General features: G+C 51.6%; 4 protein-coding genes across 9 annotated transcripts; all 4 read right to left on the bottom strand.

Moving 5' to 3' along the window:
- Positions 1–273: 273 nt before the first annotated feature.
- LOC148221596 (dynein axonemal heavy chain 9-like) lies at positions 274–86394 on the bottom strand. 6 transcript variants are annotated; one of them, XM_088176369.1, is made up of 21 exons: positions 86208–86393; positions 82838–83263; positions 79150–79269; positions 73481–73669; positions 69985–70220; positions 67674–67796; positions 65213–65417; positions 59630–59794; positions 56730–56870; positions 54289–54459; positions 53210–53332; positions 40189–40382; positions 36375–36523; positions 33165–33292; positions 20378–20605; positions 16789–16980; positions 15916–16107; positions 14985–15155; positions 12260–12442; positions 4763–5152; positions 274–1117 (listed from the first exon to the last, which is right to left on the bottom strand). In XM_088176369.1, the coding sequence occupies exons 2-21, from the start codon at positions 83192–83194 to the stop codon at positions 890–892; spliced, it is 3885 nt and encodes a 1294-aa protein (XP_088032495.1). In that variant the 5' UTR covers positions 83195–83263; positions 86208–86393; the 3' UTR covers positions 274–889. The 6 variants fall into 6 exon arrangements, with proteins under 6 accessions (XP_088032495.1, XP_088032498.1, XP_088032497.1 ...); XM_088176370.1 differs by lacking the exon at positions 274–1117 and adding an exon at positions 1128–4661 and having other exon boundaries at positions 86208–86394; XM_088176372.1 differs by lacking the exon at positions 16789–16980.
- LOC106859514 (dynein axonemal heavy chain 9) lies at positions 86331–155873 on the bottom strand. Its single transcript, XM_088176819.1, has 41 exons — positions 155870–155873; positions 155152–155266; positions 154111–154179; positions 152361–152487; positions 151285–151540; positions 150624–150865; positions 149584–149719; positions 148359–148555; positions 147323–147741; positions 145132–145354; positions 143355–143521; positions 141337–142207; positions 140181–140311; positions 138931–139057; positions 135625–135777; positions 134620–134745; positions 133662–133901; positions 132566–132726; positions 129346–129502; positions 128522–128626; positions 126871–127028; positions 126407–126545; positions 124872–125159; positions 123937–124147; positions 121628–121755; positions 120490–120598; positions 119749–119896; positions 117924–118098; positions 115642–115815; positions 113926–114133; positions 107848–108013; positions 106735–106837; positions 105558–105797; positions 102617–102778; positions 102168–102364; positions 98787–98949; positions 97301–97424; positions 94612–94754; positions 93339–93500; positions 91888–92121; positions 86331–86469 (listed from the first exon to the last, which is right to left on the bottom strand). Exons 1-41 carry the CDS (start codon positions 155871–155873, stop codon positions 86338–86340), a joined length of 7590 nt encoding a protein of 2529 aa, XP_088032945.1. The 3' UTR covers positions 86331–86337.
- A 161-nt stretch (positions 155874–156034) lies between these two features.
- Positions 156035–164993, bottom strand: LOC148221595 (dynein axonemal heavy chain 9-like). Its single transcript, XM_088176818.1, has 10 exons — positions 164803–164993; positions 164589–164706; positions 162839–163035; positions 162037–162195; positions 161302–161432; positions 159943–160154; positions 159532–159765; positions 158101–158268; positions 157240–157356; positions 156035–156235 (listed from the first exon to the last, which is right to left on the bottom strand). Exons 1-10 carry the CDS (start codon positions 164991–164993, stop codon positions 156035–156037), a joined length of 1728 nt encoding a protein of 575 aa, XP_088032944.1.
- A 1080-nt stretch (positions 164994–166073) lies between these two features.
- ELAC2 (elaC ribonuclease Z 2) lies at positions 166074–178934 on the bottom strand. Its single transcript, XM_014886831.2, has 24 exons — positions 178658–178934; positions 178537–178587; positions 178395–178465; positions 177701–177765; positions 177044–177101; positions 176492–176560; positions 175836–175985; positions 175283–175341; positions 174431–174489; positions 174267–174339; positions 173359–173471; positions 172758–172856; positions 172155–172293; positions 171992–172077; positions 170900–171009; positions 170546–170642; positions 170293–170431; positions 170001–170039; positions 169739–169848; positions 169218–169317; positions 169027–169147; positions 168763–168841; positions 167985–168129; positions 166074–166946 (listed from the first exon to the last, which is right to left on the bottom strand). Exons 1-24 carry the CDS (start codon positions 178924–178926, stop codon positions 166704–166706), a joined length of 2544 nt encoding a protein of 847 aa, XP_014742317.1. The 5' UTR covers positions 178927–178934; the 3' UTR covers positions 166074–166703.
- Positions 178935–243793: the final 64859 nt, after the last annotated feature.

The following is a 243793-nucleotide window of genomic DNA, read 5'->3' as shown; positions in this document are numbered from 1 at the left end:
GCAGGGCCTGTGTGAGCCTCCAAGCACGGGGAGCTTTCCCAGGAAAAGCCCCATTTCCCCAGGAGCCAGCCCAGCTCCATGGCTCTGTGTGACTGTCACTGACACGATGGCCACCCTGCCACCCCTCTGTGCTCCCTGCACCAGGAACTTCCCTTCTCACTGCCCTCCCACCCCAGCCAGAATTAACCTCCCAGGGACCCTCCCAGGTGTGTTCCTCCCACCTGACCCCTGTGTTCTCCTCACCAGGAGTAAACGTGCAGCTTCCAGACACTATTCCAGGAACAATTACTTTTATTAGTAAGTATCTATCATCACGACATATTCCTCTTAAATAATCCCTGTGCTGTACTTTCACTCTTGATTCCATTAAGCACATTGGATATTAACACCATTTTCAATGTTTCTAAGATTTACAGGAGTGTTAGCAAGACACAGCTTATAACCACAGCATCTGCTCACCTCCCAGCTTCCAACATGACACACATGACAAAGAAACACTCAGGGAGAGAAAATAATAAATTCTGGAAGCTGATGGAAAAGGCTACTGATTTTAAAACTACTTTGGATCATGAGGAGAAATAAAAATTAGATTTAAGTTAGCACTCTCTGGGTGTGGTATATCAGGCTCTGGGCTGGGATCTTCCAGTGCAGCAATGCAGGAATTACAGGATATTGATTTAGAGCAGCCACGAAGCTGGGCCGTGTCACTCTGTCACCTCTGTCACCTCCTCGTGGGCCCTGTTTGGGTCACATCCCCAGGACACAGAGACAGTCCTGCCTACATAACCTGGGAGTCCATCAGGGAGATGGAACTTGGGCTGATCTCAGCATTTAATTGTGTGACAAAGGCACTGTGAGGGATTTGCAGAGCAGGGGCCGTGCTGGTGCCTTAGATCTGCAGCAGCAAGGCCACACCAGCCAGCACCCACTTGGAAGGGTTCTCCTTTGTTTTGAGGTTCAAAGTCCACACATAGGTTGGGCCTCTGTGGCGTGTTTTGTACAGAGGACAGGGGTACAGAGCCCTGCTGTCCTGCTTGTCCCCAGGGATGGCCTTGATGAACACGACAGGCATGGCTGGGGTGAGCTCCTGCAGCCTGGCGTCCGTGATGGTCCCGGCCTGCAGGGAGGACACAAAGCCTGGTCAGACCCCCAAGGTGCCCACGCTGCTCCCTGAGGTGCCTGAGCCCCTTTAGCCAAGCTGCTCCTGCTGGGGAGGTGCAAACAGCTCCTCCAGGGTCACGGGGCTGCACGAGTCTCTTTGAGGAAAGAGAGTCTGGGTCCAACAGCTCTTTGCCTCACCACAAACCTCAGCACACATCATCTCCAGGGTCCAGTGCCTGCACTCTCACCAAACCCTCACATCCGAGCTGGACTTGGTGTGGGAACAGTGTCCCAGCCATATTATGAACAAAGTTTCACTTCTCTTGTCCTGGTTTCCACTGAGGTGCAGCTTGAGGCCATTTCCTCTTGTTCTCTTGCCAGGGAACAGGGACAGGACAAGAGGAAAAGGCCTCGAGCTGTGCCAGGGAAGGCTCAGGCTGGACATCAGCAGGAATTTCGTAGCTGAAAAGGTGATTAAACATTGGCAGGGGCTGCCCAGGGAGGTTTGGAGTGCCCATCCCTAGAGGTGCCCAAGGAGCTCCTGGATGTGGCACTGAGTGCTCTGGGCTGGGGACAAGGTGGGGATTGGGCACAGCTTGGACTGGATGGGCTGGGGGATCCTTTCCAACCTCAGTGATCCTGGATGCTTCTCAGGCATCTCTGCCAGAGCAGAAGCACCTCGTGGGAGGAGAGAGGGTGGACACCTGAACCACTGGGATGGAGAACAGCCCCCAAAGGCACCACAGGCTTGTTCCCACTCTCATGGATGCAACCAAGAGAATTCAAAATGACTTTTCTGCGGGAGTATAAATATCAAGTGTTAAATATAAAGTCCCATTATTCTCCTCCAAGCAATGCTTGGCCCAGCAGGCTGCCCAACCCAGGAGAGGGAGAGAACCCTGACAGGACAAGAAATCAAGTTTGTTTCTCAAATTTGGGTCTCTCTGGCATTTTCTCTCTCTCTTCCTGACAATAAAATACCCTGCACATCAATCCATTTCCAGGGAAAATTGCCTAATGGAGGCTAGGGAGACCAAATGAGAACAAATAGGGAAATGGAAAGGAAACTTTTCAGCACTAAAGAAACTGCCTCTCACTGAAGCTGAGCTTCACATATCATCATTATTCCAAATGCTCTCGGATCAGAGTTGTGGGGTGAGATTCAACCTCTCCAGGAACTTATTTAGCTCTGCAAACGAGCGAAGAAAAATCATCCCTCTTGCCACACACCTCAGTTTAATTGTACTAATGCCATCTGTTATGTTCAGCTATGATAAATCCAACTCTCATTTAGGATTTTATATTTCTAGCGTGTTGAACAAACATTAAATAATTCGTATAATACCTTGCAAAGTAGCTATTTATGAAACATTATTATGCACTCTTCTTAAATCCACACCTTTCATTTCTGAGACTGGGTTTTGATCAGGTCTTTTTCTTTTTTTTTTTTTTTACTGCTGAGAATACTTCAAATGAAATTTCCAAGAGATATTCTACCTGTTTCTGGGTTAACAAGAGCTGAAATCTTCTTGAGGTACCTCTATGTAAGATATCATTTTGTTATGTCTGGGCTGATTCTCATTTGCATTTTTTATCGCTCTCATCATCAGAAATTAATTCTGCTCTGAAAGCAATTCTTCCTGACTAGCAGCACAGCCCTCGTGGTACAGAAGCACCATTGTGTGCCTGGAGAGCTCAGCCTCAGCTCCTAAAGGATCCTTCACTTGTGCTTGTCCTGGGTTCCCAGTGGAGAGTGGCCGTGTGGCAGTGCCACGTGGCACCGGGGCTGCGGGCACAAGGAGCTGTCACAAACCAGGGGTGGGGACACATGGGCCCAAAGCAGAGCCTGGGACCCACAGCCCTGCACGTGGAGCTGCTCCCAGCACGGGTTGCTCAGACAGCCCCTCTGGGGTCACCAAAGCACGGCCTGGCTGCCTTTGGGATGGAGTCACCCAAAGGCAGGGCAGGGGGACACGGGGCCAGCAGGGAGCACCCCAAGGTGGTCACTGAGTGATGGGGGCAGTGGCTTCAGATGGACAAGGGGAATGAAAAAACTCTTCCCTGTGTGGTTGCTCCATCCCTGGAGGTGTCCAAGGCCAGGATGGAGCAGCCTGGGACAGTGGGAGGTGTCCCTGCCATGGTGGGGTGGAATGAGTTGATCTTTAAGGTCCTTTCCAGCCCAGCCCAGTCTGGGATCCTGTGGTTCCATGGCAGGGGCTGTGCTGCCCACATGGAGTACACGTGGTGTAAAACCCGCCCCTACCCTTCTCTCATCACACTCCAACCCCCTTGGGGAGGGGCAGGACACACTCTTGGCATCAAACTCTCCATTGCAGAGAGCAAGAAAGCCAAGATTCAGCCAGCAGCTCGAGATAAAATGGCTCCAAGTGTCCCCAGTCACAGCATCCTTCTGGCTCTCACTGAGTCCCAGTGACTTTAACAGGGCTGCAGCAAGAGATCATTTGCACCCAAAATAATCTGCTTAGTTTCATTTCATCTAATAGCTGCCTGCTGTTTTGTAATGAATGTTTTATAAATTTAAGACACCCAAGGGCAAACATAAATGTTTAAATAAATAGAAAAATGTGAGTAGCAGAACACAGAAGGACTCTTTCCTTTTTTGGAGGCACAACCTAAATGTGAAATATTCTTTTAAAAGTGGAGGTGTTCCCCAGAGGAATTCTTCTAAATGTGGCCTGCCATTTTTATCAGAGGATTAATTTGGAAGAAGTACACAACCCAAAAGAGCTATGCACCTGTTTTAAAAGTCCTGCATCCATTAATGCACACTGGTACCCACTGGATTATAGGTAAAATGAATAGTTCCACTTGGTAGAAATGATATTTCAGTGTGAGCAGCAACCCATAAAAATATTCTTTTCCTTTCTGAAATAAATTGAAGCACGATACCCAGAGATTATGAATGGCTCCATAAACATAATTGCTCAGTATCTTTCAATCAGAAGGAAAATGTAATCAGAAAAACACATTTACTGGAGTTGGGATGGTCTCTGAAGACAAATCCCATTGCTGGATGCAACCACCCATACCAGTTATTGGAGGGAGGCAGAGGGTGATGCCTTAAGTTTGAGCTTTCCTATTTCCAGACTCTGCACTGCATTGGTGTGTGACTCTGAACTCCATCCAAAGTGTCAGCAAGTTCTCCTCCCAGCTCAGGCACACAAAACAATCCTTTGCCAGCCCCACAACCAAGGACAGCGCTGCAGCCTCAGCCCCAAAAAGTGCAAAGAGCAGCGACTGGAGGAGAGAATGTGGGAGGATGGCACTGCAGAAGCTGGAGCTGCAATTGGACAATGAAGGCCAAGATGGAAATGGAGCCAAAGTGATCCAAGTGTGAGAACTCGTGACTCGGATCCATCTTGGCTCCATCTTGGCTGGAGCCACGGCCGGGCTCTTGCAGTGCCCAAGGTGAATCCTTGGAAGGGCTTGGAATAAATCCCTGCTTTATTCCTTCAGCACTGCCCAGCCTCTGCTCCAGGAAACTCTCCAGGCATCAAGGTCACAGCTTTCCCTAATTTCCTATCCTTCATGGGAAACCACTGCAGAGAGGGAGATGACAAAAGAGTGGAGAGTGTTGGATCAGAATGCTGAGGACACCCCTGTGGCTTCCCCCTCACCCCCAGAGCCTTGCAGAGCTCACCTGAACATCCCAGCGTGCTCCCTCCATGAACAGACCATGCACATAGGCCCCCTCACGAGGAGCACTGGCGAAATCCTCTCTGCTCTTCTTTGTCACATCACACTGCAATGTCATCTTGTCCAGGGGCCACTTGTTCTTGCGGGCTGCAGTCTGCATGACGGCCGTCAGGATGGACTGGGGGTTGAAGAACCCTCCCAGCCACAGGGTGGAGGGCAAGGAGAAGTCCCTGGTCCAGGCTTCGAGCTCGCTGATGCGAGCCAGGAGGTCAGCAAACCACGAGCCCAGGCTGGCTGTGGAAGGGTAAGATCTCTTCAGCCAGGACTCAGGCACTGTGTCCAAGAAAAGGGAGTTCTGCAAGGCCTCCATGTCGCTGGTCATGGTCAGTTCCCCCTGGGGAGAAAGGGCACAGTCAGCACTGAGAGCTGCCCAGCAGAGCCAGCCTGGGAGCAGAGCTGGGCCAGGACATGAGGAAGAGCACAACACCCCACACACCCCATGTACTGTGGGTGGCTTCATGAGTTTGGGGTTTTCCTGCACACTTTGTGTTGTATATTCCTGCATCCTGCTGTAAAATACTACTGGGGGGAAAAGCTGTATGACAGTGACAGCAGCAGGGGTGTCCCTCAGTTGTCCTGATGTTTTTTCTCTTTTCTCTCATGGACTGGTGTCCCTGGTGGTTGGGGCCTCCATGGTACCCCAAAACTGCCCAAGCTGTTCTCAGCTACAGGGCACGTTTCCAAGTCTTACCCAGATAGAATCTGGCTTGCAAAGTGCCCCTGAAGCCAGCAGAGATAAGAGATTGGAATATGAAGATAGGAATTATTCCATAGCTTTATTCTATGAAGGGATCCAGTCTAGCATATTCACCGGGTGGGGTTTCTAAGGGATCTTTTATAGAGTTTAAGGGTTTTATATTTTGCACTAATTACCAAGGGAATTCTAAAACCAACCAATCTCCAAAAGGCTTTGGAGTGTTAGGGAGCCAACCACCTAAAAAGAAAATGAACCACTAATATTACAGAAAGATAACACAGGGGTCTACAAAGGGGGCAAAATACTTCTTGGTATTCGTCACTCTAAGCAAGCAATCTTTTATCTTTAAGGTATTGTCTTCCACGGGACTCGGAGAGGGTTTCTGCTTCAGAAATGGTTTCTGCTCCCTCCACAGACAGGCAGATTTTCAGGAGTGTAAAGCTGTTCTCACCCACTGCCATGGCAGGATACTGGAGTTTCTGATGATCCACTCTAAAACTGTCCAAATACTTGTTATGTCAAGTCCTATCCCCCTCCTCTCCTCCACTTCCCCTCACTCCTTCCCTCATTTACTGCTTTACAATGCAAGATTTTCTTTTTGACTCCATGTGTTGTCTGCAAATGTAATCACAGCTCCTTCCACAGCAGGGAAGGAGCACAACAAAGTAAGATATGATTCAGCCAAGTGAGATAAAGAGAAAGGTTTGACTTTTCCTTTGTGCAGCAATTAATTAGTTTTAAAGCTTTTAGAAACCTGTATCAGTTCTGCCAGAAGAGCTGAATTCCAGGACATTCCACTGAAATACAACGTGAGGGTGGCTGAACACTGGAACAGGTTGTCCACAGAGGCTGTGAAGTCTCCATTCTTGGAAATGTTTAAAATCCACCAGGACATGGTCCAGAACAACCTGCTCTGCCTGTCCCTGCTCAGGAGGGGCTTGGCCCTGACAACGTCCTGACCAACTCCTCTGTGATTCTGGCTCACTCAAGCCAAGCAGGATACAAAGAGAAAACCTGCAAATGCCAGCTCAGCTTCCCTGGTATGGAATGAGCTCCACAATTCAAATCCCTGTGCTCAGATGGAGGGGTACAACACCCCCAGCACTGTAGAGACACACAGATAATGTCAATCACTGCTCTCCATTATAAACACTTCCTTTTGTTCCCTTATCATTTGGCCAAAATTTATCTGATTTACAATTTCTCTTTGCCTCTGGCTAAATGTTTTTGGAAAGATTAACTGAAATCGGTTGAGCCATTGCTGAGAACAAGGGGAGGGAATTGGGTCAGTCTATTCACATTAAAAGATTCCCACTGTTCTTTCACAGGACTTCAGTGCCTCCAGCGTGAGGTCAGCAGAGGTGCCCTTTGCTGGGGCCACAAAAATCTGTGAAGCTTTAGCAAAAGTTGAAATCTTCTTAAAGCAGCCCCCACAGTTGTTTAGCAATGCTTGCCAGAGCCCAGCAGGTAAAGGTCACTGTAGTTTTTTCCCGTGCTGACTGTGTCCTGTGGGTCACACTGACAACTGAAAAAAACCTTTAATATCACCAAGTCCAGCCATATAATTGTGACTCGGACAAGGCGTGGCAATTAGATTTAATGTGAGAAGAATGTGCTGTTTAATACTGGTAGGGGAATGAGGGGATGCAGGGTGTGCAAATAAACCACAAACAAAATTAACCACAGGAATCTGGAACACAGATTCTGTAACAGAAAATTCTGTAACACAGAAAACGTCTCCCCAAACCCTGCCACAAATCACGGCAGGGAAGGAGATGGGATCTGCAGAAAAGGCTCCTCCAAGGGCTGCAGCAGCCTCAGACCCTGAGCTGGGATTCAGAGCCACCCTGGGCTGGGGCTGCAGGAGAGCAGCAGAGCAGAGCAGCAGCAGCATTTGGCATTTCTTCAGCTGCTGTTTGCTGCACAGACACGTCTGAAGGGTCTGAGAGGTCAGCACTGGGCAAGTCAAAGAACCATGGAGCCCTTGAGGCTGGAGAAGACCTTTGAGGTCACCAAGTCCCAGCAGCACCACTGTGCTCACTGCTGGACCATGGCCTCAGGTGCCACATCCATGGTTTTTGGGCACTTCCAGGAATGGTGACTCCCTCCAAGCTTGCCCTTGGCAGCCTGTGCTGATGCTTAACAACCCTTTACATGAAGAAATTTCTTTTAATGTCCAATCTAAACATGTCTTGGTGCAATTTCAGGCTGTCTCCTCTTGTCCTGTCACTTGTTACCTGGGAGAAGAGACACCGGGGGAAGATGAACCCACCTGGCTGCAAACTCCTTAGGGCAAACCAGGCTTGCTCCAAGGAAGTGCCCAGCGAAGAGACCAGAGCCTCCCTTGGCAGACATTTGTCACCAGGACAGGAATCCTCAGAGAGAACCAGGGATTCTCAGAGAGAACCAGGGATCCTTAGAGAGAACCAGGGATCCTCTGAGGTGACCTTGCTGTGGCAAACACAGCCCTGGGAGCTGCTGGATGGCAGCTCCAGCAAGGCTTGGACACACACCTGCCCCGTCCACTGTGTCCAGCCAGGGGCAGGAATGGTGTCAGCTGAATTCAGGCTCTGGAAAAGTCCACTTGAGCACTTCTGGGTTTTAGAACTTGACTTACAACCCTTTTCCTTTTCCTTTTCCTTTTCCTTTTCCTTTTCCTTTTCCTTTTCCTTTTCCTTTTCCTTTTCCTTTTCCTTTTCCTTTTCCTTTTCCTTTTCCTTTTCCTTTTCCTTTTATTTTTTTGGGGTTTGTGTTTTGTTTTTGTTAAAATTTCTAAATAGTCACAATAAAATTCTTGTTGTCTGCAAAGGAGCAAGGGTAGGAATTCAAGGGAGGTCTCCAACACCCCCCTAGTTCCAATGGGAGCTGAGAACTTTTTGTACTGCTCCATGCCTGGAAACCACTGCAGCCCTGGGATCTTCATTCAGAGTCTGTGGATTCCCATCCCAAAATCCCCTCCCTCCCAAGGTCTGTGGATTCCCATCCCAAAATCCCTTCCCTGGGAAATATTAATCCCTCCACAGGATGGATTGGTGCAAGGCAAGATAAAACCTCTGCTCCAGGCATGATCTGTTAAATGCAGCAAGGTTTTAAAGGCAGGAACTGTATGAACCTGCTGGGTTTCCCCATGGAGAGCAGATTTCTGGTGGGTAGAGAAAACTCTGAGTACAAAGGGTTTAAAGATGGCTTTCGAAGCTAAAACAGCAAATAATGTTAAATGAAAGGCTGGAAGAAGCAGCACTTGCAATTAACACTAAAATATGAGGAACAACCTCCCGAAATGTCCATCATGATCTCCATCCTCAGGAGAAACTGGACACAAAGAGGAAATATCAGTGGGCTGGGCTAAAGCCATGGCAAGACCATGCAGGCAGAACAGGAAGTCCTGCACTGGCCACAGCAGCACAGGGAAACAGGAGGACGTTGTGCTCCTGGAAATGTTTTGATGTGGTAAGAATGAGGCAGAATGTGTGCAAGCAGCCAAATTGATTTACAGACAACCCCCCCTCGATCATATATCATGTCTAGTTTTACTTTCAGGAAACAAATGAATTAGCAAATGTAATTCTCAGCAAGGCTTGAGAAAAGCAATTTTTAAAGCCTGCGCACTCAAGCATGCTTTGAGTCTCCTGTGAGGGCTCAAAGCATCTACAGCAGCAATCTCATAGAGTTGTCCAAACACAATTATGCATAAATTTGCATTTCAGATGCTGAATACTAAAGTGCATCAGAAATTATTCAAGTTACTTTTTATTTTTTTTTTCCCAAACACTGGGAGTAATTTTCATTTAAAGACACCCTTGAAGGGAATCCTAATCAGCCTGCAGCCATTCCCTCAAGATGAGCACACCACAGGCACAAACTGTTTCCTCAGTTCAGGTTATTTTCACTTGATACCCAGCTTGCAGATCAAAATTTGGTCTTTGTTATTTTACAATATATATTATCCTCATTTTGGAGGCTCATCCTTCACCCAAATTGCAAACCACAGGATCTGCTTGCACAAAACGAGGCTGGTACAACATTAACATGCAAGTGCTTCAGCCCAGCCTCTGGTTCCACCCAAGCCAGCCAGAACAAAGGGCTTTGAAATGCAACATGCCAGTTATTTCTGATGGCTACCAGTCTATTGCTATTTCTCTTCCTCCTAATGGGATGTCTCCTATTTTTGGACCAAACAATCACTTTCCGCTAGGATGAATTATTCAAAAATTCAAATTAGGCGTGACATTTCTAAATCGCCTTCTTTTGGCAGATCCTTCAGTCAGTATAAAAACAATAACCCTTGTTTTCTCTGGGCTTTATTTATTCTCTCCTGAGCTCTGGGGGGCCTGGCTGGTAAATTCTCCTCCTCTGAGTGCTGTCAGTGCAGGCCCCCAGCCCCAGAGATGGACGAGCCTTAACAGCTCTTTAATCGTCAGGAAGGACAATTAAAGCAGGATTTCTTCAGTGAAAGGCCCAGAAATTAAGTCAGGGCAGCATCAGGAAGAGCCATCAGCCCCCTCTGGCTGTTCTGTGGTCCCCAGGCTGTGGGAGGGGATGTGAGGGATGCTGAGCAGGGTTTGGGTCATGCCCAATGTCTCATTCAGCTCTGCAAGGACCCACATGTGACAGACACAAGAACTGGGCTCAAACTGGGCCAGGGGAGAGCTGGTTTGGATATCAGGAAAGCTTTTTTCAGGCTTCAGTGGGTTGTGAAGCACTGGGACAGGCTGCCCAGAGCAATCACCAACCACAGGCTGACAGAATATTCCAGGCTGGAAGGGGCCTTCAAGGATCATCAAGTCCAGCTCTTAAGTAAATGGCCTGTCCAGGGACTGAACCCACAGCCTTGGTGGTGGCAGCACCAACTGAGCCAGAGTACCCTGGAAATGCCCAAAAAAACCATGGATGTGACACCTGAGGCCATGGTCCAGCAGTGAGCATGGTGGTGCTGCTGGGACTTGGTGACCTCAAAGGTCTTCTCCAGCCTCAAGGGCTCCATGGTTCTTTGACTTGCCCAGTGCTGACCTCTCAGACCCTTCAGACGTGTCTGTGCAGCAAACAGCAGCTGAAGAAATGCCAAATGCTGCTGCTGCTCTGCTCTGCTGCTCTCCTGCAGCCCCAGCCCAAGGTGGCTCTGAATCCCAGCTCAGGGTCTGAGGCTGCTGCAGCCCTTGGAGGAGCCTTTTCTGCAGATCCCATCTCCTTCCCTGCCGTGATTTGTGGCAGGGTTTGGGGAGATGTTTTCTGTGTTACAGAATTTTCTGTGTTACAGAATCTGTGTTCCAGATTCCTGTGGTTAATTTTGTTTGTGGTTTATTTGCACACCCTGCATCCCCTCATTCCCCTACCAGTATTAAACAGCACATTCTTCCCCACATTAAATCTAATTGCCACACGTTGTCCGAGTCACAATTATATCTTGTTTGGGGCTCTGGGATTGAAACATTAAATCACTTCTGTTTACCTGTCTCAGGAAACGGAATTTTCAATTCCACTGCCTTATGCCAGAAAATAAGAGAAATCTGTTTATGATAATTGACTACATAAATAAAATGGGCTGTACACACTGACCCACCACAAGTGTCCAGGATATCTCTCCTGCAAATGCAGTGCAGACATATCTGCAGCTGCTGGCTCCAGCGTGCAGCTGGGATTTGGGAGCAGCTTGGTGCCCAAATCCTGAGCCAAGCCTGCCCCTCCTCGTGCAGGGTAGGCAGCTGAAGGTTTCTTTTCCAAGCTTCCCCTGGGAGAGGTTTGAGGTGTCACTCCATCTCAGGGCAGGCTCTCCTTGCTCACCCTCAGCTCTTCCTATGAACAGGCAGGGTCAAAGCCCATGGTCCCCACGCTGTGCACACCAGCTGTGGGAGCTGAAACAGGGTGACAGCCTGGCATTCTGGAATTGATGGGGCAGGGAATTCCCACTGACTGATGGCCAGGAGATCCCCCAGGGCCTGCTATGGCACGAGGGTGAGGCAGGGCAGGCAGCAGGGCAGTGTTGAGGCTTTGTTCTGCCAGCTCCAGGCTGCATTCCTGTGCTGCCCTTGGGTCTTCTCAAGGGATGGACAGCACCTGGCTGTGGGGAAGGGTCCTTGGGGTGACAAGGTGGTGCTGTTGAGAGCACCAGGGCTGGCCAGGCAGCCCCTCATTCCTGGCAGAGTAGCCTGATCTGTGCTGGTTCATACCCTAAGGGGCAGTCACAGTGATGTCTTAAGTTTGAGCTTTCCTATTTCCAGACTCTGCACTGCATTGGTGTGTGACTCTGAACTCCATCCAAAGTGTCAGCAAGTTCTCCTCCCAGCTCAGGCACACAAAACAATCCTTTGCCAGCCCCACAACCAAGGACAGCGCTGCAGCTTCAGCCCCAAAAAGTGCAAAGAGCAGCGACTGGAGGAGAGAATGTGGGAGGATGGCACTGCAGAAGCTGGAGCTGCAATTGGACAATGAAGGCCAAGATGGAAATGGAGCCAAAGTGATCCAAGTGTGAGAACTCGTGACTCGGATCCATCTTGGCTCCATCTTGGCTGGAGCCACGGCCGGGCTCTTGCAGTGCCCAAGGTGAATCCTTGGAAGGGCTTGGAATAAATCCCTGCTTTATTCCTTCAGCACTGCCCAGCCTCTGCTCCAGGGAGCTCTCCAGGCATCAATAGTTCATCTTTGACTGCCCAAGGTGTATCTATTGAAGGCCTTTAATAAAACCCCACTTTACCCTCTGAACTCCACCCGACTCTGCTCTGGGTGTGCTCTCTGAGCTGTCCCCACCTTCATCCCCAGCTCCAGCTCCGTGAGCGAGCGCCGCAGTTCGGCCGTGAGCGCGTTCATGTGCTCGCACTCCTGCAGGGCAACCACAGCGTAGGGCGTCCTCTCCTCCACCTTTGCCACCAGCTCTGCCATGTTGAACTCATCTGTGAGCTTCTCTAACATCTCTTCCAGAAGGGCTTGCACCTGTGCCAAAGGGAGGAGAGAAGGGGATGCTGGTGAGTGACCCCCCGGGCTCACAGCTGCCTGAGCTGTGAGAACTCCCTCTGCCCTGTCAGTGGCTCCAAAACCATCCCTGTCAGCCCCAGGTGCCGTTCAAAGAGCTTGCCCCATCCTATTAAAATCCAAATGCTGACAGAAGTTAATGTCAGATGAGCAGCTTGCAAAATGATGGGTTTAAAATGTCCCTGTGACATGTGGCAGCCTCCTCTTTTCTTGGCTCTCTTATTTCTCCCGAGGTCACACTCACAAGGAGATGGATGGGGCTGGAGCCTCAGCTGAGCCTCAGGACAACACAGCTTATGAGCTGGTTTTCTCTGGTGTATTGATGGAGAGAGGTGATTATATAAAATTGAATTTTAAGCTGAATTTGGCGTTCTGGACTAATGGAGCCGTGAAAGAAAAGCATAACAAAACAAAATTATTTTCTGGTCACCACCACAGATTCTTCAGAACTCTAAGTACTAAACAGGGAAAGCTCCAATGCAAGAGGATCTTTGTAGAGTCTAAAAAATGAAATAAAATAGCCAAACCCCTTTCTGACAAACAGGCATGAAGCCCCTACTGTCCATGGGATCAGCTGCATTTCCTAGGTTTACTGTGGAAGGTCTCACTCAAAGCTTTGCTTTACTTCGAGCTGGAACCTGAGCAAGACTTCTCCTTGCTGGGGACCTTTTGGGCATACATAATACAGTTACAATTCTATGATCCAAAGTGCCAAACCTGGCATGGAGGGCCAGTGCCAGCTAGGGCATGGTCATTTTACAACCAGGGCCACCAATATTCATATTTTGGACTCTGTACTCCAACTCCCTCCTGTTGCTGCTCTTCCCAAGCCTCAGCTCCCGTCAGCAGTGATGATGTGTGGGCTGTTACTGCAGCCACACAGGTGGCTAAAGCTGGAAAAGCTCCTCAGCTGCACCTCGGGGGCAGTACAGAAATATCTGCTCATTTAAAATTCCCCTGCAAGTCCCTTTGGCTCTGATTCCTTCACAGCAATTACAGCTCGTTTGCTGTAATGTGGCCTCAGAAATCCGTGGGAGTAACTGGACTTGTCAGAGCCTGGGGAAAATGACAGGCTCACATTTTCCCTGGAAGCTCCCTAAAATCACCTCAGCCAAACCAGAGGCTGGATATCCTTCAGTGGAGGAGTTGAGACAAGGTTTTGCTCACTCCCATCCAAGGACCAAGTGGAAGGGACAGCTTGGATAATGATAGGAAGAAAATGAGCTGTGGGAGCATGTCCCCAGGCACAAGGCAGGGCACTGAGGTCACACTCTGTTTGCTCTCAGGCTGATTTTAGTCCCAGACAGAGCCATGAGGACTTCTGTGCTCCTGTGAGAATCTTCTTGACTGTCACCAGGAGTTTGCAGGGTGGCCATGAGCTGTGACACCACTGCTGGGGCACTCACTCATCATTTTGTTTCTCTGGTTGAGGAGTTTATTTGTGTTTCAATAACAAAAGGAGTGGGAGAGGAGAAGAGGCACTCACATTTGCTATCTCTGAACATCTTCTTCGGCTTTGCAACCTCTGGATAATTCCCCTCACCTCAAATTCGAGTATGAACTGAAAATTGATCATGCTGGGCACTTCTAGGAGCCCCTTAGAGGAAGGCAGTCAGTTCCCCAGCTTGACACCAAGCCAAAGGAAGCTGGTGTGAAAGCACAGCTTTATATGAGCTGCTATTAGCCATTCATTAAATTGCAAATCTTGACACACAGAGCTGGCACCTTAAGACTGCAGGAGTAAAAACCTGAGCATGTGTTGGCTGATTCCAGATCTTGTCAGGGATGTTTGGGTCACGTTTTAATGAGCTGTGAGTTTCCTCAGGGAGGGCTGGGATCAGCCCAGGACACAGGTGTAGCAGAGGAGTTCAGCTGGAAATAAGGAATTACAAAGCCCTTGGGAGTGGTGGGACACGGTGGCAGCAGCAAGAGGAGGCTGAGCTCTGGCTGGCACTCTGTGGGTGGCAGGCAGGTGCTCAGGGGCCCATTGCTATGCCAGTCACAGGGACTGCTGCTCAGGGAAGGTTTATTTGCAGCACCTTCAGAGGATGATACCAAAGGCTCTGCAGTGCTTGGGGTAATTAAGAGACACTGTCCTCTTACTGCCAAAGCTCAGTTACATCCCACCAGGGTGATGTTCTGCATAAAACCAGGCTTTAGGCAGGCAAAGGCAGAACACAGAACCATGGACAAGCCTGAGCTAGACAGGACTGGTGGATGAGACAAACATTGAACCCCAGCAGCTGCCTCTGAGCACTCTCACCATCCCCTCCTGGATCCCCATTCCCCCTGAGCACTCTCACCGTCCCCTCCTGGGTCCCCACTTCCCCTGAGCACTCTCACCATCCCCTCCTGGGTCCCCATTCTCCCTGAGCACTCTCACCATCCCCTCCTGGGTCCCCATTCCCCCCGAGCACTCTCACCATCTCCTCCCTGGTCCCCAGTGCCCCTGAGCACTCTCACCGTCCCCTCCTGGGTCCCCACTCTCCCTGAGCACTCTCACCATCTCCTCCCTGGTCCCCAGTGCTCCCTGGCCCGTGCTGCTGTCCCGGGGCTGCAGTTCCAGCACGGTGCGCAGGAGCCGCTCCGAGCGCTGTGTCAGGAAGCCGATCTCGGCGTTGGGGTGGAGGCCGTACAGGTAGGGAGACTCTGGAGGCAGGGCATCGTCTATGTACTGCACAGAGACATTGAGGAGCACGTTAGAACAACCCAGGACACTGCCTGCAGAGCTTCAGTGCTGGAATCATCCCCCCAACAGGTCAGCCTGGGCTGACCCAGCTCTGCCCGTGGTTGAAACACCGGGAAGTGATGGAGGAAGGAGAGTACAAATGTTTACAGAACTGCTTCTGCTCCTGCTGGGAAAATTCTGTAATTGCTGGAGTTTGGCTTGGCTTCGTGTCTCAGGCTGGACCTTCTCTAGCAATTATCTGCTGTGCATTTCAGCATCAGCATCCTGAAATCTCTTGTGGGAATTGAGCTTCCAGTAGTTAAGTTTTATGAACAAAACCAGCCTGGTGTGCCTCTCTCTGCTACGCATTTGTGTACAAAGAACAGATGAGATCAGTAAGTAGATCAACAAGACCCTTCAGTGATTCTCATCAAAACTGATGATAAAAGGAGCTGGAAAGGGCCATTTTAGCAAACAGTATGTGGATGTAATTTTCCAGGAGCCCCACTTAAGTCTCAAGCACCAATACAGTTGCTCTATTCATGCATGAACAGAATGAGCCCATGATGAAGTAGCAAATTACCATTAGACTTGGTTCTTCCAGGGGAATGCTGAAACATCCACAGGAACACAACACAATGGGAAATAAGAGGAACAGTGCAGGAACACTGCAGCCCTGCTCCTGCCTCCTAAGGCAGATTATGGGGTAGTTACAGAAGACATTCCATTTACATGAATAAATAATGCCAGCAAACAAAGAGCTTACCTGGTGATAGCCATTATAATCCATGTTCCCTGGGAGGGGAAATCCAGGAGCAAGGCAGAGCTCTCCCTCCAGCATTTCTGGCTTAATAAACTCTTCCAGGTAGGTTCTGCAGAGCCGCCTGTCCCAGTCATCCGTGATGTGACCTCCATACATGATCTCACCCACGAGGTAGCGCAGGTCATCGTAGGGGACCTGGGTGTGGAGCAGGGTGAGCTGAACCCAAGCACTGCCCTGCACCCTCAGGGTTCCCACCTCAGCAAACAAACATCAGGTGGGAGTTAAATCCTGCCCCACGAAAGCTGGAGCACAGCACAGTGCTGCTCCCCACTGAGAGAATGGCACTGAGGTCTCCCATCTCCTCCCAAAAGCACCCCAAACTGTGAAGTTCTAAACTTCAAAGGTGTGGTAATCAAATCAACTGATATTGGAGACATAAACCTGAGACCCTGGCAAACTCAGCACTGTGAAGATGTTAATTAGCACATTGCAGAGTAAATCTTATTCCTAGGCCTGATTCTCGGTTGGTCTGAGACCTTTGCCATAAAAGGTCAAGTCCTTTGGGATTGGACCTTTGCCCTCAGGTATTCTCTATGTATTACGAACCCAATCCCCTGACCCTGGTCTTTGGTTCCTGCCTATCCTTGGATAACATCACCTTTGGAAATTGCTTCGTGGACCTCGTGGACTGAAGGATATCCTGGCAGACCATTGCACCTGTCCCTTTATTATTGACAGCCGTGCTATTGCCCAGCTTAGCTGGTAAGGTTGTCACAAACAGGAGAATCCCCCAGGGACACGACACAAAGGCACCAAGAAAATGGCATTTCAGGACAGCTTCAGGCCACCCTGACCACCAGGCTGTGGTGTCCCCACCTTGGAGCTGGCCTGCAGGTAGTTGTGGAGCACGCTGACAGAGATGGTGAGGTCCCCGGTGCTGAAGGGGTACGGGCGGTTCCAGCCCTGGGGGCCGAACTTGCGCCGCTCCGCCACCACCGCGTGGAAATAGCAGAGGGCAAAGAGGATGCTCCTGAACTCCTTCTCCTGGCTGCACATCTCCAGGGTGTCCTGCAACACAGGACAGCTGCCCTCAGCCTCAGAGATGCCCAGGGAACCCCAACACACCAGAATCTGGACAGGGCTGAATCACAGAATCAGAGGCCAAGTCTGGGAAACACTCACAAATAATCAAGCTCAACCTTCAACCAAATACCCCCATGCCCAATTAATTGTGAACCATATTGCTTGAACAGTTACAGGGATGTGTCTCCACTATTTCCCTGGGCAGCCTGTTCCAGAGCTTAACCAACCTCCCACTTTAGGAATTTTCCTAACCTCCAACCTGAACCTCTCCTGCTGACGCTTGTTGTCATTGCCCCATTGTTACCTGGGACAAAAGGCCGATCAAATTCTCCTCCAGTTCATTTTTGCATCACACACACACACGTGCTAGTTTTCAAAGTCAGTGGCTTTGCATTGTAGATTTATTGGCAAACTGTAGCAAATATTTTGTGACTTAATATTTGCTGTTCCCAGCTCTGAGTGGCTTTGCACAGGAACACACACAGGGAGGCAAGGACACGTGTACCCACTCAATGCCCCCATCACCTGCATCTGCTCAACATCCCTCACCACAAAGATGGGGAGGGAACCACAGAATCACAGAATTCTCTGCTGGAAGGGACCTTAAAGTCCATGTTTTTCCAGCCCCTCTACCATGGGCAGGGACATTTTCCACTATCCCAGTTTGCTCCAAGCCCTGTCCAATCTTTATCTTTAAAAAATGCCATGTTAGACCTTTAATCCTCTGAGAGCACAACAGAGCTCAAGGTCTGTGCAGAAAAGGGAAATTCATTACTCTAAAGAGTGCAAGACGTTGACCAAGTGCATGTGATAATCAAGAACATCTCAAAACCTGTTTTCCCCTGGATTAGGCAGCACTCTAAGCTCCCTTTATCAGCATTGTGATGAAGAACTGCTTCAAATACGTGCAGAACACCTTTCTCATTTTAGGAAACATCCCCAGAACAACTCAGTTCACTCTCATTCGGCCTCTCTTCAGTTGTCAATTCTTCTTCAGCTACAAAGCAGAACAATATCCTTGCACAGAATAAAGGGCCTTCTTTGTAGCCTTCAGCTGAAAGCTAAATTTGAACATCTCTTCAGTATAAAGCAGGGAAATGAGGTGTAAAAGGGACCCCACCCACTCGCTTCAGGATTTCTGATAAGAGATGCTTCATAATCCTCCAGCAATTTAGAAAATGCTAATTGCTATTGATTGAAATGAGCAAAGGAAGGATGAAGATGTTACTTGGGGTGAAGGTTCTCCCCTCCTTTGCTCTCCAGGACATTTTGTGGAGTTCAAGATGATGAATGACAGTAGATAAGAATGGAATAATCTTCCCTGACCACTGGCATTAATCCTTGCATGGATCCACACCTGCTCAGCAATGTTCCCTCCTGCTCTCTCCACACCAACATCTGAGTGCAAAACCAGCTGTGAGCTGCTCCATGACCCAGGGCCTGGTGTCCACAATTGTTTGGGGCTGCTCTTGCCTCATCCCAAGTAACAAGAAGCTTTATGGAGAGAATCACAGAATGGTTTGGGCTGGAAGGGATCACAAAGCCCATCCATTCCACCCCTGCCATGGCAGGGACACCTCCCACTGTCCCAGGCTGCTCCAAGCCCCAATGTCCAGCCTGGCCTTGGGCACTGCCAGGGATCCAGGGGCAGCCACAGCTGCTCTGGGCACCCTGTGCCAGGGCCTGCCCACCCTCACAGCCAAGAATTTCTTCCCAATATCCAGTGTAGATCTTCAATTTGAAACCATTCCCCTTGTCCTGTCCCTCCATCCCTTGTCCCAAGTCCCTCTCCAGCTCTTTTGGAGTCCCTTTAGGTACTGGAAGGGCTCACTGGAGTCTTCTCTCCTCCAGGCTGAACAACCCCAGCTCTCTCTACCTCTCTCCCCAGCAGAGGTGCCCCAGCCCTCTGATCAACTCAGTGGCCTCCTCTGGACTTGTTCCAGCTGTGTTTGGGGCACCAGAGTTGGACCCAGCACTGCAGGTGGGGCTTCACAAAAGCCAGGCAGAGATCTCTTGTAAGAGAAAACAACTCTGCAAGATCTGCTGGGCGTTCCCAGCACGGCCATGGGAAGATGAAGAGGCTGGAATAATGTCAGCACCAGTGATCCTAAAGGGAAGTTTGAGGGCTGAGAGCACCTTCAGAGCTTTCTGATGGGGTCCTGTGTGAGGGCAGGGTGTCAGTGAAGGGCAGGATATGGGACTCAGTGTCCCTAGGACAGGAATCAGCAGGAACATGAGTGCTCAGCCCTTGAGGGAAATGGGGTCATGGCTGAGCCCCCCAGCTCCATCCTGCCCTGGGGCCCATGGGCTGTCCCAGGGAGTCCTGCACGGATGGGATCCTGCCCTGATCCTGTCTCATGGTGAGAGCAGAGCTCCTTCAACCACAGCCTTACAGCCCCTCTGACACTGATCCACAGCCTCTGGGGCACCAGGAATATTTCCATCATTTCCCCACACGGGGCTGTTCCCCTGCACACGAGGGACAGGCTCAGTGCCTGCTGTGACAGGAGGGTTTTTGAGCAATAAACACAACCAGAACCCTGCCACGGGCTGTTCTTGTGGGCCAGCCACTCTCACATGGCCTAATTTAGATCCTGGCAAAGCAACTCCTGCCTGCAGGCAGCTTCCAGCCCTGATTTGCAACGCTCCTGATGTCAGTAAGGTCTTGAGCTGAATGGCCTTTGGGCACACAACACCAATCTCTGTGTGCTGCTCTGGAGAGGGACGTGGGATGTGAGCAGATCAGCAGTTCTGAACCTCTAACCTTGGCTAAACAGCAGGCAGAAAAATGAGGTTTAACCTGCTCACCTCCCATGGCTGTGGGTATTAGATGGCAGGTGTCACTCAGCAGCCCAGAAAGGAGGGAGCCAGAAAGAGAAATCAAATGAAACATGGCCAAGGCTCCCCTTGCTGCAGCAGGAAGTTTGATTCTGTACCAAAGGAGCCTTTCTGACGTGCTGGAGTCACCATCCCTGGATGTGTTTAAAAACAGACTGGACGTGGCAATCAGTGCCATGGTTTAGTTGATGAGGAGGCATTGGGTCATAGGTTAGACTTGATTTCAAAGGTCATTTCCAGCCTGATTAATTCTGTGATTCTGTGGGATTCTGTGGGATTCTAAGATTCTGGAATTCTGTGGGATTCTGGGATCACACACAGGAGAAAATGGTTAAACTGGACAGAAGTCTGGTGCCCTGCTGCAGGAAAGAGGCTTCTCAGCATCACCTGAACCCTTTCTGGGAAAACCAGTGCTTGGGAAGAGATGTGTGGGGAAGAGCAGAGGGGTGCTGGGCCGAGAGGCTCCGTGGTGCAAGGGAAGGAAATGTCCATCGTGTGCCACAGGGGCTCCAGCAGCCCCTGCCCGTGCCCAGGCAGCTCCTACCTGGCTGAAGTTGTCCAGGGCCTTGTGCAGGTTGGCGTGCATGCCTGTGGGGGCCTCGCTGGTGATTTTGATGGAGTTTTCCAGGATGCCCTGGGGGATGATGTGGCTCTCGGGGCACGGCGCCGGCTCCGCGCTGACGAACACGCGGAAATCCTGGTGGCTGCCCTCGCTGAGCTGCTCCAGCTTCTTCTCCAGACAGCTCAGCCACTTGGCCACCAGGTGGATGTTCTGGCAGGGACAAAGGGACAAGGCTTGGTCATTACACCCCCTATGCTGAGCAGGCACAAATCCATCCCACTGATGGATGCCTTCTGGAATTTGGGACTTGTCCCAGGAGTGCCTGTGTGCAGCTCCCAGCCCCAAAGATCCACGTGCATCAAGAACATTTGAAAATTCAGAATGATCTGTATAAATCAGCAGCAGAGCAGCAAGTCACAGCTGGGCTGGTTGGGCTCTCAATGCTGGAATTCTCCTCCTTTCAGCAATACCAGCTGAGGTTATTCCTGGAGAGAAAAACTGTTATTTCTGGGGAGCAGAGTTGTTATTCTTTGGGAGCAGAGTTGTTATTCCTCTCTCCAGCCCTATCGAGTCCAAATAAAAACATTTATTCATTTTTATCAGAATTACAGTGAGGACCCACTATAGCAGTTCCTGGGCAAACAAGTCAAGCAGGTGATTTCACAAAGTCCTTTAACATAAAAGGATTTATTTATTCATGCAACAAATTGGACACATCTCTCAGAAGATTAAGCAGAATCATGGGGAGATGGTGAAATGAATGAAGTCAAGCCTCAGTTTTTCCTCTAGAGTCCTATACAGCATTATAGTTTCCAGGCAGGAAAACATTTTTTTGTTATATTAGGAATGGGATTTGTGGGCTAAACTACCCCTGTTTTAAAGGCAGGTGTACAATCCAAACTGGCTGTGTTCACAGGCACTTGGGATGGTGATTTATCCCACCCCAAGAAAGGACAAGGAACTTGCTAAACCTAAATTAAAAGCAGCCGCCAGAAAGATAAACTGCTTGGAGATGGCAAAGAAATTACATAAAGGAACCATATTAGAGGCTGAGAATAAATATATATCAGCTATAAATGGGGCCAGAAAGCAGCTCTCATGCTTAAATAGCAGAGTAATGGACATTATTAGCAGTAAAATCACATTCTTCAGAAAGTGGAAGTTTTGTCCAAATGAGAAAAACAGAAAAGAGCACAAAATCCAGTGATGGTAAACTCAGAAAGTACTACAAGAAGCAATTTTTGAAAACCATAAAAGCTAATAATAAAGCCTTTTCCAGAAACCAGGAACCTACCAGAGAGTCTATAAAGCTGTAACATGATCAAGGACTGCAGAGAGTGCCCATGGAAAGCCAGACCAGCCCATATTTGTAGGAATATTCCCCACAGAGCCTGGGCAGGCTCTCACTGTTACAGCCTGGTGGAATCTTTGAAACCCTGAGCTGGAGATGTCCCTGGAGATCATCCATCCCACCCTCCTGCTCCCAGCAGGGTCAGCTGGAGCAGGTTTTAAACTGGCTCCAGTTGGGTTTTTGGATATCTGCAAGGCTGAGGTCTCCACAACCTGTCTGAGCAATGTGTGCCAGTGTTCAACAGCATGCACAGTAAAAATACATGAATGAAAACATAGTATAAGATAGTGAAATGAAATGAATGTTTAAGGGAAATCTGTACCTCATTTTTAACCCTTTGCTTCTTGCTCTTTCACTCAGCACCACTATGAAGATTTTGACTCCCTCTTTTGCACTTCCCCTGCCAGGAGAGATTTAAACACACCAATAAACCTCTCTGAGCCAAACTCCAGCTTTTGGAGGTTAAATAACCCCAGCCTCTCCTCATGTAACAGATGCTTCAATCTCCTAATTGTCACAAGACTCTTAAACTGCAGTAGCAGATGAAGAGCTGTTCAGAGGAGTCAATGAGGTAATAAATGACAAATAAATACCACGAAGTCTCTGGGAACAGATGAACTCACCCCAAAAGGGCCCCACATGTGGAAGGTGTGCAGCACAGCTCAGGAGGCAGCACCAGCCTGGCAGGGGCTCCAGCAGGACGGGAGTCACCCCCCAACAGCATCAGTCAGGAAAAAACATCAATCTCAAAGTTCCAACCCATTTCAGAGAGCTCAGCTGAGGATATCCCAGTCTGAGCTGGCTGTGGGTGGGTTTGGGATGAAGCTGCTGTTGTTGTCCCCAGGAGCTGCCCCAGGCTGGATTTGAGCAGTGCTGGTCACTGGAGGGATCAGGGTGGGCATGGCCAAGGCCCAGGCTGGGGGGACAAGGAGCTGTCCCAGGGATGTGCCAGCTATGGAATCCTGCTCAGCACGGAGCAGGAGCAGGCAGGAATGTGGGAGGGAGAGTGTTTGCCTTCCCCAGTCCCCACGGGCTGTGACAGAGCCTGGCTGGCTGGGCAGGGAAGTGAGCAATGAATTCCTTACTCCGCTGCCTTGCCTGGGTGATTTGGCTTTCCCTGTTAAATTGTCTGCATCTCAACCCGTGAGTTTTCTCACTTTGGACCCCACATTCTTCCCCATCCCACCCCTGGGCAGTGAGGGGGCTGCAGGTGGGGCTCAGTTTCCATCTGGGGTTAAACACAGCAGCTCATCCCCATGAACAACTTTCTGGGGGCTGGAGAGGGCATTTCCCCAGGCACCCCTCACAGCAGCATCAGGCATGGCCCTGCATGGAGAAGGAATTGTCTCTGTGGGGTCCCTGCATCCCCAGGAGTGCATTTCCATGAATACCAGCTCCTTATCTTCCCCAAACCAGTATTGCTGCAGGTAAAAGGAAAGGTCTCATAGGCTACCAAGCAGTTAAAACACAGCTAACAGGGATGAGGAGACTACTGATGGAGTTTTAACTCCTTACCACACCAAAAACCATCTGAAAGAGCAAATGATTGGTGAGCTGACAAAATTACTCATAAGACAAAGCCATTTCAAGTCCTGAAAATAAAGCCTGGTAGTGAAGAACTGCAGGAGGATGCCATCATTCTAAGTGACTGGCAGTGACACTGCAGAAGGAATTCAGTGGTGATAGATGCAAAGTAATGCACTGAGGAAAACAACCCCAGCTACAGATACACACACTGATGGGTTCAAAATTAACTATTATCACTCAAGGAAGAGATCTCAAAATCCTCACAGTTATTTCCTGCAAATAACAGTTCAATGCTTAACAATGCAAGAGCAATCAAACGCCAGCAAAGGAACAGAGAATAAAGCTGCAAACGTTATTTTGCCACTCCATAAATCCATGGTGGGGCTTCATCTTGTAAACAGCACCCAGCTCCCACTCCTCTTAAATCCAAAAGGATTTAAGTCCCACTAAAGGACACACTCTATCAACAGGGACTCATCCATTTGCAGAGGGCAGAGGCTGGGGTGGAGGGAGGGAGTAAAGGGTGAACAGAACAGGCTGCAAGGAAAGTGGAACTGCATTTTCATATGACACACAACTAAACTGCCAATTTACTGCTTCAGGGTGTTTGGGGAGTTGAGAGAATCACAGAGTGGAGCAGAGCTGGAAGTCACAGAGAGAAACACAGAATAGCTAATGTTGGGGGGAAAAAAAAAAGCTTTAAAATCACCAAATCCAGCCATCACTCCAGCCCACCACCAGGCTCACCATTTACCCAGGTGCCACAGGGGTTTTGAACACTTCCAGGGATGGTGATTCCATGGCTGCCCTGTTCCACCATCCCTGCACTGGTTCTGCCCCTGTCCCTGAGGCTGTGGATGTGCCTGTGTCAGGCAGGAGCTCCCTCATGGCAGCACAGAAACCTCTTCTGGCTTTTCTGGTGGAGAGCTCAGGTGCCTCTTGTGAGGCTTCAGGTGCGCTAGGAAGGACAGCCCAGCTGGGACTGGAGAGGAGGATGCACACTGTGGAAAGGAAAAGCTTTATGCTGGGACAGAGTGGTGGCTGCTGTCACTATGATCAGGATTGGAACCTGCTGGAGGGATGGGTCAGCACTCAGAGAGGGACCCAGGGGTGGGAGTCAAGAGAATTCTTTGGGGAAGCCACAAACACTTTGCTGCCTCCAGTTCTGTTGCCCTAAATCTGACTGACATGGTGGGGAGCAATATTTTTATTCAGAAATTCGGTCTCCTCACCTGAAATGATTTAGGGCCATGCTCACATCGTGTGGATGAGATGGAGTTTGGGATGGGGAGAGATGAGAGGAGATGCCCAGGCAAAGGAATTGTTCTGGGGTTGTTTTCTCACAAACAAGGACTGTGTGAGGAATAGTAGACAAAATGCAATTACACTTGAGTGCTGCTGCACCACTGCTGGCCTGATGCACTCAACATTTCAGGAGATCAGATCATCCCCAGGGTCCAGACAACCAACTCACTCTACAAACACAAGTCAAACAATCAGGTAGGAGTGGACTGAAACCTGCAACCAAAGTGGTGCCAACACCACAGAGATTTCATAAAACAGGGAAAGAGCTCAAAAAAATATCAAAAGAAAAATCGTGCATTAAGTATCAGTTTAATCATAGTCTGCACATCTGACCTTAAGTGTTTTCATCTCTAATTGGTAGTTTCTTCCCACATCTGCTTTTGTGGTGTTAGATGGCTCAAAAATAATTGGTTTTGCTTGTGTTGACATGACACCAGTGATCATTATTTGTGGGTATCACTGCCTGCTAACAGCCAACTTAGGGAATATTTCCAGTCCAGTGATAATTGAGTGCATTTATATCCTGTCCTTTTGTGATGGAAGGGATGAAAAAGAGGAATAGATGCAGCCAAACATGGGCTGGTACTAAGAATTCATAATTCAAATGAATATATCTGCCCAGGCCAGGCAGAGACGCTGCAGAAGGGATTCAAAGGTTGGAAAGAAACTTTGCAAATTAATTCTCAGCAGTCAGGTAACAAAACCTGAAAGAACACATCTAATGAGAACACATGGTCAGAGTGATTGAGAGATGTGTCAGTCATCAATAACGAGCCAATGTGGGCAGAGAGAAACACCCCCTGTACACTGACCACCCACAGTGACCATCCACTGCACACTGACCACCCACACTGACCACCCACACTGACCACCCACACTGACCATCCACACTGACCACCCACACTGACCACCCACAGTGACCATCCACACTGACCACCCACACTGACCACCCACACTGACCATCCACTGCACACTGACCACCCACACTGACCATCCACACTGACCACCCACACTGACCACCCACACTGACCACCCACACTGACCATCCACTGCACACTGACCACCCACACTGACCATCCACACTGACCACCCACACTGACCACCCACACTGACCATCCACTGCACACTGACCACCCACACTGACCATTCACACTGACCATCCACTGCACACTGACCACCCACACTGACCATCCACACTGACCACCCACACTGACCACCCACACTGACCATCCACTGCACACTGACCACCCACACTGACCATCCACACTGACCACCCACACTGACCACCCACACTGACCATCCACTGCACACTGACCACCCACACTGACCACCCACACTGACCACCCACACTGACCATCCAGAGTGACCACCCACTGCACACTGACCACCCACACTGACCACCCACACTGACCATCCACACTGACCACCCACACTGACCACCCACACTGACCATCCCCTGTGCACTGACCATCCACACTGACCATCCACACTGACCACCCACACTGACCACCCACAGTGACCACCACAGTGAACATCCACACTGACCATCCACTGCACACTGACCACCCACACTGACCACCCACACTGACCATCCACACTGACCACCCACAGTGACCACCCACTGCACACTGACCACCCACACTGACCACCCACAGTGACCATCCACACTGACCACCCACAGTGACCACCCACTGCACACTGACCACCCACACTGACCACCCACAGTGACCACCCACACTGACCACCCACACTGACCACCCACTGCACACTGACCACCCACACTGACCATCCACTGCACACTGACCACCCACACTGACCATCCACACTGACCACCCACTGCACACTGACCATCCACACTGCCCACCCACACTGACCATCCACACTGACCATCCAGAGTGACCACCCACTGCACACTGACCACCCACACTGACCACCCACACTGACCATCCACACTGACCACCCACACTGACCACCCACACTGACCACCCACACTGACCATCCACTGCACACTGACCACCCACACTGACCATCCACACTGACCATCCACACTGACCACCCACACTGACCACCCACACTGACCATCCCCTGTGCACTGACCATCCACACTGACCATCCACACTGACCACCCACACTGACCACCCACACTGACCACCACAGTGAACATCCACACTGACCATCCACTGCACACTGACCACCCACACTGACCACCCACACTGACCATCCACACTGACCACCCACAGTGACCACCCACTGCACACTGACCACCCACACTGACCACCCACAGTGACCATCCACACTGACCACCCACAGTGACCACCCACTGCACACTGACCACCCACACTGACCACCCACAGTGACCACCCACACTGACCACCCACACTGACCACCCACTGCACACTGACCACCCACACTGACCATCCACTGCACACTGACCACCCACACTGACCACCCACACTGACCATCCACTGCACACTGACCACCCACACTGACCATCCACACTGACCACCCACTGCACACTGACCACCCACACTGACCATCCAGAGTGACCACCCACTGCACACTGACCACCCACACTGACCATCCACACTGACCACCCACTGCACACTGACCATCCACACTGACCACCCACACTGACCATCCACACTGACCACCCACTGCACACTGACCACCCACACTGACCACCCACACTGACCACCGACTGCACACTGACCACCCACACTGACCATCCCCTGTGCACTGACCATCCCCTGAACACTGACCATTCCCACTGACCATCCCCTCCACAGTGCCCCTCTCCTGCACCCTGCCCATGCCCTGCACCCCTCTCCTGTGCCATTTCCCCTCTCAGAGCAGGTGCTGCAGGCTGAGGGGGTGTGGGAAGGGCAGGGCTGGGTGCTCGTGCAGAACATGGGAGCACCAGAGGCTTTATTTGGGACTTCAGTCCAAGCCTCAGTGTGTTTGTACAAGACAGAACATATATCACAGTGAGCATTGCCATGGTAACCATCAGGAGTAGCACCACATGTACATTAAGCTGCACACTCTCCCCTCCCTGTGCTGACAGCAACTGGGGACCCTGCCCCTGTCTGAAGTGTCCCTCTCCTTCAGGCCTCCTCACAAATCACCTCCTGGAACAGACAAGTGGTTGTTTGTACAAAGTCTCGTTCTTTGGTGAAATCTCTCAGAAATCATTCCCCATTTTCCATCCCTGTGCCAGCCAGGCTGCAGAGCCAGAGCCAGCCCAGCACTGCCCGTGCTCACTGCGTGGTGCTGGGGGACCCCAAGGGACAGGGAACAGCTGTTCCCAGGAGGAGATGTAACCAGCCTGGCCTGGGATGTGGTGCCAGAGAATCACAGAACCATGGAAAGGTTGGGGTTAGAAGGGACCTAAAGCTCATCCAATTCCAGCTTCTTGTCATGGGCAGGGACACCTCCCACTGTCCCAGGCTGCTCCAAGCCCCAGTGTCCAACCTGGCCTTGGGCACTGCCAGGGATCCAGGGGCAGCCACAGCTGCTCTGGGCACCCTGTGCCAGGGCCTGCCCACCCTCACAGGGAACAATTCCTGCCCAATATCCCATCTAAACCTACTCTCTGTCAGTGGGAAGCCATTCCCCTTGTCCTGTCACTCCATCCCTTGTCCCAGGTCCCTCTCCAGCTCTCTCAGAGCCCCTTCAGGCACTGAAGGCCACAGGGAGGTCACTTCAGAGCAATCCTCAGGCTGAACAACCCCAATTCTCCCAGCCTTTCTTCAGAGCAGAGCTGCTCCATCCCTCTGATCATCCTGGTGCCCCTGTGCTCCAGGTGACCCTGCTGGAGCAGAGGGGTTGGCCCAGATGATCTCCAGAGGTCCTTCCAAGCCCAGCCATCCTGGGATTCTAGGATTTATGATACTGTGATGAATCTCACGCAGTTTTGCTCCAGGAGCTCACTGTTATTCAATTTAATACATGAACCTGATTCAGTGAAGCAGCAACCTAGGAAAATGGAAAGATGCTCAAGAATTAAATTAGCTTGATCACAAAGAGAGGGAAGTGACATTTTGGCTAATGAATGAAGATTACAATTAAATTGGGAATATCTAACGTCTGAACTCTTCCCTGCATCAGTGAATTGAAACATGCATCTGAACAAACACAAACAAATTTCACTGTGTCTTTGCTATTAAGCTGATCAACCCCACTTGGTGACTGTGATGGCCACTGGATCAGCAAAAGGCTTCTGAGAGGGAAACAGCAGACACAGCTCGTGCTAACTCATAGCTCAGTGCAAAGCTCCTTCCTCCCTGCTCAGAGGACACTGCAGGCCTCAGAGAAACCAGATCCGTGGATATCTCGGCATGGGAAAGCAGAGATCACAGAGTGGAGACACCTCTGGCATCCCCCAGTCCCCTGTGCTCAAAGCAGGGTCAGTGGCCCAGGCCCAGGTGCCTTTTGGATGTGTCCAAGGATAAAAACACCACAAACTCTATGGGCAATTCCATCCAGTGTTTGGCCATTCACATGGAAAAAAAGATTGTCTTTACATTTAAATGGAATTTCCTGAATTTCACGTTGTCCCCATCACTCCTTGTTCTGTCACCTGACACCACTGGGAGAGTCTGATTCTTACTCCCCACCATGCAGGGTGATGGAATCATCTCTTCTCAAGGCTGAGCAATCCTCAGCACTGCACAGAGCCTCAGCAGAGCATCTCCAGCTGTGGGCCAGCTGTTCCTGCCCTCAGAGCCACGAGGAGCTGGCAGTGAGCTCTGCCTGCACTCCCCAATGGAATGCTACCCCTTGCTCAAAGCCCTCCACACCTCTGAAGTGTTGCTAAGGAGACCCAGAGGCTGAACCTGCTATCAAATGGGTTTTTGTGGAGCTCACAGATCAAGCTCAGCTCTTCAGTGCCAATGACAGGAACAGAGCAGCTGCTGGGCTAGAGCTGGGCTGTTCCTGCAGCCCTCAGGTAACAAAGCATCCTTTAAAGAGCTGCACTTTTGCCTCAGGGGCTCCTATTTTGCAGTTGGTCCATCTCTATTTGTAGAGAATAATTTCAGCTGTGGGCTTCACTCTCTTCTCATCTGTCACCATCCTATCCAAGAGCTCAGCAAAGCTGGAGCCACCAGACAGGAACAATTGTGGTGCTAAAGGGGCAGAGAGCTGCTGGCCAGGCTCTGCCAGGGTCAGGGGGATTATCTGCCCATGGAAATGAAGGATTGGGTGGCTTTCTCCTGTTCTCTCTCATAAAATGAGTCATTTATGAAAATCTCCATTTTCAGAGTGAGCTGAGAAATTTTTCCCAGGACAGACACGGGTGCTTTTGTTTTTATTTTGCCTCCTGTGTTGTCAGAAAGCAACAGGACTGAGAGGAAGTGGCCCTAGGACAGCCCTTCCCAGCACAGCAGTGATCCTGCTCCTGCAATCCAAGAAAAACCTCCATAACTTTAATTCCCACAAACCTAATTCCCTGGCTCGTTAGTGCTCCACGTACATGACTCTCATTATGTCTGGTCCCAGTCAAGGACCAGCAATGAGCCACATGTGTAAATGCCACCCAGATGAAAATGAAAATGAAGAAAGTGAAAATGAAGAAAAAAACACCTCAAGCGTTTGTCCTGCAGAACGTGGGTGTGAGAAGCTCTGCTCCACATGAGCTGAGCTGTTGGTCAGAACATGGCAAAACACAGAAGCAAAGCTAACAGCTGCTTTTTGTCTGCTCAAAAACAAATGGGAAGCCTGGGTATAACTGTGCTGTGGGTGGGATACAGCCTTCAACTAATGAGTTTAATTAATCTGGGTACAATTACCCTGAGATCTGCTATGTCCTCTCTTTTATTATTAATGCAATGATCCACAAATCCTGTGACACTTTTGTAAATTGAGTCATCTGTGTCATTCCAGACCTTGTACAAACACTCCTGGAACTGTTTGTGAGGCATTTGTCACCAAAACCTCGCAGGAAAGACCTTGCCAGATAAACCATATGGCAAATATTGCTCTGCTCCACCCCTGACTGTGGTGGCAGAATCCTCTGTGGGGCCCCCCCTCACTGACTCCCACTGGGATGAGTCTGGGACTGATTTCGCCAAAGGTCAGATTTTCAGGCTTCAGAAGGTTCTTTGTCCAACCTTCTAAACGCCAGTTTGTGCAGAGGATGCTCTGGTGCCATGGGAGCCTGCTGACCCTCAAGGAGCTTTGTGAGACCAGGAGTTCTTGCCTGTTGATGCAGGGACACACCTTTAGCCCCTCAGGCTGCTCTCCCTCTTCCTCAGGTTCCATGGAGCTCCAGCCCCTGGGAGGAGCTGGGAACACAAGGTGAGATGCAGACAGGCTCTGGAGCTGGCCAGCCTGGCCAGCCTAGGGGACAGTGCAGTCCCTTTGCTTTGCTGTCACTCCACCAAATGCTGGAACTGCAGCTGCCAGCCCCAAGCCCTGCTGGATGTGCCCAGAGAGCCGAGTGTCACCAAGGCACCTCCAGCTCCTCGTGGGGCCTCAGTGCTGATGGCTCAGGAGTCGGATTAGAAACGAAAGCAGCAAGAGCTCTGAGAGCTCTTGAGCCACTCCTGCCTACATCCCATTACTCTAAAGTCAGCACAGCACAGACCTGCAGTATTTGCATGTGTGAAGTGTTCCCAGCTCTGTGACCATGCCACAGGCAAGCCCAGATGTCTGAGTGACCCTGGCCCAGCGCTGGCACCTGCAATCCTGTCCCCAGGGCCACTGCTGAGCCTGCCCCAGCAGCAGAGCACGCTGACCTAACCCAGCTGCATCGAGCTGCTCTGGAAGCTCAGGGGAGCCTGCTCTGGGCCACCAGAGACAGTCACACCTGAAGAACAGCCAGCCCAACCATCAGCACTGCTCTCCTCTAGAAATCTGATTTCTGCAGCTCTTCTTATTTAATCACAGAATCATAAAATCGTGGAATGGTTTGGATTGGAAATATCATCCAGTGCCACCCCTGCCATGGCAGGGACACCTTCCACTGTCCCAGGCTGCTCCAAGCCCCAATGTCCAGCCTGGCCTTGGGCACTGCCAGGGATCCAGGGGCAGCCACAGCTGCTCTGGGCACCCTGTGCCAGGGCCTCCCTATCCTCACAGGGAAGGATTTCTTCTGATTTAGCCTTCAGTGTCTGTCTAACCTCTTACTGATTGCTCTGACCACCAGAGAAGATGGGAATGGATGTAATAAAAACCCTTCAGGCCCCCAATGCTTGTCTGTTAGCACTGAAACAGCACATGGAGACTGGCACTGCTGACAGATCCTTTACAGCAGCACACCAGCATTGCAGAAAATAACTTTTCACTCTGCATTACTGAATGGCTCAAAGAGCTGCATCTTTCCTTCTGCACCAGCTAAAAAGCAGATGCCAGGATTGCAGCCCTCTGTATTTTAAAAGCTCTAGAGAAGCTTAGCATCGTTTACCTCAGAGGGAGCTTGCAAATAAAACGCAAAAATTAAGACCAAAATATCAGGGATATTTAATTTCAATTCATAAGCAGGCCTGCGGGCTCAGATCAGGACTCAGAGATTTGTCTTAATCTAATTTTATGCAAACAATTCAGTGATAATAAAAGTTTACATAATCCACATCAAGGAAATCAGAAGGTTTCCCAAAACCTGTAATGAGAGCTGACACCACCGAGTGCACATCAGCAAACCCAAACCCTCACTAAATGAGTGGCTCCAGAGAGCATTGACAGAGCTCCCTCCACACCCCAGCAGGCTCTGGGGCATTTTGTGGGGTTGTGATGGGAGCTGGCAGCATTTCCCTGGTTTGGGATGCCCAGGGGAGCCAGCCCCACTGCAGAGTTCCCTCCCCAAGTGGCCCCTCCGTGCTCTTTGAGGTGCAGGAAGAGTTTTGGGCAGCAGGCAGAGAACGAGGCCAGGGGCTCTCAGAACAAGCTCTTCATTCCTGCAGCAAATAAAGGCACAGAGAAGTGCAGAACAACCTCCCCTTGGGAGTTCCTGCATGTGCACACCCCACAAAGAGGTCCAGGAGGAGAAACCCAAACTGACAGAGCCGGATCAGAGGGAGAGGTGGCTGCTTGGGACACACAGGTGACACTGTGTCCATGTCCCCTGGCAGGCATGGCAGCCTGTCCTCATGGAGGTGATGCCTTCAGTTTGAGCTTTCCTATTTCCAGACTTTGCACTGCATTGGTGTGTGACTCTGAACTCCATCCAAAGTGTCAGCAAGTTCTCCTCCCAGCTCAGGCACACAAAACAATCCTTTGCCAGCCCCACAACCAAGGACAGCGCTGCAGCTTCAGCCCCAAAAAGTGCAAAGAGCAGCGACTGGAGGAGAGAATGTGGGAGGATGGCACTGCAGAAGCTGGAGCTGCAATTGGACAATGAAGGCCAAGATGGAAATGGAGCCAAAGTGATCCAAGTGTGAGAACTCGTGACTCGGATCCATCTTGGCTCCATCTTGGCTGGAGCCACGGCCGGGCTCTTGCAGTGCCCAAGGTGAATCCTTGGAAGGGCTTGGAATAAATCCCTGCTTTATTCCTTCAGCACTGCCCAGCCTCTGCTCCAGGAAACTCTCCAGGCAGCAGAGAGGGCACCAGGCTGGCAGAAGGGCAGGACTGGCCAACACTCCATACCTGAAGGATGACCCAGTGACCCTCCTTTGCAGCCAGATCCAGAGCTTGCTCTGCCACCACCTCCTGGCCTTGTCCAAGAGAAATGTTGTGGAGGTTCCTGTGGTTGAAGGTGTAGCCCAGCTTCTTCCCTGGCAGGAAACAAGGAGTGAGTTCAGTACCCTGGCAGGGAGGCAGGGCTGGGGGCCCAGCACAGCCAGGCAGAGCTCCCTTGTACCAACCCCTCACACATGAGCTGTCACACTTCTCATATCAGTTCTCTTCTCTCATTCTTTTGGCTTTCACCCACTCCTTGCCCAAGTGCTTAAATAGCAGCAGCTTCTCCCAAACTCTTTTAATTACAGTGCAGCGTTCACACAAAGGTACCTTATTACGAAGTGCTTCTTGTTTAAAGAACATTATTCCCCTGCAACCTGGTGTAAAAACGCATTTTACAGTGATAAGAAATGAAAATCATTTCCTGCTGATTAGCCAGGCTTTGAACACCCACAGTGGGTGGGGAAAAGCCCCTGCAGTGCAGGCTGGGTGCAGCAGCTTGGTTTGGAGGGGGCAGCTGGAATGAAATCCCTGTGAGCTTTCTCCCAGGGAAGCTCACACCCTGTGACCCCTCCAGGATTCTCATGGAGCATCGGTGGAGTTGCCTTCCTGTGGGAAGGCCCCCATGGAGTCAGCAAAGCCCAGGGGAAGGGCTGGTTTGGGAGCCACCCTGACAAATCCCAGTGTCCCTCCAGGGCAGGCTCACTGAGATCTCTCTGCAGTGCTGGGAAATGGAAATTACAACTGATTTTTATTTATTATTCATCAGCTGCCTTGGGGTAGTGCCCTGGCTCTGTGATTTGCCCCATCCCCTCTCGAGGTGGATCTTGAAGGCAGGTGCAGGGCACCTCAAGCCCCTGTGATTCCCTGCCCTGCTCTGGAGGGAGGATGGCAGCTCTTTGTGTCCCTTCACATGGTCTGGGATGATCCTTCAGCCTCCTCTGGTCTCTCTGGAGCATCCCAGTGGCTCAGATAATTCTGTGCTCATGGCTGCAGATCTCCTGGTCAGGTTTGGGATCTGTCACCCCCAGGCAGAGCACACCTGCTGCTGCTCCTCTCACAGCAGAACCAGCTCTCCCTGCTGTGTGCACCTCCGAAAAAAAACAAAACAAAACAGCTTGTGCTGCCAGAGGGAACAGCCCCACAAACATCCCCAGGAAGGATTGGGCTCAGCCAGGGAATCAGGACTCATCCCCACATGCTGATCCCTGGGGATTGCCCACACTTATCTCTGCATGCAGGTTTGCCTTCCTGCAGATGGTGCATCCTGAATTCCCAATTCCTGCTAAAAGCAGGCAAGTTTTAGAGTGAAACAAAGAAAAGATTTGTCTTGCAAGGCTTAGGAACCATCTCGTGGTACAAGACTGGAAACAGATGGCCTTAAGAGGAACAAACCTCCCAATTCCAGCTCTGTGCTGAGCCTCACCACAGCCTCCCCTGGGATACAGCTCCCCACACATTTTAGAGTTTCCAGTTCTCTTTCTCACCATCTCTGGCTGCTGCCAGCTTTAAAAGCTGCTGATCTCCTCTGCCTTCAAGATCCACCTCGAGAGGGGATGGGGCAAATCCCAGAGCCAGGGCACTACCCCAAGGCAGGAGAGGAGTAATAAATGATATCAGTTGTTATTTCCACTGCAGGGAGTGTCAGTGAGCCTGCCCTGGCAATGCCAACCCTGCTCCCTCCTTGCTGGCTGCAGAAGGGAGGGGATGGGCACTCAGGGAGGGCACAAAGCTCTTCCAGCCCAGCAGTGTTTGCTGCAGGGCCCTCCCTGTGACGCCAAGGAAAGGTCCCATGGGTGGGCAGCATCTGCAAGAAGCTGACTTCCATTCACAGAGATTATCCTGCACTTTAATAAAACCTAATGATGGACAGAGAAAATATCAATAACGAGCCAAGCCCAGCCCCAGAGAGGCAGCTGGGAGGCCAGTGCAGCTGCTCTGTGGCAATTATTTTATTTCATTACTTCCCTTTTTGCTTTTTCTTGCTGTAACTTTTCTGGCTGGCTAACCCCAGGTGCTCAGCTATGCTCATCTTTACAATTCCAATTAAACCACTCATGGTTTGATTTTAATGCTTCATTTCCCATACAAGAAAATAACAGAGAAAGACATGATCACCAACGTGGCTCCAAAGGGAAGGCAGGGACACTGAAGGAGTTTCCTTTGGGGGTGTCCCTTCAATTTCCAGTAATGACACCTGGTTTGGGGGCAGAGAGAGCCTGAAGTGCAAAGCTAAGCCCAAGAATTCCCCACAATGAGCTGCCTGTGGCTGAGGCTGCACAAAGTTTAACAGCTCTGACAGCTGCTCCTGGCAGTGTTGGTAAAGGCTCACTCAAACATTATTTTGGGTGCATTGTGGAGAGGAGAAGAATGCAAAAGTCATTGCTCTCCTGCCCTGCTCTGTGCCAGCTTGGGTGATGTTTTGTCCTGTCCAACCCCAAAGGCATCAGACTTCTCTGCTACAGAAGGACATTCAGGCTCAAAATGGGAATTTTTCCACAGTGGAGCCAAGACCCAGAGTAAATTCTACACAAGGGCAGTTTTGGAGCAGAGCAGTGGCTGCAGCCATTGGTGCACAAGGACATCGGTGCCTTCTGAAGGGAGGCAGCTCCCAGAAGCCCTTTGGCTTTGGAGCCAGCTGACAGCTCCAGAGCTGACCATCCACGTGGAAATCAGCTCAGGAAGGATGGGAAGGAAACCTGGAAACTTTGCCATAAAGCAGCAATCTGTTACAGGGAGCTGTTGCTTATTTTTAGTTACCATAAGATCATAGAAGAGCAGGCTGGAAGGGACCTCAAGGGTCCTCTGGTTCAACCTTTCTTGGCAACAAGCATCTGACAGCATGTGAGATATCTCTGATGGAAATTATGGGTTGTGCTCAAACCCAGCTCGGAGATTGTTGCAGTGTGAACCACACTGGGAATCCAGGCAGTGCAGGAAAGAGACAAGTTTAATTTAAACTTAAGATGAAAATCCAAAAACTTTAAGAAAAACAATAAAACCAAACCAAAATCCCATTGCATCCTCTTGCAATTATCTATTTTTAACGTATTACTTCATTATCTACAAAGAGATGAGGAAAAAAATAAAACAACAAAACAGGCATGTCGTGCTAAGATAATAATGCAGCAGATAAATAGCAGTGCTGTGGTGTGCCTAGAGACAGGATTTATTTACCATGTTTCTCCACATCCTTCAGTGGGTCCACTCCTGGGGACAGGATAAAAAACATCGGGGTTGCAGGCCCTGATTCCTCAAAGGTCGTTGCAAAATCCAGGGATCTCCCCACCACATATTTGCTGCCCAGCTTTTCTTCTACAAAATCTCTGCCAGAGAGAAAAAGCTTTTGCCAGTTTGCTCAGAAAATGCAGATTCCCCTGCAAATAATCAATGAATTATGATGGAATCCCAGAATTGTTAAGGATTAAGAAGACTCTCAAGATTATCAAGTGTGACCATTATCAAGCAGTACCATGTTCCATTTAGCCATGTCCTCAAGTGTCCCATCCATAGGACTTTTGAGCACTTCCAGGGATGGTGCCAGGGTTTGATGACCCTTCAGCTTCCCTAATATTCAGTCCAAACCTCTCCTGGCCCAGCCTGAGGCCGTTCCCTCTCCTCCTGTCCATGTTCCCTGGAGCACAGCCCGACCCCCCCGGCTGTCCCCTCCTGTCAGGGACTTGTGCAGAGCCACAAGTTCCCCCTGAGCCTCCTTTTCTCCAGGCTGAGCCCCTTCCCAGCTCCCTCAGCCTCTCCTCATATGACTTGCCCTGCAATTAGTTTTCATTTTGATGATTCAAATAATTTAGAAACTGAAATTAGGGAAATGAGCATGAAATAGTCGTGGAGAGGAGCTGCATGCTGGGCTTGCAGGGCTGTCCCTCAGGAGCAATGCCTGGCACTCTGCACAGGGGTGGGATGCCACAGGAGACTCCAGTTCCTGCCAAACAAAGGGAAGCAGGAAGGGAGAGCAGTGGGAGCTGCCAGCCCAAGGCTGCTTTCAGAAGTACAATCCAAGCACTGGCTTGATTCTGACTCAGGAATCTCAGGAGAACAGAAATAGGTTGAGGTACAAGATACAAGAACCTGCCATGTGTTCTGCAACCCCAGCAGCCTTGCAGAGGAAGCAGCAATCCACAGAAAGTCCAGATGATTTCCACAAGTGCTTTGATCTGGAAAGCTGAAAGGGAAGAGCTCTAACAATGTCTGGAGCGTGGAGCCTTAGCATGAGAGTGACAAGGAAAAACACAAAGGAGTGAACAGGGACAGGCTCAGCTCCACAGCAGCTGCTGGAACTGAGCACGGTGCGTGGAGAATGTTCTGGCTGGATTCCCCCAGGGTGAGCTCCTGACATCAGTGCTTTACAAAAAGAGACACACTGAACACTGATTCAAAGGTAGGAATGTTATATTCAAACCCCAGGAATGCTCCTGGAGCTCAGATGGATTACTCAGGCCTTTTGAAGGCAGCCAAATTCTTTCCAAGAGAGCTGAGAACCTCCTTCAAGGACTGGTGAAAGGCAGTTGGAATAGTAATGCCTAAGAGATTGCAAAAAAGTAAACCACACAAAAAAATAAATAACAAAACCCCCCAACAAATAAATAACAAAACAAATCAAAAACAAAACAAAACAAAAAACCCAAAAAACCCCCAAAAAACCCCAAATAACAAACAAACAAACAAAAAACCCCCAACAACAACAACAAAACCCCACAAAAAAAAAAAAAAAACAAAAAACACACACACACACACACAGAAAAAAAAAAAAAAAGGAAAGGAAAAAAACCTTCTGCTATTTTGGTACCTCTGTTTTCAAGCCGATTTTCCTGTTCAGGATCAAGATTTGCTAAATTGCTGCTGGAAAGGCTCAGGTCACAAAATTTAACCAAGTCCATCAAATTCAAGGTCACAACACTCATGTTTTACTTCACATCTCAGCTCTTTGAAACAGTTCCTTGGGGACTCAGAAGCACAAGGTGCTACAAGAGGCTTTTTGCTGATGTTCTTCACCAAGATTGAAGGATGAAGTGGATATTTACAGGGGAAAACCCTTCCAGAGGAAATTACAGTTTCTGGTGCACTGCTGGCCCTGAAGCTCTAAGGAGTGGGTCAGGGTAAGAGGGGCTTCTCCTGATGACTCCTTAGACCTTGGGAATGAACCAGACTGGGGTCTGCTGGAAGAGTGGCTGGAACACCCAAATTCCCAGGGCCTGTACAGGACTGGATCATCTTAAATCCCAAAGAAATCCGAGACCATGATCATGGAGCTGGTGCACATGAGCTGGGACACAAAGGGCCTCACAGCTTTCTGACCAGCAGCTGGAAATGAGGTTGGGATATTCCAGGGCATCTAAAATCCCCCTGGCCACCTGTGGCTGGCCTACAATATTCCTCCTAAAATGCTCCCATGGACTGGTCAGGAACCCCAGAGAGATGGGAAGGTTTGGGCTGGACATGATGTCCATGATCACCAGTGAGGTGTTGAATGCTGAGATATTGATAACTCAGTTGTATTTCAAGAAGAGTCCCCCAAGTTCTGGGGAAGGCTCAGTGAACTGTTCCTGTTGGCACTTTGAGATAAGAAACAAAATAAAGCAACATAAAAACCCATTTAAATATTCCTGTGCAAACAGAAAAGCTTGATATGCACACATCCTAAAAATATCCAGCCAAGCTTTTGAACTTGGATTCCCTTTTCACAAAAGAGAGACAGGAAAGGGGCTCAAATTTGTTGTTGCAGTTATTTTGGAGCAATGTGAGTAAGGAAAAAATGAATTAGAGTTGCATAAATGAAATATGCACCTAAGATTTCAAGAGCTTATTTTACTCAATATATAAAATACAAAAGCTCTTGCTCAAGCTAAACAACAGAAAAAACCAATACTTTGAGCTGAGAGACACATGGAGAATCCAGCCACAGGAGTAAAAAAGAAAAAGATATAGATTAGCATTAGTACTATGATAAATATAGTATTTATTCTAATAAAAAATAATAACAGTGAACATGGGGAGACTTCACTCAGCCTTGTCTAAGTTTTTCTGTGAACCTTGAAGCACAAACAGATGCAGCTCATACACGGAATAGAACACCCTGCTGTGTGCAGGAATAGAAGCTACTGGAGGAACAGGAGCATGAGAAACATCACAGAAATGTCAAAATATTGGCCAGAGAAGGGAAAACCAAGTCCTCATGGAGTGAAAGACCTTTAGTTTGTCCTGGAACAAGGAGGTTGCTTTTGTATAACTTCAGGAAGTTTAGCTTCGCCCAGTTACCTTCACTACATAATTTACTGCTACAACTTTCAGAACCAGCAGCACATAAATTTTGCATTTTACAAGACGAAGAAAAAAAAAAAGAGAGAGAGAAAACCTCTATAAGACTTTCCTTTACTTCTAGTCTTTATTCTGGTGTCTAAGAAGAAGCCCAAAGGGATCCAGTAACTCAAATGGATGTTACTGATCTCAGATCCCTGCAGCAGATGTGTAACACCTGCATGGTGATGCTCATTTCTGACTTGCAGGTCTGCCCCTCACCCAGGGCTGGTTACCCTGCTCCATCCCTGATGGTGACAGTGAGCTTTGATCCCACTAAGCAAGAAATTCCCCTTAAATCCAATGTGTTGATTGCTTTGCAGAGTTCAGAGATCAGTGAAGAACACAGAAGTTTGGCTGGGAGGGACCTTAAAGATCATCCCACTCCACCCCTGCCATGGCAGGGACACCTCCCACTGTCCCAGGTGCTCCAAGCCCCAGTGTCCAACCTGGCCTTGGGCACTGCCAGGGATCCAGGGGCAGCCACAGCTGCTCTGGGCACCCTGTGCCAGGGCCTCACCCTTCATTCCAGACCCCTTGATAGGAAACCAGGCTGCAGAACTGCCACCCTAAGAATGTACTGCCATTCCCAAATGCCAGCCCATTGCTGGGTCCCTCCTGCTGCCCCCCAGCCCAGCCCAGCCCAGGCCAGCCCAGCCCAGAGCTGCCCTGGCCGCACCTGACGGCGCAGGGGACGCGGTCTGGCCGCAGGGCTCTCAGGATGCACAGGCGCTGCAGGGCTGACTTGTTCTTCCAGTCCTGCGGGAACCTCTCCTTCTCGGGACACTCCGACTCCACAAACTTCTTCCACCGTTTGGCAGACCCTTCAATATCCCGATCCAGGTTTCTGAATTCCTCCATGCAAGAGAGAGCCTGGAAAAATTCAAGGAAGGTCAGGAAGAACAATCCTATGTGCCTCTGAACTGCTTTTCTAACTCTACTGACTCCTGATGTTTTGCTCCACCAGGGAGCTGGAGTCTGGCAACCACAGCCAGAAATCCATCAGGACCAGATTTTGTCCGTTCTCCTTGGAAGGGACAGTCCAGGGAAGGATGAAAGATTTTGGCATCAACCAGCACACCCTGTTCATTACCCAAAAAGGGAAGAATTCTCCTCTCCTGGTTGGAAAAAATCTCAATGACAAGGACTTGCTGCTGCCAGTTATCCCTGAAATGACTGCTTTAGATGAGAGCTGGAAATCTGGACCCCATGTCTGATAGGACAGTATACATTGCTGGCATTCCCATGAGCTGCATGGTCTCTTTACAGATTCCACAGAAATGAGAATTGTGCAAAAAAACCCCACAACAGCTGCTGAAAAAACCATGCTGAATAAACATTCAGACATACCATGCTCACCAAAATGTTTTTTAAGGGGTTTCACAGTTGGAATGTTAATTCCAACAGAAGCACAGAATGGTTTGGGTTGGAAGGGACCTTGTTCCAACCCCCTTACCATGGGTTGGGTCATGCACACACCGTTGCTTTTCTGTCCCTGTTCCCCATTCACATCCCTGTGAGACACCACAACAACTGAGCCTTCTCCCATTTCATGGTGACCACAGAGCCAGCAACCTCCACATGCACAGGGCAAATGTAAAAATATGGTGCTGTTTCTGTTCAAGCATTCAGCCCATCCAGAATCGTGATAAAATTCAAATCATTTGGTTTCTACTTGCCAAATGCACATGAAGATGAACTTCTTGGTGTTACAGGTCTGTAGCAGGAACAGGCAGCTGAAGAATGCCCCCAAAAAAGCAGCCCAGCAAGGCATTAAATGAATTAAAATTACAATGAAAATGTAGTTGGATTTTGTAGGTAGAAAGTGGCAACTATAAATGTTATGCAGATAAGTGAAGAATCCAAATTCTCTTTCAGAAAAGTGGAGGCAGAACACATTGCAGAGCTGGTAAGGTTCTTCTGGATTCCAGTAAAATTCTCACTGAAACAAACATCTTTATTTTGCATAATCTGGAGCTGGAAGGGGCTGAACATGAAATGGAAAAGACAAGTGAAGGATAACAGACAGTGGATGAGGTGTTTCCTACAGAAAGAGAAGGGAATCAGAGCCAAGCAGAAGCTGCTGATGAGCAGAGGTGTCCCCCACAGCAGTGCTCTGCTCCCACCCCACACAGCCTCACTGTGGGAGCACCCGAGCAAACCCTTTGGGAAATGCTCTTTTCACACATTTTCAGATGAACTGGGAAGTTCCACCCTAGCACAGGGCTTGGAAAGCCACAGAAGGGCCCTGGCAGAGGTGGGAGGGATTGCCTGGGATACGCTGCTGTTACAAACAAGGCAAAAGACATTGGGGATGAAACTGTTTTAAAAACTCCACTTTCCCTCTGGAAGGCTTCCCAGTGAGAAGACAAGAGCAGTGTAAGACCTTGGCTTCCAATAGACTGAATTCAGTCCCAGAGAATGAAGAGAGGGGAGGAAGATGTCAGAAAAGGGGGCTTCTGGTAACAAATGTCATCATGTTTTTAGCAGGGGGAATTACAGGATCACAGAATGGTTTGGATTGCAAGGGATCTGAAAGATTATCTCATTTCAAATCCCTGCCAAAGACAGAGACACCTTCCACCATCCCAGGCTGCTCCCAGCCCTGTCCAGCCTGACCTTGGGCACTGCCAGGGATGCAGGGGCAGCCACAGTTTCTGTTCCCAGGTCGAATGCCCGTGGATGGCAGAGGGGAGGAGGTTGTGGAGCTGTTTCCAGAGTGTGCCATGACCCAGGACCTTTGCTGTGCATCCACTCACAGCTTCACTGAAGCAATGCTTGGAAAAACCTTCTGGAGGGGTTCAAGCTCCTGCTCAGGCTGGGTCAGCCCTGAGTCTGTCCACCAAAACACTCCAAGGTGAGCTCTCAGCCCCTCTGGGGGCCCTGCCCTGTCCTTACACTAAAGGAGATGATGATTTAAAACTGTGTTCAAGCAGAACCTCCCAAGCTGCAGTTTGTCACCGTGGATCCTTATTGCACACTGCCAGGATGGAGAACATGGCTCTGTCCTCTCCTGGCTGGACAAATCCCCACCTTCCCTCACAGGCTGTGTGCTCGAGGGCCAGAAGCAGAGCTCTGGGCAGGGAACTTGCAGATGCTGATGCTGACCTGGAACAGAGGCTAGACAGTGTTAAAGGAATAAAATAGGGATTTATTAAAAGGCCTTCAATTGATACACATGAAAGCTAAAATTTAAGGCATCAAATGAAAAAACACTTTCTCTGAGAAGATGGTGGATCCTCTCCCTGGCATGGTATGAAGATCCCTGTTTTCCTGGAAAGTATCATTTTGAGATATAAACTCAAGCCCCTGCTGTTCCCAGACACCAGAGGTGATCACAGTGTGGGCTGCAAAGACAAGAGCTGGACTCCTCCAGCCTTTTGGATAGTTTTCTATTTTGACCAATATTTTTTTGTCTCTCTCAATTTCCATGACAACTCTAAGTGACAAAAGTACTTTTCATTATGTGGACAAAAATAGATACCCTGCACAGGTTGGTGTGCAGTTCCCATCTGCTGCCCCAATGTAGCACTCCTGCCTGGGAACAGGGATCTGTTAGTGCTGGACTAAGTTTCTTGGAAAAATTCACAACTGGAGTATTGAAAAACAATTAATATTCACAGAAAGATTATTGATTGAGAGAGCTTTCACTCCACTGGCTTTTAAATAGAAGCATCTCCCATTAATACCATCACTCCTAATAAATGCTATTAACACTGTTGACTAATGAAAATTTTAGTGTTAATTTATATAATACAGAGTTTTTATTTGCAATTAGAGCTTTTGCGTTTCTGCAATATGTTGTTCAGGGAGAGAGGGAGACCATCATTCCTGATTACACATCTGTCATTTAGTCAGAAAAAAACAATTTTTCAGTCTCCCTTGCTAACATCAGCCAAGAGACTTCTCGAAGCAGCAGCAGCCAAAGTTCTGAAGTGATATTTTAAGTAAATCACGTCAAAAGCCAACAGTGAGAAGATGTTTTATATAAGCATTTGCACCGAGAATTCCCCGAATTCAACATTTGCCATTGTATTACACTCAGCCATGAGAGGTGCACTGAATACATTTATTGCTGCAAGGACCTGGGCTCGGCAGGCCAGAACCTGTGGCATCATTCCTGGGAATTTCAGTTTCTCACATTCGGTGCTCTGGTTTCTGGTTTTTCACAGAAATCAGGATATGGAGCTGAATTTGGAGCAAGTCCTTCTGTCGCTGACATTTCTCCTTGTAAGTGTAAATCCACACATGGAAACAACAGCAGGTGAATCACTCCTTTGCCCACAGTCTCCATGGAATCCTCTGGATCCCTGGGAATTTGGCACGGGGATGGCCATGAGAGCTGAGCCCGTCCATGCTGTGGCTGCAAACACTCTGCTCTTCCCTGTGCCTTGGCTGGAGATGTTGATGGAACACTGGGCAAGGATGGGGCTGTTGTAGAATTTGCAGTGGTATTGATGTCTTAAATTTCAGCTTTCCTATTTCCAGACTCTGCACTGCATTGGTGTGTGACTCTGAACTCCATCCAAAGTGTCAGCAAGTTCTCCTCCCAGCTCAGGCACACAAAACAATCCTTTGCCAGCCCCACAACCAAGGACAGCGCTGCAGCTTCAGCCCCAAAAAGTGCAAAGAGCAGCGACTGGAGGAGAGAATGTGGGAGGATGGCACTGCAGAAGCTGGAGCTGCAATTGGACAATGAAGGCCAAGATGGAAATGGAGCCAAAGTGATCCAAGTGTGAGAACTCGTGACTCGGATCCATCTTGGCTCCATCTTGGCTGGAGCCACGGCCGGGCTCTTGCAGTGCCCAAGGTGAATCCTTGGAAGGGCTTGGAATAAATCCCTGCTTTATTCCTTCAGCACTGCCCAGCCTCTGCTCCAGGAAACTCTCCAGGCATCACATCCGCTGAGTCACAGATAAATTGGTTTATCACTTCAGGTTTCTCTGAGCTCCTGGTCTCAGCCAGCAGCAGCATCACTGAGGAGCCTCAGCAGCTCCATGGGGTTCCCACATCCCCAGCTGCAGAGCTCTGCCATTCCCCCAGAGCTGCAGCAAAGCCAGCATGGAGCAGGCACTGGCTGTAGGACAGGAATCCTGGATGCCATCACAGAGCCTGGGAGTGTTCTCCACACACAGCCAAGGATCTGAGGGAAGGGGGATCTTTGTGGGGACAGGGAGGAGAGGACACTCCCAGAATCCAGAGGAATCTTTGGGCTCCTGGACTGCTGTCACTGCTGCTGCACACGCCTTATCTCCTGCTGCCAGACACAGCACAACAAGTTCTGGACATTTATTAGAGGGAACACTTGCTCTGATCACTAAAGGCAACTGTTCTAAGGAAACCATCTGCTCAAACTGGCCTCAAGTTTAGGTGTTGCTTCATAAGATGTTATAAAACCTTAAAAAAACCCCAAACATGTATATTAGAACCATGTTTTCTTCCCTTCAGTTCCAAAAGGAATTATCCTTTAAAAAAAAGAGATCGTTTTGCATTTTAAAATATTTCCATAATTTAAAACACCCCTCCTCAGAGTCACCTGGCTAGAGAACAGCTCTGGGGCAAGGCAGGACAAAATCACCTCATTGCTGTGCCCTGGACTGACACTAACAGGGTGAAAATAAAACAGAGGCAGTAAAGGCAGGGCTGCCAGAACACTCAAACACCCAGTTACCCACCTCCCCAGCAGCCATGAGAAAGAAGGAAGTCAAAATAAAGGAATTTGAGGGTGTTTGTAAAAGCTGTCATTATCTCTTGAGACTTCAGGTTGTATCTCGTTTTTACTTTCAGTTTTTCCTTATATATCTTGCTTTTCTTTAAAAAAATAAACTTGTGCCTCTGCTTTAAAAAATTACATTCTGTAGAGAATACACTGAACATCAAACATCTCTCTGTAAAAATCACACAATCTGACAACACTGGAAAGAAATGATATTTAATATTCTCCCAGTTTTAATAATCTGTGAGATGATTAAATCCTGGTGATTAGTCACAATTTCACTTGCAGAACTAAGGAGCTGTGGAATTTATGAATTGAGTTATACAGTTTCTAAGCAGAGATCCACAGAGATCCTCAGTGTCTGTCTGTGGGCTTGAGGGGTTTGGAGTGACTTGTGGGTGAATTTTGTGCTGGGGTTTGGTGACCATGGTGGGATGCAGGAGAAGGCTGGACTCGAGGATCTTGAAGAGCTTTTCCAACCTTAAGAACTCTACAATTCTGTGGTTCCCCAAGCACTTTGTAAAGGTCTTACTCTGTCTATGGGCACTGCTTCTGGAAGTTTCAGCAAACATTCATAATTCCTTCCTTTCATTTTCTGCAGCTGGCTCAGGAGTCTTTAGGAAAACCAGCATCCCCACAGCTGGAAAATGACAGCTCCTGGAAGAATGGCAAAGCCAGAGCTGCACCTGGCTTCAATTGATAGATTGGATCATTCAGGAAAAAGACATATAGGCAGATAAATTGCTCCATTTAAATACTACTGTTAACTAGAGGAATTAATGGAGCAGATGATGGATTATTTACAATCTCTCCCATCCTAGGTTTTGGGTTGCATTATTCATACACTGAAGGTGTTATTTTCTGTTTAGCTGCCCTACCTGAATAATTTAACTCATAAGAAAAATCTCCAAAGGTGAAAATAAAGATTTGATGGGGTTTGTCAAGCTTCAATCACCTTTCAACACAAAAATGTTATTTTAACCCTCCTTATTTATTTCATAAAAGCTGACTGACAAGCTCAAGGCACTGTATGCCCCTGTCTCCCTTCAAACTCCTCCTTGCTGTTTCTACATTTTAATGGGGACAGGAGGTGTGCAGAGCCTCACACATCACTGTACAAACCCTGCTTATCTGCAGGGTCCCAGGGCATCACAACATGCAGGGTGGACACCACAAGCAGGTTCATGAGTGATGGGTTGGATCTCAGCACCTTTCCTTGGAAAATTCCCAGTGAAATATCATAAATTAGGGAACAACAGCTTCAGCACTCATCTCCTTCCTACCAGTGAGTGCTGAGAGCCAGCTCCACTTGATGGGAAAGGTCAGTAACAAAAATGAGACTTAGTCACAATCTTTGTATTCTCATTGCTTACAACCACCCACCACATTTCCCTCATTTTGCCTGAGATGTTTCCCAGATGGGTTCACAGTGACATTTTCTCTGCATTTTCTATAAAGGTTGTTCAAGTGGGTTTGAGAATGGGCCTTGCAAAGTCAGGCTGTTCTCCCAAAACATGTTTTCCATCTTTCCTCTTCACTCTCCGATGCCTCTCAGCAAATCAGGGGCACACAGCCAGAACTAGAAGCTGAGCATGGGTCCTCAAGGGCAGCTGAAAAGTGGTACTTGTGTATATCTGAAAACTTTCCTGGATTTGGTTGCTATAAATCCCAGTTGGGCCAACACACAGCAAAACTGAAAAAGATGTCCCATTGTCTGTAAGAACTCAGCTGGAGCAGCTGTTCCAGGTGTCCCCTGCTGGAGAGCTCTCAGGGTCCATGGCTCTGTCCTGATGAATGGACACGGATGTATGGACTCTGGTGAGACTTCTTCACTGTGATGGTCTCACCTGAGCTTCCATGGTGGCACCATAACAGGACTGGCCTCAAGAACAGGACAGAGAAGGAATGAGCTGCAGAGCTGCTCCTCACAGAGCTGGGGCACCCAGCCCTGAGATCCTCCCCAGCCTTGCTCCAAGAACCTCGGGGATGGAGCTGCAGCACCCAGTGCCAGCCCTGCCCTGGGTCACAGACACTTTCCACTGCCTGCTGGGAATATTTCCTGCATATGTCTTCTCTTTACTAACACAAGATGAGCCAACTGCTTTTCCCCTTCCAGAGGGCACTCTTGGAGATCAGACCCTCCTGGTTTCTCAATTTTGAGGTCCTCAGATGTAACTTTTCCCCTTTCCCTCTCTTCAGTCTCTTCTCACAGTTGTCTTTTCAGTTGTCTGGCACTTCTTACCATTCCTCTCTACTCTGTCCCCACAAGGTCCACACCTTGGAATGCAACACTCAAAGATCACCCCAGACTGCAGCAGAGGCTTGGCCAGCTCTGAGTGAAGGGCAGAGAGTGCCCCAGGGCTCTGGCTGGGATACTGGGGTCCACTGATGCTCTGTGCTCACATTGTGGAAATGAAACACAGACCATGAGAGCCTCCAAAAAAAGGCCATCTCATGTCCCCCCGTCCAGGGAAAGCTCTGTTTTTACCCCCAGGCTTCCAGAGGTCACTGCCAGTCGAAGTTGAGCTGAGCACTGGGTCTGCAATCTCCACATCTCCTCATGTGAACCACCACAGCCAGGGAAAGGAAAAGGGAGAGAGTTCTGCCACACAATGAGGAGCAGTGAGGAGCTCCAACAGGTCCAGTACTATTGAATCAGAGAAAAAAGGACCTCTAAGATCACCAGATCCTCAAATGCCACATCCACATGGCTGTTCCCTCTCCTCCTGTCCCTGTTCCCTGGAGCACAGCCCGACCCCCCCGGCTGTCCCCTCCTGTCAGGGACTTGTGCAGAGCCACAAGTTCCCCCTGAACCTCCTTTTCTCCAGCCTGAGCCCCTTCCCAGCTCCCTCAGCTGCTCCAGACCCTTCCCAGCTCCATTCCCTGCCCTGGACACGCTCCAGCCCCTCCATGTCCCTCCTGTCCTGAGTGTCCCAGAGCTGTCCCCGGCACTGGAGGTGCCCCAGCAGTGCCAGCACAGGGGACGGGCACTGCCCTGGTTCCACTGGCCTCTTGCTCACCTGGACACAGCTGGATTCATGTCCAGCCTCTGTCTCCAGCACCCCCAGGGCCTTTCCCGGTTTTCCAGCCCCTTTGCCCCAGCCTGGAGTTGCTGTGCCCCAAGGGCAGGATGAATCCATTACTTCCCTTTCCTTCTATTTAGAGGGTAAGAGGCTTTTACATTACAAATGCTCAGTTGACAGCAGGCTTTGTGTCAGGGCAGATTGAGAGGGAAAGACAGAGGCTGTAGAGCATCCAGAAAAACTCAATTTCCACTCTGCAATCAAACCGACAAAGTGCGTCCTTAAATATTTGATGTGATCACAATCTCTGCCATATTTCAGATAAGCATCAGATCGTTAGCCAGCAGGTTAGAAAAGAAAAGGGGAAAAAAAGGTAAAACCTTCTCAAGCAGCATTTCTGTGAGACATTGGGAATATTTCTCTGAGACTTGATACAGAGGACAGAAGAATGTCCTTAGGAAACTTCTAGATGAAAGCAGATAAATGCCCATTGAAGTGTCACAATCAATGTTTTCTATCAAAGATGCTCTAAAAGGCTGTACATCTGAAGAACCGAGTTAATGGAAGATATTTAATTAAGACTATGATTTTCTGGCATAATAATAATTCTGAATGTAGAAGGGAAGCTGTGAGCTGCGAGCCTTTCCTGTCTGACCAGCCTGATCAAAGGACATTGCATATGCACAAAGAGCACAATGTATGCAGCAGATTGTGTCACAATGAATCTTGGAGAAGAATGAAAAATTTCCTCATCTAAAAAGTGCAAGAAGTGAAAGTTGGAAGAGAGATTTTTGTTCTTTTGTCCAAAAAAAAATTTCCAGTTTTCTTAAATGCAAAATCTATGATTTGGTATTTTATCTCATAAACCACATACGCAATCTTATCATCTGCATTCTGCAAAATTATAAATATGGAGTTAATATACGACTTTGTCTAGGGCTGTTCTCCTCCTCGAAAGCTGAATTCAGTACTTAGAGCTCATTATTCAACATCACATTTATTAAACAATGCCCTTTCAGTGGCGTTTTCATATCTACATAATGAAAATTCTTCCTCTTCAGAAAAAGATGAGGGAAATGATTGGGATAAGAAGTAATCCAAGCTGGCCAGGTGTACTCCTGCTGTGCATTAACTCACTGCACTTATCCCGTGGGACACATCTGCATTCAGCACTGAAGAGGCACTGCAGGAAATATCACAAAGGAAATCAGGCTGGGGAAATGCTCATCCCAGCCCAGGCTGCTGGGAACAGCTGGACACGGGGACAGCCACGTGTCCCATGGGGAGCCAGGGCCCACAGGGCAGCTTGGAGGGGCTGGAGCTGGGAGAACGTGGCAGCTGGCATGGCTGGGGTCCAGGGACCCCTCCGGAACAACCCTCACCTTCTCCTGGTTTTGGTTTTGGCCAAGGCAGTGAAGACCAGGAGGGCACAGCCACTGGCTCCACCAGCAGTGGTGGGGCTGGAGAAGAGCCCAGCTCACCCAGGGGATGCTCAGGTGGTCTCTGCCAGGCACACACCCCTGGCAACACCAGCCTGGTCTGGGCAGAAGGTGTGACTGTGCCAAGTGTGAGGCTGTGCCTGAGCCCTGCTGGGCACAGGGTCTAAGCTCAGGCCTAAACCCACAGCCACAGGGCTGCTCCAGAGGAAGGCTGGGTCACACGTGGGCACAAGGAGTTTCTGCCTGTGGGTCTCAGAGCCCAGCACAGCGAGGGGAAGGTGCTGTTCCCTCCCTGCTGATCTGCTTCTCAGGCTGTGCCTCCAGAAGGTGGCCAGGCACAGCTCAGGGTGAGCCACACAATTTGCTGGCTCTCCTTTGGCTTTGGTGAACTCTCCTGCTCTCAGGAAATGTCCAGGGCAGGACACTGCAGGGCTGCCCACGGGAGGTGAGCTGCCTCTGGTTTGGGAGCTTCACTGTGTGCACTCAGGTGCTGCCAGGCAGCAAACAACTGCTGGCTCATCTTACTGGTTAATCTGGATAAAGTCTGAAAGACCAAGCAACCCTAAAACCAAATGGTGTCATTTCAGTGTCATGCTCAGAGAAGAGCCATGACAGGAACTGTCTGTCCTTACCCTGGAAATCACCAAGAACAGCTCAACAGGGGAGCCTGGGCTTCACACAGGGTTCAAGGGACCACAGAGCATCAAGTCAGAGATGAATTGAGAGAATACTCACCCTCCAGAGGACAATCTCTGCATGGATTCTGTGTTAATTCAATCATATTATGAGAATTCCCAAATGGCATTTGCACTGGCCTGTGCAAACACTGTGCTCTGAGGTGTGTCCACACGTTTACTGGTGAGGGAACCACCAACCAAGCCAGGAGAAATGGCCAGCTGTGCATGGACACAGAGAATGTTTTCAGAAGTACCAACAGAAATAAAAACTTTCAAGGCAGACACTAGGAACACAGAGGGGGAGAACAGTATAACAGGCTGCAATAAAGGAAATTGAAAAGAGGCAGAAAACCTCATTATAGGAGCAAAAGAACACTTTTGCCTTCTCGAGGGATCACTGCTAAGCCCCTGCAAATGAGAGGCCGTAGGACTGAAATGACCAACTCCACTGAGCACCAAAGCCACTCAGCAAAGGCACTGCTTTAATTAAATGACAAAATTCTGTCCCCTTCCTGCTCTCAGCTAACCCTCAGGAAGCCAGAGGCAGGATTGGCACCGAGGCAATGACTGTGCCCTTTGCTAACACCTCCCCTGCTCCAGAGCCAAGCAAAGCTCCTCCACAGGGGCTCCACAGGTACCATTCCCTCCCACACATCTGACTGATGAACAGAATCAAGCCAAGCTCAGAGCAGCTTTTCTCAGCCTTTAACTTGAATTCAATCTCTGTGTCAGCTTTAAAGAAACACCAAAGAGCCTGAAATGTGCCTATTTTCCCTGGTCTATCAGCAGATACAATAAAAGTTATTACCTTTCCCTACAAACCACATCCTTGTGGTCAGGGCTGTGGATTCCTTCATCCAGGAGAGAATACCAACCTTCCCTGGCACCCAGGTTACAGCAAAAGGCTCTGTGAAACTTTGAGCTGAACTTGAAAGAAGCTGGAAAACTAAATCATAAATGAGTGTTTCATAAATGAGATGCTCCAGCAGCATGAGCTGCAAACAGCCACACAACTGCAAAGGATTATTGGCCTCTATATATTATTAATCAACCCCCAACAATAAATAATAAGTCAAGCCACACAAGGCCAGTTACATGCCCAGAGCTTTCAACATTTAATGAGGTTTCCTTGGAAGTTAACATGCCCAAAGTGGGAGGCTCAGAATGGGCCACAAATATCAATATTGATTTCTTTTGGCACTATCTTGGCCAGAACCCCCTGGCAAAAGGAGTCCTTTGGGCTGGAGCATTTGCAATGTTTCTGTGAAAAATCAGCAGAATGCTAAATTTCATTTTGAATTTGAAATATAAATCTGAAGTGCACTTTGCTCAAGCTTTGTTGAAGAAACAATTTATTATAGCATTTAATCTTCTTGATATAAGAAAAAGAGATTTTAGTCTGCTAATAAGCTGTGTAGAAGCCATGACTAATTAACCTAATTATATCAGTCTGTGACAAAACATGATTTTACTAAACCCATGCCTCAAGTAACTAGAATTTTCAAAACCTCAAAGGCTAATAAACCAACAGACATCAACACAAACACTAATAAAAGTTGACATCAACCATATTATTTATAGTAAAATCAATACTACAGTCATCACAAAAGACAATCTGAAGGGTATTCAGTATGTGATAATGCAGAATTCACTATCAGAAAGTCCTGATATTCATGAAATTAGTGCAGATTACTGGGCAGTGACTCCTGGAGATGTGCAGCTCCTGGGATGCAGGCTGAGGACACCTGAGGTGTGCAGCACACCTGGAAACCTTCCCGTGCAGAGCAGCATTTGTGCATCACAGTTTCCACCTCAAGCACAAACCCACAAAGCCCAAAGCCACAGTGAGGAAGAGGAGGCTGAGTGGGAAGGGCTGTGTGGGAGGGAATCACCCAGGGAACAGGAAAGGCCATTTCAGCCACATGGAGTGGGACTGGCAGCACAGGAGGGGTGACCTCACAAAGAAAACTCACAGCAGGTGTCTGTTTGGAGAATGTACCACCTGCAGGCAGCTGGCAAAGGCATCCTTGGGCACGACAGGAGTAAGAGAGACTCACAGAATCATAAAGGTTGGAAAAAACCTCTAAGATCATCACATCCAACCATCAACCCAGCACCAGCACTAAACCATATCCTCAAGTCTCACAAAGAAAACATGCTGTAAATAAAATTGATTCTTACATCACCACACTGGCCAGGGACTGATCAGCACCACAGTCAGACAAGAGACACAATCCCAGCTCCAGCAAGGTGACAGTGAACAGGTCCAAGGTGGAGAATATTTGGGCCCTTTTCAGAAAACAAATCTCACCCTGCTGAATCAGGTCCAAACCTAGCACAATACATATTTGTTGACAAAGAGGAGCAAGTATGGGATAGTTCTCATCTTTTTGGGATGCTTTTCCTGTCCTCTCACTCCAAACACATGGCAGGTGCCAGACCAGCCCAGTGGCATGAGAGAATTTCCCTGCAGGTCTGGCAGCTGTCACAGCTCCAACCCCAGCACATCCCTGCAGAAATTCCCACTTCTTCCCAAATACAGGGGCATCTCCATGCCCTTAACAAACCACAACCACAAACCCCTGAAGGGTATTGTCAGTCTGGTCTAACAGGGAGAAGCCTAAATCTCAGAGGGAAGAATCATCTTTTTGGGGACACACACGACGGCACAGGAAGAGACCTCAAAATCAATGTTGGACCTGCAGAACTCTCCATGTGTGTGGCCTTCTTGTGCTGCCCCTCAAAGACAGCACAACTTTGTTCACCAAATGCCACAAGGACCTAATGAAGGGCTGGAGGGATTTTAGAGGAGATAAGGGGAGCTGATTTCCCATGGATCAGGTACCTTGATTCCTCCCCAGGAGTGGTCAGACAGGAACTCCACAGGGCTTGTGACTCCAGGCTGTGCTGGGTATCTGAGCAGGAAATCCAGTTCTGCTGGGTTGATTTCTTTATTCATCAGAAGGATCTGTAATTCCAAACCAACAAGATATCCTAGAGCAGTCAGGATCCAGAGCAGCAACAAACTTCAGCAGATTTATTATTCAGTTAACATGCTTGAAAATGTGTGGCTAAAATGTAGAGTGCCCTGTGTTGGAGAGGTGTTGAGTGCCCCAAAAGAGGACCAGGAATGAGTGTTGAGATTGACAACAGGACAGGAAAAAAGTTGGGAAAACCAAGTGGTAAAAGCTGAGTTCCAGGTGGGTGGGGAGCACCCTGAGGAGAAGACCCTGGCAGCAGATCCAGATTGGACATTAAAAATTACACAAACACCATGGACATGGGACAGCAGCTCTGCAGCAAGCTCTGCTTTAGGTTCAATGCAAGAAGCCTCCCAATCCAGTTTGCTTTGCCTTTTTTGTAGGTCCTGCAGGCAGGAATTACTCTCTCAAATAACCTTTGTCAGTGCAATTCAAATCCAACGCAGCATCTGTGCCTGTTATTGGCAGGAATAAATCCTGTGAGGAGCAGCTGAGAGAGCAGGAAAGGGGCTCAGCCTGGAGAAAAGGAGGCTCAGGGGGAACTTGTGGCTCTGCACAAGTCCCTGACAGGAGGGGACAGCCGGGGGGGTCGGGCTGTGCTCCAGGGAACAGGGACAGGAGGAGAGGGAACGGCCTCAGGCTGGGCCAGGGCAGGCTCAGGGGGGACAGCAGCAGGAATTTCCCCATGGAAAGGGAGGTCAGGGATTGGAAATGCCCAGGGAGGTTTGGAGTGCCCATCCCTGGAGGTGCCCAAGGAATTGCTGGAGGTGGCATTCAGAGCTCTGGGCTGGGGACAAAGTGAGGACCAGGTTGGATTCAGTGGTCTGTGATGATTCTGTGATGATTCTGTGATTCCAAGAGAGGCAGAGAAGCCAATCCAGCCCCCAGCCCCTGTATGGGCTGCTCTGGCACTGAGCCCTGGCACACAGGGTGCTGCTGGTACCTGGAAGGTGAGCTGGGCACTGAAGGTCAGTTTGTCCCTCTCGAAGAGCCCCCGGGCCGTGTACTGGAACACGGAGAAGGTGATGCTGTCAGTGAGGCTCAGCACCCGCCCCGGCAGGCTGTCAGCAGGAGCTGCCCTCTCAATGGCCTTCTGGAACACCCCATGGAACGCCTGGGAGGGGAGACACAGCAGGAAGGGCTGTGGGAGAGGCCCTTGGCACACCCCTGGGTGCCCCGAGGTGTCACAGCAATGCCAAGTCAGGTCCTGCATCATGGGGAACACCCAGAGACCAACCAGCCCCTGGCTCTGCCTGTGGCTGCTCCTCAGGGACACAGAGCCTGGCAGAGGTGACATCCCTGGGACACAGAACCTGGAAGAGGTGACATCCCTGGGACACAGAGCCTGGCACTGGTGATGTCCCCTGGGACACAACCTAGCAGAGGTGACATCTCCTGGGACACAGACAGGGCACAGGGAACTCTGACACAATGGTCCAGGAGATGTTTTTGTGCCCTTCTCCCACTGGGATGACACAGCCACTTTCTCTGCAAATGTGGAGCCAGCAGAGAGGGGAGTTCCCAGAGGAAACAGACTCCAGAATGGTTTCCATGGGAAAAAACTCCAACACAACCCCATCCAGTGCCACCCCTGCCATGGCAGGGACACTTCCCATTGTCCCAGGCTGCTCCAAGCCCCAGTGTCCAACCTGGCCTTGGGCACTGCCAGGGATCCAGGGACAGCCACAGCTGCTCTGGGAATTCCATTCCAGCCCCTCCTCACCCTCTCAGGGAACAATTCCTTCCCAATTTCCCATCCATCCCTGCCCTGTGTCAATCTGAAGCCATTCCCTGTGTCCTGTCCCTCCATCCCTTGTCCCCAGCCCTTCTCCAGCTCTCCTGGAGCCCCTTTAGGCCCTGGAAGGAGCTCTGAGCTCTCCCTGGAGTTTTCTCTTCTCCAACTCTCCCAGCCTGGCTCCATAGAGGGGCTCCAGCTCTTGGATCATGTCCATGACCTCTTCTGGACCTGCTCAATCATGTCCACACCTTTCCTGTGCTGAGGACCCCTGCCCAGGACACTACTCCAGGTGGGTCTTACCAGAGTGGAGCAGAGGAGGAAAGCACATCTGTTGCACAAATATTTCAACTCAGAGAAGAGCAATTCCTCCAAATAAACCAATTTTTAAAAAAGTTAAGTCCCATGAGTGTTTTACTGTCTGGATCCTGTAAAGGATTGGCTGAGGAGGGCAGGGAGCACTGAGCTGAAGCAGTCAGTGAAGTCCCCTCAAGGGTGGGTGTCTGCATCAAGAACAACCTTCTTATATAAGAGGTTAAGGATTACTGCAACAATATTTCTGATCTAAATGAGAAAAGAAAAAACTTTCGGAGTAGTCCAAATTAAAGGCACGAGCAAATTATCAAATGCAACTGGAAAAAGAAAATTAACAAGAGCACAAAGGCCAAGCCCTGCTCAGCAGTGCAAAGGCTCTGTGTGCTGGGCCCAGCTAAAGGAAATAACCAGGCCAATACACACTGATGGCACCAACTGGACAAGGCATGACTGTGTTGGCAGCCTTATTTTTAGGGTTTTACAAAGCAAAAATGATGCCTCAACAAATTAAAGTAACATTGATACTGAATGCATTATTAAATAATTGCAGAATGCATTTTCCTGCTTAACGTTTCTTTAAATTGTGTTAAAGCATGCTGCAGAGCAGCACATAAATCTTTGTGTTCTAATTTATAATGGGCTCCCAGCTGTGTGGCAAGTATTCCAAAATCATCCCTGTGCATCTTTACACAATGTTTTATGATCTGTCATCAAAATTTATTAGATAAAAACATTTCCCCCAATAATTTTCTATGTATTTATACACACTGCTAATGTTCACTGGAAAACATAAAACAAACTAACTACAGGAGACACAGATGAAAGGTGAGACCTCGGGAACCCCTGTATCTATTATGTATGGGCGAGGGATGAATCTTTTAAAAGGCACAAAAGATATTCTCTGCATTCTTTCTGATAAAATTACTTCAACAAACGAGTCATAGATATCAAAAGGAAAAGCTTCTTTGAGGATGAAGCTCACCATTTTGTAGGCTCTCCTCAATTCCTTTTTCCAGGTCACTTGTCAAGGTAAGAAATTGTTTGGAAGAAACTGTAGACCAGGATGCTCATTTAACCCTCCATCCCCCAAAATACCTTCCTTATATGACAATATGAAAAGTTTTCTGTTTAATAGAATATTAACACTGTAACTTCTTCTACACAGGGTTTGGAGAAACCTGGGACAGTGGAAGGTGTCCCATGGCAGGGGTGGAACAGGATGGGTTTAGTCCCTTCCAGCTGAAACCTTGTGTGATTCTGTGACAATGTGACTCTGCAATTCCCATTTGATGAGCCCCACAGGGAGAGGGCAGGAGGGCAGAGGGGGCAGGTACCTTCAGAGAGAACTGGTACATGGGGTGGATGGCATGGAGCTCGTTCATGGTGAAGTAGAGCAGGGCAGCACGGCAGGCTGCAGGTCTGTACTGCTCCCTGGCCTCATTAATCCTGGCTTCTGTCACCTTAAACTCCTGCACCTGCAGGGAAACACAACAGAACTCCTGTCACAACACCCCTCACTGGGGCTGCAGCCCTGGCAGTGATGCTTTAAGTTTGAGCTTTCCTATTTCCAGACTCTGCACTGCATTGGTGTGTGACTCTGAACTCCATCCAAAGTGTCAGCAAGTTCTCCTCCCAGCTCAGGCACACAAAACAATCCTTTGCCAGCCCCACAACCAAGGACAGCGCTGCAGCTTCAGCCCCAAAAAGTGCAAAGAGCAGCGACTGGAGGAGAGAATGTGGGAGGATGGCACTGCAGAAGCTGGAGCTGCAATTGGACAATGAAGGCCAAGATGGAAATGGAGCCAAAGTGATCCAAGTGTGAGAACTCGTGACTCGGATCCATCTTGGCTCCATCTTGGCTGGAGCCACGGCCGGGCTCTTGCAGTGCCCAAGGTGAATCCTTGGAAGGGCTTGGAATAAATCCCTGCTTTATTCCTTCAGCACTGCCCAGCCTCTGCTCCAGGAAACTCTCCAGGCATCAGCAGAGTGGACACTGGCCACAAAGTCATCAGGGCAATCCACAGGTGACCACCATGGGTCACTTGTGCCCCTGCCAGGCTGGATCTGCCCTCCCCAGCATCCTCCCCCTCTGGAACTTCCATTTAACTGCATTTTGCACTCAGTTGCCCAATCCCCCGTTTTCCTGTGTCCACTCCAGACTTCTCCCTAGGCTCCCTGCTCTTTGCTAACTGGAATTGGTTTTCTCATCAATGAGTTTCTCAATCAATGAGTGCTAATTGCCCCCCTCCTGTGCAGGCCATTAAGGAGGCTGGGCTGAGCAGCCCCAGTGCTGCTCTCAGGCAGCTTCCCCAGGGCTGAGAGCTGCTCGTGTATAACAGCTCAGCTCTTTGCTGCCTTTCCTCAGCAGCACCAAACCTCGCTCTGCAGCTGCTCTGAGGGACATGTGAAAATCTCAGCAGAATCACCACCCATCATCACCTCGGTCCTGCTTGTTCTTTCACCCCACCTCAGCAGCAAGAAGTGACATCTCTGAGCCTCCTGGGGTTTATTTTAGTCCCTGGCTAAGGACAGACATGTCTAACACCATGGTCAGGAGCTGCTGGGACAGTGCTGACCCAGTCAGCCCAGCAAATCATGCAATAGGATCATAGAATCCCAGAACAGTTTGGGTTTGAAAGGACCCTAAAGCTCTTCTCATTCCACTCAAGGACATTTTCCACCGTCCTAGGCTGCCCCAAGCCCTATCCAGCCTGGCCTTGGACACTTCCAAATATGGTGAAGCCACAGCTTCTCTGGGCAACCTATGCCAGGGCCTCCCCACCCTTACAGCCAGGAATTTCTTCCTAATATCTGATCAAAGTCTCCCATTTTCATCTTGAAGCCTTTCCCCTTGTCCTATCACTGCAAGAAGTCCCTCTCCAGCCCTTCCTAGGCTTCCTATGGCAGAATGAGCCAGCAGAGCATCACACAGCCCCTGCTGAAACACCACAGGGTGCCCTGGGCTGTCACCTGAGCTGCTGTGAGCACACCTGGCTGGGGCACCACAAGGAAGCACAGGATGAGCCTTCATCTGCTGTGGGATCTGTGGGATGTTTGTACATCCCCATGAGCAGTGCTGGACTCATGAACAGCTCTGGCAAACTCAGAGCCAGAGCTGGGGCAGATAGATGCTCTCCATCTGTAGAGCAGGGAGGACTTCCAGAGCAAGGAAAATGTTGGCTGAACACCTTTCTTTGGGTAATCAGACCAAAAGGACAGTGAGGCTTAACTTGAACTTCTAACAGGGCTCTTGCACAGCTTTCCAGGTGGGGACAAACTCAAAAAATCCAGGTGGAAACTCTAAAATTCATGCCTTGTTGGCACTGCTGGCAGTGAGCAGCTGCACAGCACAGCTGGTTTAGAAGGTGAAGCACTTCCAAAGCACCTGCTTCAAGGGGGAGATGTCAAAGCTTTCCATGTCAAAAAATCCCTTCAACACCCCCTTTGGGAGTTCAACCAACTCCTCCCCAGGGAGCTGAATGCACCTGATGCACCACAAATAGAAAACAATTCTGATTTTGAACATGGAGGGAGTATCACTGAGTTTCTTGGTCACTGGCTGGGAAGAGAGGCAGTGCCAGGCAGAACATGGGCCAGTGGTTGAGGGAGGGCACGTGCAGGCTCTGGAGATGGGGAGACTGCAGAGGGAAAGAGCTGAACGTCCCCTCCAGAGTCCTGGGACAATCCTGGCACGGGAATCACACTTCCCAAGCTCCCTCAGTGGCAAGGAAAAACCCCTGGGCATTTACCTGAGCCCATGCAGGCAGCAAGGGCAGCTGGGCAGGTGGCAGTGCTCACACAAATGCTGATTTATACTCTGAGGAACGGAAGAGTGCGAAATACCTGAGTTCTTTCACATTTACTCGAGATCACAGCTCCCCAGATTTCAGTCCCTGGTCAGTACTAAAATCCAGCCTCACTGAGGCAGTGTGATGTACCCAGGATTATGCTGGAACACTTTAAAGCTGCCTTGATACAGTGTGTAAATTTTATTGTCTTTACATCAGGCATCAATGTTTTCTCTTGGTCTTAAATAGGTCATTTAACACAAAAAAGCTCCAAAGAACTAAATGGCCTGGAGCTCTCCAGAATGGAGAGCATTTACAATTTATACCAATTTCTATTCCCTGCTCAGCAGACGGAGCAGAGATGGGCAGAGCAGAGGTTACATTCCAGCCAGAAATCCTTAAAGGAGCACAGACATGCTTTCTCCAGGCTATCACTGCCTTTGTACCTTCTCCACAATCTCTGCAGCTGTCCTTTTAGTGGTCTCCAGGTTTTCCACCAACGCTGTGTCTCCCAGGAAATTCCCAGATGCTGACGACAGCCGAGAGAGCAAATTGTCCTCCAATGTTTTCAAGGTGATCTTGAATCCATTCTGTTGCTTTGTGAGATCTGACTGCAAATAAAAAATTCAGGAAGTTTTAGCCATAAAGGATGTGGTAAAGTAAGGATTAATCACCTTCACATGGGAACAGGATTCCCACTGACAATTGCTATAGTCCAGTAGTGCTGATTCCTGCTCTCTGCAACTCCTGGGAATGGATAGAGTTCTGGGATCTGGGATCACTCCTTATCCAACAAGCTTGCAGCTCAGAGAACCCTGGAACGGCACAGAAAGCACCAGGAGAACTGAGCCCTTTTGCTAGAAAAGCAGGAAAATGCTGGAAATGAATCAGGAAGAAAAGACCTTTATCCCCTTTATCCACATATCCGGTGTCTTTGTACCTCAATTCTTGGGGTCAAGTCAGCCTGGAGAGTCCCTGCTCCTCACCCCTCCTGCTGAACATCTGCTCTCACCACTCCAGCCCACAGCAGTCACACCAGCATTGGGGAACACGGGGTTAAAACCTGATGGCAAAACCAGCAGTGAAGTCCCTTGGGTACCAATGTGAGTATGGGGAGATCCCAGGCTCAGAACTGAGGGCAAATCCACAGCCTCTCCTGTCCTGCTCCCATTTGTACCCTGGCCTCGAGGTCCCACTGGCACCAGTGGCTAAAGCTGGACCTGACAAAGATGGGCAAGAAGATTCAGGCCAGCACAACTCTCCTGTGGCAGAGGCAGATTTCTGAATGACAGCAAACCCTTCCCATGTCTCTGAAGTGCCCTCTCCATGCTCTGCAGGCACAGTCCCACCTCCCTGGCCCCTGCAGGAACACCAGTCATGAGCACTGTTCATGGTGGAAACAAAGGCTCTCACCTGGCTCCTTTCTGAGCTGCTCCTCCAGGACAGGCTTTCTCCCTGAGATGTGATTGTCCTATTCTGTGTGTTTGCTCAGAGAAAACTCCTGGCTCTTGTGTTTATTGTGGATTCCACAATATGTGCCTATTGTGAGCACCTATTTTTAGAGTTGTCACAGAAAATACCCTGTGGGAAAGCTCTGATTGGGATGCTGGACTAAGCCTGGTGAAGTCAGTGCTAACACTTGCTATGGAAAACACTGCTGAGTGACACTCAGTTCAAACCCTCAGACTGTTAAGTGACACAAAACAAGAAATTCAAGGAACTTGCAGAGTGTTTTACAGCCCTGCAAAACCCAACAGCTCTAGAAGAGCAGGAGTGGGGCATGTGGAGCTGAGACAAGTCCTGGGCCACTGGCATGTGACAGACTCAGTGCCACAAGCCAAGGATCTAATGCTCCAAAGAGAGTTTTTGGGAAAATATCTCCCCCTGTAGGGTCTGGAGGAGCCCAGGAAGGAGAAATGTGAAACCCTATGGCTTTCCCAATCCCACCATGCAGAAGTGAGCCTGTAGGATTTGCTCTGTTGCCAGGTTTTCCACCAGATTGAGAGACTCTCTCATTAATAACTCATCTTTCAATATATGGGCTGAAATTCCATGCACACCCTCATTCCATGTTAACAGCAGCTCTGCTGAGCAGGCACTGAAGTGTGTCTGGTATTTCAGCAGGAAAGGGCTGCTTTAAAGGCCTTTTCTCTAAACTTTACACACAGGAACTTGCTCCTGGTGGTGGCGAATATTTCACAAGCCTTGAACCAGAAAACTAATGTGGCTAATTGTGTGCATTCCTGTCATTCAAGCATAGCATGACTTGAAAAAGGACATTTTGCAAGCTCTTCTTGCAGACCACGGACTGTGAGCCCTGGAGTTATTAATGAGGAGGGGGTGGATTTTTGTTCCAATTGCCTGTGATCCCCACACAGGTTCTGGAGCACCCTCAGATGCCCAGACTGGATGTCCCCAGCACCTGTGGGTGCTGCAGCCTCATCCTGCTGTGGTTTGCAGCACAGCAAGGTCATCATTCCTTATGTCTGCACTGCAGCTCATTAGCTCATACAGAAAAGTGCTGCTTCTGGGAAATAAGTTACTCCCAGGGTAACTTCCAAACCTCATTCCATGCAAAAAAAGTTCACCAGAGCTCCAGGCCAGCTCTGCAGGATTCACTGCCAGAGCCTTCCAAACTCAGCCACAGCAGCCACTTTTCCTTTTCCCTTTTGCTGGTTTTGTTGTTATTTTAACCTCACAATCCAGAGGGGGGAAATTCTCTGTGTTTTCACAGAATCCAAAAATGATTTGGGTTGGAAGGGACTTTATTACCATTGTGTTCCACCCCTGCCATGGGCAGGGACACCTCCCACTGTCCCAGGCTGCTCCCAGCCCCAGTGTCCAACCTGGCCTTGGGCACTGCCAGGGATCCAGGGGCAGCCACAGCTGCTCTGGGCACCCTGTGCCAGGGCCTGCCCACCCTCACTGGGAGGAATTTCATCTCAGTATCTGACTCTGCAGAGCACCTGAGGAAAAACCTCAACTGTCCATGACAGCACAGGGATCTCACACTTCATCTCTAAATCAGCACAGCAGGCCCCAGCTCGTGGCTTATCCACCCACAGCTTGGGACAAAACATCCCTCCTAAGGCTGCTCCCAACACTAAACACACAAGGAATTAGAGGCAAATAGCAATTGAGACATTTCAGCCAAACAGTGAAGTTTGGAGAAGGTGGGGGGTACCTTAAACCAGCCCTGAGGACACAACTGGACCATGGCAGTGCCACCAGCACAGGGACCACAGTTATCCTCAGCACAGGGAATTGCAGGGAAAACCAGTGAAAGGGTTTGCAGTGAGCTGGGAGAGAAGGTCCTGCTTGCCTTGCCCTAATGTGGTTTGTAAGGAGGGACAGAAAGACTGAACTGGGAATCAAGGAAGAAAAGGATTTTGAAAGCAGACTGTATTGAGAAAACATTTTTAAAAGATGCTACCAGAACTGGATTAATCACAGGTGCTTGCTGAATTGGATTAGGTTATCAGCAATAAATTCTGGGCTCCATATACAAGGTGTGCTTTGAGCTCAGTAACCTTTGTACAGTGCTTTAAGAATCATCTCTCTTGCCCTCAAACCATTTCTCTAAACCTTCCCTGGACACCAAACACCTGTCCCTTCAGTCCCAGGGTGGAGAGGAAGGACAAACACACACCTGCAGAGGTGACCTGTCCTCTGGGGAATCCCAAATTCCACTCTGGGTCTCACACGAGCTCCAGACCCAGCCCTGGGGTATCTTGGGTTTCAATGCAGGCTGTGCCCAGCAGTGTGTGTTCTATCCCAGATGTTCACCCAGCTGTTGCAGTGTTCTTTATCTTCCCCACAGCCCATCCTCCCTCCAGGAGATCTCTCCTGTTCATGGCCATGCAGTCCCAGGGCAGGGCTGATAAAATTCCATCATCCCATTGGGAGATGCTCCAGCCAGGGCAGGAGCCAAGCATTTCCTACCCAGATCAAAGGGGAGATTTGGAACAGCAGAGCAGCCTTTTCCCACTGGATCCCAGAGGAAAACCAGAGCCTTGCACATCATCCCTGCAGCTTTGGAGGAAAACTGCACCTTGTGCAGGAGCCCTGCTCCAGCAGAACCACATCTGTCACTGCAGGAGGATGCAGCCACCATGGAATGGGACTGCACCAAGCCCTGACTGACTGATGGGGTGAGCTTGGATTCTGACTGTCAGTGGTTTTGGGTTTATTCTCTGTAATACCTATTTCTATTTTAATTTTCCTAGTAAATAACTGTTATTCCTATTCCCATATCTTTGCCTGAGAGACCCTTAATTTCAAAATCATAATAATTTGGAGGGAGGGGGTTTATATTTTCCATTTCAAGAAAGGCTCCTGCCTTTATTAGCAGACACCTGTCTTTCAAACCAAGACATGGGGGCAGAAGATGCAGAGCCCCTGGTCACAGGTGGCACTGCCACCCCTTCACTGCCCAAGGAGACACAGCTCTGCTTTAAATCCAGCAAGAAACAGGGTTTATGTTCCCCTTCTAGCAGAACATCTGGAGTTCCAGGCTGCTTTTCTCCTCCCTGAGGCAGCAGGGATGCAGTAGGATGGAACTGGGTGAGGAGAGGCTCTGGTGTTCTCTTGCTGTGGTGCTGGAGAGAAATAATTCAGTATTCTTCAAGGTAAGGAAAATGGGACATCCCATTTTCACATCCCACAGGAATTGTGCTGGGGACACTGAGCAAGGCTTTGTGTCCCTCGTGGCAGCAGCACAGCACCCCTGGCTCACATATTAATCAGCTCATTTTGTATTTTTGATGCCATCTTTTGGCTCATTAGCACATGAGCCTCGATGCTTCATTAAGGCTGCCCAGCTAAGGACCTTCAGAACCTCATTAAATGGAAAGATTCTTTCAGAACAGGCCTGGCCTGACTGAACACATGCAGTAAATTTATTTCCACTCTCAGAAAATATTTAGGATTATTCATATTTGTTCCACTGTTAAAGTTGTCATCAGAAGGGAGGATTTTCTTTCTAAAATTACCTTGAAATTAAAGCCATACTTATTAAGAGAGAGAGAAAATATTTTGGGCTGTTACAAAGTGGGAGGAAGAACCAGAAGAGAAAAATATCATTGCCAGCCTCACAATATTTACAGAGAGATTCCTTTACCATAAATGCTGAAAATTAAATGAGATTAATGCTGCTTCAAAAATTAGATTGGTGAAGTCCGGAAAAAAACTGAGGTAATGAGAAACTCAGCTTTCAGTCAGAGGAGGAGGAGGAAAATAAAGAGAATTTTTGGGAGAAAAACGTTGAAAATTAAGTACAAGGGTTCTTAAAATGCCAAGAAAAGGGAAGGCTGAAGGAAAAATAACCCTCAATGTTTGTCATACAAGGGAAATCTGATTTTGTGAAGAGCTCAGCAACGTCTGCAAGCTGGCATGTAAAATGCTGTTTGTTAAAAATGAAATAAAAATTAAAAATAGCAAAACTAGAAATAAAAATAATAAAAATAAAAATGAAATATGATAATGATGATTGTAGCACTTGTTCTCAGTGTAAACTCCTAGGTGTTGACCTTCAGCTCCTACAGGTCAGGCTTCTCAGTGTAGACCAGCAACAATAATAATAACAATATTAATTTAAAAAAATAATAATTATAATCATTATAATTAAATCATAAGTGTAATAACGATGCTACTGATAATTTCTCCTTGTTCCCAGTGACAATTTCCAGGTGCTGACCTTCAGCTCCTCCAAGTCTGGCCTCTCAGTGTAGATGAACAACACTATTATTAATAATATTCATAATTATAATTATAATAATTATAATTAAATTATAAATCTAATAATAATGCTACTGATGATTTCTCCTTGACCCCAGTGTAAACCCCCAGGTCTGACCTTCAGCTCCTCCAGGTCTGGCCTCTCAGTGTAGACCAACAACAACATTATTAATAATATTAATAATTATAATTATATAATTAAATAATAAAATATATATTAATTATAATAATAGAATGATAAGTGTAATAAGGATGCCACTGATGATTTCTCCTGCTCTCAGTGTTTCTCTGACCTTCAGCTCCTCCAGGTCTGGCCTCTCCAGGCTCACCACAGCCCCCAGCAGCTGCTCCTCGAGGCCATGGCGGGTGACAGAGAAGTCGATGAGGGTGCACTGTGCCTGCAGCTCGGGCTGGAAGTGAGGGTTTGCCAGCTTGGTGTGCAGGATCAGACGGAAGGCAGGGTGCAAGGCACACTCCTTGTCCCCAATCTTGATGTACCTGGGATTTTGGCAAAAGGAGCCTCAGGCAGGAGCTGACACCACAGGACAGTGGCAGCTCCAGCGACTTGGCACTCCTCACAGAAATCATTATTGAAGCAAAGCGTTTCATACTGGACACACTAAAATCACTTCTCATTTAAGGGAAAAACCCCAAAGAGTCTCTCCTGAATTTTGGATCCTGTTTAAGGAGGCTAAAATTTTCCACAGTGACACAACCAGACCTACCATGAACACTCCTGGCTTTGGGCAGAGGCTGAATTCGGCCTAAAACTGGAGTAGCAGGGAGGAAAAGCCTCTCAAGCTCGAGCTTTTTTCACTGGTCAGAGCTAAAACTACCCAGAGTGCTGGCTCTGACCAGGCCAGCTCTGGCTTGACAAGTGAAGCCACATGTGGAGAGTGGTGGCTGACATTCCCAGGAGGTGACATCAGCCAGGAAAACCCAGCATCCTCCTGCTCTGCACTGCTGACACACAGTCTAAAGCTCACAGAGACCCCAGGAAATGACAACATTCTCTGAACCCAAGATTAGCCCAGCCCAGAAATGCAGCCATGCCCTGGGTTGTATCCAAAGCTGTGGGCAGCAGGGCCAGGAGGGGATTCTGTCTCTGGGGAGACCCCACCTGGAACAGGGCCCAGTTCTGGTGTCCCCAACATAAAAGGGACAAGGAACTGTTGGAACAATTGCAGAGGAGAGCTGGAAGTTGATAAAGGGACTGGAGCAGCTCCCCCATGGAGCCAGGCTGGGAGAGCTGGGATTGTCCAGCCTGGAGAGGAGAAGGTTGTGTGGAGACCCCAGAGCCCCTTCCAGGGGCTGCAGGGGCTGCAGGGACCTGATCAGGAACTGAAGTGACAGGACAAGGGGGAATGGGTTCAGACTGACAGAGAGTGGGTTTAGATGAGATGTTAGGAAGGAATCCTTCCCTGTGAGGGTGGGCAGGGCTGGCACAGGGTGCCCAGAGCAGCTGTGGCTGCCCCTGGATCCCTGGCAGTGCCCAAGGCCAGGTTGGACACTGGGGCTGGGAGCAGCCTGGGACAGTGGGAGGTGTCCCTGCCATGGCAGGGATGGCACTGGATGATTTTTAAAGTCCCTCCCAACCCAAATGATTTTATAATTCTATATTAACAAAGGCCATGGGAACCAGAGTCAAAGAAAAACTAGGAATGTTTTTGGGGATGCACTGTGGGAATGTTGATGTTCTCAAGGGAGTTTGAATTCACTTCCCAGTCCAACACCACTCATTGGGTGCCCTCCTGGCCCTCTCAACTGATTTTGGAGCTGCAAATCCCCCAGTACAGGCAGCTCACAGCAGAGATCCTGCCAGACCCCACAGCGAAACCATTCCTGCTCTGGGACTGGCAGCATCTGCCTGGAGGATGAGCTTAGGGCATGGAAACACAAAGCCCAGGGACTTTCTCTGTGATTTATAACTTATTTTCCCTTTCTATATGACTTCTATATGACTCAAAACAGGGAGTTTTGACAGCAGAGATGCACAAAATGGGATGCCTGAGTGTTCCACTGGAGGGGATTTGCCACCCTCCCTGCTGCATCCCTCTCTCAACATCCTCCAAATATTTCAATCCTGCACTGGGACCAACCCTGCCCCTCTATCCTGGAGCCAAACCCACGCTCAGCCATCCTTCCCAGGATGTTCTCCCCAGCAAGCTTTGCAGACTGCTTGCCTTGCCCACCAGTTTATGACACCCTGGGATGTTTCAGGCAAGCAGGGAAATAATCCTCAAAGAACTGAAGGGAAAAGAGCTCCCTGGCTGCCTCTCTCGCTGACCTCCTCTTGGCTGGAGGTGGCCAGCAGCTGCCATGAGAACTTGACCTCATTAAGAAACACTTGATATCCTTGATGCTGAAACCTGTAGCTGCATTTCTGAACACTGTGTAGTGTTTGCTAAAATTCAAGGTTACTTTTACTTCACAACAGCAGCAGCTATTTTGGTAATAATTCGGTGTCAGAACAGCTAATTACAGACCCCAAGGTCAGTGTACAATGGGAGAATTACAGTTCTCTCTTTTACACGAGGTTTGAATGATGCTGTGAAATGAAATGAGAAATCTAAGTTGATTTCCAAGCCATCCTATGGCTGAATTACCTGTGATTGCCTGATTTAAAACGCCCTCACTGCTGAAGGCAGGATGTTAATGCTGCTGGATGTGAACACCCAGGATCTGAGGGCAGGAACAGAGAGCACAAAGCCTCCAGCCCCCATCCACACGTGTCCCCAAATCCCTCAGGCTCACCTGCCTTTCTTGATTGTTTCTCGGCCCAGTAACGGCCCCAGCACTGGATCCACCGATTCCTCCAGGTTCTCAATCAAAACCACGTCTCCAGCAGCCAGGGCTTGTTCCAGTGTGTCCAGATACCTGTGGGAAACAGCACTGGTGCCTCCTGCAGCAGGGCAGTGACACTGTCAGTGAGGAGGGGACAGAGGGAACACTCACGGCAGTGGCAGGTGCCAGCATTTGGAGAGAGACAGAGGGGTAAGGAGATGTGAGTGCCTGGTGCACAAAGAGGCACTGACAGAGAGAATGAGGCCCCAGACCCTCCAAGGACAAGAGTGACCACTGAGTCTGTCCCAGGCAGAGTCTGGGCAGCCGTGAGCAAAGCTGTCACAGCCTGGGGGTATTTTCAGCACATTGTTTCCTCCAGAGCCCACTGGTGCATTTCATCTTAAAGCAAGGATGAAGAGCAGCTTTCAGCTCTGTTTTACCCAGGGTTTAGGGCCATGCTTAGGGCAACTTCTTTCCTCACGAGGAAATAGAACCCCGTGCCCAGTGCCTCACTGTGGAACAGGGATGCTCAGCTTTGGGATGTCTTGTACCAGGAAGGGCTGGGAAAAGTGCCTGGCCTGTGTCCTTCAGAGCTGCCCTGCACTTCCCTCAACTCCTCTGCCAAGAGGAGAGAAGGACCCTGGGCAGGAGGGGAGGATGCTCCAGGCATATCTCCTCTATCAAGGTTACACTGAATCACCTCCACTAACTCCACTGCTCAAAATTCCTACTCCTCATTTAAGCCAGAGAGCTTGGGAGTTCAAGAGGTGACAGAAGGATCTGAAACAAAAGTTCAGAGTGACCTTTAGGCCTGACCTTTAGAGGAATACACTGACCTAGTGCAACCTCCACCCTGATGAGTGTTTTTTCTGAGTCCAGGGGTATTTTACACAGAGAAAGTGAGAGGGAATGACAGAGCTGGAGGTGGGCCCTCTGTGTGGGTTTAGACCTCTTCCAGCAGTTGAAAGCCAAAAGCTCCATCTCCCAAAGGATGAAACATGCCCTGAATTACATAATGGAGCAGTGATGATGCTTTTAGTCCTCAGCTCTGAGACAGCAAAACACTAAATTCTTCTCTTTAAAGCCCCTGCCAGCCCAAAGTGTGGCTGGGGATGGGAAAAAGGGACATTGTATTGGCACAGCAGGGATGCTACAGAGCCTGCTCCTCTGGTTCCATCCTGCAGGTTCAGATTTAGGTGCCTCTTCTGGGATCCTTGCTGTTCCACAGAGACCTTTGGGTAATTGCAAGGCATGGTGGCCAAGGTGGCTGGGAAACAGAAATCTGCTATTGTGAAAAATGAGCCTTATTTTGGTCCCACATGAGATCAGATCCAGTAACTCACTGTTGTTTTCTCTGAGAAAAGCAGAGGAGGCACCAGCAAAACAACCAGGGTAATGGGGAGGAGGAAACATGGGCATTTCCAGATCTCTGGGAATTTGGAAGTATCAGGCCTGGGTCACTCTTGCCTGTTGCTCTATAGTTGGGAAACAACCCCAGGTCCCATATCTCTGTAGGGATCCCATTTGGGCTGCTCCACCCTAGCTGGGACTCCCCACCATGGTGAGTGCAAGATGCCACAGCAGAAAACCAATCTGTGTGACTGGAGAGGAGAGCCAGGGCTGGAAAGACCTTCCCATGGAAGACTGATCCAGATCCATGCAGGGGTGCTGCAAATGTCCAGCTGGTGGGAGCTCAGCTCAGCCCAGCTGGTCTGCAGGACATGGTGACCTCTCCATACCCAAGCCCTCTCTTTCTCCAAGGGGTAGGAAACCTCCTGGTCATTGTCCTGGATGAAATTAAACCAGGACCTGACACCTACATCGAGCCCCATGGAGGATGCCACAGTTCTACACAGGACTGTTGTCCAGAGCAGCTGTGGCTGCCCCTGGATCCCTGGCAGTGCCCAAGGCCAGGTTGGACACTGGGGCTTGGAGCAGCCTGGGACAGTGGGAGGTGTCCCTGCCATGGCAGGGGTGGAGTGGGATGATCTTTAAGGTCCCTTCCAGCCCAAGCCAGTCTGGGATTCTGTGATACTCAAACTCAGCCTCAGCTCACTGCTCACTCCATCCCCACTTCAGAGGAGTTTCTATGGTAACTGAGCCAAGCACTAAACAGACCCTTGATTTAATGAGAAATCTGTCATTTGGGTAATGAACAAGCAGACAACGTGAGCAAATACAGGCAGCTTTCCCTCAGTGTGGCTGCCTCAGGCAGAGCTGAGCACCCTCTGCTCACCCACCACCCCGGGCCGGCCCGTCCCAGGTGACAAGGACACCTTACCCCTTGTGGCCGGCTGGGATCACGCGCAGCCTCTCTCCGTGGCAGGCTTTGATCCATCGGCTGCCCTGCAGCTGCGGGTCCACCATGAGGGGCCAGCGCTGGCAGCTGCCCAGGATGGCGGCGCTCTCGCCGGAGGAGCGGTCTGAGGGCAGGCCCTGGTTGTGCCAGGCCGCCATGGCCGCCGCGTCCGCCAGCACCCACAGCGGGTCCAGGCCCGGCCTCACGGGGATGGGCACCTGCCAGCACACACATGGCGTGGACACACACGTTTAGAGAGCTGGGGAATTACAGCTTGGAAATTCTTTTCAGGCCTGGATTTCTCCTGACTCTCAGCTCCATTCCCAGACTGACAAGCTGACTGCAGCTTCAGTTAGGGAGGAGTCTCCCAGGGTGAGAACACGGTGACAAACAGAGTGGAATTCATCACCAACATTAACCCCTGGTGTCTTTCCCGTGGGACACATCCTGAGGTGCTGTCCCAAGGATGTTTTTCCCAATTGTCCAATGAGCTCCTGTCCTGTCCTGGCTGCACTAACACACTTTAAATCCGGGCTGTCTGTACAATAAATTGGCCTTTTTTCCCCAAAGAAGTTCGTGTGTGTTGCTGTCCTTTGTCCCTCTTTGCAGCGCAGTGACCGCACACATTGCATTGCTTCTGCTGTTAGAAACACACCTTGTATCCTTGGCTTTGCACAAAGAGTTGAATGAATGCTACGTGTTGTCGGGAAGGAGGGAAATTTAACAGAAAAGTTTTACAGATATACAGGAGGTTCTATAGGAATGAAAGCAAATTTTTGATATAGAAGAAAGGAATTGCTGAGCCAGTCTGACTGGATAACTAGAAGGCAAAGAGCAAAGTGAGTTGGAAGGGTCTTTTATGGCTTAGAGCAAAGGAGAAATCCACCTCAAACAAAAGATGTTTTTACCAAACAAATGGATTTTCATAGGCAAACAAGAAAGTCAATGTTGCAAGTAGAGAAAAGATCTCAGAATTTTTTACTGCAAGAAAACTGAAAAACAACTTCGAGCTTAAACTGTAACATAATAACCTTTTGTGATTGGAAATAGTGACATGAATATGGTAATGTTAGTAGTTAGGATAGGTTATATGTAAATGTAAAATATATTGTGTATGGTGTTGATCAGTTGTTATGTAAAAAGATGCACAGCAGACAAGGGATATAATGCTTTATAACATGAATAGAAGGGGGTTTCAGGACACACGGCTTGCCCATAGCCAGCAGCTATAGGCTCACCCACAACCCCCAACTGCTGTAACTTCTATGTAATAAATAATATTTTAAGAGAGCCATCTGAAGCCTCCATCTCTCCGTCAGGCTCTTACAATATGTATAATGTTGAAAAATTTCACTGAATGAATATTGTTTCTTTAAGTTCTGCTATTAATGAAACTTAGTAGTGTGATAAATACATTTTTCTTGGGCTATAACATGGTGATGCAAAAAGATTTTGTTCATGTAACTAACTCAGAGAATGGTAAAAAGATAATCTAAAAATTCTTCACATTCTTGGATTATCCTATCTGGATAGGATGTGGGTGATGAACACCAAAACTCGAGGGAAAGGATTTATTGATCTCCATTATCAGGGAGTGCACTGGCAAGAGGGAGCGGCAAGGAAGAGGGGAAAAAAAAAAATAAAAATGTTGATTTACAGGTTGGGAGGGGGTTGATTTTGAATTATGCATGAAGGACCATAAATATGCAACAGGTTGATGCATTTAAGAAGTGTTCTCTGAGTTAAAGTGTGCTCTTGGCTGGATGCCAAGCACCTGGCCGTTGTAACTTTTTGCTTTATTGTATTTTTTTTAACTTTTTAACATCTACCAGGAAACTGAACCTCGTTTTTCACACTGGTCATACCAAAGAAAGCTGGCTGAATTAAAAAGTGGTAAGTTATGGTTGTCTGTGTCAGCTGCAGTGTGGTCAGGAGGTTAGGGGGGGATTTTGCTGATCTGCCCCACTCAGGTGAGACCCCACCTGCAGAGCTGCCCCAGCCCTGGGCCCAGCACAGGAGGGACCTGGAGCTGCTGGAGAGATCCAGAGGAGGTCATGGAGATGTGCCAGGCCTGGAGCCAGGCTGGGAGAGCTGGGGGTGCTCACCTGGAGAGGAAAAGGCTCCAGAGAGACCCCAGAGCCCCTTCCAGGGCCTAAAGGGGCTCCAGGAGAGCTGGAGGAGGACTGGGGACAAGGGATGGAGGGACAGGACACAGGGAATGGCTCCCACTGCCAGAGGGCAGGGTTAGATGGATATTGGGCAGGAATTCCTCCCTGTGAGGGTGGGCAGGCCCTGGCACAGGGTGCCCAGAGCAGCTGTGGCTGCCCCTGGATCCCTGGAAGGAGATGTTCAGTGATCATAAAGGGTGCTCAGAGCACTCAGGGCCAGGTTGGATGGGGTGTAGTGGAAGCTGTTCCTGCCCTGGCAAGGGGGTTGGAATGAGATGATTTTAAGACACAAAGCATGCAGTGATTCCACGATTTATCAGTGGATTCCCATTTTACAGGGTATTTGCAGTCTGGTTTTCACCAATCCTGTTGTGAACAAACACAACCTGTACAAACAATCTCAGGGGTTTTGCCCCCCACAGCCCAGCCCCACTGGCTGGGGTCACTCCCTGCCCTGTTCATCTCCCTGAGACAGCTTGGAAGGACAGGATTAACCCAGCCCTAAGGCTGATGTTGTGTTACAAACCAGCATCAGCAGCTCCAGAAACACTTCTCTGACAGGGAAGGCCATTTCTGGGTGTGACAAGCAGAGTTACCTGTGCCAGGTGTCTGAGCAGAATGGGCCTTGCATTTCCATTGGAATTACAGGCACTTCCTTGACATTTCTAAGCACAGTCAGGTCAATTTTGAAACCACATCTTAACTAAGTTTCTGGCTAAGTGTTAAGAAATGCAGAATGAAGATTTGCTCTCTCAGCCTAAGGAACTGCCTGCTTTGGTCAGCCCTTTGATTTGGGCATCTCTGGGACCTTATTTAAAAGCTTCTTGGCACGATTTGTATGAGGAACCTGTTAAAATTAGTGAAATATTAAACAAGTTTCAAGCACAATGATCTCCATCTGGTCCTAACAGCAAGACATGGGTAAAACCAGCTGAGAGGCATGGCCAGCAGGACCAGAGCTTCTGTCCAGAATGAAAAAAACACCTGGAGTTTTTCCAAACCTATTGGAGAGCTGGCAGCAAGCTCTGCCTGCTCCAGTTCCTCTCCATATTCCCTCCTCCTTTGTGGCCATGGACAAAACTGCAGAGCTGGGCTCTGTGTTTGGGATTTTCCTGTGTACATGGAGGAACTTCACCAAGCAAGGACACCACATTTTCCCCAGGGAGGAGTAAATGGCCACGTCCTGATCTTCACTGCAGCTCGGTGAGGACACAGTGATGTCCCTCACCCGAGAGATCCCCTGTGGGCACCAGGATTTATGGCCACATTAACCCCACAAACAATGGCCTCTCAGAGGAATCAGGACTTACCTTTAGCTGGTGCAAATAGGGCCTCCAGATGCCCTCCAGGAGGTCCTGGCGGTATTTCCTGGTGAAGTAGCCCAGGTAGGACACGAAGGCTGTGCTCAGCAGGACATCTCCACACAAGGTGCTCTGCTGCTCTTTGAAGTCCTTCACAGCCTCAGCCCATCTCACGTTTTCAGAGGCAAGTCCCCCAACCTGCCAATTCCCAAGTCAAACTGATCAATCATACAATCATGGAATGGTTTGGGTTGGAAGGGACCTTAAAGTTCATCTCATTCAATCCCTGCCATGGCAGGGACACCTCCCACTGTCCCAGGCTGCTCCCAGCCCCAATGTCCAACCTGGCCTTGGGCACTGCCAGGGATCCAGGGGCAGCCACAGCTGCTCTGGGCACCCTGTGCCAGGGCCTGCCCACCCTCACAGGGAAGGATGACAGAAGTATTAAAGCCCATCAGCTGTTAATTGCCTTAACATCACAGATTCCCATCTCAATGCCCCCCTCCCACACAGAGCACTCCTCTCCACAGCCACAGCCTTCAGGATTTCACACAATTTATTATCACACCAGGTACGTGGGATTTTGATCACAATTCCCTTCACATTCTGTCAAAAAAATGCTTCCTCCTACCTATTTTTCATCAGCATCCAGACAGTGCAGCTGGGGCTTTGAAGAGGGTTCAGTGTCTCCTTATAAAATAAATTGCCTTTACATGCACAGATCACTTATTTGACCATCCCATTTTTTGGGATACCATTGGACATAGGAATGGAATGCAGCCTTCTGCTTACAAGCCAGGAAAACCCAACCCAGTTTTGAGACGACCTTATGGACCTGAGATGGAGAATGCCAGACCTTAGGGTGAAATTCCCACTGCCAAGGAGAAACCTCTGTTGATGTACAGCTCTGGGCACACCCACAGCAGGCACAGCTCCCCTCTGCTCACAGGTTCTGTCACCAGGGCCAACCAGCACCTTTTCTTTTTCTTCCTCAATCCACTGTTCACGTGAACTTAAGGTTGTTATTTCTCCCTATTCTCATTTTCAGTAAAAACACTTCTATATCCTTCTGCAATTCCAACTACAGGATGCTGACATGACGCTGTCCCTTTCCCCAGGCCCCTGTTCAGTGTTAAACAGGCCCAGCTCTGACACTAATCCCTGTGACAAGCCTTAGGAACACCTCCAATGGCTCATTCCCCTAACCTGGGCTATGTTGCCATCTCAAACTGCTCTGCAGACACAGATCCCCATCATGGGAAGGCAACACCTTCAGGCCCTCACTGAATTTCCCTGTCACACCTTCCAAGCTGACCAAGCCCTGTTTCCAGCAGAATCCCAGCTGCCTGCTGAGGGTCAGAGCCACCTTCACATTCCCAACACGATGTCACTGCTGTCTCCACAGTGTTGGCTGTCCTGCAGGCTGTCCTTGCACCCTTGTGTACCTCCATCCCCCTGATAAACAGCCAGGATCTCCTAAGCCAAGGCATTATTGGGTTAATGAACCCCCCAGCACAGCCCAGCTCTGCAGGGCACACCACGGGCCCCTCCTGCAGCCGGCAGCAGTGTTCCCTGTGCTGGGAACACTGCACACACAGGCACAGCTCTGGACACAGCTTCCAGCTCCCTCAGCTGCACACTTCAGAACCTTCTGACCCACAGCTTACATCCCTGTGCTCAACAGCCACTGAGGATTTTTGATTTCATGACCAAGCCTAAGCTGCTGTGGATATCAACCCAACTTTTGGCACCTACAGCACCCCGTGGGCAGGAGATCCACAGTTCAGCTGAGCTTTCTGTACAAAAGTACATCCTTTGATGTGCTGCCTGAACTTTTCAATTGCTGAAACATTCGTCCAGTGCAAAACCAGGGAACAATCCTGCTGGCACCAGCTTCTCTGCACCACTCAGCATTCCAAGCCCTCAGTACCCCTCTGCTGCCTTCTTTTCAGGTTGAAGAGCTTTAGCCTCTTCAATAATTCCTCACACAGAAGCAGCCTTTTGATTTTCCTTGCAATCTTTATCTGCACCGAGTGATGCAATCTTTATTATCCGGTTTCTTTTATTGCTGCTGTCTCTGCACCATTTCCCATTCTCCTCCAGCCTTTGAGGTGCAGCAGAGGGGGCGGTGGTAATGCTGCACATTCAAGATTTATTTAGAAGGTATTCACAGAGCAAGATGGGGATTTTTCTGTTTTGTTCTCCCTTCTTTTCCTAATAAACCCTAATATCCGGTTTCAGATGGGCTTTGGGTTTGGTGAGGGCTTTTTGCTTCTGGGAGCACAGAGCTCACAGCACTCTTAACTCCATCCTTTCATTCCTGAGTGATAACAATCAGCTCAGCATCACTTACAGGGCATGTGAAGCAAAACCTCATTTCTCCAATGTACTTTACATTACATTTATCTGCCTGGTGTTTCATCCCTCCATCACTTGGGATCGTTTTTACAATTCTTTATAGACAGTTGACATCATCACTGCGGAGCCGTGTGACCTCCTACACACCAGCTCATTTATGATTCATGGAATCATGGAAGCACAGACTGCTTTGGGTGGGAAGAGACCTTAAAGGTCATTCAGTGCCATCTCCTGCCATGGGCAAAGTCACCTCCTGCCATTGGCAAAGACACCTCCCACCACCCCAGGCTGCTCCAAGTCCCATCCAACCTGGCCTTGGACACTTCCAGGGATCCAAGGGCAGCCACAGCTGCTCTGGGCAGTTTATTCTCATGAGCACAAGAACTAACAGACACCTGCAAAAATACCTCTGGTGGCCTTTCTGCCCTGCCAAAACTGCCCCTCATGGAGGGGAAAACTGCCTCTGGGAAGTTTGACCACTCTCAGGAGCAGAAAGAGAAGCCTCAGATTTTCTTTGTCCCACCTGAGCTCAGAGCTGTCCCTAAATCTGCCCCAGCTGATTGCTGTGCACAAACATGAGCCACCATCCTCCTCTCCTCACAGAGCTGCAGAGGCTCCCCAGACCTTTTGCTGGTCTCAGACTGTGCTGATGTCCCTTTAGCATTGCTAGAAAGATCCTCATGGTAGGATTAGGACCACAGCTGCCTTTCTTAGGGCTGCACTATGTGTAGGGCAAAGCCTGACCCAACCCATCCAAACCTCTCTGGTTGCTGCATTGGGCTGCTGGTTTAGAGGTGAACAATCTGTTCTCAACCCATAAGTACAGGTCTGCATCTTGCATCACTGAACTTCATCCCATTCCTGTGGTTCCCATATCTAGACTAACCAGTTATTTCACTTACAGCTGTCTCTTCCTGTGGGGGAATTCCCAGTTTTATGTTCTCAGTCTTGGAAGTTTGTCTTTTTATGGGAAGTCATATTCCTTACAGTGGAATGAAGGCTGGAAATCATCAAGGATCAGGCAGCACAGGTTGTACCTGCCCTGCTCCTCCTCTATTCTGGAACATTTGCTGGAGTCCAGCTGGAGCTGGACAGGCCCTGGTCTCAGCCCACATATCTCATCCCACTTCTTGAAAAAGAAGCAGAGCACTGCTTTTAAGTTATTGGTCACTTTTAAGGATCATACATAAATTATCCCTAATCTCAACTCCAGTTACAGAGCAGAGTCCAGTTCTTCCATCTTTCCCTTGTAGTTTTTATAGATGAAGCATCCATAGGTCTTCCCTCCAGTCTCCTTGAGGCTAACTCCTATATTAATCCCACAGCCCCTCTGAGACCACGAAGTCTTTATTGACCTGATTTTCCTGCTACTCAAGAGGTGCTTCCATACTCCTAATTAATTTTTTCAGGTTACTTTTTATCTCCTTAGGTCCCGGAGGTCTTTTTTTCTCCTTTGCTTGGATCACACACTACTGCCACTTTTAATATATTTAAGACATCCCAGGTGTCTCCTCCTCAGATCCTAGAAGTCATTGGAATTCTTTTTACTTAGTAAGAGGCAAATTAAAAGCTGCTCCCTGGATTACCTTTGGCTTTTTGATAATGACAGAGAGTGAAGAACCCTTCCTCACCCACCTTCTGCACACCTCTATGATTTTAGAGGCTTCTGTCACATCCATCCCCTCTACACCTTTTCCAAAATGAAGAGCCCTAATCCATTCCCTCTCTTCTCATATGGAAGTGGTTACACACTTTGTTGCAGCTTTCCTAGGCTGCCCACAGCCTGCTTAGACAGGGTGACCACATGTGGGATGTAGGCACTGACAGACCCAATACGATGACGCTTAACTTCTGTTTCCTGAGATTTTTCCTCCCAATTAGTAATACTCAATTTGTCTTTTTTCCTCCTGTCAAGTGCCACGCTGCTGTTCCTGAGAACTCTCTGCAACAACTCCAAGGGCTCTTCTGTGAGTGATAATAGTGCAATTAGGCCCTATCCATGTAACTGCATGATTACAGTTTGTTTTCCCTGCACACGTTATTTAGCATTTGTCATCACTAAATTTCCTCCTCTGCATTAGCACACACCCACTCACAAACACCACTCATCAGCCAGCCTCCCTTTCTGGTGCACAGATCCTGTTCCTTGGATCCTGGAGCATCTTCCTTGGGCCACCTGAAGTTCATGAGATGCCAGTATGGCACTGTGAGAGCCTCAATCCCCCAGGTTCATTTGTCAATCCAAAGCATTGCTCTCCATGTTCAGTTGCATTCTTTATATAACCTCAGACGTGTTTCTTTCAACGTCTGGGAACTCATTTCTACCCACAGCCACACCAGTGACACATCCTGAATGTCAAATGAGCTGCACAGCAGTGAGGGCTGTCAGCTCCTATTCCTAGATCAAAGGCACAGGAGATGGGGTGCAGTGCACAGCAGGAGTTGGGATGCAAGGAGCTCCTTGCCTACACTGCAGAAATGATGAATTGCTGACAGTATAAAATCAGAGAATTGTTGAGACTGGGGACTGTTCTCATGTCATGGGGTAGGGAAGAGTTGTAAGCAGCATGGCCTGGAACCTGGTGGCATAGAATCACAGAACCATGGAATGGTTTGGGTTGGGAGGGACCTTAAAGTTCATCTCATTCAATCCCTGCCATGGCAGGGACACCTCCCACTGTCCCAGGCTGCTCCAAGCCCCAATGTCCAACCTGGCCTTGGGCACTGCCAGGGATCCAGGGGCAGCCACAGCTGCTCTGGGCACCCTGTGCCAGGGCCTGCTCACCTTCACAGGGAGGATTTCTTCTGTATATCTAAACTAAATATCCCCTCTTTCAGTCTCAACACATTCTTCCTTGTCCTGTCACTACAGTTCCTGATGCAAAATCCCTCTCCAGTTCCTTGGAGGCCCCTCTTTAAATAGCTTTGTATTCTGGTTTGGAGGAGACTGAGGCTTTTAGAGAGCTTTGCACTCTAATTCTTGTCATTTCAGAAGCTGCAAAGCTACAGGTATGTTCCCACCTTTGTTTTTATGATACCACTTTTGAGTCACACTGTTTTGGCCCATCAGTACCTGCTCACACATTTAAGCCCCAAGAAGGAGGTGAGAGCTGTGATGGCAGCAGAGCCAGGCACTCGAACCACAGAGCTGCCCTGATACATGGAAACAACCACTGCAAAAGCATTTTCACCGCTGAAACTTGCTGCAGTGAAGGAAACTTTTCTAAAACCACGAGAGGATGGAATGTGCTGTGTGTCAGGGCTCAGCCCAGCCCTGGTCCCTCCCATGGGGCCAGCAGAGCTGTCCCTCTGGCACTCACCAGGCGGTTGGCCAGGGCGATGGTGCAGGCTGTGGCCTCAGCCTGCTGCTGACACTTGACCTTGTCTGCCGTGGCCTGCTCAAACCTGGCCGTCAGCTTGCTCAGGTTCTCGTTGAGGCGCTGTGGGGGAAAAACAGGAGGAAGTCAGGTTTGAACAACTAAGGAAGGATGTGGGGCTGTCGGAGGAGTCCAAAAGGCCATGAAGACTCTTCAAGGGCTGGACCCTTCTGCTCTGGAGGTGGGAGAGCTGGAGGTGTCCAGCCTGGAGAACAGAAGGCTCCAGGGAGAGCTCAGAGCCCCTTCCAGGGTTCAAAGGGGCTCCAGGAGAGCTGGAGAGGGACTGGGGACAAGGCATGGAGGGACAGGACAAGGGGAATGGTTTACACTTCCAGAGGGCAGGGCTGGATGGGATATTGGGCAGGAATTGTTCCCTGTGAGGGTGGGCAGGGCTGGCACAGGGTGCCCAGAGCAGCTGTGGCTGCCCCTGGATCCCTGGCAGTGCCCAAGGCCAGGTTGGACACTGGGGCTTGGAGCAGCCTGGGACAGTGGGAGGTGTCCCTGCCATGGCAGGGGGAGGAATGGATGGGCTTTGTGTTCCCTTCCAGCCCAAACCATTCCGGGATCCTGAGATCCTGAGGCAAACCCTTGTCCAGAGATGGCCAAGCTCCAGCCCAGCTCATCCACCCAGGGCTGGCAGCAGGAGCCAGGGCTGGGCTGGGCTGTGCTACTGCTTGGAACTCACACCCTCAGCACAGGCAGAGGCAAAGGACACACAAAATTAATTTATTTGGGGATTCTGGCTGGGCCCTGATGACGAGTGCTATGGCTGAATAGGCAGCTGAGGAACCCAAGTCTGATATTTCCTGATGCTACAGGCCCTGGTCTCCAAGCAGTCCCTGAGGCTCTGCTGGTTCCCCAGTCGTGCTCAAATCCCCAAAGGACTCCTGGAGTTCTGCCTGAACCCTTTCCAAACCATGCCCTCACACTGTTTCCAGCAGGAATGTAACAGAATTAAATGGTTCTGCTCTGAGAGCTGCCCAGGAGTGTGCCAGGAGCTCCCGGTGAGATGGGGCCGTGTCCTGTGCAGGTCACAGGCTGGGGGGACAGGAAGAGGCCAAAGCACCTGCAGAAAAAACTGCAGAGCCCTTTGCTAGGACAGAGCTGTTCACACTCGGATCTAAACCAAACCAACAGCTCCCATGAGCACTTGGAGCATTTCACTTCTGATAAGAGAAGTAATAATTGATTTTATCTGCACCCAATGCAGACTGCTTAAGGCTAAACTGCTTGTAAATCACTTTTACATTGAGCTACACACTAGAAACAAACTTGAAAATGAAAAAGGATTATATTAGAGATCTCTGCAGCTCTCCTGGATACTGGCAAACACAAAGCAGCCTCTCCTTGACCTGCCTTGGAACAATAACACAGAAAGTTTTTGTCCCTGTGTGCATGTGGATCTATGAGCCTACAGAGACTCATATATACCATATTCCACTATAAAAGCACGATCTGATAATTGAATTTCTATAGAATATATGCACATATCGGGCCTGCAGGGCTCCACCAGGAGCACACAAATACAGCTGTGTGCAGCTGTGGACACGCCTTTCACTGCTGCCTCCACCAGCCTCAGGTGCAGAGCACTCAATTCCCAGGCAGGCAGAGAACACAGGAAGTCCTTAATGTTTTGGACAATCAGATTTTTCTCATTTATTAATAAAAATGAGTATGAGGCAGCTTGGGGCCCAGCTGTGAGCAGGTATGAATCAGCACACAGCAGTGAAGCTATCCAAGATATCCCAGAGAAGTGAGGATATACCTCCACATCCATCCCACTCTACCCTGCACCATTCCCCATCTGCAGAGAGCAGAAGGATCCTAAACCAGGCAGTTTTGTAAGAGCATGCCAGAGGAGCACCAGTAATCTCCCCAAAGATTGCAATTTTCTTTAACAAAATCCCACTCTTTTGAAAAGAAAAAAAAAAAAAAAGCCCAGGCATAAAAAGCTTTGGAAAAGAGTAGCATAAAGGGATGAAAAAAGTTCCCCAGCATTGTATGGCACATCTGAGGTGGGAGAATTAGACACCAAAGCCCTCTAAATCCATCCCTGCTTCAGGTGCCTCCTTTCATCTGCAGCAGGAAGGAGGGATCTGAGAGTTCAGCACCGTTTTCTCATATTTTTAGTTAAAAAGTGTAGTAAGCATTTTAAGAATGATAAGCCCTTGAAAACTTCAAAAGAGTGATGTGTTTTCTAACAGGGTGAGGGGCTGGTGGAAGGGGTGAGGGGAGCAGAGGGACCTCACTCACTGGGACCCTGCCCCTGCTGTGGAGGGCATCCCACTCCCAAAGAGAGATCCCAAAACACCCCAAAACCAGGCAGGTTCTGCTTCCCATACTCTGCTCTTAGCAGGTATTGTGCTGGGAGGGAGCAGGAAGAAAAGCAGGATAAAGCAGGATGTGTTTTCACATAGAGATAATTTTCTGAAGGAAAATGATAAAGGCCTCACTCTACACTCTCTGGAAATGCACTTTTAATCACGCTGTAATTTCTTCTATTCAGAGATTTTTAAATTTTTTTTTTTTTTTTAAGTAGCAAAAATCCAAATAACATCCAAGATGTGCTGCCAGGGAGCTGTGCCATGACAAATGAGGCTCCTGCAAGAGCAGTTGTCATCCTGCAAAGCCAGGGACTGAGTGTGCAGCCAGCCCAGCACTGAATCAGCCTCCAGCCCCTGTCCCCTGCCCTGTGCAGCACACTGGGAACACACTGCTTTGAGATAATGAGTTTTCTGAGGACCCAGGAGAAGAGGTAAATTACATTTAAAAAATTAGGTGGGAATAATAAGGATTCATATTTACTCTTCCTCTTTGGGTACAAGCAAAGCTTGAGAAGAACACAGGAAATTTAAAAAGCAGCAATATTCTGTCACAGAATCACAGAATGGTTTGAGTCGAAAAGGATCTTACAGACCAGCCTTTTTCACCCCCTGCCATGGCAGGGACACCTCCCACTGTCCCAGGCTGCTCCAAGCCCCAATGTCCAACCTGGCCTTGGGCACTGCCAGGGATCCAGGGGCAGCCACAGCTGCTCTGGGCACCCTGTGCCAGCCCTGCCCACCCTCACAGGGAACAATTCCTGCCCAATATCCCATCCAGCCCTGCCCTCTAGCAGCCAGTGGGAAGCCATTCCCTGTGTCCTGTCCCTCCATGCCTTGTCCCCAGTCCTCCTCCAGCTCTCCTGGAGCCCCTTTGAACCCTGGAAGGGGCTCTGGGGTCTCTCTGAAGCCTTCTGTTCTCCAGGTGAGCACCTCCAGCTCTCCCAGCCTGGCTCCAGAGGGGCTCCAGCCCTTGGAGCATCTCCATGGCCTCCTCTGCATCTCTCCAGCAGCTCCAGGTCTCTCCTGTGCTGGGCCCAGGGCTGGGGCAGATCTGCAGGTGGGGTGTCACCTGAGCACAGGGGCAGAAGCCCCTGCCCTCCCTGTTGCCCCCCCTTGAGCCTTTGCCCAGCACAAGGTTGGATTTTGGGGCTGCCAGTGCAACAGGAGGGAGAGAAATCCCTGCAACCCCCAAACCTTTGGATTGCTACCCCTCCTTTAGAACACAAGCACTGAGCAGCAGCTCTGCCCTAAGGAGAGGATTCCCCCAGGCAGGGACAAGCAGGATGGATCCCCCCAAGGGTACTCACGGCGATTTTGGCCTTGACAGTGGCCAGCTTGTCCTGGGCTGCTGCCAGCTCAGCGTTGGCCCTGTCCAGAGCCTGTCTCTTGGGCTGCACCTCGGAGAACACGCGGTGGAAGCGCGCCATGTTCAGCACCCACGAGCACAGCCCGGCCGCCGCCGCCGACTTGGTGGCCACGAACTCGGGGTTGAACTTGGGGTCTTGCAAATAGGGCTGGAGGGCTTTGAGGCAGTTCTCATGGATGTTCTCCTTGTTGAAGTTGATCAAGGAGTCCAGGAAGCTGTCTACCCTTGCCATGGCCACTCTGGCTGCCTTCCAGCTCCTGTCCTTGGGGATCCTCCCTCCCGGGGCCGTCAGCACCATCACGGCTGCGGTGACGTTGCTGACAGCAGAAGGAGGTGACCCAAAGGACCTCAGCTCCGTCAGATTGGTCTGAAAAGGGGAAAACAAGGTTGTTAGATAAAAATGAATGGGCTTTCTTTTCACTCTGCCACTAATAGAGTCAGGCTCCCAGGCTATCAATCTGATAAATTGGGCTCCTCTCAGCCCCAGCAGTGCTGCCTTTAGATCACTGCCCTGCAGCTTTGCAGCACACCTGCTCCATTCCCTGCTCCTGACAGCCCACCTGGGACCAGCACAGCACACTGCTCCTCCCCAGGCTCCGGGGGGAGCAGCAGGTTTCATGCCCTCTCAGAAGATTGGGATAAATAAGAATGAAACCCATAAAAATAACACTCAGGCCCTCTAAAACCTCCTTCAGAGCTTCCCTTCATGCTCCCTCCTACCCAAGCTGAGATGTCCATGCCAAAGCCATGCTGTGATTCCCACATCCTGCAGCCCTCAGGGTTCAGGGAATGCAGCTGCTGAGAAAGCCCAGGCACCCTCACAGGACAAGGAGCCAAACTGCTCTGGAGGAGCCAAAGGGGCATTTTTGTCTCTCAGTCCTGATTTCCTGTGTTCTCAAACTTGTTACCACACCTGGCTTTGCAGTTTTTTATTTTGCAGGTGCTCTGCATTGGGTCTATCACAACCCATATGCCATTTACCATTGTCCATATAACAATTACCTTAATTATCATCCATATATATGTTATTATCTCATATATGTATAGATTTATCTCTCCACAACATTTTAAATAACTTCTCAGTTTGTCTCGGTCACTCTCACTGCCACCAGCCCCTGCAAAAGGCATTAGAGCAGGGGAGAGAGGGGCTGCAGCAGGTCCCACCCACACAGCCAAAGCCAGGCTGAGCCAGCCCACAGTCACTTCTTGGCTCACATGGAAGAAAGGAAAGGAAAGGAAAGGAAAGGAAAGGAAAGGAAAGGAAAGGAAAGGAAAGGAAAGGAAAGGAAAGGAAAGGAAAGGAAAGGAAAGGAAAGGAAAGGAAAGGAAAGGAAAGGAAAGGAAAGGAAAGGAAAGGAAAGGAAAGGAAAGGAAAGGAAAGGAAAGGAAAGGAAAGGAAAGGAAAGGAAAGGAAAGGAAAGGAAAGGAAAGGAAAGGAAAGGAAAGGAAAGGAAAGGAAAGGAAAGGAAAGGAAAGGAAAGGAAAGGAAAGGAAAGGAAAGGAAAGGAAATTTTCAACTGTCAGGAACACAGAGAGAATTCACTCTGGCAAGGCTGAGCAGGGCCAGCTCTCCTGATACAGAGGCACCAAGAGGGACTATTTAAAACATCAGAAGGATAATCCTCCCAGCACAAACACAGGAGCAGAAATCAAGGTGGGTTTGAGGTGCAGCTGATGAGGAAGAAACAGCCTGGTCATGTCCCAGTGGCCATGGCTGCTCTTCTTTTGCTCAGGAAGGTGACACCATCACAGAAATGTCCACGTATCCACATCCTCACTGACTATATGGATTTATTATTGGATTCTACTCAACAGCTTTTCTCAGTGTGTTCCTTGTTAATGTTGCATATAACCCTGCAGTCCAGGGAAGATGGCTGAGGTAATTGGGCAAAAGCTGTATAAACACACATAAACATTGCTGATTATTCATGTCAGACAGGTTGAGCTCTCTGATACATCTTCAGCCATCTCCATCTCCAGGTAAAGGAGACCATGGCTTCCACTGCTCTGCTACTGCTGCTTTACAGTTTCCTGGAGAAAATCCCAGTATTTCCCCCATCTTTACCTAATGAGACATTCCACAGCTCCAGCAAGAACTTGGAACTAATGGAGAGACAAACATTTTCCTTTTGCACTGTCCGTTCCCTCCCACAAAGGAAATCCAGAGCACAGCAAATCTACCTCCTTCACAAAAGCTAATCCAACAGAATGCCCCTGCTGGATGGCTCCAAGCTGCTTTCCCGTCCCCCAGTAGGGGGACTGAGCCATGGTTAGGCCTTGCTGTGACTGGGGGGTTTCCAGCTGTGGTTTCCAGCTGTGTGCTGTGGGAGGCTGCTGCCCCAGGACACTGCATGAACTGCAGAACAAAACAAATTGCAGGTCCATCTCTCAGGCACATCACAGAACCACAGAATCAACTAAGTTGGAAAAGACCTTTGAGATCATCATGTCCAACCTCTGACCCAACACATCCTCATCAACTAAACCATGGCACTGAGTGCCACATCAAACTGGAGCCCCCGGAGCACCCTTGAAGGATAAACCTTCCAAGGCACAAAAAGTCCTCCCAAAACCAATCTCCAGCAATCAGAGCAGTGTTTATCTCCTGATCACATGTTTTCCCAGTGGCATCTTCCTTTGGACCAGCTTTGTGTGCTCCTCTCCATGGCAATGAGTGAAGGGGAACATGGTGCAGCCTCAAGGGTGCTCCGAGTTCTACCTGGAACCCCAGAATTATGGTAGGACCCACAGCTGCTCTGTGGGTTAGAGAGGGTTAATGAATGAGTTTTGTTTTGAGAAGTATTCTCTGACCAAGGCTGTTGGCCTGGAGACCAAGAAGAGAAGGAAGGAGAAACCTGCACGGGGAAAAGTATTTTTAGAAAGGTTTTATGGAAAACAGAGGCGTAGATGGCTTTACACCAATGAACGTTATGTTGAGTAATTGTGACCAATGAAGAAAGTGTAAACTGTGTAGAGGGTATAAAGGACAGTGTGCTGTTGTAATAAACAGGTATTGGCCTTCTGAAATGTAGTGTGTCTATTTGTGTGTCACACCCTCCCCTACAGCAACACAGAATCAGAATTAACCAGGCTGGAAAAGACCTTTGAGATCATCAAGTCCAAACACCAAACACCACCTTGTCAACTAAACCATGGCACTGAGTGGCACAGCCAACCTTTTTTTAAACACTTTAGCACCAGCAGGGAAGAAGCTGGAGGAGGAACAACACAATGCCCAGAACTTGGGCCATCAGATTACACAGCCCCTCTCCCCCAACACAGAGGAAAAACACTGGGAATATTCATCCTACCTTGTTGAGGGTGTTGAGAGCATCCTGGGCAGCTGCCAGGGCAGGCTCAGCCTTGGCCAGGTCCTCCTCACAGTCCTTCTGCTTCTGCTCGACCTCCTGGGTGATGAGAGCCACCTTCCGCTCCTCCTCATCAGCCACCGCCTTCTTCTTGCTCACCTTCTCCGTCTCCACCCCCCACCACCTGGATCAGCCTGTCAGCATCCTCATTCTTCTGCTTCAGCTCCACCTCCTGGGCTGCCAGCTTGGCCTTCAGCTCATCCACCTGCAGGGCAGAGATTTGTGGGAGCTGGACTGTCCTGCCTGCTCCTCAGACCCAAGGCAGGGAGGGCCTGGCTGTCAGCAGAGTCCTGGTGATGCCTGAAGTTTCAGCTTTCATATTTCCAGACTCTGCACTGCATTGGTGTGTGACTCTGAACTCCATCCAAAGTGTTCCAAGTTCTCCTCCCAGCTCAGGCACACAAAACAATTCTTTGCCAGCCCCACAACCAAGGACAGCGCTGCAGCTTCAGCCCCAAAAAGTGCAAAGAGCAGCGACTGGAGGAGAGAATGTGGGAGGATGGCACTGCAGAAGCTGGAGCTGCAATTGGACAATGAAGGCCAAGATGGAAATGGAGCCAAAGTGATCCAAGTGTGAGAACTCGTGACTCGGATCCATCTTGGCTCCATCTTGGCTGGAGCCACGGCCGGGCTCTTGCAGTGCCCAAGGTGAATCCTTGGAAGGGCTTGGAATAAATCCCTGCTTTATTCCTTCAGCACTGCCCAGCCTCTGCTCCAGGAAACTCTCCAGGCATCATTTTCTTACAGCCCAGGAGCCCCATCACACAGCAAGCACATGCAGGAAATCATTATAAACCCAAACCCATCAGCTTTCAATACGAGCTCTGATGTCACACTCCCCTGAGCAGAGATGTGTGGGTGCTGTGCCTTGCTGGAGACATGACAAGGCTACAGTTCAGCCACACTTCAGCTTCTCAGTCTGGGCAGCAGCAAACCTGGGCACAAGGTGGTCTGTGCCCCAGGGACTCCCTGAGCCTCCTGCTCACCCCAGCACATCCTGCCCTCCCCACCCCTCCAGCCTGGGCCCCTGCACAGGGCAGGGGCAGCACCTGCTCTGAGACCATCAGTCCTGCAGCCTGTGGCAGGAATCACAGAAACATGGAATGGGTTGGGTTGGAAGGGAACTTAAAGCCTATCCAGTCCCTCTGCCATGGCAGGGACACCTCCCACTGTCCCAGGCTGCTCCAAGCCCCAGTGTCCAACCTGGCCTTGGGCACTGCCAGGGATCCAGGGGCAGCCACAGCTGCTCTGGGCACCCTGTGCCAGCCCTGCCCACCCTCACAGGGAAGAATTTCTTCCTAATATCATTTTTCACCTCAGAAAGATTGCAGTTGGGATCTGCAGACAGGTCCAGCCCTTGGCAGAGCCCCGAGGGTCAAGGGAATTTAAATGTGATGTCAGAGGAGCCTGAGAAGGGACATCCCTGTGAGCTGGCAGCCAGGAGGCCACCAGCACAGCCATGGTGGCAACTCCTCACACCCTGCTCACACACAGGAGTCCTCACCAGCACTTGCACAGGAGGAAGCTCACAAAGACTCTCGCTTGTAGACAGAAAACCTCCAGCTAAAAATCTCCATCTCAGTGAATTTACTCAGACTCTGAGCAGACCACAGAGGCTTTCAGTGCCTGATCTCAGCTCAGCTCACTTAGAGCTCCTGGGGTGCATCTTTATCCACACAAAAATACTTCCAGGAAGGCAAGGCAGACACAGGTTTTGGCAATCCCCGTTTTGATAGCAGAATGGAAAGCACAACCTGCAATCCACAAACTGAAGCTGTTGACATTTGGCATGGGTTTCACATGGAGAGCAGTTTTTCAGGGCTCTCCACACGCCCTCCATCCATCAGCATCCCCTGCAGCCTGGCTCTGTGGGACTGCTCTCACCAGGACAAAGGCACAGCTGTAAATCCAAGCTCACATGAGCACATAATCCCTGCATGTGACAAACCCAGCAGCAGCTCCTTGTTCTGCTCCAAGTCTCTGGGGGCTGCAGGAAATTGAAGTGGGCTCTGCTGATGGCTGATATGGCTGTGACCTTCTGCCCAGAAATCAGCCTTTGTGTGCTGGATACACACACAGATGGGAGCTCCAGGGGTTTACACGGCCAGGACAAAACAAGCAGGGGATTAAAATCCACAGGCACTCAACAGCAGCACAAAGAGCAGGTGTAAGCTCAGCCCTGGGGAGCAGACAATGCCCTGCTAAGCACACACAGCAATGGAAGGGGAAATGACTTTGTCAGGATTTTTAAAAAGCAAGAATGCTGGAGAAGGAGCGTCTGCAAGGGCTTGCAGTGACAGGACAAGGGGGAATGGGTTCAAACTGAAGGAGGGCAGGGTTAGGTTGGCTATCAGGAATAAATCCTTTCCTTTGAGGGTGGGCAGGCCCTGGCACAGGGTGCCCAGAGCAGCTGTGGCTGTCCCTGGATCCCTGGCAGTGCCCAAGGCCAGGTTGGACACTGGGGTTGGAGCAGCCTGGGACAGTGGAAAGGTGTCCCCCATGGCAGGGGGTGGAAAAGGATGATCTTTAAACTCCCTTCCAACCCAAAGAATTCTGTGATTCTCTGAGAAACCTGTGAGCAGCTTCCAGAGTGCAGAACAATCTGATAAGCAATTAGTAATGTGAGGTGGAAAGGGAAAGAGCAAAGCAAATGAGAAATTCAAGGGTAATGTGCTGTGACTTCATCAGGGAAAGGAAGGGAGAAGCCCTTGCCTACCACCAGAACAGCATGAGAAAAAATATTAAAGAGAAGAAAACCTGGAGGGCAGGCTCCCAGAAGACTCATTTTATCTGATTGTCCCTGCCTTGTTTCAAGAACACAAAATACATCAAAAGGTCAGCGATTAATTGATAGTGCCAGCCAGGCTCGAATCTGGAATCCAGTGATGCAATATTAACCACAGCCATCCTCAGAATTACTCAGCAATGGGTGCTGACCTCCGGGTGGCACACAGCACTCTGAAAAACAAATGACTCATCCCACACATCTTCCCAATCCATTATGTCCTAATAGGAAGGAGGCTTCAGCTTCCTTGAGTGCTGAGGATGCTGCTGTCCACAGGGAGAAATGGTTGTAAAACATTGCTGAAGGAGGAAAGTTGGTCAACAGCATCAAGGTGTCCAAATCTCCAAAGGAAAGAAAAAAAAAAAGGAGTAGAGGGAACCACAGCAAAAGGAGGCAGAGAGGTTATTTTGAAATGGGAACAGCAAAGTAAAAAATATCTGCAGCTCCTGATATGACAGCTCTTCATGCTGAGGCCACTGTGAGCCTACAGAAACACACCAACCTCACCCCTAACTTGCCATGGACCCTGGAGAATGGCAGAGATGAACACCAGAGCACAGCCAGGTGATACCCAGGCATCAAAATCCTCCACCTTTACTTTGAAAACACCCCCCAGCCCATCACTCCCAGGCACAACCTGCAGATGACACATCTGAGTGAGAGAGAGGAGTCTTCACCTCCTCAGCCCCAAGGCCAAGTATGAATTCACCATGGGTGAATGTAAAGTTCAGCCTTCTAAACCCATGCTGAAGATTGCAGATGCTGGTATGATTTCCAATACTGATAAATCTGGTTTCAAATCAACAGCAGTTCTGACTATTGCGCACATCTGGTAATTTAGGTGTTTAATTTTAGGTCCCCAGTGCTAATTTTAGACTTGAATTTGACATATTTGTCCTCACTTTCTGCATCTTAATTACCTGCACATGGAGGCACCTCTCAGCCCAGCCCCTCACTGCAACCAGACACCAACACTGTTCTCTTTCATCCTTCTTGTGATTGATTTTTCCCATCCTTCCCATTGCCTCCAAGTCCTCCCCCACTGCTTTGTGGCTCATCAGAGAACCCTGCCCACACAGCACCCACTGAAGAGAAGCATGAAGGATACAGAAGGGTTCCCATGTGTCACAACAGACACAGGGACTTGTTTTCAAAAGATTCATTTCATATTAGCTGCTCCCAAAAAAATTAAACCTAATCCATCTTATCCACCACTGGGGAATCCTGAAAAAACAGCAGCATCCCACAGGTCCATCAGAACTATTGCCTGCATGGGTGAGGTGAGGTTGTTGGAAAATATACCCAATTTAAAATGTTGAATTTTATAACTTCAGTCAGGTTTGTCCACCTTTGTCCCCGGGGAAGGGAATTTAAGTTTCCTTCCAGGGCATTGTTCCACCAGGCAAGGCCTGATGGACCTTAACATCTCAACAGACTGGGAATAGCACAGAAGGTGCACAAAAGATTATAATCATCAATGACCAGCAGCTCCAAACATCACCCCTGGCATGGTCTGGGAAAAGAGAAATAAGGAGAACCTAATTAGCATTGGAGGGGAAGAGATCTGTAACCAACAGGAAACCAAATACCAAGAATTCTGCAACTTGGAACCAATGAACATTGAACCAATGAATTTCCATGGGTTTTGGCTGTATAATTTGTGAAAAACCTGGTAAAATTCAAGTGTCATGAAATGATTTTCTCTGCACACCCAGGCTATGTGTGGATGAAATGATTTCTGTTGCATATCCCGGCCAGAATATAATAATGCCTTGATTCTCTAACACTAAAAACGCTGTTGGAGGGTTTTTGTTTTTCCTGTAGTTTCAGTGATGAGGTGAGCTGAGGTGTGCTGGGCAATGAGGGCACAGCCTCGTGGCTCTGGTGGATGCCACCAGTGCTCTCTGCTACCCCTTCCCCACAAAGGAGATGCTGAAACCTGCACAGGGACGTGGCAGTGCCTTTTTAAAGGGAGATGGAGATGGAGATATCAGCTCTGAGAAGCCCCAGGCCAGCCCATCCATCACCTCCAGGCAGGTGTGTGTCCCCTGGGGCGTGACAGACGTGATTGATGCCCCCAGCACTCCCCAGAGCAGATGTGTGGAAGGGGATGGACCTGCCAGTCCTTCCTTCTCATCAACCACCTGCATTCCCCTGAGCAGCTTCAGGAGAGCCTCATTTACCACTGTAGAAGCTTTGTAAGCAAACATTTGTAAAAGTTAATAGAATATGAAATGGAGAACAAAATGGGAGTGTAGCAACAGATGCAGGTGTCACTGCACAGAGGTTTGGGAAACACCCAGAACAACTTCTAGTCACTGCCAGAGGAGTGTGCCAGGGGGAGTCTTCAGCAGGGGGATTTTGGGATAACTGATGTGCATTTCAGACATGTATTAGCTTTCCTAAAAGATGGATAGCATAATGGAAGGAAAAATGAACAGCAGTTCCATTTTAACAGCATGCACTATTTAGTTTGAAAGACTCTTGCTGAAGTTATTGTAGATTTCCTGGATGCAACTCCAAAATTCACTGACTGCTCTGTATTTTCTAAGCTGTTTTGTCACAGCAGCTGAAATTAAACCATTAAAAGAGGATGGCAGATCAGCTGGATCCCAATCTCATTTTACTTTTTGAAATATTTCACTTACCTCACAAACAGCAGAGACTGGACACACACCTCTCCATTCTCCTTTCCTGTGCAGAGCATCACTTCTGCTCCTGCAGAAACCCAGCTCAAGACAGACTAGAGCCAAGATCCAGCACAAATTTCTTCCCTGTAAAGTTCGCTCTCAAACCAGACAAAAAAACCGAGGAAAACCAACCTCAAGGAGTCCTTACCTGTGCAGAAGTGCTCTTGAGCTTCTCCAGGCCGTTCTCCAGCCGCTCCATTTTGGCCTTTAAATCCTTGTCCTTTTCCAGCAGCAGGCTCTGGTAGAGTTTGATGTGCTCCAGGAAGGACTTGGGGGTGGTGTAGTTGTAGCGGTGCTCGTTGCTGAGGTACAGCCGGGACATCTCATTGACACTGATGTGGACGTGGGCCATGAATTTGCTTATTGAATCCTTGACTGAATCCTAAAGGTAAGATGGCAAGATGAGGAGAAACTGTTTTAAATAGAAAACTATATATAACACAGGCCTGTGCTGAATATAAAGGAATTTGCTAACTTTTCATTCTGCTGAAGCACAATCCAGGGTGTAACAGCCAAGCTGATCCCTTTTCACTGTTATCTCTAAAATAACTTTGTTGCTCATGTACTTTATACCTCTTTTTTATATCTTTATATCTCACACATTATCTTATTCCACACAATTTCTCTACAAAATAACAGCCCTTTAAAGTATAAATTTTTGCTTTTCTCCTGTACAAATGGGAAAAGTGCACATTCCTAAAAGGAAACATTGTAGGCTTTATTCTTCCTAAATCCTGCCTGGAAAAACGAAATAAACAGAAACGAATCTCTATTCTAGTAGCAGATTGTCATCACGGAGAACTTGACCTATTTTTGCCCTTGAGATTTCCAGAAGCTCCGACACAAAGTGGGAAGAGCAGCAGGTTATTTTCTGCAGGTTTGGAGTTGTCCTTATGCTGGCAGAGCCATCTTTTCCTGGCAGTGCCCTCAGGTCCCAGTAACAAATGAGCTCCCAGTGGCACCTCCTCAGCTCCCAGGGACACAGCCTCAGCTCCCAGTGACAGCCTCAGCTCCCAGAGACAGCCTCAGCTCCCAGAGACACAGCCTCAGCTCCCAGTGACAGCCTCAGCTCCCAGAGACAGCCTCAGCTCCCAGAGACACAGCCTCAGCTCCCAGGGACAGCCTCAGCTCCCAGGGACAGCCTCAGCTCCCAGGGACAGACTCAGCTCCCAGGGACAGACTCAGCTCCCAGGGACACAGCCTCAGCTCCCAGGGACACAGCCTCAGCTCCCAGGGACAGCCTCAGCTCCCAGAGACACAGCCTCAGCTCCCAGGGACAGCCTCAGCTCCCAGGGACACAGCCTCAGCTCCCAGTGACAGCCTCAGCTGCCAGTGACACAGGAGTGTGGTGCCCGTGGCTCTGCTGCCAAGCTCCATAGCCCTCTCCACAAAAATGTGGTATGTGCCTCAGTGATGGTTTAGCTGAATTTCATGCACTTCAGTGCTGGCAGTGGTGCCCCTCTGGACAGCCACCATTGCCCTGGATGTGTTGGAGGGCACCCAACCCTCCCTGCAATGGTGTGAGAGATACGGGGCCACCCCTGCCCGTGGCCAGCCGTGTCCCCAGGGTCCCCAGCAGGAGGTGTGCTGGCTGCTCACCTGCAGGGTGTCCATGTCCCGCAGGAAGCGGCGGCTCACGGACTCCAGGGCCTGCCGGGGCCATGGCTGGAAGCAGTCCATGGTGCTGCAGCCCGCCAGGGCTGGGAAACGGCGGCTGCAGAGCCGCAGCCTGGGGCCCACGGGGGACAGGCACAGCACGACCTGAGAGCACAGCAGGGCACTGAGGAGCAGGGAGAGCAGCATCTGCCCCTGCAGCCCACCTTGGGTTCCACTGACCCCTCCCCATCCTATCCCATGCCATGGATCCCATGCCATCCCATGCCATGGATCCCATCCCATCCCATCCCATCCCATCCCATCCCATCCCATCCCATCCCATCCCATCCCATCCCAATCCATGGATCCCATCCCATCCCTGGGTTCTCATCCCAACCCATGGATCCCATCCCATCCCATCCCATCCCATCCCATCCCATCCCATCCCATCCCATCCCATCCCATCCCATCCCATCCCATCCCATCCCATCCCATCCCATGGATCCCATCCCATCCCATGGATCCCAACCCATGGATCCCATCCCAACCCATGGATCCCATCCCATCCCATGGATCCCATCCCATCCCATGGATCCCAACCCATGGATCCCAACCCATGGATCCCATCCCATCCCATGGATCCCATCCCATCCCATGGATCCCATCCCAACCCATGGATCCCATCCCAACCCATGGAGCCCATCCCACCAGCTGAGGGAATATAAGGTGTGGATGTTATCAATCTCAGTATAATAATTGGCTTTCACATTTATATATTAACTGTTACAAGTTATTATTGATTACAATGTTTTCAATATAGTACAATTTGTAATCCCTTTTAACTGCTTTTTGATAGCACACACAGACAGAATCATTGGGTTGGAAGAGAGTTTGATAAATTAGCAAATTAGCATATTTGACAAAAATTACCAATTAGAGACATAAGAGGTGAAGTAATTTCCCCCAGTTCAACCCTCTGTAAATCCTCTCCTCACAGCTGGAAGCTAAACTGTGTTTATGAAAATATGTCTTAAAGAACTGTTCTTTTGGCCTTGGTTCCCAGAAAGAACCAAGATAGGATAAAGGCCTTGTACCCCGTGGGGCTTGGAGCTCTGGAATTTTGTCTTTCTGGCTAGGAAAAAGGTATGGAAAAGTACTGGAACTAGCTACTAATACAATAATAGGCCACGAATATGTGTGTAAAGAACACAGAGAATATATAAAATGAAAAAGGCAAAAAAATCATTCAGCACCAACCTCTCGTGCTCCATCTCACCTTCAGCAGCCGTCGAACTCGCTCGATGAAAAACCTCCAGCAATTCTCCCTGGAATCCACCAGCCCCCGGGCTCTGACCTCACCCCTCACACTGCTGGTGATGTTTTCCACTTCATCATCAGGGAAGAGATCTGGGATTTCCCCTAGGAGGAGAGGGCACCTTGGGGTTTACAGCTCTGGACGTTGCTGTAGTCTCAGAGCAAAGGGAAGCTGCTGCCTCCCACTTCAGGGGCTCAGGGAAGTCCCCTCCTCAGGTAAAACCCCTGCACCAGGTGCCCCTGGGCTCCAGAAACAGCAAAGGGGCACAGAAAGTCATCCTGCTGCAAAATAAACACCTGTGAGAGCAAACTTCCTTATAAAACACAAGGGAAGGGGACATAGAATAGAGTCAAAGTAGAGAAAATCCTATCTTTTTCTCCAGTCTAATTAGATTACAAAAGAAATATTCAAATCCCTAATACCCCATATATACTTTGAAATTGTTGTAGTTTTGGAAATGCATTAATTACATGTAAAATTTTTGCAACTATTCAGGGCCATTTCCAGCAGTGGCCAAATAACTCCCAGACCATTAGAAGTTCGAAATCCTGTAAAAGCTTTTAAAAGTTAATAGTTAAGCAGCTGATTGCCAAAAATGCACCCAACCAAATATTGTTTTTAGTGTTTCCTTGATTTATCACATACTCACTTCCTTTCTGGCTTCTGATTTGATTAAAATCATCATTGTTGAGCCAGATACTTTCAATACAAGCACTAATCACTTAGGGAAATACACTAATCAGAAATCTGCTCATTCATTAAAAGGATTAAAAGTATCTTTTGTTCTAGATGGTGACAAGTGTAACAACTGAGAAAAACACCTCCCACTGTCCCAGGCTGCTCCAGCCCCAATGTCCAACCTGGCCTTGGGCACTGCCAGGGATCCAGGGGCAGCCACAGCTGCTCTGGGCACCCTGTGCCAGGGCCTGCCCACCCTCACAGAGAAGGATTGTCTCGTCCTGTTCTTGCTTCCTCATCCCCAGTCCCTGTGCAGCTCTCTTGGAGCTCCTTTAGGCACTGGAAGAGTCTCTAAGGTCTCCCCAGAGCTTCTCTTCTCCAGGCTGAAGAATCTCAGCTCTCTCCTGAGATTCACCTTCAATCATCAGATGTTTGTGCATCTACACCAGGTGTAGGAGTTGGTGGGAGCTCCTCTCCACAATCTACAACAATCTCTGTCCTTGCTCCTGATTACAAAACCATCACAGCTGATTCAGATGGAAGAGCTTCAGAGCTTCTTTCTGCTGAAGCCATCTAGCCACCAATTTATAGCCACACGTCACCTCTGGAGCTACTCACAAAGAGTTGTGCTGCTCATTCCTCACCTCTTCCTATCCCTGGAGGGACCTGACCCAGCTGGTGCCTTCCCCACTCAACTCACAAACAAGGCAAAAAGTGGCAGGCAGGCAGTGTGGCCTGGGTTACAATGTAAAGATGTGCCCAAAAGGATGGATCCTGTCACCAGCTGTTAACCCATGTTGGGCAGTGATCCTGATCTCTGGGGGAGATATCCTCTGTTAATGGGCCATGTGTTAACCCAGCTGGGGCAGTGTTCTTTATCTTCCCCACAGCCCATCCTCCCTCCAGGAGATCTCTCCTGTTCATGGCCATGCAGTCCCAGGGCAGGGCTGATAAAATTCCATCATCCCATTGGGAGATGCTCCAGCCAGGGGGAGGAGCCAAGCATTTCCTACCCAGATAAAATCTGAGATCTGGAACACCAAGGCAGCCCTTACCCACTGGTTTCCAGGGGACAAGAGCTACCAGACCTTTCTACAGGATCACTGCTTCAACAAGATCACTTCATCTGGACTGCTGCCACCACCCTAACTAGCAGAGTGTCAGGTTGTATTCTGACTCTGGCAGTGCTTTTCTTTTGTACTATTTTTTCTCTTTCTTTCCTATTAAAGTGTACTTCTGACTTGGAGTCTCTCACCGTTTTGTTTTCAAACTAGTACACAGTGGCAGGGATCTGCCTGGAAAATGGGGATGTGCTCACTCCAGGTGTCCTCTCATGGTCCTGGTGACACAGCCTGCACCCCCCAGTGCCCAGGAACTGCAGCACACCTGGCACAGGGATGCTCATCTACACACACCTGTTCCCTGTTCTGCAGGGAAACAGAGCACTGCTGGGGACATGACTGTACCTCAAAAACCTAAATGCATCTGGAAAAACAACAGGGAAAAGGCTGGAATCAGATAAGCAGCCAGGTGACACACACTGATATGGTCACCCCATGGCATTGCTTCACGCTCCAGCTCAGATACTCCAGTCAAATCTTGTATCCAGAAACAAACTTCATTTCTGAGGTGAGTGCATGAGATCCACAGGTGAGACTCCTCACCTAGTGATCCATTCGTTTGGCTCTGTCCCCAGCTGCAATACCCCAACAGACACATCCCTTAACAACTATGTGCAGAATCCCATGGCATATGGAAAAATGGGTACAAGACAATAGGAAAAGACAAGAAATCACCCAGCTGATGGAGTGTCCCTGCCCAGGCAGGCCTCAGCACAGCTTTTACTCCAGAGCTCAACCTGTGTAACTTCCAGCTCATTTCATCATTGCCCTTTGTCTATTCCAGAATTCCAGGTGCTACCAGGAGCAAAACTGCACTGGGGGAGAGGGAAAGCAGAGCACGAGGGCTGTACCTGATGCCAGGAAGTCGTTGACCAGCACCAGGAACTGCTCATCAGCCAGCTGTGCATCACTCAGCAGGAACACAGAGCCCACACTCTTCAGCCCAGCCTTCAGGTACAGGCTGGCCAGGTCTGCCTGCAGTGGGAAATTGTTGCATGCAAGTAGAGATATTATAAAAGAAAGGCCTTATAAAATATGATTTAGGCTCTCCTACTCTAGCTAAGATAACAGTTAGCTTGTAACTTCTCATGTGAAAAAATCATAAGAATAAAAGTCAGCTAGCACAACAATCCATTCTGGTAACAGAACCATTCACACCTGTAAAAACAAGAAATCTGTCCCATGAGAATCAGTGAAGAAAATATGTAAACAATCTAGAAACAGAGAGATTTGATGGACATGTAAAATGCCATTTGCTAACCAATGAATTGAATGGCAAGAAAGTTATAAACCAGTTAGAGTTATACACGAGGTCTTGAAAACTGTTTAAAAATGGGCTGTAACATTAAAGACTGGCTTTTCTGGAAGAAGAAACTGAGTCCCATCTGTTTGTATTGAGACAGGAAATCAGGAGGGCTTACCCTGCATGCTGCAGAGCACGGGCCAGACATAGAAATGGGATCATTCAAAACCTTCCCAGCTGCTGAGAACATCAGCACAGCCGAGGGCTGGCACTCAGGGCTGGGCTGGGATGTTTTCAGGCCTGGCCAGCTCAGAGCACTGCCAGGAGCCACCAGGTCTGGCTGCAGCCCTGTGCAGACACACTCCAGCAAGGCATTTAATCCTCTCCACAGCACCATGTCATGTCTGAGGTGTTTCAGTATCTCAGGATCACAGAATCATTTCTGTTAGAAGAGCCCTCTAAAGACATCATATCCAGCTGCTCCCCCAGAGTGGCCAGGGCCACCACTAAACCATGCCCCCAGGTGCCACATCCACATGGCTTTTAAATCCCTCCAGGGGTGGCTACTTCACCTCCCTGGGCAGATGTGCCAGGCTGGGAAGCCCTTTCAGTGAAGAAATATTCCCTAATATTCAACCTAAACTGCCGTTCCCTCTCCTCCTGTCCCTGTTCCCTGGAGCACAGCCCGACCCCCCCGGCTGTCCCCTCCTGTCAGGGACTTGTGCAGAGCCACAAGTTCCCCCTGAGCCTCCTTTTCTCCAGCCTGAGCCCCTTCCCAGCTCCCTCAGCTGCTCCAGACCCTTCCCAGCTCCATTCCCTGCCCTGGACACGCTCCAGCCCCTCCATGTCCCTCCTGTCCTGAGTGTCCCAGAGCTGTCCCAGCACTGGAGGTGCCCCAGCAGTGCCAGCACAGGGGATGGGCACTGCCCTGGCCCTGCTGCCACAGCCCAGGTGGCCTTTGCCTCTTGCCTACCTGGGCACACCTGGCTCAGGGCCATCCTCCTCCGTTCTGTTTCTCAACACACAACAACCCTTGAGGACAAATTCTGCTCTTTATCTCCTTCCCCTCCACCTCAGCCCTCCAAATCCCTCACCTTGAGGTCAGGGATGCCATAGCCTTTCCTCAGGGTGATCTGGAAGACCTCGAGGTTGCTGAGGAAAGCTGCCAGGCGGGTCAGGCTCTGTTTGCCACTGCCTCCCACTCCCACCAGCAGCGCGTGGCCCCGCGGCGCCTCCAGGATGCGGCTGATGCGGCAGCTGGAGAGGAGCACACAAAACCTGCCATTAATAACAGCATTTCCCGATTCCTCTGCCCACTGCTTTTCAATAGGTATTTTATTCACTGAGAAATTGTGTTCTGAGCGGGACGAGGAGTGTCAGTCTCGGAGATGTGGCAGCAATCGATGCCCTTCTCTGCTGAGACCTGTCCAGAGGATGGTGCTGATGGAAAAAAAAAACCTCCAAGTTTGGTGGCAATTCAAAATGTGCCCTTTTTTTTTTTTACACCTGCCAAGTCCTGCTGGACAGAACAATGTCTAAGTGAAGGCCTGGGTGTCCTTGCAGGGAGCACAAGGGGAAAAGGACATTACATTGACAAGCAAAAACTGAGAGCAAAATTCAAGGCTCTGACCCCCCTCCCCAGGCAGGAGAGGCTCTGGCCCCAAGGCTCTGACCCCCCTCTCTTGTCAAGGCTTCTGGGATTCCTGCACAGGTGAGGAGCCCTGCTGAGCATTACAGCACATTCACACCTGGCTGGAATGGCACAAACCTGCCTGGAAAACAATCTCTATTCCTTTTATCCACACCACCACTACAGAAGTGTGAGATTTTCCCACTCTTACAATGAACTTGCTGGTGTTTCTCAGGTCTGCTCACCTGAGAGTCCTGGGGTGAACTCTGGCTGCCTCCCTTCTGTTCTCTTTAAGCAAATGCTGACCCCCACGTGTTCCCCACGAGGTGAGGGGGGCTCCAGAGGATCCCAGCTGTGGAACTCTCACTGTCCTGGCTCTGAAACACGAGCCTCATTTCTTTATTCAGTTCCCTTCACTATTCTCCTAAATTAATCTAATTATTTTTAATTTAAGACTGTAAGAAACATGGCCCTGTTTTATTACAACTCCAGTATTTTATAATCTATGCACAGACTCTGACCGATTTTTTTATAATTTTATAATTTAACAATTTCTGTGAAATTATTTCCATAAAAGCAATCTAGTCTGTGAGGAGAGCTTTAGCACTCGTGCTCTGAATTCCCCAGGCCAGCTCTGCCCACAGTCCCTGCCTTGATGTGCTGCCCAGGGCTCCGTGCTGTGACACAGCTCTGGATGAGGTGACTGACAGGTATCCCCCATGGCCCTACATACATTAAGTCATCAAATGTCTTTTTTCCTTCTTTTTTTCTCCCAATTGAAAACCCTCAGCAAATTCAAGCTGACATTCAGAAGCTGTTTGAGATGGAAGAAGTTGTGTATTTCAGCCAAATGCAATTTCCAAATGCAATGTATGAGATTCACTGAGCTCCAGTGAAATTGTGAAGTTGTGCTGGATGCTCAAATCTTGCTTCCCTCATTATTCTTGGTATGAACTGGAGGGGCAGTGCCATGTTTTTTAAATTCCAATTGCAATTCCCAATTTATGTAAAGTGCAAGAGAAGCACGGGGTCAATATTGCTGTTACCATTCTGCAGGTAGTGCAAGCAGAAATACTCATGGACAGCAGATTTCATGGCACCCATGGATGGAGGAGGGAATGCCCAGACTGTCAGGGAAAATCTGCCCAGCCCAGTGGTCAACAACACAGGTTGGGAGCACTTGGAACAGATTAATTTTTGTGTGTATATATACATATATATGTGTAAATGCTACTCCTGTATATGTACAGATACATTTAACAGGCTACCAGGTCCAGTGAGAATTGAAACCATCCACCCTGGTGTGCAGCAGGCCAGGGGCTTCCTTCCAGCTTAGAGCCCCAAATCTGCCCCTCCTGGGACCAGGTTTCTGTACAAAATCGGTTCAAACTCTGCTTGCCAGGGTAGCTCCATCTCCTGAAGCCACCTAAGGGCAGCTCTGCACCCACAAGTGACTCTGCTGGGATTCCCCCAGGCTCTGTGTGAGAGCTGGAGGTCCCCCCAGAGCATGTAAACAGCTTCATAATAATCAGCAGGAGGCTTATTTTCATATAGTCCCACATGTCAAATTTCCAACTGGAATCCATCTGCACCTCCAGGCATCTCCATGCCAGCAGGTTTTCCAAAGGATCAAAGCAGTTTAAATGCCACCATCGTTTAAAAGCAGTAGCCTGAATGCACATAATCTTACTTTATACAGAGGAAAATCCCACTAAGGGCCTGTGTAAATGTGGCTCTAAACCAGCAGTCAGCATTTGGGGAAACCCCAATACAACCAGTTCTGTCCTGGCTGGCAAGAGAAGACAAAAAAGCACCTGAATGTTGTCACACCTGATAAATCTTTATGCAGAGCTCCAAGGGCCAAAGATTTCATGGCAGAAACCAGGCCAAAACACCACCAGCATGCAGAGCCTCTGGCTGGAAGCCCCAGAGTTTGGGACATTCCCTCTAAACACCAGTTTGAAACTGTTTGTGCTGGACATAACACCTGGGCAGGTGAAGCTTTGGCTCTCCTCCAGCTCCCAGCTGTGATTCTCACAGAATCGTGTTCCATCCTTAGGGCTGGAAAAAATCAAGTCCAACAGTCCACCGTGTTCACCATTAAACCCTGTCCCCAGGTGTGCTAGCCACATGGTTTTTGAACATTTCCAGGGATGAGGACTCCAAACCTCCCTGTGCCAGGGCTGGACAGCCCTTTCAGTGAAGAAATATTCCCTAATATTCAATCTAATCCTTGCCTACTGCAACTTGAGCTTGTTCCCTCTCCTCCTGTCCCTGTTCCCTGGAGCACAGCCCGACCCCCCCGGCTGTCCCCTCCTGTCAGGGACTTGTGCAGAGCCACAAGTTCCCCCTGAGCCTCCTTTTCTCCAGCCTGAGCCCCTTCCCAGCTCCCTCAGCTGCTCCAGACCCTTCCCAGCTCCATTCCCTGCCCTGGACACGCTCCAGCCCCTCCATGTCCCTCCTGTCCTGAGTGTCCCAGAGCTGTCCCCAGCACTGGAGGTGCCCCAGCAGTGCCAGCACAGGGGATGGGCACTGCCCTGGCCCTGCTGCCACAGCCCAGGTGCCACTGGCCTCTTGCCCACCTGGGCACACCTGGCTCATGTCCAGTCACTGTCACCAGCACCCCCAGGGCCTTTTCCCAAGCAGCTTCCCATCCCCTGTGTCCCAGCCTGGAGCATTCCATGGGGTCATTGTGCCCCTAGGGCAGGACCTCACACTTGGCCCTGTAGAACTACAAATTATTTGCCTCAGCCCATGGATCCATATTCCTACATCCTCCAGGAAACTCCACAAAACCATCTGCACAGACAAATGATGGGGACATAAAGGCAGAAAAGCCCCTTACACGTGGCCCATGGCATCCTCAAACAGCACCAGGTTCATGGCAGCATTGACTTCGTTGTAGCTGTCCAAGGCTTCCACCAGGATCTGGTTCAGCTCCTCCCAGCTTGGAACTGGCCTATAGCCAGGTTCCCCGAGGCCTTTGGCAAAATGGCAATAAATATTCATGTGTTTGGCCTGCTCTAAAGTGTCATCAATGTCCTGTAAAACAGAAGGAAATAGTATAGAACAAATACAGGAAAAGCCACTGCAGCTCTGAGCCCTCTGCCAGGGGATCTATGGTGTTCCAGCCTTTTTGTGTCCACACAGCTGCACCCGCATGTTGGAAAAGGGGAAAGAGGCACAGGAGAGAAAGAGTGGGAAAGGAAAACCCCCAGTACTGATTTCCCTTCCAATAAAACCATTCTGTTCTGTTGTCATGACAATTGGACCCCATCAGACCTCAGCACTTACATTGTAGCATTTCTTCACCATCTCCCGCTGCATTTTATCAAAAGTATCACAATCCATTTCTTCCACCATCCTATCCCGGTACACCCGGTTGGACTCGTGCAGGTAGAGCTTCACCAGGTCCTGGGGCTGCTTCAGACATTCAGGGGTAGAGAACAGAAGGCCCTGTGGAGAGCAAAGGGTCAGGAATGCCAGGCTGGACCCTTACAGCAACCCCATCCCAAACACCACAGCGAACAGCTCCTTTGTTAATCCAAAACTCCCAAAACTGCTCCTCAACCCAGAAGGGCTTGGGTTGGAAGGGAACTTAAAGCCCACCCTGTGCCCCCCCTGCCATGGCAGGGACACCTCCCACTGTCCCAGGCTGCTCCAAGCCCCAGTGTCCAACCTGGCCTTGGGCACTGCCAGGGATCCAGGGGCAGCCACAGCTGCTCTGGGCACCCTGTGCCAGCCCTGCCCACCCTCCCAGGGAACAATTCCTGCCCAATATCCCATCCAGCCCTGCCCTCTGGCAGTGGGAACCATTCCCTGTGTCCTGTCCCTCCATGCCTTGTCCCCAGTCCCTCTCCAGCTCTCTTGGAGCCCCTTCAGGCACTGAAGGCCACAGGGAGGTCACTTCAGAGCAATCCTCAGGCTGAACAACCCCAATTCTCCCAGCCTTTCTTCAGAGCAGAGCTGCTCCATCCCTCTGATCATCCTGGTGCCCCTCTGGACTCCCCCCAGCAGCTCCAGGTCCTTCCTCTGTTGCACCTTCCTGGTGCTGGGGCCCCCGAGCTGGACAAGTGCTTCAGGTGAGGTCTGACCAAGCAGCACAGAGGGGCAGAATCACCTCCCTCCCTCACCCTGCTGCCCCCAGCCCTGGCAATGGCTGTTTCCCACATTCTTTGGAAGGTTTACACTCATTATATCCATTTGAATCCCCCACCAGCCTCCCCTGCTCTCAGCAGGTGGGACCCTGCAGAGCCAGGCACCAGCCCAGACATGTGGCTCTCCCATCCCATTCCCATGCCATGGGTGCTTTGTCAAGAAGGGAAAAAAATGGTTTGGAAATGTTACTGGTGGCTATTTTTTCTTTTAATCAATTAATTCTAATTAGGTGCATTCTGCCTGCAGGAAATATCAGTTGCTGTCTGCTTAGCACAGTATGTTTACCATGAACTCTATTAAAATGCATAAAAGAATTATATTTCAAAGAGGTGTCGCCTATACTAAGCCTATTAACAGCACACAGGGTTTTCAATGGTATGAATTAAATAGACAGCTTTTATTCCTAACATCTAATTATTTATACATTAAATATTAAATGCATTGAAAGCAATGTAAAGTAGGCCCTCTCAGCTCACTGGTCCATGGCTCAGATTGTTTGGGTTTCACATCTGTCATTACAGCTGTCAAATTATTTTATTTATTCCAGAAGAAAAAAATGGTGAGAAAAACTGACAACTCAAAGAGAGGAAGCAGAAACACATCAGATGCCAAACTGATTAAAACAGAATTCAAAATAACTCAATCCCTCTAAAGGGACTGAATCTAAAGACCCCCACACCCCAAAAGCAGAAGGGACACATAGCTGTGGGTCACTGCATCTGGGATGGAGGTGCGGCCAACATTAAAAAGAAACAAACAGAAAAAGAGCATGGAGAATCCCTTGAAGGGAGAATGAGGAGCATTCCCTCTGGCCCAGAGCTGGGATCTGGCAGGAGGTTTTCTGTTACCCCCCAACGCTGGCACACTCAGCAGATCAAATTAAAGGCTCCCACTGCAATGCTTCTGTTCTCTCCGTGCCTCCCCAAGCCCAGATTAAGTGGAAGGCAGGGTTTAACATGACCCACATCTCCCATCCCTGCTGCTGATGTTCACCTGAGCACAACGACAGGCCTGACTCCTCCCTGACACAGTGGAGTTATTCACTTGTTCAAAGTCCTGGTCCCAGGTTCCCTGACTGTCACTCCTTCAGCCCTGTCTGATGGGCAGGCACAAGGCACTGAACTTCCACACACCCCCTTTGTGAAACACATGTTAACAAGGACAGTGACAAATTACCAGCTGGGGGTTTAGAACAGGCTAAGGTGCTGACCCTCGTTTTGGCTGCTGAGGAATTGATCAAATTTTATTAATTTGAAACTCTGAAAGCCTCTCTGAGCAGTAACACCTGCTGCTTCAAAGCATGAGACTGCTGAAGAAAACAGAAAAACAAAATCTCACCGAGGATGGAAGACAACATTTCTAAAGCTGAACAACTTCGCTTTGGCACAGTGGTTGGTAATTCAGTTTCAGTGGTAGAATCAAAGCTGGTTTGGATTGATTTATCAGCTCTTTACATGTGCATGTGCAATGCTGAGCACCTGAGAGGGCGTGCTGGTACAGCCACCAAGCTGTCCTGGCTCTGGCAGAGCAGCTGAACCAGTCCCTGCTGTCCTCTCTCAGGGCCAGCAGCAGCCCACAGAGCATCCACAGCTGCCCCACGCAGGAGGGCTTCCCTGGGTGGTGGGGTGGTGCCACGGACCCCCACACTCACACCAGTGGGGTGGGACTCACCAAGACAAGCCCAGCTCCATCACACTCACAACAGCCACTGCGTGAAGGGCCGAGGTCAGGAGCACAGAGCTCTCCCCAGTTTGTCCTTTTTGCAGCCAGAGGACACTTCAAACCCCTCAAAACCTGCACCTCCTTCTGGAACTGTGCATCCCTCCCCATTGGCCACAGGATTCTGGGAAGTAAATAAGCCTTAGACTGATCTTCCCCATAGTCATGGGTGATGGCTCTGGAATCCATTCAAAACCAGTCAGGGAATGGCCCAAGGCCAGCCCTTAGCTCAGGGACACCCACGCTGTGTCACCAGTGACTGGGACACTGTGTTTGGCTCACCAAGGGCCAGAGGGACCTCAGCTGCCTGTGACATCAGGACAAAATCCAAATGCCACAGCACAGGAGCTGCACTTACCTGGAAAATATTGGCAAAGTCTCTGAGGTTGAAAATGTAGTGGAACTTGACAGCTGTTGGCAGGAAAGTGGCAGCCACCTTCCTATGCAGCCCCAGGGCCAGGGCAATGAGCTGCTGGGCTGATTTCTGCACAGCCTCTGAGAAATTCCCACTGGCCAGGTGCTGCCCTAGGATGGTGCTGTAGATCCTGGACAAGGAGTCCTGGTCAGGGTTGGAGAGAGCGAAGACACAGAAGTGACGCTGAGGAAGAGAAAGTGAGACATGGAAAGATCAGAGAGATGGGAAAACATCTGCCAGGTCAGTGCCTGGACACAGCACTGAACAATCTCAGCTGGGCTCCACTTCCCAATACCTATTCCCAATTCCCTATCCTGATAGGTTGGCCCAGATGATCCTTCGAGGTCCCTTCCAACCTGGGATGCTCTATGATCCCATGACTTGAAGTCCACCAGAACAATGTCCCCCTTCCAATTTCCCAGCAGAGGACAGCTGGCAGGTGACACCTTCTGCTGGCTGAACAAGGGATTTTCAGTGGCATTTCACGGGGAAAGCTCAGTCCATTGAAGAGCTGAAAGGTCTGAAGGTCCCACAGACCCTGGTGAAGCCCAGGCCTGTCTCTGGTAGGAGCAGCCCCTGGGAGGTGCCACCTCCCAGAAGACCCTTTGGTGATTGGGAACTTGCAGAGGAAGAGAACATAGAATGGCTGAGGTTAGAAAAGATCTCTGAGAGCATCAAGTCCAACCTTTGAACAGATCCCAAACCATACTCTGTGGAGTGCCACATCCACTCAATTTTGAACACATCCAGACTTGGTGACTGTTTCTCATCAGAGTTCCATTGCCTGGCCACCAAAAGATTTTCAAGAACTGTGATCCAACAGTGAATACCAGCTAGAGGAAGACAAAATCTGCCTGTCTGAACCAGTAGTTTTCCTGAGAGTGGATGTCCAGCTATCTGGGAACTTGTGATTTTTTCCTCCCACTGAGCAGCAAAACAAGAGGAAACACAAAGAAGAGAGAAAGGCAGCAAGTCTGCTGCCTCCATCAGGAATTACAGTCACTTCACAGACCCATGCTGTTTCCACTGATTGAACAACAGCAGCATCTGCTCCAGGTTGTCCTGAGCCCTGAGCCTGAACAATCCACCCAAAAACCCAGGCCATGGAGCAGGGCTTTACCTGGAGCCGAGGGTTGATGGTGAAGCTCCCAGCAGTCGGGTTCATGCAGGACACGAACTGCACATTGCTGATCTCCTTCAGGGACAGCCTGCTCCTGTCGTACCTTGGGGCACAGCAAAAGCCACAGCCACTGAGCACAGCCAGGGGAGCCACCTCTGCTGTCCCTGGAGTGTGTCTGAGGGCTGCCAGGACCCTTGAGGCTTCAGGGGGTCACATTCTGCCCCTCTCCAGGGGCCTGAGATGCTGCATGGCTGCACATGGCCCAGCACACAGGGCCCTGCTCCTGGGGGAAATGCTGGAGCTGACATTTCCATCAGAGCCAGCACTGGCAGGGAAATTGTGGGGAATCACAGCAGTGACTCTGGTCCAGCCAGCCTGGGGTGGGGCAGGCAGGCTGCAGGAAAGGATGGGGGCTGCTGGCAGGGCTGGGGTGCAGCAGAGCCCCTGGGTCACCAGAGCTGTGCCCCTGCCCCTCCTCAGCACCCCGGGCACTGAGGGCACAACACCTGCTGAGAGCAGGGCAGGGAGCCAGGACCTGCCTGGGAGGGGACAGGTGGCACACCGTGTGTCCCCCACGTGGCATTGCTCCCACACATCCCCCTCTTTGCCCAACCTCCCCAACACCCACAGCCCTGAATTTCTGCTTCCACCCCACTGTCCCCATGGTTGGGAAGATTTTGTTCAAGTCTGGGCGCACACACAGCTGAGGAGACTGGGAATGTCTCCGTGTCTCTGCCTTGTTTTTCCCGTGGGAGAACTGTGAGTATTCCTGTCCCACTGGCTGCAGTGTAAAACACTCAATCTCCTTCCAAAACACTGCTCCTGGTTTTCCTACAGATTACCTCTGCCTGGAAAACAACTGTTTGCTGCTGCCTGACTGCAAACAGCACCAGGATCTCACAGCAGGGGCAGTCCATGGCCTCCCTCCCTGCTCAGCAGTGCAGGGAATGTCCGTGGGGACATGGGACACCCCAGGGTGCACGGAGCTCTCCTCACCCAGAGCCTCCCAGCCAGCTCCAACACGGGATGGGAAGAGCTCTGCACTCATCCCAAACCCCGCTCCCAACACCAGAGTGGACTAAGAGGTGGCAGCCCAGCCCAGCAGCCCCGTACCAGTGGCCATAGTCCAGGTGCTGCCTGAGCAGGGTGTGGGGCTGCACGGTGCCGTACGCGTCCACCCGCGGCATGTTCAGGTCATCGATGAAGAACACCAGCCTCTTGCTGCCTGGGGGGCCGTAGTTCCTGCCAGCCTTTTTGTCCAGAGGCTTCTCCAGCACACCTGTAGGGGCAGGAGTGACCGGGAATGACTGCCCAGCCCAGCCTGTGCCTGCTGGGAGCAGCTCCAGGGAGCCCCAGCCCTCCCAGCTCCACCTGAGATGTCTGTGGCTTTTTAGGAAGGAAGGGCTGGTCCTGGCAGGTTGTCCCTTGTTCCCAGGCCAGGGGCCCTGTCTGGGGCTGGCAGGATGGTGGCTGTACCCAGGCTGTGACTGGGAGCCCTGCAAGGCACCTTGGGCAGATTTTCGGTCCGACTCCACCCAAATCACAAAGTTTTCGATGCTTCCTCGCAAACAAAGCACAGCAAACTGTGCCTGCTACAAGCCAGGTCTGCTGCAGAGCAAACACCAGCTTGTCATGCAAGATAAAGCCTTTTGCATCCCTCCTGCATATTTGTTTTAACTGATAATTTGCTATTATCCTGATCCCTAGCACTGCACAGTGAGTCTCCTCTGCTGCCTGTGTCCCCAAGCATGGACAGCAGTGGCATGGCACTGGGATGGAGCTAAGGAGGTGCTGGAGCATAAAGCCCAGGAGCTGATTTTGTGAAAAAAAGCGCATTTTTTACATCTTTCAGATAAAGGAAAAGGGTGGTTTTAGAGCCTGGATAACTTTCAAATGATCAAAATAATATTACATATTAAAATGCACCAGAGAGAATCACAGAATGGTTTGGGTTGGAAGGGACCTTAAAGACCAATTTATTCCAACCCCCTGCCATGGCAGGGACACCTCCCACTGTCCCAGGCTGCTCCCAGCCCCAGTGTCCAACCTGGCCTTGGGCACTGCCAGGGATCCAGGGGCAGCCACAGCTGCTCTGGGCACCCTGTGCCAGGGCCTGCCCACCCTCACAGGGAACAATTCCTGCCCAATATCCCATCCAGCCCTGCCCTCTGGCAGTGGGAACCATTCCCTGTGTCCTGTCCCTCCATCCCTTGTCCCCAGTCCCTCTCCAGCTCTCTTGGAGCCCCTTCAGGCCCTGGAAGGGGCTCTGAGCTCATCCTGGAGCCTCTGAGTCCAAAGAAGAGCAACGAAGCTGAGCAAGGAGGGGCTGAGGGAGCTGGGAAGGAGCTCAGGCTGGAGAAAAGGAGGCTCAGGGGGAACTTGTGGCTCTGCACAAGTCCCTGACAGGAGGGGACAGCCGGGGGGGTCGGGCTGTGCTCCAGGGAACAGGGACAGGAGGAGAGGGAACGGCCTCAGGCTGGGCCAGGGCAGGCTCAGGGGGGACAGCAGCAGGAATTTCCCCATGGAAAGGGAGGTCAGGGATTGGAAATGCCCAGGGAGGTTTGGAGTGCCCATCCCTGGAGGTGCCCAAGGAATTGCTGGAGGTGGCACTCAGAGCTCTGGGCTGGGGACAAGGTGGGGATGGGGCACAGGGTGACTCGATGGGTTGGGAGATCTTTTCCAATCTCAGGCAGTCTCTGAGTCCCTTCACCAGACTGAACAGCCCCAAACACCTCCACGTTCCCTGATCCCCTCCCCAGCATCACCCAAACCGCCAGATAACCCAACAAGACTCATTTCCAACACTGCCCCATTCCCACCGAGTTTTAAGCAGAATCCTGCATGAGTAAGGGATAGCATGGAGAGAAAACTTCTCATTTGGAAGCTCTGGAAAATTCACATTTGTTTCAGCAGAAGGCTGAGGTTATGCACTGCTGTAGACTGTAGAATATTGGGAATATTTACAATGCTGGAGTGATATTTAATGCAAATCAGCCCACACTGCTGCACAAAATGTTTTATAGGTTATTGATTTATTTCACTGTGGCCTGAGCACTCTGTACTGCCTCAGTGTCTCAGGCTGCAGTACAGGCTGTGCCCAGCAGTGTGTGTTCTATCCCAGCTGTTCACCCAGCTGTTGCAGTGTTCTTTATCTTGCCCACAGCCCATCCTCCCTCCAGGAGATCTCTCCTGTTCATGGCCATGCAGTCCCAGGGCAGGGCTGATCAAATTCCATCATCCCATGGGGAGATGCTCCACCCAGGGCAGGAGCCGAGCATTTCCTACCCAGATCAAAGGGGAGATTTGGAACAGCAGAGCAGCCTTTTCCCACTGGATCCCAGAGGAAAACCAGAGCCTTGCACATCATCCCTGCAGCTTTGGAGGAAAACTGCACCTTGTGCAGGAGCCCTGCTCCAGCAGAACCACATCTGTCACTGCAGGAGGATGCAGCCACCATGGAATGGGACTGCAACAACACCCTGACCAGGTTGTATCCTGACTCTGTCAATGTTTGGTGGTTCTTTTGGTTGTCATTTTTTTTGTTGGTTTTTTTTTTTTGTTGTTGTTTTTTTGTTTTTTTGTTTTAATTTATTTTTTATTACTGCATTTTTATTTCCTAGTAAAGAACTGTTATTCCTATTCCCATACCTTTTCCCCTTAATTTCACAATTATGATAATTTGGAGGGAGTATGTTTACATTTTCCATTTCAAAAGAGGGTCCTGCCTTCCTTAGCAGACACCTGTCTTTTCAAACCAAGCCACTCAGGAAAGGGCAAAGCAAACAGGAGCAGCTTTTCTGGGTCCTGGGATGATTTTCCTGCCTGATTTTCATTCCTGATTTTTTCTTGGAGCTCATCCTCACTCCCAGGTGCTCCCTGGAGATGGAAGCAGAATTTGTTTCACTCACACAGTCTGGGGTTATCACCAGTCCTGTAAGCAGCAGCAAGGCAAGGAGCAGTCCTTTGTAATTAGGGACAACTGGGAGTTTCAATAAAAAATTTTTTGCAAATACACACTTCAGCCATTCCTTATCAAGGGCAAAAGTTATTAGGGAAAATTTATATTCTGTTTTTTTTCAGACCACAAATCTTTTGAAACCCCATTTGTTTCCTGCTTGTGTGCCCTGCAGACAGCCTGGTTACCCACTAAGAATTCAACAGTTTTCTTGTCACAGACACTTCTGCACAAAGCCATGAACTGTGCTTAGAAAAATGATAGATTTTTCCTCAGAGGAGTCTCTCTCCCCCTTCAATAAAACCATGATATTTGAAATTTCTGGTAGCAAGTCAAATTAAGTGTTTCAAATAAGCATTTAATTTAAATTTAATTAGGCCTTAATTAACATATAAAATCAGCCCTTTTCGAGGTTAAACAAGGATGCAGGAGATTCATCATAGTGAAATGCAATTACTGGGGATGAAGTGACATGTTTGTGGAAGTTGCATTTTAATTCAAAGCTTATCCTACAATAATCCTGAAGGGTCCCTGCTCTGGGCTCCTGACACGTCCCCATCAGCCCCTGCATGCCAGACTTGGTAAGTGTGGCTCCTCTCCACCCTGATGGCCAAGGGGAAAAATACCCAAGCCCAAAAAACCAACATTTATTGTCATTTTCTCAAGGCAGATCCAGAGTGAGAAGGTGGGGAACGAGGGCGGGGATGCAGCTGATGGAGGAGCAGAGTTCCAGGAGGGCATGGAGCAGCACACCAGAGGTCCAGGCTACACAGAGAGTGGGATTTGGTGACAATACACCAAAGAAAATCCCCAAACTGTGCCCAGGTTTGGGCACAGAGAGAGTCTAGCTCCATTTAACCCCTATGCACATGAAAATCTGTAAGCTACAGGTCCACAAAGATTGTTTGGACCACATCCCTGTGCTTGTCCTGAAGAGTGCAGCTCTGCACCTTAAAAATCTCTGTCCCACAGGCACCTTGACTAAGAATTTCTGGCTTTCAGGTTGGCTCTTTCTAAAGTAAATAAAAACTAAAATCCCAAACTGCTTTGGATTCTCATTTTACAAATCTAAAGAGGCACCTGCTGGGGAAGGAAAAAAAGCAGCCAACTGACAAACTCCACAAAAAGGGACAAATTAACTAAAAAATGAGCAGTGGGGAAGGATGCCAAGCAGCATAAATCACACTTGCCTGTGATGAAGATGTGCTGGGCTCTGCAGAGGAAAGAAGAGGAGGGCTCAGCCTGGAGCCCAGAGCAACAGGGACACCCTGTACCTGCACCCTGTACCTGCCCCACACCTGGGCAGGAGGGGAACACCAGGGTCCCCCCAGGCTGCTGAGCACACTCAGCTCAGCCCCCTCCCCAACCCAGGGCACTTCCCACTCCAGGAGGAAAAGGATAAAGGGAGGTGGAACCATCACACTGTCCATGGCTGGCCACAAGGGGAGGTTTTACCCATTTTTTTTCTTGAAGGACAAGTAGCCCAAAGAATTTACTGTGTGCAGAGGCACCAGCAAGCCCAGAAACCTCTCAAGCCTTCCCCAGAGAGCAGATGTGATCCCACAGCATGGCCCCAGGGCATAGCTGGGCCTGTGCTGTCACCTCTCTGGGAACAGATCAGCCTCAGAGAGCAATTTTAAACTATAAAACCTTCCTGAAAATGTTTGCAGTGTTGGGAGCCTGGCAGAGGAGGGATGAAGCCGGGGACACTCATGTCCCCAGCTGGCACCACTCAGCCAGGAACAGCCCAAAGAGGGAAGGTTTAACCCCTTTGGGTTTATTCCCTGGTCTCCCTGAAGCTTCACAAAATCGTGGAATGGGTTGGGTAGGAGGAGACCTTAAAGATCCTCTCATTTTAACCCCCTGCCATGGCAGGGACACCTCCCACTGTCCCAGGCTGCTCCAAGCCCCAGTGTCCAACCTGGCCTTGGGCACTGCCAGGGATGCAGGGGCAGCCACAGCTGCTCTGGGGAAGTAGAAGGAGATGAGCTGAGTTGGGCAGAGCATGGTGCTAATAATGCCAAGGTTATGGATTTGATTCCCAGATGGGCCATATGCTCAAGAAGTGGAGTTGATGATCCTGGTGGGTCCCTTCCAACTCAGAATCTTCTGTGATTTCAGGACATTTAGGTTAAACCCAGCTGCATAAAGGAATCAGTGTGGTTTACAGTGACTCAGTTGTAATTAAACTCGAACCAAGTTGCTTTGTTACTGGTTAATAAATATATGTCAAATTATTTTATCTCTCATTGGACACCATTTTAAAATGAGATAGCTTTCAAGAATTTCTTGCTTTTTCTCCATCTCTGAAGAGACTACACAGCAAACTCTACCTCTGGCTCAAACTTATTTTTTCACTGATGTTTCAAAATCCTCATCAGCAATATTCTTATGGACTTCCCTGGGGCCAGAAATTCCTTGGGGGTCTGAGCCCCACAGGTCAGCAAGCTCTGTGCCCCTGGGGAGGGGGTAGGGACCTGTCCATGGGACATGTTGGGCTGTGGCAGGATAAGAGGACAGCCCCCTGAACCAGCCCTGGCTTCCAGCCTGCACTTATCCACCAGCACCATCCTCACTGCTAATTGGGATGCAATTCCCATCATTGCACCCCGAGGACAGTTTGGATCCTCTCCAAGAAACCCATCTTACTCTTCAATTCCAGCCTGTTAAAGAAACACTTCAAGTCAAATACAAGCCATGAAAACCGCAGCAGATTGAAGCCTGGGCTTTGGCACAGCCCTGAACCAGAGTGCTGGGGTTAAGAATGCAAATTCTCAGGTTGGAAAACATCATCTCCACAAAACCAGGGCTCTGCTGAGCAGAGTTTCACTGTGGGATTGGGAGTGTGCCCACAGCAACACAGGCAATGCACCCACGGGTCTTTCCTCGAGCCTCCCTGTGCACATCCCGCTCCAAACTCCAATGGATGCTCCAGGAATGTCACAGAATCCCACAGAATTCCAGAATCCCACAGAAACCCACAGAATCGCACAGAATCCCGCAGAATCAGAGAATTAACCTGCCTGGAGAAGACCTTTGAGATCATTGAGTCCAACCTGTGACCCAACACCACCTTGTCAATTAAACCATGGCCCTGAGTCCAGGCTTTGTCAAACATCTCCAGGGATGGTGACTCCCCACCTCCCTGGACAGCCCATTCCAATGCCCAACCATCCTTTCTGTGAACAATTTCTTCCCGATGCCCAACCCGACCCTCCCCTGCTTTAAAAGCTTACCTTGCAGCATGGCAGAGGTGGTGTAGTAGTTGAAGGGGACCTTCTTCACCAGGAAGAGCTGTGTGTCCAGCGAGCAGAGGGTGTCCCCCAGCAGCACAGACTTGCCCGTGCCAGCAGTGCCCACCAGCAGCACAGGGCGCCGGCGCTGCAGCAGCCCGGCCACCAGGAACCGCAGGCAAACGCTCTGAGCCGTGGGCACCAGGCAGCCCTGGGGACACAGCACCCACCTCAGTGTCCCCAGCCCTGCCACCAACGCTGATGCCTTCAGTTTTTAGCTGTTAGATTTTTTTTTATATTTTTTTTTCAGATCCTGCACTGCGTCACTGTAGAACTCTGGACTCCGGATGGAGTGTTAGGTACTGACTTCGTATTTTGGTCACACTAAATAATCCTTCTAAGCCTAAGAACCAAGGTCAGCCTCGGGCCTCAAAAAAGTATAAACAAAAGTGAATCTGGGGGGGAGGGACAAACTGGGGTAAATTACTTCATTACCTGAAGCTGTAATTGGAGAATTAACCCCTGATATGCAAATAGACCAAACTTAAAATTGTCTGAAACACTCATGACCATTGTCCATTCTGGGTGTAGCCTCTGGGAGGCTTTGACTGCCCAAGGTGGATCTATTGAAGGCCTTTAATAAATCCCCACTTTATTCCCTTAACTCTGTTCTAGATGGACTCTCCAAGGCATCAATGCCATGATGATTTTTTGCCTTTCCTTTTTATGTACCTTTTATGTGCTCCCAGTATTCTTGCAATTCTTTTAGCCTGGTATTTTAGCACAGTCCTGATATTCTGGTATAAGCCTCACACTGGAAAGCCTTACACTGTCTTGAGAAAACAAGATTCTCTCCAGAACATATCCTACAAACTAGGATCAAACCCATCTAGGGAGAATACTATAAAATAAAGAGATATAGTGCCATTCATTAGAAATCTTTGTTAGATATGCTAATTTGCAAGGTCTATAAAATTGTATACGTTCTCTACCAAGGGTATGCATTTCAACATATTCCACCTTGATAAACTGATGCACCATAAAGATCCTTATTAAATACTGAGGTAAAAACCCTTTTAGATCCCTGTGTCTGACTCTTAATTCTAGGACCAAGAAAAGGCATCACCACCACCCCACAGCCACCTCCTGGGAGAGGCAGGAATGAGGCAGGTGAGCCCAGCTTCCAGGCTGCACTAGGAAAGGGATGATCTGCTGCTGCCAGCCATTAAAATCCATCTGGATTAACCCCTGGGAGCAGCTCCTGGATCCCCCCACAGAATCACACCTTGCTAAAACAGTGATGATTTTTACAAGTCATCTGCTCACTGTGGCACTTTAAAAAAACAGAAAAGTGCAACTGGCAACCACAATTCACTACCCGAGGAACTCTATGCTTGTCCCAAACATAAACTCATCTCTATTTGCAGCCACAGAGAATGACAAGTCATGGTGTCTCAGAGGCTTTGTCCCTGCTCTGCCTCACCACTTCTCTCTGGGCACAGCAGCTCCCCGCCCCTGCTGTACATCACTCATGTTTGGAAGATGGATGGAGGCTGTGCTGTTACAGTCAAAGCACAGCAAAAAAGATGGGTAATTCAGTTGTATCCCATAAAGAATTCCATCAGTTCCTGACCTTTCACCAGACTTTACTGAAACACCCACTTGCAGTCACTAAAACACAGGAACTCCTCCAGCCCAGCACCTGCCCAGGTCACCCACCTGCAGTGGCACCTCTGGATCAAATTCAAATTGGGGAATAAGTTTAGACCAAGGCTCAAACTTCTTTGTTTCTGGATCAATGTAAAAGTCAAAGACTGTGCCCTGAGAAGGAAACTTGATTGTCTTGAATTCTGCCACCCACCACTTGCTGAACTCCACTCTGTAGTCCACGAGCTGCAGGACAAAAAGAAGAGTAAATAGCAAATCTGGAGAAATTCATTAGAGATGGAGAATGTTCTTTGTCCCAGTCCACCAGAGTGGGATTAGTCCTTAAAAATATATTCCACAGTATAACAATCTTATCCTTTTTTCCTATTATTAAGTCTAATTTTTCATTTTCTTCATTTTTTCTCATCACTCCTATTTATTCCCCTAAATAACTCATCCTCTATGTTGATCACTCCTAGTGTGTCTGAGATTAGACAGAGGGATCAATTTGAAAAAGAGAAATACGTGCCTATGACTAAACAGACACTTGATTGATTTTTGGTGCCTACTTCTTCCAACAGACAAGGACACCACATCCATCTCCATCCGTGGCCATGGATAGTCAGAGCATGCATACCAAATCTCTTCCTCATAAATCACATCACCCTGCAAACACTTAGTTGTTGTTTTCTGGCCTCTTTCCAAGCAGGAGCAGCAGGACTGCAGATCCCAGTTCAGCAAAGAATGGGAGAGGTACTGCTGCCATAGGGCCCAGCAAGTCCTGCTTTCTTGTTTTCCCCCGCTTCTATCTCTCCATGCATGAAGATTTTAAATAATCTGAACCTTTTGGGGGGAGCTGGGGTGTCAGTTTTTTCTTTAAAGTCAGGATTTGCAAAATGTGCTTAGTCCCCTTCCCTGCCTCGGGTCTCCTCTGTGAAACTGGGCCAGCCACTGTCTGAACCCTTCCCACGCAGAGCACAGGGACTGCAGCCTCAGCTGGGGAGAAACAGGGGAGAAGGAGGAGGAAAATGCTGCTAAAAAGATATCTGGGAGAGAGCAGATGCATCACTGAGCCAGTTTTAGCAGCACAGTTTGTTCCTGGGGCATCTCTATGAGGTATCTCCTCCCCATAGCCACCCCACAGGTTTTTGGGACCAGGTGGGACCAAGGACTGCTCAGCCTCCCTCAGGAAACCTGGCTTTGAACTGAGTGTCCTCTGCAGAGCTCCCCGAGCCACCACACATCAAAAGACCAGAGGATTTGGAAAACACATGATTAGCATCCAGGATTTTGCAGTCCCGTGCTACCCAGAGAGGCAGAATGACTGTAATCTCCTCGCTGCTGTTGTCACAGCTCCTCAGCCAGCAGCAGAAAAGGGATGTGCAGTGCTGCTAAAAGCTCTCACAGTGGTGCCTCGCCCTGCTCGCAGTGCTGGGAGGGGCTGAGCCCTTAAGTGGAGCAGTCCCAGCCCCAGCTCTATTGCCAGAATGGTGTCGAGCTCAAACTGCTTCCTTAACAAAAACCCCATATGGATTTCTGCTAATTTCAGAGCCTGCAAATGGCAAATCTATCATCTGTTTTTAGAGGGGCCCTGCTCCCCACCAACAAACGCCGAGCAGTGGGAAGCCTTCCAGCCTGTTTCTCCTGACATTTCAGCAGCAAAAGGTCACCAGGAAGGGCACCTTCAGCAGGGAGCAATAAACAGCTTTTATATTGGATCATTTTTCATCAGGCTCCCCCTCGCTCGGACGCCGTGTGCTCACGCTCTCCTCCCTGACATTTACAGAGCAGCAACGCCCAGAATCCTCCCAGAGAGATGCTGAGCCTGCTCCCAGCCCCTCCTGCCACACACCCAGCTGTGCCAAGGCCCTGCCATGCCACGACCAGCTGCTATGGCACGGGAATGCCATGTCCAGGTGCCACCAGCCGTGCTCCAGCCAGAGGAGGGGCTGAAGCTCCTCTGCTGAGGCAGCAGCTTGTGCTGCTGGGCAAGGGCCAGCCCTGCTCCCAGGCTTGACTTAAAAGTCACACTGGCAGAACCAAGGCTGTGAACCCAGCTGGCACACAGGGAATGGAGGGTTAAACTCTCCACAAGCACCAGGAAAGCTGCTCATGCTCTCCACACATCTCCTTGAGGTGATGGCACCCAGGGAGCCCCACAGTGAGCTTGGCCATTCTCCAGTGTTACCCCCTGGATAATGAGGTCTTTCATGAAAGGGATTGTTTAGTTCAGGTTTCCAGGTCAAACAGCATCACTGACACAGCTTTAGGTCTTGGAAAACAGAAAAAAGTAGGAAAAAAAAGGGCAATAAAAGATCTCTTGAAAGATGCTGATGTGGCACCTCCCTTCTTACCTGGTCCTGGAACATGGACCCACCAAAGGCCCAGACAGCAGCAAAGACAAAGTAAAGTTCATAAAGCTCCTTGGGACAGTCAGGAGGTGTGTTGTCCTCTGTCAGGAGGCATTCCAGGAGGTAACACAGCATCTGAACCATGCTCTGCTCAGGAATAGGAATGATCTTCTTAAATCTGAGGGATGGAAATGGAAAACATAATCGGGAAATTGAATTGGGTGAAGCACCAGGGTTGCTCCCAGCTCAGGAAAGCAAGGCAGGAATGCTTCCCCAGAATATCAGCATTTTCCTTGTCAGCAGTGGGTGTCTCATTTCCTGGAAAAGCACTAAGGAGAGCACCCATCCTCTGCCTGGCCCTGCTGGCACTGCCACACACACACATAATAACAGTAATCAGAAGTTTCAGGCATTTAAAAACTTTGATCCTCTTGAAAGAAGTAAAATGCAGGAGTTGCTAAAGGCAATGATTTCCTGGGAGCACGAGGAGTTCAAAAGCAGTCAAATAGAGCAGTAATAAAATAAAACCTTTCATCTTGCCATTTTACATTCGTTTAAGCTACACTTACAGAATTCCAAACTAATATTGTAGCAGCACTGAAGTCCTCCATAAAGTAATTAGAGCTATTTGAAAGGTTGGTTCTACAATTTCTGAATTAAGCAAGCTACCAAAATACTCAGCTCGGGGCTGGTGCAGCTAATCCTGGGGATTTCATGGTCTGACAATTGCTCAGCAGAGAGAGCTGGAGATGCTCCATGGGCTTTGCTGCCAACAGCTTTAAAGTTTGGGCACCCAGAGAGCAGCTCCCCAGCAAGATTCCCAACTCCCAGTCCCAGGGAGCAAGACTTGCACACAAGCAGCTCCTGCTGACACCTCCTCATTGGGGCTGATGGGTTCAGGTGTTCACTGACTTTTCTTTTTTTTTTTTTTTTTTAATGAAACTGCAGATATAGGGAACAAGCAGAGGATGGAGAATCACAGTTTGGGTAGGAAGGGAACTTTTAAAAGTCATCTATTCCAAGTCCCTGCCATGGCAGGGACACCTCCCACTGTCCCAGGCTGCTCCAAGCCCCAATGTCCAGCCTGGCCTTGGGCACTGCCAGGGATCCAGGGGCAGCCACAGCTGCTCTGGGCACCCTGTGCCAGGGCCTGCCCACCCTCACAGCCAAGAATTTCTTCCTAATACCTAACCTAAATTTTCCCTTGTTGAGTTTAAAACCATCACTCCTTGTCCTGTATTTTGTATTCAGTGGTCAGTGTCCAGCCATGGAACACACCCAGGCTGGATGCTCACACAGAAGGACTCAGCTGTGCTCAAATGCTTCAGGAAAGAAATCCAAGAGAGCCTCTGGAGCAATCCCACCCTCTCACACAATTCCAGCTCCCTCCTCATCCCCAAGGGGCAGGAAAAGATGTGGGGAGAAGATAAAAGAGGATCTGCTCTGCATCTTCTACACTTTCAGCAGTGGTCTGAACTGCTCTACTGGCCCAAAACTTGTGCAGTGAACTCGGGTCTGGCCTGACACGTCAGGAGACTGGAAAGACTTTCCCTTTAGGATTCTCTGGATTTAATTTCCAAGAGATGCAGAACCGATACAAGCACAGGAACCATCAAACCAACATCCAAGGAGAAGCAGATCAGACCAACCAAGGATGGGCAGGAGTGTCAGCTGCCCCCTCACCCCACAGTTCCCTGGAGCTGGAGGCAGTGACACCCAGGGCTCCTGGGGACAAGGAGGACCCCGGCCAGCCCTGGAGCACAGCTGGTCTGGGAGGTGGTGGCTGCCTGCCCTGGCCAGGGGAGACACAAGCACCCTGCAGTGGTACCTGGTTCGGAGGCTGTCCAGGCAGACAGGCAGGTACTTGTCAAACAGAATGGTCAGGTTGGCTCTCTCAGACTGCACCTCTCTCCTGTCAATCCAGCTGCTCACAGGGGCATTCCAGCCCAGATCCGAGGGGTTGATGTACAGGATCCCTCGAGGTACAGAAGAGACAAGAGTAAGGACACAGCAGAGCTCTCCCTTTTTCCTCCGGAGACTTCCAGTTACTCTCCAACAACTGAAACCCTGTCAGAGACACCTGGTCCCTCATCACCTGCCCCCTCCTCCTGCCCCACTGCAGAGAAGAAACATTAACAGTGAAGGGATGTAACTCAGGAAACCAGGACACCTCTCAGGACCCTGCCCCAAATTTAGAACATGGTGTTGCTGAGCCAGGTTATTGCTCTGAGCCCCAGACACCAGGGGACACCTTCATTCCCTGTTCCCATGCACTGCTCCAAAAGATCAGGAGCTCTTTGGGACAGAGACTGCTCTCTGCTCATCACACAGAGCTGGGCAGAAGTGTTCTCTCAGCAGTGCTGCAGCAGGAACACTCCGAGTACACCCCCAAGACAATGACACACCCCCATGCAGGCTCAGGATCCTCAGTGTGCCTGTGAGCTTCAGGAACACACCCTGCACTCCACAGGCAGCCTGGCAGCTTTCAGAGGGACCAAGCTGGCCAACAGAAGACTGACAGCAGCCCTGGATGGCACCTGCTGTGAGGTACAGCTCAGACAGGACTCACCTGCCCGGGACACGGTGGCCGGGGTGGCTGTGTGCAGGTGGCTGATCTCAAACAGCAGCCTCATGCTGGGGTTCAGGGGGATCCTCTCGTTGCTGGCCAGGGTCAGCACCTGCATGTGCAGACAGACAGCCTCAAACTCTCTCAGGAACAGGAATGAAGAGTGTTTAGCACAGCTGAGCTTGGCTGCCTAGCCCAGCTCCTTGAGGCACAGCAGCAAAGGGCTGCAGCCCCAGCAGGACAAGGGGGGATTCTGTCCCTCTGCTCCATTCAGGTGAGACCCCACCTGCAGAGCTGCCCCAGCCTTGGCAGGACCTGGAGCTGCTGGAGAGAGTCCAGAGGAGGCTCCAGGATGAGCAGAAGATGGAGCAGCTCTGTTAGCTCTCAGAAAGGCTGAGAAAACTGGGGTTGTTCAGCCTGAAGAAGGATCTGGGGTGACCTTACTGTGGCTTTTTGGCACTTGAAGGGGCTCCAAGAGAGCAGGAGAGAGACTTGGGACAAGGGATGGAGGGACAGGACACAGGGAATGGCTCCCACTGCCAGAGGGCAGGGCTGGATGGGATATTGGGCAGGAATTGTTCCCTGGGAGGGTGGGCAGGGCTGGCACAGGGTGCCCAGAGCAGCTGTGGCTGCCCCTGGATCCCTGGCAGTGCCCAAGGCCAGGTTGGACACTGGGGCTTGGAGCAGCCTGGGACAGTGGGAGGTGTCCCTGCCATGGCACGGGTGGGATGGGATGAGCTTTAAGATCCCTTCCAACCCAAACCATTCTGTGATGCCATGACATGATTTCTGACAGGCATAGCATGGTCCTTCTCTCTTCCACAACCCAGAAACCAAAGCACTCCCTCAGGGTGGGGAAAAGACACAGAATTATGTCCCAACCTTACTTTTAATGGGCCTAAAGTTATGATCAGGACATTTGCAATTACTCACGAGCACAACTCTCCAGAAAAGAGAAATTCCAATGAAAACAAGCTCTAAGTTATTTCCCTCATGCACCATTGCCTTTATGCAATATAGTTTGGTGTGTCTGAAGAAACACAGCTGCATTATTCCAGGAGATGTTGTTACAATCTGCATTCCTCCCAGGCTGAATCACACCCAACAAGGAATACCTGTTTCTTTACCTTACATCCATTACCTTATTATCATCCATCACAGTGTTAAGAGATTCAATCCACATTGGATCAATATCTCCATCCAGTACCATCCACTTGGGACCATCATGTGAGATGTTGGCCAGTTCTCTCATGATTGATGAGAACAGTCCTGGGAGGGTGACACCAATATGTTGATGAACATTGAAGTTGTCGCTTGCTGTAACAGATTTTTCCAGCAATTTCCTAAAAATTATGCTTTCCCCTTAAACATTCATAATTCTTTGCATCTGGACATAAATAACACTATATAATGATATCTGCTTTGAAGAAAAAAATATTATCAGAGTTATTATCACTATATAATGATATCTGCTTTGAAGAAAAAAATATTATCAGAGTTATTATCACTGAGAATGACTGTAGGCCTACATGAGCTTCACTCCCACTGAAAACCATAAGACATAGGAAAAATGAAGAGCAGATACTCAGAGGAAAAAATCCCACAAACTATACAACACAGAGAAAAACCATCTGAATATGCCTTGGAAATTCTTATATTTGTTTTTTTTTTCCTGGCTTGAAGTACATCAGGAAAATCAAGATGCTTTAAACACTGGGTCATGGCTTTAGTAAGACTGAGGGGAGAACATGTCCAGACTGACATTGAGTGACAGAACAAAATGTCAGTAAAATCAAGGAGACAGAGAATATACAGAGTCTCAAGGGGAGTAAATAATGAATGCTAGGAAGAGCGAGAAGCTGGGAACAGAGCACAAGTACTGCAGGGCAAATGAGAGCTCCACAAAACCATCACTCTCCTCCACACGAGGAAATACCAAGGGAAAGGCTGGTCTGCACGAAGGAACATCAAGCAAACATTAAAAACAGCCTCTCTTGTGGTGGATTGTGACAGGCATGCTTTTTGTTTCTCCAGGACCAGCTGTTCCCTGGTGACCCAGGGCAGCAACCGCCGGTGGCATTGCATGACCAGAACAAAACTCGTGCACCAGAAATGCAGAACAGCTCAGCTGCCACAGCTACGGGCTGGGGGCAGACAAAACACCTCTCTGCTCTGCCTGGACTCCATCCCTCACGCTGGACACAGCCTGGCAACCCCTCCAGCACTGCCAGTGGCAGCAGCAGCTCCTGCCTGGGAGCATCACAGCAGCAGCCAGAGGGAAGTGCCCTTCTCCCAGCCTCGGGCATCCACACCACAGAGGGCTCTTGAGATTTGAAAGAGTTTGGTTCTACAAATAACACTTTTAGGATTCCCTTGTGGGACCTTTTTCCACCTAACATGTACAAACTTTCCAGCTGCTGGCAGTGAAATGAGTGACAGGATGAACTCGAGAAGAGGAAAAGGAGGAGCTGATCCATAAGGGGACACATCCTCTCTCATCAGTCTGTGCTGAAAATGGCCTGGCTGCTCTTTAACATCAAGAAACAACATTTGCAGGAATGGTTAATGCAGAAAATATCTCCCTTGAGCCATCAGAGAGGAGTCCTGTAAGTTCTCTTGAAACATTAGAGGATTGAGAACAGCCACCTGCCAGTGTCTCTCCTGCTGTCCAGTGCCACCCACAGTCCCTGATCCACAATCCCTAATGTGCAGCTCTCTCTGCAGGGTGCTGCCTACATCCCACACTTCCCTCTGTCACTTTGATTTAGGGTCCCCAATCACAATTAAAAAGAAATTAACCCAGGCACTGGAGCAGAGCAGGGGGCAGGGGAGGTGGTGGCAGCTCCTCTCCTGGAGACCTTTGGCCGAGGATGATTTATGGAGCCATCCTCCCTCACCTCCCCTCAGCTCCCAGAACAGCCACACAGGGAATCAAAGCTGCCTTTCTGGATTAGTCACAACCCAACGTTTTCACTCCACATCTCTGAAATCTTTCAGCAGGTTTTAAATGCTCATCTCATCCTCCTCAGGAGCATTCAGCATCAACAGCCTGGCAAACGCCCAGGCAGGGATATTTAGTGGAAAAACACCTCTCAAACGTTTGCTGGGAGTGTCCAGACACAGAAATCTGGTGATGGCACTTTTTGGGGGGCCCAGTGAACAGCACAGGGCAGGAGGGAATCCTCTTCCATCAGCACCCAGCCCCAAAAAACAACCTGCTCCAGCTAGAAATTGCGAAGTGTTAATGGACATGATAATTATCCTTATGGCAAAAAGATCAATTCCCAAAAGGCTGTAACACCCTACATGCCCTTCTAACAGTAAACCCTCACCCTGGGAGCAGCACCTGGGCTGTGAGACCTGCACACAGACCCATCCTCCTGCTGCCACTCAGGAGCTTCATTAAAATACCCTCTTTATCTCCAAATTCAGCTATGAAACGACACTTACCATCTTTCCACTCCCTCGTTGCTGGGTTAATGATGCCAAAAAGTTCATCATTGGTGACTGCCTTGGGGTTGAGGTCTGTCCACACAGGACGGCGCTTCATCCTCTGGTAGCTCTTGTGCAGGGACCTGAGCACCTGGGACTTGCCTGTGCCTGCAGCTCCCACCACGAACACGGAGTGCCGGACACTGAGCAGCTCCTCCAGCTGCACCACCTGGGGAAACACCCCCAGAGCTCACACAGGGATGCCAAACTGAACTTCAGATGTGCAAAACCTGGGATACTGCAAGGAGTTCCTGCCCATGGCAGGGGGGCTGGAATGAGATGTCCTTTAAGGTGCCTTCAACCCAAACCATTCTGTGAAATTAGCTCTCATGGGGCCTCTCACATAGAAATTTGTGACCCAGACACACAAAGGGATTTGACCCCGAGTTTGGTCTGACCACTCTAACAGTGATGGGTGAAATCCTGAGCAGGCAGACAAACCTCCAGCACTGCTCACATGTGATAGCCACCAGCCAAGGAGGCTCAGCACTCCAGGGGCTGCATGTGCACAAGCCTACAAGAGCCAGGCTCTGTAAATCCAGGGAAGAGGCAGAGCTGGATTTAGGAGCAGTCAGACCCAGCATAGCTGACTGTCCTCCATCAAGGTCTATCTGCAAGGGGAATATCGTGGCTGGCCCATCCCTGGAAGTGTCCAAGACGAGGTGGACAGAGCTTGGGACAACCTGGGATAGTGGAAGTGTCCCTGCCCATGGCAGAGGGTGGAACAAGCTGAGCTTTAAGATCCCTTCCAACCCAAACCATCCTGTGATTGTGCAGAGCCCTCTTTGAAGAAGCAAAGCTGGCTGAGAAAACCCAGCTGAGCTGCTGATGGTGCAAGTAGAGCAGAACATCCCTTGATATTCTTATTCTATATTGAACATCCCTTGTCTTACCTTGAGCACAAAGTTGTCCTCAGGCTGCAGCCGCAGCTCCAGCACTGCCTCCTTCACCACGGCCTCGAAATGCAGGTCACGCTTCCGAGGCACGTCCAGAGCAGGGAACAGGTCCCCAATGAGCCCCAGGAACACTGGCACATCCTCTGTCACCATCTTGGGGATGTTGAAGTCGCGCAGGGAGCGCATCAGCACCTGCTCCTCGGGGCGCTCGGGGTCCGCGCGCTTCAGGGAGCCGGCCACCACCAGCACGGACTTGATGGCCCGCAGCCCCCAGTCATAGTGATCCTGCATGAGGGGGGAGAACGACACCAAACCGGGGAGAGTTCCTGCCTAGACAGCGCCAGGCAGGGGTAAGAACCAGCAGTCCCAGCTGCCAGCGCAGTCAGCAATGGAAATGCAGCCACATTCATTATTTGTGTCGTGGCCAGAGACCTCCAGCAGCCTGGTCTCCATTTCAGAAGGTGAGCTTCCCACCAGGGAGAGTACTAACAAGTCAAATCATTCAGCTGCTCATGCCATCACTTGGGCTCAGAGCTGGCACTAAGTCAGCAGTAGGACTTGTACTCTGGAGACCTAAGCAGTTTTTTCCCCTAAACCCTAAAGCAGTTTGCTTGGCCTTTGTGCAGGTTAAACAAGGCCTGCCAGAACCCTGGATCTGCAGGAGCTACTGAGGTGGAAGGCTTGTTAGTCCATTCTGAGGCCTCAGACACCCAAATTTCTCCATCACCAGGTTCCCAGCCTGGGGATAATCCACCAAGCAGGAGCAGAGAGGACACTGCTGGAAAAGAATCCTAAAGGGGCATGAGAGGAACTCCCAAGCCAACAAACAAATCCTTCTATTTCTGCTCCATGAAGACCCTGCAGAGCACAGCCCAACAGTTTGACTGTTTCATGTGGGAGGCCACAGCTCCCACAGGGCCTCCAGCTGCACAGCACAAAGCTTCTGAGACAAGGCAGAAACCCACCCAAGCTCATGATGGCACAGCCAAGATCAGGTTTTCCATCTGGAGTCCTGATTCAACTCATCCCAGCTTTGACCTATGCAGACAAGGACAGGTTAAAATCTGATTAACCAGAGTTTTGCACTGGAGGTGACCTTACACGGTCAACACTTGATATGAAAGGCAGTATTTCTATATTTAATTGGACTAAGAGAGGAACAGCCATCATGAACCCCGGGCAGGCAGGAGACTCAATAGGAATTAACTGGAAAGCAAAGGGTCACTGAATACTGCCCCAACCATGGTGGCATTTGAGGCTTTTGAAAAACGTCTCTCACTAATGCAGCTGGCCAGGTGCTTCTGTCCCTGCAGACCCTCCAGGAGAGCAGTTTGAAAAAGTCATTGCTCTGGTGATCACAAACCCTGCCTTCTCCAGCAGATGCCACAAACACAGTCAGTGACTGAAAGCTGTGAAGCTTCAGCCATGGAGGTGCATGGCAGAGTGTCACATCCCTGATTTTGGGGGGATCTAGAGCAGAGTGCCACATCCCTGATTTGGGGGATCCAGAGCACAGCTCACAGAGGGCTCACCTGCTTGGACAGGAGCTCCTTGCAGAGTTGGTAGAGCGTGATGAACTTCCTGGCTAAGGCTCGGGCCTCGAGGAAGCCCTCGGCCACCAACATAATCTCACAGATGAGCTCAAAGTCTGGCACAACCATTGCACAGGGCCTAGGGAGACAGGCAGGAAAGGGCTGCAGAGCAATTGTTAGCTATAGAGCTTGAGGGCAGTGGATTTGTAGCTTTATCTTACAGGTTGTCTCCAGTGAGCCACTGGAGTTTCTCCCAGTCTGCCCACACTGCCTTTCCTGTGGCACTGGACACAGCTCCCTTGTCTTCCCTGTGCATTCCCTGATCCAGGCTTGGTGCACAAGGCTGAAACCATCTGTGAATCCCCAATGAGAGTGAATTTCTCAAGAAAATGAAGCCTGGATGTTCCAAAGCACAATTTCTGCCAGTTTTGTTACACAGGTCACAAAACCCAACCTCGACTCACCTGAAGAGAGCTTTTAAATTCTCAGGTAGCTCGGTTCGTCCTGCGTAACCAGGGTTCATGGTGATGAAAATGCCCACTGAGGGGACTAGGTTAATGTCTTCTCCCAGAAAATTGAAGGATTTCTTCTTCTCCCGGATTGCATCCTGCACACTCTTCACCTAGGAACCAAGGCAGTGCTTAGTGCTGGTGTTCAGGTATGAAAAACCCCAGACAGCACTGCTGCCCTCCCTACACTTGGCCCATGATGACTGGGGCTTATCTCTGCTCTGGTTTGGGTTTTTACTGACCATATAAAGCTTTCTACACTGCTTGAGGTAAATCTGTGTGCCTCCCATCACAATCCAACAGTGAAAAAGCAGAAAAAGGCTGAAGACTGGACAGTCAAACTGAAAAGAGTTGCAAGAGTTTGCTTGCCAGACTTGGCTGGTCTTTTCCATTTGCCTGATTGCAGCTTTGTTCTTCTCATCCCCCACTTTTTAAAGAGAATGAGTCTATTACGGCCAGACCAGTTTATTCCCCACCTTCCATTCCCATGGAGTCACAGAATCACAGAATCACCAGGTTGGAAGAGACTTTCCAGACCATGGAGTCCAACCCATTCCCCAACACCTCAACTAACCCATGGCACCCAGTGCCATATCCAAACTTTTTTTAAACACATCCAGGGATGGTGACTCCCCCACCTCCCTGGGCAGACTTTTCTAGTATTTTATCACCCTTTTCATAAAAAATGTTTTCCTAAACAGAAAACACAGCCAGACCACCTCAGTGCCCACCTTCCACTCTGGAGTCCATTACAGCCAGACCCTCCTTGGCTCCTTCCCACAGGAGCAGTTCCGTGCAGCCAGCTCATCTCCTACTTAACACCACTCCATGGGGGAGCAATCTCTGCTCTGCCCTAAACTCACCCGTTTGCCACCCTAAAGCAAAGCAATTAAGGGAGTTTCTCTGAGTGAGGACCCACACCGACAGGAGCTGCATGACTAAGGCAGCCAATTAACATCGCCATGGTTACCCCCTAATAGCAGAGAGGCGATGATGGAGTGACAGCCCTGCTCAGACACCACCTCCAGCCAGCAGCCAGGGAATCATTAGCAGCTGAGTCATATCTGGGCTTCTTTTGTTCTGCTTCCCCTTTTATTTTAAGATCCTCAAAGAGGTTTTTTCAATGACAACTTTAAACTAGAACCTGATGGAAGGGAAATGGAGAGGGAACGACACACAAATACCTGTACCTGCCTGGGATTTCTTTGGGACATCACACGAGGTACAATGATGAGAGAAAGAGAGATGAGAGTGAGGAGCTCCTGGAGGGGTTCAGAACAATTCCATTGAACAAAACATTTATAGAAGTGTAGAAACTTCTGGCCTCTAGACTTTAATTTCTGCAATGCCAAGCCCCAAATTGGACCTAGGAAGAGTTCAGCACCTCAGTCAAACACTGGGATCCCAAAACTGAACTCACAGCTGACATTTGGGACCAGAAAAACTTTGATACTTTGGCAACTCAATTTTCAGCACTGAAGTCCCCCAGGACTCAAACCCTTCTGTTCTGGCCCTGTGGGAGGGAAAGGAAAGAGAAAGGGAAAGAAGGGAAAAGGAAAGGAAGGGTGGCTGGCTTGTATTTATCTACAGGCTTTTCTCCTCTTACCTGTACAGCAACCACAGAAAGGACCTCAACCGAGATCCTGTTAAATTCATCAAAACAGCCCCAGGCTCCTGTCTGGGAAAGGCCTTTGTAAATATTCCCACAAGACTGAAAAGAAAAAAATAAAATAAAATTACAAGAGTGAAATCACAAACGGAATCAACTCCAGCAAAAAACGGATTTGATTTCCCTGCCTGTTTATTTATAGCAATTTACAGTCTATTGTGGGTATTTAGAAAAGTGCACGGGAGCAGCAGGCACAACTCAATTATAATATTTATAGCTCTGCACAGTTTGCCACTTGATTTGCTAATTGCACTCTCGACATCTCTGCTCTCTGGTTCCATCCAAAGGTCACCTGGGCTGAGTTACTGACAGCCCCACATCCATGAGAGACCTCAGCTGGATAAAATATGATCCAAGGCCACCAAACCCAGTGCCCGTGGAGAGCAGAGGGATCAGCCCCATGACCCAGTGTTGGCCTTATCCCAGGAGAGGATCCTGAGAAACCAGGAGAGGTCTCTGCCCATGCCTGGGACAGGTAGCCTGTGGGTCTGGAATGGATCAGCACAGCCTTGGTCTCGACTGGACAGGCCATAATTTGTGAAGAATTTCATGTGGAACCCAACTCCAGAAGGGAAGGGAAAGGTGGAGCAGAGCAGAGAGCACAGCTCAGGTCTCTACCTCCTCAAGAACCTCGTGCAAGCCTTAGAGATGATGATGAGGAAGAGGAAAAGCTGTTCAGCAGGAAGGGAGGCAGAGGGGACGGATCAGCAGGGTAACTCCCATCCTGCAGGTTCCAGCAGCCCAGCCTGGGGCAGCAGTACCTTGTAGTCCATCTGCTCAGAGCAGTTGAACACGTACACCATGATGCCCAGGGCACGGCCCAAGTCCTTGGTGGTCTCTGTCTTGCCCGTGCCAGCAGGGCCAGCAGGGGCCCCGCTCATGGTCAGGTGCAGAGACTGGGTCAGGGTGATGTAACACCTGCAAGGACAAGGCAAAAGGGGAAAGAGACTGAGCTGGGTGCTCACTGCAGAGCCCTGTGCCCTCCTTTGGGACAGCTCTGTGTGAGCCTGGTCCAGCTGAAATCCTCGTGGGCATTGACAACCACCTCTACTCTGCTGGGACTTCTCCAGCACGTCACAGAATCAGAAAGGTTGGGAAAGACCTTCAAGATCATCAAACCCCATCATCAGGACAGCAGCAGCACCTTGCTCACCACTAAACCATGTCCTGTAGTGCCACATCCGTGTGTTTTTTGAACAACTTCAGGGATGTGATTCCATCACTGCCCGAGGCATCCTGTACCAGGATTTGATAACACTTCCAGTGAGAAATTTTTCCTAATAGCCAATCTGAATGGCACCTTGGTGGTGTTTCCTCTCTCCTGTCCCTTGTTCCCTGGGAGCAGAGCCTGACACCCACCTGTCAGGGAGTTGTGGAGAGTGAGAAGGTCCCTCCTGAGCCTCCTTTCCTCCAGGAAAGTCCCCCATCTCCCTCAGCTGCTCCTCAAATCCAAGAGGTCCTCATCTCCCACCGGGGTCTGCCCAACCCCTTCACTCCAGGCTGTGCTTGCTGTGGACTGTCACACTCAGTGACATTGGGCATGTCCAGGCTAGCACGAGGACAGGTCAGCTTTGCTGAAAGGTTTTCCTCTGGCTCCCCAGTGCTCCTCAGCCCAAAGGATCCTTTTCCCAGCACAGTTAAATACCTGTTCTGATGGCCCAGAAATGATTCTACACAATGCCCCCAAGGCTTCTCCATCAGGCTGATGGTGGATCCCAGGGAGGTGCCCACATGTGGGTGTCTGTACCCCATGTAGAAGCCACCATGGCCAACATGGGTGACCATCTGAGATGCTCACAGCCACTGAAGCATCACACAGAGTGGAAAGAGAGGAGAAGGGATCCACAGGAGACTTGCACACATCTGTATGGGCAGCTGGAAGCCAGGTGGGACAACTCAGAGCACCTCATGTCTGTGTCCCCAGTGAGATGGGTACCCAGTGGCAGATGTGACCTTCAGGACAAGATGAAAGCTCTGGGACTGCAGGGTGTGTGTGTCCACGAGCATCTTCACCTGGGGGTTGCATCCTGGGGTCTGAGACACAGACATCCCAGAGGGTAACACTGCAAAATCCCAAAACAAGTGAGATTGCAGCTCTGCTGCTGCACTGCTGGGACACGAGGGAAAACAAGAGGGATGTGGGCATCCCAAGTGAACCCCTCCTTGCCTGGCAGCTCTGTCTGGCACAGCTGTCTGGCACAGCCCAGCCATGAGGGAGTTCCCCTGATGCCTTAGGATTTTAGCTTTTCTATTTGTCATATATTTGTAATCCTGAAATTCTTTAGTGTGTAACTCTAAACTCCATATCCAGTGTGAGCTGCTCCTTTCCCATTTTTGGTCAGACACAACAATTCCTCTCCAGGCCTGGGAATCAAGGACACCTCACTTCCTCAGGCCCTGAGAGATGGAAACAAAAGTGAGTTGGGGGGAATAAATTGGGGTAAATTACTTCATTACCTGAAGCTGTAATTGGAAGATTACCCATGTCTTAGGTTGCAATGCAGGATGTAACCAGCAGTGTGTGTTCTATCACCAGCTGTTAAAACCAGGTGGGGCTTTATATTTTCCACAACCCATCCTCCCTCCAGGAGATCTCTCCTGTTCATGGCCATGCAGTCCCAGGGCAGGGCTGATCAAATTCCATCATCCCATGGGGAGATGCTCCAGCCAGGGCAGGAGCCAAGCATTTCCTACCCAGATCAAAGGTGAGATTTGGAACAGCAGAGCAGCCTTTTCCCACTGGATCCCCCAGAGGAAAACCAGAGCCTTGCACATCATCCCTGCAGCTTTGGAGGAAAACTGCACCTTGTGCAGGAGCCCTGCTCCAGCAGAACCACATCTGTCACTGCAGGATTGCAGCCACCATGGAATGGGACTGCAACAACCCTGACTGACTGATGGGGGCAGCTTGGATTCTGACTGTCAGTGTTTTTGGGTTTGGTTTTTGTAATACTGTATTTCTATTTTAATTTTTCCTAGTAAAAAACTGTTACTCCTATTCACATATCTTTGCCTGAGAGCCCTTCAATTTCAAAATTATAATAATTTGGAGGGAGGGCATTTACATTTTCCATTTCAAAGAAAGGCTCCTGCCTTTCTTATCAGACACCTGTCTTTCAAAGAAGACAATCCCCAATATGCAAATGCACCAGACTTATAAAAGTGTGAAAGCTCCGTTGTCCATTTTGGGTGTAACCCTCAGGGGGCTTTGCCCAAAATGTACCTGAGGGCCCTTCAATAAACAGAACTGCTTTTTATTCCCTTAGTTCAGTCTGGCCTGTGTTTGTAGGCAGCCCCACGAGGGCCTCACCTGTCAGTCAGGGGGGTGATGACTGTGCTGGTTTGAAAGCAAAACCAGTGAGAGACTCCAAGTCAGAAACATATTCTATTAGGAAAAAAACAAACAAACAAAAAATACATGCAATAGTACAAAAGAAAAGCACTGCCAGAGTCAGAATACAACCTGACACCCCACTAGTTAGAGTGGTGGTAGCAGTCCAGATGAAGTGATCTTGTTGAAGCAGTGATCCTGAAGAAAGGTCTGGTAGCTCTTGTCCCCTGGAAACCAGTGGGTAAGGGCTGCCTTGGTGTTCCAGATCTCAGATTTTATCTGGGTAGGAAATGCTCGGCTCCTGCCCTGGCTGGAGCATCTCCCATGGGATGATGGACTTTGATCAGCCCTGCCCTGGGACTGCATGGCCATGAACAGGAGAGATCTCCTGGAGGGAGGATGGGCTGTGGGGAAGATAAAGAACACTGCCCCAGCTGGGTTAACACATGGCCCATTAACAGAGGATATCTCCACAGAGATCAGGATCACTGCCCAACATGGGTTAACAGCTGGTGACAGGATCCATCCTTTTGGGCACACTTTACGTTGTAACCCAGGACAGTGACAAGCTGGGAGTGTTGCCCAGGTGCTCTCACCTGTCAGTCAGGGGGGTGATGACCAGCCGGGGGGTGTTGCCCAGGTACTCTCACCTGTCAGTCAGGGGGGTGATGACCAGCCGGGGGGTGTTGCCCAGGTACTCGTAGCTGTACAGGAACTGGGCGTCGCAGATGCTGGCCCAGCAGTGCCGCTCCTCGTCCACCCAGCGGTGCCGCAGCTGTGACAGCCACAGGAAGGCCTGGCCACTGTCCACCTGCAATGGGCCACCTGCACATCAGGCAGGGCAGGGCTGCCAGGCACACACAGCTCAGGGGCCCAAGGGGACTGTGAGGGGGTTGTCACCAGGTATGGACTGGGCACTGCAGTGGGGTGAGGAGTGGTGCTGCCCCAGCACCCAGAGGGTAAAACCAAATTAGCCAGAAACCTGTTCTGGGCCTGGCTGCCCCTCCAGAAACACAGGTGAGGGTAAAGCCATCACTCAGCATACCCAGGGCACCTTCCCAGCCACCTGCAGGGTGGGATATGAGACAGTGGCAAGGACAGAATGGTTAGAGGGATGGAGCCCCTCTGTTCTGGAGCCAGGCTGGGAGAGCTGGGGGTGCTCACCTGGAGAAGAGAAGGCTCCAGGGAGAGCTCAGTGCCCCTTCCAGTGTCTAGAGGGGCTCCAAGAGAGCTGGAGAGGGACTGGGGACAGGGGCATGGAGTGCAAGGACAAGAGGGAATGGCTTCCCACTACCATAGGCAGGGACAGATGGGATATTGGGAAGGAATTCCTCCCTGTGAGGGTGGGCATGCCCTGGCACAGGGTGCCCAGAGCAGCTGTGGCTGCCCCTGGATCCCTGGAGGTGTCCAGTGCCAGGCTGGGCAAGGCTTGGAGCAGCCTGGGATAGTGGAAGGTGTCCCTGCCATGGCAAGGGGTGGAGTGAAAAGAGCTTTAAGGTCCCTTTCAACCCAAACCATTCTGGGTTTATGTGATGGTTGAGCAGTGGTGTGGCAGTGGTGGACACATCCCAAGGGATTCCCTGTGGGCTCACACCAGAGCAAGAAAGCTGGAGAGAAGAAAAGCCCAAATGCTTTTTCTTATGGCCCTGCTGAGGCAGGCAGTGCTCCAGTGCCTGTCCCTGGTCTGTCACTCCATGAGCTCCCTGGCAATGCCCAGCATGGCTCACACTGAGCTGTAACACCAACCTTCTGTGTTATCATCTTGGCCACCACGTCCCGCGCGTGCACGTCGATGGTGCAGATGGTCATGATCTTCTGCCTGTCGCCCTTGGAGAGCTGCCCCAGCAGCATTGTCACCAGTGTGTTCAGCTGGGCCACCTGCTTCTTGTGGTACTCCTTCATGGCCTTCTCATAGCCTTCCTTCATCCTGGAGAAGGCCATGCCCACCTCAGCTGTCCACCAGATCTGGGTGCAGCAAAGAGCCACCTGGGGAAACAGACTGGCTCAACAACAGAGGAACACCAGGGTTTCCTTATGTCTGATCCATGGGGAGATCAGGGATGAAGCTTCCCTAACATGAATTCAGTTTTATTATACAGTGTCATAGCAGGCAGGAGAGCAGGGATCCATTCCATATCCATTGAAATCCCATCCTGAACACATCCAGCAGCTGCTCATCTGTGAATGAGCCCCTTTCTCTGTGAAGGAGCCCCTTTGCCTGTGAAGAAACCCCTCTGCCTGTGAAGGAGCCCCTCTGCCTGTGAAGGAGCCCCTTTCTCTGTGAAGGAGCCCCTTTTTCTGTAAATGAGCCCATTTCCCTGTGAATGAGCCCCTTTCCCTATGAATAAGCCCATTTCTCTGTCAATGAGCCCCTTTCTGGTGTCTGAACACATGGGAGGCTGAGCTGGACACCACGAGGCTGCCAGAGGGGCATCCAAGGGGCTCCATCAATTTGTTTTTGTTCTCTCACCTCACTGGGGGCAGGGGCTTCCTGTGACCCCTGGGGTGCAGCAGCCACTGCCCAAGTCCCCGAGCTGAGCTGCATCCTGCCTGGAGCTCCAGCCAGAGCACGGAGCTCAGCCTGGGAATCCACCAGGAGATGGCCAGGAGAAAGGAGAACTCCCTTTTCCTCTCCCCTGCACAGAAACATTCCCATGCACAGCCAGAGACCCTGCTGGGAGCAGGGCAGGAGCAGGGACTGTACCTGAGCAGGGTGGTCAAAGAGCCACTGGTCCCTGGGCTTGTCCTCGTACGCCGCCACAGCCGCGCTCATCCCGTCCCTCACCGTGGCCCTCACGGTGTCCAGCAGGCGGCTGAGCCACACCTCCACCTGCAGAAAGGGTTAAATCATCCCAGGAACTCCTGCTCCTCCAGCAGTGAGGGATGGCAGGGAGTGGGACAAGCAGCTCAGCTCTCCAGTCAAACAAGCCCCAGGCCTCCTCCAAACTGGGGGACTCAGCCATTTCTGCTCCTGCAGCATCAGCATCTCTTTCCACACACCAAGGGAGGTTTTGTGGAAATCCAGCTGTAGGAGGAACCAAACTGAACTCCACAGAGGAACAATTTAGCTCAGCATGTTCCAGCTCCAGGCCATGACAGTCACCCGTGGGACTGGAGCACAATCTGCCAGCAGCAAGAGAATGCTGGGAACACAATTCCTGCTGAATTTAGTATTTCACAGGCTAAGTCCTCTCTGAGAGCAGAGTTTAAATGCCAAGTGCCATCACTAGGGAGCTCAGAGCTGGTATTACCAACTTTAGCTTCCTATAATACTCCATGGAGAAAAGTGCAGCTACAGGGACAGAAAAGCTGAGCAGTAATTTGATTCTTAAATTTTGTACTTCGACTCGTCCTAAGAGAGATTTGGAAAACAGGAGAAAAATCTTTTTCTTTTCAAAGGTATCAGTGCAGAAGTACTATGGAATAATTTAATCCCAACTAGGAGGGTAAGAGTAATCTTCAAAACATCTTTCAGAAATTAAAATTTAAAAGCCCAATGAAGAATAGGCCACAGCCCTTCCTCACACCATGAGCTGTAAGGACCCATCCAGAGCAGGACTAGAGCTGTGGTGTGAACAAGGATTAAGGTCCACACCACCTTTTCCAGCTTTTCTCATAGAGGCAGTGCAGAACTCCACAAGATCTTGGCCAGGGATGTTCCCCCAAGGGGTGTGGGAGCAGCTTGGACAGACAAGGGCTCCCCTCTCACCTGCCCACTGCAGTCACAGGGCTCACTGAACTGCACATATTCCTCCTCTCTACTGTACATTCCCAGGCCAACCTTGGTTGTCTTCTGCTCAGAGTCCACCTGGAATTTCAGCTTGGCCAAGTTGTCAAAGAGTTTGGAAAGGTGACGCTGCACCTGCAAAAAGAATTGTGTAAATAAAGTGAGGGAGACAGGACAGGCAGAGCAGAGAGCAGCAAAGGTGTGACAGCCTCAATCCTGCTCACTAAGCATGACTTGGACATGTTGGCAGCACCACATCTTCTCACTCATGGCCAGGATGCTGCCAACACGAGCCTGCTGCTGTCCTTCTCAGTATTTCCAATTACTTGTACCTCATTTAGAGAACAGGCAGGCCCTGATAGATCCTGAGATGTTCCAGAGAGGGCAAAAGCACAGAAACATCCAAACACATCCAATCCCCAAGTCCCAATTCCCCTGCAGGTAGTGCTATTCTCCCTGGCTCCCCCTTGTCCTGTTCTCAGCACTGGAAAGTTTTTCTCACTAGGAAATTTTCTGATTTTTTTCCCTCCTAGAAATCAATTCTGTGCCAAAGAAAAGTCCAGAATTTTCCTCCATGGAGAAGCCAGATACATTTTTTTTGTGCCTGAGACCCAGACAAAACTCCCATCTCAGGCAAAAGTACTTTCCAGAAGGATTCAGTGCTGTCCTGTTCACACCAGGCTGTGTTTGCAAAGCCAAAGGGGAAACACTGGCACAGCGCCCGAGGCTGCCAACACCAGCACGTGCCTGTGGGAGCTGAGAGGTCACCAGAGCTTCTGGAGCACGACATCACACCCAGCCACATCCCTGTGCCACACACAGCCACAATCCCACAGGAAATCCCACAGAGCTGTCCCAGCCAGGTGCTGCCCCTGACACAACTGAGACAGAGATGGACAAACTCCACAGGCAGGATGGGAAAAGAGAACAGCCTCTACTTCCTGCTGCTCTCCTGCTTTCAGGGAAAGCTGGGAGCATTGGGGAAGGAGAGGCTGGAAAGCAGTGCCATGGAAAGGGACCTGGGAGTGCTGGTCCATGGCCAGCTGGATCTGAGCCAGGAGGGACATCCCTGTCCTGGGGGTATCATGGGCAGCCAGGGGAGGGAGGGGATTGTCCCACTCTGCTCTGGGCTGGGGCACCCCCACCTCCAGTCCTGGGGGCACTTTGGGCACCACAATTTCAAAAAGATGTTAAAGCATTAGAGAGTGGCAGGGATGGGAAAGGTCTGGAGGGGCCACAGGGGGAACAGCTGAGGGCACTGGGCCTGTTCAGAGGAGAAAAGGAGACTGAGGGCAGAGCTCAGCAGGGCTGCAGCTCCTCTCGAGGGCAACTCTAACCTCTGACAGGGACAGAATCTGAAGCTGGAGCTGTGCCATAAGAGATTTATGTTGGATTTTGGGAAATGTTCTTCCCCCAGAGGGTGTTGGGCACTGCCCAGGCTTGGACAGCACTGCCAGGGATGCCCAGGGTGGGGCTGTTGGGGGGTCTGTGCACAGCCAGGAGCTGGATTTGATGATCCTGGTGGGTCCCCTTCAGCTCAGGCTGTCCTGTGATCCATCCTGTGGCTTGTCTGTCCAGTTCTCACTCCCTGTCCCACTGAAGATTCCAACCCCTCCTCAGGAGCTGTCCCACAGGGGGCCACAGCCCATCAGGTTCTTCCCAGGTGGTGCCAAGTGGATCCAGAAGCAATGGACACTCAGCTTCCCCACCAGGGCAAGCACACATCCTTCCAAATCTCACATAAACCAGGGAATCCTGTTTTACACCTGCAAGTGGGCAGGCTCAGCCATCCCCACTGTCTATTCCCAGTCCCTGGCTGCTCTGCAGGGCCTTGGCTGTGCTCCAGCACTCCATCCAATTCTGCCCCCAGAGCCTGGAATGCACCTGAATCTGCACCAGCTCAATATCCAGTTCAAGTGGATAATATCATTGTCTATTTAATCCTCCTTTAGGAATTATCAGGCTTTGAAACTACAGTGGAAAGGCTGAGAGCGTATCCGTGTATGATCCTGCCTGACATTTACTTTGATTTTACTGCAAATAGTTTTGAATAACAGAAAGCACCAGGAATTTCTCCTTACTCCATGGAGCATTTCAACACAGCAGCTTTTCTCTGCTTCCTGTATTTTCTTTCTCTCTCTCCATTTTAAGCATCAATCAGCTGTGTATTTATGACACTCTGTGGGCTGAAATCACCCAGCAGCAGCAAACACATCCAAGCAGAGTTAAAGGTTAGTGGCAACAAGAGCATTTCCAAGCCTGCCCCATCCACGTGCTGACACAAATGTTGAAAATGAGGAAAAGCTTCAGGAGGCTGAGATTGCTCTCTGCTAAAAGGTGGAATAAGGAATTGATTCCTTAGCCAACAGCCTCCATTTGCTGTGAACATGTTGATTTGGTTTCCACACCAACCTTAGGATTAGTGATGCTTCCCAAAGCAGGCTGGTCAGGGCATGGCACTGCCAGGCTAAGTGGCTGAGGTTTCCTGACAGCAGCTCCACATGGAAAAGCACCTGCAGGACTGAATCCTCTGAATCTGCCCATGGGGACAGAGGGTTCTGATCCCAGGGAATGGGGGGAAGGGGACTCTGAAGCCATTTCTTACAACAGGAAGGTTACTGCCAGCTCCCCCTTGGGATGACCCAGCAATCCTGCTGAGCCAGGAGCAGCAATGGTAGATCTGGGGGGATTCCCCACACCTGGATTCAGACCCCATCCCAGAAATCCAGGGCAGGCTCAGACACCCCCTGGCCCTGAGCCACAGCCCCTGGCTGACCAGCAGCTGCTCACCTGCTGCAGGCTGTGCTCCTCCCTGCCCTGCCAGCAGCTCAGCCCAAAGGCTTTGCAGGGGAAAGGAAGAGGCACTTACTGGAAATTGCCTCTTCTGCCTAAAAACACAGCCCTCTACAAGCCCAGTGATCAACACTCCCACACTGGAACGACCAGCCTGGGGCTCTTTCTTTGGTGGCATCCCAGGCTGGGATCCAAGGTCAGCAACAAGTTTTGGATGAGATCTTTGAGAAAGTCGTTTTCCTGCAACCTCACTGTATCCCAGCAGAAACAAAGCCACTGTTTTTATGGCACAAAACCCATGGGAGTGCTCTCTGAACCTGCCACGAGCATCACTAGGGTTAGATCAGGGCAAGGCTGCCTGTCAGCGATGACAATGGAGATCAGCTGTGAAAGAGTTGTTAATCACATGGCGGGGAGAAAATCACTCCAGAAAGGAGAGTCCCAGGACAACACCTTCCACTGGAAAACACAAAGGTGATGCAGTACAAGCCTTACCAAATGTGGGTTGGTGCCGTTGGAAAGAATATCCAGTAAATCTGCAGAAGAAATGAAGTAAAATCTGGGAAAGGCCAACCTTTTCATGTCCAAATATTCAGCCAAAGCCTTCTCACACAGAGACAACCTGGGGAGACAAAGCAGAGCCCAGGACAGGTGGGTAAATCCCTGCCATGCTCCATGCTGCCCTTTGGCTTTTTGGGCAGGTTCTCCCCACCATGGGGAAATGCCAGGCACGGGCTGAGCCTGCAGGCTGCTCCTTCCCACAGCCCTGAACAGATCCACAAAGCACAGGGAACTCACAGCTCACTCTCTGCTCCAGGGGTCAAACACCCAAGAGCTGGGGCAGCCTCATCAAAAAGCAGAAGCACAAGTGGAAGGAGAGGTTGGAAAGGTTTGCAGTCTGCCCCACTGCTTTAGACAAGCTCGGAGCTGCCACAGGTGGTGGCATCCACTGGGATGAACATTTCCAGAACTGCTTTTATTCTAATGAGCCACATTTTAAAGTCTGATTCCAACCAACTCAGCTTTTTGTGTTTGCAAAGCATGAAAGGAAAGTTGTTTGCTCCGATCTAAAATGAATCTTGCAGTGTTCACATGCTAAACTGCTGCTGAGCTTACAAAGTTCCTAAATAACATTCTCTGTGAGGAACATTGGCCTTGTTCGATTGAAAATAAAATCAAATCTTTATTTGAAATGGAGAGCTGCTACTGACACAACAGCTTAGCACGGACTTTGAAGTGTTTTTCAGGCAGATTTTATGTTAAGTCAGAAGTGTCTCCATCTCAGGGCACTCAGGTCTGTCTCAGGGAGCTGTGTTATGCCTCATGTCAAGGGTACACAGATAATTTTGTAAATTAGATGGGCTGTGGTCTGCTGCAAATATCACAGAATAACAGAAGCATAGGGGTTGGGAGGGGCCCCAGAGCTCATCCAGTGCCACCCCTGCCATGGCAGGGACACCTCCCACTGTCCCAGGCTGCTCCAAGCCCCAGTGTCCAACCTGGCCTTGGGCACTGCCAGGGATCCAGGGGCAGCCACAGCTGCTCTGGGCACCCTGTGCCAGGGCCTGCCCACCCTCACTGGGTGATGGGTCACAAATACAAAAACTTGAGAAAGATCAGAAAAACTGGAGATTTGTGACTGCAGAGGAAGCACAGCCTCAGAAAAAGCCTCAGGGCACAGCTTCAACCAACTCCTTATGGCTCATTCCAGTCTGACAAAATCCTGGGACTGATGCTCTACCTACCTACTCTGGATGTCCTCCAGCTGCTGGGACAGACCTGGCTTATTGGTGGCTTCAACTACATTTGGGGTTTTCTGAACTTCATAGGCCAGTTCTTTAAAATCCACATCAATGCCTTCAAAACGTCTGGAGTCCTACAAAAGGACACAAAGGGACACAAAGGTGACAGCAATGCTCTGATGGTGTGCTGAGAGATCCCATCCCCTGTCTTTGGGGTGAGGGGGAAGCTCCTCCCTCACCAGTGAAAGCACGTTCCTCCTCAGCTCTGAGCCTGCAATTACACTGGGAGCTGGGCTGCTGTTGTACACAGGTACAAGATGTCATAAAAGAAAAGCCTTATAAAATCAGGCCTTGCTCTGTTAAAATTACCAGCTAGCCTGTTACTTCTAAGTGCAGCTAGCTAGGTCCTCACATGAAACAACCTTGGGAATGAAAAGCACACAACAATCCATTCTGGTAAGAAAATAAATGTGCACCTGCATAAACAAAAGATCTGTCCCATGAGAATCAGTGAAGAAGAGATGTAAACATCTGAGTGAGAGTCTTAGCACGTACACACAAAACCCTTCCTAACCAATGAATTAGGTGGCAAGAAAACTCCTAGCCAATGGGAGTTCAACACCAGCTCTGTAAAAACTGTATAAAAATGAGTTATGTGAATAAAGAATTGGCTTTTCCTGCATGAAGAAACTGAGTCCCAGCTGCTTATTGCAACAGGCTGGAGGCACCCTGAGGAGCCCCCCAGAGCAGGAGCAGGAAAGCTGCTCTCCCCCAGCACCAGCGTGGAAGGACAGGGAGGGAAAGCTGCCAAAGCTGCCTGGGCCAGCTCTGTTTGATGATTTGCAGTGTCTGAGTAATGGTCTTGGTCCTCTCCCCTCTGAAGGAAGAGGGAACACACTGCAGCACTGAAGGAAGGCAGCAGCTCTCACTCAGCCCCAGGAGCTCTGTGTTTGCCATGCAGTGGTACAAGGGAGAAGATCAGCCTGGGGTACAAAAACATCCTGGGGGAACAACCCACTGAGAGAACCCCCAGAGGAGTGAGGCAGCAGGAGAACAGCCCTGCTTTGGGGAATTTGGCACTATAAATAACCCCATTTAATAACGGAGCCTCTTCTTCAGCACTTCCCAAGCAAGCAGTGTGGGATTTGGGGGCTCATACCTGGGGCAGCTGGGCCCGGATGTCTCCCGAGCCTATGAAAATGCTCTCCAGGTGAGACCAGGTGCGCTGCACCTCGAACCACAGGGCCATGACAGAGTCAGCGGTGGAGAGCTTCCTCTGCCAGGCACACACCTCCTCCAGGAAGAAAGCAATGCATTTGGATGACATTAAATTCTGCAGCTGCACCTGGTTGTCTTCTAGAGTTTCAATGAGCTCCTCATCTGACTTCAGCAAGGGGATGTTGGTGCGGGGGTGAGGCTCGTACTGAAACTCCCTGGAGCTCCAAGTGACCCTCAGCTCCTTCAGCACCTTCTCCATGCTCATCTCTCGCACTGCTTTGTCCACAATGCCATGGACCTCCCCCTCAAACTCATGCAGGTTGAGCCTAAGCAGGTCAGCCAGGGTGGTGTCCGAGTCCATCACAAACCTCACACCTGTCACCTGCATCAGCTGGTTCCAGTGCCTTTCCCTGATGGCAGGATTTTGAAGCTCAGCCACAGCCTTCAGGGCTGTCAGCATGTTCTTCACCTTGCTGTCCAGCCCACTGAAAGCATCCCATGCCCTCATTTCCTTATCCAAATTCCGAATCTCTCTTGCAAACCTTTTGCACTCCAGATCCATGCTCTCCACGTTAATATCCACCCATTTGGTGGTCTGCCAGTCCTGGAGGCTGCTGTTCACCAGGGAGATCATGTCCCAGAGCTCTTTGAGAAGACACAGCTCCTTCCTGCACTGCTTCAGTTGTTTATACTCTGGCACCATGACTTCAAACAGACCAGCTGATTCACAAATTGAGGTCATGGCTGACTCCATCTGTTTAATCTCCTTGTGCTTTGCATCCAGCAGTTCATAAGGCTTTTCAGTGTCAAACCTAGAAATAAACGTTTATTCTTCATAAGTGATATTGTAACAACTTCTAAAGAGCCTATGAAACAGACAGAGCCTCTGAGAGCCATGGGAGAGATGAGAGGTCTCTACTACACCCTGATGGCTGAGCCATGTGGCACTGGTGACACCACCCAAACCCAAGCTCTTCCCAGGGACACAGCACTGCAGGCACAGCAGGCTGTGAGCAGGGGGGGGATCTGTGGATCACCAGAACATACAGGTGATGCAATAAGATTTTAGCTTTTATATTTTTCAAATCCTGTAGTGCATTAGTGCATAACTCTGAACTCCATATAAAGTGTAGTTAACTGTTTCCACATTTTGGTCAGACAAAACAATTCCTCTGGGCTGGGATCCAAAGACAGACCACAGCCTCAGGCCCCCAAAAATATAAACAAAAATGAATTGGGAGGGAGAAAAATGGGGGAATATAACTTTATTAATTGAAGCTGTAACTGGAGGATTAACCCCTAATATGTTTGGTCTATGTGACCAAACTTATAATTGTCTGAAACACTTGTGACCATTGTCCATTCTGGGCGTAGCCTCTGGGAGGCTTTGACTGCCCCAGGTGTATCTGTTGAAGGCCTTTAATAAATCCCCACTTTATTCTCTAGCTCTGCCTAGCCTTTGTTCTGGGTGGCACTAGATCACTCCAAGGCATCACAGGGATGAGCTTTTTTTCTCTGGGGATTCATGTGATGCTGATGCCTTAAGTTTTAAGTTCTTCTGTTCTGCCTGGGTGTGCTTTTTGTTGTACTTGGGTGGTGAAGACAAAACAGTTCCTATTCCAGCTGGGGACTCAGGACAATCTCTTCAAACTTCAGGCCCTAAGCATAAACAATGTGAAAAGAGGAGGGTGGGCAGGCAAGCAAGGAGGATGAAACTTCATGATTTGAAGCTATCAATTGGACAGTTGACTTCTGTATGCAAATGGATTAAAACCTATAAAAATGTGAGATCTCGTGCCCAAGCTCTGTTCTGCTTCCACCTCGGAGCCATCCAGGCAGGGCCACGACTGTGGCACTGGCACTGCCAGGGTGTGGCCTTTGAAGGCCCCTCAATAAATACCCATTTTATTCCCCTTGACTCTGCCTAGCCTGTGTTCCAGCTCCTCTAGGCAGCAGTACCTGAAGGGCGCTTCCCTGCCGAAGCGCTCGCGCAGCCGCAGCTGCTGGGCGTCGAAGGCAGCGCAGCTCTGGCGCAGGGCTGTCACCTCGCTGGCCTGCAGAGGGGCCACCTGCTGCTTCACAGCCTCTGCCAGCTTCTTCACCTGGCTCCACTTCTCTGGCAGCTCCTGCAGGAGAAGGCAGGAGCTCCAATGGCACTGCTGGGAGGCAGGATGGGCTCTGGGGGGGTGATACCTGCTCATGGATAGCCACAGAAGGGGAAAAGAGACAGAACCCACGGCCAAAACTGAAAGGGAGGGTGGTTGGGATGGCCCAAATCATGCCTGGGTAGTTTTAGACTGGATATGAGGAAAAAAGTTTGCTTTTGATTGTAAAGCATCAGAACAGGCTGTCCAGTGAGGTTTGGAGTTCACCATCCCCAGAAGTGTTCAAAACCCTGTGAATGTGGCACCTGGGGACATGGTTCAGTGCTGATCATGGTGGTGGTGCTGGGGGGATGGTGAGATTTTATGATCTTAAAGGTCTTTTCCAACCCTGACAATTCCATCATTGCCAAGGGCTCTGCTGTCCCCAGGTCTCCTCTTCTCCATGTGCTGTGCAAGCCCACAGGAAAGGCTTTGGGTTCCTCTCCATCCCAGTTCACACTCTTGAGGAGATTAATGGAGACCCAGCATGGAAGGAAGGGAAATAGCTGCAGGCAGCTCTGAGGCAGCAGAGATGGCCAGGGTGGGGCCAGCCCCTCCTGAGGGATCTCTTCCTGGCATTTTGCATTACAGTCTCAGTAGAAATCACTATCCATGGCCACACACAGAGCTGCTTCCTTCTTTTCCTACCAAACAGCAGCTCCAGGCCATCCATCTCCAGCACCATGGAGGGAGAGGAGCCCAGAGGAACTCCTGCTTTTCCCACTCCATACAGGAGGGAATGAATCATTCACACACAAGTGTCGCTGTCACTCGCCAGAAAAAACAATTCTTTTGCTGTTCTGCATCTGGATGGCTGCACAATACCCTCCTCTCATCCATCAGGAAAGGAAATCAGTTATTTGAAGGTATTTGCACAAGCAGGCACACACCAGCAGCTCCCAGGCTGGGGGATTTAGTGGAGCTGGGTTCCCCACACTCTGGGGTTTATGTGGATGAAGACATTGCTGGCAGGGCTTGTCTCTGTCCCCCAACACTGGCTGGGCACCTCACCATCTCTTACAACCTTCATCTCATGGTCCCTTTTGCAGAAACGAAAGGAATTCCCAAAAAACTGAATCATGAGAGCCAGATGTGGAGAGATGCCAAAATATTTTCATAACCTGCTCCCAGGGATGTCCACTGGGTAAAGCAGACCTGGTGGTCTTGACCCAGAGGAGGACTGAAGCCCTGTGAGAAGGCAGCTCCTCTGCCAACATTATCCTTCCCATCTCCAGAGCTGCCAAGAACCAGCTTATTTAAAAATAATTATAATTCAACCTAATTAACAGATGGATTTGAAAATGCAATAACTATTTTTCAAGAGTAATCGCTGGGAGTTGGAGCAAGCAATTCCATGTTTTTCACACATAACAAAAGGCTTAATCTCTGCTTTAAAAGAAAAATCTCAATGTAACTCAATGTACCACTTAGAGCTATTAAGGCACATCCTGCAATAGCAAAACACTGCCCACTGAGGCCCTCTAATGCCAGGGAGCAGGGCCTTGAACATCCCTGGGATGCTCCTCCACTCCTGCTCCCTTTGACTGCTGCTCCTGGGCAAGCTGCTGTGTCTACCACAAGCCCTCACCCACCTCCAGCTGCTGGTGGACTTCTTCAGGCAGCTGCTGCTCATAGCTCCTCAGCAGCTCAATGGTTTCCTTCAGGGGCTCAAACATGGCATCAGTGGCACTGTGACGTTCCTTCACAGCCAGCAGGTGACCCATGACCTCCACCAAGCCACCAGAGTCACCTTTCTCCACCTTTCTGCTCAAACCTTTCTCAGTTGTTTGGATGAACTCGTCCAGGTCAGCCAAGCTGTAGAGTACAAAGCAGGGAAGGAAGCACAAGATGAGAGCAGTTCCTCTGGAATGAATATCCAGCCTCAGAACTGGAATTCCTGCTCCAAGGTATCCCTGGATGTGGTACAGTTTCCTTCAAGGAACAGAAAGGCAGGTTGGGACTTGTCAAGTTGGAGACAGAGTACCTGAGCAGAGGCAGAGAGTTCAGGAATATTTGAGAGGACAGTTTTTACTGGGAGTTTTTACAGGTGCCCAGAGCAGCTGTGGCTGCCCCTGGATCCCTGGCAGTGCCCAAGGCCAGGTTGGACATTGGGGCTTGGAGCAGCCTGGGACAGTGGGAGGTGTCCCTGCCATGGCAGGGGTGGAGTGAGTTGAACTTTAAGGTCCCTTCCAACCCAAACCATTCTGGGATTCTGTGACACTTTTCACCCCATCTCTTCTACGACAAGAACCCGAGCTCCCCATGTGAACCTGACACATTTCAAACCTGTAACAAACAGGGATTGTCCTTCATGCACTGCCTCTCTTCACAGGGCAGCTCTCTCCTGCAGGTGATGCAAATTCACAGCAGTTTAGAAAAGCAACTGGACATTTGTGGGAAGAAAAAAAAAAATCCCTCCAGGACTTCAAGATCCCTGTCTGTCAAAGCCCTTGAGCCGTAAACCATCACAGATAGGAGAGTGTTCGGGGCACATTTCCTCACCTGCTTATCCTGTTCTTAACCTCTCCAGCTACTGGGCACTTTCAGCAGAAGAACAATGGGCTCCTGGATCCCAAAACACATTTTAAGTGCCTGCTTAAATTCTCTGGATGCTGCTGGACCTAAAAGTATCTTTAAATACTTCACCTAATAAAGACTAAACTGCTGAGTCAGGAACTCTCAATAACAGCTCTTAAATGCTCTCTGCCACACAAAACTTCTTTGCAAAGAAATTATCAGACAGATTTATGGTGCTGAAAAGCACACAAGAGATCACATCACCACCCCACGCAACAGCCTCCTCTTCAGATGTCTGTGAGCACTCCCCTGGGAGCATCCACAACCTAAGACACCCTTCAGCTGCAACCAAAAAATCACCCACGGCACTGTCCTGCACAGATCTCAGCAGCTCTTCAGAGCAAGGAACAAGTGTTAATGCAAAGGTTGGAGCCTAAACTGCTCCTTTTTGTAGTCTGCACACACCTGCCCATGATTGCTCATGCCAGGCTACCTGAATCATGGGCTTTTAGAAACCTCATGACATTAATGCAGATTTACTGATAGTCACCATCACATCCATTAAAGCAAGCCCAGAGCCCCGGCAGAAATGGGATTATTTGGCTCAGGAGGAGTGGGCAAACACACACCTCATCTAATGCCCTACAGCAGGTCCCAGGGCACCAGCTCAGGGATGTCAGGGGTACCAGGGGATGTCCCTGCTCCCAGGGGTGCCGGGGGATGTCCCTGTTCCCGGGGTACCAGGGGATGTCCCTGTTCCCAAGTGATGTCCCTGTTCCCGGGGGTACCAGGGGATGTGTCTGTTCCCAGGGGTACCAGGGGATGTCCCTGTTCCCAAGTGATGTCCCTGTTCCCGGGGGTACCAGGGGATGTGTCTGTTCCCAGGGGTACCAGGGGATGTCCCTGTTCCCAAGTGATGTCCCTTCCCAGCTCACACACAAGCAGAGAGCAGGGCACAGAAGACACAGCAATGGATGGAGCTGCTGTGCTCCATGGGCCCTTCCCCTGCTCCTGTATTAGCTCTGGATGCTGTCACAGCCCTGAGGCTGCCAGAGCTCCAGGAGCATTTGGACAATGCTCCCAGGGTGGGATTGCTGGGGTGTCTGTGCAGGGCCAGGAGCTGCCCTGGATGGTCCTTGAGGATCCCTTCCAAGCCAGGTATTCCGTGATTCTCTAAGTGAGCTGGCCACCAGTGTGAAATGACCCAGCCCAGCCAAGACGAGAAATCCACACAGCCCCCGGAGCAGAGGCAGGACCAGCTCTCACCTGTGCGTGACGTGGTCCAGGAGGTGCTGCTTGAACACCAAGCTCCACCTTTTAATCTCATTGAGCAGGGCTGCCCTGAAGGGCCGTGCATCGAGCCTGAGCCAGCCCTGGAAGGTGCAGATGGGCTGCATGTCGGCCACCTCCTGGTAGAGCTGCTCGTAGGAGCCCATGTGCTCCCGGACCTGCTGCAGCGTGGGTGGCGTCTCGGGGACCCCGTGCTGGCCCTGCAGGTCTGCGGGTGTGAGGGCGCGGCCGTAGAGCAGGAACTGGCGGCACAGCTCCCTCCTGTCCTCCCCAAAGAGGTGCGAGAATCGCTCCAGCCCCGCGCGGTGCTCGCAGCACAGGGACACCGCTGCACCTGCACGGCTCAGCAGCTCCTGGCGAGCTGAACACAGGTCAGACATGGCCTCCAGGTCAGCCTGGGAGGAGAGGAGAGGAGAGGAGAGGAGAGGAGAGGAGAGGAGAGGAGAGGAGAGGAGAGGAGAGGAGAGGAGAGGAGAGGAGAGGAGAGGAGAGGAGAGGAGAGGAGAGGAGAGGAGAGGAGAGGAGAGGAGAGGAGAGGAGAGGAGAGGAGAGGAGAGGAGAGGAGAGGAGAGGAGAGGAGAGGAGAGGAGAGGAGAGGAGAGGAGAGGAGAGGAGAGGAGAGGAGAGGAGAGGAGAGGAGAGGAGAGGAGAGGAGAGGAGAGGAGAGGAGAGGAGAGGAGAGGAGAGGAGAGGAGAGGAGAGGAGAGGAGAGGAGAGGAGAGGAGAGGAGAGACAGAAAATGCAGAAGGGAGAGCAGGAGAGGAGAAAGAGGAGAGTGGAAAGAAGAGAAAGGACAGAGGAGAGAAAGGGGAGAGAAAGCAGAGAGAGAGAAAGCAGAGAGAAAGCAGAGAGAAAAGAGAGAGCGAGAGAAAGCAGAGAGAAAGGAAAGAGAGAGAGGAAGGAGAGAGAGAGAGAAAGGAGAGAAGAAGGGAGGGGAGAGAGCAGAGCTCAGTGATGTGGCAGCACAGGGCACCTCCTCACTGCCCAGCCTGGCAAGCCCCAGAGCACAGACCTGGTAGTGGCAGAGGCCGCTGTGCGTGGCCAGCCGGGGCACCAGCGAGGAGATGTGGAAGATGCCCTGGAGAAGATTTTCCACCATGTCACAGAAGCCATCGTTGGTGCCAGGGTCCAAGGGAGGGTGAAACACCAAATCTGGGATCACCAAATCCAGCTGCACCTCAAACAGGGGAGCGAGCCCTGCCTTGGGGTCTGGGAGGGAAGAACAGAGATGTCAGGATCTGCTTTTTCAAGGAGTCTTGAGCCACCACTAATATCCTATGACAAGATGCCACATGCCCTGCAGGGACAGCAGGAGGGTGTGGTGGCAGACACTCACTGGTGTCTGCACAAGCCATGGAGGTGTTGGCAAACCAGCTGTGCTGTGGTACCCACCAAAGACAGTGGGGAACAGATGAGACAAAAGTGATTTAAGGACCAGAAAACATCTTGAGGAGGAAAGGCTTGAAGAGACCAGGCTCTTCAGCTAATGCAGAGGGAGTCTGAGAGCTGAGCAATGCCAGCATGGAAGTGCTTGCACAGGAGAAAAACAACAGGAATCAAGTGGCTCTTTAATTTAGTGGTGAAAGGCATGAAAAAAACAAAAAACCAAAAAAACAACAAAAAAAAAACCCAAACAGCAACCAGAAACTGAAATCAGATGCAAATGTGACAACATATGCAAGTTTTTAACAAGCTGGTGAAGAACTGCATGCAATTCTCCAGCTCATTGTGCCTCCACGTCCAGAAGGGAAGCATTCCTGGAGATGTGCTCTAGCTGCACACAAGCTGCTCTCAGCAGAGCAAGGAGGGCTGGGCTGGTGACTCCTGAACCCAGCTCACCTCTGCCCAGGACTAATGCTCAGGGACTGAGGGCTCTGGTTTGTGCCTTTCAGGAGCAGAACTGGCTCTTGAGACTCCCCACAGAGGGAAGATGGTGCCAGGCTGCTGCTTTGGGCATGGGAGGGTGGGAGGTGCCTGATGTCCAGGCACAGATGTGGGAGGAAGCCTCAAGTGTCTCCCTCCATTAACCCTTGCAGAGCGTGCACAGTCACCTCCATCCCTCCCCCTGAGCAATCCAGGAGCAGTGATGGAGTCACCCTCCCCTTCTGGAGGCTCCAGTACCAGAGGAAAGCCAGGAAGAAGAGAACACCCATGGAGGATGAGGGAGCACGAGCAGAGATGTGCCCTTGGAGAGGCTGAGCAGCCACTGCAGCCAGGGGACAGCAACCAGGTGTCACCTGTGTTCTCCAGGAGGTACTTGAGTGAGCACTCAATGGCAGTGAAGAATCCATCCAGGACTATCTCATCCACATAATCCAAATACACCTTCCAGGCATCAGAGGCTGGGTCTGCAAGTAGGAGGCTCTGGTTTTCCTGGAAGACAAAGAAGATTCCTTCACACACGACAGGGCTGAGCCTGTCCTGAAGAGAGCTGCCCACAGCCCAGGGCTGATGCTGGGCAGCACAGGAGTGTCAGCCTTGTGGAGGTGGATCTTCCTCCTGGGGTCAGGGCTGCTTGGTCTCCAGGAACACTTCAAGGTGAAAATGGAGTGCAGAAGAGCCTTAGAATGTCTTCCACGTGTTCTCCCTCTTCTCTGAGGCCAGGGGACTTGGGGCTGCCCCTGGGGCAGGGGGAACTGGGGGTCTCAAAGGCCCATCCTGATGAACCCATCTGGTTCTCTTTAGAGTCCAAGGCCAGACAGGGACCCTCGGGAGAGGGCTGGGGCTATAACCCATCTTCCTCCAGGCCAGGAGCTGTCCCTGACATGAACAACACCTGGCTCCAGGCAGGTGAGGAGCAGAGCCCTGGGTCTTTTCCTGGCCTGCAAAGGACTCTGAGCTCTGGCAAAACTGCTGGGAAACACCAAGGTTTGGGACAGCACATTTTCTCCTGTCACTCAGCTTCTTCCTGGGTGGTGATCATCATCTCCTGCTCCCCAGAGGGACATCAAGCCTGAAACCGAAGGGTCAGCCCCAGCCTCTGTTCTCGGGTAAACACTTCCGAGGGGATTTTTCCTTGGAGCAGGATCCCAAACCCGATGCACCACTCCCCTCTAGTGGCTCTCCAGCAGCCAGGGCTGCAGCCAGACCCTGCCCTGGGCTGGGAGCCCAGCCAGCCCCACACCCCCCTTCCAGCTCAGCCCTCTGAGACATCATCAGTTAACACCGGCTCGGGTTTGGCTCCAGGGAGTTCATTTAAAGCATTGGACATTTTCAGAGCTGCAGGGACAATGTGGAGCCCCTGAGGAGCCACCCAGCCCTGAAGGTGCCCCCTCACCTTCAGCAGGGAGTGGATCCTGTGCCCAGACTCCCTGACCAGGCTGTAGCGCCGTTCCAGGCACTCCTGGCACTCCTCCAGGCTCAGCACTGAGTCCTTTTTGGAATCCCTCCTCTCAAATACGGGTGACCCCCACGACTGCACGATGCTGTGGATCTCCTCAACGTTGTCCTTGGCTTGCTGCACCCTCTGCTCCAGGTCACACACATCATCCATCACCCCGGAGATGTGAGCCCAGACACCTGGGGAAAATGAAATTATTGATCCCCTATTTTCAGAGCTGCTGGGCCAAGCTCTGGTGTTCTCTCCTCCAGACCTTCTCCCCGTGGTCTCACGTATTTCTCAGTCATCCTTAAAGTATGAGATTCACCACCTCAAGCAGCAGAGCCACCTCTACCTCTCTCCTACCAACAAGCCACAGCAGGGACCACCAGAGCCTCTCCTCCCCAGAGCCTGGGCTAAACCTGAGGGGAGGGGGATCCTGTCCACAGCCCTGGTGGATCAAGGGAATGTGGAAAGGAGCAGGCACTGGGAGCTGCTCCTCATCTCCCCAGTGCTGGACATGCCAGAGAGTTCCCTGTGCTGCTGGGAGCTGCCACTGGGAACCAGGGAGCAGAGACTGGGAATGTGGGGAGAGCCAGGTGTCACACAGCCAGCTCACCCTCCATCTTCCACGTCAGCGTTTCTTCTGCCTCTCTCAGCTTCAAGTCGATGTCCTGCAGCTGCCCCTGCACCAGAGGATATTCCACCTCCAGCACTGTCCTCAGGACCTTGTTGTACCTGTTCCCCATGAGCTCCAGGCTGGCCACCAGCTGCTGGAAGGATTCCTTGCAGGAGTAGATGTCAGCTGCTGCTGGGGGGATGGCTCCTGCCCCGCTGCCCCACAGGTAGCTCACCTCCCTCAGCACGGACACCAGCTGGGGAGGCAAAGCACAGAGCTGAGCACAGCACAGCCCTCCAGCTCCTGGCATCCCCTCCAAGCCCTTCTGAGCACCCCAGGGCCTTCCTGCTGGTTTATTCCCAGGCTGCAAAGGGCCTGGAGAGCTCCTGGTCTGTGCCATCTGTTCCCATTGATCCCTGACTCTGGATTTCCTCCCAGCTCTGAAGCACCAGCCAGCCTCTAAAAGCCACCATCGTCTCTGGTCCTCTCAGCCATCCCCACCCATGTGCATCCCCTCTCAGGTGGAGGCTGAGCCACACCACAAGTCTCAGCAATGCTGTTCCTGCAAGAGCCATTGGCCATTATCAAAGTGAAAGATAAGATGGCTCCAGTTCTCTTGGTTTGCTGGGCTGATTGGCATAAAAAATAACTAAAAAATAGCACCATGGCTTCAAACCTACTGACTCAACTCCTTCTGGTGCCACCTTCCATCAAAGATTCCTGGAGTCACAAAACAAACCTTCCCTGAGTTTTTTACACCGTTTCAGAATCTCATGTTTTAGGTACACACAGCATGAATGTGCATCTGTAGATGATGTCCCATCACTCTCCACTCCAGTATCAACCCTGCTCTGGACATGCTGACACCAGTTACACATCTGGCTCCTGAGGGACTTCCTGCCACTGGCTTTAAGCAGAATTTGCTCTGCTCAGAGCAGATCTGTGGTAGATCCTTGTTACCCCCATGGCAGGGGTTCCACGGACCAAAGAGACCCAGTGCCAACCCCACCAGATGTCCCCCATAGCCTGGGGACATGCCCTGGGGGACAGGAGAGCCCAGGGGCAGCAGCTCTTACCTGGGGATCAAAATTGACCTTGAGCAGTTTGGTCTGTGGATCTCGCCGGAGGAGAGGCTGGGTGAGGTTGTACTGGGATTTTTCTGAGACTGTCTGGGACCAGTCTAAGTACACCTTTTCCTGATACCTGCCAGAAAAGAGAAACATCCACGTTGTAGTTACCAAGCCAGAGAGTGCAGCTATAACTGAGTGGAAGCCAAGTCCACTCTGAGGACTGAAGAACCTGAAGGAAAGTTCAAAACCCATCCATGCCACCTCCACAAACAACAGTGTTTCCAAAAACACCCAAAACCAGCAAGTCCGGAGGGCAAAGCTCTCTCAGTTCCAGTTTTAGCAGGAAATTCCAATTTGGAGATGGACTTTCCAAAGCATTTGCCCTAATGTGATATATCAGCAGCTGGGGGTTCCCAAAGGTCTAAGCAGAACAGATGCCTAAAGGCACAGGGATGCTGGGGTGGCTGAAGCTGACCTCACCTGTCTGAGACCATGGCAGCACAGGGGGCAGAAAAGGGGTCCTGGCATCTCACATGTCATGGACAGTGCCAAGCTCCCCAGTGACAAAGTCTGTTCTGAATCACGTTGTCACCTGAGCCTCTGGGGAGTGGCACCAGGAGACAGCAGCTCCAGGTGCTCACCCCACACCATCTGTGGGGCTGCAAACTGGGCAATGATGAATGGCATGTGGGTTGTGATAGACACAGTGCAGAGCACCTGCAGGTGTGACAGCGAGTTTGAGAACATGGGAAATCAATACTGAGAGACAAAAATGCCCCTTTGGCTCCTCCAGAGCAGTTTGGCTCCTTGTCCTGTGAGGGTGCCTGGGCTTTCTCAGCAGCTGCATTCCCTGAACCCTGAGGGCTGCAGGATGTGGGAATCACAGCATGGCTTTGGCATGGACATGTCAGCTTGGGTAGGAGGGAGCATGAAGGGAAGCTCTGAAGGAGGTTTTAGAGGGCCTGAGTGTTATTTTTATGGGTTTCATTCTTATTTATCCCAATCTTCTGAGAGGGCATGAAACCTGCTGCTCCCCCAGGAGCCTGGGGAGGAGCAGTGTGCTGTGCTGGTCCCAGGTGGGCTGTCAGGAGCAGGGAATGGAGCAGGTGTGCTGCAAAGCTGCAGGGCAGTGGTCTAAAGGCAGCACTGCTGGGGCTGAGAGGAGCCCAATTTATCAGATTGATAGCCTGGGAGCTCCTCTCTGAAAGGCTGTGCTGAACTGTCCAGCCTTGTTCTGGTGATGGGAACCAGGCTCTCTCCACCCAGCCAGCAGCCCGGGCTCCCAGCTCCCTTCACTGGGGATGGGGAGCAGGGCCCTGCAGGGATCTCCTCCCTGGGGGTTTCTCTCAAGAGCCAGCCCAGAGCAATCAGGTGTAACATCAAACATTGAGATGCCAAGTCCTGGGCAGTGACTCCCAGCCCCGGCTGTGGAATATCCACATTACATCCACTGCAAACACAGCCAGTGACAGAACTGGGACTTGGCCCAGCCCAGAGCAGCTCCTCCAGCCCACAGCAGCTTCCTCTGATGTTCCTGCTGGGCTGCAGAGCCCCTGTGCCTCCCCTGCAGGATTCTTCTCTGAAGCCATCCCAGCAAACCTGTGGTACTCAGAGGAGCTCCCTGCTCCTCTCCCAGCAGGAAATTCCTTTGGGCTTAGAAAGGGACATTGCCAAGCTCTGGGCTGCCAAATGTTCTGGGAGGTGGCTTAGGGAGGGGAATGTTTCCTCAGCTAAGCCCTGCCTGAGCCCCCTGTACCTGTCGAGCAGCTGGATCATTTCTTCATATTTCTGCAGCACCCTTCTTCCACGGGCAGAGTCCAAGCTCCTGGCAGCACAACACACAGGGGTCACCTTCAGTCCTGGGGGCTCAGCTCTGCATTTCCCCCTTCCCAAGTTCCCCCCACAGTCTGCAGGCACAGTCTGCTTGGATTTCACCCCAAATCCCCTCCCTGCACAAAGGCTGCCCAGCCCCCTGTGCTCTCTCAGGTGTTTCCATGCTGTAAAATGGGGACCAGCAGCTGGGACAGGAGATGGACCCAGGGCTGCTGGAAAAACCAGTTACCAAACATCACTTTTAAACATTTTGCCCTTGACAGTTTTCTGTCACAGTTGTGCTCCACTAGATGCAGGTCACAGCTGTGTGAATGATTATTTATATAATGTATAGAAAAAAATATAAAATATATGCAATAACAAACATTATATAGATCATATATATAATACATAATGTATAGCTATATATACACATATCTTCATTTTTCCTTTTCAGTCCTTTCTCCCTCTCAAGTTGCACATGGGAAAGAGCCTCACATCACTCTGCTGAAAGACTTGTCCTTAACTGCTCTAAACAGAGGGATAAAATCAATGTTAAATGCAGGGACCATGAGAATTCCAGCCCTGGTTTGTTTTCTTGATCTTGGGTAATTGTTCCTCTCTTTAATGCTGAGAAAGTTATCTTCTGCCAATACCCAAGAGCTGGGCTGCTCCCAAAGAGCTCCTGGAGACCTTGCTCAGAGGAATTACAGTGGGAAAGGTTGCAATACCTATTTCAATTGCAACCTAGGGCTTGTTAAAAGCTGACCAGCCTATCTGCTATCCCACTGTGCCTCTCAATCACATCAAAACCAGTCCAATTAAAGAGCTGCTTTAAAAACCAAAGATGGCAGGGAGTGAAAGGCTCCAGAGCCCCCACTTCTGACCTCTTCACTAAGGGCTGGTTGGGTACAGCCATTGGAGAGGAATGTCTCAAGATTGACTAGAGAGGACATTTGCAGGTGGTCACAAGGCAGACACTCACAGCCATGGGATGTTCCTCAGGTGCTCCAAGGGTCTCTGGATCCTTGCCTGCAGCTCCCGTGCCCAGCCCAGTGCTCCAGCCACGGGAGGGGCATTCTTGTGCAGGGGGGGGAACCCTGCAGGGCACAGGGCACAGCTTTGCATCAGCCCTGCCACCCCCCAGCAGAACTGCCCTGGTGTCCAGGCTGCTGCCCTGAACCCAACCCCTGCCAACCATGTAGGGCTGGGACCCACAAATCCCCCTGTGCCTCTGCATTGGAAAAATGGAACAGAGGAGAAGCCTGGCACGTCCTGGAGCCAGACTGGGGTGAATTCTCTGCTTCCCACGGACACTGAGGAAGGGATTTCTGGCTGGGAGCTGGTTGTGACCATCCCATCTCAGAGGCACAGAACAACATTCCCCCAAGTCACAGCAAATGCTGGGCTCGTCCTCCATGAATCTCCCCTTTCCCTTTGCTAACCTGCACTGGTTCCAGCAGTGCTGCCTCTCCTGGAACTTGTCTGCTTCCAGAACAGCCTTCCTGAGGCTGCTGTTCAACAAGGCACGCTAATCCTCATAATCTGACAGGACTTCACCTATTCCCTTCTGTACCAGCACTCCCAGGAAATAATAACCCCAGAAAAGGCTGATCAAACCCCCAAATCCCACCTCCCTCTTGTATTTACTGCATCACAAGGGAAAAGCTCAGCATGTGCCTTCAATCCCAGCCACATCTCACCCATGCACATTTAGAACAAGGATATTGGCATTGCTTTAATGCCAACAACAGAGCATTCCCAGGCACTTCCCTTCCCACTAGGAACTATAGAAGCTGAAAACCTTTGCAATTTGGGAAGTTCTGGTTTCCTTAGCAAAAGCAAATTATTTCCCCCCCTAAATCAGTCTAAATCCAGTTTCCTGTGAAATCAGTTTTCCTCCTGACATGGCACCCACCGAGCTGCAGCCCTGCCTGGGTGTGCCTGGTGTAGGTGAGCCTGGCCTGGTCCAGGGCAGTGCTGAACATGCTGAGGACGACAGGGACCTTGTCAGCAGCAACTGCAGCCATCACTGGCCGCTCCAGAAGGTTCCTGAACATGGCCAGCAGCTGGGCAGGGGAAGAAATGGGAAAAAGTCACACTCCTGCACAAAGTCCCACTGGGATTTCCCTCACTGATGGAGGTGCTCCATCTTCCTCAGTAACTCAAAGGTCTGCACTGACGGACACCTTGTCCAAGGGAAGGTTTTCCCCCAACAGCTCCTCCCTTTCATGGAATCATTAAGGTTTAAAAAGAACTCCAAGATACCTTTGACTGAATCCCACCATCAAAGCACATCACAAAGAATGTCTTTTGAAAGAAATGCTCAGACCTTCTCTGTGAGTGAACCATATACCAACTGTCTTTCTTCAAGTGCTTCAAAATTTGCTATTTAAAAAAAAACCCACAGCAACTCAGACAAATGCTATCACTTACCATTTTTAAAGTGTTTTTTACAATTATACTGATTTTTTTTTTTTCAGGAAATACCATTTCCTTTCTCTGCAGGATAGATTCACTGGTGAACAAAACCACCTCATTTCTAGAAAACCTCAATTTTCAGAGCTGAAATTTATCCATGTAGTAACAAACTGATATTAACAATGGTCACCTGGATTTACTAGCAGTTTTCACCAGGAAATCAGAGAACCACAGAATGGTTTGGGTTGGAAGGGCTCTTAAAGCCCAGCTCAGTCCAGCCCCTGTCATGGGCAGGGACACCTCCCATTAGACCAGGGTGCTCCAAGCCCTGTCCAGCCTGGCCTTGGAACTCAGAGCAGCTTTTCCTGCATCTCCCAGGGACACCAGGGAAACTCCTGCCATCCAAAAGCCTGACTGGAGTCATTCCTTTGACTGCTCTTGCCAAAACTGAGCAAAGGGCTCTTCTGTTTGTGACAGCAGGTGAAGAGCAGGGACACTCCCAGCTCCAGGGCTCACAAGGCACCCACAGGTCTGAGCATCCCTGCCCAAGCCCAGCCCAGCAGTGTCCCTGTCCCACTGCCCATCCCACTGCCTGCAGCTCTGCCTGCCCTCCCTGTGGGGCTCGGGGGGGAGAAGGGAGGCACAGACAGACCTTGAAGATGTGCTCCAGGCCTGGGGCGTGGCTGAAGGCCTGGCTGAACACCGTGGCCAGCCGACGGTCAATGTCCTGCACCTTCTGCTGGAAGGCCAAGGCATCCTGCTCAAACTCCTGTGGGAAGGGCAACAGCAAGGCCTGAGCTGTGAGAGGGCACTGGGGAGGTGCCTGCCACCTCCCAACCCACAGGCATTTCCCCCTCTCATTCACCAGGAATTAAAACACTCCTCTGGCCACCCTCCACAGAGTCAAGGACACTTCTGTCCCATCCCATGGCTGAGCTCATGGCCCTCCAGGATGGACCCACAGTCCAACAAGTTCTAACTTCATCCTGCAGGCAAGGCAGGCTGTTTCCACACTCTCTTACCCCAAAGACCACACCACCACCCCAAAAACCCACAGAAGCACTCTCTGAACCAACAAGGTATGCTAGGCTTAAGCTGTGTCAGGCGAAATTTAGGTTAGACATCAGGAAAAAGTTATTCACTGAAAGAGTGACTGGGCACTGGAATCGTGTGCCCAGGGAGGTGCTGGAGTCACTGTCCCTGGACATGTAAAAACAGACTGGATATGGTACTCAGGGCCATGGTTTAGTTGATGAGGAGGTGTTAGGTCACAGTTTGGACACCATGATCTCAAAGGTCTTTTCCAGCCTGGTTCATTGTGTGATTCTGAGATCTGGAGCTGCAACGACTCCCAAGTGTCTGCAGAAAAGGCAGCAGCTCCCTGCTCCCTGCAGTGACCACAACAAAGGGAGGGGGGAGCTGGGAAGGAGGAACCAGGGCTCTGTTGCAGAGGGAGCTGCTCTCTGGAGAGGAGGATGTGCTGCTGCCATTCCCACAGGCTGCTGTCACCTACCACGTTGGCCAGGTCCAGGCAGTTGTAGGTTCGCTCTGAGAACACCTGGTAGCCCTCCTGGAACTCCTCATACATGTCCAGCACCTGCTGGCCCAGGGCCTTCCCTTTCATCCCCCCAAACTCAATCTTCTCCAGCTCTGTCAGGTCCAGGGCCGTGGTCAGGAGATCCTGCAGAGCCAGAGGAGGCACACACAGCTTCAGCCACAAGCAGATGACAAGAGCACAGCACAGAGCCATGTTTGCTCCTGGGCCAGGCTCAGGGATCAAGATGATCTTTAAGGTCCCTTCCAACCCAAACCATTTTGTGATTCTATGATTATGAGCAGTTTTAAAATAGATGCCATCCATTGTGGTTTTCAACACAGCTCCTTAAGGAATGAGCAGAGTGACACAGTGTGGTTAAAGCACTAAAACCTTTTGTTCCAGTGCAAAAGCAGCCGGCACAGTGCCCATCTGACCACACAGCTGGGAAGAGATCCATAAACAGATTCACCTCAGAGAGACACAGCAGCATGGCAGGGAGCTGATAACCACAGGAGAGCTCCCAGGTGAACACAGTGGGTGTGTGACAGGCACAGGGTGGGTGTGTGACAGGCACAGGGGGTGTGTGACAGGCACAGGGGGTGTGTGACAGGCACAGTGGGTGTGTGACAGGCACAGCGTGGGTGTGACAGGCACAGGGGGTGTGTGACAGGCACACGGTGGGTGTGTGACAGGCACACGGTGGGTGTGACAGGCACAGTGGGTGTGTGACAGGCACAGTGGGTGTGTGACAGGCACAGTGGGTGTGTGACAGGCACAGGGGGTGTGTGTGACAGGCACAGGGTGGGTGTGTGACAGGCACAGGGTGGGTGTGTGACAGGCACAGGGTGGGTGTGTGACAGGCACAGGGTGGGTGTGTGACAGGCACACAGTGTGCCACAAATACACCGTGTGTGACAAATACACCGTGTGTAACAGGTGCTCACGGAGCCTCAGCCATGCTGGGGGCTGAGGGATGATGGCTCTCATGTCACCCCCTGTCCCTGCCCTGCCTTGTGTCACCGTGAGGAGCCAACAGGGCCACCCGAGCTGGGCACACCACTGGGATGTGAAGGCATGACCTAGTGAGGAATGTGGAACCTGTCCCTGCTTCTCCCCAGCTCCAGGGTGTCCCTGAGGGCCACAGGAAGCCTGGGAGCTTGTCCTGGTTTATTCCCAGCCCCATAGCTCCCATCCCCTTGTCCCAACAGGAGCACGAGTCCCACAGGACTCCTGGGAGCACTGACACACCCACAGATCTGTCACAAGCACTGAGCAGGACCCGGGCAAACAAGGTCAGGGGGATGTCAGGGGACCACACAGCACAGAGTGGCCCCATCCCCTGGCATCATGGAGAGATGCCAGCAAGGGAGTTCATGGCTACAACACCTCACAGCTCCAGAGTCTCACCTTCACCATCTCCAGCCTCTGCAGGAAGCTGTCCAGCCTTGCAAACACCAGCCTGGGGTGGAAGTGCCACCTCTTCACCTCCTGGCCTGGCTCATAGTACACGTGCAGGTTCTCCCTTCTGTCCTCAAACGCCCCTTTGAAGGCATTCAGGATGTCAAACACTGTTTGCACCTTGCCCAGGCTCTCTTCCATCTCTCCTTTCAGAAGGTCTTCTGGAGACAGGTACAGCACAGCCTGGAAGAGCCACATCACCCCAGAGATGTCCCTTCTGCTGTCACAGCAAACTGAACAGCTCTGACCCTTTCTCTCCAGTTCAGAATCCCTTTGCCAAGGAAGGAGAGGGGAAAGAAAGAGAGAAGAGACTTTGATAAAACCCTTCCCGTGGCAAACACAGGTGCCACAGCCACACACCTGCTGAATGAGAAGGTTGCAGATTTCCTGGAGCAGCACCACGATCCTCACAGGCACGCTGTAGTGCTTGGAGGTGACCCAGATCCAACACACCACGTGCAGCAGGGGGACCAGGAGAGGCTTCACCTTGCTGAACTCAACAGCCTCTATGTCCTCCAGGGGCTGCTGGAGGGGTGTCAGGTGCAGGTCAATGTCCTGAGCTTCGCTCAGAGCTGTGGGAAGAGAGGGGAGAAGGGATGAGATCCCTGGGGCTGGGATGGGGGGGGGTCATGAGCTGGGTGCTGGCACAAAGGGGAACAGACAGTCCTGGTGAGCACAAAGCACTCACCTACATGTGCTGGAGATAAATCACCTTGATCCCTGCTCACCTACACCTTAACCAGCACAGCAAACAACCTGACTCAGCAAGGGACAGGGAGTGGGGACAGGGGTGTGACAGGGCTCTGGGCACAGGCTGAGGCCACGACAACCAAGCAGTGCCTGGCAACACCAAAAACACAGCTCTGCATGGGCTGCAGGATCACCAGGCTGGGCCTGAGCTCAGCTGAGCCTGGTTTTGGCTCTGGCAGCCCCGTGCCCAGAGGGCAGCACAGTCCCACCTGTCCTAAATGCACTAGAACAGACATGAGTGCTTCACTGGGTGAAATCTCCAGCTTAGCTGTGTGGTTGGACCCTGAAGAACTACCCCAGAGTTAATAATTAATTAATTGTAATTATATTAATTCCTTTTAATAAAACCAGGACATCATTGTGCAACTGAACCCATGGGCCAATGTGAAGAGAATCATCATCATCATCATCTAATCATAGAACCATGGAATGATTTGGGCTGGAAGGGACTTTAAAGCACATCTTGTTACACCTCCCACTGTCCCAGGCTGCTCCAAGCCCCACTGTCCAGCCTGGCCTTGGGCACTGCCAGGGATCCAGGGGCAGCCACAGCTGCTCTGGGCACCCTGTGCCAGCCCTGCCCACCCTCCCAGGGAACAATTCCTTCCTGAGATCTAATCTAACCTCTGACAGCATGAAGCCATTTGCCCTTGTCCTGTCACTGCCAACCCTTGTAAAAAATCCGTCTCCAGCTCTCTTGGAGCCCCTTTAAGCACTGGAAGGCCAGAATAAGATCACTGCAGAGACCTCTTCTCTGGACTGCACAATCCCAATGGTCTCAGCTTTTTCAGAAGTGCCAGAAGTGCACGTGCAAATAACCCCAAAGCTCAAGACTAAAGAAGAAGAAACTCTCACTACCAGCACCTCCCTCCCACACAGCCACCCCAGCAGGGAGGGCACAGCTGGGAGCCCAGGCCATGGACAGAGGACAGAAGTCAGCCCCATGGTAAAGCTGTCCCAGTTTCTCACCTGCCTCCACATCCAGGAGCATGTTTTGGAAGGCTGGCACGTAGATGCTCTGCACTCTCTGCAGCACCTGCAGCATGTTGCTGACCCTCCTGGATGTCAGCTGACTGTAAATGCCTTCCAGGTCAGCACACCTGCAGCAGCCAGGACACGTTACCAGCCCAGCTGGACCCAAAGCCCTGCTTGCCCTGGGCCTGACTCGGGGTTTTCTGCAGTTACACAAGGACTGAGCCCAATGGTGGCAGGAGATGGGACCAACCCTACAGGACCCAGCTGGTGCCAGGCTCAGGTGAGAGCAGCTCTCTGTGCCAAAAGGAGCCAGCTGGTGTTTCTGCAGCCACTGCATGGGCTGGGCTCTGTCTCGAGTCAGCCTGAGCCAACACAGCACAAAGGGCAGGTGAAATTCCACTCCCTGGCTCATGTAACCCCCCCTCTGGCACCACCAGCAGCCAGCTGACAGCATGGAGAATGCCCATCAGCTCTACTCTGAGGCTGGCTCCTAGAGAACAGTGATGGAAACAGCATTTCCAACAAAATTCCCTCATGGTGTAGCCCTGGACTGTGGGGGGGGCAAGCCAAACTGAGCCAACTGTCCAGGCACTCAGAGATCATCATTATTTTATGTCTGGGAGCAATACTTTTGGGTTCAGGTCTCTACATGACCTCGAGCAGCTGCTCTTAGCTCACAGCAGCAGCATCCCTTCCACCCAAACCAGCAGCACCAATTTCCCCCAGCACCTGCTCTTCCAGAACTCCAGTTCCACCTTCGGGGTTGGGTTGGTGCCTTGCAGGAGAGGCTCTGAGGACTCTTTCTTCAGCACTCTCTGGATCTGCTGGCTCCAGTCAATGATGGCTGACTCAGTGGTATGTACAAGGGATTTATTGATCAGCTCCAAGCTGCAGAAAACAGACCACGAGGGTCACTTGACTTTCCACCTGTCCAGGTGCATTGCTTAGTTGGATCTACTTCAAGGGGCAGCTGGATTTTGCAGTTACAGCCCAGATTCATTTTTCAAAACCACAAAATCAAACCTGTAAGGGAGACTATTTCCAAGGGCAGTTAGAGACAAGATAAGGAGGAATGGTTTTAAACTGAAAGAGTAGGTTTAAATTAGATATTAGAAAGAAATTGTTTCCTGTGAGGGTAGGCAGGCCCTGGCACAGGGTGCCCAGAGAAGCTGTGGGTGCCCCTGGATTTCTGGACTTGTTCAAAGCCAGGTTGGACAGGGCTTGGAGAAGCCTGACTGTAGAGTTTGGAGTTTTCCCTTAGTGATCCAAAGCAGTTCATTGCTTCTCTTCATGTCCACACATGTGCCCACATCCCCTTCCACTTCCTGAGCTTTTCCTGCTTGTATCATTGCACAGTCCCCAAGGACAGAGCCCATGAACTAGAGAAAGCAAAATACCCCTCCTTGGCAGGATGAGCTGCAGAGGACAGGGAGCAAGAACAGTCCCCATGTCTGACAAGGAGGATCCATGAAAGATGCAGCAAATGCAGCAGCAGAAAAAAACCCAGTGGAGAGCAAGGGCTGGTACTCACAATTTCTCATTTTTAGGATCAATGTTCTCAATTCCCTCCGAGGCAGCTGGAAGAGGCAGCAAGGTCTTGCCTTTCACTTGGCCAACAACCTTGAAGACAGTGTTTTTCAGGCTGTGGACATGATGGATGATGTCTTGTGACACCACTCGTGGCCAGCACTGATGGTTCTTCCTGTTCGTCAGGATGGGCACGATCACCTACAGCAGGAGTCATGGGACAGCAGTGCAGAAGAGCTGAAGGAGGGCAGATTTAGATTTGATTTGGGAAGAAATTGTCCCCTGTGAGGGTGGGGAGGTCCTGGCACAGGGTGACCAGAGAGGCTGTGGCTGGAAGCGTCCAAGGCCGGGTTGGACAGGGTTTGGAGCAGCCTGGGACAGTGGAAGGTGTCCCTGCACATGGCAGAGGGACTGGATGGGCTTTAAGGTCCCATCCACTACAAAACATGCTGTGATTTGATGATTCTAGGACAAAAAGTACTATGGATGGACTGGCCACCAGCTCCAAGGTCCTGGCCTTGGCAAGCCTGGAGACCCTGATTGCTCACTGTTCCAAGCAGTTCCCTGCAGGTGATGATGAACAGGCTGAGGCCAGGGGCTGTCCCTGCACACCCACCCCCCATTTGCACTGGGAAGGTCCTCTGGTACCTCCTGGCACCTACAGCATTGCCACGTTTGAGGTTGTTTCCCAAAGCTGCAGCCCACTAAATGTGGTTCCTGTATTTATCAGTGCAAGTTCCAGGGTCTGCACTGACCCAGCAGCTGGGGACTCTGGGCTGAGCTTGCTTGGACCTGAGCTGCTTCTGGCTCTTTTGTGCTGGGACAGCAACAATATCTGTCACCTTCCTCTGGGATCAGAGCCAGGTTGCCCCTGGTGATGAGCAGCCTTTATGTGGCCAAACTTTGGGGAGGATAAAGGTAAAAAACCAGCTACAAACAGACACAGAATGAAAAAGGAACAACCAGGGTGCCACTGCAGGGTGCTTAAAATTCTTTGCACCACGACCAAAGAGGACCAGCAGCAGCAACCACCATGTCCGGGGAGAAGGAAGAGCAATCCCAGGGCACACAGAGTTCACCTTCAACAGCTTCAGCTGCAATAGTATCAGGCTTTGTCTCCCTTACTCAAATCACATGGACTGCTAATGAAACCAATGTCATAACCAGTCAAATCAACTGTTTGTATTCTTTTGGATTGTTAAAATTACAACTGGGCCCCTGATGGAAGCTCTTGAAGATTCCTTTGTGAAAACGTCAGCACACCTGAGGTAACTGGGCACTCCAATGCAGGAGGCTCTTCTGAGTATCAGGAAAAACCCTTTCCTGGTGAGGGTGAGTGAGGGCTGGCACAGGCAGCCCAGGGAGGAATCTCCATCTGTAGGGATACGGAAAAGTCACCTGGACATGGTCCTGGGCAGCTGGCTCTGGGTGACATGGCTGGAGCAGGGGCTTGGACCAGCTGTGCCTGAGATGTGCCACGGAGCACCAACTATCCTAAAACCACAGAATGGTTTGGGCTGGAAGGGACCTTAAAGTTCATCTCGTCCCACCCTCTGCCATGGGCAGGGACAGTTCCACTATCCCACGCTGCTCCAAGCCCTGTCCACCCTGGCCTTGAACACTTCAAGGAATGGGATGAGCAGACTTTCTCATTCTCAGGAACCCATCCTGTGATTGTGTAAAATCATTCCCCACGGACCCCACATGGCTCAGGATTTAGAAAGTTTCATTGGGCTCTGGAGTTTCCCCCTTACCTCCTCCAGCAGCACGGCGAAATGCGGCAGGGGCTCAGCGGGCAGGTCCCCGCACAGCAGCTCGGCGGGGCCGGGGCGGGCTCCGGGCGGCCGCAGGAAGAAAAGCGCTTTGGTGGCGCTGGGGGGCGGCGGGGGCGGCCCGGGGCTCAGCCCCAGCTCCCCGGCCGGGCCCCGCCAGGCGAGCAGCGCCGGCCCCGCCGCGCCCCGCACGAACCCGCGCAGCGCCGGCCCCGCCGCGCCGCCCGCCCAGCGCCGCCAGCGCTCCGGGGGCACGGCCAGAGCCCGGGCAGCGCCCCGTGCCAACCGCTCCGCGCACGGCTCCTCCGGGACATCCTCCCGGGGCTCCTCCAACCCCTCCCGGGGCTCCTCCGTCCCCGCTGCCCCGGGATCCCCGCCGCTCTCCATCCGCCCGGCTCCGCTCAGTGTTTGCAGGCGGCGGCTCCGTTGCCCGGGGGACTCCCGGGAGCCGCTCCCCTGTCCCGCCGGGATGCGGGGGCGGTCCCAGCGCTGCCGCCTCCCTCCCGCCCCTTTCTCTCATCCCGGCAGCGCTGGGCGGCCACAGAAGCGATGTCACAGCCCGGCTGGCTCCGCGGGAAGCTCAGAGCGCAGTCCGAGGGAATTTTCCCACATCGGGCACGGGCAGCTCCAGTCCCTCCCCCCCCCCGTGCTGTTCCCGACACCTGCATCAAACACCTGAAGATGAAATATGGGTGCTGCGGGCTCCTGCACCGCTGCATTTCCACCTCATTAACACCCTCTGTGAGAAGCAGTTCACCATTTCTCAAATAAAAGATCCTTCTTTAATTCCATGGAAAGGAGCACACGGATCCTGTGCAGTCCCAGCAGTAACTAGGGTCCTCCCCTTGTCACCCCAGCCCGCTCCAGTAACAGGAACATTTTGTTTTCCCCAGGCCCCTGCTATTCCTAAAAGCCCAGCAGACCTTTTCTGGAGGGCACAGATGTGCCAGTTCTCCAGTCTCTGCTGTAGACAAGCATAACACTAAAGCATAGCTCATCAACAAAAGTTGCTTTGCTGACAGTTTGTCCCTTAATTTCCTATAAACTTAAAATGAAGTCTTAAGACTTATATGCAAGTGTCATCTCCTGAGCTGGGCCTGGGTGTCTTTTAAGTTGCCTGCAAAAATGAACTCCTTAATTGAAACAGCACAGAACTCTCCTCCTACTCCCAAACACAGGCAGTGACAGCAGTGGCAAGGGTAGAAGTAAAGCTAACCCACAAAAAGCCTCAGAAAAACTTTTAACCACAGACCTCCCCCCTCTCTGCCTGCTGTGCCAGCTTTCCTGGACCCTGCATCCAGAACTAGAATCTACTCAAGGACACTCACAGCCATAAGGCTCCAGCATGATCCAGATTTGATGGGCAAGATCTTGGTCTTTACCCAAAGCTGAATCAGCCAGCCCAGGTCGTTCACCAGAGAAATCTAGGTTTTTGTTTCCTCATTAGTGATCCAGCCACAACACAGCTTTCTGGAGGATGGCAAGTGGTTTATTCATATTCTAAATAAAGGGTTTGGAAAACTGATCTTTTGAAATAAAAAAACAGCAAAGAAAACCAAAATAAAATGGGAACACCGATGTACAGATGTAGCCTCACCTCTAATTTAACCTAAAACCCTAAAATTGGGTCCCATTTTACTGTTAATTTTCCTCCTATCCCCTGGGTTCTGATCGCTGGTTATGAGTCCCTTCACTGAGACCAGCCCACCTTCTTCTGGCAAACCCACAGCCCCTCCAGGGCCTCTCACACCTGATCCCTTGCAAAGGTCACACCTGCTGCTGTTACATTATCAATACCTTGTAGCATAAACCCCAAAATTAAAACAGTTCAGAGAGAAGAATTTTTTTGGTTAAAAGAATGCTCCATAGACTGGAGAGCCCCCAGAACAGGAGCTATGTGGGCAGATCCTGACTCCACAAGTACCAGTGCTGCTGACAGCCCATGGAGCTGCAGCCCAGGGAGATCCATGGTGACCAAGCAAACCCAGATGCCCAGGCCAGCCCCTCTCCCGTGGTGCTGGCAGCACAGCACGCTCCCGAGGCCTGTGGACAGCCAGGCTTCTCTCTCAGAGCAGAGTACTCCCAGCCTTGGCCCTCTCAGTTGACTGTTTTAAGCTTCTTGTCTGGCAGTTCCTGATGGTTCTTGGCTTGTTTCCTTTTCTGGCATGCTGCTTCCGTGCTGTCCCCCCTGGTCAGTTTGTCCAGGACCAGGGCAGTCTCCTTCAGCAGCCGCATCTCCCGCTTCTCCTTCCGCTCCTCCATCTCCACGATGTCGTCTGCAAACAAAGCCTTCAGGGGCGGGATCAGCTTCGGGATGGCCGGGAAGTCACCGAAACGGACCTGAAACACAAACACAGGAGCTCCTGTTTGAGAACTGACGGTTGATGTCCTTGCTCCCCCTTCCCTTTGGCCTGTGCAGACAGCAGGGCACTTTGCTGCCTTACGTTTTAGCTTTCATATTTTCCAGACTCTGCACTGCATTGGTGTGAGTCTGAACTCCATCCAAAGTGTCAGCAAGTTCTCCTCCCAGCTCAGGCACACAAAACAATCCTTTGCCAGCCCCACAACCAAGGACAGCGCTGCAGCTTCAGCCCCAAAAAGTGCAAAGAGCAGCGACTGGAGGAGAGAATGTGGGAGGATGGCACTGCAGAAGCTGGAGCTGCAATTGGACAATGAAGGCCAAGATGGAAATGGAGCCAAAGTGATCCAAGTGTGAGAACTCGTGACTCGGATCCATCTTGGCTCCATCTTGGCTGGAGCCACGGCCGGGCTCTTGCAGTGCCCAAGGTGAATCCTTGGAAGGGCTTGGAATAAATCCCTGCTTTATTCCTTCAGCACTGCCCAGCCTCTGCTCCAGGTCAGCCTCTTTAGCCATCAACTGCCCCTTCCTGTGTCCAGAACCTGCATCCAGCAGCCCTGACCTCAACAAGTTATTGATGTTTTCTTCACAGAAATGGTATGGCCCAGTACAAATTCTGACAGTGAGCTGCCCTCACTACCACAAGTGCCTTCAGCCAGCTTTTGTCTCTCGGATGTCTGCTACAGAAAGCCACTGAAGCAGCTCATCACTTGGGATGGGAATGGAAGGAAAATTAAGTTTTTTGGCGGGGAGTAGCAAGCACAGTCTTGAGGTGACACGAGGCAAGTACCCAGTGTGTTAAGAGCTGGATTCGAGGGCCATCAACACCTGTCTCACACTGGTGTGGAGCAAGGGAGGCACAGGCTATCTGCTGCCAGCAGTTAAAGGAGCTGTTTCAGAGATTGCTCTTCAGGAGATGAAGTAATGATACAGTACAAGAGGAGCATTTAATTCATGAGCAGCCATCCCATAATAACAGTGACACCATTCCCAGGCCTGGCCCCAAGCTCCCAACTTACCCTCATATGGTCGAAGGCGATGCCGACCTTCTCGCTGAAGTCCTCACTGAACAGCGGGATCTTGGCGTACCTCTGGCTGAAGTGATTGAGCATGATGAACTCTGCATTCATCTTCATCCCAGTCTGGATGGCCTGGGAGGTCGTGCTGCAAAAGGAACAGCCAGGTCACAGCCAGGCTGGCAGGTACTGCTGCTCTGCACCCAGGGTCACACCACACCAAGTGACCTCACAGGCACAGGCCCCTCTCCCTCAGGCAATTCCCTGACTTCCACACAACCCTGAGTGCAGGAATGCAGCTGTAATTGTTGGAGCCTTGCATGTAAGAGCTTCACAACCTGGGGACAGGCACTTGTCCCAGGGGTGCCAAGAGGCCCAGCTCTTGCACTGTGACTCACAGGGAATTGTGAGCAGCTGCTCTCAGTCTCCCACGTTTGCTGGGGCAGCACGTGGAACCGCTGGCTGCAGTGCTCTCAGTGAGCTGTGGGGATGAGATGACTCTTCTACCTCCTGAGCTTAGTCCCAAGATACAACCATGCAGAGGGTCTTTCCCTGCTGGTCAATTTGTAGTTACCAATGTCTGCTTGAAAGCTTTCCCCATTTCTTTTGGGGATGTTGAGAGATGTGGTGGTTTCAGAGCTGCTGCAATGACCAACACCCCATCTTTAGTGCAGAAGAGCTCTACACACACCAGAACCTTTGACAGGACTTGGGCCCTTCACCAGCTCCCAGCTGTGCACCTTTCCCTTCCCAACAGAGACAGACAGCAGGACACACCCACCTGTGGGTCTTCTCTATAGCTTCTTTCTCCATGCCATCTTCCAGCGTGGCTTCGTGGATCAGCAGGTTGGCATTTTTACCTGTGCAGACAATCACATATTCAATCTTCAGCTGAAGACTGACCAGCCCAACTGCCCACAGGAGCCCTCCTGTCCCTCCTCAGCCCCCTGCTGAGCACCAAAGGTTTGGGAGTGCCCACTTTGGATAATGCCAGATGGAGACCCTTCTCCAAGAGATTCTTCCAGCAGAGGGTTTTGTTACCTACCCATTTGCACTAAGGCCATGCAGGGCATTGTATCACCAGAATAAACTACTTTCCAGCCAGACTTGTGGATCACTGAACATGCAAAAGCATTTTTACAGTGTTGGACTTCACAGGTCTGAAACTGAACAGAGATACAAGTGTTAGACTCCAGGTCCCCTCCAGCCACAGAGCCCCTCAGCTCAGGAACTCACCTCAGCCAGGTCGTAGCTCTCCAACAGAGAGCTCACAAACTCCTTGGCTTTGGGTCTGAAGTTCTCACAGCCTTTCACAAGAGACTGAGAAGGAATCATTCTGTGAGAGAGAGAAAAAGAGATAATTAAGGACAGGTACAAAATAAAACCTGATTTTCTCTTTAAGCTGCTGATTTGTCCTGTTTCTCAGTCTCAGTTCAGTGCCTTGGTGACCTGTATTACCTCTTGCTTTGGTGCAAGAGCTATTACCTCATTGGCATCCCAGTAACTCATCCAATCACTTCTACCCCACTATCAAATACTCTATTTGCCCAACTCCATTTTCTTACAGCCAAGGGTAAGCCTCTATTAAGCAGCACAACTGAGTAACAAACCCTATCCTGCTCCCTGCAAACTGCATATCATTGTTCTACAGGCAGTGGAAGGAGTCAGAGTCACCTCCAACTAAGGAGTGGGGAAATGGATGACAGGGGTTTGCCTTGAATAAGGACCAAGGACATTTCTCCACACAGAACACTCACTTGATGTCTCCAAGAATCTCCTCACAGTGGTCGTGGTACTCGTGCAGCCAAGGCATGATCTGCTCAGGTGCTACCAGAAACAGAGGGCTGAAAGCCTGACCGAGGGCTGCCTGCAAAAGCAAAGGTGGGGGAAAAAAGTCAGTGTTAGGTGTACACCAAATTAGAGAGAAGAAATGCTGGGGAAAGGCTGGTGCTTCTCCACTACTCTGAAGTTCCCCTCCTGTCACCCCAAGCCACGTTCAGGAGCAGAGGAACCACTTACAAAAGCTCTCCGCCGCTCCATCAGGATATTCACCAGCCCCTGCAAAGGGAACACAGGAGACAGCAAGTCAGAAGTGTCTGGGGAGTCAGTGGCAACAGAGCCACCACTGCTCAGCAAGCCCAGAGGCACAACAAACTAGAAGGGAGAGGGGATTAGAAACACAGCCAGATTCAGCAGTGCCTGGGGAATGAATGCAGAGCAGGGCAGCCCACATTCATCAGCTGCACATACAGCTGAGTCCCAAGGTTCAGAGCACAGCTGCACAGAACCCCTTCCCAGAGCCTGAACCCACCGAGTGATGATCTGTGTGCATGTGGGACACAAACACAGCCACGAGGTTACACAGCACTTGGTCAACTTGCTCTCCATAGTGGCGGCAGAGCTGTCCAAAGGTGCCTTCCCCACAGTCCAGGAGCAGGGACCGGGTAGCACTAGTGAGAGGTGACAGAGACATTTAGCAGCCACTCCAAGAGCTCTGAGCAGGGCCATGTGGGAGGGGGATCTTTTGGGTTGGAAGGCAGAGATCAGAGAACACTGGGGTTTACCTGGTATTCAGCAGCGTGGAACTGACATTGCGGATTTTCATTGGAATTGCAGATCCTGTTCCCAAGAACACAATTTCAGGATAAGCACCCACATTTCCTGGAGAAAACAGAAAAAGGATTTGTAGGCAAATATTCTCCACATGCTGCCCAGTCAGACACCATCTAATTCACCAGTCCAGTAACTCCAGAGCCAACATGGCCAGCACAGTCATTTTTACCCCCCTCAGCAGCAGGTTTACAAGGGAAGGCAGAACAAGCCCCAGGACTTCACAGCTTCATCTGGGCTCTGAAGCAGAGGGTCACCCAGAGCTCCTTTTCCACCACACTGACCCAAGCTAAGTTGCTGATCTGTACCTGGTACAGCAGACAGGCTCTCTTTGCACTCCTTCACACGAGTCTGGAAGTCAGGGAGATCCAAGGCTTCACTAACAAACATGTCAGGATCACACACAGTCACAGCATCTCTGCAAGAACAGGCCACCTATCAGGATGGGGGCAGAAACTGAAACAGCCCTTTTCAGAGCAGAGTGCCAAATCCCTGTGACAAAAGAGCCTTACAACAAGGGGACAAATGCTCTTTCCATTTTGAGGGGTTGGAGGAGACACATCCACAAGTGTAGTGTGTGCCAAGAAGGCCTGGTTGGGCTGAGCCAGGCACAGAAATGATTATTCCATCAAAGTGGAGAAGCTCCTGCAATAGCACTTCATCCCATCCAAGCTGCCAGGCACTAGAGGGCACTGCAAGGCAGCACGGAAGGTCCTGGAAGAGGAGTAGCCAACTAAAGGGATCCAGGCATGGCTGAAAAGTGTAAGAAACCTGTGTCCTGGGCCTGCTTCAGAGCATGTGCAGCACTACAGGACTCCAGTTACCTTAACAGAGAAACTTAAACTCTTCCTGGCACCTGCATCCTCCTATTGTGCCCAACAAAGCCAGAAATCTGACCCATGGTGCCTGAAATCCCCTTGCCCCCTGTGCTCCCTGGCCCTTAAGGTTCTCACTGAGCAGCTTCACCTATCTGCCCACCAGGAGCAAAGGCAGCAACTGTCTAACCAGCTGGAGCTTTCAGCTCTAATATCAGACTTTCTCGGTCTTCAGAAGGTAAGACTCTCCCTGGGCTCCCCAAAAACTCTCCCTGGACCCATCTGCTCTGCCACAGCCACAGTTGGGTGAATAGCATGAGTCAAAGCAAAGGACCACAAAGTTACAGGAGCAAGGGACAGAAACAACACTGTAAAGCACTGGCCAGGTGTTGTTTTCAGTGGTTCACTCTTCCATGTGCTACACCTTGTGTGAGATTTCCAGGGGCAGGGACACAGCCCTCAAAAGCTTCCACAGCACAGCCACCAGAAAGGACCTGCAGGGGATCCTGACACAGTGCCCTCCCTCACTGAAAAGCTGCTTCAAGCCAACACCCAAATCCTGGGAAGAAAAAGATTGCCACTGACCTCTGCCACTCCTGCTGTGGCCTGAGGTGGTATTTCAGGAGGCACTCCCCTCGCACGATGGGCACAGGGCACACAGCCTCTGCTTCCTGCAGGAGGAGGGGGATGTGAGACACAGCCTTTGCTGAGGGCAGGAGGCACAGGGGCAAGGGGGGGCCTGGATTACCTTGCTCTGGTAGGTGGTGAGCAGAGGGAAGATCTCTGGGTGGATGAGGTTCAGCTGAGTTTGGATCTTGTAGCTGCGTGGGTTGTGCACAGCAGAGGAGTTTTCATTGAGCACCAAGTGCTGAGTCCCAGGCCCAAACCTGTCAGAGGACAATAATGCTCAATAGCTTCAGCCCCACGTTAAAATTGGGCACATGTGCACACCTCAGCTAAAAATCTCACCTGAGCCAGCAGAGCCCTCTTTTTAGAGCTCTTTTCCACAGAATCACTGAGTTGGAAGAGACCTTCAAGATCAGAGTCCAACCCATGCCCTAACACCTCAACTAACCCATGGCACTGAGTGCCACATCCACTCTTTTTTTAAACACATCCAGGGATGGTGACTCCACCACTTCCCCGGGCAGACAATTCCAGTACTTGATCACTCTTTCTGTAAAAACCTTTTTCCTAACATCCAACCTATATTTCCCTTGGCACAGCTTAAGACTGTGTCCTCTGCTTCTGTCAGCTGCTGCTTGGAGTTTGCTTTGGAACCAACATGTGCACCACCAGAACAGGCTGCTGCCCCCAGTGGCAGGAGCCCAGGGACCACAGCACCACGTACCTCTCCATCCACTGCTGGTAGCGGCTGTCCCGGAGCACTGACTCGGGGGTCATGTGAATAACCAAGGCCACCTGGTGCTCAGGAACCCCCTCCTGGTACCTGGACACATTCAAACAGAAAATATATCTGTGCTCCAGTCCATGTCCTTGGCATCCCCTCCCCTCTCTCACTTTGGTGCTATCAGAGATGCCCCCTGAGGCAGGCAGAACAGCAATTTTCAGAGCATGGCCCTGGAACACCCAAGGCACAAAGCTCAGGCCACCATTTGCTAACACCTCCACTGTCCCCCACAGGGCAGTTCCTCTCCTCCATCAGCAATATCTGCAGAACCTCCAGGAGCCCAAACACTTCTGCACAAGCCCTAGAGAGATGTTATGTGTAGTCCAGGCTTCCAGCAGACACCAAGGCACATTCCTGCTCTGGAGGTCCCTGAGACAGAACCCCACAGGTCCTGCCTTTCCTAAAAGCCTCAAAATGCACCACCAATCCTTTCTTGCATCTCAAGCTCCTTAACAGTGCCAAATAGCACATCCAAACTAGAACAAGAGCAAAACTCAGCCCAGGTGTCCTTCCCCAGACACTGCAGGTGCCCCAGCCCTACCTTCGGAAGGTCTCGTTTTCACAGACAGCATCCACAAAGCCCTCATGAGGACACTCCAGAACGAGGAACACTGGGCCAGGGTCAGTGGGGGTGCACAGCTCCTCAGGGAAGAGCTGCAGGCAGATATACAGTGCTCACACCACAACCAGCCTGGACACACAGCCCTTCCTGCACCTCTGTGTCTGACTCCTTCAGTCAGAGCCCAGCAGTCACTCCCAATGCTCAGTACACCCAGCCAGAGCAGATCCTGGGTTCTTTCTGCTTTCATTACACAGCAAATCCCAACCCTGGCCTCAGAGAAATCACAACCTAACCCAAGGAGGGGAATTTCAGCAGTTTCTAGGTTCCCATGATAGATTCAGATGGTAGCAAAAGCATTGTAAGGAAAAGAAGGCTTTATAAAATTCTTGTGACACAAAGATGTGCTGATTCTGTCTCCCAGCTCAGGATCTTCACTTGCAGATCACCTGGGCCATGGCCAGAGCAGGCTCTGCCTCACACTCCAGTGTTTGAGAGATCCAGACCCTGCATCCTAGAACTACTGAGTTTGTTCTGGTGCCAGAGATGCAAACAGACTAAGAAGGGAGTGATGGCTGCACAGGCATTCAATCCTCAGATTCAGACAATGCAGGATTAACTCCACTAGCTCACTCCTAGATCTGCATCACCTTGGGGAAGGGGAGATGAATCAGCTCTGCCAAACAGCAAACACCCAGCCATACCCACACAGGAGTTCATTTCCCTGATCACCACCCCAACAGCCCCAGGCATGCCACATCCAGCAACAACCTGAAACAGTCTCAGCATTACTGGTAGGCAAAGCATTCTGCACAAAAGCTTGTCACCTTGGGAGCCCAGTGAAGGAGGGAGAATGGCAAAGCCCCAGCAGAAGCACAGACACATCTTACCTCTTTGCCTTCAAAAGTGATGCTCTCCCCATTTTTGAGAGCTGTAATGATGGGAAGGATGGCTGGAGTTCCCCTGAGAACAAGGCCACAGAAATATTTAGCTTGCCAACAGCCACGTGCCTGCTCCTGCTGCCCCGGGCCCCAGGCTGGGCTCTCATACTCACACTGGCAGGCCCAGCTCCTGGGCTTTGGCTGCAAGGAATTTCCCCTTCCTTGGGTGAACCTGAAAACAGTTCAGCACAATTATCACCCAAATAAACAGGGCCGTGAAACAACATCCATGTACTGCCACCTTAAGAGCTTCTTCACAAACCAAGGCAATATTTCTTCCCTTTTCACTTCCACAGCCACTGCTCCAATTTACCCCAAAAATGTCCTTCTAGACTTTCTGCTTTCCACGATCCTGCTGCTGCTTCTTGCTCCCCTCTTCAGCCAAGCAAGCAGGACAGCCTGCCCTCCTCTGAGGGTGAAACAAGAATGCAACCTGTACACTCCTAACCACTGCTGGATTCTAAAAAACATCTCCAGTTTGACACATTCCTACTCATGCTACAGCAACTCTTGACACTTGAAAAGCAGAAACACATTAGAGCTTCAAAGCCATACTTGAAAACAGTCTCCAGTTAAATCCCTGTAGCGAGATGACATTAGGAAGCATTTTCTTACAGAGGGTGGCCAATGCCCCAAGCTTGCCAGTGTTTAAGAGATGGTTGGACAATGCCCTTAATAAATAATATGTTTTAAATTTTGGGCAGCCTGAAGGACACAGACAGCTGGACAGGATGGCTCAACCCTGGAAGTGTCAAAGACCAGGCTGGATAGGGTTTTGAGCAACTTGATCTATTGGAAAGTATCCTAACCCACAGGGGCATGGAGTGAGATTATCTTTAAAGTCTCTTCCAACCCAACTCATCCTGTGGTTATAGATGATCACTGATGTCCATTCCCCCTGAAATACTCTGTTCTATTCTCTCATCTGTTCTGTATTAGTTTAGAGACCTTGTGCCTAAACTTACTTTACAAAGAAAAGCTGTCACCAGATCAGGATGCCTCCTTGCACACTTCTGCTCATCACCTGTAAAACAAAGCAAAACTACTAAAAATCATCAGTCACTATCACTTTTCTTCAAACCAAAACATGCCAAAATTTGTTAAAGCATTAACAGGAACATTATCCACTTAACTTGGAGCCCAGCAGCAAAGTGTTATGAACACCCAAGGTCAGAGAGCCCATGGCTTCAGACACAGGAAGCCAAACTAAGGCTCAAGACTGAAAAATAAGCAGCCCAGCATCCACCTGTAATTAAATTACAAAGGTTGGAACATCCACCCCTGCCAGAAGCAAACTACTACAAGGACTAATCACATCCAAGCACCAATCATGTCCAATTTCTAGGCCTTTTAAGTTCTATCAACTTCCAAAGTACCAGAACACTTTGCTCCATGAAACCTTCCAGCTGAACTCCTCTACAGACCTCACTTTCAGAAAGCAAATGGCTCAGAGGACAAATTCCTATCTTTAGTTTGGCTTAATCTCATTAGTTAAAATGGCCATTCCATGTGTTTCACCTGTTTTCTTTGGGCTTTCTTTTCCTTTCTCCAAGCTTTGCTGTGCAGCTCTCGGGGATGCAGGCCCTGTGTCCCCTTTAGGGCTATTTCCACCTTGGGGAGATGCTCCAGAACTCTGGGGGGATGGACTTTCAGCAGCCAGTGGTTTTCCTGTCCCAAATCCAATAAAAGCAGACAAAGATCATTCAATCCAATCCAAAACAACATAAAAGAAAAGCAGCAGTAGCATTCCCCCCTCCATGACAGCCAGGTTTAAACTGCACCGGAATACAGAGCTCTTCCCTCCAGACTAGCTTGCACTTGTATTCTCCAGTCACATTTCAGGAGCCATCCCTTATCCAAGTCCTTCTCCCCAAACTGTTAAACTCTGTCAAGTCTATGTTGCACCCTCAGTATCAGAGTTTCCAGCACAAAGAATGCAGCTGGCTGAGAAAGCCAAACCCAAGGAAGTTTCACAAATCATTTCATCCACCCACACCTGAAGGAACAAGCCATGACTCTGCAGGTCTTGTTATTTAAATGAGATCCTTCTCCTGAGAAAAGCAAATTAATGAACCTCTGCTTACTCAGGCTGGCAAACAGAAGCTGCTCCTTGAGCCTTCATTGTGCTAACTGAGCACGTGCTTCCCCTGTCTCTCTGCAGCACCAGTGCTCACCTGTCAGAGGGATCTGGTAGACAGTCATTGTCTCATCCTTGTACTCAGGCTCTGTGTGCAACTGCACAGCTGGGAAGAGATCAAAAACCACCATTAACAAGTGCATAAGCAGTGATTCACACTCTTCAAGAATATAAATCAGAGAAGTGTCTTTGTCTTTCTTAAACACAGCCTGCTGAACATTCCCCTTCCTTTTCTGTGCCCAGCTGCAAACTCCAATGAAAATTGAAGTTTTAAGAGCCCATCATCCTCAGGGAGCAGCCCAGGATACCACAGTGAGCAAATTCACTGGTAGACTCTGGAAGCAAAGTCCCTTCAGTGTTTTAAAACCAAATGCTGTCTGTACCAGCGAGCCTGGCAGCCCCAGAGCAGAAACAGAGCTGGAAACACTGTTGTGAGGGGTCTGAACAATGTATCAGAGCACAACAAATGTTTACAACACCCTCAGAGCAGACCTAAGCCAGAGGCTGCAGCTGTTACTCTAGCCTTTGGCTAGAGATGCAACAAAAAGTTCCAAGTTTCCTCTGCTACAGAAATCCCTGACCCACATACCTAAATCCATCCTTTTGAGGGGCCCAGGAAAGAGGCGAATGGCTTTCAAGTAGTTTTGCTGGAAAAGAAACAGGGTATCAGGAGGGGGCACAAGCAGTGCCATGAGAAACATCCTTCCAGCAGCTACACACTCAACAGGCAGTCACACAAATCTGAGCAGCTCAGACAGCTCTGGGCAGGTGGCCCACCTCTGGCAGGCACTGCGTCCTCAGAAAGAGAAAGCCACTGACCCCACCCCCTCCATCCATTAGTCAGCAGAAACTGCAAGGAAATAAAACCACTACAACAATGCTGAGGATTGCAAATTTCTGGTCCAGACACGGCATTAAGCAGGAAACGACCACATTAAACAGGAGATCAGACACTGAGCTTCTATTAAAATAAAATGAGGAGGGAGCAGACAAGAAAATAAAGATCCTCCCTTCTCCCAAAAGCTGATTTATCAGGATGAAAGACTACAAGACAGGAGCAGAAGATTTCTGCTGTCCTGTAACTGAAGAGATTTGGATTTTCAAGACAGTCCTTTGGGCTGGCACTAATTCAGACCAGCATTTCACACCTGCACAAAGATTCCCTTTGCCACCAGTTCTCCCAGTTCCAGAGTGAGCTGTAACACTTGGAGGGTTTGCTGTCCCTTCTGCATCTTGCCATACTTACCAGCTTTGGTGGCCCCAGGAACACACACCTCTGGAGCCCTATAGCCTTCAGTGTGAGGATCATACCTGAGAGCAAGCAGAGAAACAGATTTATCACAGCTCCAGTGAACACTGGTAGATCCCAAAAGAAAAATCCCTCTCTGTTCAGGAGTGTTTGGCCTCTCCAAAAAGGACAGAACCGAACTTGGACCTGAATTCAGTTTAGCTTCAGCTTTGTGACAGTTTCAACAAGTCACTTGCCTCTACAGATAAAGAAAATATCTTCACATCTTTATAAAATTAATTTGGAGCAAGGCATCTGAACAAATCCTTTACTTGGAGATTTCCAGAATTTTAATGGACAAGATCCATAGTCATCTGTCCTAACCTCATCCTGCACTGACGACAATAGCGCCCACAAACTTCTGTGTGCTCCTCTGGACTCAAACCAGCCTAATCCACCAACAGCTCCCTGCCAGCAACACCTTCTGCTCCAGGAGATTTTGGGAAGCTGAAGCCAGGTATGCTGGACAGGCAGGGCCTGTCCCACCACGTGTCTGCACTGTCGCAGAGCCCACACACCAACTGGAAGCACCGCAGAGCCCCGGCACAGCCCAGCCCTCGGGCAGCGATGTCGCCGACCCCACCGCTGCCTAAAACACCCCGCAAAGCTGGGCCCTGCCCGAGAGCTGCCGCGCCGGGCTCCCCGCACTCACCCGGCAGCCCCCCGACGTTGGCCCAGGACACGCGGCTGAGGAAGATGCTGTCCAGGTGGGAGATCTTCAGCCTGCGGGGCAGACGGGGGTGAGCAGGGCCCGATGCGGCCCCGGGGTGTCCCCCCCTCGCTGTCCCACTTACTTGTGCTCCTGCATGGCGCGCTGCGTGCCCTCGCCGCAGTTGAACAGGTACCTGGGGGGACAGGGGCGTCAGGGCAGGCCCGGGAGGGGAGCCCCGCTCCCGCTGCCAGCCCCGCACTCACCGGTTGAACTCGGAGAACACGTACACGGCGGCCCCCGCATCGCGGCTCCCGGCCGCCACCACCTGCACGTACACGGTGTTGGGCCCCGCCAGGCCCGTGCCCGCGTTCCGCCGCCGCTCGCGGGCCCACACGTGCCGGGGCACGTCCTTGGGCCGCCGCGCGGGCCGCGGCGCTGAGGGGCCCTCGGACACGGACATGGCCCTGCCCGTGCCCGCCCGCCGCCACACGAGCGCGCGGCCCGGCGGCAGCGCCCGCGCCAGCGCCCACATCCGCGCGCCCGCCCCGCCGCCAACCGCGTCAGCGGCCCCGCCCCGCCTGCCGCGCCACAGCCAATGAGAGGCGAGGAATGCCCACGGTCCGCCCGCCGCTGTATCACGTGGTATAGACGGACCAATTGGGAGCAAGCCCCGCCCATGACTCGCGGCTGTCCTGTCTGGCCGGTGTCACGTGACCGAGATCTGCCAGCTGGTGTTCAGGGGATGCCGGTCCGGCCCGTCCTGTGTCCGGCCCGGCCTGTGTCCGGCCCGGCCTGTGTCCGGCCCGGCCTGTGTCCGGGCGGTTCTGTGTCCGGCCCGGCCTGTGTCCGGTCCGGCTGGGGATCTCTGTCCTGCCACTGCCCCGGTTCTGTGCCCGGTCACTGCCGGGCTTCTGTGTCCGGCCCATTCTGTGTCCGGTCCGGCCACCGCCGGGGATCTCTGCCCGGCCACTCCCGGGCTTCTGTCCATCCATCCCCGCACCGGACACTGGTGCTGCTGGGCACGGATCCCCGGCTCCGCTGACCCGACGGCCCCGCTGGAGCCCCACACGCCATTCCCCCGGTCAGAGCTGGTTTCCTCAGGGGCGCCAGCACAGGTGTCTCACGGCAGAGTGCCGGATGTCTCCTCCCATAAATCCATTTCTTTATTCCTGATGCAGTGACACAGACTCAGGCCAAGCTAGTGTCTCCAAGGAGGGACCCCAAATGGGAAACCCCCGGGGTTTTATCCCCTCACAGTCTCCTCACTCAAATTCTGGCTCTTCCTCCCAACCACTTCTTGAGGAAGCCTGTCCCAGTGTTTGATCTCTCTCTGTAAGAAGATGCTTCCTAATGTCAGTAGGACATTTCTATTTACAAGAGACATTTAACTGGAGACAGCATTTTCAAGTATGGCTTTGAAGCTCTAATGTGTTTCTGCTTTTCAAGTGTCAAGAGTTGCTGTAGCATGAGTAGGAATGTGTCAAACTGGAGATGTTTTTTAGAATCCAGCAGTGGTTAGGAGTGTACAGGTTGCATTCTTGTTTCACCCTCAGAGGAGGGCAGGCTGTCCTGCTTGCTTGGCTGAAGAGGGGAGCAAGAAGCAGCAGCAGGATCGTGGAAAGCAGAAAGTCCAGAAAAGCCTTTTTAGGGTAAATTGGAGCAGTGGCTGTGGAAGTGAAAAGGGAAGAAATATTGCCTTGGTTTGTGAAGAAGCTCTTAAGGTGGCAGTACATAGATGTTGTTTCACGGCCCTGTTTATTTGGGTGATAATTGTGTTGAACTGTTTTCAGGTTCACCCAAGGAAGGGGAAATTCCTTGCAGCCAAAGCCCAGGAGCTGGGCCTGCCAGTGTGAGTATGAGAGCCCAGCCTGGGGCCCGGGGCAGCAGGAGCAGGCACGTGGCTGTTGGCAAGCTAAATATTTCTGTGGCCTTGTTCTCAGGGGAACTCCAGCCATCCTTCCCATCATTACAGCTCACAGAGCTGAGCTGGGACAGGCACTCAGCTGTGCAATCCCCTCTCCTTGGCTGCTGGAGCAGGCTGGACACAGCCCTGAGGGCGCTGGCCTGACCTCGGTCAGAAGGTCGAGCCTCCCAAAGCCACTCTGAACCCCAATCCCCCTGTGATTCCCCAGGCTCCCCCATTCTCTGCTGCTCCTCTCCCACAGGAGCCTGTCCAGGGCCTGTGCACAAACACCCAGCTGCAGCTCTGTTTATTTTTCAGTTCTCCAACCTCTGTGTGAGCTCTCTGAGGCTTTTTGTTTGCTTCAAAAAGAGCCACTTGATGTTACTGTAACCAGAGTACCCCAACATAAACAACCCTGACCATCAATATCCCTTGCCTCCCTGAGTTCCAAAGGAAAACCTTATCTTTCCCAGTGCTTTGCTTTCCAAACACTGTCTCCCTTTATTCTTAGTGCCAATATTCTTCCCTTTCTTTTCCAGTGATCCTTTCAGTCAGAACCTCTCCAAACCTCCAGATCTTGCCATGGTGATTACAGCTGTTCTGTAAGTCTTTCTTCAGACCTGTAATTCTTTAACCATTCTCCTGACTCCCATCCTTTCACAGCAGCTCAAATTAGCCTGGCTTTCCTTGCTTCTAAATGAACTAAAAGGTTTGTTCCTTTGGGTGGCAAACTCTTTGTTCACACATATTTCACATGTGACAGTGCTGCAGCCCAGAGCTCACTCATGGCACTTGGCTCTGCTCCCAATGTGAGAAGGGAAACACTGGTTTAGATCTTAAATTCTGCCTCACCTCGAGTCCTGGGGGGCAGTTTTGGGCACCACTACATAAGAAAGAGCTGAAGCTCTTAGTGAGGGTCAGGAGGAAGGACACAAAGCTGGTGGAGAGCCTTGAGGGGCTATAGGAGGATTGCCCAGGCTCCCCAGGGAATGGGCACATTCCCAAGGCTGCCAGAGCTCCAGGAGTGTTTGGACACTGCTCCCAGGGATGCACAGGCTGAGGTTGTTAGGGTGTCTGTGCAGGGCCTGCACTGGACTGGATGATCCTTGTGGGTCCTTTCCCACTCAAGAGATCATGATTCTGTAATTTTTTTAATTGCTCTCAAATAAAACTTTCCAAAGGCCAATTCTCTCTGCTCATTCTTGCCCCATTGCTGTATTGATCCTTCCCCCTGGCATTGCTTTTCTGGTCAGGTGAATGAGGAAGCAAGAAAATGATTTTTTTTTTTCTTTTTTCTTTTTTTTTTTTCTTTTTTGTGCCTAATGCATTTTTTTAATACCTTTGGAAGCACAAGTGTTTTCTTAGGGCTCTGACCAGCTGGCATGGGGGTTTCAGCCAATGTTTCTTTAGTGGGTGAAGTAACCAAGAAGGTGTGTGGTATTTTTCATCAAGTGAACCCTGGCATTTCTGTCCAACCTTGCTGGCTTGAGAGTGTGTGCACAGGCGAGTATGGAGAGCTGGCACTTGTGCAGAGTGACAGAACTGCCTGCAAAGCCTCGTCAGTCTTACAAAGATTTCACTGTAAGTGCAAAAAACAGAACCTGATCAGAGGCTCACAACAGCAGCACACAAGTGTCCTTTACTGTTTGGGCTGCAGGGTGCTCTGGCATCTCACAAAGGGGCAGGGATTTCAAAGACTGGGTTGAGGAGGAAATGCCTTTTGTTTTGCAGTTTTGGTCCTTGTTTTGGATAAGAGGTGTCCCATGTTAACAAATGTGTTGGTGGATCAGTTGGGACATCCCAGAGTTCAGTCCCTGTGGTTCCTGCAGAGGCCGTGACTGAGGGTGGCTGTGTCCCGTTCTGCAGCTGCTGTGACAGTGCCACCAGCAGGGCCCTGAGGGGGCCTCCAGCACAGGGAGGACATGGAGCTGCTGGAGCCAGTCCAGAGGAGGCCACCAAGATGATCAAAGGGATGGAGCACCTCTGGTATGGCAAAAGGCTGAGAGAATTGGGATTGTTCAGCCTGAGAAGAGAAGCTTTGGGGTGACCTAACTGTGGCCTTTCAGTACCTGAAGGGACCCTACAAGAGAGATGGACAGAGATGATTTACAAGGGCTTGGAGGGACAAGACGAGGGAGAATTACTTCAAATTAAAAGACAGTAGGTTAGGTTGGATGTTGGGAAGAAATTCTTCCCTGTGAGGGTGGGCAGGCCCTGGCACAGGGTGCCCAGAGCAGCTGTGGCTGCCCCTGGATCCTTGGAAGTGTCCAAGGCCAGGTTGGACATTGGGGCTTGGAGCAGCCTGGGACAGTGGGAGGTGTCTCTGCCCTTGAGATGAGTTTTAAGGTCCCTTCCAACCCAGACATTCTGGGTTTCTATGACACTGCTCCAGGAGCACACACATCTCCTGGAGCAGCTCTCCCAACCCTTTGATATGAAAGTCTAAATTACAGTCTGATTTCCCCCAAAGCCTCATTCCCCTTGCAGTGTGCAGAGATCACACACAATAACCACCCCTAACCTGGAGAGTCCTCACAGCTCTGCCTCGGGGCTGCAGGGAGGTGCTCCCTGTCCTGCCCAGTAATGCTGCAATAACACACAGTAATGCAGAGTTTGGGTAACTAACCCAGCTGCAGCGATAGCATCAACCATGCCACAAGAGAGATTTAAAAGTAATATCCCAAAAGGCTCCACCGACAGAGGAGGGAGGATCCTTATCTGTGGGATTTTCCCAAGGTGATCCCGATGCTTCCCTTTGTTTGCTGTGTATTCCACTGATTATCATCATCCCCTGGAGTCTGGGGTTTATTAGAAGAGCAGGTTTACACAGAGATTAAAGACAGCACAGGACAATATGAAGAGTTTGGTGTGTCAGTGGCTCATAAAGATAACCAGTCTGGTCAAGATAAGAAGCAAAATTATTGGAAAGTAGATCTTGAGGGCAAAGCAATAACCACAAGATGCTGGTCCCAGGCATAGAGAATCCCCCAAAGACAGCAGGGATCAAGAGAGGACACTCTGAGGGACAGGTCTGGGAGCCTGCCAGAGGCTGCTCATGGCTTCCCAGGGATGGGGACATCGCCCTGAGCCAGGGGGACGTGCAGCTGGAGCTGGGGCTCAGTGCACACTGCCTCCATACACAACTGGGATAGCTGCAGAGCATGGGCAGCTCACAGCCTCTCCCTGAAGGTGCCCCAAGGCCTGACTCACCACTGGACAGGACCCTGCCACTGAGGAGTGAAAGTGATGGTCAGCATCACCTCAGCAGGGCAAGGATTCCCTGCATGACCTACAGCATGACCTACTCCAGGAGGCTGTCCCAGACTCCTTTTCCACTGGCCTTTGGGCCAGACAAGCTCCTGGCCACCCTGCCAGCCCCTCAGAGGCAAGTCCAGCTCATGGAAACTGCACTAAATGAAATCTCAAGTGTACCAGTGGCAGTAACATCGTGCCCAACACAAAAGTATGCAGGAGTGGCCCAGGAACTTGTGTGAGTGTCCCTAAGTCTTTCCTTGGAGTGAGCTCTGTGTGAACCAATTTTATATAGCCCCCAGAAGGGCATGATATTGTTCAATTATCCCTAAAGCTTCTCCTCTAACATGCCTTGACATGGAAATGCATGTGAGCAAAGGTTCCTGGGTGAGTCTTGAGAATTCCCAGATTCCTTTGTGAGTAACCAGTGACAAAATGCCCAAATCCCCAGGAGGGTTATGGTGAGCCTGCAAAAGGGGCTGCATGGGACAGCAGGAAGGTCCCACAGAGGATCCCCTTTTTCTCAGCATTACAACTTATAGCTCCAAAAGCTCAAAGGATTCACATTAAATCCTGCTGAGTTTGGCTCTGCACAGCCCCAGGGGTGGATTTGCCCTGCAAACCTGTGGTTCCTGAGGGATAACTGCAGTTACCAATGACATGGAGTAATGGGGAACAGACTGGGAATTTAGGAGGAGAAAGCAATTTGACAATGCTGCTTTTGCCATAAAGGATTTGAGTGGAGATTGTGGGTAGGATTACCTTAAGAGGTGAGATTTCAGGTGGTTCATCCCTCAGATTAGTGATATTTTGCTGAAAAGGTCTTGTTTCTCAGCAACAAATAATGACAGTACTTGGCAGAGGAGTAGAGAAATTCTCAAAAAGTGACACAGGGCATGAAAGGCACTGCCTTAGCCAAAAAAACTTCAAAAAAAACCCCAAAATAAATATGCGAAGACAAAGGCAACTAAATGAGAAAGAGAAAAAATTCATTAGGCCTCAGAAATACTTGAATTCAGAATGATTTCAGGAAGCCAACAGCAAGGTGTAACCCAGGGAGCTTCATTAAAGAAGAGTTTATTTTCTTATCTGCAATCTGCCCAGCCCCCTGGTCCTGTGTCTGCCAGAGGAGCAGATGTATGGATAAGCCACTGGTCCCTGCAGAGCCCAATCTCCCTCTCCAGTCCTCCCACTCCAGGGATATTTATTTCTGCTCTTTCAATAAAAGAAAGGTAAACACCCCACACCCAGCTGCAGTGGCTTGTGATTATTTTCAGTATTGCCTGTCAAGGTATAAATTAACTCAATTCCTGATTGTTTGAGGAGGAAGAGAATCCCTCTCCCTGTGATTTGCTCTTTGCCCCCTGCCTATAATTCACAAGAACCCAGACGGTGTCACCCAACTGTAAGTGCCAGGTTTGAGGTGACTTCAGTGGTACCCGCTGCCCCCTTGCCCTGTGGGGATGAACTGGGGAGGTGACTCCATCCCCTCCTGAGCCCCGGGGTCACCTCGGGCACTGCCCGGCCAGCGCTGGGCACGGCGGCGGGGCCGCAGCTCCAGCTCCGCTGCCCCGGCTGGATTTCCCCGCTCGCTGCCCGAGAGGCTCCCCGGGCCCCCCCTGCGGGCCAGGACCCCCGGTTCGGTTCGGTTCGGTTCGGCCCCCGCGGCTCGGGGTCAGCTCGTGCCGGGTCACCGCAGATCGTTAGTGCCCAGCACAGCCGGGGCCGCGCCCCGGGCACCGCGGGCACCGCAGCGACGGGACCAGGTCCGGGCTGGGAGCTGGAGAGACCGGCTGGATGCAGGGATGTGGTGACCGGGCACTGTTCCGCTCTGTCCCACAGCATCCCATTCCCCCATCCCATTCCCTTATCCCATCCCCATATCCCATTCCCGCATTCCATTCCCACATCTCATTCCCCCATTCCATTCCCACATCCCAATCCCCCACCCCATTCCCTTATCCCATCCCCATATCCCATTCCCACATCTCATTCCCGCACCCCATTCCCCCATCCCATTTCCCATCCCATTCCCGCACCCCGGCGCTGCAGGGCCCGGGTCCGGCCCTAGATGGCACCGCGACTCCGCCGCCGCCGCGTCCCGCCGGGACCGGGCGTGGGGGGAGGACGGGACAGCCCCGGCGAGTCCCCGCAGCCTCCCGAGCCCCTCCGCCTCCCTCCAGCCTCTCCTCGATGTCTCGCTTCCCCCCGGCTGCCCCCTGGCTGCCCCACCACCACCTCCCGAGCTGTCCCTGCCCTGTTCTGTGCCCCCCGACTGTCCCTGCCCTGTGCCCCGGGCTGTCCCTGCCCTGTTCTGTGCCCCCCGACGGTCCCTCCCCTGTGCCCCCGGCTGTCCCTGCCCTGCCCTGTGTCCCCGGCTGTCCCTACTCTGTGTCCCCGGCTGTCCCTGCTCTGCTCTGTGTCCCCCGGCTGTCCCTGCCCTGCTCTGTGTCCCCGGCTGTCCCTGCTCTGTGTCCCCCGGCTGTCCCTGCTCTGTGTCCCCGGCTGTCCCTGCTCTGCTCTGTGCCCCCCCTCTGCTGCCCCATCCCCTCCGTGCTCCATTCCTTGTCCAGCACTTGCTGCTGTTTCAGGCTCTGCCCTATCCGGAGAACCTGGACGCTCCCTCCGTCCCACAGCACAGATCTCCCAGCCCCTGGCTGCCTGTCACTTGTCCTTGGTGCCACCTTTAGCATCCCCAGGGTAAATCCTGCAGCAGGGCCAGGCTCCCAGGCTGCCCGGGGAGCAGAGCCAGCTCTTGCAGCGGCACAGGCAGGGTCTCTGCCCCACGGGGTGCCCTGTCCCCCTCCCGTGCAGCTGTAACCCTGCAGTGCAGCAGTCTGGGACATGGCACTCTGCCCCTCTGAGGATGGCACCTTGCCCGTGGGCCAGTTCCAGACACAGCTTGGACAGCCCAGGACCCCAGGCTGCTGCTGGGTTTTCACCAGCTCACCCATCCCAGGACTCATGTCACAGGGCCTTGAGGCTGGTGCTTGATGTGACAATTAAAGAGGGCCATGGAGCATTCATGGAATGTATCCCCCCTTTCCTCCCCGGGACAGTGATCCCCAAGGAGGAGCAGAGGGCTGTCCTCCACTCCGACCTCCAGCCCTCTCCCCACCCTGCTCCTTGCACGGTGTGTGTGCCACAGGAGCAGATCCCTTCAGGACCTCTCTGGTTGTTAAATGGATGATCCACTCTATCACCTCCTCCAGAAACCAGAGCTCAGGATTTATGCTGAGGTTTTCCCAGCAGCTGAAATGGGCCTGGACAGTGATGCAGGGCGAGCAGGCCAGCCCAGAGCTGCTCTGTCCTGGCAGAACCAGCCCCTCTTGGTCCCAGGTGGGTTCAGTGGGGCCAGACCCCCATGCGGAGAGAGAGATGCTGGGATCCCATCTCTGCTCAGAGTGGTCCCTAGGTATGAAGATGCTTCCCCTCACTCCCAGTCATGCCATGAAACAAACTGGAGAGAGCACACTGTTCAGTGAGTGGCTGACAGCTCACCCTTGACACGGAGCTTGTTTCACTCTATTCCCCTCCTCATTTATTTATGATCCTTCATTGCAGTGTGGCTTTGCCCTGATGGACGGTGTTTGCACATGTTCCTCTTATCCAGAACATGGGGCTTTGCAGCCACTTCTCTATTTACTGTAATTTTTAGCTCAGACACAACCAGAACTCCCACCCTGTCTGGGCGTCTCAGTGCAGAAAACAAGACTAAACTATTTTGGGATGTTTTTCCCTTTTCCTCATACTTGGGTGCTTTCCCATGTGGCTAAGTCTTTGGAGCCTTGGGGAGGGTGAACCTGTTTCACACACCCCTGAGAGCTGCCTCTGACCCCTGCACACACTTTAACCCCCTCCTCTGACCACAGGCACCTCCCACACAGGGCAGCTTCATGCTCCACTTGGTTTTCCGAGCTAAGAAATGCATCCAGTGTCAGGGATGAGCTGAGAACACAGCGGATGGGAACGAACCTCCCAGGCTCCATCCTCACCCTCCTCCTTGTCACCTTGTCTGGTCACACCTCAGGGTGCCCAGAATGGAGACATGGGTTTGGTCCTGTTTGTCTGGCAAATGTGGAAAAGAGCCCGGAAAATGCCCCTGTGCCTCCATCACTCCCGTTTTAGTCCCGCTGGGTGGCACCCGCTGGGGAAAGGCCGGCAATGTGCAAAGCTTCCCCCCTCCTGCCTCTGTCACAGCCAAGGGTCTCTCCATTGAAGTTTACTTTAAGGTCTAATAAAATTTCCAAACTGGAAAAATCTTTATGCAGAGGTTTGCTTTGTTTAAAGGAAGAGGACCATAAAGATAAAGCCTCGCCTGCCCGCCTCTCCCCTCCCGCTGCCCGGGCGAGGGGCCGCGGCTCAGCCCTTCCCTCCCAACCCGCCTGCGGCCGGAGGAAGAGCTTGTTTTCCTAACGAGAAGTTTGAAGATTAAAAGGGGAAAAAATCAGCCATTTGGAATCCTCTACTGACGCTGCAAATACCCTCGTTAATAGATATGTCTCGTTTTGTTACCTCATTTTAATTAATCACCAAACAAAGACAGCTGCCAAATTTTGGCTCTGGCTTTGAGCCTACAACTGACTTGGAGCCCTTGAAAAATAGACTATTTATGGTGCCTGGGCTTAAAGCTTAAATTTCTTGTATAAACTTTACCCTTCCTAAGAATAGCGTGGGGAGAGCATTGCCGGCCCCATACACGGTGCCCATGCCCCCATCCCCAGCCCGGTGTGGGCAGCAGTGGGGCCAGGAGGGATTGGGGTCCCTCAGGATGCTGACAGCCCCATCTGGCAGCACAGGAGCAGCAGTTCCAGGGTGTCCTTCAACAAGTGCTGTTCTGGCCCTGTTGTCCCCACACAGGCAGGTGCCACCACCAAGGGAGGTGCCTGATTCCCTTCGCCAAGTGAGAGTTATCCACGGGGCACAGCATCCTGGTGCAGGAGAGCATCCCTGAATCCCTAAGGCTGCCTGGGTGCCTAAGGGAAGTATTGGTACCCCAGACATGCAGTGTGTGGGGTGAAGAAGTAATTTCATGTTTTAGGGCATGGCTGCTGCACCCACCCCTGCCAGTGCCCCTGTGGGATGGGGCTCCTGCCTCTGCTTTGTACACACCCCAAATACCAGAGCCCTGAGATTTTGGCTGCCCACAGCAGAGACACGAGGCTTCTGTGCCTTTCTTTGGATGGCAGCTTGGGGTTTCACAGGCGCTGAAAGGGCATTTTTATTTCTTTATGTATTTTTTGTTTCTGTTTGGAGTATCCTGGGGAAAAGTTTCAGCTTGTCCTTCCCCATCCCTTCAGATCACAGGCAGGGAAGGAGCTTTCCTGGAGGACTGGGGATTGACACTGCAGGAGGAGCAGCCCCAACACACTTTATGCTGCCAGGTGATGTTCAGGGGATGGATAGGCTGCAGCTGGGGCTGTGGTCCTTGGGTGCTGTGTGCCCTGGCGTGCTGCTCTCAGGGCTGCTGCAGGGCCACTGTCCTCACTGCTGGCCCTGAGTGAGAGCCTGCCCACCCCATGCCCACACCCCCGCATTCGGTGCAGACCAACCCAGCATTTTTGGTGGTGTTGCATATTCAGTGTGACTCTGAGAGCTCCCTGAGAGCTCGCTCCTTGCACACAGGAAGGGCTGAAATACCTGTGTGGGATCCCAGTGCTGCCAGCTCGGCACTCTCCTGGCCACGTCACTCACATACCTCACCCTGGTGACCTGGTGGCTTTGGGCAGTGCCACAGCTCCTCCACAGCAGGCCCTATGCTTGTCACTGGGGTCACACCATGGCCCTGTGTGGGATCCTGAGCCTGGAGAGATCCTGGCTGGGTTGGGCTGAGGTGATCAGTGAGGATGTGCTGAGATGATGAATAATTGAGGCGCCTGCAGCAAGCATCTGCCTGGGCTCAGTGCACAGAACCAGCCCGGCTGCTGGGCAGAGGATATTCGGTCCTTCCAGCACCTCAGGAGCAGCAGAGGAAGGGCTGTGAGGAACAATCACCCTGCACGGCTGCTGAGCACATCCCTGAGCCGGCCAGGAGAGGTGGGGTGGGGTTACCCCAGAGCTGCACTGGTGCTGAGCGAGCCAGGGCTGAGCCCCACAGCTTGGGGCTGTTCCCCTGCCCCGTGTCCATCCCACTGCCCCGTGTCCATCCCATGGCCCTGGGCCTGTCCCACTGCCCGGTGTCTGTCCCACTGCCCAGTGTCCATCCCATGGCCCTGGGCCTGTCCCACTGCCCGGTGTCTGTCCCACTGTCCGGTGTCTGTCCCACTGCCCGGTGTCTGTCCCTCTGTCCGCTGTCTGTCCCATTACCCGGTGTCTATCCCACTGTCCGGTGTCTGTCCCTCTGTCCGCTGTCTGGTGTCTATCCCACTGTCCGGTGTCTGTCCCGCTGCCCTGTGCCCATCCCGCTGCCCCGTGCCCGTCCCACCCCGCTCGGGGATGGTGGCTGCGGCCACCGGGCTCTGCAGCGGCTGCCGCTGCCCCTCCTGCCCCGGAGAGGGAGCAGAGCCAGGCTGCAGGACGAGCTCCTCCAGCTGCAGCCGGGATCCCGCAGCTCATATTTCACCCCGCCAGCAGGTCTCCCACTCGGGTGACACCAAACGCGTGTCACACGCGCTGGAGGCACGGGCTGCCGGCCCCCGCCCGCCCACACAGCCTCAGCCGCGGATCCTGCAGCCGGCTCCTGCCTCAAGGGCTAAAATAAACTGTCTGGTGCACAGCCGGCACAGCCGTGCTCGGGGCTGGAGCGGGACGGAAATCCAGCCGTGCACACGCGGTGCCACAAAGGCCAGGTCGTGTCAGCACCTGCTTGGGTCCGGGGTGCTGCCACTTCCAAACCTCGGGTCCTGCTTCCCCTCATCAGCACCCCGGGACACCCCTGAGCGTGCACAGTGACACAGCCACGGCCACACTGCCACCTCCCCGGAGCACTGCGGCACCCACGGGCAGCCAGTGACCCCATGGACCAGCGCTGGCTGCTCAGTGGGATTTCCGGGGACAGCCCAGTCTGTGCCTGCCACCTCCGGGCCACCCGCTGGTGGCCCTAAGCCATCCACACACTCGTCCTGGGCTGCTCAGCCTGGAGGGCAGAGCTGAGCCCCTGTGCTGTGGATCATTTCAGCTCACAGTTTTGACAGGATAAACTGGCCGGGCGTGGGGCTGGCAGGGAGGAGATGCCCCTCTGGCTGTGGTGCTGTACTGGAATCTGCCCCTGAGCCCACCCTGCAGAGCTCCCTCTCCTCACCCTGGCCTGGCTGCCAGCCCTGGCCATGGCTCTGATGTTGCTGCAGGAAGGTCCTGCCTCACTTGAGCTCCTGTGGCAAAACTATCCTGAAGATCTTCCCCTGCGAGGACCTTCTGGCAAAAACTCCAGTGTCCTCCGTGGGCTGGGGCATTGCATGGGCAGCAGATGGATTGGAAGGAACCTGAGGGAAGTGTGAGTTGTTCCACTGCTCACTGCGGATTTTTAACTCTGAGCTCTAAGGATAGCAGCCTAAATAACAACACAGGTGCTATATTGGTACAGAAACTTATGAATACAGAAACTCTCACCTCTTCACCTCAGAAATGTCACTGTGCCCTTTTTTGTGCCTGTCCTAAACCCCTCCTGTTTCTAAAGGACATTTTGTACGTACTGTAGCTCTGCCCTGTGCAAACACACCCTGAGCAGACCTCTCCTGGGCAGTGTCTGGATGTGACACTAAAGAACCTTCCACGGGGACCATCGTGCCTGTCTCATTATTGCTGTGGGCCCTTTTGGGGCTCTGGCTCAGGTCTCTCCTAGACCAGGAGCTGCTTTGCCAAAAGGACTTCACTTACAAGCTGCTATGTAAACAAACCCGGTGGGAGCCGGGGATTTATGGAAGAGCTGGAGAAAGGCTGGTGGAGATCCCCCAGCTCCCTGTGCCTGCCCGGCCAGTGACTGCTGCACAGACCAAAGGGACGTGTTTGTTAGTGTGAACAGCAGGTTCGCCGGCGGGTGAGTTTACAGCGAGATGGATATAAATAAATAGAAGGAAAAGGACTTTCCCTGCCTGGGGAGTGGCATCCTGCCCGCCCAGGGAGGGCTGCCCTTGGCCTGGATGCTGGTCGGAAGAGGGATTTGCTTCCAGGGACCTCCCTGCTGGTGTCAAAAAAACCTACAGGTTTTTGTTTGTTTTTTTTTTTTTTTTTTTAATTTTTTTGGAGGGGTGGGGTAGGGTGAAAGCTGAGGAGAGAGAAGGAGACTGCCACCAGCACTGTCCCCAGCACCATAGTGGCACTGGGGGCACAGATGAGTGGACATCATTCTGCTTGTTCTCAGTGAGGAGAAAGCACTGGTGATGTGCTTTTATAGGGTTTTATAGGCAGGGCATGCCATGCCTGCTTTGGTGGTCAGCCTGCAGGAGGGACTGCTGTGCTCAAGGTGACAGCACCTCTGGGAATGCTGGGCAGAGTCAATAAATCCTCCAGAGCTTGGATACGTGGGGACAGACCATGTGGTCCCTGAGACCACACTCAGGAGAGCAGGATTCAAGAAGTGCCACCTCCCCCAGCCACCTGTGTGAGATCAACCCCTGTCACTGCAGAGCAAAAGGCTCCAAGGACAAATTAAAGCCCCTTCCAGTGCCTAAAGGGGCTCCAACAGAGCTGGAGGGGGACTGGGGACAAGGGCCTGGAGTGCTAGGACACAGGGAATGGCTTCCCACTGCCAGAGGGCAGGATTAGATGGGATATTGGGAAGGAATTCCTCCCTGTGAGGGTGGGCAGGGCTGGCACAGGGTGCCCAGAGCAGCTGTGGCTGCCCCTGGATCCCTGGCAGTGCCCAAGGCCAGGCTGGACATTGGGGCTTGGAACAGCCTGGGACAGTGGAAGGTGTCCCTGCCATGGCAGGGGTGGGATGGGATGGTCTTTAAGGTCCTTTCCAACACTTCCAAACTTTCCTATGATTCTCTGTGCCCCCTCCTTCAGCTCACCATAGCCAGCACTCCCAGTTTCATCCAAGCAGGGGCCCTTTGCAGTGCCAAGGAAACCTGTTCTGCTCACCCAGATTGGCCTCCCTGGGCTGAAAGAAATGCCCAGCACACGCTGAGGCAACGAGTCTGGCAGGGACTGACCCATAACTCCCACCCTTGGCTGGGATCCTGCCCCACTCCTCACTGCCAGGGCACGACACCCTCGGGTGCCTCTGCTCCCCTCTGCCAGTGTTGAGACACTTTATTGGGGTGCAGAGGGACTGGGGGGGATGGGGTAGTGCTGCCCCCTCCCCGTGCAGCCCCAGGACCGGGTGTGGCCCCTGGGGCAGCCCCAGCCCCGGGGCTGTGCCCGGACGGGACAGCAGCAGCAGAGGCGCTCGGGCAGCGCTCCCGGGAGGCCCCGTCCCCCGCCTCTGCTCCGCGGGCTGCAAGAAGTTAATTTATTTTTGGAAAAGCAGCTCGCAGAGTTTGTCTAATTCCACCCGCACCAGCTCTGTTCACTCTATTTTAAACCAGTTCTTACTGTGCTTCAAGTTTATAAAACACAATCAGTGCTCCCTGGTCAAAGCAGCCCTAACCCGCGGAGCAGGCGAGCAGTGGCAGAGCAGCATCTCCTCCAGGACGCTCTCGCTCAGCCGAAAAACCCACAGGTAATTAATGAATGCTTCCTACTTCGTGTTGTTGTGTGCTCTGGCCGGGTTGGTTACGGTGACACACGGCACGGTGTGTGGTGACAGCTTTAGGGAGACGGGCACGGCCAGGCATCGCCGCTGCCTGCTGCTGCTCCTGGGCTTTGGGGGCATCTCAGGGGCACCTGGCAGGTTGTGGGTACAGAGAGATCTCTTTGGAGCCTGGCACCTGTTCAGGAGAGGGCACAAGGTGCATCAGGAGCCGGGGGCTGGCAGGGAGAGCAGCTCAGGAGGAGAGGCTGGCTGTGCACAGGGAGGATGGTGCTGATGGGCCGCTGAGCTTCCTAAAGGTTCTCGCTGTGCTGCAGCCATTCGGACACTGCTCTGGTGATTTCTGTGGTGCTCAGCTGACACGGTGGGTCCCCCCCAGCAGCAGTGGCACCTTGTTTTTACTCCTCGTGCTCTGCCATGAGCGTGTCACGGCTCCCTTAACTGTGGAGGGTCATTCTGGTCGCACCAAATGCTCAGCGTTTAGTGCAGCCTCTCAGTGACTCACCACTGCAACCCACAAGAACTGTTTAGAAGAAGCTCCCGGCATCTCTCACACGCAGAAATCCAGGGCATTTATGGACCGCTTTGTTTCTATTACACGAATACTTTGCAGAACGCTGCCAGTCAGAGCGCACTGATGTCATTTGCTGAGCACTGAAGCGCTCGGGGGAGCTTTGTCAGCCTCATGCCGGGCTCTCTGCTGTCTCGGGGTTAAAGCTTTGGAAAGCATCGCCTTGGCAGCCGGGACATCTCCAGCACGGCCGGTTCGGCTGCGGCGCTGCCGGGGCTGTGGCGGCTCCGCTCTGCCCAGTGCTGCCCTGGGCATCCTCTGTCCTCACCCGAGCGGCCCCAGGGCACGCACAAGTGTTTCGGGAGAAGGGAGGACTCAAGGTTCAGCGCTGGGCGTTACAGACACTGCTCCAGGAGAGCCGTCTGTATCCTGCTTTACTGCTTCTTGCTGCCTCCCATCATTCCAGCTCTGAGTGGGGGAGAACATCCCAAAAGGCAGAAAAATTAAAGTGCCTTTTTTAGAATCGCATGAGCCGATCTCTCCTATAAATGTCGTTTGTCAGATGGCCCCGGGACAGCAGCAGGCAGCGGGTGACCCCAGGTCCCCCTGTCCAGCGCTGCTCTCTCTGGTGCTGCCTGTGTATTCTGGTGGTCCAGCTTGGAGGGGAAGGGAAATGCGGTTGTTGTGTGGAGTGTTCAGGCTAAAAATAGTTTCCCTCTCGTGCTCCATCTGAATGGGCAGCCACATATGACTGTACATGGATTTGTCTGATAGTCCCGTTTCAGTGTAAGAGACAAAATATCTTAGTTATGGCTTTGTTCTTCAGCTAACAATGGGTAGCTAAAAATATCCGACTTTGTTCCACTCAATAAAGTTCTCTCAAGGGGAGACACTAACGTTACATTTTTGCCAAATCCATGCAAAACACAGCCAAAGAAAATGCACATTTTTGCCAACAACTTTTCATAAAACATGTAACCAGCAGAGAACTCCGTACTGCTGGGCTGTGCTGTCTGCTGTGCAGCATCCCGGGACTCCTGGCTGCCTCGCTCCCCGGGAGCATCCGAGGAGGGCGAGGCACACGGGGCTTCCTCCCACCCTCATCCTCCTCTGGGCACGCTCCAGCTGCTCCCCAGCTGCCAGAGCGTTTGTGCTGGGCTGAGGTGCTGCTGCCTGCTCCTGCTGGCAGAGGGTGAGTGCCCCACTGCTGCCAGCGCTGGCTGCGTGGTGGTCGCTGTGGTCTCGCTCCAATTCCCTTATTTCCCGTGTGATGGCAGCCAGGGCTGGAGGCTGGCCCTGTCCTGCTGTGCAGGCGCAGTGCTGGTGTTTGTGAGCAGCCTGGCACTGCTGCTGCCCTGCTCCCACAGCCTGACAGCCAAGAGCAAAGCAGCAGAGACCTTACCGAGCTGGCAGAGCCCTGTGGAGAGGAGGGAGATGGACTCTCCTGCACTCATCCCCTTCTCCACAGAGGATCTCTCCCTCTACCCGAGCCCCTGGTGCCTTTTTTCCCTGCTCCAAAGCTGGGACCTGCTCCCGGAAAGGCTCAGAGGGGCAGGAGAACCATCTCATGCTCTCTGTGTGTGGAGGCCAGCCTGCTCTGTGGGTGACAGTCCCCCCTGGGCAGGGCAGCTGGGAGCCCCTGTGTGCCCATCAGGGCTGGTCTGGATGAGAAGGAGAGAGCAGCCACACGGTTTGTGTGGCACTTTACTTTCCTGGTCTGGATCAGCTGGAGCTTCATTTGGTTTTGGCTGCACAGCTGCCCAGCAGGTCTTGTTTTGCTTGTGCCCTACACTGGGAAAAGAGGTTGGGCTTCTTCTGCCTTCCATGGAGTTTCCCAGGTTTTTGTGTCTCAGTCATTCCTGTAGCCCTTCTCTGAACCCATTCCAATTTTCCAGCACCCCTCCTGTTGTGTAGGCAATGATTTCCCTCGTTCTGCTGTCTCTCTCTGTGCTGTATTTGTTCTTCATGCCAGTGTCAGGCCCAGAGCTCCAACTCCATCCATTTTCCCTGTGTGTCCTCCTGCAGTTTTGTCCCCTTGCTGCTTTTCTCCGGGGTCACTCCATTTTTCATGTACCCATATTAAACCCTGCTGGAATTCAGGGAGAGGCATTCCAGAGGAGCAGGGGAGGTTTGGGTGCAGTGGCAGGAGCAGTGTCCTGTGCCTGTGGAGCTGGTTTGGTGCTGGTGAGCAGCTGGGGGTGCAGATGGAGGAGGGACACAGGCTGGGGGACGTTGTGTGGCTCTTCCACCCCTCATGGCTGCATCAAACTTCCCTCTGCCTGCTGGTTATCCACTCCTCCACCACCCCTGGTGTGCAGGACCTGTGTGTGCTGAAAAGGCCGAGCTCCAAAGGTGGGATGCCCACCCCAAGTGTGTTTTTTGGGAAGCAGACGTGGCCCGACGTGATTCACGCAGTGTTTGCAGCTGCAGCATTCCCGGAATGCACCTGCTTTATTTCTTGGCCTTCTTGCCTGTTCCTGGGGAGGAGCTCAGCTCGTGCACTGGGGTTTAGATGACAGAGATCCAGCCCTGCTCTCAGCCTCAGGGGTGCCTTGCCCCAGGACAAAGCCCCCGAGCTGGAGGGCAGGGACCTGCCAGGATGTTGTTCTGCCAGATGTGACACCTTGGTGGCAGGGCTATTGTCACCTCCCCAGCTCTGAGCCCCCAGCAGGCTGGCTGTGTGTGTCCTCCACCACGGGCACAGACAGTCTGCAGTGTCCCCTGCTCTGGGGGAGCTCAGTGATGTCCCACTGTGCATGGTGGGGACATCATTCATGGTGCCAGAGCCCCACTGAGGATGGGTGGTTCAGAGATGCAGCACAGACCCCCCACACCCACCAGAGCAGTGGCAGGAGGCACCAGACTCCTCTGCCAACCTGTTCCCTGCTCCTCCACAGAGCTGGATGTGCCCAGCCCAGTGTGTGCCCCAAGAGCAGCTGCCCTGTCCTCCCTGCCCTTCCCTGGCTCCCACAGGGCTCACCCTGCCCAGAGCAGATGGTACCTGGGGAGCAGCTCCAAAGCCCCCTGCCAGCCCCTTTGCCACGCTCTCCTCAAGGAGAGCTCACTCACTCCTCAGGAAGAGGAGCCAGGGTGACTCAGGGTGATTCTGAACCAGAACTGCCAGGTTCCTTCAGGACTTCTGGCCACTGCACCCAGGCCCTGTCTGTGCCCATCTCCCAGACACAAGGCAGTGACCAGCCTGGGCTGTTGGCAGTGCCCTGGAGAAGGCACCAGGGAAGGGCACATACTGTCAGGGGGCTTTTCTGACTCACGTTGATTTATGGCCCAGCCTCAAGCCAAAACATCCACCCTGCCTGCACGGGCATTTTTGGAAGAGATGCAGAGGGCTTATCAGCTGTGCCCAGGGATTTCCTGGCTCTGAACCCTATTGTGACAGTGTGGCAGCCAGGAGCAGCCTCAGGACAGGGCTGTGTCCCCCCACACAGTGCTGGGGTGTGGGGTCTGCTGATGCTCTGCAGGGATGGCAGTGGGACTGGGCTGGTGCTGGGGGTTGTGTCTCCCCTCCAGACACCCCTGTGCCTCGTGGGGAGCAGCCAGTCTCCAGGAGGATTGGTTTTGGGAGGACATTTGCCCATCACCCAGCACGCTGTGGTTCCTGGAGCAGCCCTGGTGGCCAGCAGGTGTGGGCTGAAGGGCCAGCAGGTGTCTTTGCAGAGCTATGAAGGAGTAAAATGAACTAAAATAAAGTCCAGGCTGAAATGAGCAGGCTTTGCCACTCAGCCCTCACGCAGAGCAGGGACCAGCCCAGCCTGGTGCACCCCAACCCCTCCAGCCCCTGCTCTGCTCTGGCTCTGTCCCAGCACTGCCCTGTGCCAGCACCAGGACACCTCGGGGTGCCAAGAGCTCCTCTCTGGGAGCCAGGAGGCAGCAGTGGGACATGCCCTGGTCTGCACAGGCACCATGGGACACTCACCAGTGCTGGAGCAGGTGCTGAGGGAGGCTCCTCACCCTCCGTCTGTCCCTGGGGGCTCTGCCGGGGAGGAAGGGAGGATCTCACCTGGCAGTGTCTCAGAGCACCACCCAGCCCCCAGGCAGGCTCTGGCCTCTGGTGGGGGAGCTGGCCTCTGTCCTTTGGAATGTGCCTGGTAGCCTCCATTCCCACTAATTACCGAGAACACCCCGGGAGCTCCCTGCACAATTGCCTGACACCCTGCAGTGCTCTGTAGCACTCCTCTGTCCTGGGAGAGCTTCGGCAAAGCCATTGCTGATCTCTGACTGTGCCAGGGTGGGGTCAGGATCCCTCCTGCGAGTGCCACTCCTGTGAGTGCCACTCCTGCGTGTGCCACTCCTGCGAGTGCCACTCCTGCGAGTGCCACTCCTGCGTGTGCCACTCCTGCGTGTGCCACTCCTGTGACTGCCACTGCCCATCCCTACATGCAGCAGGTGCTGAGGTGCCTGTGCAGAGCTGCTGTGCCTCTGCTCTGGGAAAGCTAAAGCAGCAGAAACCTGCAGCATTTCCCTCTGGCTGGCTCTGCTTTGGTTCCTGCCTTCCCCAGGGGTGTGCCCACGGTGCCAGCCACACTCCCCTGAGCTCTCTGAGTTGTCACCCAAGGGCAGCATCTCCTGCCCAGCATCTGTGGCACTCTGGACTAGTCTCCAGAACTTTCTTCTCTCCTGACAGTCTTCTAATCCTTTTAACTGCAGGGCTGGTCTTATTTATCTTTTATGTGATTTTTCAGTCCTTCCAAAGTCAAATCTTCCCAATGTGCTGCTCAGGGCACTGGAGGGGAAGGAAACAGAGTGGCTGTGGCCTATTGAGGGTGACATTCTGGGGTGCTCTCACTTCAAAAGGCCTCTCTGCACCTGAGTGAGTTTGTGAGGAGGGGGTGATGCTGTTCCCACAGTGCATTAAAGTGTAGGGACTGAGTTTGTAACTTTGCCACATTTCTAGAAGACAAACTGCTGCTGGAGTAGGGCAAAGATCAGGAAATAGGGCTGAGCATCTCATCACAAGAGCTGGTTTTGAGGCAGGGACTTGCTGAAATGCTGAGAGAGCTGGGGATGAGGAGCTGGTGAGAGCACGGGGACCCCGCTGGGATCCCGTGTGCATGCTGCTCCCTGTCTGCACGGCAGGCTGGGCAGGAAATCCCGGGTCAGGGAGAAGAGCTGTCAGAGCAGGTCACTCTGCAGGGCTCTGACATGGCCCAGCCAGCCGCTGGACGGGCAGAGGGAGTTTGTTTATCTACCAGCAGAGGCACACACTGCCTTGGGTCCGACAGCTCATCTGCAGTGCGAGGAACAATAACATGCCTTTACTGCTGACAGAGGGCTGGGATGCCATGTGGGATTTGCTTCCAGCTCAGGAAATGTTCCTGGGAAAGTCTTTTCCTTCCCAGCGTTAGCAGGAGAGGCGCGAGTCCTCTCTGAAGGGACAATGGATGACAAAAACCTCCCCCGAGATGCGGGAAATGCTGCGGAGCAGCCGCGCACGGCTGCGAGCACAGCTCAAAGGATCCCGCTGCCTTCTGTCCCTGCAAGGCTCGCAGGAGGCAATTTCTGTCCCGCAAACAGCACGGAGGCATCGCCACGGTGGCTGTCATCGCCCTCCCGAGGAGCTGTCCCTGCACGCAGTGCCGAGCCCTGGCCCCGGGGCTGACAGGCTGCACCCCGGGCGGGGATCGCCCCTCTCTGCATCCCTGTGCCACAGAGCATCCTCCTTCAGCATCCCTGTGCCACAGGGCATCCTCCTTCTGCATCCTTGTACCATAAGGCATTCTCCTTTTGCATCCCTGTGCCACAGGGCATCCTCCTTCTGCATCCCTGTGCCACAGGGCATCCTCCTTCTGCATCCCTGTGTCACAGGGCATCCTCCTTCTGCATCCCTGTGCCACAGGGCGTCCTCCTTCAGCATCCCTGTGCCACTCGTGTTTCCCAGAGGTGGGTGAAGGGCAGGGCTGCGTTCATGGGGTGCTGAGCTGCTCACAGCCAGGCTTGCTGCTCCCTCTCTGCTGAGCACATTTCCAGTGACAGGAATGCTCTTTTAGGTGTTTTTTTCAGCTCTGTAAACTGCCTGCTGCTCACATGTCCCATGTCACTGCTCTCTGCTCTCGCTCTTCCTGCAGGCCTGTGTCCCACCAGGCTCCAGCATTGAGCCCTGCAGAGCAGCCAGGGCTCCCAGGGCTGTGGGCATCCCCATCCCCCTGCAGCCTTTCCCACAGGAAAATCCCCTCCTCTCTTCAGCAGTGCAATAAAACAGATGTAAGAAGGTGCGTGACTCCTTTGCCCCCATCATTGCAGCAGTGCCAGAGCCCTCCTGGCAGGGACTGTCTCATGTCCAAGTGGTACCTGGTCCTGTGGTGCTCCCAGGGTCCTCCCAGGGCCCAAGAGTTTGGATAATATTGCTGCACAGGACTCTCCACATCATCCCAGAGCCTGTCCTGCTGTCAGGCTTCATCTTCAGGGATGGTGGTGAAAGGTAGACACACAGCCCTTCAGAAGGGCTCCTGAACACACTCTTTAGTTCAGTTTGGATAAGAAGGAAACTAAAAATATGTATCTTAAGAAGCAGTGCTAGCACTGGTTTCCTCCTCCAGACCCTGCTCCAGGTCTTCAGGGCCGTGGAGAACAGCAGAGGCAGAGGGCTGAGGGGCAGTGGGGGCCCTCAGCACTCCCTGAGGATGTATCTGGTGACTGCTCTGTCCCACCTGGGACACCTCCCACTAGTCTGGACTCAGAGAAGGCATCAAAGCACCTGGATCCAAGCTCTGGCTCACCTGGGCTGAGCACAGGGAGATGAAATGTCCCGGGCACAGCATTATCAGGACACCCAGAAAAAGGGACAGGGCTGTCATTTGGGATGGGGGCAGATGGTGTCCTTGTAGGGGAGGTGTGTTTGGCTCAGCCCTGGGTGTGGGAGGTGACTGCTGCTGTGGCTGCAGCACAGGGGGAGATGCTGGGAGTGCTCTGAGGAGTGGTGCTCAGAGCAGTTAACCCACAGCACACAGGGGAAACAGATAAGGGATGGCTGAGCCTGCAGTGGGAGGCAGCAGCTCCTTGGAGGAGCGTGGGATGTGCCAAGAGCCCTGGTTTTGTGCTCCGTGGCTGTACAAGAGTATTGACACCAAGCCCGTGCTGTGGCTTCCCCTGGGGATTGTTCTGCCCCAGAATAATTATTCTGTGCAGGCTCGGTGGGACCCGCTCCCCTGGCTGCCTCCGGGCCCACGAGGCCGCAGCACGCACGCCCTGCCTGCCCAGCTCCATTTGTCACCAAGAAATTTAACTTTCTGAAGTCTGCAAGCTTGCTAAGAATAAACTTAATAAATTAGCGAGCATATTTAAAGTGCAGCGCTGCTCGCTGATCTGGCATTTTAATCTACTCGTGAAACTATCCAGAGTGTTTGCTCAGCGTGTGGCCAAGTCCTGAAATATTTGCATGCTGCTATTGTCAGTACATCTTCTGACCCTTTGCAAAAGGATGGCAGGAGGAGTGAATTTATAAGAATCTTCCACTGGCAAGGTAGCGGGGCCGTTCCTGCTAACACACTCCTAGAGTTATCTCCCTGAGATCATCTTCGCCTGCTGTTCCAAGCCGGTGGATGAGATTCTTTTAAACAATGCAGCTGTGGTTTATGTTCTCCAGGGCTACATATCCTCTTCAGTGACACACATTCCTTGCAGGTCAGTTGTAAAACAAGTTGGATGTTGGCACAGGGGCAGCCAAAGCCACTCTTTCCATCCGGGAATGCCAGTGATGCCTGGAGAGGCTCCCTGGAGCAGAGGCTGGGCAGTGCTGAAGGAATAAAGCAGGGATTTATTCCAAGCCCTTCCAAGGATTCACCTTGGGCACTGCAAGAGCCCGGCCGTGGCTCCAGCCAAGATGGAGCCAAGATGGATCCGAGTCACGAGTTCTCACACTTGGATCACTTGGGCTCCATTTCCATCTTGGCCTTCATTGTCCAATTGCAGCTCCAGCTTCTGCAGTGCCATCCTCCCACATTCTCTCCTCCAGTCGCTGCTCTTTGCACTTTTTGGGGCTGAAGCTGCAGCGCTGTCCTTGGTTGTGGGGCTGGCAAAGGATTGTTTTGTGTGCCTGAGCTGGGAGGAGAACTTGCTGACACTTTGGATGGAGTTCAGAGTCACACACCAATGCAGTGCAGAGTCTGGAAATAGGAAAGCTCAAACTTAAAGCATCACTGGCAGTAGCTGCAGGCTGGCCTGGCCCCTGCAGCCCCTGCCCAGCTCCTCCTTGCCACTTCCCAGAGGCTGCAGGCAGGTGGGCAGGGGGAAGAGGGGCCTTGTGCAAGCCAGGTGAGGGGCAGAGCTGTTCTTCTCCTCCAACCTTCTCCACGGGGTGACTTTTCTGCAAACCACCTCCTCCAGCAGCTCAGGAGTGATTGCAGAGCCCTGACAGACCAGAGCAGGAAGCCCTTGGCTCTCTGTAGCCACGGCTGGGCTTTCTGTGGCCATGGCCATGCTCTTCTGGCATAACGTGTAGCTCTGGCTCTGCAGTGCTCAGTGCTCACACACCTCCTGGGGCTGCCTTCACCATGTGCAGGGTGCAAACATTTCCAGCTGCTGGGCAGTGCCATGGCCCTCCCAGCTCTGAGGCACTGGAAAGACTTCATGGAATCCAGGAGTCCCTGGCCACTTTTGCCATTTTTAGATTGTGGATTGGCTGCTCTCATTTATCTGTCTATTGAGTGCAGGCTGGGTTCCTTCCCAATGCCACTCACTGACTCTGGAGGCTGCACCTCTCACCCAGCTGGGGACAGGGACAAAGCAGCCTGTCCCCACAACAGCAGCCTCCCATTCTTCCCAGTGTTGAAAAGTCAGAGTTTCTGGAAAACAGTTTTATGAGCAATCCCTGACATGTCATAGAATGTGGATTACAGCAGCTCCTGCCATGCTTGGGGTCCCAGAGAGCTTTCACAGCCTGCTCAGGTGACAGCTCAGTGCCCTGCACATGATGCTGGTAGGAGCAGCTTGGCAAGGTGCAGATGGCACCATGGGAGCATCTGGAAAGGTGGGAGGGAGGGAATAAGCAGGTGGGAGAGGATGTCACATGGCAAATGCTCTCTCTGGGGTCCCAGCACAGGAGGGACCTGGAGCTGCTGGAGAGATGCAGAGGAGGCTCCAGGATGAGCAGAGGATGGAGCAGCTCTGCTGGGAGGAAAGGCTGGCACAGCTGGGATTGTTCACCTGGAGAAGGGAAGCTTTGAGGTGATCTAATTGTGGCCTTCCAGGACCTGAAGGCAACCTACAAGGGCTTGGAGTGACAGACGAGGGGATTCACGGATTCACACTGACAGAGAGCAGGATTAGATTGGATATACAGAATAAATTCCTCCCTGTGAGGGTGGGCAGGCCCTGGCACAGGGTGCCCAGAGCAGCTGTGGCTGCCCCTGGATCCCTGGCAGTGCCCAAGGCCAGGCTGGACACTGGGGCTTGGAGCAGCCTGGGACAGTGGGAGGTGTCCCTGCCGTGGCAGGGGTGGCACTGGGTGGGTTTTAAGCTCCCTTCCAGTCCAAGCCATTCTGTAATTCTGTTGTTCCATGAAGTTAAGAGCTGGTTTGGGTCACTGTGAATCTGTGTGTTCTGAAGGACTCTCACTGCAGGGCTGGTTCTCTGTAATCAAATTCCCAGCTTTTCCTCAGTCTCTCCACATCCTCGTGCCCACCAGAGCCAGGTGCTGGGCATGACCAGGCACTCAGGTGCAGGGCACTGGGATTTCCTGCTGCCCTGGCAATGTTCACCTTCACCTGTGAGGAGGCACAGCCAGCACAAGCTCTGCCAGACTCGGGGGGGGTCCCACAGCCCCTCTCCCCAGGATGGAGCACCCTGAGGTGTCTCTGTGGCTGATAATCTGTCCCTGGATTATCAGTGTGGCTGCATTAACTCCTGTGCACAGGGACCCAGGCCACTCTGCAGCACAGATCTGGCTCTCCATCTGTTTGTCTCACCACCTCAGTGCCAGCACAGATGATTTCATACATTTCCAGATCATTGATAAGGCAGTTGAATAGCCCAGGGCCCAGCCCTGACCCCTGGGGAGCTCTGTTCCCCCCTCTGGATGTGGAGTTCCCACTGACAATCGCAGCTGGGACACCCCACAGTCAGCTTTTAATCTATTAAATATGGCCTGTGTTGATTGGGTATTGTTCTGGCTTCTTCATCAAAATGTAACAGCACCACAGTGATGGCTCTGTGGGAGTCTGAGTGTGTTATAACACCAATATTATTTTATCAATCAAAATCATAATTTCAGGAAAAAGGTGAGTCTTAGTTTGGCCTGTTCTGTTTTCTGTAGGGGTGTGTGAGTTAGCTTTAATTCTTTAATTTAATTATTTAATTAATTAATTTCTCTCACCTAAATTTGTCTGTTGCTGTCTGTGGCAGCCTTTGGAGGGCCCTGCCCAGAGATGATGCCCAGCTGTTCCAGTGCCTGATTCAGCCAAATAAACGCTGTGAACACATTTCTGCTGTAGCTGCTGACTGCCCTGGTGCATCCATCCCAAGTCTAACACGAATTATTCCCTTTGCACTGGCAGAAGTCGCTGCTCCTTCACTCAGGTTTGCAGCCCAAACGTTGTCCTCGGCTCTTGGCTTTCCTTATCAGCTTTCCACAGCTTCTCACTTCTCATTCATTATTATCAGTTTCCACTTTCTTAAGTTATATATGGTTCTCTTATTTTTCACTGTTGTCTTCACTTCCTTCACGAGCCAGAGTTGTGTATTTTTTTAACCAACGTTGCCTTCTTTCTCAATTGTGGGATTGTGGGTTTGGGGCAAAGCGTAAAATGTTTTTCAACAATTCCCACTTAGCATTCACATTTTTCTGATTTAATTCCTTCTCCCAATTGATTTGGTTCATAATTGTTTCCAGCTCTGTGAAACTGAATCGTTTTAGCATTAAGTGGATATATTTTCAGAACAGAGCTTCACTTTAAATATTCACTTTATTGTCATTTTGCTTTTTGGTTAAATAAACTAAATCACCCTTAGAGACTTTTGGCATGCATTTTAGGGTCATAGAATTGGGAAATGGAAATTGTTCCTGAGAAAAGTTGTTTTCATGAAATGCTTTTTGTCAACATATACATTAATTTGAATAAACAGAGACTTGTCTGAAACTGGGCAGCTTTAAGATGGCATCATCCCTCCTTTGGCAACTAAAAACTGAGACAACAAGTCCAAATTACTTTTTTTATTTTTTTTTTTTTTTAATTCTCCAAGTTTCCCCAACATTTGGCATGTGGCAGTTAAAATTAGAAATTCTTCAACCTGGAAATAAAATTTCCTTTCTTTTTTCTGGTTTTCGTAGGAAAATTAAGTTTATCTTTGAAATTATGAATTTAGTGTCCAAAATGCCACATTTCAGTGACAAGCATCGAGCAAGCAGTGGTGACTCGTTCGGGGGAGGATGCCCACAGCTGGAATATCTCCTGTGGGTGACCCAGCTCGTGGCTGGACTCCTCTGCCCCAGACACAGCTCCCACCCCTCACTCCTGACTGGAGTTTTTATCCACAGAAGGAGGGGGAGATCCTGCTGGGCAGCTTATGCTGGAAAGCAGGAAAAGGCAGGAGAAAGGAGAAGGAGAAGGAGAAGGAGAAGGAGAAGGAGAAGGAGAAGGAGAAGGAGAAGGAGAAGGAGAAGGAGAAGGAGAAGGAGAAGGAGAAGGAGAAGGAGAAGGAGAAGGAGAAGGAGAAGGAGAAGGAGAAGGAGAAGGAAGGGGAAGGCAGGCAAAGACATGGCAAGGCAGGTGGCTACAGATACATCTGGGCAGGGAACTCCCTACCCAAAATCCCCCAGAAAACTGAGGAGCAGGAGAGAGGACTGGCCACTGGCACCATGGGCTGCTCTCTGCTGATGCACAGATTTCCAGGTGAGCAGAGGAGGAGATCTCAGCACAAGCCCTGCCTGTGCAGCCCCTGGGCAGGGCCCTGTGGTTGTAGGAGCCTTTGTGAGCTCCACACTTTCCTCCTGGCTCTGACACCTCAGGGCACTGCCCTGGACAGAGGATTGCAGGAGTTAACGTGTCCTGTTCTCATGAGTCACTTTCCCATTCACACATTCAGTATCTGCAGAACCATTCACTGACTTTCAAGGACAGAAGAGATCATCTCTGACCTCTGCATAGCAGGCCAGGGACTTTCCTCTGCTGGTTCTTGCATCCTGCCTGCCATGTCTGATCAATAAAAAGCATTTCTTTTACAATGAGGTGCCCAGTCTCGAGTTCAAGCCTTTCTGCTGGAAGCAAATCTGCTGCCTCCCCAGTCAAGCTGGCCCAATGGGTCAATAGTGCTGTGTGTTAAAAGTGCACAGCATATTTCTGTGCAGAACCTGGGCTCTGCCTGCCAGAGGAAGGAGCAGTGTGCCAGAGAGGGCTCCCTCCCACGCTGGCCTTGCTGGAAAACTGCAGATGCTCCCGCTTGCCTAACAAAAGAGAAAACAAAGCCCAGTATTCCTGGGATTGCTTCTGGTTTTCTCCAGGTCTTTCAAGCTCCTGCAACACTCCCAGGGCAGCCCAGTCAGCTTCTCCTCCAGCTCCCATCCCTCTCTTCTTCTGCTTCCTCCCCTGAGAGACCTACAAGATGTACACACACTTCTAAGGCAGAATTTCTTTGAGGCTTCCCTGCCCCACTCCCCACCTGGGAGATTTTATTGACTTGTCCATTCCTTCCTCAGCCACTTTGCCAAGTGTTGTTGGCCCCACCATTGGCCCTGGGCTCCCAGCAATGGGGCTCCCAGCCCTGGTGGAGGACAGACTTGAGGGATCCTCTCACATTGGCCACTCCCTCCATGTCACAGAGACTCCCAAATGTCAGCTGTGCTGTGGGGCAGCAGCTCCCTCGGGAAAACCCAAAAGCAAAGGCAGAGCTGGAGCAACATGGCCACTGGTGACTCCCCCATACCCCAAACTCAGGAGTTTCTTGGCTGACCCTGGGGAAGGAGAGAGTGAGACAGTCCCAGGAGACACTCCCAGGAGTGAGACACACTCCCAGGAGAGAGACACACTCCCAGGAGTGAGACACACTCCCAGGAGATCCTCCATGGCGACATCCAGGTCTGCTCCCTCTCTCCCCCTCTCCTCGCAGCCCTGGGTCACGTAACTCGTGTGCAGCACAGGCCAGACAGACTCTCTGGCAGACTCTCTGGCATCGTTTTTTTGAGCTTGATAAATGGGGCCAACTCCTCCAGATTGAACTCAAGAAAATACCATTATCTGCTGCGCAATGACTCAGAGATTGCATTGCAACATCTCGTTGGTAATGTCAGATCGCAGGCAACGATATTAAAAATGAGCATTTTACCCTGGACAGGGTATTAACTATGAAATTAAATCCGTATTTATTGCTTTTAGCCATGAGCATCCAGACCCTTCCAGAATAAATGTTTTCAGTTCCGTGCAGGAAGGTTCTGTCATGTACAGGCCAGACATTTCTAACCCATGTGCAGCACCAGGGTGCTGGGGTGCCGTGCCCTGTGATGTCATGGCAGATCCCATGAGCTCATCCCTCATTTTGCTGGGCCAGTCTGACACACACTGAGCTCCACAGCCTCTTGTCTGAATGAGTGCAACAAGCATTTCATGGAATCATAGAATTGCAGAATATCCCGAGCTGGAAGGGACCCACGAGGGTCAGCAATGTCCAACTTCTGACACAGGACAGTCCCAAGAGTCCCACTAGGTGCTGAGAGCCTTGGCCAAACACTTCTTGAGCTCCTGTGTCTTTGGCAAATGCCTGAGCAGAGCAGGACCTGGCAGCATGAGGATGCAGAGGTGTCTCAGAATGGGCTCTGTCCCCAGGAATGTGGCTCCAGCCATGGCACTGACTGTGACAGGGCAGTGCAGGACTGTCACCAGGTCTCACACCAGACAGGAGCCCTGTGACCCTGGCAGGGAGCGTGTGGCACCCCCCAGGGCAGGAGGTTTCCCCAGCAGTGAGACCCCCAGCCCATGCCCATGGTGTGTCACGGGTTTCATTTTCGTGGGGAGAGAGTGAGATGTCCCTGAGCCCACCCTATGCCATGGGAGAGATGCTTGGAGCCCCCAGGACCCTTTGCTAGCACCCAGCCCTCCCCCAGGGTCATAGCAGCCCTGTGTGCCCCTGGGAGGGCACAGCCCAACCCTGGCTGGGCTGCACAGAGAGAGGGACAGGGGAGCAGAGGTCCTGCCACATCCAGCCTGGGACAGCCAGGACACCAGCTGAGAGATCTTCTCTTCCTGGGCTGCAGGGTTTTGATCTTCATTTCCTCTTCCTCCTCTGCCTCTCAGTCCAGGAGCTTTTCTGCTGAACAAGAGGGTTGCACTGAAATGGCTGCTTTGTACAGAAAAAAATCTGTTCTTGGGGGAAAAAATCAGTCAAGTGAATGCAAGTGTCAGGATCGAGGCCAGGTGGCTTTGTCTGAGTGCACGTGGTTTATCAGTGGCATTTTTCAGTTGGAAACCAACAGACCTTTAAAAGGCTGGTGAGAAATGATGATGTACAGTTTGATTCAGACTGAAATTCCTTGTGTGTAATTTCTTTTTGCTTTTTTAGAAACCAAATATTTGGAATGGCTCTTAGGTTGTATTGAGCTTTTGTTCTGGATGAGTTTCTAGTGGTGCCTGGCTCTCTCACCAATGTTCCCCAGGGTGTGTTTCCTGGAAGGTGGAACCATGCACAGCTGTACAAACGTTGCCAAATACACCTGTAATTTCCAGACTGGCAGTTCATGATGAAATTCTGTCAAACCAGCTTTCCAGTGATGTTTCCAATGGTAGAGATTGGTTTGAAGGACAGCAAACACAACCAGCTCCTCATTCAGGTGGTCTGTAGAGCTCTGTGGTCATACTGGAAGGGGAAAGAAAATGCAACACTCCCAACTCTCTTTGAAAGTCAGCACAGTGTGGTTTGCACTCCCAGCTCATGGCAGCACCCCTGGGATGGGCTGGGACCGAGCCCTGAGACCTCCCCTGCACCCTGGCTGGGGATCCCTGAGTCTGCCTGGATGAGTCCAGGCCTTGCTGAACCCATCCTCCTCCCATTCCCCCAGCCCTCTCTGCCTTTTGCCCCATCAGCCAGCTGAAGGCACAGCTCTTGGCTTGCATTCCCACCCTCCTTCCTCCCGTGCAGCTCGGGGTGTCTGCTGTCCCCTGGGATGTGAGCAGCTGTCCCCAGAACATCCCTCCCAGGCAGCAGCAGAGCACAGATTGTCACTCACACCCCTTGGGACCGATGGATTCAAGGGCTTTTCCAAAAGGCAACCAGTCTGGAGAGCATGCTTGTTGTTAAGCACAAGAATACTTCATTGTTGTCAAGTGCAAAAATCACTTTCTGTTGTGTTGTGCAAGCACGCTGTGGCCTCACACGGAGCCTGCTGGCACAGAGAGCTCCTGACAGCTCCTGGGGCTGCCTGACCCCTCGGGAGACAAAACACCAGCAGGATGCACACGTGGGCCAGCCCTTCTGCTGGGCCAGCACACCCTGCTCAGTGTACAGAGCTGGGAACGTGCTTCCCAGCCCAGCCCTGACCACAGAGCTGGGAATGTCCTTCCCAGCCCAGCCCTGACTCCTGGGGACAGCTCAGTGCAGCCCCAGTGATGGCCACCCTTGGGCCAAGAGCTGCTGGAGGCTGAGGGTGGTTGCCCAGAGCAGCCAGGGATGTGACCAATACGCCATTAACAGCATCTGGGCAGGCTGGCACTGGTGTCACCAGGAATGTGGTGGTGATGAAGATGGTGAAGGGATTGGAGGCTGAGGGAGCTGGGATTGTTCAGCTGGAGCAGAGGAGATGAGGGCAGAGCTCACCAGGGGCTGCAGCTCCTCCTGAGGGGCAGCTCTGACCTCTGGGACAGGAACAGGAGCCAGGGAATGGCTGGAGCTGGGCCAGGGCAGGCTCAGGCTGGAGATCAGGAAAGGTTCTTCCCCCAGAGGGTGCTGGGCACTGCCCAGGCTCCCCAGGGAATGGGCACAGCCCTGAGGCTGCCAGAGCTCCAGGAGCTCCCAGGGATGCTCAGGGATGGATTTTGGGGTATCTGTGCAGGGACAGGAGCTGCACTGGGTGATCCCTGTGGGGCCCTTCCAGCTCAGGAGCTTCCATGATTCTGTGATTCTATTCTGTAATTCTTCATACTGGGCCACCTGTATGCTCCAAGCACAAGTCCAGGGCTGTCTCTTGGTCAGCTCTACCCTAGAACTCTCCAAAATGTACTTCTTGTCCAAGCTTGTGGGGCCATGTGGACAGGACTCCCCTCCCTGAGGAGACAAACTCCAAGGGGAATTCATCCCCTACAGAGTCTGGGTTGGAAGGGACCTTAAACACCCTCTAGTTCCAACCCCCCACTACAGGCAGTGGATAAAGGATCACAGAGATGCCATTAACCCTTTAAATGCTTTCTCAGCCAACTGTTTAGGAGTGTGTTAAGGTACCACCAGGCTCATCTGGAACTGTGTGTATCCTTAGCATTGGCCAGGTCTTTTAGGAGTTTAACCAGGAATTTCTTTTGCTTAAATGGCTGTTTGGGGAGTGAGTACTCCTGTCTTGTACAGTATTTTTTGAATTATTGGGATGTACTTTCAGTACTGCAGCACAGTGTGGCTTTTGTCTGATTTTTGTACTGATTAAAAAAAAAATCTCCTTGGAACATTAAACAAGCAAGGTGAAGGGAACGTTCCTCCAGCAGGACATCTCCATGTGCTGATCTAACTTTCTGAAGCTATGAGTACCAAGCTTGCATTTCCAAAAAGAGAGTGAAAATGCCACTTTCATTGATCTCCAGAAGAGAGCAGCTCCCACAAAGCCTGGAGCCAGCGAGGAGGAGAAGGGCATGGGCAGCAGCTGGAGGCTGCAGTAGGATGAGTCCTGCTGGTGCACATGTGGAGGGCTGCTCTTCTCACATGGGGTCAAAGACCATGGCCTGGAGGGAAATGTCCCCAGGAGGTGCCTCTGGCTTGGTCTGGCACCCTGGTGCAATGAATGGCTGGGAAAAGCAGACGGGAGGGAGGTTCCAGCAGTCAGCTAGAGTGGACCCCTCGCTGCCAAACTTATCCCCATAAAAAAGAGACTCTGTGCTCCAGATCTGATACCAGCCCTTGATGTGTGGCTTGGAGCCAGGCATCTCTCAGGGCTGGCCCGAGCAGAGCTGAGAGCTGGGGGGAAAGGGCGAAGTAAGAAACCCCACCTGAACTGGCAGAGGGTCTGCAGAGACTCAAGTGACGAATGTGGCTGAGTATCAGTGAGGGCTTCCAGGATAAACTCCCACTGAGCAAGAAAATAGTCACTCTGTTGGGGTTGGAGATCAGTGGAGGAGGCCAAAGACTCTCCAGAGCCTTGGAGTTTGCCACAGATCCCAAATCTTTTCTGGCAGAGACTCACCTGAAAGGGAGGGAGCTGGGAGGGAGGGAGGTGGACGCTGGTTGAGATATGGAACCATGTCTGTTATTAATGGCCAAACCCTCACACAGGTCCTGGCCAGGGAGCCCCTGAGCAATTAGAAGAAGTGATATGTCCTGTCTGTAAAGCATCAGGACTGGCAAGAAGGCAACAATTAAGAGAAGCTGAGGAGTTAGATGCTGGCACCTTCAAAACTCACCATTTAAAGGGCATTTCTGGTTTGCAGGGCTGACCTGAGGGAGGACTGGCCCTGCCAAGGCTGGGACTTCCTGGCTATTGTCACCAGCGACCATCAGAGCTGTCTGCAGTGCAGGCACTGCTGCTGACAGGACTGCTCGTGAGGGAAATACAAACCTGATCTAGGGTCCACACCCCACAGGCAAATCCAGCAGGTCATTGCATGAGCAGCCTTGGGGACTCAAACACTTTTCTGCCTCCAGAAATGTCACACAGGGAGTTCTGTAGGTTTATAGATCCCATGATGGGGGCCAATTTCCTCCTGAATGCATCTGAGCTCCCCACACAAGGTACATCCTCAATTCCTGAGGGTGTCTGCAGGGTTTGCAATGGTTCCCTGAGCATTCCAAGTTTAAAGCTGCACCCCAGCCCCACATCCTGCTCAGTTTGCCATCAGAATGCTGCATCTACTCTGCTTTCTCACCAGGTCTTTTCTTGCCCCCTCCCATCTTGTGCCCAGAGCTGCAGAGGTGGAAAGGGAAGGGAATCCTGGTGGCTGGACAGAGGAGAAGGAGGGAAAGCAGGATCAAACATGCTGTGAGGGGTTGGAGTTTGCCTGTTTTCCCCTCCTCTCCTGCCTCTCAGTCCCTGAAGAGCAGAACCATCGCTCCTCCTGCATTATCAGCAGCCATGGGAAAGCTGCATGTCAGGAACAGTCAGGCTGAAACAAGGAATGGGATGAGAGACTTGTTTGCCACTGAGCTGATGTGCATTTGCCACCTTTGGGTGGAGCAGATCATCAGGCAAGTTTGGAGTCTACCCTGAGATTCCCATTGCTGCCTAGAAGGTGTCTTGGGAATAACTTGTACTCTGCCTGGAGCTCTCCTGCCTCGTTTTTTGGAGTTGTTGTTCCTTCCCAGCCTAGGATGAATTGAGTCTGGCCCCAGAAGCCTCTCTGGCTCTGGCACCACAGCTCTTGTCCATCAGCCCTTAACTGCAGCAGGAATTGTGAGGTGCTGCAGGATGTGGCAGCAGGGCCGAGCCCACTGAGCCATCCATTAATGCAGATCTCTGCCTGTCCCCCTGACTCGTGTGGCTGCAGTGCCGAGGTCTGGGGTTGCCATCTCACAGGCATTTGTCAGAGTGTGTCACACCCCTGTTATGGGCTCTTATCTCCTCTCACTTGTTTGGTTTCCCGTGTCCACCGAGCTGATTTACGGTGCCTCCCCCAGCCGTGAGGGGCGTTGGGCACGAGCTGTGGTTAAGAATAGCTTTCAAGCTGTCAAGATAATCCTGCATTCAGCTGAAATGGATCCTCATCAGCTCGAGCCAGGAACCACAAGGGACCTCCTGCGATTTCAGTGGGGTTTCAGCTTTCTCTGTTCCTCCCTCAGGCTGGCCCAGAACAGGGTGTGTTGGAAAGAGGAGATGACTTTTCAAGGGCCATCACATCTCGGAGGTGATGCAGAAGCCACCTGAGCCTCCCTGAAATGCTTTTTCCATCCCACCTCTCCCAAAGCTCTTGGCCAGCACCTCTTGGTGCCTGGCAGTGCTGGTGCTGTGTCTGCAGAATGCTCTGGGACTTCACAGCACCCTGATCACTGCTGCTTCCCCTTCCTCCACCATCCTCATTTTTTCAAACCACCTTTTGCCCTTGATCTCTGGACAGGATGCAGCATTTGTCTGCCTGCAGCAGAGTAAACTTTGCCCTGTGCTGAAACCCCTCCTGGATCCCAGCTAGTGCTGTTCATTCTTACTTGGCACATCCCATCAAGGTCCTGCTGGAGATCCCAGGTATTTCTGAGCTGCCTGCTGTTGATACACTTTCTCTTCATTGTGCCGGGGAGAAGCCTTCACTCATGGCTGGGGGTATGGTGTGTGCTGGGTGACCTCCCCTCTGCTTGGGAGAGACTTTGTCACACCATTTTTAGGGTGAACAGTGCCCTCCAGAAAACGTGATCACAGCCCAGGGGTTCCTGCCACCTGCCCAAAGGTGGTTCACCTCTCTCCATGTTTTCTCCCTTGTTTTTGAGTCCTTTCTCCAACGATTCAGATGAGGCAGCTGGCCCAGAGCCAGCACTGAATTAGGGCCATGTCAGTCACAGCAGTTGTAGTTTGGGAAAAAAGCCCAGCAAAACTGGGGCACAGTCCTCAGGTGTGTGAAGGCCCCTGAGGGCAGCAGCCAGCACTCAGGGAACTTTTCCCTCACTATTGATGAGCACAGACCCATGGATGGTTTTCAAGGCTCTTTCCCCAGCCCTTGCAAAGCAAACACTGAGTTTCTCTGGAGGGGATCTGGAGGATCCACAGGAGCCCTCCTGGGTGTGCTCAGGCTGCCTCTGCCCTGCTCCCAAGGCACACAGTGCTGCCAGCACTGCTGCCAGAGCTGATCCTTCCCCTGTGCTGCACCGAAGGGAGCAGCTCCAGCCACCTCCTGAGTGAGGAGGAGGAACTAAAAACACAAACCAAGGCAGCGAGGTGCAGTGCCCAGCAGACTGGGCTGGTTCTGTTCTGGTGCAGGCTCGGTTCTGGTGCTGAGCTCCACCCTGTGTGCCCATTCCTCAGAGCAGCCCTACCTGGGGGCAGGGGGAGAGGGGCTGAGTGGTTTTGCTGCACTGAGTGTGCCTGCACCAATTCCCTCCCTTGCCAAGAGCAGCACAGGCGTCCTGCGAGCTGCAGGACGTTGGGAATTGCTGGAGGAGGCTGATGGAAGCAGCAAAGTGGGAGCTGTGCTGCCCAGCTCTCCTGCCTCACCTGGCTGGTGTCACCCTGAGGTGCTCAGCACAGCTCGTGCAGAGGCACTGGCACAGCTCTGCCCTGGGCCAGAAGCTGCTCTCACCCATGTCCCCCATCAGGAACCCCAGGGAGCCGCGGTCCCACTCCTGCCTGGGGCTGCTGGAGCTGCAGTGTGCGTGGGCAGTGTTCCCTCTGGGCGTTTGCAAGCGTGATGACTCGTGATGGTTCCCAGCGTGAGGGGTGTCAGTGCTACTGAGCAGAGTGGAGGGTGCTGCAGGCACCAAACACCCACACTGGGCTGCACCCTCTGCAGACTCTGGCTTTTTAGAGAGGTGTTTGGTGCACTCAGCACTTCCTTCCTTCCTAAGTGGGGAGGGCATCCAGCTGAGGGGATCACAAACATCACTGGGCTCTCATACAGTTTGGGCAGACCCCTGACACCAGAACTAAGAGATCCAGGTAGGGCCCTGCCTCCCACACCCCAGCCTCAGGAGGAGGGCCAGGCAGGAAAGCCGAGCTCTTCAAAGCTGAAGGACACACTTTTGCCTGGTTCTGCACATCAGGTACGTGGGAAGGAGCTGTGAAGAGCCTTTCTCTCCATGCTCTCTAATTCCAGCCTCAAGCTGAGGTGTCCTGCAGTTCGTGTGGCACCGTGGCTGTGTCCTGCAGCTCTTGAGGAGCAGCTGATGGCAGTGGCTGTTCCTGCAGCACAGGGCTGGAAGGACACCATCTGTGGGAAGGTTAAGAGGAGTCGCCTCCCCAGGGAAAGCAAATCCAAATGTCTCGGGCTACTGAAGGGTGCATTTATCAGAGTGGTTTCCAGCCCTGCTGCGTGGTCAGGCTGTGCTGTGAGCCAAGCCAGGCCACATCCACAAGGGCTTGGCCACCCACCCTCAGGACACATGCTTCCATCAGACTGCATGTTATTACACGGCCACGGGCTCGCAGAGTTTCCCTTGTTCTTGGAAAGATGCTGTGTTGTGCTAATTAGTGGGAACATTTGGAATCGCCGTGGTTTGCAAGCCCTGCTGCTCGTGCCAGTCCCCATTTCTCAGCTTGATTTAAGGAGGGGGTATTCTAAATAACGCCCCCTGCTCCCTGCCTGGAGCAGCTAAAGGCACTGAGGCAAAGTTGCATAACCCAGTACATGCTGCTTGTGTACATGCTTGAGAAGAAACAGCCACGGAAAAATCCTGTAACATTCCTCGGCCGGTCCGTCTCTTGGTATCAAAGCGTTTCCTGCTCTGCTTTCACCTTTGAATCTTAATCCAACGGCTTTGGAGGAGTGGGGAGAGGGCAAGGGCTCTGCTGAGCAGAAGACCCCTCTGAGGAGAGAGTGGGTAAAAGCTGAGTCCCACTGTGTCCCCCAGGAGGTCCCTGGTTTAGAGAGGAAATCTCTCCCCTGGTTGCAGTCAGTGCAGATGTTGCTGCTCACCCAGCCCTGGTTCCCTGGGGAGCACCCACAGCTCTGGCTCCCCGTGTTCCCTGGGACCCTCCTCTCCTTCAGCAGCTGTAGCCGTGGAAAGGGGTTTTAACCCTTTAAGTGTGGCAGAAATAAGATGCATAGCACATGGTCGTCTTTCATGACAGGAAGAAAGAGCCAAGTTTATTCAGAAACACACTTGGTTTTATAGCATGACTGCAACTCCCAGAGTAGAGAAAAGGTGATTGGTTCAGAGAGAAGACACCCCATTGCCAGGGCCTGGTCACACACAACAACAGGTCTTCTATCTTGTTATTAATTCCTTTTTATTTTGACCAAATTATCACCGGGGGAGAAATTCTCCCTAGCCTTGAGCTGGACCAGCTCATGGGCTGGGAACAGAGCTGAGACGCTCCAGCCTGGAATATTTTTCAGACTGTAATTTTCTTACTTTCTCAATATGTGTCCCACAGGCAGTCAAAGGCACTTCCCTGGCACCTCTGGAGAGGGATCCCCAAACCAGCTTTTAGATCAGAACACATTTCCACCCTAACCTATCCATTACTGAACCACTCCTGTCCTGTGAGCCCCCAGCCCAGGTACAAATATAATATAAATATAAACAAAAATAATTTTGTTTACTCAAAACAAGTAATTTTGTTTTCTCGTGTGCTCCTCTGCTGTGTGACTGATGGTTGGGTTTTCCAGAGGAACAGCAGCACATGGAGACAAAGAGCAGATCTTTTTCCTTCCTGGCCTGGGCTTGTAGGATCCAAACTGTCAGTGCTGGGGGAGGTGCTGAGGTGCCCTCTTCCCACGATGATGGGCACCTTTTGCCCACCTCCTCCTCCTGGGACAGCCCATTTTCTGCGAAGGTCTGGGCAGGGAAACTTGAGCAGAGCAGAGCAGAGATTTCCCATCCCAGGAAGAATGAATGACTGTCCCTTGAAGAGGTGCCTTTTCCTGATGGTGTCTGGGAGGGGAAGGGAAGCAGAATGGATTTTCACAGGGTGGGAATGAGAGTGGAGAGCACAGTGTCAGTTCTGCAGTCCCCAGGCTGCACTCAGCCACCAGCAGCAAGGTCCTCCTGCCACCTCCAGGGCAGGTCAGTGCCCACCTCCCCTCCTGCACAGGTCTGGCTTCCAGGAGAGGAAGGAGGGCTCATCTCACCACTGTCCCCTGGCGTGTTGGTGTTTGGAGGGGTGGCTGGTGCCCAGCACGAAGCCTCCTCTACTCTGGGAAGCTGTGCTGCCTCTCCTAGTCCTGAGCCTTGCAGAGGCAGCCACGGGCTTGTCTGAAGGTTTGCCCACATCACAGGTTTGATGTATCTGCCTGGCCCGGGGAGAACAACCTGGTCAGGTCAGCACTTTGCTCTTATTGCTCTGCCTGGTACAAGAGTTCTGGGGGTGCTAAAGGACAGCCTGGTGCTGGGGACACGTCCCCTGAAGCAGCAGTGAGGTGGTCCTGCCTTTGAGCTGGTGTGGACCCTGCATGGTGGCAAAGGATGGGTGCAGAGAGCCCAGGGACTGTGAAGGGAACATCCCAGGGCTTCAAGGTCCCTCCTGGAGGCCCTGGCTGTTTCTGTGTTCCTGCACCACAAATAAAATGTTTTATGGAACAAGACACTTGAGACTCTGCTGTGGGAAACCTGGTCTGGCTGTGTGAGAGTGGGGGGAGTTATTGGGGGCACCCTTCAGCTCACCTGAGCCACCCACTGCAAAGGGGATGTGGTCCCAGCAGGAACAGTCTGGCGGTGGGACTGGAAAGGACTGTAAAGCCTTGGGACCCTCTTCCTCCTCACCCTCAGCTGGCTCAGCAGCCCTTCCAGGACCAGGAGGAGGTGAGGTGTGCCTGCTGCCCACAGGAAGGTCAGACAGGCTCTCCATGACACGACTCCACAGCCAAAGTGATTTGTGCACGTCCCTCTCCCTCCCCCAAAAAAGATGAACAAACATGAGACAATTGTCACTAAGGGTGGCTCTGGCCCATGAGTCTGAAGCAACCCAGGAAGGAATGAGGCAGTTTCCTGCTCCCTGACACTCCTGGCACATCTCTGCAGTGAGGGCAAGGGCTGCCCTCCCTGCAGCAGCACAGACGTGTCCAGGGGCCTTCCAGCCCCCAAGTTAATCTGCTGAGAGTCTGACACAGGGATCCTGAGCGTGCTTCACATGGAAACCCTGCCCAGTCCTGGCTGACAGAGCATCACCCCACAGCAGCTCCCACACCTGCCAGTGCTGTAAGGGAATCCACAGCACATCCATAAACCGTGCATCCCTGCTGGATTAAGGAGGTGTGAGAAAGGTTCCCTCAGCTCCATGCCCATCATGGGGATGGCTCTGAGGTGACACTTCTAAAGCAGACCCCGCTCCTTGGAGAGCAGGGATAGCTGTTTATTGCCTTGTACCTTGAGGGTGACATTTGGACGTTGCCAGCCCTGCCCCAGAGCAGCACCTTGGCTCAATTGTATAGATTCACATTATGACTCACCCTGCAACTTGATGCATTGTGTCCAGATAAAAGATACTTTATCCCTATGATAAAAACGGACAAAGATGATGTCAAAATAAAAGAATGTTTTCTCATCCGAATAAAAGTCGAAGCTGCCGTTCTTGGGGTTATTTTGCTTGAAAACCTCCAGAGAAAGCAAGACTTTGAGTTTTTACCATTTATAGTTAGTTTCAGAAAATTCAGCATGCAAAGTTTGCTATCTGCCTTCCTCCCCTGGTTTGGAGAAGAGTCTCTGTGCTGGTTGCCTGGACCCTGCTCTTACTGTTGGGGATGCAGGGGAATGTGATGTCCTGGTGACCCCAAACCCCAGGGACACTCCTTGGGCAGGGGGATGCTCACAGCCTCCTGCCAGGACAGCTGTCCCACGTGTGGCACCTGGGGGGACCTGCAGTCACAGTCTCCAAGGGTTCACCCCCTAAGGAGGGACTGTCCCTGCCTGTGCCACCACTCCAGCCCAGGCATCCCCGGCTGGGATCATGGCCAAGCACGAGGGCAGAGCTCTGAGGGACAGGGAGGGCCCGAGCCCTGGGGGAGCTGTGACTTCCTGGCTGTGTTTCATGGAGTAGGGGTTTAATTTTAGCAAACAATGCCAATTAGAGAGGGATTGTTCGATGGCTGTGTCTCAATGGAGAGCAAGAGCTGCTGGCAGGGCTCTGAAGGACCCCGTGTGTGCAGGGACCCTCCTGGGACAGGGAAGGGGACAGCTGAGCTCTGCTCTGTGGCTGCTTCAGCTTCTGCTGCTCCTGCTGCTCTGAGCTCACCATCCCTGCTCCTGGAGCTGCAGGGACCGGGCTCACCAGTGTCACCAAGGGACAGTGTCCCCTGGAAGCTCTCAGCCTGCAAGCTGCCTTCACTCACAGGTCTCAGAAGAGCCTGTGCCTCTGCCCACCCATGTTTGCTGCAGCTAGGGAGGGTTTTGGTGTGGCTGAAGGGCCAGAGAGGAGTGGGCAGGTCCCTCTGCTCTAGAGAGGGGGACTGCAGCAGCAGGACTGGCAAACAAGCACAGTAGGAATCAAGGGTAGGACCATCCTTTGTCAATTCTCATTGCAGAGGTGAATCAATCCCATTGCTTCAGTTAAATCACCATTATAAATGCAATTAAACATTTTCTGGAGAAGGATCAGGCATCATCCACACCCTGAGTGAATGCAACCATCAGACTGTGCCAAGGGAGAATACTCCATGGGAGCCTCGGGGTGAAATACCAGTCTTGGGGTACCCACAATTTGTTGCCTTTGGCTTTTCTCTGGCTGTAAAGACAAAGTTCAAGCCTTTCACCAAAATCAATACATTTGTGACCTTCAGCTTGAATCTGTCCTTCTGAGGGTACCCCAGAGACAGTGTGGAGATAAAGGTGGTAGGACTGATGCTACTGAGAAGCCCTCAGAGAAAGTGAAGCTTTCTGAATGTGTCAGGACACTGGGCACATCCTGAGGGCCAGCAGACAGTCACTCCTGCTGGCCAAAGGAATCTCAGTCCCACTGCTCAATGTGCATGGTGATCTGTGCCCAGCCTGCAGTTAATTTGCCAATGAAACAACTTGTAAAAAAGGTGAAGAGAGACCACAAGATGGAAAGAAATAGAATCACAGACATGTTGAACTGCCTCATTTTGGAAATGAAAGAGCCTGTTGGCAATGGCAGAGCTTCACATGCTGAGCTGGAATCACAACCCAGGGAAAAAGGGAATGGATTACACAGAACAAGAACTGAGGGACTCTAAATGCTGTCTTCAACATTTCAGTAGGGGCCTCATAAATCCAGACAATTATGAGATGCACTTAGAGAAGCCCAGCACTATTATGTTGGGGCAGGAGGGAGACTCTTTGGAAACAAAGAGTTTCCAAGGAGCTCTGGCATGAGGACATCCCAGAGCAATGTGACCTGTGTGACTCCTTGGTACCTGGAAGGGGAAAGGCTGGGTGAATGGAGTGGACTGGAAACACCATGCTCATTAACTCATAGAACACAGGATAAGACAAATGTTCCTTGGCTTCAGCCTCTTGCCTTTTTTGGATGCTCTGAAGCCCGAGTAGCCAGTCCTGGAGTCCCTTCTGGGTGTTGAGGTGACTTGTGAGAGGAGGCTCTGGGCTGAGCCCCTCCAGGAGCTGAGCTCATGCTCTTGCTGCTGGCTGATTTTCCACCACACTGTGTGGGAGCAGTGCCTGCCTGCCTTGCCCCGTTGTGCAGGAGCCTTTAAACCAAAAACTAAAATAAACACATTTTAACACCCTGCTCTGTGTGCTGTTCCCCCCAGACTGCAGCAAAAAGAGCCCTCTCGGTGTGTCAGAGCACTGATGTGGGGCACAGCCCCGTGGCTCACCACGAGGAGCTGGCTGGGGCAGGGACAGTTTTCCTGTGTGTGCTGGCTCCAGGACACCGTGCTCTGTGTGGGACACCAGAGGGGTCTGACCCTACACCTGCACCAGGGAGGGGAGCACAGCCCTGCTGAAGGTGTGGGGCTGCTCCTGCTCCACCCCAGGAATGCTGTGCTTTGCACCCATGTCCCCTCCCAGCCTCCTCCAGCAGAAAGGCAGCACTGCCCGTGGTGTCTCCTCTCCTGGAGGTGGGGGTTTGGCACTTCCTACAGCTCAACAGCATCACTGCCCCAAAATGTGTGCAGGGGAGGAAGACTGTGCTGAGGGAGAGGCTCTGGACACCGAGGTGCTCAGGCTGGCATGGTGGAAAGCTCTGTTTTGGGGGTACAGTGGGGTTTTGGGGGTACAGTGAGGTGGGCAGTCACTGGACACACCAGGAGAAGTGGGATGAGCTGTGCCCTCTGTTGGCTCCTGCAGTGTCACTGTGCCGGGAGGGACAGAGCAGGTGAAATGGGCAGAGCAACCCAGAGAGCTCCCAGGAGCCAGGAGAGGGCTGGCAGAGCAGGGACTGCTCATGCTCAGGCTCCACACAGAGCCCAAGCCCTGCCCTGCAGCACTGAGAGCACCCACAGCATGCACAGCACAGACCCCAGGGAGCGAGGATGGTTTTGCCAGCTCCTCCTGCCCCTGGGAGCTCGCTGCTCTTGGCATCTCCTGTGCCAAACACCTCCCAGGGAGGGCCAGGCACTGCCCTGGCTGCCCGAGCAGCTCAGCTCTGGGATGCTCTGGATGTGTGTGAATGTCCACAGCTCCCCCGGGACCCATTCCCAGCCTCGTCATGCAGTCCGGGAGGATAAAGAAAAGCTCCCTGGTGCTCCCTGGGAGGAGAGCGTTTCCCTGCTTCCCTTCTGCAGAAGGTGAATGAGCCAGCCACAGCAGAGGCCATTCATAAAGTGGATGTGGGCCAGGGGGATCTCATGGGGTCACGGTGCCCTGTCTCACCCAGCCCAGGCTGGGCATGGTGGCAGGCACAGCCCCTTGCCAGGACCTGCTGGGAGGGATGGGCTGTGTCTTTGCACACGCCTTGCTCACACCCCTGCTCCAAGAGCAAATCCAGAGGTATTTTATCCTCTGTACATTTGTTTAAGGAAGTTTAAAAGCAAATTTGGCCCCTGCCTTTGAATCCTCGCTCCTATAAATTCAAACACCTTGGACAGAGCATGTCTGTGCAGTCTTACATGTGACATTTAGCTAAAACCACTTACAAACAACTTGCATTGCAAGTTTATTCATTCCCCACAGAATGTTGGCTCCGCTGAGCGTCTCACGAGCCATCTGCTGTGGGCGAGCTGCTTATCTTTGCTATCAGAGCCCTCTTCTAAATATTATGACCAAACAGAATTCCAAGAACAACATCCATCCCGCTGCACTGCAAATGAGCAAAGCTGATAAACTGTTTATATATTACCAGCTAAATAAGTTGGGTTTATCTGGAAGGGTTTGCAAAAGAAAGTCTCTTGGGGTGCTCAGAAAGAATGCATTTTACAGGTGGTGCTGTGACATGGGGAGATCATCGGGGCTGCCCTTGGCCAGAGCCAGCCCAAGGATGCCCATGGTGACAGAGGGATGGGGCCCCACCAAGTTCCTCCAACAGTTCCTCCCCAAAAGTGAGCCCAGAGCCTGACAAGTTGTGGTGCACCAGTGGTTGAGCATCAGCTCCTTGTCCTAACACAGGGCAGCTGGGGCTGGGCTGAGCCCCTTGCCCCATCCCCAGCAGTGGGGGAAGAGCTCCCAGACCTGATTCCTGGGATATCTGTGTCTGCCTGCTGCTTCTGTGGCTCTGCTGCCCACACCTGGGCCCTGCAGCTCCAGGGTACCCTTGGCCTGTCCTGCTGGATCACCTTGCCAGCCTGGGAGGGACAGACAGAGGAGCTGTGTAACCTCCCTGCCTGGGACACCCAGGGCCAGCTCACCCTGGCGCCTGGGACAGTGCCCAGAGCCCTAACCCCAGTGCCCCAGTGTAAATTATCTAAAGGCTTGTGAAATCCACCCAAAGTGTCCCAGCCCTTCCCAGCCCAAATTGGGTATCACAGGCTGTGTTTATTCTTCCACACTGGGTTCTGCTCGTTGCCTTTTGGTGTCAAGAAACCTTGGGACAAGGCCACGAGCAGAGGTCAGTGTGGGTTGGCGCAGCAGACCCCGGCCGTCCCAGCAGATGGAGAGCATTTATTTTCCCTGGGGGACTGCAGATTTAAGGACATTTTGTCTGCTGGCTGCCAGCAAGCACATCTCACAGCTCCAGCGGGTTCCTGCTGGCCCCAGCTGCCCTCTCCAGGAGCAGCACAGCCAGCCCAGCAGGGTGGGGCACAGCCAGCCAGGCTGACCACAGCTCCTGGGGTGGCCACAGGTTGAAAAAGGGCCCGTGGCACTGAACACCAGCAGATCTGTCACTGCCAGCTGCTGTGTGCCATTTTACTGTGGCTGGAGTGGGGAGCTGGTGGGCTCAATAAACCCCAGGGCCAAGGCAGCTCAGTCTGGCAGGAGGAAGAGGAGCAGCAGTGGGGAGCTGTGATTTTATCAGAAGTAGAGCAGGTGACTCTGGGGCAGAGCAGGGCTATGAATGTGTCTGTGGAGGGGTCAGTGCTCAGCCAGGGTGCTCTGCTGACCCAGCAGTGGAGTGCTCCTTTTGCTAAGGCTTGCAGAGGATCAAAACCCCTGGAGAGGGGCAGACAGGGCAGCTGTAGGGAGCCCAGATGGGTTCCATGGCTCATCCAGAGAAGATTCATCATCCAGCAGCTGAAAATTGTCCTCCATGTGGATGCAGGGCTGCAGGTGGTGCCAGCCAGAGGGAACAGGGATTTAGGTGAGGAGGTGGAGTGAATTTAGGTGGGTGTGGAGGCAGGGCTGGTGCCTGGGTGGGGATCAGAGCACTGAGGGGGAGCTGTGCTTTCTGCACAGGAATGTCCCTGTAGGGGCAGTGCCACTCCCTGACCCGAGCCAGGGCTTCTCAGGGTGTCCCCACTCGGGAGCAAACTCACATATTGATTTCAACTCTGAAGAAACTGCCTGGAGCTGGGTGATCCAGAGGAGCCCTGGGATGTGCCTGTGCAATGGGAGTGCCCAGCACTGGTGGGCAAGTGACACCTGGAGTCAGATACACACATTTGGGGACATGAGCAGTGCCTGGCCACACGAGAGGGCAGAAGGGCCATGGCTGCAGCAGTGACAGGCTCTCCTTGGCCTGCTGGGGTCTGCTGGGGGCTCGGTGCCCCTTCAGGAGGCTGGCACATCATGTCCAACTCGAGTGTCCCATGTGTGGCACTGAGCAGTGAGATGTGGTACAGCAGCGCTGATGGGGAGCTCTCTGCTCACCTACATCACCCTATTTATGTTTTGCAAAACTCCTCGCAGTGTTATCCAGTGTCTCCAAACTGTATTTAAGGCCAGTGAGGACTGCAGCCAGGCTGGGTGACAGGATCAGTCATAGCTGGGAGCTGTGCAGGTGACAGGGCAGTGCCTGGGGGCTGTTTCCAGATCCTCATCACAGCAGGGCTGATCCCCCACAGGGCTGTCAGAAGGTGAGGAACAATGTGGTTCCTGCACATCAGCATATGGGGGGTGCTTCCAACCTCTTGTGGTTGCCCAAGGGCTTGGCTTCCCTTCTGGCAAGCTCATCGTGGTGACCTTGAATGACTCTTTGCAGTGGCATTTTATGCCCAGGCTGTTCTCATCTGAACCACATTAAACCAACCTCATTACACCAACCACAGCCTGGAGGAGTGCATGGAGGGAGGGACCCTGGCGCTTGGTGGCACTTGTGACACTTTGTAGGCAAAGCTTGTGACACGAGGTCTTGCTCCTCTGAGTGCCCAGGATGGAGGAGCAGGGCCAGGCACAAATCCAGAATCGTCTGGAGATGCCACCAGCCTCCATCTCTGCCCAGGGCTTTGAGAATCCAAAGCAGAAAGATGTCACTGCCTCCTCTTACTGTGAAAATGGAAACTAAAGCAGGCTATAGCTACAGGAGGCCTGTCAGGGGGTGATCCCAGGTGTCCAGGGTTCATCCTTCCTTTTTCTTCCATGCTTTCCTGCTTTGGCATACTACTGTTCATGTTTGGAAGGAAATCTAATGGAGAGGGGACAGTAGCCAATTTTTTTGTGCTGGTATCCAGCCATCAGGAGAAGTACTGTCCCTGTGGCACAGTGGACAGGGAGTGATGAGGGATAAAGCCACAAGGACAGTTGAGAGGAAAGCTGCACAAATGCCAGGTGTGCCAGGGCTGGGGAAGAGGAATGTTGTGGGCAAGAGCAGCTCTGTGAGCACTGAGGTTGGACTGAGCTCCTCTGGGATGCCCAGGCCTCTCTGCCAGCACAGCCACTGCTGGTGGCACTTTGGGCTCATTGTTGCATTCTGCCACCCTCACTGAGGGTAAGGTCCCTCAGGCCATTTCTCTGCAGGGACTCTGGCCACACAATGCCCATCTGGAGCTTCCCTGGAGGCAACGAGTTATTCCCAACCCACCTGCTGGAGTGGGCACCCACCCTGCTGTGCCCAGACCCTCTGAAAACTCCTGCCCCAAGGAAAATGCTGTCCTTTTCCAGGCTCCCTGCCATCAGGGTGGAGATGTTTCCCAAAGCAGACCTCCAGCACACAAAGGCACTCCTTGTCCTGGAGGTTCAGCCTGGCTCCGAGCCTCATCCTTCTGCGTATCTTGTATATATGAAGCAACGCCTTTGCATAAAGATATGGAGTTTATTAGGAGACATTGGAGCTTAGGAGCTGTCAGGAGTGGAAGTCAATTCTGTTTCTGACACGCAAAGAGCCTTTTATAGGCTGGAATGGGCACAGAACAGGGGCGGGTGCCTCTCCCTTGGCGCTCACTCGCCCCTTCCCATGCACCAGCGCTGCTGGAGCCTGATCCTGGCACTGCCTCTGCTTTGGGTCCAGTCCCCATCCCTTGCCGTGAGAGATAACGCCACAATCCAAGGAATCTCTTGAGCTGGACTCATTTAAACACAGCCACAGGCAGACTGTGCTCCCCCAGGCTCTCCCTCTCCCCAACATGCTGATTAACCCTTGTCTCCTCTCCTGGGAGCTCGAGGAGGTGACAGGAGCCTCTGAGCTTCAGGGACACTGACCCTCTGCCTACTCTTCCCTGAAACTCCAGGACTGCAGGAGCAGCTCCTCTGCTGGGGCTCTGCTCAACAGGCTCTCAGAGTTCCAAAGAGCCAAATACTGGCATTTTGCTGCCACATCCACTCCTCAGCCTCTCAGTCACTCTTACCACAAGCAATATTTGTTTCTCCATGACTTCTGTCTATCAGAGAGGGTTTTTGCAACTCTTAGGTCTCGTTCTGCTGCCATTCCCCTGTTGTCATTGCACAATGCAGGTGTCCCTCCTTTTCCATCCTCTTCTTGTTCTGGCCTTGCTATGAAAAATTAACAAGTGACTTTTTATTAATTTTGTGGTCAGAAGATTCCTTTCCTGGCCTGTGTCCTCCCAGAGAACCTTTGGGGTTGCTCTGTTTCTCCAGAAGCACTGGCCATGAGTTTCAGTGCTGAATCTCATCCAGGAGCAGTTTGGACATGGAGCTCACTCAGGCCCAGGGTCCCGAGCTCAGCTTTCCCTCTGGATCCAGCTGTGCCCCAGCTCCTGACTGCTGCAGATGATCTGCCTCTTCTTCCCAGCTGCTGGAGGTGGGAGCAGCATCCAGGCATGTCCTCCAAGCCCTGGGAAAGACTTGGAACTTTTGAAATCCGGAAAGTGGGAGAACGACCCCAAAGGAAGAGTTTTGTTTTCAGCACTATTTCAAAGGCAGGTGCCTAGAAGGCAGTGTTTAAAGCTTCAGCTGGACTTGCAGGTCCCCTGTCCCCCTGTCTGGCTGTCCCTCCCCTGCAGTTTCTGCTCCAGGCACATACCCCATCCCACCCTGACTCTCTGGGATGGTTCCTGCATGGGTGCAGCTGCCAAGGGAGCCTTAGGGACAGAGGTCCGTGACTGTGTCACCCTGAACCCCGGGCAGCCTGTGTTGAGCAGAGGAGACCCTGTGAGCTCAAACCTCCTGCCAAAACTCCAAGCAGATTTGTGCTGCAGGCTGCTCCTGGGGGACAGAGCCCTCGGAGCGCTGCGCCGTGGGCGGTGGGAGACTCCAGCAGAGCTGGAGACACGTCACTGGGAATCTCACTCATTTGTAGCTCATTCCAGTTGCACAGCTGTCTCCTTTAAACAAAGTTTACTCAGTGTTACTTAAGGCTCGAGCCGTGCCTGTGCCAGGAGAACGCTGAGCTGCAGCGTGTGCGACCGCTACCCACCGAGCCACTTGGGGATGCTGATCCCACAGGGCTTGGCCATGGATGGGCCTTGGAGCTCCATGCAGCTCTTGGGGACTTTGGCCCAGCTCTCCTACCACTGACACCCCCCAGAGAGAGGGCTGACCAGACCAGTTTGTCCTGGGCTTTCCACAGAGACTGCTCCTCACCCCACCCAAGCCTTTTATTTCAGTCCTGCTCGCATCCCTTGGCTCGCTGGCAGGGCTGGCTGCTGTCCTGGCTGTGGTGAGAGGGGACCAGGAGGGGACAGAGCTGTCCTGGACCCACCAGGCTGCAGGACCTGAGCTCTCAGGGCTCCTTGCTCTATCTCCTATGTCAGGGCACTGGGGTCCAACCTGACCCCCCTTTGGTCCGTGGCACAACGAGGAGCCAGGACCAGGCTGTGAATCAAAGTCTGGCAAGATCCAGAGGAAGAAATTGGCTGTGCCTCATTGCCCCACTAACAAAGGAAGAGGAGTGCTCTGAAAACTTCAGGAAAACATGCTGAGTGCTCACATCATCAAGGATGCACATGAACCTTCTCCTGAGGCCCCAAGGTGCTACTGAAGCTTCCCAGGTGCCCAGGAGGGATGGCTTTAGGATATATTCCTGTAGGACCCTGCCAATGTTTCCAGACAGTCTGTTCATAAGCCTTTTTGGCCACCGAGCTCCCCATCAGGCTGTGCCAGGGTTGCCTCCCTCTGTCCCAGTGATGGTGGGAGTGCTGCACAGAGCAGCAGCCAGCAGATTTATGGCCTTGGTGTCTAGACCAGCCTGGGAGGACAGGTACATGGTGAAAGGCAGGAGGCCTTCTGGCCCTTCATCTTAGAGCCAAGCAGAGGGAATTTGCCAAAAAGCACGAGCAGCATCCCCCTGGGACATGGGGGGGTGTCCATCAGGTCACCCTGCTGTGGTGCCTGCTGGGGACAGTGGGGGCCTCCTGCTAAAACCTCCCCCTCGGCAGCGCAGGGATGTGGTTAGGGTGGGATCCTGGCCCTGGGAATGGGTCTGCAGGAGCCTTTTGGGCACTGGAATCATCTGTCCAGGGAGGAGCTGGAGTCACAGTCCGTGGAAATGTTTACAAAAAAGCCTGGACGTGGCACTCAGAGCTGTGGTTTAGTTGATGAGGAGGTGCTGGGTCACAAGTTGGACTCAATGATCATAAAGGTCTCTTCCAGCCTGGTTCATTCTGTGATTCTGCCCCACGGGAGCAGATGGATGGATGCAGGGGATGGGCAGTGGTGGGGAAGGGCTGCAGCAGGCAAAACCCCACGTGCAAAGGGGACAGGAGAGCACCAGGGAGGAGCTCCCTGCAGATGCACTCTGGGGAAAGGAAGGCAGCTCACTCTGAGGGACAGGGATGGCCAGCTCAGTGCTGCTAGGAGTGGTGCCAGAAGCAGGGGGGGCACTTCTGTCCCACGTGGCAGGTGGGAGCCAAAAGTCTGGGTGCCAGCAGATCTCCTCACCCCCTGGCAGCCGGCTGTGGTACCCCAGTGCTGCACAATGTGCTGGGCAAGCTCAGAGGGGACAGGCCCTGCTGCAGCCAGGCTGTCCCTGCCCACTGGGCTGGTGACAAGAGTACCAGGAGCTGGTGTCTCGGGTGGGTGGTGATGCAGCTTTGCAGTTCACTTCCTCATTTTTACCATTTTTTAGGGGATTTGTCACAGGTGACAGCACCTTTGGGTGTCACCGTGAAGATGATAAACATACAGATGAGAATGTGAGGGAAAATGTAAATATATACAATATTTTCCACAATTAAGAGATGTTTTAGAGCAGAAAAATTTCCATTTTTGGTGTAGGAACATCAATTTTATAAATAAAAAGATTTAAATAAACATTAGCACGGCTACATCAACACATACATGCACACACACACACACACACACACACACACAATCTCACAAATGCACTTTAAATAGGCTCCCACACTGTAATTTTAAATAGTACAAAACAAATGAATTCTCCAAATATTGTTTAAACTGGCACGGGGGGTTATGATGTCATTTCTGTAATAATCATAAACTTGTTTTCTTGTAATGAATATGATCGTTTTCCCATTAACAGTTTATTAGGGCTTTTGGTGTGACCCAGGCTGTGGCTGGGTTTGATGGCTGCAGGCTCCATCTTTACACTGCTCTCAATTTGGGTTTTCTCATCCTTTTCCTCCTGGGAAATAAGGCTCAGTAGCCAGCTTGGGAGCAGGATGGCAGCTCTGCAGCCTCTGTGGGGCTCTGCTGGCTCTAACTCTGCTTTGCTGGGAGCAGGATGGGAGCGTGGCAGGAGGGATGGGGGTGCAGAGGGAGCTGGGCTTGTGTTCCCCATCCCCTCAGCCAGAGCTGGTGAGGAGGAGCCCAGCCCAGCCTGTGTCACCTCCCTGAGTCAAGGTGTCACCAGCCAAGGTGTGTCACGGCTGAGGTGTCTGTGTGTCCTGGGGGAGCATCCCCACAGCTCAGGGGCTGCTCTGACACCTCTGCTTGCAGGACCCTCTGCTGGAGGGGGAGGTGCAGCCCCTTCCCCAGGGACAGAAAGAGTCAAACTGACAGAGATGGAATACTGGGCAGGAATTGTTCCTGGGAGGGTGGGCAGGGCTGGCACAGGGTGCCCAGAGCAGCCGTGGCTGCCCCTGGATCCCTGGCAGTGCCCAAGGCCAGGTTGGACATTGGGGCTTGGAGCAGCCTGGGACAGTGGAAGGTGTGTCTGCCGTGGCAGGGAGGGGTGGAATGAGATGAGCTTTGAAGTCCTTTCCAACCCAGACCATTCTGTGATTCCATGACAATTCTGTGATTTCCCAGCCTCCCAGTGCAGCCCCAGGGCCGGGTCCCACTGCCCTGCCTGCTCTCCTGGTCTGCCCAGCCCTGAGCAGCACGGCCAGCACACATCACACTGCTCCTGCAGCTCTGTTCATTCACACCAGCACCAGGACACGGTGTTTCTGAATGACTTAGAATAATATTTGGAAAAATCCATCTTAAGTACATTAGTCCACTAAGCCTTTAAGTCTTCACAAGGGCCTTAATTCCAAGGACGCTGGTGCATGCCTGTGCCAAGGATTTTGCAAGGCAGTGACACAGAGGCGGCCGGGCTTGTTCCACGCCCCATCCGGCAGCCTCCAAAATGGTTAACAAATGTCTTACTGCTGGAAATCTGTTTCTGCTTAGCTGGGAAGCAGTGGGGTTCTGAACCCTGCTTTGTAGCACCCTGCTGGCAGCTTTTGTCATTCCCAGGCTTGGCATATTATTGGAACTATTAAATGATGTTGCATTGCCTCATTGTATTTAGATTTTAAACATATTTGTAAGGCTTTGAAAAAAAAAATTGTTCTCATTATTAAAGCAATGTACCAAATACCTTCTAGTAAATAATCTGTCCCAGAAGTGCTCTGCTCACCCAGAGCGGGTTGGAGAGCAATAAACCAGCAAAAGGGAAGGAAAAAAATAGTCTGGATGTTAGAGGGATGTAGAGCCAGGAGGAATGAGAAGTGGGAAAGCACGGGGTGATGCAGCTGCACTCCCTGTGAGCTTCTGTTCACAGGCACGGCCACCCAGCCCGGGGCCCAGGCAGGGAGGGCAGAGGCAGCTCCAGAGAGGGGGGATGGCAGCAGTGGCTGTGCCAGCGCAGGGTTTGGCAAGATGGGAGGCACACAGAGCTCAGGTGTCCCTGCAGCCTGCTGGGGCGGTGGGGGAAACTCAGCACTCTGCTGCCTTTGCTCCTCAATCCCCCCTCTCCCACCAGGACAGAAAACAGCAGCAAAAGCCTTGGATTCTCCAGGTTACCAGGCTGTCTGAAATCAGGAGTCAATGCCAGCCTGCCTGCCCACCTGCACATCTCTCCATGGAGATGAAAATGGAGATGATGGAGATGATGGAGATGATTGAGATGGAGACACCTGTGCTTGGAAAAGCAGTTTAGCCAGGTTATTCTGGCAAGCTTCCCCTGCCACAGTCACCACCTGCTTTACCCAGCCTGACAAAATTCTCTTATAGAGGTTTTTCCACAGTCTGGCTGATTCCCTGAACTTACAAGTGTTTGTCTCCATCCATGTCATCAGAGCAGACCCCCAAATGCAGGGTTCAGTGCCAGCCAGCCCCTGTGCCAGTGTCCCCAGGCTCCAGCACTGCCACAGCACCGCTGTCCCCAGCCACGAGCCCTCAGCACTTGAGCAGCACCAGGAGTTTGACTGGCAGCACAGCCAGGGCCAAGGATATATTAGGTCAATCTTCTAGAAACTGGGAAAGCACCAAAACGCAAACAAAACCAAAACAACAACAGCACAACAAAAAGCCAGGAAGAAAGAAAGGAAAATAGCTGCGATGCTGTTGTGATGTCTGTGCATGAGTATTTTTGCAGCGAAGGAATGCAGATGCATTTTTGCTGGGTTACAGCACAGCCCAGCAATGATGCACTGTAAACAGACCATGCTAAAACACATAGTTCTCTCTGGATCTTTCTGCAGCATTTTCTCTAAATAGTTATTTTGTAATAGGCATTTTATTTGCTTTGCTGAGTCCCTAAATAGTATGAGCCCGAGTTCAGGAACATGCATGTTCTGGCATTTATTTTAAAGTGTTCTTTCTTTAGCAGGCATTGTGCCAGGAGATGTCCCCTGCCCACTGTGCCCACTGCCCAGCCGGTGTCCCTGATGCCCTGCAGGGCCCCAGAGCAGCCCCCTCCCCACAAAACCATCTCCCCTCACACACAGAGGGAGTCAGGAGCACAGCTGGTGTCTCTGTGCTGTGTAACCAGCAGGGAAAGGTTCTCCAGGTAGATTTTTTCTTCCTCCAGTGAACAGAAAAGGGACGCAGAGGATGGCAAAATCAGGCACATTAGAACCCAATCTCTTTTGAGTTGTTTCATAAGCCACCAGGCTATGTGAGGAGGCAAAGTCAAATTCCTTGCCCTGCTGCCCCAGAGCAGTCCCACTGCATTTCATGCCCAGAGAAGGCAGCCAAGGGCATTTCCCTCTGGATTATTCTGGAGGAAATGGGACCTTTCAGATGTCTGCATCCAAATCCAGGTGATTTGATTTGAGAGACAGCCACTACAGGTGAACAGGACACCCAGTGCCAGGCAGCTGGAGAGGCTCTGAAATCTCCCTCAGGCCTCAGGAGAGGGACCAGGATGGGGCCATGGGAAAGGGGTGACAGCCCTGAGGTCTGGAGAGTGAAATGGCCTGTCTGCTCCTCTGTGCTGGCTGTGGATGACAGGCCAGGGGGATTTTTAGTGTTGGGACCAGGTCTGGTCAGCAGTGCCTGTCACTTGGCTGGAGGTGGGACAGAGCCAGAGGGAGCCCCTGTGTCAGTGCTGAGGCTTCCAGCACAGAGGTTTGGACATCACCCAAGCTCTCCTGCCTGCCTTGGGGCACAGGAAAGGCAGCTCTGTGCTGAGAAGGAACAACAATCCTACAACAATCAGTAGGATTTTTCCATGTCTCCCCAATATTACTATTGTGTGTGTGTGTGTGTGTGTGTGTGAGGAATCCAGTTTTAAAACTACCTTCTTTGAGACCCTTAAGCCTATTTCTCAGTGGTTGCTCTCTGATTCACCCCTCCCCCATCAAATTTCAGTGTCACCAGCAGGAATTCCTTTTGGGTTTGTAGGAAACAAACTGCAAACAAACTACAAAATATTTTCTTTTTGCAAAAAGGGGGAAGGGCAAACAAAAGCTAAATGTGATTTTCTGAAATGCAGCTCATGTACCCCAGGAACAGAGCTGGAAAGCAGCACTTGGGGCTGGGTGAAGCTGTTTGGGTTTGGAGATCACGCTATGTAATTGCATGGCAAAGGGGAGCCTGCCCTTGTGGTTACCAGCCCCAAATGGGAATGGGATGAATAGCCAAACTTTTCACAGGCGTTGTAAATTGTCTTTCCACAAACCAACTTCCAGGAATAACAGCATGCTTTTCTAAACGATGCTTGTTTGCTCTCTGCACCCTATCCAGCCCTCCCCCTCCTCTACTCTGTTTTTTATTCTTTTTATTCATTCAAGTGATGAAAACTTAGGGAATATTTTGGTGACTTTCACAGACATTTGTGATTTTTCCTCCTGAACTGCCAAAGTAAAAGTTGGCCCAGACCAGCTAAGGCACTTCCACAGGGATTTGAGGATGGTAAATCAGAGAGAGGCAACAGCACAGTGAAATCTTGGTTAGGAATTACAATGCCATTTCCCCCCTCGCAATGAACGGAAAGACAGAAATAACTCCAGGAAAGGCTTTCCTGCCTCTGCAAAGCCCGTTGGAATTTGCAGCAGACCCGAAGCCTTTCTCCCGCTCCACGTTTTGCTTGTTAGAGTCCCTGACACGAGACCTCGGCGCTTTATCTGATAGGAGAAGTGGAGCAGCTGCTGGATGTGAACAGCCCACCTAAGTCGTGTGAAAACTGGGGCTCTGGCGGGGCAGCATCACTCAGAGCCGGGCTCTGAATCATGCCTGGAGCTGCTCCTGAGCAGGCCAGCGCTGGGGCTGCCTGCAGCCCTGGCTCTGTGCTCAGCAGCTCAGCCCTGTGCTGCGGCCAGGCCACGGCCATCCATCCAGCACAGGGACAGGACCCCTCCAAGGGGCTCCTCCACCTCTGTCCCAACACTGGTGGGTGGAGAAACACTGGTGTCCTGCAGGGGAAAAGAGGGGGTTCTGGTTCTTTGGTCAGTGCAGTGACAGGAGATGCTCTAGAGCAACACTGGATCCTCACACCAGAGGCTTGCATTGGGCAGGAGCTGAGTAAGGGCTGGAATCTACATCTTCTCCTGACTCTGCCCTCTGCTAAAGGGAGCCTGGACAGGGCAGTTAATGGGTCTGGCTAGAAGAGACAGGGAGGTCGTGGTGTTGAAAAGAGGAGTTTCGTTTTTTAGAGAAATAATTGGTGGGTTTCTTCAAGGAAGCACTGAGATCTTATACTTTTAAATTACTTTAAGTCATGGTTTTGCCACCAAAAGAAGGATCATGCTGGAGAAATCTGTGCTGAGTAAAAATGTAAACAAAGGCTAAAAAGTGCAATCGAAGCTCAAGAGGAAGATCACCTCCTGGAGGTGAGGGAGGAAGAATCTCCCAGTCACTCCAGGTGGGATTTGGACACTCCAGCTGGGAGGGGCTGTGAAGGGAATAAATTCTGGGTGGAGACAGTGGAACTGCAGGACACGCCTGTCACAGGACCAGCCAGTCTTGGACATGGAAGTGTAGAAGGTGTTTTCCAGGCATCAAACCAGGAAAAGCTTCCAAAGGAGAGAAGTAAGGGACAAAAAAACCCTGGTGCCACAAAGCTCGGGGACTGGAGTCAAACAGTGTTGGGGAGGCATCATATCCCATGACCCCCAGGAGGAAATGGAGCTCAGGGCTGAGGCTGGGCTGTCACACACAGGTCACACTGGTCATACTGGTCACACTGGTCACGCTGGCCTGGGACAGTCCTTGGGGCAGAGGAACCGTGAACCAGCAGACACATTTTTGTGATACAAACACCCTAAACCTGCTGCTGTGGGTCCAGGGGGTCTGGGTCAGATTCTTCCCTGAAGTCAGACCCTGACAAGCTGGATTGTCTCCTTGATTAACTCTTTATTTCAGGGAGATCCAGGGTAGGAAAATGCTGCCAGGAGCAAGGGTTTGCTGGAACCAAACCCAGTCTGGAGGCGTGATGGTGTCAAGGATCTCCCAAAGGAGCCCTTATAGGTGTGATTTTGAGCCATTCTTTGAAATTCAGGAACTAAGAAACTTACCGTTTTAGAAAAGCTTCTCTCATATTCGCGGATCTTTGACATACAGGGCTTTAAATAAATTCAGCTAAGACCAAGCTGGGTGATCAGAACCTTCTCATGACGGTGCCCACCCCACCTGGTGCTGCTTGGGACAGGGGAAGAGTCCATGAGGAGAAGCCCAGCCCAGCAGTGGTGGGTGAGGAGGGTGTCAGTGCCCCCTGCACAGACCCCCAGCTCCCCACCACGTGCAGACACATCACTGTCCCCTCTGCTGAACAAGGCAAAGCATTGTCTGGGGACTGGGGACTGGGGACTGGCAGCTTCCTATTCTCTGGTGAATTGCCCTGCCTGAAGATCCAGTCCTGTGCATGTTTCCATTTCTATACCCTGCTATAACATCAGGTCCTGGGAATGCTCCCCCCTCCTGCACTCTTTCAGGGGGTATCGATGTTTCCAGTTAATGTGGGGTTTTTTGCCCTCACTAAAGAATTTTACAAATTGTTTGTTTATTGTGTCAATCTCTGCCTTTGTGAGCAGAAGAGGGAGCATCTGGAGAGCATCACGCAGTCTTGGCATGGGTGTTCCTGGGAGGCTGAGCTCTCCCCAGCGTGAGAGCAGCAGCCCATCCCCACTCCCCAAACCCCATCCCATCCTCGGATGGGCTCGTGCCTGAGCACATCTCTGCTCCAGCTGTGCCAGGGCACTGCCAGGCTGCAGTGGAAGGAGAATCGCTTCCCCTGCCCTGGGCCATGTCCCCCACGAGAGTTCACCTGCCTGCTTCACAGCAGAGCAATGTCTCGAATGTCTGACCCTCCTGGAATCAGCCTGGCTGATGCAGGAGATAAAGACCTGTCTGTCCATGTGTGCCAAAGCCAGGCAAGGCTGTTGTGCCCACCCACCCTGGAGATTCAGCAGAGCAGCAGCCAACAGCCACAGCACTGAGATGAGCAGCAGCTTCACCTCTGCATCAGAATTTTCCATCACAATAGAGTTTCATTGGAGGAAAAAATGAACTCATTGGTTAATCAAGAGGAAAATGTCACACAGGAATGCACGAGTTTGAGTTAAAGTTTTATCTGAGAAGGTCAGGGGTGCTGGGGAGGGATTGTGTCCTGGAGGCAGGAGCAGACCACCCTGCAGTGGCCCATCACCCACTGGTTGGGGTCACAGCTGGGAGTGGGACAGCAAAGCAGAGACCCAAATCCAGCCCCTGTGACCCAGGGGAGCACAGCACTCAAACACCCCAGGACTAGCACATGTCTTCCTGTCCTGCTGGGGCTGCTCAATTGTGTCTGGTTAATTAATATTCATTAAGCCAAAGGGAAAGTTGGATTGCAGTCTGCTCGTTAAGGTACTGACCCGGGCTCAAGTTCAAGTGATTATTCCTTTATTTATGCTGTGGAAAGTTGCAGTGGGACAGGCCGTACAAACACGCTGGTCTAGAGCTCAGCTGGGGTCTGGGACACTTCCAGCCAAGTCCCCCCCGTGCCAGCACTGGAGAAGACCTTGGTCCTCCTTCCCAACCCCCAGCTGGTCTTGTGCCATGGCAATCCATTGGGGACCGTCTTTGGTTTTTCATGGAAATTTCTTGAGTTTTTTTGGGTAAATCCTGGTGTGGGGTGGGAATATTTTCTGATGTTTTTAGAGGTTTTGTTGGAATGGTGAGGATCTTCCTGCCCAGCACTGTGGCCAGGGCAGGCTGCTGCTGGCTTGGCAGCCAAGGTAGCGCTCAGAGACCTCAGCTCCTCGTGTGAGGTTTGCAACAAGCAATGCCACAGCCTTGCAGCAGTGCCTGACACTGTGGGGAGGCTCATCCCTTCCTGGGAACTGCTCTTCCCAGCCTGGGAGCTCAGCTGAGCTCAGGGGGCTGGCACTGCAGCCAGGACCAGTGGTTGGGTCACCTGGGTTGGCAGGGAGATCATAGAATGGTTTGGGTTGGAAGGGACATTAAAGATCACCCCATGCCACCCCTGCCATGGCAGGGACACCTTCCACTGTCCCAGGTGCTCCAAATCCCAGTGTCCAACCTGGCCTTGGGCACTGCCAGGGATCCAGGGGCAGCCACAGCTGCTCTGGGCACCCTGTGCCAGCCCTGCCCACCCTCACAGGGAAGGATTTCTTCCTCACATCCCACCTAACTCTTCCTTCTGGCAGTGGGAAGCCATTCCCTGTGTCCTGTCACTCCATCCCGTGTCAGTAGTGTCTCCCCATAGTTCCTGTAGCCCTTTCAGGCACTGGAAGGCCACGGTGAGGTCACCTGAAACTTCTGCAGGCTGAACAATGCCAGCTGTGCCAGCCTTTGCTCAGGAGAGGTTCTGCATGCCCACAGAAGGATGCCCAGCCTGGAGGAACACGCACACCCCTCCTGTGCCCCAGTGAGGGCAGGGCAGGGCTGCCCAGGGCTCTCACAGTGCCACAGCAGCCTTGGTGCCCTGCTGACACAGCACGAGCCTGCAGAAGGCCAAGGCCGTGTGTCAGTGCCACAGGGGACACGGCTGCCTCCTCCAGGGAGGATGGAGATGGAGGCTCTGGCCTTCTGCAATGCTCTCTGTGAAGTCTGGGGACCCTGCCCCTGCCAGGGGTGCTGGCTGGTTGTCACTCAGACAGAACACAGGTTGTCACCCAATAGGGACATCTAAACCCACCAGTCTCCATTCTGGCTGACCCCACAGCTTATCCTGGGGGCCCAGCTCAGACTGGGAGCACTGGTTTGGCAGGGGGCAAAGCCCACGGGCTCATTCCAGACCAACAGCAGGGCCTTCCCATGGGCAGGGAAGAGAGAACAACCTCCCTGAGATGATGCTCAGCTCTGAGCCAGCCTGCAGCAGGTGTTTCATGGTTTGGTGCCCCATGTCAGCACACTGCACCCAGTGCCAGGCAGAGAGCTGCACACAGAGCTCGAGTTCAGCTCCATCACGGGGATTTCCAGGGGTTCAATCTGAGGAACATCCTGGACAAAGCAGGCAGGTGCCCATGTGTGTGCCCCAAGGTGGGCTGTGCACCATTCCTCTGTGCCAGCCTGTGCCCTGCCAGGAGAGCTGGCCACACATTTCTGCCAGTTCATGTCAATGGAAACTTTCCATAGTCTAAATTTGTTTAGAAAAAACATTGAAATGAAACATTCTGCTGATGTCAAGATATCTGGCTTTTGCATTAGCTGGTGAAATGCCCTGATTTTTTGTTTTGACTTTTTGTTTCTGTATCCTACTGACTTTATTATTCCAGTATACCTCATAAAAATAAGAAGTAAAACAAAAAAAAAAAATTCAAACTGAATTACTTCAGTTGGCTCTAGTGCCACTCTTGAAATTGCTGAGATTGGCCAGTTGAAAACCTGTTGTTTTCATCCTGATTAGAGACAAAATCCAACCTCCAAAGAGTGTAATTTTCTTTGGATTGGGATTATGATCCTGCCAGCTCAAGCTGCAAGTGTGTTCACCTCATGTGCTGTGTCCCTGGAGCTGAGCTGGGAGGGGGCTGGGGCCGAGGGGCCCCCATGGGTCAGGGCTGATGCTCTCAGCAATCCCCATCTCCTGCTGAAGCAACAACTGTGAATAAATTGTCAGCTCCACTGGTGGGCTCAGGCTGTGCCAGGGGAGGCTCAGGTTGGATATCAGGAAGAATTTCTTCCCTGAAAGGGTGGTCAGGCATTGGCAGGGGCCGCTCAGGGAAGTTTGGAGTGTCCATCCCTGGAGGTGTCCAAGGAGTTGCTGGATGTGGCACTGAGTGCTCTGGGCTTGGGACAAGGTGAGGATGGGGCACAGCTTGGACTGGATGATCTTGGAGGTCTTTTCCAACCTCAGTGATTCTAGGATTCTGTAATTCTGGGATTCTAACCCTGTTGAGGAAGGCTTACACAAGACCATCCATCTCTTCCAGCTCCCAATACTAGGTCACCATCACCCAGAGACAGGCTCTGGTCCCAAGCCTGTCCCACTGACTCCTCTCAGAGCTGATTTCTGCCCACTGAACACAAGTCAGGTGTGCTTTTCTCCCAGACTTGTCTCCTGCCCCAGCCTGCATCATGCAGCTCTGGGGAAACCCTTCCTGCCTGGAAGCCTGGATTTGGGCTTGTGTCCTTCAGCAAAACATTGGGTTTGTTTATTCACTGTCTGCCTGGGTGCTTGGTGGCCCGTGGGGACAGCTGGTTCCAGAGGGCTGCAGTAAGAGAGCTGACAAACCCTGCATGGAAAAGCTGAGGGCTGATGACCCCTACAGTCAGCCTGGGAAATTCATCCCTGACCCAGTAATGCCTTCAGTTCGAGCTTTCCTATTTCCAGACTCTGCACTGCATTGGTGTGTGACTCTGAACTCCATCCAAAGTGTCAGCAAGTTCTCCTCCCAGCTCAGGCACACAAAACAATCCTTTGCCAGCCCCACAACCAAGGACAGCGCTGCAGCTTCAGCCCCAAAAAGTGCAAAGAGCAGCGACTGGAGGAGAGAATGTGGGAGGATGGCACTGCAGAAGCTGGAGCTGCAATTGGACAATGAAGGCCAAGATGGAAATGGAGCCAAAGTGATCCAAGTGTGAGAACTCGTGACTCGGATCCATCTTGGCTCCATCTTGGCTGGAGCCACGGCCGGGCTCTTGCAGTGCCCAAGGTGAATCCTTGGAAGGGCTTGGAATAAATCCCTGCTTTATTCCTTCAGCACTGCCCAGCCTCTGCTCCAGGCAACTCTCCAGGCATCACCAGCAGCTCCCACTGGCAGCTCTCAGTGTCACCCAACCCCATCCTGGCACATTCTCTGCCCCAGCTGCACTCCCAGCCCTTCTTCACCTACCAGGAGCATCCTGGCCCAGCCCAGCCCTCCCAGCTGGGTGCACTCCTCGGGATTTTTCAGCTCAGTAATTGCTGAGACACTGAGAACAGCAAACAGGGACCTCTGGGCTGCCCTGGGGTCAGCAGAGTGACACAGCCCAGCTCCTGGTCCCTGCAAGGCAGGAAGGGTCCAGGAAAGGGGAAGAACACAGCAACTGCTGCTCACCCCCTCAGCACAGAGCAGGAGCAGCCAAGAGCAGAGCCTGGAGGGGCCTGACCCCACACCCAGGTGTGCAGGGAGGAAAGGAGGAACTCAGTGATTGTGGCATTGCTGCAGGAGGTGTCCATCCTTCCCGTGCCCACCAAAAGGACATCTCCACCGCCCTGAGGGCACAGGAACCTCCCAGCAGCCATCCACCCCACTGAGAACAACTTGGTTTTATCTGGGAAGTGTTTACTGGGGAGCCCCTGGTGTTACAAAAGCAGAGACCACACACCAGCCATCCTCCAGCATTTATGTGTCTGCCAAAAACCCCTTTGCTCAGAGTTGTCTTCTTGTTGGAAGTAGCAGACCAGATCTGGGGGTAATTTTCTCATTAGCACAACGAGGAGCCCCATGTCCTGCTGTCTGCCACCCCAGCTCAGAGAAAGGCCTAGAAATCCTTGGAGTGCACAGGGATTCTGTGACATTCTGCCAAGGATTCCCCACTCTGTGCAACACAGACAGATTCCTTGCACTGCCACCTCTGATTAGTATGGCTCAGATGGGATCAGAAGCAGCAGATCCATCCCATTTGCAGTACAAATTTCACCCCACAGCCTGGGATTCCCGAGTTTATTATCACTTTGTGCACTGTGTGTGTTTCTTTGTGAAAATGCATTTGCCAGTTTTGGAGGCACCTGTGGAGTTGATTCCTGCATTGGCCGTATTTAATCCAGGAGCTGCCCAAGGGAATGCTGCTGCTGCTGCTGCTGACGCTGTGTGAGTGCAGCCAGAGCAATGCTGAGCCCTGTGAACCAGCCCCAGTGAGAGACAGGCCCTGCTCTGGATTGTGTCCCACACCAACAGGCTGGACAGACAGGACCATGGCTCTTACCTCATTTCTTAGGAGGGAGCTGAAGGAAATCAGGAAAAAAACCCTGCATGTAAAGAAAACATGCTCTGAGAGAAATAATTGTTTTTCCATTAAATCTTGCCAATTTTTGATCAAAGTATGAATGGGCTGGAGCTGAAGTTTGGCCCCTCATAGTGCATCTCCTGGCAGATCAACTGCTTGGACTTCCCTGTCCCCATCCCCATCCTCCTCCAAGGGCTGTCCCCCTGGCCAGCCTCACCCCTGCTGGCCAAGGGCAGCACAGGAGCTGGAGCTTTTGGTCATCAATCCCTTCCTGGGAATCAGAACTTTCTGTGAGAATGAAGAAAAGGCTTCAAAAAACAGTTTCAGGGTGTGCTCCTGAGCGCCTGGCCAGCTCCCACAGGATGGTCTGACAGGGCTGGGAGCTGGCTCACCATGACAGACAAGTTGGGAAGTTTGGGAAAAGGCTGAGGGTGGGGCCAAGGCTCAGGTGGAGCAGGACAGAGCTGTTAAAGAGGTTGTTTGATGTGTAGCTGCAGCTGTGGGCTCTGAACTCCTCCAGTCTGCCACCCCAAACCCTAGGTCAGGGGCATGAGAAGATTATTCCTCCCTCTCCAAGTGGTCCAACCGGGCAGGGAGCTCTGGTTGTTGGTGCCAGACCTGAGAGTGGCCCTGGTCCCTTTCCTTGCTGACTGTCCAAGGCACAAGAGCTGTGCAGGCACTGCTTGGCTGGCTGGAGAGTGCCCAGGTGCCCAAGGAAGATCCCTTTCTGCTTGGGGGGATGGCACCAGCTGCACAGGGAGCTGCTCCTGTGCCTGGGACACGAGGACACCTCGGCACGAGCACTGCAGGGACAGTTTGTTGTCTCTGGTGTCACTGCCAGGCACAAGGAGGATGGAAAGCAGAGTGGTGGCATCGGTGTCATTCACCACAGGCTGTTTATCAGTGGGGCCATGATCCCAGAGGGTTTGAAAGTTCAGCTGAGGTGAAATTCCAGCCAGCACCAGCAGCCACTGCCACACACAAGGGCACAGCCCTGGCCCAGGCACCATGGGAACAGAGCTGCCACCACTGTCCCCACCCACAGCCCAGGCTGGTCCCCTTGGTGCTGGGATGGCCACAGGCAGGCTGGGGTCTCACTGAATCTGGCAGGAATTTTGCCCATGACATCAGCGCAGTGGAGACTTCTCATCGTTCTATTTGCAGAGATTATCTAGAGCAGCCCTTGGCAGTCCTGCACGAGTGGGATGCCAGATTTTTTCCCAAATTAGAGGTGAAATGTGCCAGTAGAAACGCAGTGAGAGCCAGGCTCTCTGCCTCCTGACAGGCAGGGTGCTGGCAAAGTGCTTATCAGGGCAATATCCATCACTGCAGGGGAGCAGGGAGCTGCTGACACCTCACCCTGCACCTCGCTCCTGGCCCTGCACCTGCTCTGGCACCTGCCAAACCTCACACCTGTGCTGCCCTCACATCCCAAACACCCCCAACACATCAGGCAGGAGGCTGATGAAGGGTGTTTGGCTCCCTCACCTTTCCCAAGACCTGGCTACATGTTCACAAGGAAAATGAGAGTTGAGGGAACCAACCAAGAAAAATGAAAAAAAAAAAAAAAAAAAAAAAAAGAAAAATCCAGTTAAATATACTGGGAAATGGGTGTGAGATTTTCAGTGTCATCATAATTCATCCTCCTGCAAGGTGTATTTTTTCCTCCCACGAAAAGTCTAGGGCAAGGAAGGGTTTATGCTTTGGGACCATGTGGCCCAGGAGGACAGCTCAGAGGGTCCTTGGTCTCAAGGCTCATCATGGAGCCTGAGCTTTGGGTTGAGCATTTTCCCTTGGATGCTGCTGTGGAGAGCACACAGAACTGGCTGGCTTTCCATGCTCATTATTGTTACAAGAATGTATAAATGAATAATTGAAATTTGCTTGCTTTATATGCACAAATAAAATGTTAGAGGCACTTCAGTCCAAAAGTGCTGTTTCATTAATTTGCTGTAATCTTATATTTTGGGGTTTTTTTAAATTTTATAGTATGACATTAGGTATTACTGTATACAAGGCACCACGTTGTTACCTTTCATACACTAATCAGACAATATGGAAGTTACTTTTTCACTTTTTTATCCATGTTGAGTAAATGTTGAGACTTTTAGACATCAATTTAATAAGAATCAGAGGAAACTTCTCAGTGTTGACATTTCTGATGGTGTTCTTGTGAGTGCCTTCTTGCAGTCTGATTTACTGGTGCTCTGATTTGCCAGCATCTAAGTCATGTAAATTAGGGTAGGGGAAATTTGAATGGACCTGTGCACATGTGTAAACCAGTGTCTCTTCCAAATGCCTGTTGTACTAAACCCAGTATTAACTCTTCACTTCTCCCTGTCTCCACAATAAAACAAGGCTTGTTTTACAAGGAATACACTGAACACTCAGCCTGGAGCTGGGGATGGGAAGGTGCAAACCTCCTCCTTACAGATGTGAGAGCATCACCATTAGGTGCCCTCAGACAAAGGGACCAGCACTCCCTAATCAAAAGCTGGAGAAGAAAAACCCTGACAGGGATTTGGAAAGCTTTTGTAGGAATCCTCTGCAGAGCCCTGCTGAGATCCCATCTCAAAAAAAAGCCAAACAAAATGATAAGGGGCTGACAAGCCCAAAGGGCACAAGAGCTAAAAGTGGGGAAAACAGCTGACCAGAAAGGTCACTGCAAGCAGGCAAATGCTTGGAGAACCAGGAAAGTGGAGGAGATGTAACTGCCTGGGGCAGCACAGCTGAGAGCCCCACAGTGAATTTCACTGGAGGAAAATGTGGGCTGGATATCAGCAAAATCCTGTCTTCCAGGCAGCAAGATCTATGGGAGCAGGGTTGTTTCCCAGGGGACAGAGCAAGCGCTCTATTGCTGGAGTAATTTAAAATTGGATGGGACAGAGTGCTTGGGAACAGGCTGCAGAGGCTAATTGTGGGGTTGGACTGTGTGAAAATCTGGCATGCATGGAAAATACAAGTTTGCTGCAGAGAGATCTATCTGTTGATCAGTCAGTGGCACAAGGATCAGAGGATATAGAGCAGGGGAGAGGATTTGGGTCTGGGGGAGATGAGCTGCACAGGGTGCTGAGCCCCTGGATCACTGAGAACCTGGCAGTGCCCTGCAGAGGAACCAAGAGCTCCAGTGCTCCTGCTGCTCTGCAGGGAGGGTCTTTGCAGTCCCTCCATTGCCCTCCTGGTGGGGTTTGGGGTTCCTGTGCCAGGGAGGAGTTTGGAGGGGTTTCATTACCCAGGGAGCAGGTGTGATCTGTGTCCAGAGCTCAGCCTCCACCCCGCCCTGGCAGCTGATGGACAGAGGGATGGCCACTCCACTTTCCTGGCTGGTGTGGGCTGCTCTCCTCTGGAAGATTCTCCATGGCAAGCTGTCCCTCTGGCATGATTTACAGTGCCCTGCCTGGCTCCTGGGATCTCTGCACTTCTCATGACCAGCAGCAGGGCTGGGGAGCACTGAGCAGCTGTGGTGGTGCTGGTGGTGGCTGAGCTCTGGCCCTGCATGGGACCTTGTCACAGCTGGAAGATGCAGACACCTTCCTGTGTCCTTGCAGCTGAATCCAGGCTTAGTGTGGGCTCTGGGGTGGGGGAGGCACCTCTGTACCCCACACTGGCACCCTCTGGGTCATCAGTGGTGGGTTCAAACCATTGTGTCTCTCACCCATGTGGGGACAGGCACTCTGTGTCATGGAGGTGACACCCCTCCTGGCCCTGCCCTGCTGCTCTGGGCT

This window comes from Sturnus vulgaris, chromosome 20 (genome assembly GCF_052056855.1).
Source record: "Sturnus vulgaris isolate bStuVul1 chromosome 20, bStuVul1.hap1, whole genome shotgun sequence".
NCBI classification, from domain to species: Eukaryota; Metazoa; Chordata; class Aves; order Passeriformes; family Sturnidae; genus Sturnus; species Sturnus vulgaris.
This window is presented reverse-complemented; position numbering and strand designations above follow the sequence as displayed.

Coding starts and splice junctions, on each gene's coding strand:
- LOC106859514 (XM_088176819.1), bottom strand. Junction 150,866..151,284: donor GCTGACGTGGAAGATGGAGG/GTGAGCTGGCTG, acceptor CATTTTCCCCAG/GTGTCTGGGCTCACATCTCC. Junction 133,902..134,619: donor TCTTTGACCACCCTGCTCAG/GTACAGTCCCTG, acceptor CTGTTTCCCCAG/GTGGCTCTTTGCTGCACCCA.
- LOC148221596 (XM_088176369.1), bottom strand. CDS start 83,194: ATGGTGCTGACGGCCCCGGGAGGGAGGATCCCCAAGGACAGGAGCTGG. Junction 65,418..67,673: donor GAAACAATCAAGAAAGGCAG/GTGAGCCTGAGG, acceptor CCAAAATCCCAG/GTACATCAAGATTGGGGACA. Junction 36,524..40,188: donor CGCGTCCCCTGCGCCGTCAG/GTGCGGCCAGGG, acceptor TCTCTCTGGCAG/AGATTTTGTAGAAGAAAAGC.
- LOC148221595 (XM_088176818.1), bottom strand. CDS start 164,993: ATGGAGAGCGGCGGGGATCCCGGGGCAGCGGGGACGGAGGAGCCCCGG. Junction 164,707..164,802: donor GCGGGGCCGGCGCTGCGCGG/GTTCGTGCGGGG, acceptor GCCGCCCCCCAG/CGCCACCAAAGCGCTTTTCT. Junction 160,155..161,301: donor GCTCCTGGATGTGGAGGCAG/GTGAGAAACTGG, acceptor CTCTTCCCACAG/CTCTGAGCGAAGCTCAGGAC.
- ELAC2 (XM_014886831.2), bottom strand. CDS start 178,926: ATGTGGGCGCTGGCGCGGGCGCTGCCGCCGGGCCGCGCGCTCGTGTGG. Junction 178,588..178,657: donor GTGTTCTCCGAGTTCAACCG/GTGAGTGCGGGG, acceptor CTGTCCCCCCAG/GTACCTGTTCAACTGCGGCG. Junction 170,643..170,899: donor GAGCCTGTCTGCTGTACCAG/GTACAGATCAGC, acceptor TGTTTTCTCCAG/GAAATGTGGGTGCTTATCCT.